Source organism: Chionomys nivalis, chromosome X (assembly GCF_950005125.1).
Source record: "Chionomys nivalis chromosome X, mChiNiv1.1, whole genome shotgun sequence".
NCBI classification, from domain to species: domain Eukaryota; kingdom Metazoa; phylum Chordata; class Mammalia; order Rodentia; family Cricetidae; genus Chionomys; species Chionomys nivalis.
In genome coordinates, this window is record NC_080112.1 from 3,978,955 (window position 1) to 4,200,757 (window position 221,803).

General features: G+C 42.2%; 2 protein-coding genes across 7 annotated transcripts; one reads left to right on the top strand and one right to left on the bottom strand.

Annotated features, from left to right (window-relative positions):
* Positions 1-38,394: 38,394 nt before the first annotated feature.
* Cd99l2 (CD99 molecule like 2) lies at positions 38,395-123,434 on the top strand. Its single transcript, XM_057760224.1, has 11 exons — positions 38,395-38,635; positions 93,120-93,182; positions 94,093-94,161; positions 97,448-97,522; positions 104,292-104,363; positions 104,873-104,959; positions 107,115-107,180; positions 113,917-113,955; positions 114,822-114,941; positions 119,520-119,585; positions 120,799-123,434. The coding sequence occupies exons 1-11, from the start codon at positions 38,569-38,571 to the stop codon at positions 120,861-120,863; spliced, it is 789 nt and encodes a 262-aa protein (XP_057616207.1). The 5' UTR covers positions 38,395-38,568; the 3' UTR covers positions 120,864-123,434.
* Positions 123,435-126,483: 3,049 nt separating this feature from the next.
* Mtmr1 (myotubularin related protein 1) lies at positions 126,484-191,965 on the bottom strand. 6 transcript variants are annotated; one of them, XM_057759090.1, is made up of 18 exons: positions 191,635-191,965; positions 186,662-186,767; positions 176,671-176,694; positions 175,903-175,929; positions 174,396-174,446; positions 169,886-169,961; positions 162,857-162,951; positions 162,408-162,515; positions 159,305-159,406; positions 159,009-159,092; positions 158,299-158,448; positions 157,280-157,468; positions 148,936-149,121; positions 147,727-147,933; positions 138,251-138,343; positions 134,128-134,241; positions 132,257-132,433; positions 126,484-126,814 (listed from the first exon to the last, which is right to left on the bottom strand). In XM_057759090.1, exons 1-18 carry the CDS (start codon positions 191,787-191,789, stop codon positions 126,653-126,655), a joined length of 2,106 nt encoding a protein of 701 aa, XP_057615073.1. In that variant the 5' UTR covers positions 191,790-191,965; the 3' UTR covers positions 126,484-126,652. The 6 variants fall into 6 exon arrangements, with proteins under 6 accessions (XP_057615073.1, XP_057615067.1, XP_057615068.1 ...); XM_057759084.1 differs by lacking the exon at positions 175,903-175,929 and having other exon boundaries at positions 191,635-191,964; XM_057759085.1 differs by lacking the exon at positions 174,396-174,446 and having other exon boundaries at positions 191,635-191,964.
* Between the last annotated feature and the right edge of the window lie 29,838 nt (positions 191,966-221,803).

The following is a 221,803-nucleotide window of genomic DNA, read 5'->3' on the forward strand; positions in this document are numbered from 1 at the left end:
GCAGAAATACTCAAAGACAGCTGCATCATCAAAGCTCACCCCAGCATGAATGACAGCTCACAAAACTAGGAACCTGGATCACATTGCATACCCTGCAGGCTGATTAACAGATTGGAGAGTGTCCTTTCCAACTAACTCAGTTGCTCTGAATCCCTTCTAGATAGCTCAGCTGGTTTCTGCCTTTTCCAGGCAGCTGGTTGGTTCTCAGAGTCTTTGAAGCTTGGTTCTTTTCTATCTGAGGAAAACTCTCAGCTTTTTATTGTTTACACTGGCAGGGAGGGAGGGAACCTAGTGAATCTGGTCAGTTTCAGGGACTTCCTGAAGCTATTTTGAGTTGCTTACTTTCCTGCTTAAGGAGCTTCCTGCAGGATGGAATGTTACACAACAGTGTCACACCTAGAATTTTGGCACCAGTACATCTGGGACACTTCCTGATAAGCTCTAGGTGGTGCTGTGGCTGGTATCCCTGAACGAAGGACCTAGTACAGACAAGATATTTGACAGAGGAGAAAAATGAAGCCCAAGTTGGGGGTGGGTCATACCATTAGATAGTGGCCAAGTGCAGATTGCTTCGTGGCTATTCTTTCCTCTTCATACCTGTCACTCCTATTGTCCTGTGGGATATGTGCTTTGGAATGGTCACAAGCTCTTCTTCACAGTCATCTTTACTGACACTCTGACCATTTTGTGGCTTGTCCTGCTGAGCCAAGCACTAGCTAGAGGACAAGCAATGCAGCGGTGCAACTGCCACATGATTCCTCTAGAGCAGCAAGAGGCTGCTGGGTGCGTGCCGGAAGGGGAAGAATGGGCAGGGTATCAATTCTGTTGGCCTCTCAGCTGATAGCCCCTGCCCTGTGGCCAAGATAGGAGCCTCCCTTTCTTGTTAGCTGACTCTGCTCAGGGTCTTCTGTCTCATCCAGTAAAAGAAAAACACAGACCTGAAAAGATTGCTAAAGAATGAAAACTCCAGGAAATTCCTACTGGGCATCAGGATAATCCAAGCCTTGGCACCAGTAGGGGCTTCCTTTCTTGAAGGAGAAGTCTCAGATGTCAAAAACAAAAATAATTTGTGTATGCGGGACAGGGTCTCACAGTGTAACCCTGGCTGGCCTGGAACTTTATATGTGAACCTTATTGGCCTCGAACTCACATTGATCTGCCTGCCTATGCTGAATTAAAGATGTATGCCACCATGCCAACAGATCTTGAAATTCTGGGACCCCCATCTCAGCTACATAAACATTTGCATATTTCCTTGTGTGCTCTTTATATTTTCTATAGAACTATAGCATGGCTATAGGAAAGGTGGAGAGAAGAACATTCTTTTTCTCTTCATTTGTGATGCAAATTATAAATCAACACATTTCCCTTTATCAGTTTCTGTCCTTTGATTTTCTGTTGAGAAAGCTGTGGACATTTGTCCTCACATTTCCATATTGCTCCTTCACTTGACAAGGGGAAAGAATGTCTCCTGGCCTGTGGCACCGAGTAAAAGGAAGTGATGCCCTGCATCAGCGAGAGGACATGCAGAGCAGAGTGAGAGAAGGAAAGCAGAAAAGGATGCTGCTAGCTGGGGAAGGGGGGAAGGAGGGAGGGGGGAGGGAGGGAGGAGGGAGGGAGGGAGGGAGGAAGGCAGGAGAGAAGAAGCTCCAGAAGGATTTAGCTCATTGTGTTCTGTCCTCATCAGCTCCAGATTCAATGAAGCACAGTAGTGGGGAAGATAGAGGTGGGAGGGATGCTGGCAGGGGCAGGGCAAGGGAAAGGAAAGGAGAGGACAGCCGTAGAGGGGAGGGAACCAAGAACAGCCTCCTCTGGGCTACAAGTGGCTCTCCCAGAGTGTTCCCAATGTGAGGAGCATGGCTGGGGGCCTTTGGTGCTTTATTTAAATGAGGGCAGGAGCGGATGAGAGGAAGAGTAGGTGCCAAAGGCTTTGGAAAGGGTGATAAGCTTGCTGGGAAAGAACTGAACCTCCCTCCTGGCCTGCTCCTCTGAAGTTCTCACGGGCCTGTGCCTCTGTCCTCTAAGGCTTACTTTGGACTCCAGAAGCCCCATCTTCCCAATTGCCAGTGAAACAGCAGCCAGACGGACAAAATTGACAGGGCACTCAGAGAGTTACTGCCTGGGTTGCTCCCACCTTGCCAAGTCAGCCTTCTACTACTACTAGTGACCACGAACATGTGCCTACCAAATCCCGCCACTGGTAGAGCCACAGAATGGAAGCATAGGCCCTGCCAGCCCAGTCCAAGACCCAGGGGCTGCTTTGAGACTTTGCCGTTGCTCTGGATCCTTCTGAGGACCTTGTATCACATAGTGGAAGACAGGCCAAGAAGGGGCAGAAGGACATGGTCCAGAGTGACCATTAAGCCACTGGCTTGCTACCTTCTGGTTTCCTAGGCTTCCCTGGCTGTCTAGCGTCTTCTAGCTGCCACCATCACCCTCTACTGAGCTTACAAGGTCTCATGCATCTGGCTTGGCATTGAGCTGGACAAAGGCTTTTAGGGTGCTTTTCTACAGAAACCTGATAGTCTGCCATAGAGGCAGATGGGAGCTCACTCATCTCAATGTTCCCACTTTGCCAGTTTTCCCTAATCCCTCTTTTCTCTCCTTCCCAGTTCACTTGTTCAGTTTTGCTTGGGGCTGGGTCCAGATAGTATCTCCCTCAAATGACAATCAGGCCATCAGTGCCTTGGGCCTTCAGTAGAGGTTTCAAAACCCCCAGCAATAAGGGAGAGTCCTTTCCCCTTCTGCCAGTGTAGAGAGTGACTCAAATTCTAGCATGCAGGTCTTCTGTATACTTTGTACAGTTCCCTCCCACCACCATTTTCTGTACACTGGTTCTCTTTCCTCTCCAATTTCCCATCTCCCCACCATGCCTCAAGCACTGGGGCCACCCTTGCCTTGGTGGCCACTGCAGAAACAGCTGTCTTTGCTGACAGTACTCAATGAGGCTGCTAGCCAGTCCCTCCTCCTGGGGCACATGCTACCTCCTGGAGTTCAGGTTTCCCTCCTTTTCTGCAGTCTCCTCCTGGTTTCTCTCCATCACATTCGCTATGCTCTGCTACTTACAAGTGTTAGAGAGCAAGGGGAAACGTGAACCTCATATGTGATCTTGGGAAAACTTCCTGGTCCTCGGAAACTTCACCATAAACTTCCCTAGTAACAGTGCAGCTAAGTAAAGCCCCAACGGCAATGCCGAGACTCCGGATCGCACACCCAAACAAAGGGTGCCATTACCTTCATTGCAGCGGCATTTAGAAACAATACTGCAGCACCAAGTAGAAACAACAGATGCCATGCTGCTTACCTGAAATTCCAGAACTAGGGAAACCTGAGACAGGAGGATTGTTATATCTTTGAGGCCAACCTGCTAGTGAGTTCCAGGCTAGCCAAGACTAGCTTGAGACCCTGTCCGTAAAACAATGGAGTTGGTAAGATGGCTCAGTGGGTAGAGACTTCTACTACCACACTTGGCAATCGGAGTTTGATCTCTAGGACTGTTATGATTTATGATTTACGGTAGGTGACTCTGACAGGTCCAGGTGGGAGACTGAGGTGGCTGGGAACCAGACAGATACTGTACCGTCTGTATTACTATGTGTACTATAGAGTCTGCACTACAGCACCATTCGCAAGCTGGGCAAGGGCCTGGAGATTTAAACACACAAAGACACACAGACAGTGACATGGGCACACAGACAGTGACATGGGTCATCCTTGAAACAAGAATGCCCCCTTTATTGTGTACCAGAGCTGCTTATATATGGATCCTTAACTAATAGCCATGCCCCAGCCAAACCCACCAGAAACCACTCCCCTGCCATCAGGAACTCCCGAGGGTCTCATGCTCAGAGTAGCTGCAAACACAGGAAAACAAGTTGTTTTGCTCAGAGCAGCTGCAAGCATAACAAGTTGTTTACAGAAAATTCAGGGTCTGGGTCGATAGCCCCCAACAAGATACCCCCCAACAAGATACCCCATGCAGAGAGAGCTTGGGAATAGAGTTTATTTAGTGGGTATTGGGAATGGTATAAGGGTAAGGGGGTTATAGAGGGGAGAGAGAAATAGAGAAAGAAAGGAAGAAGAAAGAGAGGGAAGGGAGAGACAGAGGCTGCCTCTTCAGAAGAAGGACCAACAGAGAGAGAAAGAGGAGAGAAGACTTGAGGTCTGCTTGCCTCAGTGGGAAGGGGGAGATTGTCTCTTAAAGGAACAGGGTACCCAGGTGACAGGGCAGGCCAGCAGAATTGTAGTTATAGCACATGGATAGCACAAAGAAAAAACTAACTGTGGCATACACATATGTATCCCTACACAGAAAACAAATAAATACATGTAATATAAAATAGACATAATAGCTGGGTGGTGGTGGTGGCACACACCTTTAATCTCAGTGCTCGGAAGGCAGAGGCAGGCAGATCTGAGAGTTCAAGGCCAGCCTGGTTTACAGAGTGAGTTCCAGGACAGCCAGAGCTGTTGTGCAAAGAAACTCTGTCTAAAAACAAACAAATGAACAAACAAACAAATATGAATAGAAGAAAATAGACATAACAGCTTTACATCAGTTGGGTGTGGAAGTACCTGCACAGAATCCCAGAACTAGGGAGATAGAGATGGGTGAATCAGAAGATTAAGGTCAGTCTTGCCCATACAGCACATTTGAGACCAACCTGAGCTCTAAGAGACCCTGTCTCAAAACAAAAGAAAACAAAACCAAAGCCCCAATTCCATAAAAAACTTCTTGTTTATCAGTGGAGTGGAGAAGCAATCTGTGATCTATTCACAGTGGATTATATTCATCCATATTAATGCTATGACTTGGATGAGCATTGCAAACATGATAGTGAGTAGAAACCAGACCCAAGAGGCCACATGTTGCAGGATTCTATTTCGATGAAATATCTAGAAGAGGCGCATTTATAGAGATGGAGAACCTGCAGAGAGTTGCCAGAGCTGGGGAAGGTTACACTGAGGAGCAACTACATCATGAGGGACAGGTTTCTATGGGGCCGATGGGCAAATTCTGCAACTGGGCATAGGTGATGATGGCCCACACTATGGATAGAATAAATATCACTGAATTACACAGTTTAAAATGGCTAAAATATCAATGTTCTTGTTGTGTATATTTTATCACTAAGCAAGAGAAATATCCACATCCCCTTTGGACTTGATTCTTTTCTCACTCTGCACTCAAAGTTCAGCTCTGCCATAACGTCTTAGTGTTGCCTCTCCCGTCTGCCATGCCAGTTCCCTTTCCCCAGATCCCTCTGACCCCCATATGCTCTTTAGGTTCATGGCTGCCTATGTTTTCTTCCATTTTCTTTGGTGCAGGGAATGGCGCTCCCGGCCTAGGCCTAAAGTCTGCCAGGCAAATAGGCTCTCACCCAGCCTCAGCTGCTCACTGTTTCCTTTTTACATCCCATCATCTGGCATAGGTGTGCAGCAGCACAACTACCTAAGGCATCCTTGGCCAAGTGAATGGAATCTCTTGTAAGGTTGTTTCCTGTCTTCTCCTAATTGTTGCATTCTTTCTGGCTTGACAGTGTTTACTCAGGATGCAGGGGGACTTAGAAGTCTCAGGAAGTCCACGAAAGCTATTCTTAGGGAAACATGCCCCGGAGGCTACAAGGAAAGTAAATAATTGGGGAGGAGAGGTTAAGCCGTGGAGCTTCTGGAGAATCTTCAGGGAGCTTCAGGGATACAGATACTGTGAGCTGTCACTGATGCTGGGGTGGTATTTTCAGTCACGTAGCTGCCTGTGAGTCACTCATACTCTTCTAAGTAACCCCTCACCCATGTTATTATAAGTAACTCCACTAATTCAAACTAGATTTGAGTGTGATAATCTTTGGCCTGTCTTCAAAGCCAGGTCTGAGGTAAACAGAGGTCTGTTTGCCTCTCCCACTGCAGGGGTGTGAGATGGAGAGAGAAGGCCAACAGCCAGCCTCACCTCATGGCATCTCATCTACTGTCAGGGCTGCTCCAGATGGCCAGTGGGCATCATGGCAGGAATCTCGGAATCTGTGCTCTGCCTGCCCACAGGAGACCTAGACCTCTTCCTTCCTTCCTTCCTTCCTTCCTTCCTTCCTTCCTTCCTTCCTTCCTTCCTTCCTTCCTTCCTTCCTCCCTCCCTCCCTCCCTCCCTCCCTCCCTCCCTCCCTCCCTCCCTTTTCTCTGTGTAGCTTTGGAGCCTGTCCTGGAACTTTCTCTGTAGATGAGGATGGCCTCGAACTCACAGAGATCTGCCTGCCTCTGCCTTCTGAGGGCTGGGATTAAAGACTTGTGCCATCACCATTGCCCAGCTATGAAGATTTATTCCTAATGATTACATGCGCAGGAAAAGTTGCAGGGCCAAAAGCAGCCAAGGAAGGGCCCTGGCAGAGCGTGCTGTTCCACTGGCACCGGGAAGATGACAGCATCTGAAGCTTGCCTGTGCTTTGCAACGTTCCAACAGCTCAAGTAGGAATAGATACACTTTTGGAAAATTTGCTCACTAGTTTGCCAGGGTAGGAGTAAGCAGTGGTGGAAGTGGGGTGCTGTGCTGCAGGCAGCGCAGCCTGGATAGCCAAGACTGGTGGTGGGGTGCACGTGTGTGTGTGTGCCAGGATTGACACACGTAGGCTTCTTTTCAGGTGGAAGAACAGCAAGCTTTAGTTTGCCCAGCAACCTTTTATACCTCTACTCCTTCTGTGGAGACCCACCGGCCAGAAAGAACACAAACATCCTTGTCAATTACAGACCACAAGGAAGTTCCACTGTCAGTCAGGGGGCGTGAGGGGAGCTGGATCACACAGTGCTGTTCTTGGTGATGGTACTGGCAGGGGCCTGAAGGCAAGCAGGCCTGGGAAGGAAGGACCAAAGGCCAAAGTTCAATCTTGGTGTAGTGGAGTCAGTCACCCTGGAGCTCCCAGAACCTTCTGCCGTAGGATGGGACAATGAAGAAAGACACATTTCTTGAGATGCCAAGAACAAGTTTGTATACCATTTTGTAAACCTACCTGAAGGTTCACTGCCATATTTCTCCTATTACAGTTTGTGTGCCAGCCCCAGAGAAAGAAGCCTTGGTCTAGGAATTGGGGGTCTAGACTCTGCAGAAAGGCCTTTCTTATCTCTGCACCAGAAGGGAGTGGCCTGGCTTCGGGTGGTAAACAGTAAACACTTTACATGGTCAGTGGAGGCGGAAGGCAGGTCAGCAGATGAGACCAGAGCTACCGTGGATGTACAGGGTGGCCTCCGGCTCGCTATGCCATACCCAGGGCAGCACAAGTGCTTTGAAGGGATGAGACTGAAATGCCAAGGCCGCTTGAATGGCAGCCAGAGGAGCCCACTGGGTAGTTCAGATTCTGTAGGCCTGGCACAGATCTGAACTCCACCATTAGACACAGTCCTTTGAACTGGGTGCTACCCTCTTTTCTTTTTCCTTCAGGTATGCAAGACCGTTTCCAACAGTGCTGGCCATCTATAGCATTAGGTATTCTCCCTCACATAGTAATTGCACCAGTGCTTGGAGACGAGCGGGGCAAGGATCACGAATCTGATTTAATCATTGCAGAAATTAAGGTCCAAAAATGCTCTAAAAGCCCACCCACCCCAGTACTCTTTGACATCGGATTCATCTGCCTATCCTTACAGTCTATAACCAATTTTTAATACCGTTTTTCTTTATGGACAAGTAAGCAGCTCTAAAATAAATGTCCATTTGAGATTCTAAACCCCACAGGGAAGCTACTGGGTTTAGAGCTTAGAGTTGAAACTCCAGTTCTTTCAGACAGCCCACAAACTGAGCCTGGCCCCAGGGTGGGTACTTGAGGGATATGGGAGCTTTTAATGGCTCCCTGAGATCTACAGGTCTAAATCCCTGCTTCCTGTTAGGAATATACTTTACATAAGAAAGACAGTTTTGCAGATGGGGTTAAGTTCACAGCTGTGACACTGTCCTGGTATCCAGGTGGGCTGTAAATGCAATCACATGTACCTTCATAAAAGGGAGATTTCCCAACACAGACACAGAAGAGGAGGCTGTGTAAAGGCAGCCTGGAGGGTAAGGAAGGGGTGTGTCCTCCTGCAGAGCCAAAGGAAATGTTCTTTAATATCTTGATTTGGAACTGCTGGTCTCAGAACCGAGAGAGAATACATTTTTGTCATTAAAGACACTAAGCTTGTGGTAATTTGCTACAGCAGCTGCAAGAACAAGGCCCAGACTCTGCCCTGGAGGAGTTGCTAGTACACAAAATTGATCAATTCCACAACAGACATGTAAGTGACTAACTGGATGAACCCGGCTCCTTCTGTCTGAGAGCAAAGCACATTTCCTGCCACTCGGCAATGGGAACTGGAGGCTTGGTCAAAGGTATGCATGTTTTTAGAACACTCTCTGTGTGTTACGGAAGAGATTCCTCCTGTTCTTTCAACCTAGAGACCATCTCTCTTTCTCCCTATGGCTTTAGGAAAATTAGCCTCCACCTGGACCTGGGGATCTGTCAGGTTCCTCAATTTAGGGGGATGACCACATACTGATGGCCTGGATGGCTGGTCATGGAGACTCTGGTAGCTGGAAGAAGTGGATGGAAGGTGTTGGGGGTGTTTCCATAGAGTGGATGTGCATGCATACATGGATTTGTCTGTATGGGTATATGTGGGTTTGTGTGTGAGCAGATGTGTACATGTGAACGACAGTAGATATGAATACTGAGCATGTGAGGGCTTCTGTATGTGTGTATGCACATATGGGGGCAGTTATGAGAGGGAGTGCATGTGTGTCCCCGTGGAGGCATATGAGCTTGTGGGATCATGAGAGTGTGGTGTCAGAGTTGCATGTGAGATGTCCCTGTGCTAAAGAAAGGAATGCATAGGGATGGGCTGTTTAGCATCTGACTCAGGGAGGAGACTGTTCCTAGCCATGGACAAAACTATGAGCCCATAGGCTTAATGTCTCTAGGTTGGAAGAACAAAGCAGCTGAGAATGGGGCTGGAGCTGTTACTTCACCTTGTATCCCGGTGATACCTGCCCAGAGCCTCTCATTGGAGGCCTGCCAGGCAATGTAGGTGAAATTGAATTGCCAGTTATGACTTCTGGCCTCAAGAAGGCACAGTGTGAATTTGTCTTGCCAACCAGGCCAGCCCTGGCTGTTCTCATGGCTCAGCATCGGCTTGAGAGCCTGCCTGTCTTCAGATTGATGAATTCACTGTCCCGAGTCAGCTAAGTGTGTTATGATATGGCTTTCAGAGGCAGCAGCCAACAGTTGCTGGCTGCAGCCAGTAAAGCCCACACTCACCGAAAAGCTGGATTCAGCCAAGGTGCCTTGATGCTGAAGAGGCTGTCCTGTGGGCTCTGTCTTGGCAGGAGCTCTCCTTTCCACCAGATGGCCTAGCTTGAGACAGAGGCAGAGCTCTGGATACTTCTGATCAGCAGTCTTTCAAGGGGCCCTGTCTTGATTAACCATGGCTGTTAACTTGATTGACATGGGATCATCTAGGTGGATACATGAGGATGTTTGCATCCTCCCTCAGAGCGGGCAGCACCTTGCAGAGGCGGCCCAGATCTAGAGAGGTCTGTGGGAAAAGCAGGGCTACTTTTGCTTGCCTGTCTGGTAAGTGCATGCACTCTGCTACTCTGCTACCACCGTCCTTTGCTAACACAGGAGCCCAGTTTCTTCAGTCTTTCAACACGGACTGAAGACTAGTGGCTTTCTAAAACTCCTCCAAGTCTTCAGGACAGATGGGAACTGCTCATGGACTGAGCAGCAAGCAGGTTCTCGGTCTCTCTGGTATGAAGACTGCCACTGTTGTACAACCTGTGTAGTAGTACATCCTGTGTCACATAAGCCAGTCTTATCATACATAATCATTATCTTACATAATCAATTCCTTTTGGAACGTACACTCACTGTCAGTCCTGTTTCTCTGGAGAATTCTGACTAATACAAGCACCATCAGTACTTACTAATTTCATAATATTTTACGGTGCCCATTTGGGAAAATAGGGACATTTCCCATGGGCTGTGTGATGCAGAAGTAAGGTTTGAGATTTGATTGACATGTGACCAGTCAGGAACACTGGACTCCTCAAAGGCTCCTGCCAATCTCAATCATCTGCCTAGAGGAAAGGGTATTTAATGATGCAGAATCCAGTGGCTTCAGTATAGCCTATATGGATGAGCCAACAACCACATGGGACTGGTCAACCTTCCAGGTAGCTCAAATATTCTTTGGAGTTTAAGTACAAGCATTACTCTAGAGATTCAAAAGGATACAGTTGGGCTCCTGCTTAGAGGGTCACAGGCCAGACCTCTGCAAAGGAGCCCACTTAGCTGGAGTAAGGAAACATTGTCCAGGAAGTCTGGGCTCTTGCATCCCTCCCTCCTCTGTTCTCCCCACTTCCCTGGATGTTCTGTTGTTCTGTTTCTGCCATATCCGTCCACTATCCCAACTGCCCAGTCCTCAGGTTTTGGCCTTGGGGGTCACATTCTCTTCTGGCCTTTGAAGAGCTCTCCTTCCTGTGACCTTGATGGCTTTCCCCTATAGACTGTCTTTCCTGTATTCTACATCCCCATCTCCCTAAGATCTCATTTAACTCTAGATCAAAAAAAAAAAAAAAAAAACACAACCTTGGTTTTCCTCTCTTCCCTCTCTCTTGATCCTCAGCCCCAGTCTTTATATGTCTGAGGTGTCACCATTCTGGAAAACACCAGGATTTTCTACCTATAATTCTCTTTGCAGGTATTTTGTGACTTTGGCCATTCCCGAAGCTGTCCATTCCACCTATACTGGGTCCCCACTCTGGCCTCTGGCAACAGCCTGCTAATTAGATTCAGCCTTTACCGTTATCCCTCCTGCATCCCACTTAAACTGTCACTCAGCTGCCAGAGCCTCTAATGAAAATGCAAATGGGGATTGGAGAGATGGCTCAGAGGTTAAGAAATCCTAGGTCCTCCTCTGGCTTCTGTGGGTACCAAGCATGCAAGCAGGACACAGACACACAGGCAGTCAAGAAACCCATGCACATCAGAAATGCAGACATCAGTGTTTTAGTTACTTTTGTATTCCTGTGATACAATACCATGACCAAGGCAACTTATGGATGGAGAGACTTACTTGGCTTACAGTTGTAGAGGGGTGAAAGTCTTCAGTGGCAGGGACTTGTGGCAGCAGGCATAGCTGAGAGCCCACGTTGCAAACCTCAAGCAGGAAGCAGAGAAAATAAACTGGGGATTAAGCCATGATTTTGAAACCTCAAAGCCCACCCCCAGTGATGCACTTTCTTCAGGAAGGCCACACCTCCTAAATCCACCCATGCATTGCCACCAACTGGGAACCAAATATTCAAATGCCTGAAACTTTGGAGGACGTCTCAGTAAAACCACCACTGTCTTTTGGTTTGATGTAGCTGAGTTGGTGGAGTATTTGCCTAACATGCAAGCAGAAAGCCCTGGTTTCCATTCCCAGTAACATATTAACCAGCTATAGTGGCAAATACCAGTAATTCCAGCACTTGGGATGGTAAGAAGTTAAAAGCCATTCTTGACTACATAGGTGGGCATGAGACCTTGTCTCAGTCAAAAAGGAAAATGTGACTTTTTATCTTCAACTCCCATCTTTCAGAGTTCTAATTACTTCAAGGACTGACCTTATACTTATTCTACATCGCTAAGATCTGCCCTCTCTACTGTCGGCAGCATTCCCTAGGTCTCTGTGGAATTCACTTCAAGAAACGTCAATGCAGATGGCTGTTGTGGTGTGCCCTATAGCACTTGTACATAAGAGATGGTGGCAAGAAGATCAGGAGTTTGCCTATTTAGAAGACTTTAGGCCAAACTGATCTACTGGGAACCCTGCCACAAAACAGTAAAGAGGCTCTGACTCCTCAGCCTGTGCTGGGAGAGGAAGCAAGAGTTTCTGTCCATCGGGTATACCGATCTCTACCACTTTCATCTTTAGCTCTAGTCACACACACACATCTGTGTACAGGGCACAGAAGGGACAAACTTTCCCCCAGCCACTCCTTTTCAGGGTAGACAAAGGGAGCTTGTCCAGGTCTCCCAGGTTGCTGTTGGGCTGGTGTCAGGTTAAGGCAAGCTGGCTGGCACAGCCAGCGTTCAGTAGTGCCAGGGGAGGATGCTTCAGCAGGTATAGCTGGCAGGTTCAGCAGGTTCATAGCTGAGTCAGCCTTTGTGGTCAGGAGATTAGAACCATACTTGGGAATTGAATGAAAAAGTACGCACAAGGAGGATTAGATGAGCCAGGCTTCTCACGGTGGGAAAAGGCAAATGGATGCAAGTGTGGAAAGGTGCAATGCAAGAAACTGCATCCACCCAGCAGGAGCTGCTCTGAGTCCCTGGCTTTAGAGACTTGGCTGCTTCTTTGCTGTGCTCACAAATAAGAAACAATGGCACTTTCTGGAACTAAAGCCACTAATTCCATTTGTAAGAGTTCCACACTCATGATCTAATCATCTCGAAGCTATCTCCTTACTGTGGTGAGCCTTCTGTTTCCCAATAACCTGGGCTACTTAGGTTCTTTTCTAACCATCCCTGAGGGTGAGATAGATCTGAGAGTGCCTTCTCTCTCCTTTCAGCTAACCTATGATACAGCACTCTCTGACTGGGACAAAAACACAGTGCTATAGTGTTGGCTTCCATATGTATCGGAAAGTGAGCCTTTCTTCTAGAAATCACACCTTAGATGTTCCTGAGGAGATATTGAACACAAAATTGAAGATGTTTTTACAAAATAACTAGACTATACTCTTCCAAAACACCAGGATCCAACCTAGTGACAGTTGTGCCACCTGTGATACAAACACTCAGGAAACTGAGAAAGAAGGATTGAGAATTCCAGCCTGGGATGCATAGTGAGACCATGTCTCAAAATCAAGCAGCAAGAAAACTATAGGTCATGCGAAACAAAGAGAGACTGAGAAACTATTTCAGGTTGAGTAACGACTGCATGCAGCATATGGTCTAAGATTGGAGTCAGAAAAAGAAAAGGAAATGGGAAAATAAACTGTTGGTAGGTGTATGTCTTAGTCTGTTCTATTGCTATGAAGAGACACCATGACCAAGGCAAGTCTTATAAAGGAAAACATCTAATTGGGGCTGGCTTACAGTTTCTGAGGTTTAGTCCATTATCCTCATGGCAAGAAGCATGGTGGCATTCAGATAGACATGGTGCTAGAGAAGGAGCTGAGAGTTCTATATCTAGATCAGTACACAGCAGGAAAAGAATTTCACATTGGGAGTGGCTGGAGCTTCTGAGACCTCAAAGCCCACTCCCTAGTGACACACCTCCTCCAGCAAAGCCATGCCTACTCCAACAAAGCCATGCCCTCTGATCCTTTCTTTTTTTTTTTTTTTTTTTTTTTTTTGGTTTTTCGAGTCAGGGTTTCTCTGTGGCTTTGGAGCCTGTCCTGGAACTAGCTCTTGTAGACCAGGCTGGTCTCGAACTCACAGAGATCCGCCTGCCTCTGCCTCCCGAGTGCTGGGATTAAAGGTGTGCGCCACCACGCCCGGCCCTCTGATCCTTTCAAATAGTGCTACTCCCTAATGACCAAACATTCAAATCTATGAAGCTATGTGGACCACTCTTATTCAAACTACCACAATGTATTAGCTAGCTTTTTGATTGATGTGATGAATATCATGACCAAAAGCTACTTAATAGAAGCGTTTGTTTTGGCATACAGTTGCAGAGGAGAAGGCCATAATTGCAGGGAATGTGCGGCACCAGGTGGCAGGAGCAGGAAGCTGGTTACATTTCATCTGCCCAGAGGAAGCAGAGAGAGAGAAGAGAGGAGAGCATAAGCACCCAACAAGGTTAGACGATAAACCTTCCAAGCCCACATCCAGTGACAAAATTCCTCCAGTGAGGTTGAACTTCCTGAAGGTTCTTTAATCTCCCAAACAGGACCACCAACTGGGAACCCAGTGTTCAAACACACAAGTCTATGAAGAACATTTATTTAGTCAGCCACCACAGTGGGCTAGGTACTGATCAGTGGTAGAGCACTTCCCTAGCTCTGGCATGAGGGCCTCATGTAGGTTAGCTGTTTTCTCAAGGTTGGGCATGACCATTGCCATCTTTCTCTAGAGTGGCTGTGATCTCAGGAGGACAGGCCTATTAACTTTCCCCTGTGGGAAGAGAAGATGCTCCTTAGACACATGGAATCCTACAGAGAATCCCCCCCCCCATGTCCTCTTTGCCCCGAGGTTAAGTAAGTAGTGTAAGCCATTGTTGCAGTGGGGCTTTTAGCTTTTAGCTGCTCATGGGAAGTTCCTGGTGTTATAGTTGCCTTTGATTCACTGATGTTCTTGTATGTAACCCTAATAAACTCTATTCACAAAGCTGGGTTTGTATTGATTCTTTCCTTTATAATGCCCTTTAAAAAAAAAAAGATTTATTTATTTATTATGCATACAAAACTTCTCCTGCATGTACACCTCCACGTCAGAAGAGGGCACCAGATCTCTTGACAGATGGTTGTGAGTCACCATGTGGTTGCTGGGAATCGAACTGAGGACCTTTGGAAGAGCTGCTGGAGCTCTTAGGCTCTGAACCATCTCTCCAGCCCCCTAAAATGCCCCTCTTATCTAGGGTGAATGGGCATTTCTTTACATCTCCTTAGGAGCGTTCATACCATTGGTATTCTGTCCCCAGCACTGAAAACCAATGTTTTTGAAGAAGAAAGAAAGAAAGGAAGAAAGAAAGAAGAAAGAAAGAAAGAAAGAAAGAAAGAAAGAAAGAAAGAAAGAAAGAAAGAAAGCTTGGACTGAGAATATTACTGTTAGTAAGATACTTGCCTGATCCCAGCATCCATGTGAAAGGACAACCATAGTGTAATATCCCCAGTGCTGGGGAGACAGAAGGAGACCAGTGGATCCATCCCTGGGGCTCACTAGCTGAGCAGCCTAGTCTAATTGGTGACCCCAGGTCCCAGTGTGAGACCCTGTATTAATAAAACAATGTGGATGGCTCCTGAGGAATGATAGCCAAGGTTGCCCTCTGCCCTTCTTCACAGAGATGTGTGAACATGTTCGTGTATCACAGCACACACATGCAATATATAAAATCTTGGTGATTTTTTTTTTTGCTACAAAAGATAGTAAATTCTGTTTAGCTGCTCAGCAATTTGTCCCAGTTCTTCCTTCCCATAGGTTATCTATGGCCTAGTCCCCAAAGCACACACTCATGGCAGGAGAGACTCTGGAGGTGTGATGTGGAAAGGACCTTGGAATGGAACTACAATGCTGCTTTATCTGTGTGGGTTCAGCGCAGTTCCTTTTAAGGCTGACAGGAAGGTGAGAGCCGGACAATACAACAAACCAGAGGTGAGGGTCATAGGTGCAGGCCCGGAGTTGTCATCAGTCTCTAGGAGATGGGAGAGGCAAGGAAACTGAGTCTCCTGTGAGACCCATTTGGGACATATGACCCCTAGGTGAGAGAGTCAGTTTGTGTTGTGCTAAGACCACTACAATTTGGATAATTTTTTGCAAGTCACGGGAAGTCAGTATATACCTTATTTCCCTTACTGTGGAGAATGTGTGGCCTGATTTGTGTCTTTTTCACATCTTGTCCCCTTATACCTTGAAGAGAATAGTCACCTGACTTCTTGTATTCAGGACACATTTGTTGAAATTTGTTCATCCAGAGGGGGGATTACTGAAGGCCGAAGGGTATAACAACTGTGGTCCTCCCGAATCGCTTTGCTATGGGTCAGAGTCCTACACAGGAAAGGAATCCTAGGTGAAGCTCTGTTCAGCCAAAAAGCATTCGCAGCCTGCTCCCCTGGCTCCTACCAATGCCTGCACCACTGAGGCCCAGATGTTGGACCCTAGACCTGCAGGGTCCCAGAGATGATCTGCCGTAGTCTTTTTCTTTCCCTCCTTGGAAGGCAAGGAAACTCACACAATGCCTGGATGGAAAAGCCTCCAGGATAAGAGTCCCTGCTTTAGTCCCAACCTCTCTATTTCCTAAGAGGGAAGAGAAGGTCCCAAAGAGGAAAAGAGCTTCCGAAAATCTACCTAATAGAGCTGGAATGAGAATACAGGTGGCTGAAGTTCCAGCTGTTCCCCAGTAGGAGAAGTAGGAAGAAAGGGGACATCTTACATCGTTGAGAATATCAGAAAGTGGGTCAAGGCATGCTTGAAACAGCCTATGTAGTAATGGGAGTGTTCTGAATGCTGTTGTGATTGTGGTAGTATTTGCCCAACTCCAAAAAACACCCATTGTTATGTATGGCTATAATTTATGCATTACCCTTCAGTAAATCAGAACAAAAGGCATTATAATATCTCTTGGGAAATTTGCATTTACCCAGCAAAAACTACTAGAAAGTTTGCATTAGTGTTTTTGTCTAGGGCTGGGGGGTAGCTCAGCAGTAGGACACTTACTTAGCATGCACAAGGTCCAGGGCTCCATACCTAGCCCTGTACAAATTATTATTTGGTCCAATGAGATACAGGTTTTTCAAAGGCAAGGCCAGTATTAGCCCACCAAGGACTCCCTAGGAGCAGAAACTGTTCTAGAAGCACACAGCTAACTGTATTTGTTTGTCTATTGCTATGTCCCTCTGCTCTAAAGGCGCTCACAGTAGGGAGATACGGTAGCAACGTAAACATCTGGAAAGACAAGAATATCAGGGACTAGCAGAAGAAATGGAACAGACCCCAGGGACTCCATTGTGCAGATCGGAAATACACCCAGCTGAGCACTCAGTGCCAGCCACCATTGGGAGCCCCTGCCCCCAGCTGCTCGGCAGCCCTGTGGCTGGACCTCCCCCTGCCACCTCTCTCTAGCCTTCCTTCAGCTCAATCCATTACCTTCTGTTTACAGCCTCTTCAGACAGTTTTCCTTGGCTTGATGCCAAGCCAATTTGAATTAATTTTTCAAGCATGACCCTGTGAGTCACTATATTAAATGCCATCCAGATAGTTCTCATTGCTGCATACACACGGTGTATTTGGCCAGCCATCTGTAATCACAATGAGGTGCCTAGCTCAATGCAGGGGCACCAAGCGCCAGCAGTACCAGTCTCTCAGATGGTGTTGGAGCAGGCCAGACTGCCTCATGGCCCGTAGACCTTTAGCAATAGGAAGACACAGGTCAGCTACAATAGGGCCCACAATGACTAGCTTCCCTTTTTTGAAAAGCAGCCTTACGGACATCTATTTCATGTACTATATAGATCACTCATTTAAGGTGTAATATTCACTGTTTTTTAAAAAGTATATTCCCAGGTACATGCCATCATCACCACTCAATTGTGGAACATATTCGTCCCCCTAAAAGAAGCCAGGTACACTTCAAGCTGTTGTTCTCCTGCTGGCCCTTCTCCTGGCCCCAGGCAACTGCTGATCTATTAATCTACAGAGTCCCTGAGTGTGAATGTCGCTTGAATGGGACCATATGCTAGACTTTATTGGTCAGCACCTCTAAAGGAAAACTGCCGGGCAGCTGGAGCTTGTTGTCAGGTCCCTCCATATAGAGAGGAGTGTGGCCAGAAAAGGAACTGCTGATCAAGGGGCTTCTGAAAAGAACCAGTCCCATGAGCCCTGAAGCCAGAGGGTCTTATGCCCTGGGAGACCTGCCCTGGACTATTGTCCCCAAAGGATTAGCAAGGGGCTGCTCCCTGTTTCCTTCGCAGGAAGATGCTAGAGAGAGTTTTGCCTGCTTGTGGGACCATGAGAAGTCCACAGCTGCCTTGGATGGTAGGTGGCCTGCTTTCTGAAGAGCTGTTCCTCCAGTACACAGAGTCCAGTTTGGAATGGTGTCCACTGCCTCCTGTCAGCCTCCTTCCTTGTCTTCTTGAAGTGAGCTGGCTTTCCTCCCATCTGTGGGAGACTTATGGACAATGGTAGCAGTCTCCCCACAGAGGCATAACTGGACTCTCTGTGCAACCCAGAAAAAAGCAGAACCTTTCAAGGTTGAAGATTTAGAGGTTATCTGGCCTAAATACAAATGGGCAGCCAACCAGCCCAGAACAACTCCTCCAAGGACTTTTTCAAGCTTTGATTGTCCAGCAACGCCCTGCCCCTCCGCCCCTCCGCCCCTCTGCCCCTCCTAATCCCCTGACTGCTCTGGGAGCTGTAGCTCAGAGGTAAAGTATTTGCATAGCACAGCTCAGGGCCTCATTCTCTGCAGTGAGAGGGAGCTGCAGAGAGCACTGTCCTTACCTAGTGAAGAATCCTCCTTCCTACCACAAACTGCTGGGCCTCCGAGTTTTGCTGCTGCCCAGACCTCAAAGAAAATGTCTCTCTTTGACAGTCCCGAAGAGATTCGAGGACCAATGTTACTCCATCTTGAGTGCTGTTTGGCTAAAAATAACAAACAAATCCTACGTAGGATTATATTATCACTGTCTACATTAGAATGCGCTCATTCTATGTCTCTATCACCCGTCTCTTCATATGTATCTGTCTACCCACCATCTATCTATCTATTTATCTGTCTATCTATCTATCTATCTATCTATCTATCTATCTATCTATCTATCTATCTATCCCCTATCTAACAGGAATTGGTTCCTGCGGTTCTGGATGCTTAGAAGTTTTTGATTGCTGTGTGTCTGACATCATCCAAAGGCTCTGGTTCCTGGAGCACAAATCTCTCCTACCTGTAGTAGAAGGCATGTTTTAACTCGGGCACAGGGAGAAGGAAGATACCTTTCCTTCATCTTTCAGTTCTTAAAATGTTTACGCTTCTCATTTACTTTGCATTGATGTTTGTGATGTTTGTATGAAGAAGGGACTCCAAAGACATTCTTTTTATATGCGCATATCCAATGATTTGTTGAAAAGACATTAGAGCCAGGCGTAGTGGCACATGCCTTTAATTCCAGCACTCAGGAGGCAGAGGCAGGCAGATCTGTGAGTTTGAGGCCAGCCTGTATACAGAGAGAGAGAGTTCTAGGACAAGCAAGGCTACACAAAGAAACTCTGTCTCAAGCAAACAAACAAACAAACAAACAAACAAACACAAAAAGGCATTTGAATTATTGTGGTTCGCTTGTACACAGTCAATATGTACAATATGTACAATAAATATGAAGATTTACTTTTAAATTTGGGGGGGGAGTGTGCTCTAACTTCCTTTGTGTTGCTGTGATAAGCAAGAAAACACTCTTAAAAAATAACTTAGGAAAGAGTTGATTGGGCTTATACCTCCAGGCCTCAGTCCATCATTGAGGAAAGTCAGGACAGGAAGTGGAGCAGGAGCAGGAAACAGAAACCATGGAGGAAGGCTGCTCGCTCACTCTCTGGCTCACTCACAGGCTCAGACTTAGCTAGTTTTCTTACCTAACTCAAGACCACCTGCCTCAGGATAGTATGCTTCTTTCATCAATTAATAATCAAGACAGCGCCTTCAAAGACATGCCTGCAGGCCGATCTGACCTCGTCAATTCTTCAATAGCGACTTTACTCTCAAATGATGTTAGGTTGTATAATTAAAGTCAGCTAGGACATGGAGGGTATGAAAAAGAGTAGCATTCTAGTAGCCCAGGCTGGCCTGAAATTTACTATGTAATTCAGACTGGCATTGAGACAATGCTTCAACCCAGCCTCCCAAATGACAGGATTACTGCATAAGCCACAACACCTGGATACTTAATTATCTTTTTCGTCGTTATTGGTGTGAGGCAGGATGTCATGGATGTGCTGTGTCAGAAGCTTAGACCAACATGTTTGAGACTTTCCACAATGTCAAGGTTTGTTGAATAACAGGAAGTTCACAAGGTGTAGAAGTTTCAACGCCAGAAATTTGCCAGATAGCATTGCTTTCCTTGATAACCCTGGTAAGGCTAACACAAATTCCTTTATTCCGATCTAAATTAGTAGTATTAATTCTCAGCGCACACACCACACAGTAATATATCTCCACATATCTATATATGTAAGTTACAAATGGCTGATAGGGCCAAGGGGCCATGGCAGAGGGCATGACTTGTTAGAAGTGGACTGAAAGAAATGCAAATACAGTCTATATTGATAAGATGAAGCGCAAACCAGCCAGGTTGTACAGAAGAGGCTGGGGTAGGAGGTGCTCTCAAAGGCTTGGAAGTGGAGCTTCACTGGTGAGTCCAATTAAAGATGCAAAAGGACAGGACTGAGTTCAGACAAGGCTATACAGGTAAATGGATGGCGGGTTCAGAAGGGTGAACAGGGGGCTCAGAGGACAGCAATTCAGCAACCTGCATCCACACTGGACCCAGAGCTGCTATAACCCCAGGGAAAGCCAAGAGCTGTCTGGCGGTTCCTTTATGAATACGCTAGGTGATCCAATGGCAGACAGATATGTTGGGAGCTGTCAGTGCTAGGTACCCACTTTTTAAAAACTGGATATAGGTAAGGGAGTTATTATACTGTTTCTTCTGTCATTCTTAAACCAGGTATCCTTGATAAGATTTTAATAAGTGCATGTATCCCTGACAGTCTCAACTCATCTCAATAAACTTATAGAATGGCACTTTCTACTCTTTGGAATAAGCCACTGAGCAGTAAACTGCGTAAGTGGAAGTGGATGCATGGTGTCACTAATGTGGACTCTTTAGACAGTGCAGCTTTGCTAGAGGAACTGTGTCACTGGGGGTGGGCTTTCAGAGTTTATAGCCTTGCTGAAGTTCAGGTTCCCTTTCAGCTTTATGTTTGAAGATGAAGATATGATCTCTTGTTTGTGGTTGAATATATGATTTTTCAGCTTCCAGCTTTGGCTGCCACTTTTGCCATGCTTCTCCTACCATTATACATTCTCCCTCTGGAACTGTAAGCTAAAATAAACTCTTACTTCCTTAAATTGCTTTTGGTCATGGTACTTTATTGTAGCAATGAAAAATAACTAATTCAGAAGTATACATTATATAACCATTATAAGTTAGGATCCATATGAGAGTTTTTTTCTTTCTGTGTTTGACTTGACTTAATATGATATTCTCCAAAATCATCCAGTTTTCTGAATTTTTCAGTTTTCTTTACAGCTGGGTAAAATTCCATTGTGTATACATACTGTAATGGTAGAAATAAAATAGCACAGTTCCCGAGTAGCAGCAGCGGGCAGCGGGTCACAAGGGGCAGCGGGCCATGAGGAGCAGCGGGCCACAAGGGGCAGTGGGTCCCAGGCAGGTCCCACAAGGAGCCTTGGCAGGTGAGAGACAGAGATGAATAGGCACATCATGCAGAGAAAGTGGGTATTTATTTAGTGAGTTATGGAAGGAAAGGGGATGGGGAGAGGGAGAGAGAAGGGGGACGAGGAAAGAGAGGCAGAGAGAGAAAGAGAGAAAAAGGGAAACAGAGAGAGAGAGGGAGTAAGAGGGAGAAGGAAGAGAGCAGAAGCTGCCTCTTTGGAACAGAGATGGAAAAGAATTAAGGAGCTCAGGCTGGAAGCAGAAGGAAGATCCACTTGCCTCATGGCTAGGGTGGGGAGGGAATGGGTGGGGTTTGTCTCTTAAAGGGACAGGACAGACCATTACACATACCACATTTTCACTATCCATTCATCAGCTGATGAACATCTAGGTTGATTCTATTTCCTTGGTATTGTGAACACAGAAGCAACAAACATGGATATGCTAGTGTCCTGTGGGTATATGTTCCTTGGGTATATGCTAAGGGATGGCATTGCTAAGTCGTATGGTATCTATTTTTAGTTTTTTGAGAAACCTCCGCAGGGATTTCCACAGTAGCTTCACCAGCTTATGCTCCCACCAGCATTGCATGAGGGCTCCTCTTCCCCCACATCCTCTCCAGCATTTGTTATCATTTGTTTTCTTGATTATAGCTGTTCTGACTAGGTTGAGGTGGAATCTCAAAGTTTAATTTGCGTACACACACAGGGCATTTGTGCTTCTTCTTTTTAGAACTCTTCATTTCATTAGCTTGATTCTTTGTTCATTGAGCTAAGGTTTCGTTATGTAGCCCCAGATGACCTGAATCTTACTATGTAGACCAGACTTGTCTCAAACTTTTAGTGATCCTCTGTCTCTGTTTCCTGAGTATTGGGATTACGGATGTGAGACACTTCAGTCAGTTCCCTTTGCACTTTTAGGTAAATGCAAAGATAGGACGGCAAGAAACTAACCCTTTAAGGACAAATTCTTTGAAGCAGACTTTTTTCTTTTGAGACTGGGGTTTTCACTATATTGTGGATGCTAGTCTCAGACTCCTAGGTTTAAATTATCACCTGTCTTAGCCTCTAGAGTGGCTGCGAGTACAGGTGTGTGCCAACATAGCTATAAATATTTTGAATTTTTACGTTAAAATTATTACTCCTCTATTACTCATACTTTTTTAATCATAAGAAGATAATCATTGCTACTATCAAAAAGATTTACTCCTAAGTTTTCTTGCAAGGTTTTTATAATTGTCTGGTTATAGCTCTCATATTTAAGTCTTTGATCCATTTTTAGTTAATGGCAAGAATAGCCGCTTTGATTTACATTCTGTTGTGCTAAAAGTCTCATTCCCTAAGGCTGTTGTTTCATTTTGAGTGTCTGAAGATGAAGTTCAATCAGTGTTCATCTTGCTACCAGTTGATCAAGAGCAGGGAGAAAAGCAGGATTCCACCCGCGGAGCCTGAGAAGCCTAAGTCTCCCAAGTCCACAGGTTTGGTTGGGAGGGGCTGCACACAGATTTTTCTTTTAAAGACTCCCACACCAGCCAAAGCCCAAGCCCTTTCAAAGAGATCCTGCAGGGGAGGTGTCTGGCTACAGCCCTCATTGCCAGCAGGTACACAGCTGAATGACAATCAGTGTTTTCTCATTCAAATCTCAGGGTCCTATTTTCTCATGAAGGCCATCTTCAGTGAAACAAGAATTGCAGATCCCAGCACTCTAAAGGATTACTGCAAGTAGAAGGACAGCCTGGTCTGTGGACTGATACTTCTTAGGGCCTACACAGTTAGACCCCATCTCAAAAATAAAGATAAATAACAAAACACATGATTCTGGTATAATGATAAATCTATAGATCAATTAAATTGAATTAGGAATTCAGTAGTAGGATCTGGAGAGATGTCTAAATGGTTAAGGGTACTTTCTGCTCTTGCAGAAGACCTGGTTTGGTTCCCAGCTCCCACATTAGGCAATTTACAAGTTCTTTTAACTCTGGTTCTAGGTGACCAAATGTCCTCTGTCTTCTGCAGGCACCTGCCTGCACAGTGCACATATATTCATGCAGGAACACATAGATACAACAAATGAATAAATAAGCAAACAAATCAATCTCTGAAAAGAATTCAGAAGTAGGCAAGTCTCTCTATGCCTGTAATCTCAGCTTTGGGGGAAGCTGAATCCTTGCTACCTTATGAATTTGCCTGAGATCCTGTTTCAAAACCAGCAAGCAAGCAAGCAAACAAACAAACATCAGCTAGGGGATAGATGGTTAGCATCTGTCTGTAGTAAGGGACTGGCTGGCCACAAGAAAAATTTATATGTCTTTTAGAAAAACAGAACTAGACTTGTCGCTATGTGGATAACTCCCTGAGATGGGGGTGGGGGAGACATGGAAGGAAATTGAAAAGGAACTGAGATGATTTCACCTGCCCAAAAGGTCCCAAAGTAAATTAATTGTGCTTTTCCAAGCTGCAGATCTGCTGTTCAGAAGCTCTTTGCATGCTTGCCCTAAGAACCAAACAAGAGCACATGAAATAGGCTTCAGTCATGGAAGAAGAGATTTAAATTAGCTCCAAACAAGGGTTGGGGGGGTGGGTGAGATGTTAATTAAGAAGATTCCTTAGTGATGACTTTGAAAGTGTCCAAGCATAGGGATTCCTTTACATTGACCTTCATTCTTCTTTTTGCAGGCTAGGGACTAGCCAGCCTTAGGCTGCTGGTTATGAACACACAAGTTGTGCAAAACGCTCTCTCTGGAGCTAAAGGAATCACTCCCTCTAGTTGCCAGTGGTGGAGATGCATACAGGGAAGCAGGAGACTTACCACGTGGCACGTTCAAGTGGGAGGCTACTCTACAGAAGACACTTTAAGTCATGAGGCTGGGTTTTACAAAGCCTCCTTCGCTTTGTAAAACTCACTACAGCCTTTGAAATACTATGGAAAAAGGAACACTATATACTGGGCCAGATAAGAAAGCCACAAGATGCACCCTTCCAAGGGTGGTCAAGGGTCTTTGTAGATGTGATTATACACAGGGTCTCCAGTTGGGAGATAATTTTGAAATTTTCATGTAGGGCTCCTTTCATCACATGAATCTTTGAAAGAAAGTTACAGTCAGAGAAAGACTTTTTTCCCCGTTTTGAGAGAGGGTTTCTCTGTGTAGCAGTCCTGGCTATCCTGAAACTCACTCTGTAGACCAAGCTGGCCTCAAACTCAGAAACCACTTGCCTCTGCCTCCTGAGTGCTGGGATTAAAGGCATGTGCCATAACCATCTGGCTAGAGAAAGATACTTGAAGAAATCACACTTGGTTTTGAAGAAGGAAGATAGCAATTCTCTCTCTCTCTCTTCTTAAAATTGCTCGTGTTTAAGATTTACTTCTTTTTTGTATTGAGTGTTTTGGCTTCTGTATGTATGCGTGTCATGTAGATGCAGCACTGTCAGAGGCCCTTGGAACTGGAGTTGTGCATGTTGAGAGCCACCTAGTGGGTCCTGGGACTCAGACACAAGGTCCTCTGGAAAAGCAGTTAGTGCTCCTAACTGCAGAGTCATCTCCCTCAGACTGTTTAAAAACAAAATTAACTTGGAGCTAGAGAGATGGCTCACCGGTTAAGAGCACTGGTTGTACCTGCAGATGTAGTGAGAGTTGAGGGCCGCTTCCTGTCGCCCAGCTCCCTCGTGGTTAACTTTACACCCGAAATAACAACACACAAATTGTATTCTTTTTTGTTTTTGTTTTTTTTTGTTTGTTTGTTTGTTTTTTTTTTTTCGAGACAGGGTTTCTCTGTGGTTTTGGAGCCTGTCCTGGAGCTAGCTCTTATAGACCAGGCTGGTCTCGAACTCACAGAGATCCGCCTGCCTCTGCCTCCCAAGTGCTGGGATTAAAGGCATGCGCCACCACCGCCCAGCAAATTGTATTCTTTTAAACACTGCTTGGCCCATTATCTCTAGCCTCTTACTGGCTAACTCTTGATTAACCCATTTCTAATAATCTGTGTAGCACCACGAGGTAGTGGCTTACCGGGAAAGTTTCAGCATGTCTGACCGGGCAGCTGGCTCCATGGCGGCTGCTTCACTGCCTTCTTTCTCCCAGCATTCTGTTCTGTCTACTCCGCCTATCTAAGCTGCTGTCCTATCAAAAGCCAAGGCAGTTTCTTTATTAACCAATGAAAGTAACAGATAGACAAATGACCCTCCTCCATCATGCAGACAGCTCAGATTTGATTTCTAGCACTCATGGTAGCCCACAGCTATCAGTAACTCCAGTCTCAGGAGCTCTGACACCTTCTTTGGGCCTCCATGGGCACCAGACATTCAAGTGGTGAGCAGACATAATGCAGGTAAACCACACATACACATAAAATAAATGATAAAAGTTTAATTAACTCTGTTATCATTATTTGTGTGTGTGTAATACATATACCATGCTGTACTTATAGAGGTCAGAGGACAACTTTCAGGTGTCAATTCTCTCCTTCCACTATGAGTTTTGGGACCTGAACTCGGGACATCAGTCTTGATGACAAGGACCTTTATCAGCAGAGCCATATCACAGGTCTTTCCCTCCCCTCCCCTCCCCTCCCCTCCCCTTCCATTCTCTTCCCTCCCTCCCTCCCTCCTTCCTTCTTTCCTTCTTTTCTATATTTTCTTCATTTTGAGGCAGAAAGTCTCATATATCCCAGTGTGGCCTCAAATTTGCTAGGTAACTGAAAATGGCTTTGAATTTTTGGCCCTTCTGCCTGCACCTTTTGAGTGCTGCATTACAGCATGTGTTCTCACACTTGGTTTCTGTGCTTCTGGGGATGGACTATAGGGCTAGTTAAGCAATTTCCCAATGGAGCTTCACCCCAGATTCAGAGAAAAGCTTTCCGAAGATGTACTTCATTTTCTGAACAACTCACTCATTAATTCAGTAATGCCTAGTGTATCCAGAGCCATGCAAACATCGTGATAATGAATTTTCATTGCCTTGGCTTTGCTTGATCTTTTTGTGATGTTATTTTTCAGTGGTAAAGACTGAGATATGTTCCCAATCCTATGACAGTTAGTCTTAGAACATTTTCATACACTGAATTCTAAACCTTACCAATTAGCAGTCATCTCCCCCCATAACCACTAGTCTAGCCTCTCACCTGGTCCTAAGCAACCACTAATCTTCTCTCAGTCTCTGTAGAGTTCTCTGCTTTGGACTTGAGATAAATGGAATCTGACAATCAGCAGTTTTTTACATTTGGAGTAGAAAGTTGAAAATGGATTGTCCATGTTTTTGCATGGAGCACTATGCCATTCCATATCATGGACTAATATACTACATTGTACATGTGCAGCACAGTTTGCTTATCATCCACTCATCAATATGGACATTGGGTTGTTTATACCTTCATACTGTCTGTCAACTGAGAACCAAATCAACATAGTAGAGAACAAACAAAATTGATTTATTTGGAGCTTCCTAGGATTTCCGTGTGTTCTGAAGTTTTCTCAGCTACAGTCTGTTTTTATAGCTTTCAACTTTAAGAGAGTTTGTAATTATGTGTGTTATGGCTTAAATGTGGAGTGCCAAACAAAGGCTCATGTGCTTGAACACTTGGTCTCCTGCTGGTGGTGCTGTTCTTGGAGACTGTGCAAATTCTTGGCTATGGGACCTAGCTGGTGGATATGAACAGGGTAGGGTCTTGAGAGTTATAGGCAGGCCCTGCATCCTGTCTAGTTATTTGCTTCAAGCCTGATACCATAATGTGGTCATGTGCCATAAACTGAGCCACCATGTATCCTTACTGTAGTGGATTCTAACCATTTAAGTCTTGAGCCAGGGTACACCATCTTCCCATAAGTTGCTTGTGTGAGGTATTTTAATATATCAGTGAATAGCAAAATGTCATTTTGTAGTCAGAAATCATGATTAATATTGACAAAAGTTATCATGTTCTAAAATGTTTACAATTTCAGTTTCTGGGTACTCTGGAGGACAAGGTGTTCATTACATGGAAATTCACTGGATGTTAACAATGTTTAAAAGGTGAGTTCAAATTTGTGATAGGTGTGTCTGCAGCCCTGTTCAAATGTTGTCTGATGATTCAATACTCTTACTCTAGAGATGACTATTTCACATCTTAATGTCCAAGAAAGCAGAGGGCAAGAAATAGTAGACTCTGGATGGAAAGAACTGTCAGCTTTACCTCAAAGCAGCAAGATATTGTCAAGACATTTCATTTTGTGATGTTGTGAGAGAGACTGAATCATGTCTCCAAAAAAGACACACTGAGATCCAAGCCTATGGTACCTGGGAATGTGCTCCCATTGAAAAATGGGATCTTTGAAGGTGGAATCAGGTTAAGATAAGGTGATATCAGAGTCGGGGGCATAAATACAATTATTGCTCTCCTTATAAGAATGTGAAAAGCCAAGGACAATGGCACTGGGTTTTGGTTCTACTGCATGTACTGGTTTTGTGGGAGCCTAGTCTGTTTGTATGCTCACCTTCCTAGACCCGGATGGAGCGGGTAGGACCTTGGACTTCCCACAAGGCAGGGAACCCTGACTGCTCTTTGGACTGGAGAGGGAGGGGGAGAAGGGAGGAGGAGGGAAATGGGAGGAAGTGGAAATTTTTAATTAAAAAAATAAAATAAAATATAGAATGATATAGGGGCACAGAACCCTCAAGGAGAAGGGTATATATGTTCAACAGTGGATAATGGAGTGATTCATCGGTGAGTCAAGGGACACCAAGAATTGCTGCCAGTTACGATAGCCTAGTAGAGAACTTTGGGACAGAAACTTCCCTAGAGAATTCATGGGAAGAATGGCTACTGATGAATGTTTGGTGAGTGAATAAGAAAATTTGGCTCATATCTTAAGCCAAGCACAGTTGAAGGAGAGCAATGAAGGGAAGCCCTCACAGCCATGATGACCGCTGAACAAGCCAAGAGGTACTTGGGGAAGAGCCAGTATGGCCCCTGCCAAGGTCAATCAACAAAAAAGCCTGGGAAAGTGTACGTGTTGCCAGGCCGTGAGGCAAGATTTCTAAGGTCCACAGGCCCTTGTTCCTTTTATTCTTCCTTTTCAATCTAGTAATGACCCTCTGGAGGCTACAGAATAGTCCAGATCAGAGGGAAGCCAGAACTAAGGGGGTCCTTTTGTAATCTTTTCATTTTATATAATTCGGCTTTCACTGACATCTCACTAAATTTCATCCAAGGTTCTGAGGATTTTCTAAACAGTACAAATTACCTTATGTGGAAGAAACAAAAGAAAAGAGAAACATGAGAATCAAATCAGTGGATAACGAGTGCTCATTATTTTTGGGAGTAGATCGTGAAGAGATGACAAGTGTGTGTGTGTGTGTGTGTGTGTGTGTGTGTGTGTGAGCACAAGTGCATGCGTGTGTGTGGGTGTCTGTGAGTGAGTGAGAGAGAGAGGCTGAGAGAGATACAGTATGTCTTAGCACAGACAGAGTCTTACTATGTATCTGGGCTAGCCTTGAAATCATGAGCCTTCTATATCAACCTGTCAAGGAGTGGGGTTATAGGCTTGCATCACCACACCCAGCTCAGAGCTGGGATATTTAGACAGTGAAAGAATATACCTTTAACCATGTATGGCATTGAACACATGTAATGCCAGAGAACTCAGGAGGCTCGTGAAGAAACTCAGCTATATAGTGAGACTATCTCAAACAATAAATGAATCCTCCTTTTTACCACACTCTGCTCTGCCATGAAGAACAGATGGAATGTCAGATGTCTGAGCATAGATGAGTAACACAAATTCTGCCTATAAATCCAGGCAAAACAGGCAGAATTCTGTGTCCTAAGCAAATTGGAAAGACAGGTTGGAAGACTGTGGCCCTCTTATGTCTCCTATTAGTCCATGGAACAAGCTATTAATTAAAGAATATTTAGGAAATTGTCTTTCGCAGAACTCATATCAATACACACTCTTTGGCAAGAAGTCATTGGACACCAATTCTCAAGTCCCCATCTCACACTAGGAAAGCTGTAATGGTGTCTTAAGGTTGCTCTACCAAACTTCATACAGTTCTCTAAAACTTAGTGCCTTAAAACATGTATCAGGCGAGCATAAGAATCTAGGCTCAATCTCCAGAACTCACATACAGATGGAACTGTATCAGGAACTGTATCGTGGTGGAACTCATCTGGAATGCCATCAGTAACAAGGGGGTTGCTCAGGGTCACCAAGGTCATTACATTAACAGGTAATGACATATATATCTAGCGATATGGTATCTATCCACCCCCAAATATCCATGTCCTAGTTCGAGGAACCTGTGAATATTGTCTAATATAGGAACATGATCGTCAGATGTGATTATGTTAAGGGTAGTGAGATGGAAGGTTATCCTGGATTAGCTAGGTCAAACCCCTATGTCCTTATGAAAAGGAAGCAAAGAGGGATTAGATAATAGAAAAAAGAAAGAGACAGTGGTGGAATAGTGCTTGAAATAACATAAGGGCCATCTGTAGGGCAAGGCATCCATGAGTTTCCTGTGACTGAAGAAGGCAAGGAAACAGTTTCTCTTCTAGACTATCCAGACACCATAATTTAAACCTCTTTGTGAGCCACCAAGTGGTTCCTGAGAATCAAGCCTGGGTCCTCTGAAAGAGCAGCCAGTGTTCTTAACCACTGAGTAACAGAATAAATGTGTGCATTTTAAGCCTTTGGGTTTTGGGCAATTTTTTGTAAGTCATACAAAACTAATACCAAAGCAGGCTGTGAACTCAAGATTCCCCAGGCTTCAGAACACATGTGCACTTCTATGGAACTTGCAATGGAACATTTCATCTAGAATAATTCTCCCTCAAAATACAACTATTTTGCTCTTTTGTATATTTAAGTATCTGCCAATCACTTTGAAGGCCTGTGTGAGCCATGCCATTAGAATCCACTTTAAGATGGAGACTGGGTTGTGTGCATATCTGTGTTACCAGCCTGCAGAGGGGAGCCAGAGGCATGTGTATTTGGATAGCCACCTCTAGCTGGCAGGTTCTAGGAGCTTGATTGGTTCTCATTCCCAGAAGCCAATGCTAATGAAAAGGTGAAATCACAAATGTAATGCATTAGAAAGCATTTTTTTTTTAAAAATCGAGATAAACCTCACATAAGAAAGATGTAGCCTTTAATTCTAAGACACACTACAGCATAGGTGACTCGATGCTCCGTTACATTTGCTAGGCAGAAAAGAACATACTAAATAAACCAGCTTTTAGTAGGGGCTTAGAGAAGTTCATACAGTGAAGAAGGAATTATTTTGGCCTTAGAGGGTATCATGGAGTCTATGTTCGGTGGAGAGAGTTTCAATGTGAGTTGTATGAACATGTATGATGAATTTAAATTTTTGAAAGATTTAAGTGTGAATGTTTCTTGCTTGCTACCCCTGGAACTTGAGTTATTTATGGTTGTGTACCACCATGTGGATGCTGGAATTTGAGGCTGGCTCTGCAAGAACAACAAATGTTCTTTTTTTTTTCACATTAACTTTAAAAAATTTTTTTAAAACAATCTTTTCTCATTTTACATACTAATCCCAGTTCCCTCTCCCTCCCCTCCTCCCACTCCCTCCACCTTCTACCCATTCCACCCCCATTCACCCCTCAGAGAGGGTAAAGCTTCCCAAGGGGAGTCAACAAAGTCTGACACATCACATTAAGGCAGGAGCAAGGTCCTCCCCACTATATCTAGGCTGAGAAAAGTACCTCTCCAAAGAGAATGGGCTCCAAAGAGCCAGTTCAAGCACTAGGGATAAATCCTGGTTCCACTGCCAGTGGCCCCACAGACAGCCTGAGCCACACAGCTGTCACCCACATTCAGAGGACCTAGTCTTGGACAATGCAGGTTTCCCTGCTGTTAGTTCAGAGTCAGTGAGCTTCCACTAGCTCAAGTCAGCTGTTTCTGTGGGTAGCCACTAAATTAACCTGTCCCCCTTGTCCGTGCAAAAACTCCGCCCCTAAGAAGCCCTATATAGGCCTCTCCACCCCTTCAGTTAAGAGCTGAGGTAGCCACTCTCCTGGACTCCTCCTTCCCAAATAAATCTCTTTCTCAAAAGAGTCTTGGGTGACGACCTTCAGTGTGGAATTTAGCATAGGACACTGCTCTCAGAAGAGTCAGACTTGGCTCCTGTGGAACTTCAGTTGTGTCTCTGAGGGAGTTTTTGGGGAGATTTGACCGAGGAGAGGAAAGTAGCCCTGAATGTGCTTAGCAGCATCCCATGGGCTGGGGTCCTGGGCTTTATGAAATGAGAAAGTGAACTGAGCACCAGCGTTTATCTCTGCCGGCTTTCTAAGCACAAATGCAATGTGAGCAGCCATGCGACAGTACCCCCACCGTGCCTTCCATTGTGAACTGTGAGCCAAATAAAGCCTTCCTTCTTGAAATTGCCCATATACTTTGTCAGAGCAACAAGAAAACTAATTAATACACTGAGTATGGTATTCCATGTCTGCAATCCTGGCACTTGGTAGGTAGAGACCAGAAGACCAGGAGTTTAAGATCAGCCTTGATTACTAGGTAAAAAAGCTCAAAATCAAGACTGACCATGAAGTCTTAAAAAATCTGCCTTCCCTTGTGACCCCTTCCTCACATGTCTACAGTTCTTGAAGATTTCAGCCTCCAAAACTGTAAGCCAAATAAACCTCTTTTCTTTTTTCTCTTTCTTTCCTTTTCCTTTCCTTCCTTTATTTCATTTCTGAGGCAAGGTTTCTCTATGTAGTCCTGGCTGTCCTGGAACCCACTCTGCAGACCAGGCTGGCCTCGAACTCAGAGTTCTCCCTGCCTCTGCCTAGACTAAACCTCTTCTCTTTATATATTTCCCAGCCTCGATACTGCATTATAGCTATAGACATGGACTACTATGTCGTGCGGTGTGAGTGAGCCTCTGAAACATGTTCCATGGAAAAAGGCAGACACCGAGATTACATAGTATGTGACTCCCTTCATATGAAAAGTTTAGAATAAGAAAAGTTGTGAGACAGAAATGAAATTAGTAGTTTCCAGGGGCTGGGGACAGGTGTGGTGATATTTTGTGCATTAAGATCAGCAGGTAGAGCTAGCCACTAGTTAACTTAGAGGCCAGGCAGTGGTGGCACACACCTTTGATCTTCAGGCAAGCTTCATTTGCTAAAGCACAAACAAAATGTCACCACAGACAGGGGAAATGGAGAATGGCTGCAAGTGGCTCATAAGCTGATAAGTTTTGTGGGAAGGTAGGAGCTGAAGCAGATCTCATGGGGCTTGGAAGGTATTTGTTGGCCAGGGACGGGAGTTTAGATTTACTCCTGGTGAGATGAGGAGCTTTTAACAGGAGGCTGCAGGGCTGCTGTTGGAGCAGCTACCTTTGAGGTTCCCTCTAGCTGCCGGGTACAGAATGCTCTAAAGGAGTCTGTTGTGTACAGAGGGATGGATACAGGTGACCAGGAGAAGCTCACGGCTGCCCGGCTGCCTTTAGGATCTGGGACCCCAGCAATTGGGAGACCAGTGATGCCATTTGACAGAAGAGGAGCAGTGATTGTGCTAACATAGGTGGAAGTGTGTTTCAGATGTTGTGATGTCTCTAGGACGCCCTAGTTGAACAAAATGGCATAGCTCCTAATTAGAGCTCTGTTGGCATTTCCCTGTGAGGTTTCTTGGGTGGCTTCGCTGACAGGAAAAGACAGCAGAAAGAGCCCAGATGCTGATTCTGTGATTTGTATCTCTCAAGTGCTTGCAAGGAGATATTTTACCAGCCATGTTAAATAAAGTCCAACAAATATTAATTCTTGTTCTGACTGAGGTCAGGATTCAGAGTGGAAGATGCTGCCTTGGAAATATTACGGACATATTAGTCATTTCTTGCCAAGTGCTTAGGCAAATTCCACACTAACTCAACTGGGTCTTAAAAAGAACAGTGCAGAGGGCCCTCTCACGTTAGGAAAACATGCAGGTGGAAGGTTCAGCCCTGCTTGACTTAGCATGCAGGATTCCTGAAACTGCTGGCTACTCTGCATGTAGATAGACAGAGAGGAGGGCTCCTCCTCATCGCAATGAGCCTTGAGAAGGAGTGAGGAGCAGGTGGCCTTTTGCACCTTGTTTTCCTTCTGGACAACTGCCACATGACTAGTACTGCCCTTGTCTTCACCACTATGTGGATCTTGGGGTGTTAAGAAAGCCCTTTAAGCCCCAAGGGGAGGCCATGTAGCTCTGTGGTTGTGTACATGCCTAGCATGTTGTGAGACTCTAGGCTCAAACCCTCCTCTTCTCTCCCTCCTCCCTCTTTCCCTCTGTCCTCTCTCTTCCTTCCCTTAACCCCCTCTTCCCTCCTTCCTTTTCCCTACCCCCCCTTTTCCTTTGCTAGGATCCAACCAGGGCCTCTCCCACACCAGTGTAACAGGGGTTTCTAAGGCAAATTCTAGCTTCTATACAGTAGGGTTCTGAGGTTCCTTGTAGAAACTGATTTATAAAACACCAGTAATCTGATCTTGCCCCTTTGCAGTAGTATCTCATACATTCTAAACCATTTTCAGGCTTTCTGTGCTTTAGGAGAGTGCCAACGTCACCTGGTTCCTAAGCCTTGCATGAGGTAATTCTGGCAACTCCTGTTCCTTGTGTTCCTTTTCATCTCTGGTCCTTACTTCATTCTCAGCCTTTCTCTGAGAACTATTTCTTCTTGGCTGGGTGTACTGTCACTTTGCCTTTAATCAATTCTACAGAACAATCCTCTCTAGGTGGGGTTGTTCTACTCTCTACAGAGGCCCTTCACTCTAATTGCCTCCATCTCCTGGCTCAATTCCCTGTGTCCTTGAATTTCCTCATTTCCCTTGCCCTGTAACCAGGCTCGGACAACTCCTCCAATCCCATTATGTGGCCACTGAGAATTCCTACCTTTTCCTCCTATGTGATGCTGGTCATTCTTCCATGAACCATAGGAAATGTCATGCTGCAGATTCCTTACCACCCTTCAATGGCGTCCCTTTGTTCTCAGATCAAACCTTGCCATATGAGAAGAGGAGAGATGAAAAGTGTTGTGGAGACTTTGAGGATAATTTGCTTGCAAGTCAAACATAGGCGGAGGGGCAGGCTCCATTTCCATAGTTTCTGTTCACTTATGAGGTACACTCTGCCAGCTGCCTTGTAGCTGGGTCCTCGTGGACTAAAGGCTCAAATATGTGTCAATTTCGCCTGTTAGTTTTTGTTTTCTATTTCTTTTTCAATTTGGAGAGTAGTAGGCTTTCGAATATTTAATTTTGTGCAGCAAGCACTTTTAACAAATCACTACTATGTCCCATGAAATAAAGGACTTTTGTACAGCAACAAAGTTCACAATTTCAGAATAAAGGTCAGTACTCTGGGCTTCTTTTCCCTTCTCTGCACAGAACTGGCCAGAACCTTGAGTGTGAGGTTAGTTGTGGAGGAGGGGACTCAGTGGGGAGCTAGGTCGATGGACAGGAGATCTTCGTTTCCTAACGCTCACTCTTCATGCAGCTCTCTCTCTCTCTCTCTCTCTCTCTCTCTCTCTCTCTCTCTCTCTCTCTCTGTGTGTGTGTGTGTGTGTGTGTGGTGTCTGTCTAGGAAAAGCCATATAGGCATTAGGGTCTAAGGCTAAGGGAGGGTAGCAGAAACTCATGGGAGGTAACTAAAGCCTTGAACACTGGCTGGGTCCCTTTGTTTTCCAGAGATAAAGGGTAGGCCTTCATCTTTGCTTTCTTTCTGTCAGTTCCTAAGTGTTACTGGTGGCAGAGGTGAAACATCAGGGAAGGAAAGGGTTTTGTTGTTGTGTTTCTTGTCTTGCTTTACTTTGCTAGAAGGTTTTCTGTATAGCTCCAGCCGGCTTTGATACTGTGGCAGTTCTCCTGCCTCAGCCTCCTGAGTGCTGGAATTGAAAGGATGAAGCACCACAACCAGCAGGAAAGAACAATTTCAACATGGACAGCAGTGCTCTCCTGATGGATATCTTCAGTAGTGTCAGGGTCTTGTTGGTGGATGCCACCTACTAGGCTGTTTTTGGCCACGGGTTGTAAAGAGACTGCACTTTAGTTTCCCAGCCACCCAGATGTGAATAATCACACAGAAACTATATTAATTACAACACTGTTTGGTTGATGGCTCAGGCATATTTCTAGCTAGCTCTTACAACTTAAATTAACCCATTTCTATTAATCTATGTATCACTATGAGGATGTGGCCTACCGGTAAGGTTTTGGGGTCTTTCTCCTTTCAGCAACTACATGGCATCTCCCTGACTCTGCCTTTTTTCGCCCTGCATTCAGTTCCGTTTTCCCACCTAGCTCTATTCTGCCCTGCCACAGGCCAAAGCAGCTTCTTCATTAACCAATGGTAATAAAACATATTCATAGCATAGAGAGGGGAATCCCATATCAATGGGTGAAGGAGGCTGTAATGGTCTGTCCTGTCCCTTTAAGAGACAAGCCCTGCCCACTCCCTCCCTGTCTGCAGAGGCAAGAGGATCTCCTTCTGCTTCCAGCCTGAGCTCCTTTCTTTCCATTCCTCTCTCCTGAAGAGGTAACTTCTGCTCTCTCTCTCTCTCTCTCTCTCTCTCTCTCTCTCTCTCTCTCTCTCTCTCCCTCCCTCTGTCTCTCTCCCTCTGTCTCCTCCCCTCCCTCTCTCTCTGTGCCTCTTTCTCTTCTTCCCCCTTCTCCCCTTTCCCCCTTTCCTTTCCCTTCCATAACTCACTAAATAAATACCCAGTTTCTGTGCATGGCATGCCTATCCATCTCTGTGTCTCACCTGCCATGGCTCTTCTTGGCATTGGCTGAACCGCCGAGGTCTCTCACCTGCCAAGGGCCGAGGACTGCCCGCAACTCCCCATCTGGGACCCACCATCCTTCATGGTCCACTGGCCCTCGGAACTGTACAGCTTTTATTTTTTACCATTACAGAGGCTTTCTTGAAAAAGTGGCTGGTATATAGAATTGAGGGTGGATATTTTGTGAGAGGGGTTTTGTAGATGTTTATTTGGGTAGCAACAGAACTTCATAGTCTTGACAAGCTGCTGAACCCCAGGGTTCCCAAGACATCATGGTTTTTCTGTTCACATGTTTCTCCCACTGGGAAGCCACTGGGGTCACTAGTAGTGTTCTCAGCTCACTCAGGACAACTGCTATGCTCCAAGGATGGCCTGCTGGCTCTTGTGGATAATGACACATTTTCTTGCTTGTGAAAAAGGTTGGCATTTGAAGAGTGGAGCTTGAAGGCCTAAATGCTTTTTCCAATATCAGGGACATGAGAAGTTCAGGGAAGATCTAGGTGCACAGGTGAGGAGAAAGGAGTAGTGTGTTGGCAAAATACTTGGTCAGGCATTGGTTCCAGAATTCAGATGCATTGGTAATAAGGAGGTTGTGTATAGCGGACAGGGCAAGCAAGGGTCATAGCTTCTAAGTGTTGGACTTCCTGTATGTAAACCAGCTTCATGTTCAGTTGCAAGTCAGTAGGGTTACAATGATTGGACTGAATCTCTCACCCTCAACCAGTTCTAGGTGGGCACTTCTTGCCAACCGAAAGAGTCACCAGTTCTCTCAGACTCACGTTAACTCCACTTATAAGAGACTGAGAGACACTAGGCCCCAGATATATCATCTTACAAAAGGAGAGTTATCTTATAGCCTTAGTCAGGTTGTTTATTTGGTGTCATTTGCTATATTATAACACCATTCTTTTCTCTTGGTTCTTGCTCCTGCATCTAGATGATCTTGTGTTGCAGAGAAGCCTACATTTTTGGTCCCGCCTCATTATCTGCCGTTACCTGCACATGACAGCTCAGTTTCATCCAGTCCTCACCACACTCCATCTCACCACTTCCTTTGTTCCACCAGCTCTGCTCCTGAGTTCTGAAAGCCTGTGCTCTTGGCCACTCTGCAGTAGGCCTGCCAGTATTCTCCTGGCCCCTTTGACTACAGGGTCCCCTGGTTACTTTCTCAAAGTCAAGGTGCTCCCATTCACTCATTTTCCTTCCTTGATTATTGAGGTCACACATAAGGCTGTTACAAGAAATTAAGACCTCTGAGTGGTGGTGGCACATGTAATCCCAACACTCAGGAGGCAGAGGTAGGCGCATGTCTGTGAGTTCGAGGCCAGCCTGGTTTACAGAGTGACTTCCAGGACAGCCAGGACTGTTACACAGAGAAACCCTGTCTCAAAACTCCCTCAGAAGAAATCAGTTATCTCTGCTCTTCAGCTCCAGTTCCTGCCCTGCTTTGCCCATGGGAAGGTATACTCCTAGCACTTTGTGTGTTTGTTTCCCAGTCCCATATTTAGAGCAATGGATAGAATAAAAACAGAGAAAGGGAGAGGGAGAAAGAGAGAGAGCAGAGGGGGGGTGGATATTCATGTGTGTGCATATGTGTTGTTTGTGACCAGGAACACTGGAAATGGCAGTAGGATCCATCATTAGAAGTGACCAAAGACAGAGGCGTGGACAGGCTCCATGCTGCCACAGTGAACAGCCTTGATTTCTTTGTCCTGAGAGCTGGTTGTAGCCGTGCTCGTCTTGGGAGCTTTTGCTACTCTGCTGCAGCAGGCCCCACTGAAGTAGGCTTTTGGTTGTGGCACGAGTGAGGGGATCTGCGTTCCCGCCGCCAGGGAGGTGGACTCTATTTGCCGAGATTCATGGGAAAAGACTGCAGCGCGTTGTTAGTCACGGGGCGTATTTTTTTCTGATCGATTGAGCGGCTGTGAACTTTTGCAGTAGTAACCCTGTCTCTAACCCAAGTCTCAGCAACTATTCCCCAGTGCTTTGGCTCTGGACTGAGCCCACCCTCCTTATTGCCTGCTGTGGTGTCTCTGCTGGTCCCAGCAGCTACCCAAATAGGCCAGTTCTTTAGTTTGAGGCAGGGATTTTGCTGCAGCTTTCAGCAGGCGGCAGCGAATGAGGCCAAGGCGTCGGAGGAACCTCTCAGCTGGGGGACCTGCACTAGAGGAGGAAGGTGCGGTCCAAGGTCGCCGACTGGCAGCACCCCAGCTCTGGGCCACGGTGTGTAGTGACCTCGGGGTGGCCGTTCCTGAGCACCGTCTCCACTGCTGCTTCCCACACCCTGGCCTCTGGTGGCGCACTACAGGGGCTTGCAGGCCTCTTCTGACATTCCCCTAGCGACGATAGGGTGGAAAGGGGTCTGCCGCAGTGAGTAGGCAAGCCACCCAATCCAGATCGCGCGACAGAACGAGTGTCTGCGAGCCCCGCCCTCGCCCTATGCCCCGCCTCCAGACTGCGGCGGAGTTCCCGAGACGGCAGTGTCGCCCAGTCTCCTGCCTTGGGCCCTGAGGAGTCTCCCCCCCCACCCCCCCCCGCCCCAGCACGGGTATTAAGGCGCGCCTCTCCTCTGTCCTTCCTGGCCGCGCGACAGGTGCCAGCTTTGGGCGGGGCCCTGCGGTTGTGACGGGCTCCTCCTCCCCAGCTCCTCCCATCCCCGCCCCCCTCGGGCCCTCCTGCGCTAACCGTGCTCCTTCGGGCCCCTGAACCTGCTCCCAGTCATGGTGGCCTGGCGTACTGCTTTCCTCGTTTGCTTCGTTTTCTCCTTGGCCACCCTGGTCCAGAGAGGTAAGGTGGAAGGGGGTTGGGGCACCCAGGGACCCCGCCCTGTGGCCTGGGGGTCGCTCTGCGCATGAGCGGCCCTGCCCCCGTCTGACCGGTTTGAAGTGGGGGCTTTGGGCGACTTGGCCATTCTTGGCCTAGGGGTGAAGGTCTGAGGCTTCAGGGACTGAACGCACTGTGAATTGTATAGTCGAAAATGAGTGATGGGACCCTTGTTACTGATTTTAAAACACTAGAATGTTAAAATGCTGGCCAAGCAGATGCCACCATTGGTGACAACAGCTGTTCCCAGGAGTGTACCTTGGGAAAATCTTGGAAAAAGCCGTCATTTTGAAAATTGGCTATGAGGCCACCTGCAGCAAAAACACCTGGAGAGCTTCCTAGGTGACTTCCTGGCTAGATCTCGGTGGGCTTAGAGTGGGGACAAAGCGGAAATGGGGCGGGAGGGGGCAACTTGTGGGTCTTATATTAATTAGTTCTCTACATGCTATTGGTGTTGGTCCCTACACTTCTAGAGACTTTGGCCATATTTTGTGGAGATGGACACAGAAATTGTGCTGAATCAAAGAAACAAGTTTATTCCACCTTGTGCAACACAATTTGTACACCAGGCCCAGCCACCTGGGCATCACCTGGGATTTTTCTCAGAAATGCGATATCTTGCACCCTGATCCTGACCTGAATCAGATTCAGTGTTTTATTTAGAGTAATTTGCAGAAACATTCAAGTCTGAGTAGCATATTCTTATGATAAATACAGTCTGTGCTTGGAAATAGTATTGTAAACAAGTACCAGCAGAGTCTTCTTACATTTATTTATGTCCCGTCTCCACATCACGGAAAAAAACAAAGCAAAACAAAACTCCAAAACAGCTTCAAGAAAACCGTGTAATTGTAACTGAGCAAGAATTGTGCTTTTGAGCTTTCTGAAAATGAAGGCAAATTTACCCATGAAAAACACAAGCTTAGGAAGACAAAACTTGGTCCTAGCACTGCCTTCTAGTAAGATATATGTCACGTATAAGGAACACTGGTAAAGAGGAGAACACCTAGCCCAGGAAGTTATACAAAAGATGCAGAAATAGTTAAGGACAACCCTGCTGGAATTGCTACAAGAAGAACCTTTTAGCAAGCTACAAAGGTATGGCCAGTCTGGGTTCTAGGAACTGATGATGCAGAGGGTAAAGAAAGCCAAGTCTTCAGTCTCTGCAACGACAACCTAGTGTGTGTGTGTGTGTGTGTGTGGGGAATAGCCCAGACATCAGATCTATGGGATAGACTGCTGTGGAGAGAAGGAAACAATCTCAAGGATAAAGAGCTGCTGAATTGTTTTCAGTTTCTCTTTGGGGTTAAAATTTTATTATCAAATGATCTTTTGTAGAGAAAAGTATCCATCTGATAGGCCACCTTATCCTTGAGAGCTGTGTTCCAAACACTGTAGGAGATTCCTAAGACTACAAATGAGCTTTTATTTTCCTTTACTGGAATTGGAACATGAAACCCTGTGCATGCTAGATAATTGCATCTTATGGCATGGGGGTTTTGAAAGTAGACTTGTAAATGGCCAAGCTTTGAGTTCAGAGAGACTGAGGAAGCGGGTAGAGCTGATGTCATAAGTGATTAATTGGCAGCTAGGGTTTGCTCCCAGGCTTCTGTGACTCCACAGTAGTCATCTTAAACCACTGGGTATAATTTAGACCTGGAGGCTGCCCCACTGCTAACCTTCAGTGGCTTCCTATAAATGAGTTCTCTAAACCTGTTCAATCAGTCCATATAATGACTAACAATCACAAAGGTGTCTTTGACCCAGGAATGTGTTCTTCATTGATAAGCTACCATTTCCTGGGTGCTTTCTGTGTGCCAAGTATAAAATATATCTTCCTTCTTTTATTCCTTTCTTTTTTTTTTTTTTAAAATGGGGTCTCATATAACCCAATTTGGTAGCCTCAAATTTGCTATGTATCCAATGTTGTCCTTGAACAACATTGTCCTCCTGCCTCTGCTTCCTGAGACCTGGGCCAACACTAGCATTATCTTGTTTCGAATCGCCACAATAATTCTTAAGGTTAGCTATTATCACTGGGCGGTGGTGGCGCACGCCTTTAATCCCAGCACTCGGGAGGCAGAGGCAGGCGGATCTCTGTGAGTTCAAGACCAGCCTGGTCTACAAGAGCTAGTTCCAGGACAGGCTCCAAAACCACAGAGAAACCCTGACTCGAAAAAACCAAAAAAAAAAAAAAAAGTTAGCTAGCTATTATCCTTGCTCCAAGTAAGGGGACTGTGGTCACATATCAGAAGAAATAACCAGGGTTCAACACAGATAAGAGTGCCACCCTGTGATATTTTCTTGATCTAAGAACACTGAGCCAGATGTAGTTTTCTTTTAAAGGTAGGGACCCAATTTTTATGTATTGGGGTCCACAGAGTTCTGCCAGTGTTCCTTTATTCTTGTTCCTTGTCCTCAGTAATGGATTGCACCTCAGCAACCTCCGCAGGCATACAAAAAGTCCCAGAAACACATCTGGGAATAAGGTGTAAGTTCCTCCAGGTTCTAGGAAGTAGACTCAGGTTTTAGCTCTCTGAAGTTGAAAGGATGGTTAAGAACTCATTCACACACCCTCATTCCCAGCACTAGGGAGGCAGATGGAGGCAGGTCTCTGGGTTCAAGGTTAGCGTGGTCTACAGAGTGAGTTCCAGGACAGCCAGGGCTGTTAGACAGAGAAATTCTATCTCAGAAAAACCCAACCCCCGCAAAGTCACTCTCTAAAGACAAAGGGGAGTTAACTTCAATATGTATCTTACTTCTTCTGAAGTATCTTCTGAGGACAGGTTTGTCATCTGAAGGTACCCAGAGTGTGGAAGTTGTTCTTCTGAGCACCAGGGAGAAGGACCTCAGCTGTGTATGTAAGAGTCTTAACAGGGGCTGTTCCTTAGGAAGGCCTTCCAGGAGCCAGACTCTTAGTGCGTCACACACATTCAGTAGCCAACCCAGGAAGGTTGACACTGTGACCTGCTCTGCCTTTTGACATACATAATGATGTGTTGCAGTCTTGAAAAACAATGGAGCTGGGTCATGGTGGCACAGCCTTTAATCCCAGCACTCAGGAGGCAGAGGCAGGCAGATCTTGTGAGTTCTAGGCTAGTCTGGTCTACAGAGCTAGTTCCAGGACAGTAGGGACCATCCAACCAGCTCTGAAAGAAAGAAATATAAATGGCTAAGAAATATTTGAGGAAGTATTCGACATCCTTAGTCTTCAGGGAAATGCAAATTAAAATTGCTTGAGGTTAGAATGGTACTGATGACGGTGTGGGAGGGCCTTAGTCACCATTGATGAGAGTGTGCACCGGTGCATCCATTGTGGACAGCAATATGAGACTCCTCAAAATCTGCAAATAGAACTCACATATGATTCAGCTCTACCACGCCTGTGTATGTAACCAAAAGCCCTTAAGTTAACAGACTACACAGATACCTGCATACCATCTTTGTTGCTATACTGTTCCCAATAGCCATGATATGGAACCAGTCTAGATGCCCATCAACTGACAAATGGCTAATGAAAATGTGGTACGTGTACACAGTGGAGTTTTGAAACAATTTAAAACAATTTTATTACATAATAATAATATTATTATTGGGGGCACATACATGCCACAGGGCACATGTGGTGGTCAGAGGACAGCTTCCTTTAGTTGACCCTCTTTTCCCATCATGTAGGTCAAAGAGATCAAACTCAGGTCATCAGGCTTGATGGCAGGTACTTCTACCCACTGAACCATCTTACCCACCCCACAATGCAGTTTTATTCATCTTTGAACAAGAAAAAAATTATATTTCTTGCTGGAAAGTGGGTAGAACTCGAGGTCATCATGTTAAGCAAAATAACTCACTCAGAAAGACAAATACCCAGATGTTTTCTCTCAGATGCTGAGTCTATATATGTATGCATGCATATATTTACATTTATGTGACATGAAGACAAACCAGGACTGTTGGGGAGAGGTAGGGGAGTAGTAATGTGGCAAGAAAAAGTGAAGGTAATGGGGAAAAAATAACTATCACATTTTTCTCAGATATGACATATATACATATACATATATGACCTAAATGTTGAAGGAAGATGCTCAGCCCCAAAATAATCACACAAAAACTATATTATTTAAATCACTGTTTGACCCATTAGCTCTAGCTTTTTATTGGCTAACTCTTACATCTTAATTTAACCCATTTCTAGTAATCTGTATATTGCCATGTGGCTGTGACTTACTGGGTAAATTTCCCAGCACCTGTCTCTGTCAGGACTACATGGCTTCTCCCTGACTCTGCCTCCTTCCTCCCAGCGTTCAGTTTAGTTTTCCCCATCTACCTAAGTTCTGCCCTATCAACAGGCCAAGGCAGTTTCTTTATTCACCAATGGTATTCACATGATGGGTGTGGTCGATTGGAAGTTGTAATTAACCAGACCAACTTAAAATAATATTCAACTTTAATAAACAGAAGAAAGAAAACTTACAAACCAGGGTTCCAGCCATCCAGGACCGCAGAGGGCAAAGAGGAAGAGGCAAGAGCACCTGGATGTTTTTATTTGTTTTGTGTGGCCCCAGGGGGACACACCCTAAACAGAATGTGATTGGCTGAAGTTCCCCATCATTCACAGCATACAGAGGGGACTCCTACATCACCTAAAGGCAAGAAGGAAGCAGAAGGAAGACTAGGAGATGGTAATGGGCAATAGGGAGGGTGAACATGAGTGAAGTACAACAGTATATGGATGAAAATGCCATAATGAAGCCCATTACTTTGTATGTTAATATAAACAATGAAATAAAAGTAGTGTGCAATATCTCACTTCCTACATGGAAAACATGTAGCTCTAAAGGGTTTAGGAACCTTCTGGCAAGTTTCTTCAATTAACCATGGGGATAATCCTCCTAGTGTGGCAGTTATTAGGATTAAATAAGTGTGAGTGTCTGAAGTGCTCAGCACAGGACCTGTCTTCCAGTGAACCCCTTTCAGGTTAGCACATATTAATTCTACATCTATATGTTCCAGGCCTCATTTAAGATATACACTTTGTAAATCTTGCCAGCATTGTTTACATGAAATTTTCAGAGATTGCATATTTATAAAAACAAAAAATAGATTAGTGGTTGCTAAGGATTAGAGGAAGGGGATGGGAAGTGACTGCTTAAAAGGATAAAGGCTTTGCAGAGTGATGAACATGTTCTGGAAATAAAGAAAGGTGATGCTTGCACAATCTTAAAGTACTTCAAAAACCATTGAATTATACATAGTGAAAGGGTGACTGTATGGTATATTGTAGTGGGAGCTGCGGGCTGTGTTCCTGCCGCCCCAGCTCCTGGTCGCCTGGCTAGCTTATGCCCCGAAATAACAGCACACAAACTGTATTCTTTTAAACACTGCTTGGCCCATTAGCTCTAGCCCTTACTGGCTAATTCTCATATCCCGATCAACCCATCTCTAATAATCTGTGTAGCATCAGTCTTACCAGGAAAGATTCAGCATGTCTGACCTGGCGGCTTGCTTCATTGCATCTGCTCTGGAGAGGAGCGGCATCGCGTCTGCCCCAGGGAGGAGAGCTATCGAGTCTGAGCTCACTTCCTCTTCCTCCCAGCATTCTGTTCTGTTTACTCCACCCACCTATGTTCTAACCTATGAGGGCCAAGCAGTTTCTTTATTTTTTAACCAATGACCTTCCTCCATCAGTATATAAATTATATATTTGTTTAAAACAATTAACAAGGTGGGAGCTTTCATTGGTAGAACATGTGTTTAACATGTGCAAGGCCCTGGGTTCCATCCCCAGTACCTCAAAAAGAAAGAATGAATAAATAAATTTAAAAAGTAAAATGGCTGTGGCAGCCCATGTCTGTAATACCAGCAGCATTTGGGAGGATGAAGTAGGAGGATTGCTGTGAGTTTGAGAGCTGTCTATGCCTTTTAAAAATTACAACAGTCTGGACTACATGACAGGTTCCTGGCTAGCCTTGGATTATAACCAACCAAAGTAAAGCAATGCAAGCCAAAACACCACACCACACCACACCAAAAATAAACACTGAATGATCTCCTAATTATGCCAGGTGTGGTGGCACATGCCTATTAATGCCTATTAATCTCAGTGTTCCAGAAACTGAGGAAGGGGGATCTTGAGTTTGGGGCTAGCCTTCTGCCTCAGCAAACAAACAACCAGAAGTAGGTGATGTGGGAAGTCCTTCTGTCTATGTGTTGCTTTTATTGGTTAACGAATAAAAAAACTGACTTAACCTTATAGGGCAGAGTGGGGGGGGGAACTAACCTAAATGTTGGGAGAAAGAAGGCGGAGTCAGAGAGAAGCAATATAGCTCCACTGGAGACAGACGCCACATGGTGATACACAAATTAATAGATATGGGCTAGTTTAAGATATAAGAGTTAGCCAGAAATACGCTTAAGCTATTGGCCAAACAGTATTGCAAATAATATGGTTTTTGTGTGGTTATTTCAGGAATCTGGGCAGCTGGGAGCACATAAGCAGACTCCTACAACAAGTAGGTGCACACAATTGTGGGTTAGGACTGGTTGTCAACAGTTGGGCATGACCACAGTGGCCCCAGGTACTGCAAAGCTGAATGGCCAGGCTAGGATCCTAGCAAGAACCTGTGGACTGACTCAGGGTATCAGGTTTGATAGATGTGCCCCAGAAAGTATGCAGGATTGATTTCAAGCTACTTAGCCCTGTCTGTCTGAGTCCTGGGACTTGGGCATCATGAGGACAGAGAGAATTTTCTTTCCTTGAATGTTTCTGGGATCAACATTATGCAGTTAGTCTTCTATAGGATCTGGAGACTCTTTCAGTGTTGCAGGATATTTGATCACACTGTTAACCCAGAGATTGCATTATTTACTGGAAAAGACTGTTTCTAGTTGTGGTGTGGCTCAACCCTAGCGCACACCTTTAATCCAAGAGCTTTCTGCTTGAATATTGTAAAGAGGAACAAATAAAGTCAGCTATAGGTCAAGAGGCAGAACAAGCAACCATTGATAGGAAGTGAACATAGGATTATTAAGGAAAAGCCTTAAAGAGTGAAGGGAGTCAGGAATATGGATAGAGAGATGCACAGGAAGTATAAGAGAGGGCCATTCAGTTTGAGGAGGGTGTTTGGAGACAGCATAGAAGGAGGCTTCTGGAACATTGGTGGAGGAGGAAGGTCAGGTGGGTGCTTTTTCTGCCTCTCGGAACTAGCAGCCTTTCACACCAGTATCTAGCTCCTGAGTCTTTATTGGTAAAATCAAGCGATTGAGATTTTGTTAAAAATAACATTTCAGTCTTCAGAGCTCTGATAAGTTTTCAGCTCTTTTCTTGATGTTATAGGCCATGTCTTCATCCCTCTTCACGAGGTAGATAACGGGCAACTGTAACGAATGCACAGAAGCCATTTGAATGGGCATTTGTGGGTACCAGGGAAGGGCCTGGCCTTGCTGTAGTGAGATGACAATGAAAAGGCTTGTTTTGGCTGCCCAGAGGGGCCTAAGATCAGGAGCTTCATTGAGTTCAGGGAATATACTTTCTAGATTCACTGACTTTCCTTTTTCAGTGGTGTCTCCTACCTGATGGTTTTGCTTTTCCAGCTTTGTATCCACTGTTACTTTGGACATTTTGCATGCCATTCCTCTGCTGCTCTTGGGTGCCTGGGAAGCCTGGCTCAGAGACTCCTGAACCTAATCTAGACTTGGCCCTTCCAGAAGCTTGCTGAGAGGTTCAGTGAGTGGTGATTTGATCACCATTGGATGATCTGTAATCCCAGCATGCAGGAAGTGGAGACAGGAAATCAGAAGTTCAAGGCTAGCAAACTTGAGGCCAGCCTGAGTTATATGAAACCCTAACACCACTCTCCAGCACTTCTGGGTATATGCCCTGAGTATGATTTTAATCAACTAGCCTTGGAAGTTCCAAAGTGTTGCTTTCATTGCTCTCTATGTGCTATGACTCACATAGGATAGTTGAGATTCTAGGTAACAGTACAAATTCTGCTTTGCAAATAGAGGAGTGTCCAATGATCTTTAGCCACAATTTCAAAACTGTGGCACAAACTCACTGAGCTGTCATGATGTAGCTAAAATGCTGCTTTCCCCAGTACTGATGCTTTCCCAGTTCTCCTAGTTGTAGTAACTGTAATGTAAATATGAGGCTAGTTTCTTTGGTTCCTTAAGTAGCAAAGATCATTCCATGCATTTGGTGTCATGACCATCTCTTTCTTTCTGCCCCTTTGAATGATGCCATGCTGTGCAGTCAACTGTCATATTTTCTCTCTAGTGAGGGGGCTCAGCTTGTTGGCTCTGAAAGTTTTTCTAGGGTTTTCTCTGTGGGAAGGCTTCCTATAGAGAGCATAATGCCCAGCAGGACAGTTTCCTTGAAATTGGCAGAGCATGGGTCTTCAGGAGTCTAGAGTAGCTCTTGAGCTGGGGCAGCCTGGGACCCTTTTCTATATCAAAACAGTTACTGAGGTTTAACTCTTCCTATATGCAGACCATAGGGCAGGTCCTTACCCATATATGCCTTTGAAATTATACCTGGAAGTTGTGGGGAGGATTGCTTATTGTTAGGAAACTTGTCTAGCATATTTGAGGTTCTTGGTTCCATGAAATGGGGGTGGGCAATAACAGAAAAATAAAAGTTGGTTCATTGGCAGTGGATAGTTTGTTGGGGGGAAAGTGGTTGCTGTTTTGTGCTCTGTAAGGTGTTTGGCACCATCTCTTGTCTTTAACCAGCAGATACAGGTTGCAGCCTGCTCACCTGTCTTTCCACATGAAGATAACTGCTGAGTGCCCAGGGTGCTGGAGGGCAGAATCTCCACTGGTAGAGCACCACTGATCTTGGCACAGATGTATATCTTGTGCCTTCCAAGATGGTTCTGTATGTGTTTGGTGCTAGGGGTGGAAATGAGAGCCTTGTACATGCTACTCAAATGCCCCACTGCCAAGTCACACCCCAGCCCTTGACAACTCTTTTTCTTTTGAGACAGGGTCTCTATATGTAGCTCAGGCTGGCCTTGATCTTACACACTTCTCCTACTTCTTCTCCCAAATGCTGAGACTAGGGTTTGAGGCAGTATACACGACTTTCAGTTATATACTTTGGAGTTCCCCTTTCTGACTTCAGTATACTCATGAGTCACCAAAGGTTTCGGTCTTCATCACTGCCTCAGGATAGACATGTTGGAAGAAATGAGATCATGGGTCATCTTTGGGGGTTGGCATAAGCTCTGCTGATGTCAGAATCCATTCTGGAGTCTTCGGTGAGCTTTGAGCTCCTGCTGGTTAGGTCAGTGGTCACTAAACTCTTTAGGTGGATTATTTTTACTTTTTATTATTTATTTAGTTTTATTTTATTTTATTTTTTGCTTAGATAGCCAAAGAGAACTAATATCTTTCATGTTAAAAGGTGGGAACAGATCCTTCTTAATACATTTTATTTTGGGCAACCAATGAAAAATGATAAACAGGAAATGAGCCAGAGACTTGCTCAGACAGTACTTACTTGGTTACAGCAATAATCGGTGGTCTTTGTATAAACTTGGATAATGTGTGAAAGTGTAGAGAAAGCACAAACTCCATCAACGAGGGACAGCCTTCCTTGCCGAATTGCCCACTGTGGGCAGTACTATCTCTGGGTAGGTGAGCCTGGACTGTATAAGAAAGATAGCTGAGCAAGCCAGGGTAAACCAGCCAGTGTTCCTCTATGGCCTCTGTATCAGTTCCTGTCTCCAGGTTCTTGCCTTGATTCGCTGCCCTGACTTCCCTCAGCGATGGACTATTGGAAGTGTAAGCTGAAATAAACCCTTCCCTACTCAAATTGCTTTTGGTCATTGATGGAGGAGGGTCATCTTTCTATCTGTTGATTTCATTGGTTAATTAATAAAGAAACTGCTTGGCCCTTTAATAGGACAGAAAATTAGGTAGGCAGAGTAGACTGAACAGAATGCTGGGAGGAAGAAGCCGAGTCAGGCAGTCGCCATGATTCTCCCACTCCAGACAGACGCAAGTTAAGAACCTCCCTGGTAAGCCAGCTTGTGTGCTACACAGATTATTAGAAATGGGTTAGATCAATATGTAAAAATTAGCCAATAAGAGGCTAGAACTAATGGCCCAATCAGTGTTCAAAAGAATACAGTTTCCGAGTAATTATTTCGGGGTATAAGCTAGCAATGCGGGAGCCAGGGCGGCCGGAATGCAGCCCCGCCGTTCCTCATACTACAGGTCATGGTGTTTACCAGAGCAACAGGAAGCAAACCAGAATAGTCTAAAAAGCAGTGAGTTCCATTATGGCCTTTTCTATTTGTTTTGCTGACCCTTTCTCCAGCCCTATCCTACACACTGGTCCTTTCTCTCCCACAGCATGCCGATTCTGCTTTCATGTCCCATGGGTTTTCCTACCCTCTTTTGTTTTCCCTGCCTGAAGAGCTCCCAAGATTTGTACCCTCACATGTAAATACATATATGTAAAAATTAAAATCTAGGTTATGTGTGTGGTAGATGACAACATGATGTTTTTGAATCTGGCTTATTTTGTTTAATCTAATGATCTGCAATTGTTCCCATTTTTGTGAAAACATGATTTTATTTTTCCTTGTGGTTGAATAGAATTCTGTTGTGTTTATCAACTCAGTAGGCTGCTCATGTTTCTTGACTGTTGTGAATAGTGCTGCATTAAATATAGATGGACATGATTTATGAGAAAAGATATGAAGCTAGCTAATTTTTAGTTTGAATTCTGTCATGGACTTTTTTTGTAGTGGTGGATAAATGTGTAAAATGGTTAAACTGTAAAATTCAGTGTGGGGAGCCACACCTTTGGAATGGCTATTCTAACTGTATAGGAATTCATTGAAATGGATAGACTTTGGGTCTGGTCAATCTCACTGCCTGATAATTTTTCTTTTCTCTCTTCATTTCTTTTCTCTTCCTTCCTTCTTTTTTGGGGGGTTTTGCGAGACAGGGTTTCTGTGTGTAACAGCCCTAGCTGTCCTGGAACTTGCTCTGTAGACCAGGCTGGCCTCAAACTCACAGAGATCCACCTACCACTGCCTCCAGTATGGGATTAAAGGCGTGTACCACTGCCTGGCTCCATGTATGTTGTTTTTAATTTGAAAGTCCTTTATAACAAAAGTTTTAATAAATAAAAAATATACTTTGATGGCTAATACACTGTTTTCTGTGTCTTATGCCTTATAATCTGATAAATATCAGCTAGAACCCATATAATGAAAAGCACTTGGATTCAAACCCTTCTAGTATCTAGAGTTGTAAAAGACCAAAAAGGCTGATGCTTCCTATTTGCAAAATTAATACCCAAGAGTGGAGTTTCTGGGGTTCACAGTCCTTGTCACTTCATTGTTACGAAGTGGTGCCCAGCTGTCTCCCAAAGCAGCTGTGCTGGTTCTGGCTACTAGCAGCCCATTAAAATAGCCATTGTGAATAGCCTTGCCAGTGCTTGGCCTTGTCAGTGTTATCATGATATAGGTCTACAGGATTTGCATGTTTATATTACTCTGCTTTAATTTACATGTCTCCTGTTACTGTGTGGCTTGTTCAAGTTGATTTCTTCTTTAATGAATTGCCTGGTCAAGCCTTTGGCTCGGTTCCTTGATTGTTATTTTCTCCTGGTTCCCACTCATAATGCTTTATTTTCCTGTGTTCTTGGCTGTGTTTTTCTTCTGGCACACTCATCATCATTATATATATATATATATATATATATATATATATATATATATATATATATGTGTGTGTGTGTGTGTGTGTGTGTGTGTGTGTGTGTATTATGTAATATATATAAAATAATATGTAATATATAAAATAATATATAATCCTTTGGAGTCTAGAATATATATCCTTTCTTCCAGAGATTTCTTTTAGGATTTTGTCAGTTGCCTTGTGTGGTGAGCTCAGGCAAACCTGAAACAAGATTCTGACCACTTTGCTTGGTGTCTGTCAACAGCTCCAAGATCCTTTCGGTCTTCTGGGATTTAATTTAGAAAAAGCAGCTTTGTTTCTGAGTCATTCTTATCCCTTGGCTCTAACATTTTGGGTCTCAATTTAATTTGGGAATAATTTTCTATTACATTTCCTTAACTTACTGTGCAGACGCTTGGATTTGGTGCCTTTACCTGCCTTGGAAAGCTTCCGCATGTGTGGCTCTCACCTGTCTGCATTTCTTATGTCTCATAGGCTCCATCAGCTGTCTTTGATTGCTTGTTTATTTTTTAAAAATATTTTTATTCTTTGAAAGTTTTGTACATGTATATACAATGTGTACTGAGTGTATCCATGTGCCACTCCCTCCCTCCAGTTCCCCCTAGTTCCTGCCCCATCTCGCTCCCAACTTTGTCTTTTTTATTGTTATTAATAGTCTCCTAAATCCAGGTAGTGCTGCACAATAAGAACATGAGTGTGTAGCCGGCCACTGAGGTGTGAACTACCTACCAGTAGCCACACCCACAAAGGAGAGTGCCTCTCAAAAGCCATCAGCTTGCTGACACCTCCTCTAAAAGTTTCAGGCACCGTAGGCTGGCCTCAAGCTCACTGCCTCCAAAGTTCATAGGTGTGCGACACAACATCTAGCCTGTTTTGTCAGTTGAGCTTATGTATGCATGTGTGTGTGTGTGTGTGTGTGTGTGTGTGTGTGCATGCACGCACATGCACCTGAATGTGGAGATCAGAGGACAACTTACAGGAGTCAGGTCTCACTCTCTTCTGTGTGTGTTCTGGGGATTGAACTCAGGCCACAGGCGTGGTAACGGTCTTCTTCACCCACTGAGCCATGTTGCTGGCTCGACACACAGGACTTTTATACCTCCCATCTCTGTACTGGAGAAGCCTCTGTGTAGCAGGATGATTTTCCCTTCCCATCTGACATGTGAAAACACTCCCATTTCCACATACCACAAAATCCATTCATCTACAGTGCACATGGTTTGCTTTTCAGTATATTCACACAGTTGCCTAGCTATCGCTGTTGTCTAATCATCTAATTTTATAACATTATCACCTCCAAACGAAATGTCTCTCTCTACCACCCATGTCCCTTCAGCCCCTAGCAGCCTCTAGATTATTTTCAGTCTCTGGACTTCTCTGATGTGAGCATATCACATATATATATTCTGTGTGCCCTTTCGTGTTTGACTTCTTTCCTTTACTATCCAGTTTTCAAGGTTTTTCCATGTAGAGCGATGGACTGGTACTGAAGCTCTTTCTGGCTGAATGGCTTTCCGCTGCACAGATGAACACTTAAATGTTGTCTGTCTGTTCCTCACTGGACAAATACCTGGATTGTTTCTCCCACGTGACTGTTGTGAATAACATGGCTATAAACATTCAGTACAGGTTCTCGTGTGGCTTAGGTTTGTGTGGACTTTCAGCCGACTTAGGTTTTATTTAGAAATTACCAAATCATGTGCTATCACTATGTTTAGCCTTGTCAGGAAGAGCCAGACTGTGGAGTCCAGCAGTAGTAGACTGGGTTTGCTTCCTCACAGCCTCCCCAACACAAGGTGGTTTTGTTTCTTTTCTGAGTCTGACTGTTCCTGAAGGTGTGAAGTGTTAGCTCATTGTGCCTGTGGTCACAACGTTCTTCCTGCGCTTGTTGGATCCTGTGTTCTGGAGTGAAAAACTGAGCTGGAACTGGGAGTCCCTGGCCCTGCCCTGCCTCCCAGGGGTCCTTTGTCCTTTTCTGTTAGTTAAGTTTAGTGGTCCCAGACATTTGACTGTGAATTGGCCCTCTGTCCACGCACCTTCCCTCCTGCTCTTCCTCTCTAGAGCAGGGACTAATTAGACCTGCTTCCGCCCTGTTTTCATTCACCCTCTCCTTCCTTGATTCTTCTCGTTCACCTGTGATGTTCACGTTTTCTTTCATCCTTTCTCCCCCCCCCCCCCCCCGCCCTCTACTATTACAGCTCTAGCCTTCTTTGAGTCACCCTTTAGTTTCTCAAGCTGGAATGTGACTTCTTTTACTTGTCCTGTACAGGGTACATGCATTCCCCACACCAGAATCCTGAGATTTGGGATGCTCTGAAATTTGGATTTCAGTTTTTGGATAAGGGATGCTTAATTTTCAAAGTTTGTATACATACTCCAAAATCTGAAAATCTGAAGTTTGACTGTGTAGCCCTGACTGGTCACTCTGTAGACCAGGCTGGCCTTGAACTTACAGAGCTCCTCTGCCTCCCGATTAAAGGAGTGTGCCATCATACTTGGCTTAGTTTTACTTTTCTTTTGATGTTATTGCTGCTGGTTCATATTGTTATTTCAGTGATTCACTCAAGATATTATTATTGCTCAGTTTAAATTACCACAACAGATCCTGAGTGTTAATATTTTTTATTTTCATATTTATTTACTTATTTGTTTGTTTATTGTTTTGAAATAGGGTTTATTTGTAGGTTTGGAGCCTGTTCTGGAACTTGCTCTGTAGACCAGGCTGGCTTTGAACTCACAGAGATCCGCTGGCCTCTGCCTCCAGAGTGCTGGGATTAAAGGTGTGTGCCCCATGTCTGACTATTAGTATTTTTTAATGTATTTTTTTATACTTTGAAATTAAAATGCAACTGTATTGTTTTCCAACTCACCCCCTTTCTTGTTCAAATTTATGGTCTTTATTTCTTCACTTGTCAAATCTCTCTCTCCACACACACACACACACACACACACACAACTAAATATTGAAACACAACATTTAGGTGATTGGTTTTTTTTTTTTTTTTGAGACAGGGTTTCTCTGTAGCTTTGGAACCTGACCTGGAACTCGATCTGTAGTCCAGGCTGGTCTGGATCTCACAGAGATTGGTCTGTATCTGCCTCCCGAATGCTGGGATTAAAGGTGTGTGCTACCACTGCCTGGCCATTTAGTGTTTTTGTTTTTGTTTTTAGGAACATATCAGATTCCTAGGAGTTATAAGCAAACCTAAGCTGCCTAATGTGGGTGCTTGATCCTTATGCCTCAACATCTCCAATGCAGGACGAGAGGCATGTCTGGTCTCCACTTGGCTTAAAATTTTTTTTAGATTCATTTTTTAATTATTTTTATGTGTATAAATATATTGCTTGCATAAACGTATGTGCACCACATGTATGCCTCGTGCCCTCAGAAGTCAGGAAGGTGTTGGATCCCCCAGTACTAGTGTTATAGACAACTGTAAGCAGCCATGTAGATGTTGGAAACCAAACCCAGGTCCTCTGCAAGAACAACAAATGCTCTTAACTGCTGAACCAACTCTCCAGCCCTCCACTGTGATTTTATCTTTTTTAAATTTTATTAACATTTTTTCATTTATTTTACATACTGACCATAGTTTTCCCTCCTTCCTCTCCTCCCCCTCTTTCCCCCAGACTTTCATCTACTCCCCTCCCCGTCTCCATTCAGAAAGGGGCAGGCCTCTTATGGGCATTTAATGCCCTTGCAGAGAACCCCAGTTTGGTTCTCAGCCCCCAGGTCAGGTAACTACAGCTCCAGAGGAGCTGATGCTCTCTTTGTAGGCACTACACTAATACATATGCATAACCTGCAGTCCCCAGTAACATAATTAAAAGAATCATAAAAGTTTCCTTTATGTTGTTTTTTGGATTTTGAGTTTTTGGTGTTTATTTATTTATTTATTTATTTTTTGGTTTTTCGAGACAGGGTTTCTCTGTGGTTTTGGTTCCTGTCCTGGAACTAGCTCTTGTAGACAGGCTGGTCTCGAACTCACAGAGATCCGCCTGCCTCTGCCTCCCGAGTGCTGGGATTAAAGGCGTGCACCACAGATTTTTGCATTACTGAGATTTCTCATTCAAACTTGGTCTATGTAGTTCTTTTATCTTTGTGTTTGTTTTCATAAATTTATTTATCTTCATTCCTTACATTGCCAAGCATTTTATAGTATATATTTCTGTTATATATAGGATCTTTCCCCTCTCCTCCATTTTTCTGATGATTTCTTATATATCTGATATTAGCAGCAATACACTTTATCTTCTATTTTTTATTTTGTGTGTGCATGCATAATGTAGACAGTTTCTAGGGATAACCTATAGCTTCAGGCCTCCACACACACACATGCACACAGAGTGAGAGAGAGAACATTTCACTGACTGAGTTCTATCCCAGGCTCATCTATTTTTTCGCTGTGGAGCCTAAACTGGAACTTGCAGCCATCCTTCCACACTTCTGCCCACCTTCCTAAGCACTAGAAGTGCAGGCCCGTGCCACTGTGCTTGGTTTATTGTGTTGTAGTGTGTGGAAGCAGGAGGTGTGGAACCCTATAAACAGCATGATTCTCTGTATATGACTTTCTTGGAATTATGTCACTCAGAAGCCGAAGAACAAATTAGTGATTATCTGGGATTTGGGATGGGTGCAGGATGGAGGCATAGGAGAGGTGGAGACAAGGGCATGTGTTGTTAAAGGTGAGGAGAAGGGATCATTATGGTGATGGAACTGTTCTTTTTCTGGGCTGTGGTGATAATCACAAAACTCTACACATGGGATAAAATTGTATGGAGATAAAAAAACACTTTTAAGTGTAATGGAGATAAAATAGGGGAAGTCTGAATCCAGTGTATGGTTGTATGGACTTCAGTATCTTTTAAATAAGAATATAGAATATTTTGACATAATATGACCTTTGAAGGAAACTGAGCAAAGCGCAAGAAACCTCTTTATGTTACTTCTTACAATTCGGTGAGTCCTGGTTAACTAGGTAAATTTTGAGATCATGTCACTCAGGATTTCTGGAGACATCTACTTGATATATAAAGCAAGAGGCAGTTCAAAAACAGTGTGTCCAGAAAGGAGGCGCCTAAGGGAAAGGGAGGAAAGAGTTGGCTATGAACTCTTGTATTTAAACAGTTCTCAGGAAGATCTATTGGATCGAGAGAGATGCCTGGCAGGAAGCCCCCTGGTGCCACCCCCCCAGTGCCACCCCAAGTGCAGAACTCGGAAGCCTCTGTGAGTGTGATGACGTAGATTTGGAGGGACATGAGAACATGAGCTGAAATCATAGAGGCAGGTGGAGTCACTTTGGGAGGCACACCTACACTGACAAGGTAGTCATACTCATGAAGGTCCCTGAAGTGGTGATAAGTGACACAGGATAAGAAGCAGACAGGAGGAGACACGGGACAGGGAGAACCTCATTCAGTGGCCTCAAATTTACTAAAGGGTCAGGAGGATAAAGCCAGCTTCTGCGATGTTCCTGGCTCAGTGGATGGTGTCATCATTTAGTCCAAAATGCCAAGGCTCATCCTTATCATGCTGTCACCCTGCGTCCCTCACACAGATCCTCCCAACCCTCCCCAATACAGCCTTCCTCCTCTGCCTTCCTCTTTCTTTTTTGGCCGTCCCCTGCCACACTGTCTCCATAGGCTCCTTGGAGGCCGTGTGACTCAGGCCTGACTTAGGACCTTTCCTCTGCCTGCAGACCCTCTTTTCTGTTCCTTTGCGTGCAAGGCAGAGGATGGCCTCCTTGGTTCCATTGTCTCTACCAAACTCTCACTTTCTAATCCTTTTTCTCCTTAGTACCTGTTAGGCCATCAGGGTTTGGTGTCTAATTCATCCCATGCTGATATTCTGGCTCAAAAATCCTGTGAAGGGCATTAACCACAGATTTTCTGTTAAGCAAAAGCTCCTTAGATTATTTGTGTGTGTGTGTGTGTGTGTGTATGTGTGTGTGATGTATATGTTTGTGTGATTCGTGTACGTTTGTACACATGTCATGGCTAGAGGTCAGCATCATGGTCTTCAGTTGCTCTCTACCTTAGTTTTTATAATTTTATTTACCTTTTATGTCTACTTTGTCTGCATATGTGTAACTGTATCACATGAGTGCAGTGCCTGCACAAAACAGAAGAGGGCACCAGTTCTGGCACTGGAGTTACAGGTGGTTGTAAGCCACCTAACACAAGGTTCTGGGAACTGGGTCTTCTGAAAGAGCAGCGAGTGCTCTTAAGCACTGAGCCACCTCTCTAATCCCGGCCAATTTAACAATTGACTAGGGTGGAGTGACTAATGAGTTCCAGGGACCACCGGTCTCCATATATGCTTATCCAGTGCTGGGTTTATAGATGTGTGCCACTGCACCAGCTTTTACATGAGTGCTGCTGATCTGAACTCCGGTCCTCATGCTTGTTCCACCGGAATTTTACTGACTGAGCCGTCTCCCCAACCTGTTTAACTGTTTTAAATAGAATAAGCTTTTCTGCCATTGGAATCATAGCATCGGAGCCAGGTCTCTTGCTTATGTGCTCGCAGTTGGAAGCACGCTTAGTTTCATGTTTGGGCAGTCAGGCTGAGGCTTTGGTTGGGAGCCAGGTATATTTATGGTTCATAAGACATATGACCTGCCCCTCTTCCGTCTCACTCTGAGCACTTGGCTATTTTTCATCCCTCTTCTCAACACTGATTCAGATGCGAACTGCAAAGTTTTCCTTGGTTCCCCGACTAGAATCTTTTTTACATTACCTTTCTTGTGAGTGTAGGATCTTGACATGCAGTTAAAACTATTTTATTTTTATGTGGGTGGATGTTTTGCCTGCATATATGTCTGTGTGCCACATGTGTGCCTGATGCCCTTAGAAGCCAGAAGAGGGAGTCCAGTCCTCTGGAATGGGAGTTACAGATACTCATGAGCTGCTATGTGGATTTTGGTAGCCAAACCCAGGTCCTCTGCAAGAGTAGCTAGTACTCTTCAGCACTGAGCTGTCTCTCCAGTGCTGCAATTTTCCTCTCATTAGTACGGTGGTATGGTTTGATCTGTAATGTCCATCAGGTTTTTGAGTTAGAACATTTGATTTCAAACTGGTGCTGCTGCTGTAGGATATTGTGGCACCCTTAGGCCATGTGAACCAGCTAGCAGAAGTGGGTTACTAGAGGCAGGCAGCGAGGTGATAACCGCTTCTGGTTCTGGTCTGAACTCTCTGCTTCCTGAGCCACCAAGGTGTGAGGCATGGCTTCTGCAAGCTCCTGTTGTCTGTGGACCCAGCCACTCTTATGCTTCCCCAACCATGATACACTGCATTCCTTAAGACTCTGAGTCGGTATAAGGCCTTCCTACCTAAAGTTGCTTGTCAGGCATTTGTCACAGATATGGAAATATAAATTAAAAATGGCTCATAAAAATGGAGAGATGGAACTGGGGTGGAGCTGATTTGGTACAGTATCGGCAAGAAGGCCTCTCTTTCCCCCTAACATTACATAAAAGACAGCCATGGAGATTACACCTAGGGGATGGGAGTAGAAAGATCAGAAATTAAAAGTCACCCTCAGCTCTATAGTGAGCTTGAGACCAGACTAGTATAAATGAGATTCTGCCCAAAGGAATTGATAGCTCTTTTATATACTCAACTTGATTTGTTTGTTTTGGTTTTTTTCCTCCCTCCCTCCGTACTTTTTTTTTTTTTTTGATATAGTGTCTCATGCTATAGTCAAGACTTGTCTGGAATTCCCTATGTAGACCAGGCTGGTCTTAAACTTTGACCATTTGAATGCTGGAATTATAGGCACACACTACCACATCAGGCTAAATTCAACAGGGGGAGGGAGGTGGAGGGAGGAAGAGAGGGAGGGAGGGAGGAAAGGAGAGAGGGAGGGAGGGAGGGAGGGATGGAGGGAGAGAGAGAGAGAGAGAGAGAGAGAGAAGAGAGAGAGAGAGAGAGGAGAGCATGTGCAAGTGAGCATGCACCATAGCATGCATGTCAGAGGACAACATCACATGTCAGCCCTTACCCTCCACCATGTTTGAGGTACTTGATGAAAGCCTCCTGTTTTACCCCTAGCATCACATAAAACTCAGGCATAGGGATTCCACTTGCATCATTTTACTTAGATGCATTCCAGCTGTAGCATGGGTCAGTAAGTACTTCATTCCTTTTCCCAGCTCAGTGCTAGCTCATTGTGTGACGGACCACTTCTCTAGCATTCTGCTCCATACAGAAAAGCTGGAGTCACCTTGTTGAGGATGTTTCTCAGGGCTGAGATGAAAGCTGCACAATAGTCATGTTTATTGACAGCAGTTGTTAAAAGAATAAGAGCAGGTTGCTTGTTTTCCAGTGGTTGGTGATTTTAAGTGTCATTTCCCAATGGGGTGTCATCTGGGAGGTGGGCTAAAGGGTGGGAAGGCGTGAGTGAGTGTGATAGAAGGAAGATGGCTATAAGCTGGGGCTGTGAGTAACCAGTGAACAGCACCTCTTCTAGACACCAGGTCTGTTCAGGCTACTAGCTCTTTGCGAGATCTCTTCTCCTCTCCCCTCCCTTCTATCCCCTCCACTCTGCTCCTCTCTTCTCTTTCCTGTGTCCTTTTCTCCATCTCTCTCGGTTCTCCTCTCTCTTCTCTCCTCCTCCTCTTTTTCCTTGTTTCTTTTTGTCTTCCTTTCAACAGACTAAATTTGTACCAATGATGCTATTGCTTCTACGTCTCATGCTGGAAGCTGGATGTTTGGGTTGGGTTGTCTCAGTTCTGTAGTGTCACACGTGAAGCATGGCAGCATATGATTGGCCAGCATACTTCTTTGTTGCTCTTGGGGAACTTCCCATTATGAGTCTACTGCCCACGTGTTTCTCCTGGATGTTCAGGCTGTTCTCTTTTTATTAGTATTCCAAATGAAATATCTGAGAAATCAAGGAGGGGCATTCTTGACTTCTGGAGCATACATATGTTTAATGTCTTAAGAAAGTTCTTGGGATTTCTAAAGCGCTTCTACCATTTTATACTCTCAGCAGCAGTGCATGGCAAACCCCATTCTTCCTAAGGTGAAGATAAACTTCCAGAAAAACTAAAGGGGCTGAAATTAGAATAACAAACAACTCTCATTCAGAGGAGCTGTAAACCACTAACTGCTGAAGGACATACAAAAGAGTGGGAGTTTTCATGCACTGCTGCTGAGAGCATGACATGGTAGAAGCGCTTTGGAACCCCTCTTATGTCCGCGGTCTTTATGGACACGCGTGTGCTCTTTTTCTTTGGAACCCCTCTTATGTCCGGGGTCTTTATGGACACGTTGAAGGCGAAGGCGTAAGCCACAAACAATCCCACACCAGTTTGGAATTATGATTAATAGAATGGTTATTTATTTAAAGGGGAAAAAACTTACAGATCACCATCCCAGACAACAGCCCTCTGCGCAATCAGGAAGGGAGTCTAGTCGCTGGAAGTGGAGCAGGAAGTAAGAGAGAGAGGAGAGGGAAGTGTCCGCTTTTTTTAAAGGGAGAGAGACCACACCCCAATGGGCTGGTATCTCAGCGGCTATTGGCTGGAGGAGCGGAAGGACCTCCCACAACACCTCCCCCTTTTGTTTAAGTAAGAGAGTTCTAAACCTACTATGAAATTATATACAATAAGTACAAAAATCCTATTCTAACTAGCTTAAGTCTTATATAATAAATAGCTTGGCCAAGTCATGAGTGGAAAGTAACTACATTTATATAGTCTTCAACCCCATTGAAGATCTGAGAAGGAAAATAATGTTACCTGAGTAATTAGGAAGTGCATTCAAACAACTTCCAAAACATGCAACAAATCACAGAGACAACTAGCTACCAGGGCAATCACCCAAGGTCACATTTGCAGCATTGAAGCAACCAACTTTGGCTAAGGCCTAACATAACTGACATACCATTTTCAAAGGCAAGAAACTTGTCAAAACTATCTTACCCTGTCTTGGCAGGATATGACAATCCTGTTTTTTCCATTCACGCATACTCTGTATCTCTGTCAGTGGTTGAGGTATGGGCATTTCTTTGCCCAAAGGCCAGTTCAGCCAAGAAGAAAGGCTCCAGGCAGAGTGTCTTTGGTGCTCAACATTCTCTCGGGAATAGAGCGGTGTTGCCAGGAGCAATTGTGTCTCACTATCACAAAACTCTGAGTTAGATTAAAGGCCATTTTCTACAGCTCTTTGAAGAGGTTGAAGATTATCTATCTATACTGAGTATAATCTCTATGTATCTAAAGAACCTGATTAGTCTAATTATAAATGACAAACTCAGAATACTATTGATCTATATAATTCTCAATACCTATCTAACTTAAAGACTAAGACAATAAACGACTGTGAAACAAATGAGGACAATGACCTCCAAATATAAACAATTGACAAATATACATTGCAGTATGGTAAATATATATCAATATACAAACAATATATAAGTATCTTAATCAGAGGTAGAAATGTACATTGCAATATGGTAGATATACAATATCAATACAATGTATATATCAATACATAAAAAAATGTTTTAAACAGAGGTAGAAGCATGCATGCATACAATAGTCAATATAATTTAACTTTGTATCAATATATAAGAATCGATACCAATATATTTGTCTCAAAACAATAACTCACAAGTACCAACAGGTACCAATCTATTATCCCATCATCCCATTATCCCTCTTTTTTTTCAAATGATCCCTGAGCTTATAAAATTCCTCCCCCAACTCCCCAACCCTCAACCATATACTAATTATAATCAACCCCTAAATGATGTCCCTAAACCCAAGGGCAAACTTTACTGGGAGAGGGGACATCGTCCTCTAGAATTACTTCCAGCTGTCATGGGGGCGACGTTCTTTCTGGGGGATCCTGTGAAAGTAAAATGATGGTTAAATTTCAAGATCAATGTCTTTTAAAATTGCAAATAGTCTTTGAGTATTTTGTGCAGGTCTGGCCAGAATGTTGTATAAGATGTGCACCATTTCAGCTAACCAAGTTGGAACTGTCTTGTGCAGCTGGTACCCAAAACAGGTCTTGTAGTAGCACTATCAGTATCATGACATCATATCAACCAGGTGGAGTTGTTGTTATGGGGCCCCATCTTCTTCCTGGAAACTTCAAATGTCACTGCAGGAAAAACTCATTGTTCATTGTGAAAAACTTAAACATTAATCATATAGACATATATAGACATACATATATTCAATGCAAGGCATGATAGATATATTCAATAAAAGGTATGCTAGATATGAAGAAAAGCAAAGATGTTTTCTAAACTCATATTTCTTTCTGTCCCATATCATGGCTCTTGACATGAGACAGAAACTCCAGAAACTCTGGGTTTTTCTCTTACCAACAGGCTTGGAATTGGAGAGGGACTGAGCCAGAGTCCAACTTCAAAACCATCTCTATATATTAATAAATAAATGCACATTAATACATATTTAAAGATAAGAGTAGAATAATTTTACTTATGGGACCTATTTGATTTTCTTGCCGATTCTTATTGGGTTGTAAATAGTTTCCATCTGTCAGTATTCAAACATCCAGAGTCCCTTGAATTTTTTGAAGATGAGTGTTTTCCTGCAGAGATAAGAAGAGAACCCTGCCCCTATTCTATATGTTTTTCTTACCACCTGTATGAATATCATCATTGTCTCTGTGATTTCTAGAGTTTTGTAAGTTGCTTACTTCTCATTTGCTTAGATGATATTATATCCTTCTGGAGTCTTTGATCGAGTTAAAGAATAGATAGATAGTTATAGTTTTCCTTAGTTATGATAAAAGATAAAATAGATATAAATATTGTAACTGTAATTATTACTTGATAACTGTTTTGGTGTATGTAATTTTACTATGTTAAGTGAAAGCCTTTCCTTTTTAAACAGAAAAAGGGGAAATGATGTGGGAAGGTCATATTTCTATCTGTTGCTTTCATTGGTCAATTAAAGAAAACTGCTTGGCCCTGATAGGGCAGAATTTAGATAGGCAGAGTAGACAGAACAGAATGCTGGGAAGAAGGGAAGTTAGTTAATGGTCATGCCTCTCCTCTCTGGGGCAGATGCGGATGAAGCTCCGAACCAGGAAGGACATATGCTTTCCGGTAAGACACACCACCTAGTGGTGCTACACAGATGATTAGAAATGGGCTAGTCAGGATGTGAGAATTAGCCAGCAAGAGGCTGAAGCTAATGGGCCAAGCAGTGTTTAAAAGAATACATTCGTGTGTTGATATTTCAGGGCTTAAGCTAGCTGGTGGCTGGGAGCCGGTGGCAGGAACGCAGCCCGCAGCTCCCAGGCCGGCCCACAGCTCCTTCTATAGACACATGTGTGCTCTTCTTCTTTGGAACCCCTCTTATGTCTGGGATCTTTATGGACACGCGTGTGCTCTTTTTCTTTGGAACCCCTCTTATGTCTGGGGTCTTTATGGACACACGTGTGCTCTTTTTGTTTGGAACCCCTCTTATATCCAGGGTCTTTATGGACACGCGTGTGCTCTTTTTCTTTTGTTTCCCAGGGGTTTGGAGAGACCAAGGATATAGATATGCACGTTGAGGACATAATGTTTTAAATATACAGTGTGGAGTCCAGCTTGACGTTCTCTGATGTCTTCCTCTTCATCGCTTTCTTGCCAAAGAAGCAAATAGCAAAAATGATGGTTTCTCTTCCCTCTAAGCCTCTGATCCAAGACTATGAACCTTTTAGCCTTAGCCTTACCACATAACCAAGACCAGCTCATTGATGGGGAAATAAATGGGCCTGTTGACATTTTCCAGGACGGGAAATGTTAAACATCTATTTGAGCCACAGGGCGGGAGGCAGGAGGTTCGAATTGTTTGGCTGGGTCCTCCAGTGCTCAGCTGCATGGGTGCAGTAACATCATCACCTTTTGCATTGTTCTTTCTTCCTGGGAGAATGGCACCTGTAGTGTTCGCACTGACCTGGTTCTTGTATCCCCAGGAAATCACTAGCTGCTGCTTTGTCTGCACCCTTGGACCAACACAAACACTACCTCAAAGGGCCGGGGCTTTTGTGGGAGAGTGAGAATGTGGTAGACTGGGATGAGGCGGTGGCTCTGGCTGTCACAGCCCTGGCTGAAGGAAGGGTATAGGAGGAGCCTTTCTGTCTGGTATTCGTAAACAGGGCTTGACATTTGGGACTTTAATGTGTTGCTTAGGCTGTCTTTTCAAGACTAGATATGATATTTCCATAGAGCAGGATACACAGATTGGTGTGGTGCCAAAGTGGCAGAAAGCAGTTTCATAAGGTATATGGATGGTCCTGCTGCTTTTTTAGCTCCTACATAGAAGAGTAGGGATCAAACCTCTGCTCTCTGTAATTCGGTCAGCCATCATTGGCTATCTGGTTAGGGTGGCAGGCATGAGTTGTAAAAACATGAAAATGTTATTGGAAAAGGATGTTCCAGCTCAGGAGGAAGCCTGGGCTGGAGGCTTGCCGGCTTAAGTTTAAACATCTTTTTCAGTAGAACTTATCATAGCCAGAGAAGCTGGGGGTGGCGGTGGGGGTGGGCAGCGTAGAGAAGAAACCTAATTATGCAAATTTTGATCTTAAAGCTTTATTCGTATGTTTCCTGGCAGGCTGTTCTTTAATCTCAAGAGCAAGATTGCTCAGAATTACCATATATTCTCGTTAATTGCATTAAAATTATAGCAAAGGTTGTTTTTGCTATAATCAAGAGTGATTTTGATTAATACTTAGGAAATGAAACGCCTCACCAGCAGTGGGAATGAGAAGAACCTTCTCAGTCAGCAGTCCTTTTTTTTCCTTCCCTTCCCTCCCTCCAAAAGGCCAAAGATACAAATGCATTTGAAAGGATTTTAAGGTCTATTTGCTTTTACAGATAGCCATTTTTTAAAGAAACACTCCAAAGAGGGAGTCCATTTTCCACTCTCTTAAGTGTGAAGGCTATATAATAGTTTTTGAGGAAGGGAGAGAGACAGAGAGAGACAGAGAGAGACAGAGAGAGAGACTGAGACTGGCAGCAGTGCTGGGAGCACACCCCCTCTCCCAACAGGCTGATTGTGGACTGTCAGATATTCCAGGCACTCTGTTAGGGCAGCAGAGCATGCTGGGAAGATCCAAAAGAAACCTGCTGAAGAAGACAAGCCACTCCTATAGGGAGGACATTAAAATTACAGACAGGTATGAGATAAGAACCAAAAGGAAATGAACTAGAGAGTGAGGAAGTCCATAATGCTTAGGTCGAGGCCCAGAGTGGCGGCTGTAGGTGTGACTGGTAGGGAGTGGTTGGTGGTAGGCAGGAGGTGTCATCAATGGTGGCTTAGGCTGGAAACCACCACCTACCACACTACAGGGGCCATCTACCCAACCAGGACACTTCAGAACAAGTTTGTTCTCAAGGCTGCAGAGTCTCACTCATCCTTAAACGTTTTAGATTCATAAAGACATGGATATGGCAGAGTTCTATAATCCCCTCAGTATTCCTGTTATTGACATTGTCACAAGAGCCCTATTGATAGATTGCTATTAAAATCCATACTTTATTCATATTTCTCTTGGTTTCTTCCCAACAATCTGTAGTTCCCCACCCGTGGCCAGAGTTGCATGAATGTTAGGATTTTGAACTGCACTGCCCCCCATGGGCTCATGTTTCGGCTTCAGCCTATAGTATTACTGGGAAGTGGTAGCTACTCTGAGAGGTGAATCCTGGTTGGAAGTGAGGACTAGTTGAGGTGGTGTGTCTTTGTTCAGAAGGCAGACATATCGCTTGCTTTGTCCTCAAAGCATGGTTTGGCATGTGTGCTTGTGCGCTTGTGGTCTGTTCATAAGTGTTCCTTAGTACTATAGTGTGGGGTAGAAGCAGGTCACTGAGGGAGAAAAAGATGCTGGAAATTCCACATTCTCTAAATTTATCCTGTGATGCGTTCCAAATGACTCCCTCCCTCCCTTCATTCTTGCTGAGGCTGGGAACCAGGACTTTGTGCATGCTAGACAGCCACTCTATTAGTGAAGTGCCTCCTAGCGCCATGCCTTCGAAGGACACATTCATGTCTGATCTTTGGCTTCCTCTCTCTTTGCTTCCTGGCTACCATAAGATGAGAAGATTTCCTCTACTAGCTTTCATACCATGTTTCTTTGCCTTACCACAAGCTCAGGGTGATGAAACCAAGTGACCATGGCTCAGTAACATTGTTTTCCTTCTTAAGTTTATGGAAAGATGATTAACACAGGAATATCTTCCTCTGGGGACCCAGGAGTGGGACTGTCTCCATGTCCCACCATCAGTACCTGTGCATTTCTGTGTTATTTCCTTGTTCATCTGCATGATTTCTGCTCCCAGGATAGGTGTAAAGAGAGATATGTCTTCATTATCTCCTAGCTCAAGAGAGATTCAGCACTCTGACCAAATATAGATGCCATTTGTCCCTTCTCTTTTTCCTTGCCAACCTCTATTCTTCCTGCTTTTAGAAAACGTTTCCAATGCACACAGTTTCCAGGAAGTCTTGCCAGATTAACCCTTGCTGTTTCTTATGCATGGTTATGTTTGGACACTACAGGTAACATGTTTTGGACTCCTTTCCTACGGCTACTGTAACAAAGGGTAGCTAAAGTACACAGCAACATTTGCTCACTAACAGACTGTATATATGACGGTATGTGCTAGCTATTTTTCTACTGCTGTAATAAGACAACATGACCAAGGCAAATTTAAAAAAAGTGTTTAATAGGGAGACGATTAGAGTCCATGATGGCATAGTAAAGAACTGGTGGCAGGAACAGTTGAGAACTTACATTTTGATCTATAAGCAGGAGGCAGAGAGACACATTGGGAAACCTCAAAGCTCCCAGTGACCACCTCTTCTAACAAGGATACACCTCCTAGTCCTTTCCAGAGAGTTCTGCCAACCGGGGATCTGTTGGCGAGAGTTTCTGTCCTGCCCAGTTCCTGCAATTGTTAACTCCCAAAAAAATCACACAGAGGTCTACATTAGTTATAAACTGTTTGGCCCATTAGCTCAGGCTTTTTATTAACTCTTATAATTTATATTAGCCCATTATTCTAGTATATGTTAGTCACATGGCTTGGTACCTTTTTCAGCAAGGCAGGTCACATCCTGCTTCTTCTGTGGCGGGGTCACAACTGCAGAAGAATGGGCTTCCTCCTTCCCAAAATTCTCCTGTTCTTACTGACCCACCTCTACTTCCTGTCTGGTTGTCCCACCTATACTTCCTGCCTGGCTACTGGCCAATCAGTGTTTATTTAAAATATAATTGACAGAATACAGACCATTCTCTCACACCAGGGATCAAGTATGCAAGCATGTGAGCTTGTGGGGGCATTCACATTTAAACCACCACACAGTATATACTGCAGAGATAGGTATAGAGTAGGCAGAACCATCTAGATTTGTGTAAGTACACCTTGTGATGTCACAGTGACAAAATTGTCCAACAACATATTCCTCAGAGCCATCCCCTGATTTGATTTTTCTGTATTTTCAGGCCGGAAAGAAAACAAATGTATTTAGAGCACTGCAAAAAGAGCATAAAGGCATGGTAGTAACAGAACTTGTCAGTTCCCTTTAACAGGGCTTTTGTATTTGAATTTATTTATTTGTGTGTGTGTGCATGTACATGTATGCCTTAACATGTGTGGAAGTCAGAGGAGTACTTTCAGGAACTGGCTCTCTCCTTCCATCTTGTGGACCCCAGGGTTTGAACTCATGCTGTAAGGCTTGGCAGCAGGTGCCTTTACCGACTGAGCCACCTAGCCAGGCCAATTAATGCTGGTTTTAGTTTCAGGTGATGTGGGATTTCCCTCTGTATGCTGTGATTACCATTAACGAATAAAGAAATGCTTTGGGCCTATAGCACAGGTATAGGGGAATAGAGGTAGGTGGGGAAAACTAAACAGAATGCCAGAGATGGACACCGGAATTTTAGCTGGTAAGCCACAGCCATGTGGCAATACACAGATTAATGGAGATGGGTTAGTTTAGGATATGAGTTAGCCAGAAATACGCTTAGGCTATTGGCCAAACAGTATTGCAAATAATACGGTTTCTGTGTGATTATTTTGGGGCTGAGCAGCCGGGAAAAACAAAGCAGCCCTCCTTCTACATTCAGGCATTTATTTTTCATCAGTTTGTGTGTGTGTGTGTGTGTGCGCATGCGCGTGCGTGTGTGTGCGTGCACATGTGCATGCGTGCATGTGTGTGTGTGATATGTACCATGGCACATGTATGGAAGTTGGAGGAAAACCATGGAGTTGGTTATCTCCTTCTACCTTTATGTATATTCCAGGGATCAAACTCATATTGTCAGGCTTTCACAGCCTCTGCTTTACCCATTGAGTCATGTCTCCAGCTATTCCTGTTTTATTAAGCAGGAGATACTTGTATCACAAACTGGACAACTTAAAATTTGAAAGGAAACAATTTTTGCACAAATCTGAAAAGTAGAATTCTCCAGAGCGCAAGACATCAGCAGAGCCACGCTCCCTTGCTCTCTTGGCTTCTAGATGGAATCCTTCCCTGCTTCTTTCTAGTTTTGGTAGTGATCATCAGTCATTGACCACACCTTAGTGTGCAGCCATATTTTCATGTGGAGTCCTCCTCTGAATCTGTCCAAATTTCTCTCTTTGTGGAAGAACACATTAGATTAGGACACATTTTTTAAGACAAGATCTTGTATAGCCCAGGCTGGCCTTGAGCCCCTGATCAGCATGTCTTAGTGTACTGAATGCTAGGTTTTGTATGTATGTATCACCGTAATCCAGAGTGATTGCATCTTAACTTGAGCTTAATCCCCAAGAACTCTTTTTCCAAATATGGTCACCTCCTTAGGTTCTGATTGCACATGAGTTTTGGGGGTGCAAATTTCACTCTGATAAATGAAGCATATAAAACTGTCCTGAATCCCCCAGCAACCCACCAAAGAACACAGCTGCCTAGTTATGACTCAGTGCTGCGAGATCCACATGGAAAAGCAGGCCAGGAGCCCATTGTGGTCTCCTTCCTTGACTTGCTGCTCTCCATCCCGAAATCATCTAACTAGTTCTTTGTGAATAGATGTGAGCTCTTGGAAGTTCCTGCTCTGGCTTTTAGGTTAGTATGACCAAAAGATGTTTCCCTCGGGCGGGTGGAATGTCATCATTTGTCACCTTACCTTTCACAAGTCCTCTGCAAGCACAATAATTGGAAGAAGCTGTGCAAATGACAGGGGCATGGTACAATGTTCACAAATGCCAATGTGTAGCAAAGGCCTAATAACACACTAGGTGTGAATTATGGACCGTAATTAAGGCCTTTGCCAGTCATATTGTCCAATTAGAATATACATAATTGTAAGTAGGACTCCATTTTTTAAAAAAATGAATAATTGCTTGTTGAAAGTGTGACATTAAAGAGTTAGCAGAATAGGATCTGTAAAGATTTCTAAATGAACAAAGGTGAGCCCTTGGCTTATTTCAAACAGATGTCACCTGCTTTGGAAACTTCCCTGGGGCAAAGAATGCAATGTTCTTACTATACTATGGGCGTCTGGATTGTTACATACATAGGAGAAAGGGTAAAATCTTCTCCTATTTCTGCTATAAGTGATTACCATTAATTTTAGATGCCTAAATCAACACAAATCCATCCTTTACATCTGGGGTATTGGATGGCTGAAGGAGCCTCACTAGACTGAAGTTCAGGTTAAGCAAGGTTGTGGTCTTTTGAAGGCTCTAGTGATGTATCAGTACATTTTCCAGTTTTTTGAAATATGTCTTCATGGCATGGCTCCTGGTCCCTTCCACTGAGCCACTGATCACATGCAGTTTGGCCATCAGTCTTCTTTCCTTATAGTGACCCTTGCCTTTGTTTTGAGCCCACCCAGGTAATGTAGGATAATTACTCTAGCTCAAAGATCCTAGACCTTAGCTTGATTACATTTTATAGTGATTTCTGCCGCATAAAGTAACACTAGAAATGATTCCACCTACCACAGGGGCATTGGGTATTGTGTCGGTACTGTTGTATCATGATGTCACAGTGCTTTTAAAACATAATTTTTATTTTACATATAAGCATAATTGTTGTTGGGGTTTCTGTCCTGCCTGGTTCCTGTCCTCCCACCAGGTTCCACAGCTGTTTAGCCCCAAAGAAATCACACAGAGGCCTATATTAATGATAACCTGATTGACCCATTAGCTCAGGCTTCTTATTAACTCTAATAATTTATATTAACCCATTATTTTTATCTATGTTAGCCACATGGCTCAGTACCTTTTTTAGAGGGGCAATCACATCTTCCTTCTTTTGTGTTTGGGACAGGACTGGATTTCCTCTTTCCCAGAATTCTCCTGTTCTCATTGACCCACCTCTACTTCCTGTCTGGTTGTCCTGCCTATACTTCCTGCCTGGCTACTGGCCAATCAGCGTTTATTTAAAACATAATTGGCAGAATATAGACAACTGTCTCGCACCACATAATAGTTCCCTAGAGAAAGATATCCTATCTAGACAACTATCATATATGTTTTGATAAATATTAGTTAAGATTTCATGAAAAACAGAAATGAAAATCCTAAAATATAGCTGGGCAGTGTGTTTCACACATTTAATTCCAGTACTCAGGAGGCAGAGACAGGTGGATCTCTGTGAGTTCAAGGGCATCCTGGTCTACAGAGCAAGTTCCAGGACAGCCGGTCTGTCACACAGAGAAACCTGTCTTGAGAAACCACTACCATCTCCAACAAAAACAAAATCCTAAAATATGTGGGTAAAGTGAGGGGTCAACTGTTGTGACACAGACTTTTGTGGCAAGGGTTTAACTTTTTTCTTCCCCTAAGTGATGATTAATGAGTATACAATAAACTACTTATGTTTTAAAATGGACAGTCTGGTAACCCGTGTAACTGTCACTGTGAACATCAACCCCAAAGATTCTTCACAATTTTGTCGTCCCTTTCTCTCCTCTTCTCCCTGAGCATATAGCAACATATTTGTTTTTCTCCATTGCTTGTTTTCTGTTTTCTAGAAATGGAATTACACAGCACACCAGAAGCACTTTTCTTCGATTGTCTGGTCTCTGCTCTTCTGCATAAGTCTTCTGGTATTCCATATTATGGCATTTGTCATTGATTTGTTTGCTTTCCTCCCAGATGGAAAATGGGTATTCAAAATGCTGGGTTAGGTGACTTCCTGTGACAAACATATTGAGTGTAGGGCTTGTGTCTCAGTGGCCATACTACAGGTGTCTGACTTCAGGCCTCTTGGGTCTCCTTTGTGCAGAAAAGTTGGAACTCTTTCTCCCAGTGTCCTCCATAGGGATTTGGGATGATAGCCGGAGCAAAATGGTCTTCTGGCTAAGGGTTAGGGGGCTTCCTGGGCAACATGATGCTTAAGCAAGTTTCTAAAATTATTTTTTTATTTGTGAGATTATAATATAATTACATTTCTCACATGTCTTAACGCCAAAGCCTTCCATATAGGTTGGAAGGATGGCTCAGTGGTTGGAAATATATTTTACTCTTCCAGAAGACCTGAGTTTGATTCCTAGCACCCATGTCAGATGGCCTGGAACTCTAGCTCCACAGGTGCTCCTGCTTCTGGCCCCTCAGGCATTCTCTCTCTCTCTCTCTCTCACACACACACACACACACACACACACACACGACGAAAATAAAATCAAACTTTAAAAATGACTCCCATATACCCCTTCTCATTTTCTTTCAAATCTATGACATCTCTTTTAATGAACTGTTGTTACATGAGTACACACACACACATACATATTTCCTACACCATAGATATAACCTACTCATTTTATGTAATGTTGCTTGTATGCTTATGTTTTTAGGGCTGATCATTTGGTATTGAATAACCAGTTGGCGTGTTTCTTTCCCAGGGAAGACTGTTTCTCCCACTCTCAGTATTCCTTAGGTGCCGATAGTTCTTTTTGTAAGGATGAAACTTTGAGGGTTCCCCCACTTTGGCATGTCTATTGTTATTGTCCTTGTTCAGCTCATGTTCAGGCAGTAATTGGTGAGACATTATGGCTGTATCTTCTGACATTCCTAAGAGACACAGCCTTACGGCAAACTCCCTGATCCTCTGGTTGGGCAATTTTTTTCTTGTCCTTGTGTTCTGTCACTTTTCCTGGGGAGTTGTGAATGAACATCTGTTCACCCCAAGTCTAGCTTGGGAATCAATGAATTTATTAGGGGTTAGTGACTTACAGGGACATGGGTTATTCAAAGGCAGCTGCATCACCAAAAGTCTGTCACAGGGGCTGGGGAGATGGCTCAGTCTGTAAAGTACTTGCTGCACCAGCCCAGGAATCAGTTCAATACTGAGCACCCATGTACAAAGCCAGTGGTAGTGGCACATGCTTGTGATCTCAGCATTGGTGAAGGAAGACAAGCAGATCCCTGGAGCCCACCGGCAGGCTGACTTACCTTAATTGGCATGGGTATCTATGAAAGACACTGTCTTGAAAACTAAGGTGCACTGCCCTGAGGAACAACAATTCAAGGTTGACTTCTGGCCTCCAAGAACGCAGAAAGGTGCACATGCACCCGCATACACCAACATGCACAGATGCATCTGCACATACATCTCCAAAGATTTCTTTTGAACTTCCGCTCGGCATGGGTGGTGACTCACCAAAACTATCAATAGAGCTCTCTGCACAATTTGCAGGCAGATCTGTGGAAGACTGTGACCCTGCAGAGGGACCCCATGCATTTTGTTAAGTCTCATGAGCTTCCTGAGTCTTGTGAGTCTCCTTTCTCAACCCAGGAAGGGGTTAGGAGTTGCTAGTGTTGTAATTTAGAAAATGTGGCACATGTGTGGGAAAGATGCCATGCAGCAGAGCTCAGGTGAAGGGGGTTTGTATTTGGGGAAAATGAATGAGAAGGAGAGGGAGGGGGAGAGGGGAGAATGGCCTGTGGGCATAGTAGCAGAAGAGGAGGGGGCAGATAGACAGACAGATGAAGACAGAGAGAAAGGGAGATGGGAGGTGGCCAGGGCCCTTTTAAAGGAGAATGTAGTGAATGTGCACAGGAGGTGCTCTCAGTGGCTACAGCTGAGGACATGTACCCCAAGGTCAGGCCAGTGCACATGCCTGAATACTAACAACTAGCTTAATGCAGAGTGGTGCATTTGGCCCAAGAAGTGGAAAGAGTACAGTGTGCGGTGAAGAGCACAGGGCAGGGTGTAGAAGTGGCAGGTTGGAGCTAGACTGGAACAAAAACCCTTGCCATTCCTTGGCTGGTGCTGCCTCACTTCAGTCCACGGCCATCTTTCCAAGTCCTCTTGCATTATGTATCTTCCTCCTGCTTTTTTGAGATAGGGTTTCAATATGTAATGCTGGCTGGCCTAGAACTTGACGTGTTGTCCATGCTGTCCTTGAAATCACTGTGTATGGCAAGCCCGCCTTGAACTTGTGCTGAACTCCTGCTGTCGTCTCCCAGTTGTTGCTGGTATTGCAGAGGGGTGCCACTGAGATGGCTGTCTCTCATCTTATAAGGATGCCATTAGATTAGGAGCACACTGCTGAGCTCATTTAAACTCCATTACTCCTCCTAAAATCCTTTCTTATGAGAGAGGGCTCAGTAGTAAGCACTTTTGCTCCTGCAGAGGACCTGGGTTCAGTTCCCAGCATCTACATGATGGTTCACAAATGCCTGTAACTCCAGTTCCAGGGAATCTGATGCCCTCTTCTGATCTTCAGGGGTTCCTGCATGCATATCGTGGGCAATTATACACTAATTAAATAAGTAAGTAAATAAATAAATAGAATATATATTAAAGCTTTTTTGTCCAAATAGAGACCCATTCTGAGGGATGAGACCGCACCATATGAACTAGAGGAGGAGTACAGTTCATCCTATACCATAGGTATAGAGTGTCACTCTTTGCCTTTGCTGAAGAAAGGTTTCCTCTTTCAAATTAGCTGCATCCAGCTCACACACTGGGAATTCCCACTAGTAGTGCATCTTGTTATGAGTAGCAATAATTAGATGAGCCAGAATGTGACAAGGGGGGGTGGAGTGATAAAACAGGCAAAGTAATTTCACATTATTTCCAGAGTGGTATCTCATGGGAAAGCTGCTTAATGGGCTGCCTGTTCTATGAGTTGGTCAGGCATTCAGGTGTGTGGCTCTTGGGCTCTACCTTGGGCTCAGGGCTAGAGAGGGAGTTGGCTACCTTCCCAGAGTCCTGCTATTGTTAGTGAGGATCAAGAAGACAGAATCTCTAGCCTGAGTGGAGATGGGTCAATCACTTTGCCTAAGGGACCACCCCTAGGAGGATTGGCTCACCTTAAACTTTACTAAAGAGATAGGCAGAATGATTGGTTTTTGAAAATGAGACACTATACTTTTCCTTCCCAGGATCCCTGCCCCACAGTTCAGAAGCTATGGACCGCAGCCATGTAAAGGTCATAAGTGTGCCTGCTTTTCGGAATTACTCAGAAAAGCATAAATTTTCTTTCACTTTTTAAAATATCTTTTCTAAGTGTGCTTTCCTTACTCTTTTTCTAAAACCTCCACCCTCCAACCCCCATATGTGGCTGCGTGCTGGCCATATGCCAGCTTAAAGATCATGACTTTCCCCCTTCTCCGTTCTCTTCTTCTGGGGAGCTGCTAAGGTTTTGTAGCTTGCCAGTCCTATGATTTTTTTCTTTTGAATGCTAATAAAATTGTCCTTGTGCTTCTATTTGAGTCTATTCTTAAAATTATTTTATAATAAATTCTTTTATTAATGCAACTAGGACCCCCAAAGGGGACCTTGATTTCCCCTGAATCACTATGGGAGGAAGACTGCTAATTCTGAGTCCTGTCTTCAGGGGTTTGGGAGAGGTACATAAGAGCATCGAAAAGGAAGTGAACCTTGCCTATTAGGCTGTGGCTCATGGACTTTTCATGGATGTTTGCAAGTTTGGCACTAGCAGAATTCCCAGGTTGTGGACAGGGCCCACATTACTTGGTTGCTTTGGGCAGGTTGAGTATGGTACACTGAACTGTTCTAATTACGGGGAATGGCAATGATGCTCGGGGGATGTATGGGAGGGTTTAGAGGGAGGAAAGGGAGGGGGAAATGTAATTATAATCTCAAAGTAATAGTTTCATTCAGGGCTTACAGTAGAAATCAGTGCTAGAACAATTGTCTGACATATGTGAGGTCCTGTGCCCAGTGTCACATGCAGGAAAAAATAAAATAAACTTGAAAATTGAAATTGAAAAATATACAACAGTAAGTAAAAGACCTGAAGCCATTCCATTGTCCTTATTGCATATTATTAAAGAAATATTATTAAAGTGTTTTTAGGTAGAGGGAAGTGTGAGAGCCCTGAGTAGAGGAAGAGCCCTCTGAGGACCACTGACTAAATGAATTCCACAAGTCTTGGGCAAGCTAGAGTCTTGTAATCCCATACTGAGATACAGTCATCGCAAGTGTGGCTAGCAGCCGCAGCTCTGCAACTGGCCTCCCGCAGACAGTTCTACACACAGCAGAGGGGTTCTTTGCAGAGTGTCACTTTTGTCAAATGTGCTTCCTTCACTCGGTATGCAGAGTTGACCCATTAGAGTGAAAGCTGACTTCGCTGACAGACTGACAGAAGGTTCCTCACCCCCCAGTGGAGGCCCGTAATGCTAGAGAAAATGATGTGAGGAGGAGCGCTTCCATCCAAGCAGGAGTGAACGGTTAAATGGTTGAAATGGGAAACTAGCTGGTGCTTATTCATTGCTGCAGTCCCCAGCCAGGATGGCCACATTGAGATTTCTGCAACCTGGAGTCAGTTACCCTGCATGGTTAAAGGATCTTTCAGACAAACTTAATTTATAGGCTTGAAATGAAAAGATTTCCTGAATTTTCCAGGCATGTCAGTGGCATCACTGCAAAGGCATGTGATGATAGGAGCAGAGGGCAGAGTGATGCACGCTGAGCGTAAAGACCATAAGCCAAGGGATGCAGGTAGCCTTCAAAACCTGGAAGAGGCAAGAAAATGGACTGTTCTTCAGAGGAGCCCCTAGGAAGACTGTATGTAATTTGCTGGTGCCCAGATTTTACATCACGTCAGACTTGGGGCTTCCAGGACCATGAGATCACAGTGTGAGTACTGTCTGTGTCTGTATGGATTTCTGCATTCTGTTAATGAATGTGCTAGTTGGAGAATAGAAATTGTGAGCTCTCTGTCTATGCATTTGAGTGCTGTGTGCGTAGAGATAAGCATAATATTTCATGAGCTGGCCTTAATGATGCGGTATCTGTTACTTGAATCTGTCTTGGTTCCTGTCTCAAGGGATACAGTTGAGCTGAAAAGAGGTATAGGAAGGTGACAAGTGAGATTCCACAATTCTACTTTAAAACATAACAAATGGATCTTTTTTTTTTTTTTGAGACAGAGTCTTGTGTACCTCAGGGCAGCCAGAATCTCTCTATAAGGCCAAGAATGACCTAGCCAGCTACTAAAGGCAATTTCCACCTCCGAAAGACTGAGATTATTGTTGTGTACTAGTATCCTAACAACTAACACAGGTATCTGCGGTGTTACGGTTTAAACCCAGGGCTTTGTGCAAACTAGACAAGCTCTCTGCCAACTGAGCTACGTCTGTAGCCTAAGGAAACTTTCTGTGGGCTCTTTCCCCTTCCTCCCCACTGATTAAGCATGGTCCACAATCCAGATCCACCATTTTTAGTGGATTTTTCTTGCATTGTACTCTCAAATCATGTATATACTTAGTTAGCTTCACCATATAATCCAAGAGTTGTGTTGTATGTTGAGAACCAAGTACGGGGTGGTAACAAGGGGGAAAGGCTTGGTAAAGAGCTGCACTTTCATTTCAGAACCGGCTAATTTAGAGATTTAGTTGGCAAAGTAAAGCAGGTCCAGACCTGGTACTACTCCTTGTAGCCCAAGACAGAAATCTCCCATTTTCTGCAGAAGCATGGCATGGTGTTTTCCTCCTTTTAAGGATTTGCATTGCGAAAGCAGCCAGGCTACAGCTGGCCGGATGACACACCAGTCACAGAAGGAGGTTAAAAGTGGAGCATGTATTTATGCCCAAGGACTGGCTCTTTATGTCATTAATCCTGGTTCTTAGACTGCTTTAGTCTCTTTGTAGAGTGCCACAGCAGCACCCAAGGCTGTAAGGTCTTTGCCCCCTCACTGTGTTCACAAATATTGAATTTGAGTGGCTGCAGCAGAACCCCAGTCTATCATTGAACGTGCTGGCAAAGGGATTTGAACAAGTCACTTCCTGGCAGTATGATAGCCATGATACTGTTCACGGACGAAAGCTGAAGTTGAACTGAGAAAGGAACTGAAGAACTGTGGGTTATGGTGGGGTTATGTCTTTGAGTGGTAACAGGTAGTGACCCTTAACACAGTATCTAAAAGATGAACACAGACCATAGGGACAGATTCAAGTAGTTCTGGAGTTGACTCACACGAGCACAAAGTTCTGAAACCTTAACTCTTCCCATTATTGAACTTCAAAAGCATGTGATAGAGGCTTGTAGGATGGGTTAGTGGAAAAGCTTTGTCTCTCTCTCTCTCTCTTTGTGTTTGTGTGTGTGTGTGAAGGAATCTGAGTCATGTAGCTTGATTTGAACTCAGATCCTCCTGCTTCAGCCCCTTGAGTGTTATAGATAGCAGGTGTATGGCACAATGCCTACACAAGCTTGCTGTATCTGACCGTCCTTTCCTTTCCAATCCCTTTCCCTTCATTTACATTTCTTTCTCTGAGATAGAGTGTCACTCTGGAGGTGACACTGGTCTGCTATTTTCTATGGAGCTTAAGTTGGCCTTCAACTTGCGGCAATCGTCTTGCCTCAGCCTCCTGAGTGCTGGGGCTGTGGGCATGTGTGAGTGTGCCACTCTAAAGAGGAAAGCACGTGTGTCTCTCCACAGTGTCAGAATTTCCTGATCAACAATAAATAGACAAAATATGGTAGTTTCATTGCAGAATTTGCCACATTCTCCTACTTACCCTCATAGGCCTGACTCGGGCCATGGGGTTCTTTTATTCCAGTCTTAATTTCAAATCACACATTATATAGTGACAGTCTCTCTGTGTGCCTCTCTCCTTGCACACATACACACACACACACACACAGAAAGAGAGAGGAGAGAGAGAGAGAGAGAGAGAGAGAGAGAGAGAGAGAGAGAGAGAGAGAGAATGAGTTGGGAAACTGACAGAAATGCAAAGTAGTCTCTCTCTGTGTGAGTGAGATGATGAACTAGCTAGAGCTTTTTGGAGAGGCACTGGGTCTATTGACTGCTCTCCAAGGGTGTGGGTTCTGGATCAGAGATTCAGTCACAGTTCACGAAGGTACAGGATCAGTGGGCATCAGATCCACAGCAGATCAGGTTGGCAAACAGGAGGATGATGGACAGGCAGCAAGGCAAGAAGGCTCTATCAGTGGAGGTGAGCAGAAGCCTCTTGGCACAGTCAGGAATTCTCTGCCTCCAGGTGGTCAGTGGGACTGTCATCAGCCATCAGATTACTCGGTGTCCACCTCTTCATGGGTGGAGGTGAGAGAGTTGTACTCTGCTCTTGCTGTGCTTTCTCTCATGAGTTTGCGGGCCTGGTTTTCTCTGATATGATTTTACTAGTTGCAATGAACCCTGATAAATTTATGGGGTGACATCCCATTCTACTCCCAGTAGTAAGTCATTTATTAGTCTGTACTGTGTGGGTGATTCTGGGCAAATGGTGCCCATAACCTGCCCACCCTGGTACACACTTAACCTCTATCCTCATAATGGACAGGGCACAACCTGAAAAACTAGTGTGGAGTAACTTAGAGTGGGCACAGCCTGATGTCAACAAGGCAGGAGCCGCCATACCTGGCCAATTTTACTGTCTTTAATCATTTCATCCCCCCCCTACTTTGTCTCCCCCCCACTTTGTCTTCCTTTCTGACTTTTTTCTTGAGTTAAGAACTCACTCTGTAACCCACGCTATCCTGCAACTTACAGTACTCTGATTGGCCTCAAATTCATGGCCATCCTCAGGCTTTAGCATCCCAAGTGCTGACATTAGAGATACCATTCACCATGTCTTTTAAATGTATTCATGCCAGAATTTTGTGCTCTCTTGGCACTGATATGGTGAGCAAGTTCTCCCAGAAATCATTGTTACTGGTGGCAAAGTAGTAGACACCCAAGTCAATTTCTCACACTGTCCAGGTATTTTGATGTTTAACTTGTCCAGCAAATAGTATTCATCATGACCCCGTGAAAGCCATAATGAAATTCCACCTTTAAGCACAGATGGCTTCACACAGCTCACCATATCAGTGCCAAGTTTCTCCAAGAATTTTCTCTTGTCCTAAGGGAGTGGTGCTTAGCCACTCTTTTCTAATTGAAACAAACATGGCCTCTCAGGAGGCTAAGAAAAGTTAAAAGGCTCAGGAAGGTCATGAAATTTACAAGGCTTAGAAAGGTCTTAAAACTTAGAAGACATAGCAAGCTTAAACTCACAAAGTACGCCAGGCTCAGGAAGATGATTCTTTTGTGCTTTGGGTGATGCAGCTGCCTGTGTTTTTATCTTTTTGAGTGATATGCGTGTTTACGTGCATGAATATGTATGTTTTGTTTAAATGCATACATGAAATGGCTCGTGTGTGGAAATCACAGAACAACCTCAAGTGTTGCCTTCCACCTTGTTTGAGGTAGGATTTTCTTTTGTTCACCTTTATGTATACAAGACTAGCCCTTGAGCTCCCAGGGATTCTTCTGCCTCTGCCTCCCATCTCACTGAGGAGCACTGGGATTACAGACTCATACTACCATGTATGGCTTTGCATGAGTTCTGAAGGTGTGAACTGAGGTCTTTGTGCTTGTGTTAACACTTCATCCACTTACCCATCTCCCCAATTCTTTTTGCCTTTAGATGTTAGTTTTATTTATATGGAAGCATGTGTGTCTGTGTGTGTATGTCATAAGCATATGGGTGTCTGCTGTCAGATCCCTTGGATCTGGAGTTAGAGACAGTCATGAACTGCTTGCCGTTAGTGGTGCGAAGTGAATGCAGGTCTACCGGAAGAGCAGCGAGTGCTCTTAACCACTGTGCCATCTCCCCAGCCTTTCCTAATTCTTATATCTACATTCTTACGCAATTAGTTTCTAGATCACTTTTAACATGTTGTAGAATTGAAAACTTTTTCCTATTAAGCAGCTTCCTATATTTTTGCCCTTAGTCCCTGACAAGTAAGTCCTATTCTGTTTTCTGTCTTTAAAAATGTTACTACTCCAGGGACCTTGAGTAAGTGCTCTCATAAAGTATGTGTGTATTTTTATGACAGGCTTAATTCATTTAGCATACTTTTTAAAGGCTCATCCATTTATAATCATTTGTTGATTGATTGACTGGTTCATAGCTAGAGTTTGAAACATGGATCTCATGGTTACTAATATGCAGCTCTACCACTGTCTTAAACCTTCAACCTTCTTGCTGTCATTTTATTTTTAATTTTTTCTTATATTTTCTAAAACTTACACAGCTAGCATACACAACTTGAAAATAGTCTTAAAATGTAGGTGAAACATTGAGAGGCCTTTAAGATAGGGCCACATCAGGCCAGATGGCTTTGAAGGCCAATTTAGACTTGTGGGATTTATAGTCAGTGTAATGAAAACATCTCCGATCTTCTGAGTGGGGAAGGTGATGCTCCAGAATCTATTTAGAGAGGAAGAAGAGTGTCTGCATTCTCGTGGTCTGGAGAATGTCTGGGAGTCTACTTTCTACTTACAAAGTCCCAGGAAATGCCATGTGTAGTGGGGAAGATGTTGTGTGCCTGAGCTAGGTTCAGAGGAGCAGGTGGTTCTTAGGCATGCTTTAGAAACGACTTTACAGTTCTTGGTGATGGTATGACTTAGAACATGAGAGAGAGAGAGAGAGAGAGACAGAGACAGAGACAGAGAGAGAGAGACAGAGACAGAGAGAGAGAGACAGAGACAGAGAGAGACAGAGAGACAGAGACAGAGAGATCCAAAGTGGTTTGGAGGATTTGGATCTGAATAATGGATAGTGTGGGCAGCTGCCAGTCAATAAAACTGATGTGGACTCCAGGTCTGGCATTTGGCTATGAGACGTGGGGAGTGACTTGAAGGGGAGGGAGCAGAGCCGAGACACCCATTTGATGAGTTTGGTCATGAGGAGGAGGGAGCCATAGCAGCAGGGCTGAGGTGGAGAACTGAAGTCAAAAGAGGGATTTCTAGTTTAAAAGTGGAAGATGTTAAAATAGATGTGATACTTCCCAAATCGATCTGCAGATTCCACTCAATCCTATTAAAATCTCAGCAGCCTTATTTTGTGGAAATGGGCAAGATGCTCTTAAAATTCACATGGAAACTCAAGAAATCCAAAATAGCCATGCAGACTTGCTAAACAAGAGACAAGTTAGTGGGTTCCAAGTTCCCAGTTTCAAAACTTACTGTAACAATAATGAGGATAGAATCCCCTTGGGTAGGAGTAGAATGTGCAGGTTTAGGATTCTGGAAAAAGGGGTGGGCCAGGGACAGGATGGGACTCTGTCATTGCCTTTCTTTCTCAGCAGGGTTTGGCCAGATGGATATGTTGATGGTGTGTGGCAAATGCAGACTGGGATTCTCCATGCAGGCCTGCTTATGAACACAGAAGGGATGCCCGTGGCTAACACTGGACTTCGTGAAGTGATTACTGTGTTTTCTTGCCTCTGAGACTGTGGGTTCCAGTGGGCTCTCTGTCTGTGTGGACTGCATTGAGTTCTGTTCAGGCTGTCTCATGGGGGCCAGAATGTAACCCAGACTTTGTGTGAGCTTAATGAGCTGTCTTATAGTGAGAGTCTCCTGCTACTAGTGTGAGGCACAATGAAGAAAACCCACTTTATTTATGTATTCATTTATTTAATATGTGGGACAATGTTTGTATGTGTAGGGGACAATGCACATGCATGTGAAATGCCCATGTATGTGAAGGCCAGTGGTCAACCTTGACTTTCATCCCTCAGGAACTGTCCACACTGCTCTTTTCAGCCATGGTCTCTAGCTGGCCTGAAGTTCATCCACGTGGTAGACAGGTTGGACACTGAGCCCCAGAAATGTCCCCATCCCCTGGTTCTTGCTACTGACTGAGCCATCTTCCCAGCTGCAGCCTGGACTTAGTGATCTCCGAGGTTTCTCTTTGCTCTGCCAGTCTCTGATTTGGAAGTGTTCATTTAAGAAGCACAGACCAGACACAACTTCCCACTCCCCCCAAGAAATTACACAGAAAGCCACTGCTGTTTATGCCAGCTGCAGGCGAAGGAAATGCCACGTGCATTGTTAGTAGTTTAGAGGCTGTGGTTTAGGAGAGCTTGAAGATGGCCTTGTCTGAAATGCTGGCTTATGTTAGAACAGCAGGCTCTAAATGTTCATTGGGCAGGAAGGAGTTTAGATGAGAACATAGCTTTGTTAGAATGCACTAGGCTTTTGAACAGTTGAGCACGACCCTCCTGTAAGTTAGTTACTCATATATGTCCATGGGCTACCATTTATTCGTCAGTTTAGTTGACTCTACTTAATACCAGATATGATAATAAAGGTAGTTAATATCCGGGATTCCTATGTGTCAGAAATAGTGTGTTTTAACAAATTCTTTATGTACACTGATCAGTTAGTCCTCATATGGCCTACCAGAAGTAGGTTCTCTGTTGTCAGATCCATTTTAAAGATGAGAAAGATGAGGCCTTGAGCCCTTGGATCTTTTATTAGTATTTTTGTGGGTGCATATGTGTGTTCATATATATGTGCATGTATGTGTGAGCATGTGTGTGTGAGTGTGTAGATCAGAGGTTGGTGTTGGTGTCTTGCTCAATAGTTCTCTAGAGTCTCTCACTGAAGGGAGTTTGCTGATTGGCTAGTCTGGATGGCCAGTAAACCCCAGGGATCTTCCTTTCTTCAGCTCCCCATCTCTGGGATTCCAGGTGCTTGCTGCCATGTGTGGCTTTTTCTGGATGCTGAACTCAGGTCCTTATGATCCACAACTCTCCATGGTGGTGAGGAGGAGAGCTAGATCTGCATCTGGACCGTTTGGCTCTGAAGCAGGTCATCAGTACCAGTAAGTTCAGGTGTTGCCCCAGAACAGCCTTGTCTCCATGTCTCAGCAGTGGCTTCACCTTCAGCAAGGCACTTGGAGTTGGCACTCCAGCTTCAAGAGCAGCATACCTCACACCATAGGACTGTGACAACACCTTAAGTGTCCTGACATCTCATGGCAGAGCCTTGTTGCCGGAGGCTGTTCATTCATTCAGACCACACAGAAACTACATTATTTGCAATGGTGTTTAGCCAAAAGCTTAAGCGTATTTCTAGATAGCTCTTATATCTTAAACTAACCCATTTCCATTAATCTGTGCATCACCATGAGGACCGGAAAACTTCTGGTGGGCACTGGCAGGGACACCATCGTTTGATATGCAGGGAACAGGTCACCTATGTGGGATCAAGTGGTTTCATGTGGACACCTAAGCAATGAACTAGAAAACCTCATGAGCTCAGGGGCCATTTCTACTTCTGCTATATAATTATTATTTTTTAATTTATTTATTTTATGTGTAATAGTATTTTGACTTATATAAGTATATCACATTCATGGCTGGTGCCCGTGGAGGCCAGATGAGGACCTAGGAACTGGAATTACAGATTGCGGTGAGCTATCATGTGGGTGCTGAGAACCGAACCTAGGTTGTCTGCAAGAGCAGCTTTTAGCTGCTGAGTCTTCTCTCCAGTCCCCATGCTGCCTAATCACTAACCACTGTGGCCAGTGGGCTCTCATTTCTAAGGCAGGGAGTATGGTCTCTGAGACCCTGGGACAGTATCTGGAGACAGCTACCCCTCCAGTCTTTGTTGAGACGTAAATTACAAAACATAAAACCCACCATTTCAATATCTATACTTCAGCTTTTTCAATAGACTCACTATGCTGTGCAGGCATCCATCTGGTGCCAGAAAATCTCTGCCACCCTAAAGTGGAGCCCCATGCCCATTAGCAGTCTAGTCCCTTCGCCTCCAGCCCCCGGCATCCACTCACTCTCAGCTCACAGGAGGTTCTCTCTGGGGACATTCAGTGCACATTGTGGTTTCCTTGGTGAACATCCACCATAGACATTGTTTTTTGTGTAGAAAGAAGAAAGACTCTCCTTTTAATTACACACTCATCAGTGTAGTGACTTTTACAATTTGTACAAATCCTACCCTGACATTGGAAGTCAAACAGCTTGCTATATAGGACACTTAGATTCTTCCTGGCAATATACAAAAAGACTTTGAGCCCTGGAGCCTGCAATTGAAGGGTGCTTGAAATCAGCTGGCAGCTCCAGTCCTCAGTGGCCACTGTGCTTGGGCTCTCGGATGCTGACTCCTGTCTTCTAGTGAACTACTGCCTTCTTGTCATTATTGTCCTCTCTGACAGAGGCTTCAATTTATTCATGAAACTAGTTGGAGCTCAGGTGGCAATGGTGAAATGCATTTAGTAATCAGAATAAGAGGCAAGCTATTTTCACATTCCTTTGCAACGCTGCTGTGCCTAACTAACCCAGAGGATATTAATTGCTCAGCTTACTCTGAGGTGGAGAAACATACATTTATCAAGACAACGTGTTCAGGTCTGGATTGAGTAACTTGAGTTAAAATGCTGCAGACATTTCAGGTAGATTAGATACTAATATTTTTGGTTTGTTCTGGCCTTCTGAAGCATGGGGTCTGGATAGGAGACTTACTTGTTTGCACTAAGGACAGTGAATTATTTTCACTGTGCGATCTGGAAAGTTAAGCTCAGCTTTTCATGCTTGCATAGCAAACACTTTGTTGACTGAGCCAGCTTCCTGGCTCTCCAAATCTGTTCTTATTTCTTGAGCCTAAGTGATCAAGAAACTAACCATAGGTAAAACGGCTGGCATATGATTTGGTCACTGAGGTCTGATTCTGATAGTGAGCTTTCCTTGCACTTTGGTTGCATAAAGATTGATCAAGTCTGTTTGTTTTGATACATAGCACAGTGCTCTTGGAGTCATGTAGACACAGATTCTAGCCCAGATGAGAGGCAAGTGAGTGTCATCATGGCCTTCTCGGACACAGATAAGTCCAGAGTAGGTTTTATGGAACCTCCATTAAGGCAGACAAATGGAAAAGTTGCTTTACCAGACTGAGATGTCTCTGTGTTCTTTCTCCTTCACATTTACAGAAAATGGTCATGATTTCAAAGTGTTGAAACGGAAGCAGTTCGGATATTTATTCAGCTAGGCTTTCTACTGTCTGTCTTTTAGAAAACCTAGACACTGCATGCATGCACAAAACAAAGAGGTAGAAGAGAAGTCATCCTTAGAGAGCAAGGGGTCGGCTGTCACTGGCCACTAGAGAGAAGCTCATCTCTGATTAAGTCTCAACATTACCTCTGAAATCTTTGGCTTGGAGGCAGTCCAGGAGCCTCTGAAGTTCTTAACCAACCAGCAGGCAGGAGACACAACCTGGAGGTGAATTTGCCTTTGGTCTAAACCTCAAATGGACTATCACCAAATCACTGTGCACCGGTAATTGGGGAGAGGGCAGACTGGAATTGGAGAAAACACTCACCTGAAAACATTGGTTGAATTTTCACCTTATTTTATGTAGTGGGTGGCTGCCATGTTGGACAGGACCTGCCTGTGGAAGATGCTCTTAAGCCCTTACCTGGAAGAGGGTGCTCAGGATGAACAAAGTGAAGTGGGCAGAAACAACTGAAGCAGGAGTGATTAATTAATCAAACCCATATGTGAGGCTCCTCAGCAGTCTCTCTGGGATCACATATTTCCATCACGTCTTTGGCAGGTGCTGGTATCCAGCCAGCGTATGACATCACTGACTAACAAGGTCCTACTTTGCCTTGTTTTACAACCTTCATTAAGACACAGCCTTGGCTTCCCATACCACTGGTAAGTCAGGCTGCAATGCAGGTCAAGTTTGTGTCCCATCCCCAAAGGAAACCATGGGAAAGGACAGACCCTGGCTATCCAGATGTATTTGGATAGAGCCAACACTGTATTCAGTAGATCCTCTCAAGGACAAACACAAATTCATAGAGAACATTTCCAAAATTCTTCTGTATCAAAGAAGACACTGCCAACATGTGTCATCAGCTCATAGCATCGTTTCCCCATTAAAATTCTTAGTGGCCTTCTACTGCGGATGAGGATTGAATGCTGGAGCACTGGCTAGTCAGATTCCAGGGCTTAGGAGTTGTGAACTGGACCTAAGATGAATCAGCTGCTTCCTAAAGTGTTCTGGTGCCAGAGGAAGAGCCTTTGGGATACCTGCCAGCATCCCAAACAGGCTTAAGTGAGAGCATGGCAGAGCAACACCTGTATGACACCCTTTGCAATGGGTGGTCTATTGTGAGGACATCTGTGCCTGTTTGGTTTTTAGTTGGGCTGGATTGTAGATGTTGTCTTGTGGTGCTTCATGTGTATTCCTCAAGGGCCTTACTATTGGACTATACTCTGACCCTAGTTGTAGGTTTTGAAGAAGTCTTAATAGCTTAGGATTGAGCTTGAGGGTGAGTGTTTTGTCCATAGATTGGTTGGGCCTGTTGAGTCCAAAGTCAATAGGGGATTAATTAGTAAATACTGCAATACTGTCATATTGCTCTTAACCCCTTACCTAATGACACATGACCAGATATGTCAGGAAGTAGCAGGGGAATGTCCTGGTCTGCGTGTTAGTAGCTCAATATGCTATTGTGGAGTGTGTCCTTTTGTTGTTCTTATGTGGGGAAGGAGGAGAATAGTATTGAAAGAAGACCCAGTGTTCCTTAGACATAACCTGTATTAGCAGATTCCCTGTATGAACTTAGAGAACATTTTTATGGTTGTGGATTTAGATATGAACACACAAATGGAAGAAGATTTATCTGTCTCTTGATGTATTTCGGAATGTATCTCATGTCAGTATACAGGCATTCCCCATTCTTTCCTAACACAGCAATGCGGTAACTCATTGTGTGGAAGAGCTGCCTTCGCACAGCTGTTCATCTCTGTTGACCACTATTTTGTCTGCATTTGTTTTTGCTGTTGTAAGCAGAGCAACAATGGGTGTCTTTTTGAACACCCTTATTTTGTCCATGTTACAAGTATTTTTCCCTAATACACACTTAGAAGTGGCATTATTAAATTGGAAAATGCACATATAAAAATTACTTAGATGTTGAAATAACTACAGACGTCCAGAAAATTCGCAAGTATGATATGTAGAGTTTGGTTCCCCAACTCAAATCTCTTCAGTGTACATTGGTTGCCCGATGCATCCAGTCTCAGCATACTGGAGTGTGTTTCCAGGAAGCCAGGGCACGTCACTATGCCGGCATCTAGGTAAGGAAACCAGCCCAAGCGTGGTCACATTACTGCTGTCTAATAGACCCCCATTCAAGTTTCTGTAGCTACGCAAATAATGTCTAGTGTAAACGTTAGCATATATCATTCATCCTAAGTTCTATAACAATTTCTGTGTGTTTTACTCTCATACATATGTGTTTCTCCAGATATGTTTTCTGGCCTATTTCCGGATCAGTTTCAGATATTGTACCTATGATCTCTTCATACATCAACATGTATCTGCTATAAACAATGACATCCTCTTGCTGATAACAAGAGGATTTCCATTAAGATCAGGCGGTTGGATGAGAACCAGCATTCCCATCTGGTCCACAGACCTCATTCACTTTCTCTGATTGCTCCAGTAATGCCCTTTGCAGGTTAGGATCCAATAAAGGAGTATTGGATTTAGCGTTATCATTTCTCTAACCTCAGGATGTAAATCTCTGACTACTTGTTTAGCGCCAAGAGCACTTGTTTTGGGGTTTTTATCTGTTTTTATGGATGCTTTTCACTGATTGCATCCCAAAAGTTCACAATTTTCTTAACATGTTCACTGCCCTTTCTTTCCCCTCTGGTGTCTTTTATGAGTTTGATTGAGTTTCATTGTTTATGCTGTTTTTAATTTTTCTTTAACTATTTTGAGGTTATGTATTTTTATTCAATAATTACTCAGTTTTTGCTGTAGGAAAATGATCTTTTAGATAAAATTTATTTTGGAAAATTAGATTTGAAAAAAATTACAAAGCAGCAGAGAATTCCTATATTCCTCTGTCATTACCATTTACATTAGAACCCGTGCTAATCCTCTGTTATTAGCCAATATCCATATGTTATCAGCTTTTCCTAGTTTCTGTCTAGGAGCCCAAAGCTCATACTGTTTGTCTGAAGTCATTGTTCACATAGGCTCCACAGGCAGGGCTGCTTTCTCAGCCTCTCCCTGATCGCCATGTTCTTAACAGTTGAGAAGGGGGCCCAGTTGGATGTTTTGCACAATATCTCTGAATTGGGGTTTGTCTGTTGTTTTCTTATATTTATATCAAGAATATGAGAATATGTGAGTGTGAGAAGACCATTAGAAGTAAATCACTGTTTTATTTCTGATGGTTTAGTTGCTTTTAAAGATGGTCTCACCATAGCAGGTATGGTGGCACACACCGTTTTAGGCCCAGCACTTAGGAAGCAAAGGCAGGAAGTTCTGTATAAGTATCCATAATTATCCACAATTAGTACTAGGCCTAAGTAACTATCAGACTCATCAGGACACAGAGATGGATGTGTGGTCCACGTCGGAGGACAGCTTCTCTTAGGAATGTGAGCATGCAGATGCCTCTGACATGCCCGCTTCAGTTCCAGGCTGTAGTTGTTTAGATTCCTCCCAACCGTATGCCCAGATTCCCTTTTCTCCATACCCTCTCCAATACATGCTGTCAGTCATCTCTCTGCCAACTGTTGTCAATTAGAATAAAGTTTACCTGGGGGAGTAACTTAGTAGTAGAGCCATGTTTGCCATACACAAGTCCTTCCTTTCCTTTTTGTGGGCAGTCTTGCTAGGTAGCATAGGCAACCTCGAGAGCGTGATCTTCATGGTGTACACCACCATGCCTGGCTGTATTGCTCCTTTAACTTGTGTTTCCCCAAAGACTAGAGTGCTGTACATTATCTTTTTATTCATCTGTTGACCGAAAATATGATTTCTTTGGTGGAATGTCCCTTATCCAGTTTTAACTAGTTTACTCTCTTGCATTGTTTTTTGTGGTGCTGGGAATAGAGTTCTAATTCTGGTCTTCTGTGTTTTCCCACCAGCAGTTCCTGAAGACATTACCTTTAACGCCATGTACATTCTCAAAAAGCAACTGTTAGGGTTACACCTGGGCTTATCTAGGTTGTCTATTTTATGCCACTGATGTTCTATTTTTCTTTCTGACAGCTTTGTAGCATACAGATTGTAGCATACCTTACACAGCTTTTAGATCATTTTGGATTTCTGATTTTATATTTGACTTACCCAACTGTAGTTTGAGGTCAGGGGCATGATGCTTTTATGTTGTCAATGTCTGACCCTCTCACTTTTCATACTGGCCTCCCTCACATGCCTTTCTCTTACTTTCAACTGTGTCCCAGGATCTGTGACTTGTGATTGTTTTCTGTTCTTTAGGTGTTTGTTTAAATCGAGACTCACACATGGGGAAATGGCTCAGTCAATAAGAGTTGGTTCCCCGCATCCATGGTGGGCAGCTAGCAGCCAGCTATAACTCATCTATCTCCAGGGGATTTGACACCAACTTCTGACCCCCAAGAGCACGCATGCATACAATTTTTTTTTGAGATAGCATTTCCCTGTGTAACAGTCCTGACTGTCCTGTCCTGGAACTTAGTCTGTAGCCCAGACTGGCCTTGAACTCAGAAATCCATCTGCCTCTGCCTCCCAAGTCCTGGGATTAAAGGTGTGCACCACCACTGCCCATCTTAATTTTTAAGAATTAAGAACAATCCAAACACACTGAACCTGATAGAAGAGAAAGTGAGAAGTACTCTGCAACGCATGGGCACGGGAGAACACTTCCTACGTATAACCCCAGCAGCACAAACACTAAGGACATCATGAATAAATGGGACCTCCTGAGACTGAGAAGCTTCTGTAAAGCAAAGGACACTGTCACTAAGACAGAAAGGCAACCCACTGACTGGGAGAAGATCTTCACCAGCCCCGCAACTGACAAAGGTCTGATCTCCAAAATATATAAGGAACTCAAGAAATTAGACCGTAAAAGGTTAATCAATCCAATTATAAAATGGGGCACTGAGCTGAACAGAAAATTCTCAACAGAAGAAGTTCAAATGGCCAAAAGACACTTAAGATCGTGCTCAACTTCCTTAGCAATCAGGGAAATGCAAATCAAGACAACATTAAGATACCATCTTACACCTGTCAGAATGGCTAAAATCAAAACACCAATGATAGCCTCTGCTGGAGAGGTTGTGGAGAAAAGGGCACACTCATCCATTGCTGGTGGGAATGCAAACTTGTGCAACCACTTTGGAAAGCAGTGTGGCGGTTTCTCAGGAAAGTCGGGTTCAACCTACCTCTGGACCCAGCAATACCACTCTTGGGAATATACCCAAGAGATGCCCTATCATACAACAAAAGTATATGCTCAACTATGTTCATAGCAGCATTGTTTGTAATAGCCAGAACCTGGAAACAACCTAGCTGCCCTTCAATGGAAGAATGGATGAAGAAAGTATGGAATATATACATATTAGAGTACTACTCAGCAGTAAAAAACAATGACTTCTTGAATTTTGCATACAAATGGACGGAAATTGAAAACACTATCCTGAGTGAGTTAAGCCAGACCCAAAAAGAGGAACATGGGATGTACTCACTCATATTTGGTTTCTAGCCATAAATAAAGGACATTGAGACTATAATTCGTGATTCTAGAGAAGCTAAATAAGAAGGTGAACCCAAAGAAAAACATATAAGCATCCTCCTGAATATTAACCTTCATCAGGTGATGAAAGGAGACAGAGACAGACCAACATTGGAGCACTGGACTGAAGTCTCATGATCCAAAGGAGGAGCAGAAGGAGAGAGAGCACGAGCAAGGAACTCAGGACCGCGAGGGGTGCACCCACACACTGAGGCAATGGGGATGTTCTATCGGGAACTCACCAAGGCCAGCTGGCCGGGGTCTGAAAAAGCATCGGATAAAACCAGACTCGCTGAACATAGCGGACAATGAGGACTACTGAGAACTCAAGAACAATGGCAATGGGTTTTGATCCTACTGCACGTACTGGCTTTGTGGGAGCCTAGGTAGTTTGGATGCTCACCTTAATAGACCTGGGTGGATGTGGGTGGTCCTTGGACCTCCCACAGGGCAGGGAAACCTGATTGCTCTTTGGGCTGAGGAGGGAGGAAGACTTGATTGGGGGGGGGGGGAATGGGAGGTGGTGGCGGGGAAGAGGCAGAAATCTTTAATAATTAAATAAATAAATAAAATAAATTAAAAAAAAGAATTAAGAACAAATGAAAAGTAAAATCTAGAATCTCTATTTGAGACAAAGTATGTGACATTCGTCTTTCTGAATTAAGCTTTTTACATTTAATGTTATAGTCTTGAGTTTCATCTATTTTCTTCATGTAACTGAATAGTATTCAGTTGTGTACACATACCACATTTGAAAAATCCATTTATCCACTCATGGATATCCAGGTTGATTCTAAAACTGGCTATATTCACTCGCGCTGTAAAAGCACATCATCTGTGACGTTAGCTGCGGCCTCTTCACTGTGACATGAGCATGAACAGATATTGAATTTTGTCAAATGCATTAGTGCGTCTATTATGATAATCATGGATTTTTTGTTAGTATTCTACATATTGTATGTATTCCATATAATGATTTAGGATGATTTTTTTTGTTGTTGTTGTTTCGAGACTGCATTTCTCTATAGCTTTGGTTCCTGTCCTGGAACTAGCTCTTGTAGGCCAGACTGGCCTCAAACTCACAGAGATCTGCCTGCCTCTGCCTCCCGAGTGCTGGGATTAAAGGCGTGCGCCACCACCGCCCAGTTTAGGATGATTCTTTTATCTCTGGAACGAATCCTATTTGACAGTGGTGAAAGGTGTTTTTAATGTGTCATTCGATCTTATTTGATAGTATTTGGTTGAGGAGGAATTCTGTCTTTGTATTTATGTTGTCCTGTGGGTTTCCTGTGAAACAAGAAAAAATGAGTTTAGAAACAGTTCCCCCTACCCGGGGGCGTGGGCTGTGGAAAGATTTGTTATCTTTTCAGTTGTGGATAGAATTCCCTAATAGTGAAGTCTGGGAGACTTTTTATTACTGACTTACTCTCTTTAGTTATTTTTTGATCTATTCCTATTTATTTCTCCCTCAGTTGGTCTTGGAAGGTTACATGTGTTTGTGAATTCAGCTATTTCTTCTGTGGGCCTGGAGAGATGGTGCAGCAGTTAAGAACACTACATCTCTAGAGGATATGGGTTTGAATCCCAGTACCCCATGACAGATCACATTCATTCGTAAGTCCAGTTCCAGGGTATCTGACACCCTTTGCTGGCCTCACACAGTGCACAGACATACATGCAAGCAAATGTCAGTCATTTCTTCTAGATTACCCACCTTGCTAATGATTAGCTGTTCATAGCAGGCCTTTAAGATCATTTGTGTTTCTGTGATACCAGTTGTGATGTCTTCTCTTTTATTTCTGAGTTTGTTTGGGTCTTCTCTCATTTTTATTTGTTATTGTAGCTGAAAACTTATGTAAAGATAAAACGACAATGAAAACAAACCAAAACAAAAAGGCCCAGGTGAATAAGGAGTTGAAGTCCAGCCTTAGATACAGGAAATTGGAGGCCAGTCTGGACTCCGTGAGACTGTGGAACCTATCGGGTCAGCTGGCCTTACCCGTGTCCCCAAGGCTGGGGCTAGGCACTCATGTCACCGTGTCCTTCCACTCACACAGCAGGCACTTCGTCTACTGAGCTGTCTTCCCAGCCAGCCTGATTTTCTGCATTCTGTTTCCTTTCTTTCCATTCGGAACTTATTTTCTTTACCCCTTTGCTGTGTTTGGCTTTTCCTTTGTCTTACTTTCTAGCGTCTGAGGAGTACGATGCGAGCATGTGAGACTTTCCCTGTTTGGATGGAGACTTCCTATCAGGACTACTTTGGGTTGGAGTGTATCATGCCTCCGTTTCCCTTTGTCTCCAGTTACTGTTTGCTTTCCCTCCTGATTTTTTCTTTGACTTACTGGTTATCAAGAAGAGTGATGTCTAATTTCTACATGTTTGTGAGATCCTCTAGCTTTCTCTCACTGTTTAGATTTAGTGGCCAGCATTTTGACTTCTTGATGAATTAGCCGCTTTGCATTATTTAATGATCTGTTTCTTTGGACCATGTTGGAGTGCTTGACTTCCGTCCTATTTTTTTCTGATGTAAGTGTAGATACTCTAGCTTTCCTTTGTTTTCCGTTTGCATTTCCATCCCTTATTTTTTAAATGGCATAGATCATGTTAAGAGTATATTTCAGACTGCACCTCAATGGTAGAATGCGTGCTCAGTACATTCTAGGTTCTGGATTCAGTTCTGAGAGACACAAATAATAATAGTAAGAACAAAGAAAATATTTCAGGCCAGGTGGTGGTGATAGAAGTCTTTAAAGAGACAGTAAGGGATGGCGCATGCCTTTAATCCCAGCACTCAGGAGGCAGAGACGTGTGGATCTCTGTGAGTTCAAGGCCAGCCTGGTCTACAAGAGCTAGTTCCAGGACAGGCTCCAAAGCTACAAAGAAACCCTGTCTTGAACCCCCCTCCCAAAAAATTCAGTATTACTGTTTTACTTTAAAAACCACCTAAATTTAAAATTATTTTTTTATTTGTAGGATATGGAGACTTGGATGATTTTAATCTGGAGGATGCACTGAAAGAAACTTCCTCAGTAAAGCGTGAGTCAAGCAAACAATCATGAAAGGCAGCTACCAGTAATCACCGAGGACTGCACTCACCATTTTCCCTTTAGGGAAGCAGACACATTCAAGAAAATTAGCTGCATCTTTGCCATCTGTTTTCTGTTACACGTTCAGGGCTTTTGTCATAGAGACATACATATGTCACCATACTTTATTATTTAATGTATATTGCATGCATGAGAGGATGTGTATGCCCATCTTAGCTTTTTCCATGCTCTACAAAAAGAGAACTTTGACCTGTTTCAGTTTTCTCACTTTTTTGTTTGAAACAGGATCTCTCTCTGGCTGTCCTGAAATTTACTGTGCAGACCAAGTCATCTTTGAACTCACAGAGATCCATCTGCCTCTGTCTCCTAAGTGCTGGAATTAAAGGCATGCACCACAACAGCTTGAACCTACATCATCTGAAAAGTTATTTTCTCGTTTATTTTTATTTCATTTTAAGTGTTTATGTGTACACGAGGGAAGGTGTGATAAGAGTTCAGATACTGTCGAGCTGGAGTTACAGGTGTTTGGGAGCTGCCTGACAGGAATTCTGGGAAGCAAACTTGGGTCCTCTGCAGCAGCAACAGTGACTCTTAAGTACTGAGTGGTACTTCCAGATCCAGAAATCATGCCATTTTATCATTCCTCTCAGTGGGATTCCTTGGAGGCCCTCACCCTGTATACAGTGATCTCAGGAAATGATACCAAGGCTAGTCTCCTCCTGATATGATTTCTGCAAGCCATGAAGCAACACACACACACACACACACATGCACGGGTACACACACATGTGCATGCACACACATGTGTATGCACACACACTTATGTATGCACACACACATATATACAATACATATATGACTTAATTTGCTCCTCTTTTTGTTCTCCCTCCTCCCTTCAGAGAGATGGGACCACTTCAGCACCACAACTAGAAGGCCGGGAACGACCAGAGCCCCAGCAAATCCGGCAGGTAACAATGAAGTGAAAATGAATGAACTTTATGCCCTGGCAATGCTGAAGCATGCATGGGCAGCCCATATCTGGCCGTTCTGTTGAACTTGTCCATATTGGGTTTCATGGTCTAAGTTGATGAGGACGACTGGCCAGGTCTTTTCCTCAAGAGGACACCAGATCTCTTTACAGATGGTTGTGAGCCACCATGTGGTTGCTGGGAAGATCTTTGGAAGAGCAGGCAGTGCTCTTAACTGCTGAACCATCTCTCTAGTAGGCAGCAAGACTTGCCTAAAATGGGACATGAGCAAGGCAAGGTTCTGCTGAGAAGGGAAGTGAGGCATCTTGGGCAGTATCAGAATGAGTTGTGTAGAGGATTTACACATATATGAAAGCCATCAAAGGCATCCATCTGAATATTAGACTTACTTCAGCAGAATACTGTCTGGTTGATTATTATGCCGTATGTTAAGACAGTAAATTTACTTCATTGATGCTTTGGGTGACTGAGATGTAGGCTGCCAGAAACCAGGTACAAGAGGAGGAGAGTCACATCTGACTGAAGCCACAGGCTAGCCATTTAGCCCCCTGGTGGGGTCCGTTCTTACTAACTACAGTATAAATATGAGCTATTCTGGTCTGGCAGAGGGGGACAACCTCAAGCCACAGAAGACCTCTTGAATGGAGATGCTCAAACATTTTCTCTAAATTTTCTAAATTTTTGACGATCTCAAGAGAATTTGTTTATGTGGGTCACATCTATAAATATTTCTCATCTGAGAACTTAAAAATGAAAAACTGTTATTAATCTAAAGAGAATAAAATAACATATGCATCAACATATGTGGCAGATTTCTATGAGAAATAACATTGCTTATAAGATGAACACAATTTAGAGTGTGAGTAATGTCTGGCTTGATAGGATACACCTGGAGTCTGCGTGTGTGTGTGTGTGTGTGTGTGTGTGTGTGTGTGTGTGTAGTGCTTTGAGACAGGATCTTACTATATAGCCTAGGATGGCCTGGGACTCACTAGGTAGATCAGAACTCACTAGGTAGACCAGGCTGGCCTCAAACTCACAGATATCTATCTGCTTGCCTGTGATCCCACACCCCATCCCCAGACACAAGCCTGGGTTTTCTTCCTGTATTACACTGGACCTCAGGAGCTTTTAGCAGCTCAGGATAGCAGCAGATAGAAGAATGGGGACCAGAGATGTGCACCACCTCACCAGGCTCCTCCTGGATTCTTATATCCAGTAGAAAAAGGAAACAGAACTTAATGTGACTTTGAGACTAGTTGAGACATCCTCCTCAGACAGGACACCAAAGCCCAAACAGTGGTTTTTTTTGTTGTTGTTTGTTTTGTTTTATCCCAGAATAAATGTGTGAAGTGTAACTCAGCTCCATTGAGCCCCATTGGACTCTCCTGTTCTTGGAACTGGTCTTCTGGCCATTCATTGTTTACTAACACCATGCACTGGTCACTTGGAAACACTGGTGCACTGACTAATGCACGTGCCCATATTTCACTCTGTTGTATTTCAAAGTCCCACTGATTAGCATTGCCACCTGCCTCACTGAAAAAAGCCCTCGGCAAGTTAAACACAGTACCCTAAATAAACTTAGCAGTTTAAAGCATTTAATTTTTTCTAAGTTTACCTGTGATGACTCTCACATTTGTCTTTACTAAGTGTTTTTAAAAGTGTTTGAAATTTTATTTTGATTTGGCTTTGGATTGGAGAAAAATTTACTTATTTCCTTTTTTATAGTCTGACAATGTAGCCAAGGCTAGCCTCCAATTTGTCTCTTTCTTCCTCTGAGGTTAAGGTGTGTACCATTATTCCTAATACTGTTTTTTTTTTATTTGTACGTCATCATAGAGTAAGCCCCATGTTCTGTTCATCCAGGCTCGGTTTGTGTACCTGCCGTTCTAGTCAGATGTGGATAGTTCCATCACTGAAGCACCCTCTGACCCCCCTGGACAATCACAGCTGTCCTTCACTTCCATCCTCCTTTCCCCTCTTCCTTAATTCCTAGCTGCCACTAATCTGTTTTCCATTTATGAAATGTCATTTCAAGAAGGTTATGTAAATGTGATGCAAAAGTAGACAACCTTTGGGAGTTGGCTTTTTTTGTGTAGCTTAATTCAGTTGGGGTGCATCCAACTTGTTGCGTGTATCAATAGTTTATTTTTATTGGGGAAGAGTTTTCATAGTTTGGAGGTACCAAAGTTGGCATAGTGCTTTCTGTGTGGAAGGAGTTCTGAGTTGTGTCTAGTTTGGGAATACTACTATGAGTAAAGTTGCTGTGGAATTTCTTGTGTGGCTGTATTTGTAAATGTAAGCTTTCCTTTCTCCAGGAATAATGCCCAAGAGTGTGATGGCTAGACCAGGTGGTATTCTCATACTTTAAAAACAAAAAAACAAAAAAACAAAAAAACAAGAAGTGGTTGATTCTTCAAGGAAGGTTATATTAGTCTCCATTCCCTCTAGCATTCTGTGAGGGATCCAGTTTTTCTACAATTTAGCCACCTTTGTGTAGAAGGTTATGTATTGCTGTGAATATGTTTTATTGCTACTGGTTAATAAAAAGGCTGCTTTCGACAAATGGCTTAACAGAATATAGCCAGTCTGGAAGAGGTATATATAGAGAGAGTAGGCGAAATCAGAGAGAAGCCATGTAGCTGCCCACAGGAGACAGATGCACCAGGACCTTGCCAGTAACCACAGCCACATGCTGATACATAGATTAATAGAAATGGGTTAATTTAAGATATAAGAGTTAGCCAGAAATACGCTTAAGCTATTAGCCAAGCAGTATTGCAATTAATACAGATTTCTGTGTGATTATTTTGGGAGTCTGGGTAGCTGGGAAACGAACAAGCAGCCTCCTCAACCCCTTTGGGGGTTTTCACTATTTGACATCCTAACCATTGTATTGGAGCTTTACCTGTGATCCACATGCTTATTTGTCCAGCGTATTTCTTTTAAGTGGAATGTTTGTTTATGCATATTCCAGTTTTTAATTCACCTTAACTCATCATCTAAAATGAAAAAATGAAACATGGTTGTTGTTTCAACTTGTTTTTGACCTGGGACTACTAACACTACCTTTAATCCCAGCACTGGTGAGGCAGAGGAAGGTGGATCTCTGTGAGTTGGAGGATAGTCTGGTCTACTGGGTGAGTTCCAGGATGCAGTAAGAGCCTATTTCAAAAATAAATTATGTCTGGCTTGTCCTTTCATCTTGTGCCCAGTTGTTAATCAGATTGCTGTTTCCTTTGTGTTTTGGGGCCCTCTGAAGGAAATAATTTTGACTTGACTGATGCATTAGCTGATGGAGATGATGGGCGCCGAAAACCAGGTACAGGAGGAAGAGGTGAGTCCTTACTGGCTGAACTACAGGCTAGCCCTAGCACTCTCTGCTGGCTCTGTTCACTTTTATTTTATTGGTCTGGTTATATTTGGGGGTATTTATTTTTCATGTGCATAGGTATTTTTGCTTGCATGCATGTCTGTGGACTACATGCATGCAGTGCATGTAGAGGCCAGAAGTCACTGAATCTTCTGGAACAGCAGTTACAGATGGTTTTGAGCCATCATGTGGCTGCTGGGAATCAAATCCAGGCCCCTGGAAGAGAAATCAATACTCTTAACCATGGAATCACCTCTCCAGCCCTGAATCTGTCTTATTGACTTTAACAGCCCTGTGTACCACAGGAGAACCCTCAGACAGAGGCATTTAAGCATTTTGATCTTCATACTTCCCTAGTTATTGAGGATCTCAAGAGATTTTGTGTGTATTTTATCTATTGATGTTTATTATGTAAGAACTTAAAATGGAAAAGACTTCACTAATCAATTGAAACTTAGCATTAAAGACGTGCACATGCTGGCTGTGGTGGTGCACACCTTTAATCCCAACACTTGGGAAGCAGAGGCAGGTGGATCTCTGAGTTTGAGACTAGCCTGGTGTACATAGTGAGTTCCAGGACAGATGAGTTACATAGTGGGACCCTGTCCCCAAAATGCATATTATCATACTTTAGACTTTCTTACTGTTGAGTTTTAAGAAGTCTTTACATATTCTAGACATTAACTCTTAGATATGTCTATTCTATATATTACATTTTTGTTCTTTGTTAAAGAAACTTTAACAAAGTCTTCTCTGGAGTGAACAGTTTGAAGTTTGATTGATTATGCTTCTTCTACAAGGTCTGAGAGCTAGAAACTCTGTATTCCTGGGCCCCATAGGTTTTCCTATCTTTTTTCCTTAAAAGTCTTTTTATTTACTGTGAACATCAAATTGCTCAAAATTGCTCCTTTGTGAATAAGGCTACCTTTCTTTTGAGTTGCTTTAGAAACTCTGAAAAAACCCAATTTTTGTTTGTTTAGTGTGTTTTGACACAGGGTCTTGCTGTGTAGCTCTGTCTGGCCTGGTACCCAGTTTGGCCTCAGAATCACAGGGATCTACTGTGGATCTACTGTTTTAGCATCTCCAGGGCTGGGATTATAAACCTGCTAGACCTTTTGTGTTTTATTTAGTGTTCTTGTGTTTTATTGAGGATCTTGCATACATATTTATAATAGATATAAGTCTGTATTTCCTTTGTCAGGTTTTGGCATAAAAGTAATGATGTAAGTATGATTTACTAATTTCCTAGGTATTTCCTGATCCACTGAAGTTGACCATCAGGATAAAGCATCATAGGTCCTATTTAGCCACATTCTGGTCTCAGTGTCTCCTACAAAGTAGCAATCCAGATGTCACTTGGTGCCAGGGTATCATTTGAAATCTGAGGTTCTGTGAGCTTCCTTTTGCTGCTCTTGTAGGGATGAATGACCACACACCTTGTTGCTTAAACAACAGACATGCATCTTATAACCACTGAGGGGAAATGCAGAAGGAATATGATAGGCTGCAGTAAGCATCGTAGCAGGACTGCATTCCTTTTGGAGGCTGTATGGGAGAATTTGTTTCTTCACTTTTTGTCACCTACATTCTTTGGCTTATGGCTACTTCTTCCATCTTTAAAAACATGAACATGTTAGAGTTTTCTTTTTTCCAGTTTGTCTGTTTTTGTGTATTTGTTTGTAGCCCAGGCTGGTTTTAAAACTCCTTATATAGTTCAGGCTGCCCATGAACTCCTGATGCTCCTGAGTCTGCCTCTCAAGTGTTGGGATTGTAGGTGTGCCCCACCACACTGGCTTTTTAGGATCTTCTTTGCTTACAGTCCTGTCACCTCCACACACAGTTGAGCATCCTTCACATTTGGATGTCTTTTCTTGTTCTTGCTGGTACAGCTGGTACTCTGTTGAATAGAACTGGTAGAGTGGGCAATCTTTGTCTTGTTCCTCATGTTAGAAGAAAAGCTTTCAGTGTTTGACCCTTCACTGTGATGATACCTGTTCCCTTATCCTATGTGGCCTTCATTTGATTCAATGACACTACTTTTGCCATAGTTACTTTTCTAGGTGTTGTGAGAAAATGAGAAAAGCAGCTTAAGGGAGGGTTGGTTTTGTTCAGTTTGAGAGAGTACAGCCTATCATGGTGGAGAAGACACAACATCAGCAGCATGAGTTTGTCACATTGCATCCATAGTCAAGAAGCAGAGAGAGATAGAGAGAGATGACAGCTTGTGCTGAGGTCACTTCATGCTTTTTGTACAGTCCAGAAGGTGCCATCCACTGTGGGTGAATCTTTTCAAGACAATTAGCCTAGTCAAGACAATCCCTTACCACATAGGTAGAGGCCTGCCTCCAGGATTGTTCTATAGCTCCTCAAGTTAACAACTGAGATTAACCACCCCATAACTTCTATAGCTAATATGTTGAGAATTTTCATCAAAAAGCTGTTCAGTTTTATCAAAGTCTCTTTTGTGCCTACTGAGATGATTACATGATTTCTATGCTTCATACTTTAATGTTTATTGATGTAAGTTCTGCTGAACAATCCTTGTATCCCAGGCATAAATCCAGTTTTGATCATGGTGTGTAATCTTCTAAGTGTGCTGTTGAATTCAGTTAATTCAATTCAGTTAATTCTGCTAATGCTTTCCTGATGGTTTTTGTCTCTGTTCATGCAATTTTGCTTGTTTGTGGCATTCTTGTCTGGCTTTGGCATGAGGGTCATGTTGGTCTCATGAAGTAAATTTGGAATTATTCCCTCCTCTTCAAATCTGCAAGAATTTGAGAAGGATTAGCTTTAATTTTTCTTTGAGTTCTTCAAAGAATTCATATTTATAGCCATCTGTTTCCCAGATATTTCTTTGTTGGGAGGTCTTTGATTATTCAAATTTTAAATGATTATTCATCTGTTTATATTTTTAGTTTTCATAATCAAGTCTTAAGTGTTTGTGTGCTTCCAGAACTCTGTTCAATTTGTTGGAATATATTGTCCATTGTATTTATTTAGTAGTAGTTGCAACATCTCCTCTCTTATTTATAATTTTGAATGATAATGGGGATGATCTATCGGGAACTCACCAAGGCCAGCTGGCCGGGGAATGAAAAAGCATGGGACAAAACCGGTCTCGCTGAACATAATGGACAATGAGGACTACTGAGAACTGAAGAACAATGGCAATGGGTTCTTGATCCTATTGCATGTAATGGCTTTGTGGGAGCCCAGGTAGTTTGGATGCTCACCTTAATAGACCTGGATGGAGGTGGGTGGTCCTTGGACCTCCCACAGGGCAGAGAAACCTGCTTACTCTTTGGGCTGAGGAGGAAGGAAGACTTGATTGGGGGAGGGGGAGGGAATGGGAGGTGGTGGCGGGGAAGAGGCAGAAATCTTTAATAATTAAATTAATTAATTAAAAAAAAGAAAAAGATTTTTAAATTTTGTTTACTTTTTTTAAAAAGCCAACTCCAGCTTTCCTTCCCTTCTTCTACCCATTTCTTTGTCTCCTTTTGTTTTGTGGAACAAATCTAAGACATCATTGTAAATAAATGTATGCTTACCTCTGAACTGCACCTCCAGCTCACCGAACTTGAGCTCCATTAAAGCTTTCTATGGCTTTTCTTTTCTATAATCCGTTGTCCTTCTTGCTTTCTCCATATTCTCCTGCTCCTTCTGTGCCTCTTCTTCCTTGTCTTCCCTCTTTTAGACTGGGTCTTACTCTCTTAGTAAGTAATCCTGGCCAGTCTCTAATGCAAGCTTCCTGAGTGCTGGGCGTGTACCATTTTACCGGGACTTTCCAGCTTTTTAACAGTTTTTTTCTCTTAAGGGTCACGGTTCTGTTGTCAAACGTGTGAACTCTTTACCAAGCATTCAATTCTGAAATACTTCCCTCTGAACTTTTTGTGATTTTATATTTAAGCAAATGTAATCCATCCATTAGCATTTAATTTTATATAAAATGAAACCCATTGCTTTTTATTTTGGAAGTCTAATTATTCCAACACCTTTTGCTGAAAAGATTCTTTCCTCTGTTGAGTTGCTTTGCATATGTATAAAAAAAACCAAAGCAGATCTGAGGTCTTTTGAGCTCTTCATTCTACTCTGTTGCCCTGTGTATCTATCTGCCACATCTTGACAACTGTAACTATAAAATGAGCCTTAATACTAAGTAGAGTGATTCATCCCACTTTATCCTTTTCAAGGTTTTGAAAAGCTAACCTAAGGTTTCTGCCTTTCCAGAAAAATTTTACATCAAATTTGACTATTTCTAGAAAAATAAATCAGTAGGACTTTTATAGGCTTGCACTGAATGTGCATGCGTGCGTGCGTGTGTGTGTGTGTGTGTGTGTGAGAGAGAGAGAGAGAGAGAGAGAGAGAGAGAGAGAGAGAGAGAGAGATCAATGTGGGAGCTGACATTTCACTCTGTTGAGTTCTCCATTCCATGAAATCAGTATGTATCTCTGTTTAGATTCTCTTTATTTATAACTTTCTACCTACAGGCTTACTTTATCTGAATATAGTAGTTTCCACGCTGTTTTAAAGGTATATATTTCATTATTTTGTTTTCTTTTACTTTATGAATGATGGATTTTGGATTCCATATGTTCATTGCTATTACATGTTACTGCCAGTGATTCCATTCCCAAGATGCTGCTGAGTTCTCTCACTAGTTCCCCTGTTTACATTCTTTGTGGTTTTCTGTGAAGATGATCCAGTCATCTGCAAATATGGACAGACTGATTCCTTCTTTTACAATCTGCATGTTTTCTCTGCTTTTAGTTGTAGAACTTGTAGCGCTGTGTGACAGTGAGCTTGCTTTGCTCCTGATCTTACAGGAAGACAAGTCAGTCTGAAAAACCCAGGGACTTCTCCTTTATTCCTAAATTGGTGCAGAAGGCCTTTTTTGTAAAATGTTCTAGATCTTTTCATGTCAGTGATATGCCTATATGATGTTTCCTCTCTAGGTGGTGCATTGATTTATTTTCAGCTCTTATATAGCTGAAGTCTCACATTTCCATGGTCTAAACAATTATTGAAACCCCAAGCTGTCTGTCTTGCCTGTCATTTATTGTGACATCTCATTCATATATATATATGAATATATATATGATATATATATATATATATATATCACTGTACTTTGTTTTGATTTCCCACCTCTCTCTTACCTCCTCTTTTTTATTTGTTTGTTTTCTTCTGTGCATCTTGTGAATGTCTTGTGCCTAAGGAGGACAGAAGAAGGTGTGAGATTCCATGGACTGGAGTTACAGACAACTGTGAGCAGACATTTGGGTGCTGGGAATTGAACCTGGATCAAAGTCATTAGTGCTCTTAACCATGGAGCCATCTCTTGAGCTCATGTCCATTATTTCTTTTGACGCTTATGCTTTCCTCTCCACTAAATATCACCAAATATAGTGTCACAAATGTTTACCAAACTGTTTGAAAATAGCTTTTATCTTTAGATCTCTGATCTATTTGCGACTGATTTTTATATATGGTATAACATGACGGGCAGTTTCGCTCCTTTGCTTCTATGGTTATGCTGTTTATTTCTGTGTATTGGCTGTAGCAGTGTCATTACCTTTCCCTTTGAATGTCTTCAGTTAGAGAAATAATCATGGAAAATTCTAAAGTTTAATAGAAGAAACTGTAGTGGCATTTCAATTGTATTTTAATAAATAAAGCTTGCCTGAAGATCAGAGAGTAAAACAGCCCCACTGGTCAACCTTACAGACAAGGCAGTGGTAACACACACCTTTAATCCCAGTAATCACACTAGTTTGTCATAGAAACCGGGCAGTGCATGCCTTTAATCCCAGTGGTGCACACCTTTAATCGCAGCCCTAGAGAGGAATATAAGGTAGGAGGAAACAGCTCTCAGCCACAGTCTCATTCTGAGATTCCTGGGGGCAGGATCACCATTTTTGTACTGAGGTAGAGGTAAGAGCCTGTGGCTGGCTATTTTTCTTTTCTTTCTTTTTTTTCCTTGGTTTTTCAAGACAGGGTTTTACTGTAGCTTTTGGTTGGTTCATGTCCTGGAACTAGCTCTTGTAGACCAGGCTGGCCTCGAACTCACAGAGATCCACCTGCCTCTGCCTCCCAAGTGCTGGGATTAAAGGCGTGCGCCACCATTGCTTGGCCTGTTTTGCTTTTCTAACCTTCAGGTTGAACCCCAATTTCTCTCTCGGAGTTTTAATTAATTGCGCTTCAAGAAACTATTTAAATCTTCGTGAGTGCCATGTAACTGCTGTAAAAGGAAGCCATATTTCTAAAAGAATCTGCTATGTGTATCTGTGTCTGTATCTTAACCTCTTTCAGTTTGTACATCGTAGAAAGTGCCAGTTCACTCATCTCCAGGCATTTTCTGTAGTTCAGTTTCTGATTAATAGTGGAGGAAACCATGGTTGAAACTCTTGGGGTTCATGCTTACGCTCTAGAACTCCCTAACCCATGTGCTCAGGATATCTGGGATCATGTTCTAGCCTGTGCTCGTAAAGGAGTGAGATGTGGAGCTGCATTCTTCTCTCAGTCCCCGTCCTATGAAGAAGAGTGGTCAGAATCTCACGTAAAACCTTTTCTATCTCTTTCGCAGCTTTTCCCAAGTGATTATGAGGTCATACAGGGCTTCAAGCCCTGAGACAAGAATACACTATTTTCATGGTGTGACTTCTTAAAACTATGATGTGAGTATACATTTTGTTATTAAATGTATGACTCTTGCTGTCTTCCCTCCCGTTTTCAGAGAGATGGGACCATGTCACCACTACCACAACTAGAAGGCCAGGAACAACTAGAGCACCATCAAATCCCATGGGTAAGACAAGCTCTCTGAGGAGAGAAGTAAGGAAGGATTTTCTCATCATCTACTTGTTTTAGTCAGGGTTTCTATTGCTGTGATGGGACACCATGACCAAAACCAAGTTGGGGAGGAAAGGGTTTATTTTGCTTACACTTCCACATCACTGTTCATCACTGAAGGAAGTCAGGACAGGAACTCAATCCTGGAGGCAGAAGCTGATGCAGAGGCCATGGAGAGGAGCTGCTTACTGACTTTCTCCCCATGGCTTGTTCAGCTTGCTTTCCTATAGAACCGAGAACCACCAGCCCAGGGATGGTACCACCCACAATGGGCTGGGCCCTCCCTCACCAATCACTAATTAAGAAAATGCCCTACAGGCTTGCCTACACCTTGATCTTATGGAGACAATTTCCTAAAAGGGGTTTCTCCTCTCAGATGACTCTAGCTTGTATCCAGTTGACAGAAAAACTCACCAGGACAATGTGTGATTGTTTTGTTTGCTTGTTTTGTTTTGTGGTCCCCAGAACCAGATGGTTTTAACTTGGCTGATGCCTTGGATGATCAAAATGATCTTGATGACCGCAAAAAACCAAGTGTAGGAGAAGGAGGAGGTAAGACCTAGCTGCTTGAATTTACGGACCAATTCCACAGTTCCCGGGAGGGTCTGCTTTGTTGTCTGTAATAGCATTCATTGCCATCTAGAGAACTGTAGATCAGGCCACTGCAAGTTGCAGAACCCTACATTAGTCATGCTGAAACTTTTTGATTTATGGATTTCCCAAATTATGGGGAATCTCAATAACTTTGTCTATATGGGTCATATCCCTCAGTGTTTATCATCCGTATATTTAAAACTTAAAAGAACAGTATTATCGGTCTAAAATGATTAACACTAAAGCCACACATATTAACATAAATAGCACAGTTTATGAGAAATTACTATGCATGGCATGATGAAAAGCAGTTTAGTGAGAAGAGTGGCATTAGTTTACATTTCTTAGAAATTTCTAGAATGCTTATCTTTCTAGGAGATACCTGGATTCTCATATTCAGATATGTACCTTGAAAGCTGTCTTCTGATCTGCACATGTGTCCTGTGGCACATGCATGCCTGTGCATGCACGTTTAGGTGTGCATGCACACACATATAGACACACAAATAATAAATACAACTAAATTTAAAGGGATTTTAAAACAAATATGTAAAAGAACAACAAATAAAAGTGTTTTAGTAACTCTTCCCCACCCAGTCACCCTTTAGTCAATTTTCTAGCTGCCCTGACCAAATACCTGACAGCAAACAGAGGAGTTCATTCATTCATTCGGCTGGCTTATGGTTTCAGAATTGATTGGGTCCCAACAAGACTCAACTGGTCATGTTGGATCCACACTCAACATGCACAGAGAAAGAGACAGGAAGTGGGCTAGTGAAACTCAAAGGTCACTTCCCAGTGACATATTTCCAAAAGGTGGGGCTCAAGTGTCCCAACACATGAGCCTATATGGTCATTTCCCATTTGAACTGCAGCACCCATTCAATGGACTTGTGCCCATTTGTTGTTTTGAAACATTGCAGGTTAGTTTGGAAAACCTTGTCTTGAGGTTTCTCAAGCTTCAGTGTAATGCCACACTTCATTATGAAAACCCAAAAGCCACATCTACTACTAATACCACCCATGTCACTGGAGAGTCTTCATGTCGTGGGATGCTATTAGACTCGCAGTAGCTGATAAGGGCCTCACTTAGAATCCCATTGACAAGTACCATCAGTGTCTGGCCTGAACTGATAAACTCATTTCATTCAGTTTTAAGAAATGCTTCCCAAATAATCAAGTTGGTACAGCATTCATTGTGCAACAAGAGTGGTCTCTTATGACACAAAGCAGATAAAAACAATTAGAACAATCATACAAGTGACTTTTGTGAATCGCCTCTAGTACTTTAGAATACAGCAGAAAGGCTTTAAGCACGCTTTGTATTTCAGCGATAGGACATTCAGGAAGACGTGCACTTAATAGTTGACTATAAACAACAATTCTGCTTCTTGTGTTAGATAGCTATGATTGTGTCACAAATCATGAGAAAGTTAGACTTTTTTTTTAAAAAAGAAATTAGTTATGATTTCCTTTGTTGGGTTAAGAAGCTTAGTTTCCTATGTAGAGTCTCAGATAGCTGCAGTCCAGGTACTGGGATGGGATCTCATCTGGGCTAAGGTTCTCTTCATAACAAGGTCATGTAGTTTGTTGATGGAGTGTATTTCCCTTCAGCCATAGAGATAGTGGCCCCTTTAAGATCAGTAGGAGAAAGAGAACAGATTTCAGCTTCCCGTTTCTGAGCTCAGGGAAGCCCAAAACAAGCTTGGAAAGAGATCCCTTTGTTAAGTCAGGCTCTTAATTACTTTGACAAAAATCTCATCTTTGGCATATGATGCAACTTAATCACTAGGATTATGTTCATTTTCCTTGTGGTCACACCAATACTCGAGGTGACTGGAGGTTACATTGGCAGTGGCAATCTTAGGGCCTCCTGGAACTTAGCCTATCATATCTATTCTCTTTCTTCTCTCTCATCTTCCTTCTCTTCCTTCTTCTCCCCCATCTCTCTTTAGTTTTGGCACCAGGCATGGTTCTCAGGGCCTTATATGTGCTGTATCACTGAGCCATACTTCCAGTACCACGAAGAACATCCAAGTGTCATTGGCAACATTTATTAATCCGATTTCTTGATTCTGAAATAGTTTTGTCACTGAAATGTCTTTTTTTCTAGGTTTTTCAGACAGGGATCTTGAGGACATACTGGGAGGTGGAGGATACAAACCTGATAAGAATAAAGGTAGGAAGATTTCTTCATCCAACCTTACACACCTAATTCTCATTCAAATACTGACCAAGTAAAGCCTGCCATTCTTACCCAGCCTCTGGAAAATAAGCCTTAGACATTTCCACTTGTTACTTGGGGTGGCTTGTCACTCTTGGGATTGGGGGCCCATTTGTAAGCCATCCTGGAGAAGCTGCCTTTTTCTTTCTGGATTTTTAAGCCAAGGCGCTGCCTGAGGTAGTGTCCCCAGCATGACAGAAGGATATTTATGAGACAACACCAAAAGCCTGTGGTAGGACAGTCAGAGGCGTCATGGCATTAACAAGACAGCCTGCCCTACTTGGAGATCCAGTTTTCTGTGCAGTGGGAAGGTGCAAACGTCACATGAGAATTATTTTAAAGAAGCACCTAGCAAATCAGACCATTTAGTAGTACCTTTGCATTAAAAATCGTTTAGGACTGGTAAAAGTTTTCAAATGGTTCCAGAAGGCTCCTGTATTCTCCTTACCCAGTTTCTCCCAAGGATCTTTACTGCAGGTCCACAGTCATAGATTATTTACAATAGGCAGCTAACATCTGTACAATAAAGTCACCCACTCACCTTCTGGGGATTTTGTCAGATCTCATCTTACATGCACTGGCTTGTGTGTATGTGTGTGTGTGTAAAATTTTATCACACGTGTAGATCTCAGTAGCCATCACCACAGCTGGGGAGACATAATAAATCCTCTTCTTCATGCTGCCCCCGAATAGTCACGTCCTTTCCAAAGTCACATGTTTGCAGTTCCCCCAGGTAGTGATGATTGGAAGCTTTCATCATTGCATAAGTCAAATTGTGTCTTAAGCGTGGGGTGTGAGGTGTGAGCAGACTTGTGGTGTGTTGATGTTGGAACCTGTAGGTGTGGAACGTGACAGCTGCGACCTCTTGACTACTGTCAGCTGTGATAAGATGTTAGGTGTGGTGTTTGAAACCCTTTCCTTATTAGTCCCTGCTGTGATGAGAAATCGTGGCAGTGTCCGAAGGCTGCAAGTTGTGAGTGTATCTGGGTCAAACACTTTAAGGGTCCCTCCCCACGTCCTGGCTGAAGTAGTAACATTTGCTTCTTTCTTGCAAGCACCATGCCTTTCTTAGGGGAACAGTGTTCCCTTTTGCTTAAAGTGTACTGTAGTCACATTTGTCCCCAGCAACGCCTTTCCAGATGGTGTCATCTCTAGGAAAAAGCCCTCAAAACCTCTAAATGAAACTTCCAGGTGTCAGGAGAACATGGAGCATTTAAAGGGCAAACCCAGCAAATGAGCCAATTACTCCTGGGTGACAATTGGTATTTCCAGATGGGGAGATGAGAGCAGCGGTTGCGTGTTAGCTTGCACAGGATTGAAAGTCTGAGTGACATGCCAGGGGCTTTTCTTCATTAAAAGTACTTCTTTTAGCAAGGAAGAAGTGTTAGGAAATTCTTTAATTAGGCTCCTATTGGAGCTTGTCTTGTAAAGAATAATCAATTGTTGGCTTCAGTTATTGCCTCTGTCATCATAGGTGTCAGGGACATGGATGAGATTCACAGACACCGTCCCTTACACCAAAACAAGCTCCCGAAGGGGGGTGAAGGGAAAGCATCACATTTACATAAATTATAAACTCAATTAGTGCACTTCCCAGACTTGAGTCTTCAAGACATAGCCTCAGTTGTCGTTCTAGAGGGGATTTCTGAAGGAATATATTATCTCTTGTGTGGTTTCCTCAAGATAGCATTATGGCAGTCTGTGTCTGGCTCAAAATGTGTTTGTTACGGGGTCCTCTTGCATCTATTAAAGTGAGTTGCTTGTAAACCCTCTACTTCTTTCTTGCCCTTCCTGAACTCAGATTGTTGCCCTTGTTTGCCAACAGCCTCCTTCTTTTTCTAGCATGGATGGAAGAGGTTCCAGAAAGGTCTCTTTGGATTTGTTTCCGCAATCTTTCCAGCTGTAACCTGAGGAAATAGGCTAGAGTGTCTACTGCTCTACAGTGTAGAGATGGGGCAGACACTTCCGGGCCCACCACACACGGGGAGTGTGGCATGAACGGAGGGGGATTCTGAGGAACTCCCCTTAATATGTGAACTGGGTGTTTTACTGACCCTTATCAGATCGGGGCAAGAGAATGCCAGGGAATGGATGACTGGGGGAGTTTCTGCGGCAGTGAGGGTACCTTCCCTGGTGGTTAGCCCAGGCAGTCAGTATGTTTTGACATGGTTTTTCCATTCGATTTTATTTGTTGACTGGAAGTCATTTGCAGCAATGTCTTTCCCTTTTTTTGTTTATTCTTTTTTTTTCCTGGCAGGGTCTTATTTTGTAGCCCCAGCTTGCCTGGACGTCATGAGTTTCCTGCGTTAGCCTTCTAGATGCTAGAGGCACCACCATTCACAGCGTTATTCATTGATTTAAAACATTATACTTCTCTTTTTGAGACAATAAAAGCACATTAAAAAATATCTAAAAGCTCTAGCTGTGTCTTGTTGGAAGTCTGGGACACTCACAATGTCCTTAAACACTTGAATACCTCCCCAGCAGTTGTAGACATAATCACTCTACTGTTCCACGGTTCTGTGTGTCCTTGACAACCGAATGCGTCAGGCACTCAGTGTGAGCCACGAGCTGGGCTGCCGTCAGAGAGGGGCAAGCACGTGCCTTGTGTCCCTGTCTCTCCTGGTAAGTGGCTCTGTAGGATTCAAGGCTGACATCCATCTGTGCATTGTTGTCTTTGTATCTGAGACTTCTCTGTGCACAGCAGAGCTTTTTCGCAGCATCTTACTCCATTCTCTTTTGCTCTAATAGAATGCCCAAGGCAGAGTAATTAAAAAAGGAAAGAAGTTTGTTTACCTCACAGTTCTGGGAGCTAGAAGGCCAAGAGTGGTGGCTATCTGCTTAATCTCATGTCGTACCCTAACATGGCAGGGAAGCAAAAGGGCGATTGGGTTTTTACAAAGAGAGCCTGCCCTTGTGTTTTGTCTCATGGGTCTGCACTCAATCTTTGTGAATTCAATCAGAACAAAGCATTTGTCCTAGTCATATTTTTCATTTCCTTGAATCTGTGTGTTATTAGAAACTCAATATATTTTGTGATCTCCTGCTCCCATTTTTTCTCATTGTTTTGTAACAATTATTTTATATTATAGAGCCCTTTTTCATATATTACCAAACATTTTATTTAGTTACTTGACAGTTGATGGACCACTGTACCAAAGGTCATAATGAACGAAGTATGTTGCTGTGAACATCTGTACACAAGTACAGAGAAGTTTTGACATGGGCACAATTTTCAACTGTCTCAAGGATGCCTGGGCATTATGCTCAGCATCTGCTGGGGCCTCTGTGCTGGGTCCAGACATGATGAGAAGGATCGCCTGGAAGACAGAGCAAACATGCTGCCTTGTGTCTCTCATCCTTTTTTGATAAAGCCCCAGAGGTCAACCTGAGAGCTCCACCCTCATGACCTCGTTTAATCGTAATTATTTCCCAAAGGCTTTCCTTTCAAATACCATTAACATATGACCCTAAAGATCAAGCTTCTGGCAGCAGGAATTCTAGGGAACATATTCAAACCGTGGAAGTGATATTGTTAGTGCATGCCATAACTTTCTTTCATGTTTCCAGGAGCTGCTAAGTGTTTCCACGGAAGCTGGGCAATTTCTTACCCTTACTGGCAATGTATGAGGCTTCGAGTTTCTCCACATCCGTCTTTTCATTTCCTCCCCTCCTAAAGTGTGGGGATGTTATGGCATGCTGAGATTCATTTGCATTTTTCTGCTAATTAAGTTTCCTTCTCTGATACGTATTTGTCAGTACTGGGGGAGTTATTATTTGACTTTTTTGTTTGTATATTTGTTTTTTGTTTTGAGAAGGGCCTCTGCTCCCAGTTCCTCTACTTCAGTCTGCTAAGTGTAGAGATTACAGGCATGTGATTTCCCTTCATAGGTACCCCAGGTTTCTCTCTCCCTTTTCTCCCCATCTCACTCTTTTGTTTGGTCTCTGAGACTGAGGCATCCTATAGCCCAAGCTGCCCTTGAGCACATAATCCTTCTGTATTAGCCTCCTTGTGCAGGACTTTAAGTGTGTGCTACCACAAGCAGTTCATTGCTCTTATTTATAATGCTTTTGAGGCACAAGTGTCTCTGCCTCTCTTTCTCTGACTCTCTCGTCTGCTCTCATTCACTTGCTCAATTTTGCTTATATGTTTACTACTGGAGCTCTTACTTTTCATAGAATCTTTTCTATTTTGCATTTTGGACTTTATGATCATGTTTAAATGATCCCCTTTGTTCCTAAGATGGTATAAATGATGTCCTAAAATGTTTTGTGGTCTTATAATTTTATCCATTTGATTTCTGTTAGAAATTTATTTTCATGGACTATATTGAGTTGTTTAATGCCAGTTGGATTTGTCGCTTGCCCTTATATTATCTTTATACACTACATTTTGTAGAGAGCAGCTAGGGTCAGCCTATGCTCCGAGAAAATGAGTGGACCTCAGAGACCAAAGAGGGATGAAGACCATGACTTTGGCCTGAGCAATTCCAGTGATAGGCCAAGGTGGCTCACTTTGGTTTGGGTTCATATGACAGAAGGATTTAAACTGAGACACACACACACACACACCCTCCCTCCCTCTTTGGTCTCTGAGCTCCACCCATTTTCTCCGAGCAAAGGCTGACCCAAGCTGCTCTACAAAATGCAGTGTGTTAAAGATAGTATTAGGGCAAGTGACAGATTCAACTGGCATTAAGCCACTCAATGTGTGTGTGTGTCAGTCTGTCTGTGTGTGTCTGTGTGCATATTTTGCACATAACATGGAAGCTAGATGTCAATGTTGAATGTCTTTCTTAATCACTTTCTACCCTAGTTTTTGAGAAAGGGTCTCTTCACTGAGCCAGAAGTTCAGCGATTTGGCTAGGCTTGTGCTCCATACTCTGTCTTGAGATGAAAGGAAGAAAAAGTCGAATTACTAAGTCCAAACTCCAGGAAGCTAGTGACATGAACACATTCACAAAGGGCGCCTGTGTGGATGCTTAACTTTTACCCTTGGCAGTGAGCACTTGTAGGACAGCAGAGGGGACTGACAGGCCAGCACCCTTGGCCTCTGATTGCTGGAATCTCAGTGCTCGTGGATCTGTCCTCTAGCCTCTCTGCTTTCTCCTGCACCAGTGATGCTGTCATGTTGGTGCTCAGCTGCATGTGGGGTGATGATGCGTGCCTGCAAATCTGTCACTCTAGAGCACTAGCTTTCAGCCTTTGGCTCATGACCCCCCTGGGGTTGCATATCATATATCTTGCATATTAGATATTTACACTAAAATTCATGACAGTAGAAAAATTACAGTTATGAAGCAGCAACAAAAATAATGTTATGGTTGGGGTCCCCACAACATGAGGAACTGTAATAAAGGGTCGCAGCATTAGGAAGGCTCCAGGGTGAGGCAGGAAGATCTGGAGTTTCGGGTTGGCCTGAGCTATATACCCTGCCTCAAAAACAGAACAGAACAATAATGCTGGTGCTGTTTTCATAGTTTTATTTAACTATTTAATGTTTTATGTGTTTGGGTGTTTTGTCTGCCTTTGTGTCTATGTGCTGTTGCATGCCTGGTGCATAAGGAGGCCAGAAGAGAGTGCTAGATCCCCTGGAACCCGAGTTATCCATGGTTTTAAGCCACCTTGTGGATGCTGAAAATTGACTCAGGTTCTCTCTAAGAGCATCTGGTTCTCTTAAACCCCTCTTTTAGTAAATAGGCAATCAAAGATGTTTATAAAATGCCTTTAACTAGAAGATTCAGCTCCACATAGTAACATAACAAACTTCATTTTCCCTCCCAAGACTTGTTTTTACAGTAGTTTTAAGCTCATAGCAAACCGAGTGAAAGGTACAGAGTTCCCACATCCCACCTGCTCACCTCATAACCTTCCTTTACTCCAGCGGAGTGTTTTAACACTTTGAAACCGAGACCCTTTGACTGGTGAGGGAAATGTCAGTGCTTGTCGCTTCCACCTTCCTAGAAGAGCTTGTCTACTATCCTAGAAGAGTCTCTCCTAAAATAGTCCTCCCCCAGTTTCCACCAATTTCCTGAGAACATCATCTTCTGTCAGTGAGCATGAGGCCCTAGGATGAACTCAAGACAAGTTGACATGGCAACCTGTTGCTTGTCAAGGAGTTGTTCAGCAGGAATGGGGGGGTTCTCTCTCTGGGGAAGTGTGCATATGTTAGCCTAACAGTTTTATCATGTAATGATAATATATCACCATAATTAGAGAAATCATTCTGTCACAAGGAACTCTCTCCTATGTCCTTCCCTCATTCTCCCCAACCTAAATTAGTATCAGTGTTAATCTGTTCTGCATCTCTATAATATTTGAGAACGTTTTGGATATGAAAATATTATATGTGGCCTTATGTCTTTGTATGTGTTTATGCTTCAACTATTTTGGTCTAGATGTGCAGCAGATACTACATGGTGTTGTAATTTGCACTCAGGTCTAATTGCTTTTTGGTCATCATTTATCCGCCTGCAAGCCTTTGCTCTGTCCCTTATAAGATGGAGATGCTACTGTCCCTAGTGGATAATGAAGAACTAAGTTTGAAGTCAGAGCCTAGAGAGTATTGTATGTAACAAGAGCTCACTGTATAGAAACAATCATTTCACTAGGCCTTCTGGAGGCCTGAACCTACTCATCTTGGGGCCTTGGGGGTTATAGCAGATACTAAATGCCTTTGTCCTTTCCCCAGGTGGTGGCGGTTATGGCAGCACTGATGACCCCGGATCTGGTGGGTATCTGTGGCCCAAGGTTTCTGTTGGAACCACAAGGAAAAATAAGACTGGCCCACTCTGGTCTTAGAGTTTCTCTTTCTTGGCCTTCCCCAAATGTTTCCATTAGTCAGCTTTCCATCCCCATGAGAAATAAAAGAAGATAAAGCATATGCTACTCATGGCTTTCGAGGTGCTAGTGCATGGTCTCTTGACCCGGATGCCTTTGGACCTGTGGGCAAGTGAACTATCATGGCTAATACCCATGGTGGAGAAGGCTACTCAGCCCACCTCATGGGTTCTTAGCAATACATAGCTGGCTGTTACAACAAAGCTCTGAAATCCATTCCACTGCAACTCCATCCCTTATTGAGGGTGGAACCTCATGATCCAGTTACTTTTCAAAGCTAGTACTGCTCCTCATTCTGCATAAAGGAAGCCTTCACCTCATGAACCTTTGGAGGTATAGTCCACATCTAAATCACCAGTTACCAATAGAATCAGGAGGCAAATAGCAGAGAAGAGCACCCACTCAGTGGGCGTAACATGAAGAGGCTAGGCCCTGGGATAGGTGGCCCAATGGAAAACCTAATGAGACACAGATAATTGGGTGTGTCTCTGTAAGAGAGGACTACAATCTGCCTCTCATGTTTCTCAAGATGAAAGTCTTTATGGAAGACCAGAAACACTTGGTAAATCCAAGGGGCACCATGTCATTGCTATGCCGTGGGTATCTGTGGCATAGCTCTTCTGCTTGCACTTGAAAATTATGGACATCTGAGTCAGCATAACTGGGGGCTCTCAGAGCAGCAGAATCCTGAATGAACTGTTGGCACTTGGAGTTGGAGTCTTGTCTACTCAGTTCTCTCCCTTCTTCCATGTCCAGGCATGTCGACAGAAACTGCCACCATTGCAGGTGTGGCCAGTGCCCTGGCCATGGCCCTGATTGGAGCTGTATCTAGCTATATCTCCTACCAGCAGAAGAAGTTTTGCTTTAGCATTCAGCGTAAGTATGCATCCAAGCAGGAAAAGGGGGCCAGGCAGGTTTTTATCCTTTCCCCCACCTTCTCAATAGCAGCAGGCATCCTAGCAGGCACATCTTGTACATTCTTAGAGGCAAAATCAGGCCAAGCTGAAGGTTGTCCTGGTCTGGAAGAGCACATGGGGCCAGAAATGAGAGATCCTTATGACCTCAGATCTCTCCTAGGGGATGTGGGGCCTTTAGAGGCCCAGGGTCATAGCCCCTGTACTGACAATCAGAATAGTGTAGTGTCCTAGAGTCTCTTTGACATGTCAGTGGACATCTCCAGGTCTTTTGTGATTCTGGAGGTACCCTTTCTGCTCTTGATTTCTTGATATGTCACCACTCGGATGCCCTCTGCTCCTCTTCAAGTCAGATCATTTAAAAATGTATGAACTCATGAGTTGTTTGAGGAGTAGTAATGAAAGAGCTCTCATCGAGGGATTTTGACTTTCTATGAGTTAGAATTGTAGAGGCCAGATTGCTTTTGTTGTAGGCTGTAGCCACAAATATGGCACCTGTGGCTGAATCACATAGTTACGGAGGCTCTTAGGCTATTTTTACTCCATGGCGTGGAGCCTCTGAGGATGCTGTTGAGGGAGAACAGAAGGACCAGATTTGTTGGTCTTAGTACCACAGCATCACTATGTCAAGTAGAATGTCTCCAGTTTCGGGCTGGCAAGGTTTACTTCAAGGGAGGGTGCGTGACTCAGCCATACTTTCTCCCTTTCCTTGCCTTTCTCGGATTTTTTTTCTTTTTATTTCTGGGAAGCTTAGGGCCATTTCCTTTGGTCTCTAAATGTCCTTGGCATGGGCTTCTGCTTTTGGTGGCCCCTGGACCTGAAATTCTCAGGAAATTAATCTGGCTTCTGGGATTCTTTGTGTGTGGGCATGACGACTGTTTGATCATCTGAGCACAATATTGCCTATTCCTTTACTCTTGTAGAACATTTTTGTCAGGGATGCTACATGCACCTGCACCCACAAGCTTGGTGCTAGGGTGGGTAGGAACACGGAAATATTTGGGGATGAAGACTAGATTTTTCCTACCTAAGCATTCTCAAGATGACCTTGTGAAGAGGTAAAAAGCTAACACTTTGCCGGGCGATGGTGGCGCACGCCTTTAATCCCAGCACTTAGGAGGCAGAGGCAGGCGGATCTCTGTGAGTTCGAGACCAGCCTGGTCTACAGAGCTAGTTCCAGGGGACAGGCTCCAAAACCACAGAGAAACCCTGTCTCGAAAAACCAAAAAAAAAAAAAAAAAAAAAAAAACACTTTGAACCTGAGCTATGGGCAAAGTTAGGAATTAACTGAGAGAAACATGCTATTCTGTGTGACTGATCAAAGTCATTAATATCATTTAGCAAATAGGTTTTTTTAATTAATTTCTAGCCAGTCTCCTGCTCAGTGATGCTCTTAGACAGTGATGGGCAGGCCTGGGACCAGCTGGAGGCCTGGATCTGTCTTCACAACTGCTAAACATCTAATTCTGTTGGAGGCACTGTAGCAGGTCCATTTGTGCCATGGTTTTCTCATCATTTCTCCTCTTATGTGGTTAGGGAAGCCAGTCCAGGATTCAGCTTTAGCAATGAAGAGGTTGCAAGTCCTTCAGACCCAAAGCCTCTTTCCCTGCCCCGATGTGGGAGCCATCAGGGCATACCAGAGTGGTTCACTAGTGAGCAACTCTTCCTTACTCAGCGTTCTTAGCTTCTTGTGGTTTCTAGGACCGAGAACTGTTGTGATTGCAAACAACTGAATGTGATGGCCATGCCCATAACCCCAGCATTAGTAAGACTGAGGGCAGGAGGATTGGGATTCCATAGCAATCTGTGCTACAAAGTGAGTTTCAGTCTAGCCTGGTCTATAGTGTAAGGCATTGTCTCAAAACCAGGTACCCATAGGACCACACTCCTTGCAGAGACCTTGGAGAAGATGCTGCACCACATCTTTTAGCTTTCCAGGCGATCCAGGTGCTCCTTGGCTTGTGACTACATTACTTTAATGCTGTCTCCAACTTAAATCCTGAATGCAGGCATTCTGAGATCCTTACTTGTGTTGGCAAGATCCCTATCCCAGATAAGGTAACATTTACAGGCTTAACAGATGGGGTCACAGGGACTGATGGGAGAGGCCTAGCATAGCTTCATGGGGTGGATGGGCTTCAGTGAGGCCAGAGAGGCACAAAGGGAGGGAGACTGCGAGAGTCTGGTCCAGCCCTCATCTGTCCCACTTGATCTGTTAAGGACATGGCAGTTAGGAGCGCTCCCAAGCTGAACAAGCAGGCTAGGCAGGCTGACTTGCTTACATGGGGCTGGGACCTTAGACTTCATTGTCTCTCCTGCTCCTGCGTCTGTCCTCCCAAGCTGGAAGTCTGCAGTCCCGCGGTGCCTACTCTTGACGAGCCCCACACGTTTCCCTCTTCTGGTTGCCCATCCGTTCCTCTCTGACTGTCTGCCTTGCACCTCGTCTCCTTCAGGGAGAACTGTTGAAATATACTGGACTTCCCCACGTTCCCTGATGATTGATTACAAGTCACAGCCCAGACCCTGAACTGAACTTGACATTCAAAGTCCTGGCCATTTGGCTTCTCCCTGTCCCCAGGAAGTCTTCCTTCGCCATAGCCATTTCCCCTTTCTATGTGCTCTGCCTTCTCCAGGATACAGCCTTACTGTTCCGGCCTGGGGTGTCCTCTCCCAGCCTTTGCCATTTCCCCTCTGCATCCCTCCTTTCTGCTTTCTGTTCCGGCATGGGGTGGCCTCTCCCAAGGAGCCTTCTCTCTGGCCAGTCTGGGACTGCAGCAGCCATGCTGCATTGTGCTGCCACAGCGCCCCCTGCTGACCTTGTTCGAGCCTGGATTAGCCTGCAATATCCATGTCTGACTAGACTCAACTTGCACCTGTCTTGACTGTCCATTCTGGAGCTTTGTGAGGCAATGTCACTGCCACTGTGATAGCGCACGATCAGGAAGGATTCCAAGGGTGCTTGTGTGGGTGGTTAGCTTTGTAAGAAACAGGTGTGTGCTTCTGATCTCCACTGTCTGACCGGATTGCTGATTAGAGTCAAGCGTGGCCTCCAGTGATTGGAAAGCCCCAGGGAGATGGATGTCAGGAGAACCTGCCCCTACCTCTTTGGCCTCCAACCCCTGTTGCTACCAAAGGGGTTCCCATTTTGGGAACACTCAGTTCCCCTGCCCACTCTCAGGGCCAAGTATCGGTGAATCTCACGTAAATACCCAAAGGGTTTGTTGTCCGGAGCTGAGTTCTTACTCCAGAGTTCTAAGCTTCGTGTCTTGCCTTTGGATGCAGCAGAAGGGCAAGGTAACCATGTGCTTTGACTTCTCATGTTTCTTGTGCTTTGGCCCTGGAAGCCTCACTATTCCCTTCTCCCTGCTCTCCACCTAGCCTCTCTCCCTGGCATTCACCAATTTGCCTGTGACCATACCATCTGTAGCTTTTCCTGACATGTTGTAAGCTGCCGCCTCATCTATTCCCAGGCCCAAGATAACTGGAGTCAGGCGTGTCCATGGGGTGGGGGGCACTCATACCCGTAGGTGAACATATCCCAGAAGCCACTGGAGGAAAAAGGCTATCTCCTGCTTGCCAAATGGGAGTATGGGCAGTGGACTGGAAGCCCAGGGCACGTCTTCCAGCTCCTGCCCATTGGCACTGGGGCCATCGCCTGCCTGGCTTTGCATGGTAGTTAACCACCCCTGCTGGAGAATACTACCTACATTTTTCACAGGCCCATCTGACTTTCCCTTTGAACCCAACAGCTATTATGTCCGGTAAAAGCCAGGAAAATGACTTGTGTCCAGTGAGTTGGTCAGTTAGAATCAGAACCCATTTTCCCTGCAGGCCCTCAGTTAAGAGAGAAGACACAGAAGACTCTGGCACTTATACAAACAGGGGTGTAGCACTGCTCCAAGTCCTTGAGTTATGGGTGACCTTTGACCGAGTGAAGAGGATGCTTTGTTGAGTTGCTTCATTGTCCTTGAGGATAATGTGGGGGTGGGGGGAAACTCAGATTACAAACTAGACTGGAACAGCTGCTCGTAGACCCTGGGTCCTCCAAGTATGAGTAAGGACAATAGTCATTCCCATGGCTTCCTTGTGCATGCAGCTGCTGGGAAGGTCACATGCTGGCGTTTCCAGAGAGAGCTCCTGTGCATCTATATCTGCCCCTCCTTACCCTGCATCCATCAATCATTCCCTTAACTCTTGGCTCCCTCTTTACCTCCCTGGACTCTGGGCCTCATATGGTTTTATGAATGGTCTGGAGCCCTGTCATCTGGTACCCTCTTTGCCTTGACATGGTGGCAGTGGTCCTTTATGGAAAGGGGCAGGGGAATTGTTGGGTATTTGATGCATGATGCTGTTTGCGAGGATAGTGACGGTCCTGGGCAATGTGCTCCTTGGTGGCCAGTCTTTGACTCGAAGATGATGTGCTGGGATTCAGGGACGGGGCTGATTCTGGCAGGGTTACTGTCATAACAGACACAGTCAGGAGTTCTCAGTCATGAGGGCTCCTTTGTTTCCTCCTTGACTTTGCTCTTGCTCTTTGCAGAGGGCCTCAATGCAGACTATGTGAAGGGGGAGAACCTGGAAGCCGTTGTGTGTGAGGAACCCCAAGGTGAGGACTTCTCCATCAGTGCCCCCTCTGAAGGCTCCAACACTGAATACACCTGGGTTAGGGAGGCCCATAAGAATCTGCTTCTGGAATGTCTGCTCATTACAAAATCTTCAGGGGCCCAGGTCTGCCTGTATCCTGTGACTGGTCAGCTGGCCTCCCTGTTTCTTAAGAATGGGGACACTGGCACCATGGTGATGACTTCTAGGTACTTTTGCTGCTCAGCCCAAACTGTGGAATCATCTGAATGTGAGCCCAGGACACCTTACCTCTTTGCCAGCATACACATATGGCCTGGGCATGCTTATCCATGGGAAAGGTTTGCATCTAGACCTCTATTCTGTTTTCAACTTTTGTATGTTTGTGACAGAATCTCAGGTAGGCAAGATAGCCTCAAATTCACTTTGTAGCTAGGAGTAGCCTTGAATTTCTGATTCTCCGCTTCTACCTCCTGAGTGCTGGGATTGCAGGTCTCTGTTCACCTGTAATGGTCTCTAGAGATTTCAGTTAGAAAATGACTAATGACAAGGAGACACATAGTTCAAAGCCAGTTCTGTTATCCTCTGTGGGGTTATTGAGCACTTTTGGGGTTCAGTGGCTACCAGTAATTAGAGGCTACATATGGTAAGGCCAAAGGAGAGGGAGAGGACCATTCTTGTGGGCCAAGATTGCTCCTGGGGAAGCTTGGCTTCATGAGGCAGTGAGGTAGCCTGCTCTCCCAAAGCTGAGCCTGTGCTGGCACCGACGAGACGAAAAGAGAGCAGAGCTACAGGATGGCAGCTATGGAGGCTGGTGCTGAGGAAGGATGAGGCTCTACCTGGTCTGTAATGGAGAATGAGGTCCCCAGGCCACTGCTTCTGGAAGTTATCTGGTAGTGCAGCACCACAGGCCATTTCCATATCTGTCACAGCTGTAATTCTTCCACCAACCCTGATGAACACCCAAGAGCTGTGATGAATGCTTTAGAGCCACTAATCCAGAAGCATGCCCATTTTCTAGATGAGGAAATGGAGGCAGGGCTCTTTGTGCAGCCTGACAGGCATCTGCCTTTACTCCCCTTGACCCACCCTGAACTTTGCATCCAGGACTCATGCATGGCTCGGTGAGCAGGCCTCGGAGGTGCTGACCTGCCCATGCAGCACAGAATTAAACTGCTAATGGGACTTGGGTAGAGCAGAGGTCGCAAACTCTCCTAACACATGTCTTCTCTTCCCAGTGACATACTCCAAACAAGAAACACAGTCTGCAGAGCCTCCACCACCTGAGGCACCCCGGATCTGAGGCCCTGTTCAGTGGCAGGTGCACAGGAAGGGTGCCATCGCTTGTGACCCAGCTCCAGATTTCATTTGCTGACCTTTTCCTCAAGTTTCTTCCCATGCCACTGGCTTCTTGTATTGAATTTTCTGTACAAACAAACCTTAGGTGTTTGTGAGTGTCGTTTCTGTGCCCTGTCCTGCAGAGTATGGTGACTCCAAAGAGACTTGGTGCTGAGACCTGAGACCTGCCTTGAGCAGATCACCAGCATTACAAGTTGCTGGGTCAAAGAGACAGCCTGCTCCAGCTTTAGCATGGGAAGAAGGAGGGAGACCAAGGTGAGGGTGTCCCAGAGGATGGTGGAGACAGCGCTGAAGGAGAACATTTCTGCGTAAGCAATCCCTAGGTCCTATGAGACTCTTCATCTAGAATGTTGGAGGCCTTGCTGGGACACTGGCCACTAAGAGCTGTGAGCAGGTTGCTCAGCTAGCGTCTGGTACAAGTGGGGCCTCTGCAAGAAGCAGATCGGCCAGCACCAAGTGCACCACACACACACACACACCCCTAGGCGTTTAAAAACATTTTGTTGTTCTCTCCACAACTTCGGATTTCTATTGCTCTGCTTCCAGAGAGCTTGTCCAGGTGGGGCACGAGCTCTTTAGTTATTTTAGTGCAAGCATGCATCTCACGGTCGCCTCACCCTGAGTTTAGGAATCCGGAGAACTTGGGAGCTGTGACTTGCAGGCTTGATTCCCATCTGATTCCATAAGGGTCTCTGGCTGGCCTGGTAACTTCTGCATTGGAAACGTGTTTTCTACCAGGTTGGGGTAGGTGCTCACCCCTGCCTTGTACATGATCTTATTTGGGTAGCAAGAGCTACAGAACCTGAGAATGAACATGGAAACCAGAAGCATGGTTGCTGCTTTATTAGGAGCAAATGGGGATGGGGGGGGGGTAAGGGAAGCTGGTTTAGCCGAGTGGAATATCACTGCTGCCTTTGTAGTTGTGTAGCTTGTCCTCACTGCTATAGTGAAGACATGTTCACTGTGATAAATACAGGAAACCAAGAACTAGGGCTTCACCTGGCCCAGAGATGCCTGCTACCACCTAGTTTGGGCCAGAGCTGGCTACTTCCTGGATTGTTCCTTTGACTTTTGACCCTTGGCTTCTGTGAGCTCTGCAGTGAACCCTGCAATTGAAAGCTAAGCTAATGTAATGTGAACTAATAGTTTGTCCTGTCAAAAAGCACTTCAGAAAACAGCGTGTGTCACTGGGAAAGCAAGATCCTACTTACAAAACTCACAGTTCCTCTGGACGACATGATGGCCCCATATATTCCAGACTGTGAATTGGCTCCTTCACATCTGCTGAGCTGGGATAAGGCAACACCCACCTTAAGAAACCACTGAAACCTTGTGCTGTCTAATGCATGCCTTGAGTGTGTTTGTTCTTTAAAGACTATTCATGGTGGAGGGCTGGTGGTGTCATGTCTCCAAGCAGCCTGAACACTCGTTCTATGTGTGTACCTGTGGGCTATGAGATGCCCCTTTTGACTGGCCTTTGGTCCCAGGCAGACTAGGTCTGTGGATCTGATAGGGAGGCTGGAACACTGGGGAAATGGCACCAAGATGGAAGAAAAACATGGCCTCAGGAAGCCCCCTTTGTTCTTCAGCAAGTTAATTAGCAAGGGAAACATTGCTTGCAAGATGTGTCGGTTTCCAGAACCTTCTAACTTGCTGGTCAGATTGCTGTCAACTTCCTCAGAATTGTGCCTCACTGACACCAAGGACATCAAGAGACAGCGGTGCCACATTCTGGCCAGTGCTGAGCTAGAGGTGGCTTAAGGAAGACTTTAGTATCTGGCCTGTTGACGTGTGGCTAAGGTAATCTCAGGGGGGTTGTCTACTTCACCTTTATGCTGAGGCCTGTCTGAAGGCAAAAGCCCTTGAACCCCACAGCCATGATGTAAAATAAATGCCCTCTTGTGAAATTGTTTTCTCAATAGCACTGGTTCCAGTGAAAAAGAGCTCTACTTTGCTCTCCCTTAGCTACCTCGGTGCCTTCTGCATAAAGCCCTTCTGCATAAAACCCATCACTCAGCCCGCAGGCGCTAGCTAAGTGGCTGGACAGGCCTGGGCGGGCCATCGGCCTCCTGTTCATACAGTCTCATCCCAGGGGCCGGGCTCCTCCTTCCCACTGGCATTTTATACTTGCTGGGGCATTGTGGCCTGCAGAAGTCATGGGACTGGTCTTCTATGTCCCCGCTGAAGGCTGAGCTGGCCAACTTGGGCTAGTCCCAGGTAATAGATGGGAGAAAGTGAATGTAGTGGAAGAGCCAATTGCCAAGATCAGATCTCTAGAGGTGTGACTCGACAGGAAGAACGTCAAAAAAGCTCAACATTCTCAAGTGGCTGGATGCAGGGGACTGCCCACCCTGCTGTGGGACAGGCCTGCTGTCTCAGCCATTTGGGCTGTAGTTAGTACCAGTTCTCTGAGGAAAATGTGTTGGAGACTGCCAGAATCCCTGTACATTGTTTTATGTGCTTGTGTCCAAGTGTGAATTGTAAATGGTCTAGTGTTTGCATTAAACAAAATGGAATTCAACAGCTTCTTCTGTTCTGATGATATCCATCTTTACCTACTGTCATTTGTGATATGACACTGACTTCATTCCCATTTCCCCAGCCAAAGGTGTGTGTTGGGCAGGTTGGCATTTTGCTATTAGTCCCCTCCAAAAGTGTCCAGTCTCACGGCTGGTAGGCTCACACGGCATAGGAACTGTCTGATGTACTAGAATGAGGAGAGGCCAAAGCAGAGCGCCTTTGCCATAGCATCACGGCTGGTAGGCTCACACAGCATAGGAACTGTCTGATGTACTAGAATGAGGGGAGGCCGAAGCAGAGCACCTTTGCCATAGCATCAGTTCCTTCAAGAGGATGAGCATTGGCCCTACCATCCAGGTAGCTCTGGAGCATCCTGCTCAGACCTGAAAGTGAGCCAGGAATGAGTGTGCTTTCTTCCATGGGGCACTATTACAGGTGGCAGTCTGGGAGGCAGTCCAACCCTCTTGTGCCTAATATTGGGCTCTCTTGCTAACTCAGCCATGATTCACATGAAGAGGGTGAGTAATACCCTTAAAGAATGGTGGCACACAGGAGGTGGTGTAATTTCACACTAGGTTTTAGAACCTTGAAAAAAGTACACAGTCCCATAGAGCCGACAAGGACTGAAGAGAACAGTGTATTTGCATAAGGAGAACCCACTGCTTCTGCTTACTCCAGGTCTTTGTATCTTCTGTTGAAATGTTTTTCTTCAAGGTTATGAACAAGGGGACTTTCAGATTTGAAAATCAGATCACCTACCTGTTCCAGCCCAAACACTCAAGACTCACACTAAATTACTGACAACTTAGTAAGTCAATCAAGTAGCATTGGGCACTTTACATATATTAACTGTGGCAAGAGCATAGTAAGCATTCAACATGCTACTTTATTAGCACTCATTTTCCTCAGGTGGAAAGCTACTGGAATGGTCAAAAGAGACAACAAAAAGACCAGGGAGCAAACATATTAATTTTAATTACAGGTTGGGATACAGTGCATCAGATGAGGCAAATACAATATTATACTAGTTGTTTAAAAATCTGAACCTTAAAGGTTTTACATTCTAGTACTTAAATAAAACAAACATGAAATAATTGTTTCTATAAGAAAACTACACTTCAAGTTGTTTTAGAAACAGTTCTGTGCTAGAAACAAACAAAGGGAAATACTCTGTTGTGCTTCTTTAAAATCCAATGGAGATTCATTGGGGTGCTGCAGGCACACAGCTGGGGGGAGGACGTGGCCTGACGAGGGGACAGATCCCAATCTGTGCCAGGGTGGCTGACCACCAAGCAGTGGTCCCTATCGCTTCTCTGGTTCTGTCAAAGCATCATCCAGCCCACCCTATGTTTAGTAGTCCTGTTGTTGCTGGGGAATTACATAGTATTTCTAGGGAAAATGTTCCCAGTTTTAAAAATTATATGAAGGAAAAATATTGTAGTTTGTGTTATTTTCTTTTTGGTATTGACTTTGAGAGAGGGTTCCACAAAATAGCCCAGCTGGTCCAGAACTCAATATACAGTTAAAGGTGGCCCTGAACTCATGGCATGGCAGTTTATCCATTTACAAATAAGGTGTTGTATTATGAGGAGAATAAATCAAAACTAATATGACAAACTATAGTTTAGAAACAAATCCCCTAGATGATAAAAATGGAGACTTGATCTTAGCTTATCAAACTTTGAATAAATGTCTCTAGTTATCTTATGGTTGGATAGTTTTCTGTAAGAATCAGAATGTTCCAAGTTGAAAATCATCTACTTTCTATGTATTCAGCTGTAGAAAACCCTTTACGAATATGTTTTGAAAACTGAGGTCAACATGTAGAACTGCATGGCATCCAGTGAGTTGACGCTGAGCAGAGGAAGATGTGATGCATCTCTGCTCAGGGGCCGACTCTGTCAGCTTCGAACGCATCTCCAACTCTGAAGGACCTAGTGACATGCAAAACTAGGCATGTCAGCGGGGGTGGGGATGCTGGCACTGCACACAGAGGAGCTGATGGGAAATTCATTCCTAGAAGGACTGCTGGAGTAGCAGAGCCCATTTGTTAACTGCGGAGTGAGGCCTGGATAGCCAAGGGTGGCTCCGAGAAAGGAAAAGCAAGGAAGGAAGAGCATGCTATGCTTTCCAAACCAAAGCTGCAACACATTGGTTGCTTTAAAGAATGGACAGGCAGCTATTAGGTAAACTGAGAAGGGACTGTGATAAATGAAGACATGGTGTCCCGGTATATAGCAGGGAAAGCAGACTTGCTCTGACACGGCTGCTGGACATCTTAACAGGTCGTAGGATGCAGGGTTCAATGGCCAGAACAATTCCCAAGACTTGATCCTTTAGAGAGCTGTCAACACACACAGAGAATTGCTGCTTGAGCCCTCAGTTTACCTGCAACAAGGCCAGAGGACTGAGCATTCATAGTTCTCTGTTACCTCTATCAGTGAATGAATGGGTTGTGCCGCCTCAAAAGGCAAGTCCCAGAGTTAGAACAATACTACATTGCCACTGAGATGACATATCTGAAATCTTAATTCAAATGTACCACACAAAAGTCAGCATAAACTCTGTTGGGCAAGAATTTCTCATACAGCACAGTTCAGCAAATGACTCCTGAGACAACTATTCTAAACATAAAAAAGGACATAGGAAAATAAAGGCATGTTTCTCTTTAAAAAATACCTTGTATGTACACAGCAGTACATATTGTACCAATTGTACAGGAGGACTTCTTGCATGAAGATAACTGCAGAACAAGTGGCAGTGGTCCATTTGCCACACTAGCATTTCATTTAGAACCAGTTTTCAAATTGTGCTGAATGGCTGAGAGAAGCCACATGGCTTGTAATGCGTTCTATACGTGAACAGGTTGTTCCTAACAAAGGACTTAACTTGGAAAGAAGTAGTAGGAGATTCTCTTAAGCTGAAATACCACACTGTATTCAATCTAGTTTTTCCCAAGCTACCTGTATAAGACAAGGTAGCTCACAGAGTGGGTGTCACATCTTATGCCCCTGTGAGACTGCCCTCAAGAAAGTCACAGGCTGTTCACATAAAAGAACTTATTAATAGGAGCTGTCACCTAGCCACACAAATGGTCTCTGGACCTAATCCTAAGATGACAAGCTAGAACCATAAAATCATTGGCCAGGTCCCTGAGCTGCTGGAAGACAGTAGAGCAGAAGGATGGTTGGCCCAGGACACTGGCCTTGTTCATCAGACTGAGGTGTGGACAGGAGTGACCGAGTGGGTAGGCGAGGAGCCTCTCTCAGAAGCTGAGATGGCTCGTGTGGCCACCTCCCGCTGCAGATCTTCCACACGCTTCTGCAGCTCAGCCTTGACAGCCAGCAGCTCCTTGAGATTCTGGTGAATTGGCATCTGGCAGTGAACAGAGATAAGGCTGTTAGCACAATGCTGCTGGACCATGGTTTGTTCCAAATACAGCATTTCAGTATCTAGGCTCATAGCCTAATGGTTCTTTACCACCCAGACACTTATGTGCCCAGACTCCTGACCACTGACCAATGTTTCACCAAGTGTAAGTGACTGTCTTCTAAGGTCAGGGTTTTTATTTCTGTGATATTACACCAGAACCCAAAACAACTTGAGGAGGAAAGGGTTTGTTTCAGCTTACAGCTCTCAGGCCACACTCATCAAGGGAAGCCAGGGCAGGAGCTCAAAGCAGGAACCTGGGGGTAGGAGCTGAAGAAGAGGCCATGGAGGAGTGCTGCTTGCTGGCTTGTTTCTCATGGCTTGCCCATCCTGCTTTCTTATAGAACCCAGGGTCATCAGACTAGGGGTGGCATTGCCCTCCTACATCAATCACCAATCAAGAAAATACACCACAGGCCAGTTTTATGGAGTCATTTTCTCAGTTGAGTGTCCTTCTTCCCAGATAACATTAGCCTGTGTCACACTGACATAAAACTAACCAGCACAGTGATTCCGTCTCCACAAGTTAGGAGCTTTTGATGGTTACCCAGGCTGTCCTGCAGCCCCTGGGGCCAAGCTAGGCATGAAAAGGCACTGGGGTAGGCAGGCCATCCTCAATCTCCATTCTCTTTGCTCTCAGGAAGGAGCAAACAGGTTCAGGTGTAGCCACAAGTCAACAAGGCAGCCTTTGGAAGAGTCGGAAGTGCAAGCAGCTTCTTCGCAGCTGCCGGACTAAGCAGTGTTCGTCAGCCCCCAGCTCCATTAGCCCTGTACTTGTGTATTTTATAAACACTTCCAGGAAGTCAGCACTCTCTTCAGCACAGACCTCCATGTTTCATCACCTGGAACAGGAGCTGGCGGAAAGCCCCTAAAGGGCATTACCAGCACGCAGGTGCGCCAGGAGACCAGCCCTTTGTTTCCCAACTAGTGCATTTTCATTGTTTCACCCTGATTATCTTTTAGACCCACCTGATGATGGTGGGGGAGCAGAACAAAGCGATGAGAAGGTCCTCGTGTTTATGCTCATCACACCCAGCTTTCTAAGCTAACAGACACCCTCAGTACCTACTAGGAGCCCAGATTGGAGGCCCAGCTTTTCCCGTATAGACAAAAATGACCATATAGATTTCTCAGACTGGGGGTGATGTTGAGCAGCAAAGGTCACAAGCTGCGGACAAAGGAGGTATGGGGATGGTCTGGAGAGCCCTGTTTCCTTTCCAGTTCATTGTACACACAGCAGCTACTGGATTTGGTCCTAAGCCTCAGGGAGACAATATGGCTCACCACATACCACTCCTCAGTGTCTACTTCCTCAGGACTAAGAGTAAGACCCTGAGCTTGGCCTCTAAGGCCAGCCTACTTCTCTGGCCCACCTCTTACCAGGTCCTGCTTCTATACCCTCAAATACTTGAAACTATCATTCTGAGTGTTACTGGCAATCATCCTTCTTAGTGGGATGGGAGAGACCCAGCAAGACTGACAGGAGGAGAACGAGCAAAGACAGCCAGGTGTCTCAAACAACAGGAATGTTAAAAAAAAAAAAAATCAAAACTCCATTTTGGCAGGCTCCAGAAAGAGAAAGTCAGAAACACCATTATCATATAGCAAAGGCTGGCTCTAGAGGCCATGGTGCTCTGGGGGAATGCTCCATTCCTCTCAAGATGTCTGTCTTATTTACCACAGGCATGGGATCATTTAGCCCAGTCACAGGTGGTAATAATACTTTGCAATCAAGTCTTCATCAGTAACTCACATGGGATCTTGGGAGCAAAACATGCAGGGTCTGGGACCCATGGTTGCTCAGTGAACTGCTATCGCCTTATATTTTCATGTAGCTTTTGGTATGTTTTCTCACATTTCAATTGCATTTTTAGGTATGCAGAGGCATGCCTGAAGGAATAGAAAACCCTGAGGCTTAGCTACAATGTGGTTATATTAGAGAAAATGCCCAGGAAAAGGCCAGTCATGTCTATCTCTTGGGCATGTATAAGATTCAAGCCAAGAGGGCCCTAAGAGGATACCCACTGCCATACACCATACCCATTCTTTGCTGGATGCTGATACGGAGGTCCTCAGTGGCCAATTTTACTACTTCTTTGTCTCAGAAACCTGATGTCTTGTGTCCTTACTTTCTTCTGCACACTTTTCTCTACTTCAGCTGGCTCCATTTTCTATCCACACCATCTACCTGTATATTTCCCAGCCCCAGTCTTCAGTGCATCACCCTTTCCTCTATCTGAATGCTGGCAGTGGAGAAGCAATATTTTCCGAACACAACCTGGCCTTGCCACACAAATGTCACCTACCCCTCTAGAATTGCCGTCACCAAAGTTCTGCATGACCTCCCAAAACACTGTATGCTCAGCATGCTTAGGAGGTATTGGTGTGCATTTGCTACATTCAGGGGAAACTATGACTCGTAGATAGCCTTCTCAGTCCTCCCTTTTGCACAGCACTGTTGAGGGAAAACAGAGTGCTGCCTTCCCACGCCTGTCACTTGGCCAGTATGACAGCATGGTGCTATGAACTACTTGGTGCAGATCATGCTTACATGCCCCTATGAAGGCTCAGGACCTTGTTCTAGATCTGGCAGCAAATCACTGATAAAGATGGAGTTTGACCCTGGACAGGGGCATGTGCATGCCAACATGTACCAGGCAGCAAGGTGCTGGATGAGTTCTGGTTTCTTTCTGTCATTTTTTCACTCTTTGTGTGGGACTTTCATGAGTATTAAGTGAAGTTATATGCTCAGTGAAACACAGAGGTGCAAGATAGCAGCAATGCTATGGCTCTTCATTGCCCTCGACATGCTGAACCCTGATTTGCTTACCTTTATAGGAAACTGTCTGCAGTTTGCATTTAGAGACAGACTCTCTTGCAGGCTATAAGTTTTACGAATGACTTGGTCCCTGGCAGCCCTCCACTGCAGGAGTGTGCAATGAAGACATGTTGCTAAGCACTAGCAGAAGGAATCTACATAGCTATGAGGATGCTTTCTACATAGCTTCACCACCCTTCAAGTTTGCAACCTGATGAGTACAGAGTATGGGTATGGGCAGATGGCAACTCCTGCAGTCCCTGAGAAGCCACTCATTTCCCAGAGTGCACTGACTTGGTATTCCCCTAATGTTAAAGACATTCCACCCACTCTATATGCCTAGTCATGAGTCATCAAGACAACTCTTTAGTAGCCTTTTCTAAGTAATATAAAGTGGCCAGTTTGCAACATGGTATAATAGCCCAACTTTTCTGTTACTCAGTCAGGTGCCTAAGCATGACAAAAATATACAACAGGAGGAAGCTGCTGCAAGTGGAATACACGCTTGGTTTCCTAAGCCACATGAGAAATCTGGGCAAGGGAAACATGGTAAGTAAAGGAGAACTATGAGGGATATGGAAGGGGGAAAGAGTGAATAGGTAAATGGGCAATGACAGCTTATTATAATCAAATAATATTATGTGTTATATATGGAAATGTCATAATGAAACCCCTGCATGTGCCATTGTACAACACACACTAATCAAATAGTAATATATTTTTGATAAATCTGATTCTACTTACTGAAAAAGAAGTGCTCATCGGACCCTGAAATAGCCCAGTACAAAAATACTGATAAGGTCAGAAAGGCAAGTATTTCTGGATTGCAGTGAAGCACAGACATGCCCCTTGCACTTCCATCTCTGTGGGGCTCTGATGAGCCACTAGCACTGAAAGAGAAGGGGCAGTAGAGGTATAGGCCATGGGGAGCATAGGGCCTGGACCTAGGACCTGGCCTTGCAAGGAGGGCAAGTGCTGGGCTCAGTCTGATCACATAGTTTCAGAGAATATTCCCGAGGTCCAAGGGTGGCAGGGCTAACTCAGAATGTAGAGGAAGAAAGCTCTAGCCATGTAGAACATTTGGAATTTAATAGAAAAGCATCAGAAAAAGCCCTCAGCCTGGGCTGCAATGTCACACAAAAGAAGATCAGGGGAGGAGATATGTATATGTCAGCTGAAGGGCACAGCTGAGTGCAAAAGTGAGCGCACTGTCTAGGTGAGGGAGGGTAAGCAAAGTGATGGTAGCACCTGGAGTTCCATTCTCGGCAAAGAAAACAGAAAGGAGTAGTTTCAACTTTCCCCTAGCTAGCGGGGCTTAAGGAAGAAATAGAGAGTGTACAGACTTCAGGTGAGGGATCGATGAGGAGCAGGATGAGTTTCTGGTCCTTGGATGATGAAATTAGTGATGTTAAAGCAAAAACTAACAACATATTCCTGTTAGCTGTCCTTTAAACCACCAGAGTATTAAACTCAAGAAACAACAAAAATCGCAGCAGAAGGCTGCCTCTGTATGACATCTTTCTAGACCTAGACCCCGCCAGGTCTGGCTACCTATGTGGTACAGCAGCATTTCACTCGTATTTTAGTAAATAAAGCTTACCTGAGGATCAGAGAGTAAAACAGCCCCACTGGTCAGCTTTATAGTCCAGCCAAGTGGTGATACACACCTTTAATCCCAGTAGACACACTAGTTTGCCATAGAAACCGGGCAGTAGTGGTGCACACCCTTAATCCCAGCCCTAGAGAGCAATATAAGATGGGAGGGGGCAGCTCTCAGTCACAGTCTCATTCTGAGATTCCTGGAGGCAGGATCACCATTTCGAACTGAGATAGAGGTAGGAGCCAGTGGCTGGCTGCTTTGCTTTTCAGATCTTCAGGTTGAACCCCAATTTCAGTCTCTGGGCTTTTATTAACCACGCTTCAATGTGGAGAAGATTAAGGGTGGAGAGCAAGGCTGGGTCGAAGCTCTGGTATATCTGATCAGGGGAGCACTCCAGGAGCATCAAAAGCTCAGCCACTGAACAGAACAAGTGGGAGGGAGGCTTGCTTGATTGGCCTCTGTTGTGCACTGTACCTTTTTTTAAATGTCAAAATCTGTTTCTTTACTGTGAAATTATGTAGCAGGCTAGGGAAACTTTATTGTAGCTGCTCGACAACTCATCACAATCCTCTTCTTATTACATTAGAAGTGAACCTCGGTGCATTTTCCCAAGCCTCCATTGCCTCCATATGTATACTTGCAGAGAGAGGTGCCACCCACAATACCTCCCAGAAATTTATAAGATTCAGAAGCAAACACAGCAAGAGATGATACGTTCATCTTTTCATACTTTTCATACTTTTGTCAGAAGACATACATGTAAGAGTTGGAACTCTAACTCAGCAAGTGGTATCAGGGTTGATATGTGGGTGGAACCTTCTGAAATGGGAACACAAAAGATGGAGCCTTGACTTCTAAGAACAATAGCCCTTCAATATGTCAGTATCTACTATACACACATTTTTATAATACCAACTTCATTTGAAAAGAAAGACTTATTCTTTTAAAAAGAAAAAGAATACAAAATTACCTGTGGTCTCATCCGTGGATTCCATCGTACATAATAATTTACCCACAATTCCAAGTGACTCATACTAGCAACAGGATATAACACATGGTTTTCATAATTCACAAAGAAGGGATTTGAAAATTCATCTAGCTGGCTATTAATATAAGACCATAAAGATATAGTCTTTGTATATATATCCTGAAAAAGAAAAAAAGTACTACATTGAAATAAGTTCTCCGCAGTCTCAAGGATTAGTATTTCAGAAAGGGAAGAATTTGGATAATGAAGTGAATTCAAACACAGAAAAATCTATGCACATTTACTAAGGCCCACCCCTCTGGCTATGCATAGCCTCATGTGTGCTGTTCCAGGAAAACACAGTGTTCAAGTTAGGCAATCTCTGGCAATTGTATCTGTAATGAGGTAGAATAAGAACTTTCTAGCATCTACAGGATAAGCAGGCTCATTAATAACAAATACATACTCAAGTCTGGATTGATGTTTGTTTCTGTGACTCTTCATAATCATAAATGTGGGTTAAATTTGCATTTAGGATCCCCTGCAATGGCATGGTTATCTGCACAAAAACACCACTGTGGTAGGCTAGAAAAGTTTATATTTCCATCACATTATATCTCCCTCTCAATTTTACAGTATACACTTTAGAAATAGTGTAACAATTAGATTTGTTCATCTGAATAAAACACCCTAATACCCAAATATGTGGTTATAGTGGCACAGATAACCATTAAACAATGGGACTTGGACATGAACACTTATAGCAACATTATTTAAAAGAGCCACAAAAAGAAAAAAAATGAAATATCTATTAACTGATAAATGGACACACAAAATGTGCTCTGTTCACATAAAGAAATATTGCTTAACATAAAAAGGAATATGCTGTCATATGGATGAACCTTGAAATTGTTCCACTAGGTTAAGTAGGTCACTCACAAATATGTGCCTACTGTATGAGTCCATTTATAGGAAATGTCCAGAGAAACCGCCACACTGATTTCCAAAGTGGTTGCACAAGTTTGCATTCCCACCAGCAATGGATGAGTGTGCCCCTTTCTCCACACCCTCTCCAGCAAAGGCTATCCTTGGTGTTTTTGATTCTAGCCAGTCTGACAGGTGTAAGATGGTATCTCAAAGTTGTTTTGATTTGCATTTCCCTGGTCGCTAAGGAGGTTGAGCATGACCTTAAGTGTCTTTTGGCCATTTGAACTTCTTCTGTTGAGAATTCTCTGTTCAGCTCAGTGTCCCATTTTTTTTAATTGGGTTAATTAGCATTTTAAAGTCTAGTTTCTTGAGTTCTTTATATATTTTGGAAATCAGACCTTTAAGAGACAGGCAAGTTTCTAGATGTTGGGGATATGAAGATAACTGCTAATAGATATGGAATTTTCCAAGAGGGTTGCTAAAATATTTATGACATTAAATATCAGCTTGTACTGAACTGTATACTTCTGATGAGTAAATTTTGTATTATGTAATCTACGTTGAGCTTTTTTTTTAACATGAAGAATAAATCTTGTACTCTATTTTACAAGAATTGGTAAAGACACAGTTCGTAGATTTCATCCTGCTGTTATGGGTTTCCTTTGTTTTGCTTTATGCATCTTTATTGACATTTGTTTTACATGCCATTATATTTACTATTTAATGCCCCCTTTTTAAAAATTAAGTTAGCAGAAGGGCTAGAGAGACAGCTTGGCTGTTAAAGACACTCGCCACTCTTAGAGAGGACCTGGGTTTGGTTCCATGCACCCACATGGTGGTTCATGCTGCCAAGAACTCCAGCTCTCTTTTGTCTCCCTAGTGCACTATACATATATAGACCTTACTAGGAAAGATGCCTGAACAATAGGGGAAGCAAATACACTTACCTCTTTGATGCGCTGTTGTTCACAGTTGCACAAAAAGGTTCCAAAAAGACAGCTATAGAGGTGATCCAAAATTGTAATCAAGAATAATTCATTAAATTCAAATGCTGAAGGAAACTTAAATAAAGAGAAAAAATAAAGTTTAGTCTTAAAGTCTAATTTCTAAAACAAGTCATATTACTTATTTGTGAGAGAAAGAAATGAACTACAATATGCAATATTGTCAGATTAAAAATCAACAGTACATGCAAAATTTAACCAATTGAGAATTTCAAGGTCAAGCCGATATATCTGGTTAAGGAACAACTATAACCAACACAATTTGTTATGTTTTTCAATACTCAAAAAACCAGGTAGCTTCCAGTTTCTTATAGGGTAGAACAAAGCTCAGAGTTACCCTTCTGTCAGAAAGAACTAGAAAGCTCGATTAAACACAACATGAAACAAATGTCTTTAGATACTGGCAGTAGGCAACATGGAACTGTGGCCCTTGAGAAAAGACAAGTCAGTGAGGAAAGCACTATTATTGGATCTGCTTCCCATCTGGAGGCACACTGCAGGTCACAGAGTGGGGAGGAGCTCTCCAGGTTCAATGCTTATCAAAAGTTATTCAAGAGGAATTGAATATGTAACTAGGTCTATATGTATTAGAGACTACTCATACTTAAGAACGCTCCCACAAATACAACCCCAAGAACTCATACTTCTAAATCATCACCAATGTGTAAACAAACTGAATCTAGTAGTATATAAAAAGGGCAGTATTACATGATAACATCTGGTTTATCCTAGGAATGCAAGGTTGGTTTAACAGAAAAAAATCACTATTACAAAAAACATCAAATACTACAATTAATCATATTACCAGATTAAAGAAGAAAAACCACATGGTTTCACCTCAATTGTTTTAAGCAATGCATAATGTGGTTATTAAGAATTTCAGTGGGATTGTTAGCACTGCCAACAGGTGCCAGCCATTTAACAGCCATGAGACATCTGGAAATAATAACGATCTCAGCAGCAGGCTTGTACTGAGTGCCTACCATGTGCCAGAGTTCTAATTTAAAGCACTGAAATATACTCTGTTGAATGAAACAAAGGAAGCTGGAACAAAAGCAAATAAACAGAAGTCATATTAACATCAAGTCAGTTTATACTAAAGACCTATTCTTGGGCAGAGTGCAGGTATTTCAGTTATGAAACACTTGTCTAAAATGTGCAAGACTCCAGACTCAATCCCTAGCACTTCAAAAACAATTTCTATTATGCACTCAGAGTGATGCATACTAGTATGTCTAATCTTGGCATCTCTTGAGTGACAACCAGGATCACTGACATACAGGTTTCCTAACTGTTGTTAGGCTAGTAGTATGTAGCCTGAGACAACTGGAACACTGATTTATACCTATTCTAGAAGTCTATATTCTGGATTTGGAAGCTTGGGTGGTGTGTTCTAGTGGCAGTATCTACAAGCTTTAGTATGACCAACTAGGTGCCAGGTGAGGGAAGACAATGTAGACAAGGGTAAAATCAAGCCTGACAGCACTCATGAAAATCAGAAACCCATATACACCTACTGGGTGACTGGGTCAAGATGGCAATTGCTCAAAGAGCAGTGTTGCAGTAAATAATTCAGGATATAGTACAGTAGGGACAGTGGTAGTGCCAGGGAATTGCAAACAGAAGATTAAATTTCTACAAGCTGTAGTTTGTTTTCTTGTCATCATCCAGAGACTATATTAAAAATTTACCTACAATGTAGTCTCAAAAAAATCCATCATAATGTACACTGAAATTCTATACTTTTTGAGGAACAAAAGAATCAAGGGTTATCCCAAAGGGCAAATGTTCCTTTAAACTACAGATGCTATAGAAAGTTTCTGAGATGCTATAAAATCCCTCAAGCATTTCTCTAGTTCCTTTTGTAATAGTCTACATACAAAACAGCTCCTTGTATTTTGAGAATTTTTTTCTGACTTTATACTGATTGAACTCAATTTGCAGTAGAAAAAATGAAAAATAAGCAAATCATATTACATGGCTACATATTTTACTAGCTTGTTTATGTAAAAATTATTTATTGACTTATAGCTAAAGACTTATCTCTTCTCCTCAGGTACTAATGTTACTTTAAGAAAAATTATACACACATTTAATGAACAGAATCAGAGAGTTTTGGGAGGCCCCTATTGCATCCAAACCCCCTATATACTTTCTTAAAAACCAATAAAGTAGCACAAAAGAACAGCTTAGAGGTAAAAATAAGCACTAATCAGTATGAATCGATCAGTTTGGAAGGACAGACACAAATGTGCATACCAATGTGCATGTTCAGAAGTATTTGGGGAAAATGAGCTAGTTCAGATCAATATTATGACATTTTTTTGCATTTAACTTTTAAGGTATTTTTTTCTAAAACGTGTTTCATGCTTTCTTTTCTTGAATGTAAGAACCATCAAGTTTTGTCACTAGTACCACAAACAGAAGGACTTCCAGCCAGACTCTAGTCCTTCTCAGCCTCTTTTCTGTTACCTTTCACTTGGGCATGATCCCCTCAGACCTACTATTGACATGAAACTCAGTTAACACAAGAACCCTGTCAGCTTGTGGATGCTAAGTCTAAAGGTAAGAGAGCCTGCTCCAAGTGATGGCCTGTAAAATCTATTCCAAATCCTCTCCCCTTGTTTCTCATTTTGAGAGGTAGGCCTGTATCTTAGACTCTTGCCACAGTCTGTGAACTCATAGCATCAAAAAGGCAGCTCTGCAAACTTCAGCATACAGACACTGATGCACACTCTGGCATTTTAATAAGAACCCCAGGGGATTCATGTGCTGGTTCAAGTTCCAGTTGGTCTGGTATAGCACTGTGCCCTCAAACATCAGAAGAGCCTGAGGGGCTTGGGAGCCCAGAGTGTTGGTTCTAGCTTTTGAGCATCAGCAGGTATGTAGTGAGTCTAGAGCTGGTATGGCTACCAAGATCCCAGGGGATGCTGCTGGGAAACAGTCCACATTGGGATGGGGAGGGCAGCAGAGGCGATGTACTTGTTCCTAACATTTTCTCATCCCAACACACTTCTACCAGTAATAGCAGGCCACAGTGAGCAAACAAGGATGGTAATTCATAGCTTTCCATGGTGAGAAGATAAATGTCCTCTGAAAGGGCTTTCAGGAGCATGAAACATGCACCTCAAGGCATTGGGACCTGAAGATGGCTAGGAGTTTCTCACAGATGCACAGGAAGGACAGCATCCAGGCCCTGGTTCTATCTCCAACTTACATCCACTCAAGCCAGACTGAGTAGTACACACTGGGGAAAACTGCTCTGCTTTTTCTCTCCTTCTTTCTGGGTCCAAGTTCATGTCTCTGGCACAGCCTCCTATCCCAAGGCTAATACTCCAAACTCAGACTTGGATGTTAGAGATCAGGGAATATCTGAGTGGGTCTTACTTAAAGTGAAGCTGTAGGACCTGACTAATTTAGGGAAGGAGGATCCCCATGTGTTTCCTTACTTACCAGAACCCTGCTCAATGGAGTTAAGAAACTAAAATAACAACTTAGGACAAAAAGCTCCCGAGCTTCCTGTTATTGGCGCTTAGACACTTATTACTCTCAGTGACTGTGGTATGTGGAGGGCTATGGCCTGGAGCAGAGTGTGAGGATTCTCAGATGCCCTGGACTGACTCTTTAACTAGCAGTTCTAAGGTGGGATGAAATCTTGGAGTAAGTGTCATGCAGTTAGTGGATAGGAGGATTGGCCAAAACTGCTAGCGGAAGAAAATTCTACTTTTCTACTCACATTTTTAAGTGAATAAGAGCCAAACTGCATTGAATAATAGAAGGGGTCTTTTTTTTTTTTGAGACAGGGTTTCTTTGTAGCTTTGGAGCCTGTATTGGAACTTGCTCTGTAGACCAGCCTGGCCTGGAACTCAGGAAGATATGCCTATATCTGCTTCCCGAGTGCTGGGATTAAAGGCATGTGCCACCATCATCTGGCTAAATGGGGCCATTTTTAACATGCACACACCCTCATTTTGAAATTTAATGAAATGGAAATTTAATTTTCAACTATGAAGTATATTTGAACCAAAGACTATAACAGGTTGGAAATGTACTCGAAATCTCTTACCTGTCTTGTCATCTGCCAAACACAATCAATAAACTGAAGAAATATAGGTGATCGGTCAGCATCTGCATGGTTGTCATCACCATGGCCCACTCTCTGGAAAGAAGCAAAAGATTGCGATTGTGTTATAGTCCTCTCAAAAGTCAATTAATTTGTCTAGTCATGTCTCATTATGCCTATGAGAACTCCTGCTCATTATGGACACTCAAAATTGTAAGAAGGAGGAACTAGACATTGGAGCATAATGATACATAGTATGAAAATGCCACAACAAAAAGCGCTACTTTGTATGATTTAAAAAAATAAATGACTACATAATTAAAAATAAGAGTTCATTAAACTAAATGGATTTTCATTTCTTTTAGGAAACACTATTTCAGTTTACTCCATGTTTATATGGTGATGGTTTTATAATTTCACTTTAATATAGCTGATCCTAAGAAAGATGGAGAATTGGCTAGCAAACCTTTTAGTTCAAATGATGGGATCAAGGGCCACTACTATAGCAATGTAGGAGGCCTAATGAGGAGTGCACAAAGTAGGACATAGTTCAGAAATGTCACGAACAGGAAGGAGATGGCTCAATGTAGAAAGTGCTTGCTGTCCAAGCTGGGGAGCTGAGCTTAGGCCATGTAAAAGCTGGGTATGGTGGCACAGAGAGAAGACCCTGGAGTCTTGATGGCCAATCTAGGCTAAATGGTGAGGTCCAGGTTCAGTGAGAAAACTGTCTCAAAGGTAGAAAGTGAGAGACAAAGAAATCTAGATGTTAACCTCTGGCCTCTACATATTCATACACATGAACACTTCATACACATATACACAAATAATAAGAAATATCAGTAAAGTTTGAGAGTGAGTATATAAGTGCTATCCATTTTTATATGATTTGAAGAGCCCAAGATCTCATTCTTGAAATGGTATTGGGGCAGAGTCCTTCCTCAAGCAAGTTCAGGATCACACTTCACACCTTTGATATTTTCTATCAATGCATTCATACTTAAAGCTAAGATTCCTGATCACATAAAGAGATTTGCCAGAAGCACTGAAAGTTCAATGAATAATAAGATATTCACAGAGTGAGCATTCTAAAAGAAGCTTCAAATAAGCAAAAGGATAAGAAAGGAATGATTATGAATCAGGTTATTCAATCCCCACATAGAGAACTTGAAAAATAAGGAAACCACCACCTGGAAAGACATAAAAACAAGGAAATGACCAAGTAATGTCAGCATCTAACAACCAGGGTGGTAGGTTCAAAGAGGAGTTGGAGGGAGATAGGGAGGAATGGACAAAATGAAAACACATGGTGTACATGTATAAACACTTGAAAGAATAAATTACAAAATTATTTTCATAAAATCTCAGAGATGCCATACATGGTGGCATACTCCTTTAATCAGAGCACCCAGGAGGAAGAGGCAGGTAGATCTCTGAGTTTGAAGCCAGCCTGGTCTACATACTTGAAGCGTTTATGTTATTATTCTTTATCAATAAAAACTTGGGATTCAGATATCGGGATAAGAACCTGAATGAGTAAAGAAGCAGTGGCAAAGTGACCAGTGAAGGGCCAGGCCCTCTCTAAGACCCGTCCTACCACTTCCTGTCTCTCTATCTGTCCTCAGTCCTCTAAAGCTTCTATTGTTAACTTTGGTTAGCTAGTAGCTAGCTCCACCCTCTGATTCAAAGCAAATTTTATTGGAAGTCTTGGGAGCATCAGAATGCAGTCAAAATTTTACACAACACATAGTGAGTTTCAGGCCAGACAGGGCTGCCATCGTAAGACACTGTCTCAAAGGACCCCACACACCAAAAATCCTCTTAAAATATATTACCTTATTTTCATTTGGTAGGGTAGGTGTTTTGTTTCATTGTGGTGGTGATTGTTTTGGGAGGCTGTTTCTATTTTACTTTAAAGGTTTAACTTTTTTATGTGCATTATGTGTGTGAGGCCAGAGTACGATTCTAGCTACTTGGTGTAAATGGAAAACACAGTATTTATCATTTTGTGTTGTAGGGATAAGCCCCACCCATTGGGGGCGTGTTTGCCTCGGGCTAATGTTTACTGATAAATCTGCTGGGAGTGATCCCAGCAGCCTTTTTCTCTGCTTTCCTGTTCTTCGTGGGAACCTGTGGTCCTGTAAGTCTATTTCCTCATTAAAGCTGTATATATTTTTATAATCTGTCTGTATTCATTTATGTCGTTACATAGATGATTATTTATTAACAACCTATATTTCTTAATTATACATTACATTTTTAAATGAACTACATAATCATAATACCTTAATAAAGATCAGAAATACATATATTTATAACAAAATTGACCTTAAAATCATACCAATGTAAATTATTTATATCTATATCATAAAATGATGGAGGAGTTAACTCATTGGTTAAATAAAGAAACTGCCTTAGCCCTTTAATAGGACAGAAAATTAGGTAGGCGGAGTAGACAGAACAGGATGCTGGGAGAAAGAAGCCGAGTCAGTGAGTCGCCATGATTCTCCCACTCCAGACAGATGCAGGTTAAGATCTTTCCTGGTAAGCCAGCTCGTGGTGCTACATAAAATATTAGAAATGGGTTAGATCAATATGTAAGAGCTAGCCAATAAGAGGCTGGAACTAATGGGCCAGGCAGTGTTTAAAAGAATACAGTTTCTATGTAATTATTTCGGGTAAAGCTAGCCGGGTGGCAGGACGCAGCCCCGCCGCCGCTCCTAATACTACATTGTGTCTGGCTTATTCCAGTCAACATAATGTCTTGAAGGTTTATCTATGTTGTAGCATATGTCAGAATTTCCCTCCTGTTTTAAGGGAAAATACCTTTACCCTTTGAGCCAACTCTCCAGTCCTCTCATTCTTTTCCTTTTAACATCTACCAACCTCCTCTGGTATAAGGGATCCTGCTTGGTCTTCAGAATTCTAAGCAATTTAATAGTATGTGGATGAGGCACAATCCTTGGTAAGGTACCTAGGATACAAAGACAACTGCGGCACAGTGCCTGGGTTTGAGGAGTAATTAATTTGTGGTGTGGTCAAGTGGGTAAAGACCTGTAAATAATAAGGGTAATACACTATTGCAAGGGCTTTTGCATGTGCATTGGGTATAGTAAGGACAGAAAGGAAGGTGTGAACAACCTTAGGAAGGGGCTGAAGAGTATAAGGCAGTAAAGTCACATAAGATGCAGTCATTATGGAGGTCTCATTTAGATAAACTATGAATGCCAGGGAGACACCTGCCCCCTAATATATCAATGAATGTACTGTAATCAGTGAGAAGTGGTGAGGCTAGCCAGGCAGCCGGGAGCTGGGCGGCAGAAACACTGCCCGCAGCTCCTTCTACAAATGGCGCCCAGATGTGGATAACTGAATCCACAGAAAGCCTGAGAAAGCTTGGGAAAGAATAGAGTAAAGCATGTTTTCTTGGTAGCAGCAATTTCTCGGGTCTGCTCTGCTTGCCAGAGGCAAGTAAGCGCTCTCATCTAAGAGAGGCTTCCTGACTCTAGCTGCAAAACCCTGCAGCTCTTTTAAGAGGTCCTGCCACAAAACACTTAAAACGGTGTTGATGAAAAGCTGAACGCATGCTTTTCAGTTTTCAGCTGTAGCAGGAAAAAAGCTACGCCATTCTAAAGTGCCGGCTTTCTGGGCTGTCCTGCCAGGGCAAACTCTGACTCTTTCAGACAGGCAGGCCAAATGAGTGTGGTCTGTGAGCAGAATGCTGCAGCTTGCTTGCTGGCAGGGACCTTGAAATGCCATAGAGTTGTGGCAATAAAAATGGCTACAGCCATTATTTCCGCCATGAGGCTGGAAAGCTAAGGAATGGGCTGGATCTAGCCGGCAAAGCCACGGCTTTAATCTTACCCATATTGCTCAGTAATTTAAAGGCTCATGTGGTCAGAAAAAGAGAGACATATACAGTAAAGAGAGATTCAAAGACAAAAAATCTCTAAATGGTTTACAGTTTGCTAAAAATATATGTAAGCTAAAGGTTAAAGTTCTTAAAGTTAAGAAAGAAAGAAAGAAAGAAAGAAAGAAAGAAAGAAAGAAAGAAAGAAAGAAAGAGAGTAGTTGGGTGTGATAGTACACACCTTTAATCTCAACACTTGGGAGGCAGAGGTAGATTGACCTCTGTGACTTCTGGGTGTGGCAGGACACACCTTTAATCCCAATGCCTGGGAGGCAGAGACAGACAGATCTCTGTGAGTTCAAGGTGTGGCAGCATACACCTTTAATCCCAGCACTTGGGAAGCAGAGGCAAGTGGATCTCTGTGAGTTCAAGGACAGCCTGGTCTACAGAGTTATTCTAGGACAAAGATATACAGAGAACGTGTCTCAAAAAATAAAAGTAAAAATAAATAAAATAGAGGTTAAAATAAAGCCGCACAAAGATGGAAAATACAATGAGAATCCTGATACTGTATGCTATTATGCTCTCTTTGAATAGTTTGAATGTTGAGGAAGGAGCAATAGATGCTAAAAGATATTTGTTTATAAATGATGCTGAACTAATCCAACATAGATATTTTGAAAATACCTTGACTTCAGAATTTGGAAAAGAGATTCTTCTATGTTTTCATAGAGGATGAGACCCTGTGGATTGCTTCTATCCCAATATAGTATGATAGACCACACCCTCCTGAAAGGTTGCTGTGAACACTCTCAAAAAATTACTTTGCTCAACTGCCGACTGAGAGGAACCTAGCACATAGGTTACACCATAAAAGATCTGATTAACAGCGCCCCCATTCAGTAGGAAGCAGCTTGGAGAGAAAAAACCGTGCCCATGTTCCCAAATATTGTTTATAAATGTTCTTTTACATTTAAAGGGGGGTATGATATAGATATGGATAATTTATATTGGTATAAGTTTTGCTTTGTTGATATAAATTTAAGGACAATTTTGTTATATGTATATGCATATTTCTGATCTTGATTAAGGTACTGTGATTGTGTAGTTCATTTAAAAATGTATATAGGTTGTTAATAGATAATCATCTATAACAGTCAAGTTTGTAGTCATGTTAGACTTTCTAGGTGTGCATAGATATATTTCAGATAGGCATTCTTCATATCTTTCAAAGACTACAGAATATGGCATTTAATGTTTTAATAACTTAGGGATTTTCATGACAATGAGACATGTCTGCTCCTGGCAACACCAATCTACTTCAAGGGGAAGATGGGCATCAAAGAGGCTCCTTATGGAGTTTGATAGCCATTTGGGCAAGAAACTGCTCTTGCCTGGACTGTTGCATAAACTGGACACAGAGAACCCGTAGAGAGAGGACTGCTGAACTTGCCTAAATGTGAGATGATTCTTTGGGGTTCCTGACTCATGAAAGAGTCTGCAAGACATTCTGCAGGACATAGCAGATAGTGACTGAACTGTCTTTGAAATTTCCTGCTTCATGGAAAAAGTCTGCTGGATACTATGGGCCTGTAGGCCGAAGATGGATGCCCCAACCGTAGAGAGGAACTTTGGGTGACTGTCCAGGCAGCGAGATGTCTCTGTCATTTCTAGAGTTTGGAAGTTGCTTATTTCTTATTTGCTTAGGTAATATTATATCCTTTGGGAGTCTTTGATGGAGTTGAAGAATAGATAGATAGTTATTGTTTTCCTTAGTTATGATAAAAGATAAAGTAGATATAAATATTGTAATTGTAATTCTTGTTTGATAACTGTTTTGTTATATGTGATTTTACTATGTTAAAGTTAAAGCCTTTCTTTTTTGTTTAAACAGAAAAAGGGGAAATGATGGAGGAGTTAATTTCATTGGTTAATAAAGAAACTGCCTTGGCCCATTTGATAGGCCAGCCCTTAGGTGGGTGGAGTAGACAGAACAGAATGTTGGGAAGAAGGGAAGTGAGCCAGACACCATGCCTCTCCTCTCTGGTCAGATGCGATGAAGCTCCAGCCCAAGATGGATGCAGGTCAGATATGCTGAATCTTTCCTGGTAAGCCACCACTTTGTGGTGCTACACAGATTATTAGAAATGAGTTAAGCAAGATGTAATAATTAGCCAAGAAGAGGCTAGTTATAATGGGCCAGGCAGTGCTTATATGAATACAGTTTGTGTGTTGTTATTTCAGGGCATAAGCTAGCCAGGCGGCCCAGAGCTGGACGGCAGGAAAACTGCCCGCAGCTCCTTCTACAAGAGGGGTGCTTGGAGAACTCCAAGTGGGTGGTCAGGGCTCACACTCAGGGAATGAGTGAAGAGGAGAAATTTGGGGTGTGAGATTAGGGAGTTGAGCTAGCGACACATTGAGTGTCACACTGAGTTCATATTGGGCAGTGACAACATTAATGCTCCATTTGATTACAGGAGGATGACAGGAAGCAAGGGGACAGGCTTCACAAAAGCTACTTAGGATACTCCCTGAAAGAAATAAATAGACCAAAATTAAGGGAGAAGTGGTGGCAATGTGAAGGGGAATGCCAGATCTGAAGCTAGGTTCAAAATATTCAGCACTGGCTGAGATCATTAAGAGATTAAGCATATATAGAAGAGAAGTAGTCCCAGGGCTGAGCCCTAAGACACCACAATGAGGTTGGAGAGATGGAGGGTCCAAACCAGAAAAAAATGCAAATGATTGTAGAGTCACAGCCTAGTGAAGAAAAGCACTTCTTAAAGAAGGAAATAACAACGCAAATGCTCAGGCCAAGTAATGGAAAGGTTTGGCAAAGTGGCTGTGGTAAGACCAGTTGCGATGGATGAGTGTGAGAAGGAAGCCCAGTTAAGGTGGGGTCAAGACAGACAAGAAGGAGAAAGGTAGTGGTAAGTAGATATGCATAAAATAGTTCTGATGAGTGTTCTAATAAAGGAAGGCAGATAATTGCAATAATAGCTGGAGGAGATCATAAAGTCAAAAGGGTTATATTTTAGGGTTATAACAGCATATTTATACAGCAATGGGAACAGAGGCAGGACAGAAAGAAGTTAGCTAGAAAGTTACACGATAATGTGCAAGAAATATATGACAGAAGCAGGCAAGAGCAGGTACTAGTTTGAGGAACTCAGAAGCTCATTCATGGAAACAAGGGAAGTAGAGAACAGAGACTCAGCCAATGTTGGCTGCAGACTGAAGCCCTCTTCCCTTACCACCTCAGCTGTGTGACCATAGGTAGACAACTCACACCCTAGAATAGAAACCTAGTTCACCATTTGTCAACTGCAGGACTGCCTACCAAGACTGAGATAATCATACTAAAATCTTATGGTCACACTTCTTTCATTCTAGCTGTGGTGTGCTAAATTTTCAGCATTAACAAGGATGGATGAGAACACAGCACTCTGTGTTCATCCTGACACCCAAGCTTCTGTTAGTTCTGGTACTACCATTGCTGATATGTCGACAGAGAGCTCTTAGCACTTCCTTTCTGGTTAAAGCACCTTGAGAGCCTTCTTTCCCTCAGGACAAATATTTCTGAAACATGAAAGAAAGTAGCTTCTGAGACTTCAGAGAAAATCAGCTGCAAACATCTGGAAACCCTATACTCTCTTCCCCATGGAGCTCAGATTTTGCTGAAGGGGAACAAGCATTTAAGTTACTGTTTTAACAAGGATAACCCCAACTAAGACTCCTAGCAATAGTGGAGAAGGTGCCTGAACTGGCCTTCCCCTATGATCATATTAGTGACTACCTTAATTGTCATCATAGATCCTACACCAGTAACTGATGGAAGCTGATGCAGTAATCCACATCCAAGCACTAGGTGGAGCTCCTGGAGTTCAGTTGAAGAGAGGGAGTAAGAATGGGGAATGTTAAGATTATGATTGGAAAAACCACAGAGACAGCTGACCTGAACTAGTAGGAGCTCACGGACTGACAGCCAGGAAATCTGCATAGGACTGAATTAGACCCTTTGAATGTGGGTAACAGTTGTGTGGCTTGGGCAGTTTGTGGAGACACTGGCAGTGGGATCAGGATTTATCCCTGGCGCATGAGCTGGCTCTTTGGAGCCCATTCCCTATGATGGGATACCTTGTTCAGCCTTGATACAGGGTGGAGGGGGTCTTGCCTCTACTTGGTATACTAGACTTTGTTGACTTCCCAAAAGAGGCCTTACTTCCTCTGAGGAGCACATGTGGGGGGTGAGATGAGGGAGGTGGGAGTGGGAGAAGGGGAGGGAGGGGGAACTGGGGTTAGTATGTAAAATTTAAAAGCTTTCAAATAAAAAATGTTAATAAAATGGAAATTGTGTCAATGAAGCCTGAATATCTTACCCACATTTATGTATAAATATAAAGATACTACTTATAAACTGAAAAAAGATAGTGTTTTTAAAATAGTCACAAGATCTCTGAATATGGGCCAGGTTCAGCAGCAAGCACTTAATAAATCCAAATTCCTCCCCCTTTAACACCTAACTGCAGAAGGAAGGAAACCAAGGCAGAAGCAATGTCTAAATAAATATCTGACAACAGCTTTCCAGGCCATGAAGCTCAGAGGCTGTGGAGCTACCCCCTCCTTCTAGAAGGGCTTCTACCTAGCCCTCCTCCTTAAAGTGTATTCACAGCAGGTAAACTTGGATCCCCACACCTATGGAACTCCAAGTCCTTGCACTGCCCACCCTGAAATTCACACTGAGCCTCACTCTGACTTTGGGAGTATTCCAATTCAATGGATGATCCCCAACAGCTCAAGAGTTTTTGCACAGTAGAATTCACTGCCAGTTTCAGTCACACACAAATGGCTGCCCCAAATGCCCACCAAAGGCCCAACAATTCACTTAGGAATATATTCTGCAAATTGAAAGCAAGAGTTTCCCGACTGAATTACACGCCCAAAGCCCCAGTACTTTATAATGTTACTGTATTTAAAGGCAGGACCTTTAAAGAGGTCACTAAAGTTAAGTTCTGACCCAATATGACTGCTGTCCTTAAAGATACCAAGGAAATGATCACAGAGAAAAGGCATGTGGGAAGAGGCAAGAAGAGCATGGCATGGCCATCTACAAACCAAGAAGAGAGACTTCAGGAGAAACCAACCCTACTGGAACTTGATTTTGAACTTCCAGCCTCTATAATAGTGAGAAAATACACATTTGTAGTTTATGTTACCAGTCTGTGGTACTTTGTTATGGAAAAGCCTGTATAATCTCATGAGACTTTGTAGAGGCAGATTAGGAATCTAGGGGCTGCAGAGAATGGGAATGGTGCACTGACTAATGTATATAGGGCTTCCATTTGGGGTGACAAACAGGTTTGGGGACTAGCATTGTGAATATAGTATAGGACACTGTATTGAGCACTTTAAAGTGGTTAATTCTGTGCTATGTGGATTTGACTTCATTTTAATTATACAAAATAATCCCTATCAGGAGCATACAATGTGGAGGTCCTTGGTATTTTATTATGGAAATTTAGGTCTGGTGCAAAGGAAAGGGGCTGTTCATGTATATAAATATATGTTACCAAATGCCAAGTACATGTATGTGAGATAGGAAAACAGTTATACATAGACCAGATCAACATACCAGTGCAAACCTGTGTCCAAAGCTTATCCACTCCTTTTCTATGAGAGCCTCAAATCCTTTAATGGTCCGGTAATAACTGTCCAACATCAGCATTGCCAGAGATGTGAGCTGGGATGTTCGGTCCCAGCCATCGCTGCAGTGAATCACCACGGAAGTTTTCCCAGATTCTATTTTATCAGCAATTCGTACTGCCCCAGCAAGCAGCACCTTCAGAAAAGAAGGCACAACAGACAAGGCTTCATTAAGTGTTAACCTCTGTATAAGATAATTCTGTAAAAAGAGTTTAAATATTCTCACCCATAAACCATTAAGAATGTCATCTAGGGCTGAGGCTCTACTTCAGTGAGTCTCTAGGTTTCAGCCCTCAGACCCCAAACAAAGCAAAACGCATAACAAATCAACAACAAAGAGCTATAACATTAATCAAGAATAACTCACTAGGAAGTGTTAACATCTTTTTTTTAACTATGAAAACTGATCAAAGGAAATGGGATCCTTTATTGAAGGGCCACAAGGTTCTGTTAAAAACCTGACTTACTAAGTAGGTATAGCACACACCTGTAATCCCAGTATTTGGGAGGCAAGTTCAGACTAGTCTGGGTTATGTAGTGAGTTTAAAGCCAGCCCAGGCTACACAGACTCTGTCATTCAAAAACAAAGAAACTTGGGGCTGGAAAGATGGCACAGCAGTTAAGAGTGCATACTGTTTTTGCAATATTTGTTATTTGGAACTTAAGTTAGGCAGCACATAAACACCTGTAAGTCCATCTTCAGGGTATCCAATACAGTCTTCTGGCTTCAATAGGAACAGATGTTCACATGTGCATATACCAATCCCCACATATGCATATCATTAAAATAAGACCAAATCTTAAAAAATAATTAAGGAAGGTGGTGGAATCAGGAGGATCAGAAGATCAAGAGAACTTCAGTTGAACAGCAAATCTGGAGGCTAGCTTGGGCTACTTGAGACTCTGCCTCAAAGTTAATTATTTATTAATTGTTAATTAAAACATTGTGAATTTTTGTCAGAAAAACCCTCCACAAAGACCACAGTCCAACTGTTCCCAAGAGGAATGTTCAAAAGCTCTCATACATAGCCAAGATGCATTAATCTGTGGTGTTGAAAAACCACTTAGAAATAGAAACATTTATGACAGATATTAGATGTCTAAATCAGAAGGTAGATAAAAGATTGAACTTCTTTACCCTTATATATTCCAGCCAATGTGTCCCATCCACATTGGATAGCCACCGTGACTCATCAATGGAAGGGTACACGATCTCCTTTAATTTACGAAGTGACTCCCTCATCACATGAATATTATGGATCTCCAAAAACACGAGTTCTGCATTGGGGTAAGCACTTTCACTTTCATATCCTCCACCCTTTGCCTATAAAGAAGCAAAAGATATGCATCACTTCTTCTGAAATTAACTTTTCTATTATTTCTACTGTAACGAGTCATAGACTACTAAAGAAGCAATAAGCTCCTATACCCTTGTATGGTTGCCCTAGAACTGCCAGAACACAACAGAGTACCATAAACTGACATCACAAACCAACAGAAATGTGTCTTTCACTGCAGTGCACCACCACCACCACATCTAAGTTCTCAAGGCCAGGAAGCTGAAATACAGGTGCCATAGGGTCAGACTCCCTTAGAACCCTCTAGAAGAATGTGTTACTTACTTTTCTCATTGCTGTGACAAAGTATCTGGCAAAAGTACTTAAGGAAGGAAAGTGGCTCATAGTCTGAGAGGACACAGTCCATTATAGCAGAGAAAGAATAGTGTCAGATGTGAGAGGTAGTTGGCCACACTGATGAATGCTGCTGCTTATACTACTTTCTCCTTTTTATTCAGTCCAGGACCCCACATTCATCACAAGTCTTCCCTCCTCAGTTGAAACTCCCTGGAAACACTCTCAAAGTCATACCCAGCAGTGTGTCTTTATGACTATAAATCCCATCTGTTGATCAAGACCAAGAACTGCAGAGAAGATTTACTATTCCTTGGCTCTCCTGGTTCCTAGTGGCCCTAGGCATTCTAGGTTTATATACTCATTGCCTTAATCTCTACTTCCTTGTTTGCAGTTGATCTTCTCCCCTTTGTCTTTGCCTCTGCAAGTCTTATAAGAAATACCTGTTGGGCTAGCAAGATGACTTGGTAGAGAAGGCACTTGTCACCAAGACTGACAACCTGAGTTTTATTGATACCATGGACCTATGTGGTAAAAAGAGAGAACCAAATCCTGAAAAGTTGTCCGCTGGCCTGTACATATGAGCACATGCACACAATTAAATGTAATACAAAAGCATGTTTGTCATGCTGAATTAAGGTTCATCCTAATCTGACTTTGGTTTAACTTGATTACATTTATAATGAATCTTTGAAAATATTTGTAAGTACGAGGAGTCAGGACTTCAACACATCATTTATTGAGGACATAATTTAAGCCTTAATAATCCTGCTGTACCCATTATGGTTTTTAGATCAGTACCAACTGACTCTTATTCAAGGTTCCTTATGCTAGTGTCATTTATCTACCAAGAAAATGTCATACTACCACAAAATTTCTGCATAATAATACAGTTTGGAGTTTTGAAACCACAAGTTTATCTTAGCAATTTAGAAAGAGAAAATAATATAACAAAAAAGAAGATAAGGATTAACTCTTAGTGAGCTTATAAAAACCTGGTCTGTAGCTAGCTTACACTTTATAGATGTCAGTAATTAAAGCACATTTAGATGAGAGTGCAGAGAAACTGGTGGGAATGTAAAAAGCTATAGCTGCTGCAGAAGTCAACTTGATGGTTCCTCAAAAAGTTACAGATAGAATTTCCATATCACCTGGCTACTATGAACATTTGTGTGTAAATTTTATTTAAAAACCTGTTCTCAATTCTTTGGCTTATATACCCATGAATATAAGAGTGGTGTCACAATAACAAACAATTTAAATGTCCATAAACAGATAGTTAAGCAAATAGAATGTTGTCTCTCTATACAATAGAATATTATTCATTCATAAAGAGGAATGCTGTAAGATGGTATAAAATGGATTAATTTTTTTAAATTATAACCAATTGGCCTATTAGTTCAGGCTTCTTATTAAGTCTTATAACTTACATCAGCCCATAATTCTTGTCTGTTTTAGCCATGTGGCTTGCTACCTTTTTCGGCGAGGCAGTCACATCTTGCTTGCTCTGTGTCTGGCTTCCTCTCTCTCTCGGTGACAATAGCATATTGAAACTTCCCTCTTCCTAGAATTCTTGTTGCCCTGCCTCTACTTCTTGCCTAACTACTGGCCAATTAGCGTTTATTTAAAATACAAATGACAGGGTACAGACCAGTGTCCTACAGCACTTCCCCCCCTTTTTAAACAAGAATTCTGAATCAAATCTACTTTGCTTAGCTTTTCTACTGACCATTATCCATAACAACTTGTAACCAACATTCTAAACAAAGGCAAATATCCATAATCCAAATTTTTTAATTTTTTTAATTTTAATTTTTTAAAATGAGCGAAAGAAGACAGACAGAAAGGAGTACTTAAATGTATGATTTAATTTTTGAGGGGGAGGTTTTTGAGACAGAGTTTCTCTGTAGCTTTGGTTCCTGTCCTGGAACTAGCTCTTGTAGACCAGGCTGACCTCGAACTCACAGAGATCTGTCTGCCTCTGCCTCCCGAGTTCTGGGATTAAAGGTGTGTGCCACCACTGCCAGAAGTATCATTCTATTTTTATGAAGTGTCCAATTCAGGGGAATCTATACAGAAAAAGCATATTCATTGATGCCAGAGGTTGGAAAAGGGGAATGGGTACAGAGTTTCCATTTGGGGTGATGGATTCAGATAGTACTGTTACTTTTACAGTACTGTGACTATACTGGAAGTCACTGAAGTATATTATGTGTAACACAATGACAAGCTATTAATATAGTCTGCAACCAATTATCCAGTATACAAATGTCTTGCCCTAGATTAGTACTGGGGCAATAATGAATAAGCTGAGACTCTGGTCTTTTAGGCTCTTCAAGTCTGGTGTGGTAGGCATGGGAGATCAGGATCAAGGGCAGCACAGGGCTGAGGGTCCTCTGCTCTAAGATAGTTCAGGAGGTGGCAGGTACCTGGACAGCCAAAAGCAAAAAAGGCACAAATCAGAGAGTACAGAAAAGAACATCTAAGACAAATGGGACACAGATCTGGGTAAAGACGTGGCTTTTTGAAATGAAGGTAGGTTTTTCATAGAGAGTACCAGGACAGTGGTAAGAATGATGAATGATGAAGTCTGAGAGCATGTAGGGACTGGATGACATGAGTGAAGAGGACCAGACAGTAGAGGAATGGGTTATGCTAGGAAGGGCCTAGGAGGGTGAGACACTCTGCAGGTAGATTAAGCACAGAGATGCAATCATTTGGCTGAAGGAAATAGGGCATAGATGAACATCTGATTTGAGATATTTAAGAGGAAGCACACAGTGATGACCTGGAATAGTGGGAGTAGATATGAGGAGTGAGACCTATGATTCTCTGCCGGGCTGCCTGAGAGATGGTGGCATCATTTACTGAGAGTCTATTGGCAAAAGAACATATTCTATGGGGAGGATTATTTGCTTCTGAGTACAGTGAGGACCAAATGACTCTGAGAAAACTCAGCTGGGATACAAAAGGTCTGGAACTGAGAAGAAATGTGAACTGTGAATATCAATGTAGAACATTTGTCATATGGATGGTGACAAGGGAAGACAGAAGCATGCTGCACGGTGTTCCAGGACAATGTGTAATGTAAGGACAGAAGAGTAGGTCAGAAGCACGAGAAAGATCAGAATTTAAGGAAAACAATAAAGAGCAGGGAGAAGGGGAGAAAAGAAGAACAGAAGGGAGAGAATACAAAGAAGAGAGAAGAAAGGAGACATTACAAAGGAGAGGGAAGAAGAGAGTGGAAAGGGTGGAAGAGGAGAGGGAAAGGGGCAGGGAGAATAGGAAGGAGTAAAGTCCTTGGGCAGGCAGGAGAGGCCAGGGAAGGAACATTAAGGCCCATGGAGAAAGCCCCCTCTTCTACTGAAACAGGAGGCAGGAAGGGGAGACAATTCCTGTCTGATAGAGCTTGTCCTCTATGAATAAGCAGTCAGATGTTGAAGGCTGGGCAAGAGTATGCACGTGAATAGCCATAAATGGGTTGAGATGGCTTTTGTGGAGAATGGAGAGCTGGTCAGAGAAATGTAGAGGATCACCCAGCAGCACTGAGGGCCCAACTAAAACTTGAGCACACATGAATCCAGAGTGGTTCTGATCTATGTATTATGAGCCCTTTTTTCCCCCGAAAACATTGAGAAGCTCAGGATGTGAGCTTGAGAAAGGCACACAAGAGAACTGAAATGGACTGCAAGGTAGTGATGCTTTTATTGGGCACCTACTTTTTGAAAAGTCGTGAGCTAGGCAGAAAAATCAGCCTGTGGGGGCCAGTAGCCAGTGGAAAGGAAGCTCTGTGAGGTGATAAGCTGGAATCTCAAGGCTATATAGAACGTCAACACAGAGGCTGCATGCATACACTAAGAATTGGAATGAGCTTGGGAAATATAGTTAAAGTCAACTTATTGTCTACAAGCTGATTATAACAAGGTACAGAAGACAGTCTCATTAATTAAATTAAGGTTATAGACATAATCTTATAACCTTATAAAAGAACACTGTATATAAATTCTATAACAGAACACTGGGATAAGTCACCTGGCGGTCTCAATACAGAAAGGAAAGGCAGTGAGAAAGGAAGTCCACTGATACCTTGGAAGGAGCAGGGTGTGAGGTTTAGAGAGTTCTGAAAAACAAAAATTTGTTGGACAGGCCTGTATCTATCTGTAACGATGTAAACGAATGCAGACAGATTGTAAAAATATATACAGCTTTAATGGGGAAATAGACTTACAGAACCACCGTTCTAAAGCAGAAGCAAGTGCTGCGCGCTAGCCAGATTTATAGGTAAACATTAGCCCGAGGCGAACACACCCCCTAAGGGGCGGGGCTTATCCCTACATCTATCAGGGCCAGGCAGGGTTCTTGAGAGAAGCCAGTGATGTGGAAAAACATTACCTATCTGCAATTTGAGCAGTGGAGGTAGGGCCACTGCTGTTCCTGTTGAGAAATAGAAGGCTATATATACCTTGGGAAGCCACTAATGTTCTTAGTTTCAGGATCTGAGAAAGAGTCAGCCTAAAGTACAGGGAATTGGCTAGCTATGTGAATATGGCTAGATTCTGTGCTGACCTTGGGGTGTGCTTCAGGAACTGGAAGAATTACCACCCAGGAGATGTGGTGAGAGAGAAAGGAAAGGACACAAGTGCATGGAATGTGCAGAACTTCATTCTTAGATCAGTCTACATAACATGGTGACTATTGACAATGACAACATATTGTATATGTCCACACTGCTTAGAGCAGATTTGAAGTTTCTTCACCTTAAAAGAAAGTTTGTGAGGTTATGCATGTTTGTTACCTTAATTTAGTGACTACAATACTTCAAAACATGTGAACCACAAACACATACAACCTTTACCAGGTAAAAGTATTATAAATATTTGTTATTTCGAAAGTAATAAAATAATTAAAAAGAAGATAATTCTTCTGTCTTTGTGTGTCAGTCTTCTCTATATAGTGTTCCTATATTCTGAAATTCCTTGGAATTGTACAGTGGTAACAAGCAGGATTCAGAGAGGTAGACAATAAATTCTGCAGTCCTGGAAGAGAAAGGCAACTGTCTGATGAAGGATGCCTTTGTACAATGGGCTGAAAAGTGACTCCCATTGAAGACACAATAAACTTCTTCCAACTGTGAATGCAACCTTATTTGAAAAACAAAACAGGTCCTTGAAAATGTGATTAAAGACCATAAGCTGCCAGGATAATCCTGGATTCCATCAAGTGGGCCCTGAAGGTCACTACAATATCCTTAGAAGAAAGAGGAGGAAGAAACAAAGAAGCACACAGAGTAGGAGAAGGCCAAGTGAAGATAAGGTAGATTGCAGGGTGTAGTTACAGCTCAGGAGTGCTTATTTGGCCATGAGACACTGAAGGAGGAAAGAAGTAGAGTCTCTCTTCGAACCTTTAGAAGGGCAATAACTTTATGAGATTTTGGACTTGTAACAAGGCAGCCTCAGCCCCATTCTTCTCCTATCTTATTAACCAACACCATAACTTAGTCTTCAAGTCAGAATCCTGGGTGGCATCCATGACCACAGGAGTGGTCAACTCAGTAGTAGTTTCATGTATGGAGTATTAGGGGCATACCCACCACCATGCAGAGGTATTCACAGGTACCATTTTCTATTTCTAACCCTCCCACAAGTGTTGGCACAAGAACTGGTATCTGTGGAGCAAACCCCAGGAGTATCCAAGTACAAGCCAAAGGTCTCATTCTGCCAAACTCTCTAAAGTTCATTGCATTCACTCTTAAGGTTTTATGACTCCAGAGACAGCCAAGTAGAGAAGTCAAACATGGGGATTTGGTCTAATCTCAGGAGGGTTCAGGGCTGGAGACACTGCCATGTACAACTCAACACAGAGACATTGTTTAAAGTCCTGACTCAAGTAGATGACCTTGGGAGATTGTTACAGAACAAAATAGGAAATCACAAACCAAGTTCAAGTAACTTTACCATTTGAAGTTGGGAAAAGGAAGAGAAACCAATAAAGGAGAGCAAGAAGGCCAAGTTGTATATTGAGAAGAACATGGGGGTTGGGATGAGACATTTATGAGACCATGAAAGCCAAGAGAATGGAGTGATCCATCTAAGGTCATTAATGATGACAGCAACTCGAATGCTGCCTCAGTGACAACTGCTGTAAGATAATGCTCTTGTTCCCTATAAAGATTTGTCACTAGTATTGGTTTAATAAAACAATGATTGGCCAGTAGCCAGGAAGGAAGTATAGGCGGGGCAACCAGAGTAGGAGAATTCTGGGAAGAGGAAAGACAAAGATGCAGTCACCAGCCAGATGCAGAAGAAATAAGATGAGAATGCCTCACTGAGGAAAGGTTCCAAGCCACGTGGCTAAACACAGATAAGAATTATGGGTTAATTTGAGTTAAAAGAGCTAGTTAATAATAAGCCTGAGCTATTAGGCCAAATAATTTGTAATTAAATAGGCCTCTGTGTGTTTCTTTGGGACTAAATGGCTGTGAAACCAGGTGGAACAGAAACTTCCATCTACAGACAATGACTCTAGAGGTAGAAGGTTGACCTTTTGGCAGCTGTAGTTAATTAATGATGGAATACATATTAGTGAAAGATAAGGAAAAAGCAAACAAGAGAAAGCTGGAAACACAAGCACATAGGTTGGATGATAATGGTGCTGCTAGCCATCATAAAACCATGTCCCATCGCATTGTTGAACAGGTATTCAAATTGTTTATGATGTTCTGCACAACTTTCTGACTATATAAAGCCAGCTCGAGTGCCATCTACTTTGTAAAGTCCTAGTTATGTTTATGGAAGGTGTAGCCATTTCACTTTCCCTTCCCAAGCAAACAAAGCTTACTTGTCCTATTTATAGCACCTCAAACTGTCTGCCTTTGTTATTTACCCCAGCACATTGCCCCTACTGGGTGCTCATTAGATGTGTTACACAAGTGTCACATTACAAGTATGGATGAGCCAGGCGGTGGTGGCGCACACCTTTAATCCCAGAACTCGGGAGGCAGAGGCAGGCAAATCTCTGTGAATTCGAGACCAGCCTGGTCTACAAGAGCTAGTTCCAGGACAGGCTCTAAAGCTACAGAGAAACCCTGTCTCGAAAAACAAAACAAAACAAAACAAAACAAATATGAATGAGATGGTAATGGACTGTCAGTTTTCTAATATTTTGAAATTTTACTTGAGGAGAAGGTAAAATCTTCTGACTACTGAAGGCATGTCTTCTGGTAGACTATTGGAAAACTATCCATGGGGAAGAGAAATTACTCAAATCAAAACATTTCTCTATGTGGATAATAGGTACCAGGAGCTTGATCTTCAAATTTTCATGCACATAAATGACTCAAACCCCTTTAGCTCATGTAGAACAAAAAGGAACCACATGCTTGCACATCTCACACATGTGAGTACCGCTTTATGTCACTTACGGAAATTTTATATATTTGTAGTTTCATGTAGCTGAGTATATTCTAAACAAATATGCATAAATGTATAAAATAATATGTAAAATATGAAGAGATAGGAATTGGTTAAATAATCAATAAATTTATTAGAGGAGCTTCCAAGGGGCATGTGGTTGTTTTACTAAAATACATACTGATTTATGCAGTTCTCTTTCAAGGCTTTAATTGAGTTATCAGATAAAACTGTGGAGAAGTAATGAAAACAATAAGATTTCAGCCAATGTAGGATGCTGGATACAGTCCACAGAGTATTAAAGAAGGAGTGACAGTCACAGTCTACATTAAAAGACTCAAAGTTCACATAATAAGAAATTAAATGGCCTATTCCAAAACCATGAAGACTTACAGAAAATACATAAAAAAACAAATTTTCTACAAGGCTACTGAATATGTACCTTGTTGGTATCAGCAACGCTGTTTTGTCGGGCATCAAAGATGATGAGTTTATGTGACTGTGCGTTAGCATCCATTATTGTCTGTAGATATTTTTCATCTTCTTTGCAGCGTTTATCATTAGGACCCACCAGTGGCTGGCTGCAACGTGTAATCGTTGCCTGACTTTCTGGGTGAATCCATGATAACACCTAATGTTTTTAAAGCAACAAATAAAACATATCTGCTGATAGATATCATTCGGAAATTAAAAAAAATAATTGGTAAGAAAAGTATAATCTCTCCCAAAGAGTTTTCTCATAGCTCTGAGTAGGTAAGCTAGTCATAACATTGTAGTGGCCAAAATACTTAAAATGTGTTGGTCACACTAAAAGACCAACTATATTAACTAGATACTCTATATTAACTAGATACTTTCTGCCTTTGAAATTCTATCATTTTAAGTAAAATAAAAGTTAAGTCAAACTATTACTAAAATCTAGTCCCATTTCTATTTGACTGGCTAGTTTCATATTTTTTTCTAATATAAAAAACCCTCTGAATCTCTATAATAACATAAATAGCAGCGTGAGGTCTCATATTAAAAACAAATCTATAACTCTGCCACCAGATCTCTCATTTTCCTGCAGTGGTCAAGTGACACAAGATTACTCTGATGTAAACTCTAGGCATGATTGTTTTAGTACCATGCAGCTACATCAATGCACACAGCAGGAAGAAAGAATGGATTTTCACCAGAGTGAATGGTGTAACCAAGAGGTAAACTGTAGTGCAGCAGCATGGTCATTCTTGTTACTCCTCTATTATTCTTGGCTATATCTGGAGTGCAAAATTTAAGGTACCTTTGCATTTAGAAATAGGACATATACAAGAGTGAGACAGCAAATGAGTGTTTATGTAATGAGTTATTTCTTAAGAATCAAAGATACAGTCGGGTTTACAAGCTAAGTTTTTACTTTCCATTTTGTTATTAGATACAATGCAGTGTCTGTATATCTAAATAGCAATGCCTATTACTTACAGGGACTCTGCCTTTTGCTCGAAAGGCTGCCACTTTTGAAAGGTCATCATCTTTAACACTAGTTGGCACAACAATGATGGCAGGGTAGGTATCGCAGAATTCATAATTACTGTTTATTTTGGATATTTTCCAACTCTCATTTGGCAAGCCCTGTAGGGTATTAGAGAAGGAAGAAGGGGAAATACTCACCTCTACTTTGCAAACAAACAAAGTATGAATCGCATCTCTTTCCTATTTTAAATGAAAATTCATTTGTAACTTTTTCAATGTTATTTAACTAATAATGCCTCCAATAAAATTTAATAGCAGTTTGGATCCTTATTCATCAGTTCTTTATGAGATATGTAATAAAAACATCTAGAAGCAGATAGTTTGGTAATAGAGCACTTGCCTACTATGTGCACAATCCTGGAAGGGAGCGTGGTAAAGGAAAAAGGAAAGATGGCAAGTAAGAAGACAGATAGCAAGGTAGAAAAGACATGCAGGAAAACAGCAGCAAGGCAGGCAGTCAAGATGAAAGGAAGGAGGAAGAAGAGTGAGGAAGGAAGAAGGAAGGAAGGATGGGTTCTTAAAATTCTGAGTTTCAAACCCTTGTCCACACATTCTACTAATCCCTCTGGAAAATGATGTCTAAACACCAATGAAGTCAAAGATATGTCATAGGAGGAGAGGGCACTCAGGGAATTGAGAACCAACATGGCATACTCTACCTGTCTCTTATATTCAGATACTGGATCATAAACTTTCCAGCCATTAACTGGAAACTTTTCTTTATAGTTGAATGCAAATAGCACCTGTATATAAAACCCATAAAATACATGTGAGCATTTGTGTTAGAACTCCTATTTTACTCTGCAAATTTTAAAGTAACAAATTGGAAGCTTTTCTTAATTATTACACAGAAGAGAACGAATCCAAATATTTGAATTTAGTTGTAACACAGAAAAGAGATAAAGGCAACTTCTAAAGGAATGCATGCAGGAAAGGTTTCCTTTGTTGTACTTGCCTGCCCATTAGAAAGAGGAAAAGCATGCTTGTTGAGGTTTTCAAATATCCCAAGTTTTCGTTGTTCCTCCTGCTTATATGCAAGTCTCAGGTTTCTCATATCCTAGTAAACAATGAGCACCTGTTAGCAAGATACCCTGTCATATATACATAAAAATGTTTATTTACCCTCATTTTGTACTATATAGTTCTCCAACTCACAGAAGACAAGTTAACAAAAATACTTCCAATGAGATTTGAAAAATTAAGGAACCTGGAATAAAGAGGATGTTAATGTGTATGTATATATGTATTATGTGGGGGAGTCAGCAGAATAATTAAGAATAATGCTGAAGTGTAGCTCTTCACAGTTAATGGCTTCTGGAAAGGGTGGGGTGGGGAAGACTAAGTTTTCTTCAAGGGATTGGCCACTGGGAGTTTGACCATGCTCCACTGAGTAGTTGTGCAACACAAACCGAACTTGGTGTGGGTTTTTGGTGGGAGAGGAAACAAGAATGGGAGGGTGGAACTGGGAGGAATGGTATTATTGGGGTGCATTGTACAACATTCCCAAATAATCAATAAAAATATTATGTCATGTATTATGTTAAAAGAATTAAAAGAAGAATAATGTTTACACACAAAACAAGTACCACCACACTCTGTGTACTTTCTGGCCAAAAATATGCCATGGAATGTATTGTTCAAGTTAAGCTGATGAAAGAGCCAACTACATAATTTACTACTTCATCCATGAAAAAGAAATGTTGCAGATTCTTGTCCCTATGTACTCACTGAAAGTAGTCACTACTATGTGGAGACTATAGCTCTCAGCAATGTCCTTGTAGCAATATAATGTTGTTTCTTAAGATCACTTAAGAATGCTTTCCTTTATCCCAGTGTTCTCCCTGATGGCCAAATGCCCCACCACAAGTTATCAGGAACCAGTACATCAAGCCTAAGCTCTTAATGTGTGATTTCTTCCAATGTGAGTGTTTTAAGCATAGCCTCTCAACCAAAATCTATGTTCAAACAGTATCATTCTTCTTTAACATAAAAAGAAATTTGAAAATAAATGACAAAGAAATAGTATCATGGGAAGTAAAGTTATTGTGATACTTATATAACAACAAATGAATGGCAATAACCCAAAAGTCTATCAGTAGAGGCTGTATCTGAATAATGTACAGGGCAGCTAAAGACCTCCTAAAAAGAAGCTGCAGCTCTATATACACTAGTACGAAGAAATTCCAAGATTACATAGCCACAGGGAAAGAAAGGTACAGAGCCATGTATATACTATCATTGTCCTTTTCTTTTCTTTTCTTTTCTTTTCTTTTCTTTTCTTTTCTTTTCTTTTCTTTTCTTTTCTTTCCTTTTCTTTTTAGACAAGGTCTCACTAGGCAACCTTGGCTGGCCTGGAGCTTGCTATGTATACCATGCCAGCCATGAATTCACAGAGATCTGCCTGCCTCTGCCTCCTGAGTGCAGATATTAAAGGTATATGCTACCATGTGGCTCATTGTTTCTTTTAAGGAAATGTTTCCATGCACAAGGTATCTGTGCAGTGTTATATTAGGCATTAGTAAGTATGTCTGCAGAGTGTGGTAGACTGGGAGAGAAAGACTTGATGCTTTACTATATACAGCTTTAGTACTTTTGAATTATGAATCAACTTTAAAAAATAAAACTCGGGCTAGAGATATGACTATGTTCTTCCAGATGTATCCATGTTCAATTCCCAGCACCCACATGACAGCTCACAACCTTCTGTGACTTCATTTGCAGGGGATCTGATCTGACACCCTCTTCTGGCCTCCATAGGTACCAGGCATATATTCATGCAGTCAAAACACCTACACATATAAAACATAATAAAATAAGCCATGTGTGGTGGTACATGCCTTTAATCCAAAGCGTTCAGGAAGCTTAGGTAGGCAGAACTCTATGAGTTTGAGGCCAGCCTCTGTCTACATAGTGAGCACCAGGCCTTCCAAGGCTACATAGTGAAAACAGACTGTGAAAACAAACAAATGAACAAATAAACAAAAAAACTAAAAATAAAAATAAAACCCCACACCTTGTGATGTTCTCAGGCACAAGTTGGGAGCCTGGACTTTGTAATTCCAGGCTATGAAGCATTTAAACCAGCTGTCAGTCAATGCCCATGCCAGCCATAAAAAATACTTTAGTGAAACAGCCACAGGACATGGGCCAAAGTAGCATCTCTTCCTGACATGACTGTTTTTCAAGTCACACTGGCTGTGCATACACCCTGGTAACTCACTTGCTGTTTAGAAATGCTCAGGAAAAGCATTTTAATCCCTGCAAGAGTGTATGCAACAAGTGTGGCATGTAGATTAGTGGTAGAGTATGTGCTTAGAATGTGAGAAGCCCTGGGCTCCCCTATCCAGGAAAGGAGTGAGAAGAGGAAGGATTGAGATTTATTGACTTTGGTGTGTGTAAACAAATAGGCATACAACAAATCTGAACATCAATATGGACATCAATTCCAAGTTTAGAAGTGGTCTTGACAATTCTGCAGGCAGGATACATCTCCTGGTACATTACGGTAGCTTTTAATAGACTGTGTTATAGTAGTAAAGTCATCAGGCATAAACCCTACTCATTTGAGGTCTTTTTTTTTCGTGGCCATCATTAAAGTTTTCCCACACATTCCTATCTAACATTTTGAAGAAAGTGAAAAGAAAAAAAAAAGAGGATAGTTCAAGGCATAAAGTAACAACATAGCCAAGAATCTTTAATCACTAGAGTTCTAGAACAGACTGATGGTCTTTGACCATCGACTATGTTGAAAAGTACTTCTAAAACAGGAAACTGTGAAAGGGGGTATTGGATTCTGCTTTCTGTTTGGTTTCTCTGAGATGTGACAAATGATGCCAGCACTTGTGTTGCAGGTTAATTACAAACATTTCAACTTTCAAAAAGGATTGTTTTGATATGTTATACAGTGGTTTGCATTCTTTGATATAAGACTTGAAGGAATCATTGTTCTGAAAACAGTACAAATTGTTCCTATGTTCCAGAGACCATAAGGGGCATGAGTCAAAAAAAGTTCAGAGTGGACCGCCCCATGCCAGTGTTTACTTGTGTCTGCAGCCTACCTTACACACGATCTCTATACCACAAGAATTATCCCCATGGCTCTGGGCACCAATCTTCTCAACTCTGCTGATCACTCCAAGGGGAACATCAAGGATGAAATGTGGGTCCTAGGTTTAAAAATTAAACATCTATCAAAGTCAGAAAACAGAGTTTTCATGTTTTAAGTTGCTCCATAGTTATAACATATGATTGTTTACTTTGAAATGCAGTTATCATTGCCCCAGATAAGAAGCTGACATCTGAGAGATAGTATTCCTCACAAGGTCTATACCCAGACCACAGTGACACGTCTTCAAATCTAAGCACAAATTTAACAATTTTGATTGACACCCAAAATTTCTTCAAACTCATTGTCGTGTAGTGTCCCTGTGATGGGAAGTCAGGGGATTGTTTACTTTCTTTTACTGTTCACAAGATTTGAAAACCAAAGCATGCTTAAAAATCTTACCCTTTCTACGTTTTTGAAGTACATTTTAAAATCCGTCACTGTCAGGGTCCCACTCACTGCTCCCATAAATGGGCAGATATACATGACATCTTTCACTAAAAGAAGAAAACCAAAGTAGCAATGATTCTTATTGTCTTGTATTTCAGTAACTTCCAGCATGAGCTTCCAAATTTGTATGCATGATCCAGTCTTGTAGGAATTTAAAACTTTAAGGAATTATATCAGTTATTACATAATGGCATAAACAGTCTTCTGATACAGTTAAACTGTATTACTACTTAATAAGACTTTAATTTAAAAAATTTTAGTATGTTTATTTTGTTCTTTTTTCAGGTAGTTAATATCTTTCCTGCTTAAAAGTTGATAATGCTCAAAATATTAATTATCCTCTGAAGTCACTGGGCTCTCATTCTATAAACTGCTGCAACCTAAAACTAGTAAAAGCTTAACAGTAAAGGCTAAACTGCTTTGCAGCTAAAGAAAACTTGCACACTATGAATGAAGTAGAGAAAGACTTCTTTCATAAGCTGAGAGTATAGCTCAGTGCCTGAGGCCGTAGTATGGTCACCTGCTAGGAGGGCTTGCTTAAAATTCCTTATCAGCCAGGCATGGTAGTACACACCTTTAATCTTAACCAGTAGTTGTAGACGCAGGAGGATCTCTGTGAGTTTAAGCCATCCTGATCTACATAGTGAGTTCCAGGACAGACTCTATCTCAAAAACAAAATTTCTGTATCAAAGTTAACTTTCTGTTTCTTATCAATCAAATATGCACAGTATGTTTAATTCCTGTGACAGTTAAAAGGCTAACCTCTATCATAAAGATTGTGCATCTTTATGGTTTTCCCACAGTGCCAATCCACTGCAATGTTGGAGTGACCAGAACATACATAGCTACAGACATAATTCACAGCAGTAGGATGACTCAGCCAATTGTCAAAGAACTCTCCTTTTTTTTTTTTGGTAATTTAATAAGTTCTGAATGTCTTCTATTGCTGGGAGCTGGGTTTAATATAATTAGACAAAGTCCCTGTTCACAGATACCTGGGGATATGTGAGATTTGACACAGAAAATCACCATTATACTATAGCATTAAAAATGCTAACATAATGACATGGACACACACTGATGGACTTCAATTAAGAAGCATCTTCACTCATCAGAGAAGCAAATGGGGCAGAAAAGAAAAGGGAGGGAGAAGAGCGGTGAGTTGTTAGAAGTTTGTTACTATGGATGCATCAGAGGGAGCAGTAAGGGTGGAAACTCATGAAGCTAGCCAGATAGGTTAGCAGGGAAATGTACTAGTAAATGTATCTGTTGAATGTCAAAGCATCCTTAGTATGTTATCCTTAAAAGAGAAAAAAAAAACAAAAGTAAAACCCTGTGGGTTTATAGCATATGTACAAGTACAATGGATGCTAACAGTAGCAAAGACTGGAAGGACACATGAGAGTATACACTTGTACAGTCCTTACCCCACACATAAAAGTAGAAAATTTTGCAAGATGTGATAGTGATAACACACACAGTCAATACCAGCATTTGGGAAGCAGATACAGGTGGATTTCTGTTTGTTCAAGGCCAGACTTGGTCAAAATAGAAAGTTGTAAGCCAACCACGACTACATAGTGAGACTGTCTCCAAAACAGAAGTGTAAAATGACTTGAAAATGTAAAATGTAAATCATATAAGCAACTAATAAAATAACAGAAAGAACTGCAGCAACTATACAGACAGAGGAGATAAAATGCATACTGAGAAAGTACTCAATTAATTAACAAGGACAGAGCTCAGTGGCAGGGTGCTTGCCTGACAAGCATTTAGGCTCTCAGTTCAGTCCTCAGCACTGTAACAAAGAAAAAAAAGGAAAAGAAAGAGTATTCAATTAAACCACAACATGACCAAAAAGGCAAAGAAGACACCAAGAACTAAATGAGACAAAAGAAAACAAATAATATTATAAATTTAAAATTAATTATATTTATAATATATTAATGACCCCAACATCACAAATTTAAGGCACAGAATGTCAGATCATGGACAAAAACAAGATTTTTAGCTGTACATGGCTCAAAAGAAACCTACTTTACATAAAAATGAAAGAATAAAGAAAATATGTTACATACATACAATGGAACAGTATTTAACATAAAGAAGATGGAAATCATATTTACAGGAAAATGAATGCAAATCCAAAGTGCAATAATAAACCAGATTCAGAAACACAAATACTGCATACTTCCTATCATACGCAGATCCTAAATTTTAATGTGTGTGTGTACTCAAGTGTGTGCATGTGCATATCTATGGATACAGACCATGAAACTAGATGGGAATATGAAAGGGTGGAAAGAGGTATTGGTGGTTGAGAGAGGTTAAAGAGGGCAAGAATGGATGCGACATAAAAGTGGAATGGGGCCTTTTGTGAGTAGGAAGGAAATCAACAGGAGTGGGTAGGACTGGGGAATGTAGAACAGCATGGGGAAAAGGATCAATAACAATAAGGCATGGGGCATTGGTAGGATAATTGCCTAACCTGGATAAATCCCTGGATTTTATCTCTATTACTGTATAAAACAGGTGTTGTGGAGTTCTGTAATCCAGAACTCAGGAGGTTGAGGTAGAGGGATCAGGAGTTCAAGGCCAGCTTTATTTACGTAGTGAGTTTGAGGCTGATCTGAGCTATATAAGACTCTGTCTCAGAAAAATAAATGCATATGAAAACACCATAATTAAACCCATTATTTTGTATGCTAATTTACAAAGCTAAAAAAAGATATGAATATTTTGAAATTGAAAATAGGTGTATCAATGTGAATTAAGAAAAAGCTGAAATATCTACAATAATATAAAACAATGAATTTTTTGGAGCAAAGAGTTATTACCAGGAATAAAGAAGGTAATTTTCTACTAACCACAGGGTCAATTCATAAGAAGGATATAATAATTATAAACATTTATGTACCTAGAACTTTAAAACAGAGAAAAGTGATTGATCTGCAATGAGACACAGATATCGACAATAAAGGAGGGAACTGCAGGCTGAGTAGACACAGAGGATCAAATGATACCACCAAATTCAACCTAATTAGCATCTATAGTACACTCCAATAAATAACAGCATAATACATGTTCTTTTCAACAGTGTATAGAACACTCAAAAGATCATATTGGGGCCATAATACAATTCTTAAGATATATTCAAAACATAATACTTATGTTTCCTAAACACAAATAGACTGATCTTAGAAATTAACACCAGAAGAGGGTTTGATAAATTCATAAATATACAGAAATGAAACAACACTATTCATTTTGCTATTGTTGGTGGTGTTTTTTGTTGGTTTTTCAGATAAGGTATCATCTAGCACATGCTGACCTTGGATGAACCTGGACTCCTAATCCTTCTGCTTCCACTCCCAAATGCTGGGATAAACAAAATACTCAAGTAATCCAAGGGTCAAAAAAAATCAAAAGCATTAAATGTCATGAAAATGAAAACACAAAATCATAATTCATAAGGTGGTAGACAGTAGCAATTAGAGTAATATCCAAACAACCAAGCTAGAAGAGAGCAAAGCTCTCAAATCAATGACAGCAGTTGTCCACTTAAGCAAACAGGGGAAGAAGAGAGAATGGAACATGAAGGAAGCAGATGATAGGAAGCAATAAATGAAATAGAAAACAAACAATAACAAAATGAAAACCTAATTCTTTGAGAATTACCAACATAATTAGTAAACCTTATATTCAGATTTCTCAGGGAGAAAGGAGAGCATGTATATTACAAGTTTAAGGGCCATATCACCATCAACTGTATAGATACTAAGAAAGTGTGATCAGTAACATTTTCACAATGATTTCACAACTACCATTAAATGGGAGAATTTTGAAAGGATGTAAACTACCAACACTTTCTCAGAAAAAAAATGCTTAGATAAATTATCCAACAGCTACTGAAGACATTTAATTAGGTAATTATAATCTTTCCATGAAGAAAAGTCAGAATCCACATGGTTTCATGAGTAAACTACAAAATTGTAAGCAAGAAATAATTTTTTTTTTTTTTTTTTTTTTTTTTTGGTTTTTAGAGACAGGGTTTCTCTGTAGTTTTGGAGCCTGTCCTGGAACTAGCTCTTGTAGACCAGGCTGGTCTCGAACTCACAGAGATTCGCCTGCCTCTGCCTCCCGAGTGCTGGGATTAAAGGCGTGCGCCACCACCGCCCGGCTAAGAAATAAATTTTTTAAAAAAAAAAAGAAATAAATTTTTTTAAAAAACAAAACCTGAAAGAGAATAATTCCCAATTCACTCTATGTAGTTAGCATTACTGATGCCAAAAGCTGACAAAGCCATTACAGGAAAACTTAAGGTCACTGTCTGCCATAAATATGGGTGCAATATCCCTTAGTGCAATTCTAATCTATCAAACCTTGATGTGGGAGGGTTATCTGTCTATGTATTACTTTAATTGGTTAATAAAGAAACTGCCTTGGCTTTTTATGAGGGCAGACTTTAGATAGATGGAGTACACCAAATAGAATGCTGGGAGAAAGAAAGCAGAGTCAGGCAGTTGACATGGCTCTCCTCTCTAAGACAGATGTAGGTTAGACTCATCCCAGTAAGCCACAGCCTCGTGGTGCTACACAAATTTAATGGAAATGTGTAGAATGGAGCAGCGGGCTACCTTCCTGCCGCCTGGCTCCCACACGGCTACCTTAGCCCCGGAAATAACAACACACAAATTGTATTCTTTTAAACACTGCTTGGCCCGTTATCTGTAGCCTCTTACTGGTTAATTCTCACATCTTGATTAACCCATTTCTAATAATCTGTGTAGCACCACGAGGTAGTGGCTTACCAGGAAGGATCTTAACCTGCGTTCATCTTGGAGAGGAGAGCTATATCATCTGCCCAACTATGCTTTCTTTCTCCTAGCATTCTGTTCTGTTTACTCCGCCTACTTAATTTTCTGTCCTATCAAAGGGCCAAGGCAGTTTCTTTATTAACCATTGAAAGTGACACATAGATGACCCTCCTCCATCAGAAATGGGTTAATCAAGATGTGAGAGTTAGCCAATATGAGGCTAGAAATAATGGGCCAGGCAGTGTTTAAATGAATACAGTTTCCATGTAATTATTTCCGGGGCTAGGCTAGCCATGCGGGAGCCAGGAGGGATAAAAAGCAGGTCTGCTCGCCTCATCACTACAAAACCTAACAATGCAGAGGAAGATAATACATGAAAGAAAGTAGAGTTTATCCTGGGACTGTGTTGACCAAGCATTCAGAATGAATTGATGTAATCTGCCATATTACAGGTTAAAGAAAAGTAACAGTATTAATTGATACCAAAAAGGTGCATTTCACAAAATTAAGTTACTAACTACAACTGTTACTAAAGTAAGAGTAGAAAAAATTTCTCTGATATGATAAAGGACAATAACCACCTACAGTCAACATCATATTTAATGAAAATGTGAACATTTTCCCAACATAAGGATTAAGAACATCTACTCTCATGCCTTCTCTTTAATTTCATACTGAAGGCTTTACACAAGAGAAAGAAAGCAAAAGCATTCAGACAAGAGAGGAAGAACCAGAACACTCCTACACTGCTAGATATATACTAATACCAATTTCTTAAGTTAAATGGCCCGCTCTATCCCTTAGACATTTATCCAAGAGAAAGAGAATATGTGTATAAAGGCTTTTTAAAGAATGTTCATAACAATTTTATTTATAATACAAAAACAGCAGAAACAACCCAAATAGCCACCAACAAGTGAATGCATCCTTAAATGAAGCAGTATTCAGCAATAAAAAGGAATGATTGTTAACTGATGTCATAATGTAGTTGAATATCAAAACAAGTATTTGAAAGAAGTTAAGGGAAAAAAAACCTACAATTTCACTTCTGGAAAGTACTCAAAAATATAAACCACAGTTTGAGGGTGTAGAGGAATGAACAGGAGAAGAGATGGAAAGGGATGACATGAGAAAACTACTGGGCTGGATATGTTCATTACCATAAGAGTGACAATGGCTTCCCAAGCGTATGCTATGTCAAAACTCACCCTGCTCTAAACTACTACTCAGTAGGGAGTATTTTACTTTACAATGACCTACTTTAATACTTTGCCTCCAGGAACATATTTTATTTAATAGTGGAGGTTAATTTACTTACCCTTTGCAAGCCACTAGAGGAATTTAAAGCACACTTACAAAGCTTAAGGATGTGCAGCTGTTCCTAACATGTACCTGTAAGATATTTCCAATAACTGGGAGAGGCACAGGGCTATGTGAGAACCCCCACCTCCCAAAGCTGCATTTCCAGAGTAAAAAAGAGACACAAAGAGGAGAGAATGAGGTTCTGGTAAGACAGCCCAACCATTCAAATGGTCCTAATATGAGATGACTATATTGAGACTGAACACTCATGCTGGGAGAGAGCCATGAAGCACTAGCAAAGTTGACTATCCAACCCAGCAAACTGGGATGAAAAACTTATACACAGATGCCCCTCCTACATACCATCTCTTGAGATGCATGGCATTTTATCATGGGAGGTATGGTAACCCTCATGCCATTACTTAATATGCCAGAATGGCAGTACATGCTATTTTCTTCCAGTAAAATTATATTTTTGATAATCACAGAAGTCAACAAAAATTATTTGCAAAGTTCTCCAAATGTTACTAAGATGCTATTGCAGTCATCTACTGATCAATTAGTTTATGGTGAAATAGTCCATCAAAGCAGCAAGGCAGCATTACACTGAGTAACTAATCAGCTCTCATTTCATGATGAACAGGCAGGCTTCTGTTCTTTTGGTAAACACTCAGCTGCCACTTAACCTGGATCCTCTATATTATTCCATCTCTTAAGGTCAGGATGATGCTAATAAGAAAGAATGGACCTCGTTCCTTAATTAATCAGTCTAGCTGATCTCCAATATAAACATCACCTATGCTTCCAAAGTACCACTTCATTTTATAAATTCCTATAACAAATGGTATACATTAAACTTACCAATGGCCTTAATTGATTCTCCTGGAAAAAGTGGAGCTTCTTCCATCTGTGCCAGTTTATTTCCATCCCGTAAAGCCTGGCAAGAAACCAAACAGGAATAAATCTAACTTTCCATCTGTAGATCGAGGAGAATGCTGGTATTCTGGGATCTCTTGATAAGGCTACAGAAGCATGCAAAAATGTAAGCCCCCTCCCCCTTAAACATTTTAAAAGCTCAGCACTACAGGACATCATGCTGCATATTCTAGCAAATTGTTACAACATATTTACAATTAACAGTTAGAAAGCATTAATACAGAAATGGCTTGACGGGACAGATAGATACTGTAATCAGTACACAGATAGGTATTGTAAGGTGCCATCGAATTTGAAAATAAGATCAGAAAAAAATGTTATCTTCTAAGCATGAAAGTAACACAAATAAAAACACTAGAGGTGAGGTACTCAGCCAAAGTAGAAATGACAGAGCCTATGAAATAGTTTGGGAAACCCTGAGGCAGAATTAAAATGACCAGAGAATGGTCTCAGAATAGTGTACAACAAGAAAAACCCTAGGCTTTGGCACTGAGGCCCAGCTACATACAAACATGTACATGTATGTGTGTGCATGTGTATATAAGTGTGTGTGTACATGTGAGTGTGTGTGTATGCATGTGTGAGTGTACATCAGGGAGCATAAAGAATGGGAATGCCATTGTTTGTTCACTCTAGGCTATGAGATGACATTGGCAGATGAGAGTACAAGTTGAACATCTGTAATGTGAATATTCCAAATAGGAAACGCTCCAAAATATGAAACCTTTTGAGAGCCAATATAATGCATAAGTGGAAAATTCTACACCTGACCTTATGTGAAAGGTGGCAATCAAAACACATATACTAAAAAGTATTGTATAAGTTTTCCTTCAGTCTATGTGTGTAAGGTGTAGATGACACAAAATTTGTGTTTATTCTTGGGTCTCATTCAATACTCCAAAATATGAAAAATTCCAAAATATGAAACACTTGTCCCAAACATTTGAAATAAAGAACACTCAACCTGTATTGCAATGTATACTGTGGGGCAGGGTGTGTTCACCACACATTTCCCAAAGCCAATTCATTTTGTTTTTTTTTTTTTTTAATTTTCAAGACAGGGTTTCTCCATAGCTTTTGGTTCCTGTCCCGGAACTAGCTCTTCTAGACCAGGCTGGCCTCAAAGTCACAGAGATCTGCCTGCCTCTGCCTCCCGAGTGCTGGGATTAAAGGCGTGCGCCACCACTGCTCGGCTAAGCCAATTCATTTTATAACTAATTTCACACTCCCCAAGGAAACTGTTAATGAGTTACTAGGTTCATTGGCTACAGTTATGCTAAAAGAAGGATGGCTGGGCAGTTCATGCCTATATTTATACTATGAGGCTGACATTGTGATTTGGGAGCCAGTTCTTGTAAGCTTCATTGTATGGTGCCAGATAACTCATAGGGGAGCAGAAAATGGAGTTCCTGAACTCCAAAGCTAGGACAGGATCCTAAACTCGGGGCCTATTCTAAGGTACTGCCACTCTGTGAGCTGCTACCAAGGAAAACAGTCATTTTCTCCTTGGCATGTCTGAAACGATGTGAAATGAACAAGAATAAGGTGATCCAAACCACAGCAACTACAAAGCTATATTTCATAGAACATTATTTCCCAGGAGATGTAAATAGTTATTTAAAAAAAAAACAAAAAAAAAAACAGGGAAATGCTATGTTAGAAAAAGTGAGCTAGGTTTTAGTGTGTTAATGCACACCAGATCAGCAAGAGGGCGCTAGAGTACAACACATGCCTCATACCTCCTCAATCAAGGGAGTACTTTTTCAGGAATACCTGTTAACACTTGGGAGGGCATTAACATGCATCAGAAAACAGGGAGGGCAATGCTGATCAAGGATATGGTATGTACGTCTCTTCCACCCAGAGGACAGAAGATCATATGCTCCATCCCTTCCTTATCAAAAAGTGTAGTGTTAAAATCATATATACATTAGGGTTCATCGTTACAACCAAACAATGTATTCAATTTGAATTTGTAGTATAGATTAAGATATTTTTCATCAGAAAATTTCTGTAAAATTTTGATTTTATAGTGACAGAGATCAAACTTAGGATAGATACTGTATATGCTAAGCTGGTATTCTATCACTAAGTCACACCCCCATCTGAACATTACTTTTAAGACTTTCATATAAACTTGACTCTCTTTTTCCACTTAATGTCCAACTTAATCATTTTATTATACTTGTTTTGGTCCCTGGTAGCAAATCCAAGGCCTTAATCGTGCTTTACCACTGAGCTCTGCCCTCAGCCCCATTTATACATTCCTTTTTATTTACATCTGACTTGGGAATATGCCTTTTATACAACAAAGCATAAACCAATACACATACTTTTAAACATTTGGCTTTATAAATACTTAAATATCAACAATCTTAATAGAAGCCTTAATCTGAGGCCTGCTTTAATTTACTATCTGAACTACTGACTAATTTTATGGCATAATTACTAAGTAAGAAAGCTACTTTAGGGGCTGGAGAGATGGCTCAGAGGTTAAGAGCATTGCCTGCTCTTCCAAAGGTCCTGAGTTCAATTCCCAGCAACCACATGGTGGCTCACAACCATCTGTAATGGGGTCTGGTGCCTTCTTCTGGCCTGCAGGCATACATGCAGACACAATATTGTATACATAATAAATAAATATTTAATAAAAAAAAGAAAGCTACTTTAATCAATGTTGGAGTTGTAAACTACTACAAGCATTACATTGTTAGAGCTTACTTTAATGGGCAAATATTATATTATAAAATGGAGATTCTATAACTTATATTTAAAAATAACTAAGGATAAATTATTTTGGAATCTATTCATGAAAGCAAGCTTCTCTAATCAGTAGAATCTGGAGGAGATTTGGGAAGAGAAGACACCTGTTCAGCTTTAGAGCAAGCCACATCAAAATTTAAGACTTCAAGCCTGAGCTAGTCAATAAAACCCTGCCAGAATGCACAAGGCTCTCAAGATAAACAGTACAGAACAACTGGTTCTCTTCTTGTCCCATACTAATAGTCAAATATGACTGGAAACATCTGTGCATTTTTATGAGACATGAATATGTTGGTGAACACAGTGAGATAAAACTTTCACTAAGTATGGGACATGTTTTTAAACGATGAAAAAGCATCTATTAGAATAACACAAAAAAGGTCCCATTGCTTCATATTCTTCCATAAGAGAAAGGAATACATTCAGCTTTACACAGGAAGTCAAGAGACAATAGAAGACTCATTTTTGGTGAATATAGTAGATTCCCTTTATGAAGCTGTGTTAGGAGATAGGACTCACATTTGTGCTATATTAAGCTTTTACTGCAACTATCAGGTTGCACAGGACATGATTTGACCCTTGATTTATCCAACCTATGTACAGCACAACTGAAAGATGAAATAATTTGATCTCATAATCAAATAATTTGATTTGCTATTGGTGCCTCTATTTTCAATGTTGCTCAGCTATGAGCTCATCTCAAATTTGGTGGTGTAGCTGAGATCTACAACCTCCTGACTTTATTGCTGAGGGTTCTAACCCACCCAGATGACTCTGGTCACTGTTTTTCATAATGTGACTCTAAACTTCTGGATGAACAGTTTATGTATCAGCTGCATGCCTAAAGCAGTGATTTTATAGTTGAGTCATAAAAGATGCTTCTGGAGTCAATGGAGTAGGGTTCTGGGCAGGTGATGGTGGACAAAAGGAAGGCTGATCACTTGGGGCTTGCCAGGCATCCACAGCCCTGCTCTTCTACAGATTCTCCTATTCAGTTTCTATATCAGTAGCAGGAAAAGCACTACTGCTTCATGAATCTGGAGACATCTGGAAGTATGAAGGAAACAGCAGGATTCTGTATTCTGATTAATAAAATCAAAATAAATATGCTCATTCCAAAATACAAAATACCTGGTGCTGCGTTAGGCACAAATCATGTAACTTTAAACTTTACATGTATGGGTGTTTTGCCTACATGTATACATATGTGAATCACATGACCTAGAACTGGCGCTATAGACACTAGTAAGCTGCCACGTGGGTGCTGGGAATTGGAAAAGCAGCCAGCACTTTTAATCTCAAGCCCAACTATGCAACTTTGAATAACAAAAGGTCTACACCCTTATAAAGAACCTGTAGCATTTGTGTTTACTCCTCTAGGTCCTTGCTAAAAGCTCTTCATACTCTTACAGTGGCAGAGGTCAAGGTCATGTAACCCTATCTTGGGGAGCCAAGAAGTGTGAATAAAGCAACTTCTAGTTGACAAAATGTTGGATAAACCAATTTTTGCAAATAATGTCATAATGGAATCTACCAAATATAGACAGGAGAGCACTATTATAGTGGTAAAAGCAACTGGAAAGCTTTGCTTATTGCCTAGATATCTAGTATGAAATGGCTTCTAGATGCACGGTCTGTAGCTACAAACAGATGAACATGGAGAACTTGCCACCTGATCAGCTTCAGCTTCAGAAGGGTAGCCATTGTGTTCTTCCTCTATCTCCTGCACAGCACCAGGTGCATGGACAAGAAGAAGCAGAGAAGAGAAAGAGAAACACGTGCAAACAGACAGGTGAAAGGACAGAATTTCTTTTTTAAGAGACAGTAACCATGTAAAAGTTGACACACCTTTTATGGCTTTGCAAATCACCACACTTGCCCCCTTCGAGTTAAGGAAATAACGTGTGGACCATCTATAGCATCCTCAGCCTAAAGTGTAGTGTCTATTTCTGTGTTGTGTTGGGGTAGAAAAATGAAAAGCAAACAAACATCATGGATTTCAAACAATGATTGTCTTTATAAAACTAAGCAACACCATAGCAAATAGCAAAGAACATAACAGGCACATCATGTCCTCATAGAAAATAAAGCACACCACAGAAACCACATAAAAGGCAAAGTCAAGCCAAAATACAAAGGCAGTTCATACATAAGTATTTTAGACAGAGTAAGCATTTGTATATTCTAAAGAAGTATTATATTACCCAGGGGTAAATTTCATTGCACCATGCACATAACACATGCTCAAGATTTTGCATATAAATACATACATATATACATATGTGTATTATTTTATTACTTATTAAATACTGTGACATCTAATCAAGATCACATTAATATTTCTAACTACAGTATCAAAAGCATGCTTCAAGAAAACAAATGCCACATGTTTTTCTTTTTAATCTGTCCCTTTAAAGGTATGCTATTAATTTCTTCGCAAAATCAATTTTCTTCTTGAAAGTTTAAAAACTGTACTATTAACAGGTGGTAGAAAGAATGTGAATGCTTAATACGACAGGATTATAATCCCTTTTAAAAGTGGTATCAAATCTTTAATAGTGAAAATATTAAAATTTAACAGTTTTACTTTATAAAACTAGTTCAAATGGCTATATTTTTAAGGCAACAAAAGAAGTAACAAATTTTGAAATAATTTACTATTTCACATATTTACATTTTAGTCAGTAAATTTCAGTAATTACATAACACGTTTTTATACTCAGAATAAATTTATGGCTACCCATCATGGCAGTGTAGATTTTAAATGCAGCCTGTTTTGTTGAAATTTCTAAGTTTTTACATACAAAGACAATGGAATCATTCTGCAATTCTAAATGTTAAAACAGAAAAATTAATGGATATTCAAAACAAATTCATACAGTATTTCAAAGTCCATGCAAGTACAAAGTCAAACACTAATATTTAACTGTATGATTCAATAAAAGAAAATGAATCTCACAAGCCAAAGAAAACAAGGTAAGATGGTAAACCAACTAGTATAGCAAGAGTTTTACTTAACTTCGTTATTTCTGTACAACTTCACTGGCTTCAATAAGATTACAAACTTCAAACTGAAGTAATTAAATCATACTATGAAAATCCAGATTGTTCCCATTTAATAAAAAATAGGTTCATTTTTTTTCATGTCTGACACTAGGAGTTAGATGCATGCAAATTACCAATCTTTGTCTTGCTTTATGAATATTCTGAAATAGAGGGAAGGAAATTGATGAGGAAAATATAAGCTACAATTTACTATATTTGTATTTTTAAAAATATCGATTTTTTAAGTCTTGCTTCAAGATTAGCACTTAAACTTTTTTTGGACTGAACATGCAAACACAGCATGATTTAAGGTCTTAGATTGGATGGACAACAAATGATCACTTTTTTGGTTGCTAAATTCTTTAGCATGAATCACACAATAAGCATGTGTGTGTGTATGTGTGTCTGTGTGCATGCGTGTGCAAAACAATAACAATCAAAGAAAAGAGGCTATCAACTCCAAAAGAGTGGAGGTGGGGATACATGGGAGGGGTTCAAGAGATGGTAGTTGAGAAGGGATGAAGAAAGGGAAGTAACATAATTCTGTTTCAATTAAAAGCATATTTGTAAAAAGAGGCCCACATAGGCCTAGACATATAGCATTAGTCATGATCATCCATTGGGTCAGAATTCATGTGGTATGAGGAAAGCCAGTACAGCACACTGGTAACAATTTTTGCATCCTGCCTTCACACACATAGGCTCTTACTGCACGTTTAAAAACTGTAGCAAACAAAGCATTTCCAGTGAACATTTAAAGCTATGACATAGCAGAGCAAACTGATCAGAGTGACTCATAAGAACCAGTGGGAAGGTAAAGAACACTAAACAGACCAAGTGTTCCATAAAGCACAGACATGTATAAGTAGGAGGCCCATCTGCCAAAAACCAAATATCCTTACCCTGGTATCAGGCCTCCTGAAAACCTGTTAGTTAAAATACAGAACAACATCATCATGGAAATGTTCTTATTGTGAAAGATGCCATTAGATTCAACAGCCTAGTCCCTAAGAAAGATGTTAATCCTCGTTAACATATTTATCCCCAAAATCTCATTCAATATTAAGTCAATCCTAACACATTTGTCCTGTGAGTTTCAGGAAAGTATCTAATTTGAAGAAACTTATCTCCTCACTTCCAACTGTTTTAAACACAAATCCTTTCCTGCAAGTGTTTTCACAGGCTATTGTCACAGGGTACATTTCAAAAGTAAATGTTGTTTCTGTTTAGAAAACTGAAGGCATTTTCCATGTAAAAGCAATGATATAAAAAGGGAGATAGGCTTTTAGACCAGTACACAAAACAAGAAAACCCCAAACTGGATCCAGAACACAGTTTAGCTATATATGAACTCAGTATCTTAACAGTGAGATAATCACACATCTTAATCTGACTTGGATTTAAATTTCCAATTCCAATTAGGACTCCAGGATTAAACTCTCTGATTTGGTTACCCCACTGGAAGCAGGGAGTGCCTTCTCTGATAGACATGGCAACAAAGAAGTTCTAGGAAGAAAGAGGTAGTGGCTGTGGCTGAAGAAGAGGTAAAACCATGCTTTATTTAACTGAGAGATACTGACTTCAGTATCCTGTGCCTATGGCCTGTGAATCCTAACTAAACATGCAGCCTCTGTGTGGAAAAGCTCTAGTCAGAAGAAACAGCACACATAGACAGAACCTTAGAAAAACAAGTAGTTGTCATATTCTGGGGGAGGAGTTCAATGTTTCTGTACCTTGTTGCAAAATCTACAGTTGCTAGCATTCAACCACTAGATGTTGAATGAGAAACACATCATCAGAAAGAACAATTGCCAGGCTATTTATTAGCTTTATGGATTTACTAAATGGGAGAAGAGCATCTGAATACAAACACAGGCTACAAAAGTTATTCCTGTGTCAGCATTAACAACTTTAAAAAAAGAATCCAAATGGAATGACCCTGTATGGTTGGTCAATGTTGCTCCCAGAGACTCGAGTTATTAAATGAAAATAGCAGCATAAGGCATAAGATACTGCCCTACAAGCCATTGGTCAGTGAGGTCCCAAGTCACCAAAGTACCACAGGTTATTGCTGCTGTCTTTGGATACCCATCATAACTATGTGGGAATAATCCCTCGTTGCTGAAACGCCACACACTCTGGCTGCAAAACATAAAAAGTCATCTTCAAACTCTCCAGAAACTTCCTCCCTAATGTCAGAAGGTGCTGTGCAGGCTGATGTGGGGAGAAAAGATATCAAAGTTCTTACCCAGTGCCGAACCCAGTATACTAAAGGCATCAAGTTACTAGCAAAGATGTGCTCACTGGTTCAATAGCGGTGTGACTGTCGGAATGACAGAATGCTTTCTGATTAGATTTGAGGCCTGCTCCACAGCAAGGAATTTCATTCCTGGTTCTGGAATCCTAGGCAAAATCCCATGGCTGGTGAGTTTATAGACCCTAATGTAGAACTTGTTCTTCTTTTCCTAAGTGGTCATGCTATCAAATTGCCTTCTAAGTACTTATATTTCTACCCCTAGACCTATTCTGTTCTCAACCATAGAGAAGCTTCCATTTGCAGTGAACAACAGCCAATGGAAAGATGTGGAACTGATCAAAGTGCTGAGAAGATAGTGAATGCTTGGCCCTAAATGGGACATCTATTTCCACCATCCCCCTTTCTGCCACCAAGGCACAGGGAGGAGGAGGAGGAGGTGGAAAGAATGTAAGAGGTAGAGAGGGTGGGAAAGAGTGCTGTTAAATGCGGTGTTGTGGACATGATATGGCTGTTACAGTTACCTGCACATGACCTATCAAGGTAAAGCCAACTAAAATCCTGACATAGATGTTACAGATGATCTCCAGGTCCCACACCATACTGACAGAGACATTAACAGTAGGGAGCTGCTGTGGGAAGGAGAATCATTCCTCCTTATTGAGGATAAGACCACTGTAGGTATGTATCCTATACTCCAGTGGATGACTCCACAACCTTGTACCTATGAGCAGCTTTACCTACACACAGTGACTTAGCAAAAAACAGAAAACATGTGATTGAGAGTACATGGGGGAGAATTGGAGAGGGAAAATAGAAACAGATGTGATTATATGTCATTTTATACATTGAAATTCTTTTTTTCTCTTAAGTTATCTATTTTAATATTGAATTTTCAGAACCAATTAACTAACAACAAGCTTATTAACACACTGTATATTCCTTATGCTGACTTGGATTCATATTGTTCAATATTTTTTAACATTAACTATATTGTGGAAGTATTGGAGGAAAAATTTAAAATACATTTAATCCACATTACTGCATGTACAATCTATATGTGATTTATTGCTGTTCTTCTCTACTTATTTAGCTAAACAACATTATATGTAGGTACATTTTTTTTCTAAATAATTAGCATATTCCACTTAATAGTTGTGTGACTTTTGAAACAAATCCATAGAATCTTTTCTTGATGAATTATATTTCCACCATGATAGCTTTAATTTTGATCTATGATTTCATAACAAATACTCAAATATTCTTTTTTTATTTTTTTTATTTTTATTGTTTTATGAGGAGCAGAAGGAGGGAGAACATGAGCAAGGAAGTCAGGACCACGAGGGGTGCACCCACCCACTGTGACAGTGGGGCTGATCTATTGGGAGCCCACCAAGGCCAGCTGGACTGGGACTGAATAAGCATGGGATGAAACCAGACTCTCTGAACATGGCGGACAATGAAGGCTGATGAGAAGCCAAGGACAATGGCACTAGGTTTCGATCCTAATACATGAACTGGCTTTGTGGGAGCCTAGCCTGTTTGGATGCTCACCTTCCTGGACCTAGATAGAAGTGGGAGGACCTTGGACTTCCCGCGGGGCAGGGAATTTGGACTGCTCTTCAGTATGGAGAGGGAGGGGGAATGGAGTGGGGGGAGGGGGAGAGGAGTGGGGAGAGGAGGAGGGGAGTGGGGGGAAGGGGGCAATGTGTGGGAGGAGGGGGAGGGAAATGGGAAACGGGGAGGAGGCGGAAATTTTAATTAAAAAGAATAAAAAAAAAGAAATACATTGAAATTCTTTAAAAAAAGAAAAAATTAACAAGAAAATCTTTGCAGTTAAAAAGGTGTTCTAAATTAACTGACAATATTCTTCAAAATGAATTAAAGCCCTGAAGTTCCTAAGCAGAGACTTTTTGGGTTAATAAGCTTAAATCTGGATTTTGGAGGGATGGATTCAAATATCAAAATTTATTTAATTGCATACTTTAAATATGTAAAGTTTAACACTTCTTAACTGTTCTTCAACAAAGTTCACAGAACATAAGCAAAAAGAATAAGTGGCTTCTGGTAATAAAAGCCTCAAAACTGAAAGGATCCCTAGCCAGAGCTTCATTCTGGACCACCCCACTTGACTAGGCCTATTTTTAATTCTAACCATTGCCTCCATCACTGTTACTGACTTTGCCTTACTTCCTGATATAGCACTTTAAAATAGTGTTTATTGGCCTCTCCTTTCAGATGAGAAAATAAACTTCTCACACTACTAGCTCCCTCCTCCCAGGCCCTTCCAGTTTAAAGTTCATTTTTAATTCTTTTGGTGTTCTCCTTCAGCAGGAGTTGTGTTGTAGAGACACTCGAGCATTTTATGTTCAAGCCACTTCTCTCAACACCTGAGACATACGAACTGGTTTTAGTTTTAGGGTAGCTGAGATAAAAACTATTCTTGACTCCATTTTTTTTTCAATGAAAAAAAAAAGGCACAGTTAAGAAAACTGGCCAAAAATTTTGAAAAGTCAATGAAATGATTCCTTATTTTATTCTGCTATACTTTGTAGACCGGAGCCTAGCTCTGTACTTGTAGAACAAAGTCTAGCTTAATTGTCATCTGAGACACTTGATCCAACAAGTGATGGGAGAAGATGCAGAGACCCACAGCCAAATATTAAGCAGAGCTTGGGGAACCCTAGCGGAGAAGGATTGTAGAAGGCAAAGGGGTCAAGGATACCTTGAGAACACGGCCTGCCCACAGAATCAACTATGCAGGGCTCACAAGGGGCTGACAGAGACTGAACTGACAATCAGGGAGCCTGCATGGGACTGAGATAGGCCCTCTGCATATATGTGACAGTTGAGTAGCTTGGTGTTTGTGGGACTCTTAACAGTGGGAGCTGGGCCTGTCTATGAATCTTTCACTAGCTCTGGGGACGCTTTCTCCTGTGTTGCCTCATCCAGCCTTAATATGAGGGTTTGTGTCTAGTCTTATTGTAACTTGTTATGCTGTATTTGGTTGATATCCATGGGGAGGCTGCCTTTTTCTAAAGGGAAACAGAAAAGGAGTGGATCTTGGGGAAAAGGAAGGTTGAGAGAGTGACTGGGAGGAGAGGAGGCTGGGGAAATTGTGGTCGGGATGCAATATATGAGAGAAGGATAAATAAAAAAAGAAAAAGGAAAACTGACTAAACTTAAGGTGGCAGAGCTGCTAGTTAAACCCTGGTATTCCTGCTCCACATCTGCTTCCCTAACAGACAACTCTGCTCCTTTAAGGGATCTCAGTATGGGGTCTGACTGATTACACAGAAAGCCCACTTTGATCTCTGCAGTACACATAGGATCTCTGAACTTGATTTAGGTTTGTTGAAGAAGCCAACAGCACCCTGTCAGACACCTTTCGTCTTCCTCTATCTCCACCCATCTACTCCAGCATGCTGTAGTATTTGCACATTTCTTCTGCTGCTTGGTTAAGGACAGACAGCAAGAAATGAACACTGGAAGGAAGACTTTACAATATTTTTTATGGAAATAATGCCTACTGCAGAACAAAGTAGAGGCCGAGTCTAACAGACAGATGGCAGAACTTCTTGTCAGTGTCTTTGCTACTGGAAGAAAATAGCTGGCAGTTTGGAAATAGTGTGATAACCTGTTTTTAAGCTTATACAGTTCTTAAGCTGTTATAAGGAAATCCTCAGTATTTAAGACAGGAGAGTGTTCAGAGGTTTGCAGGGGCTTGCCTCAAAGTCTTGGGGGTATGTTTCTCTCTGCTTCCCTTTGCTCCTCTCCTGAAATGAGCCCTTTCAGATACACACAGAAATTTCTTTCCTGCTAGAATTGGATTCTGATGTAAGCCAGAGGAGATAGCCATGACTTAAGTCAGGAGGAGCCTAGGTGGTCTCCCAATGTATGTTTTAAGAGTTTCATTTTTACAAAATGGCATTGTATTATTTTAGTCAGCAAATTCTCTTAAGATCATCCCAGTTGAGGAGTTTATCACTATTTCTTCTTTATTGTTGACCAATATTCCAATCATCCTGACAGGTATGTGGTGGTCCCTCTGCAGGGCTTTAATTTGCAGTCCACCCCTTACCCCTATTTCAATGATGATGATGACCTTTTCATGAGTTTCTCTGTCATCTGCATGCACCTCTTTGGTGAAAGGCTTTGTGTGTTTTCTTCATTTTCACTGTTACGTTTTGAGTATCCTCTATATATTCTAGATATTAGTGTTTATGAGGTATGAGGTTTCCAAATATACTTTCTCCTGCTCTGTAGCTTGTCAGTTTGGGGGGTTACTGAGACTTCCAGCCAGATTTTGATTCATCACTTTTCCATACTTAAGGTTGTTCTTGTGTTATTTATAGATAATTTCCACATATTTTAGTTATATTCAGTGTGAAAAAGAAAAATACATTTGCTCTGCCTTTGCAGAAACAGAAGAGCAAGTCTCAACATTTTAAAAAAGTAATTTGTTTTCATAGGCTGATCATCTTTTCTCATCTATAATTATATTGTCCAACAAGATAGTAATAGGGCTTTGTAAAAAGGCTTTTATGGGAGGATATTATACCTTCTATTCTCCACATCTCTCTCCTGTACCTGACTTCCATGTAGGCATCTGAATCTGCAGTCTATGATTAATAAGTAAGTCATATAGCCAGGTTTTCAGTCATGACTTTTGACAGTGGATCCTGAAAGGGCATGATCAAGCTTTCCTTTTCAAAGACTAGCACCCAGTTCTGGAAACATGAACCAAGACCTAATTCAAGCATAATAAAGTACTCCCCATACATTGTTTTCCCCTTCCCTCCAAAGCCCTTCTGGAAATTTCTGTTGAGGATCCAGAGACTAATTACAGCACTTTCCTGGTTCAACAATAGCTGGATTTCTTCTCTAAGCAGTCTAAACTAAGGAAGCGGAGAAAAATTGTATACTGCCATCCCAATTTTCTCCTTTTTGTCATTTAGGATATTTAAACATGAAATCTAGGAATTACTATGTGCACAAGGGTAAGGGGAGCAAAAAGAGAGCAGAGGAACAGAGGAAGTGCTGAGGATAATTTTAGAGCTAGAAAAAGCAAGATGGTCACATAGTACACTAATTGGTAGAAGGCAGAGCAGAATCAAGTCCTTCTGAACAAAACATAATTGAAAAACATTCTAGAAATAAAGGCATTTAGACACTTAAAATCTGACTATGATCCTTTCAGCCTTACAGTGAAGGAAACCCCGAAGACTATACAAGGTTGCACACTGAGAGATTATACAAGGTCACAGAGCTAGCCAGAACTGTTTGTACTACTCCATAAAACTCCCTCTTTCTGGTCTAGTTGCACTTTCCAAATGATGGAAGTTATGATTGGTTGTGTCATTTCTACAGAGTCCCTGGAAATATTTCAGTATAATTTCTAACAGTACTATTGCATCTGCTCTATGAAAATTACATTCAGATCATAGTATTTTTTGCACATTCAAGGGAAAAAATTTTAAACAATGGCCTTATTAATTCATTAAGAATTTCTTATAAAGTATTTTGATCATATTTGTAAACCCACCCCAAGATTTTTTTCTGTATGTTGGCCTGGTTAAATGAAAGCAATCGAGTTAGCAAGGGTAGGATAAGCAAAAGAAAACATTTAATTACATTTCTTTTAATAATGTTAATTATTAGTTTAATCTTTGGGATGGTTTGGTTTTAAAGTAAGCATAAACTAGTAGGAAGGAGGAGGATTGAAAAGAGGGAAGAAGAGAAAGGAGAAGTGCAGAGAGGAAAGGGGATAAGATGAGAGGACAGAGCATGCCAGGGAGAAGGGGAGAGGAAAAGATGGGAAAGGAGAGATGCAGAGGGACTAAACACAGAAAGGAGGGGAGAGAAGAATGGGAGGAAAAGCTGGGGAGATGAGAATAGAAAAAGATTGAAGAGGGGAAGGGAAAGGAAAACAAAGGGTGTAGAAGCAGGAGGAAGAAGAGAAAACAGGAGAGGAGGGGATGAGAGAAGAAAAGGGAGGCAAAAAGAGACCCGTGGTAGAGACCCTTGGTAGAGAAGGGTGATCAAGGGAGAGAAGAAGGGAGGGAGGGAGAATGGGAAACAGAAAGAAGGGAGAGGAGGAGAGAGGAGGGGAAGACCGAGGGAGAGGAAAAGAGAAAGGGGAGGGAGAGCAGAGGAAGAACGGGAATAGCATGGGAAAGAGAGGCCAGGGGATGGAGGGGAGTGAAGACAGGACAACAGGAAAGGGAAAGGACAGAAAGAGGGGAGGAAAGGACTGAAAGGAGAGATAAGGGAAGGGGAGAACAGAGAGGAGGGATGTAGAGAGAGAAGAGGGGGAAGGAGGAGGGAAGGAAAGAAATAGAGAAGGGGTAAGAAGGGAGGGTAGTAGGGAGATGAGAGTAATCAGCACCAAATCTGTACGTGTTTTAAAGAAGATACAGATAACTACAAATCTAAGAATGGTTGCAACTTCAATCCTCCTGAAACTGTATCTGAACCCTTAGACCCAACTCCAAGCCATGGCTCCTATGCCAGAGGGTCTCCAAAGCCCAGAATAGTTACTCTGAGTTTTATCAGTAGCATGTACAACAGTTTGTGTAGTTTAGGAATATTTTATGCTTTTACTTAAAATATATTTCTTTGAAGAAGGTAATACTCACAAATTATAAATTTAATGTCAACTTTGTAGATTTAGCTATAAAACATGCTGTCTTACAATAATTCAAAGGCTTTGACTATGATCTGATGTAGGGACTTACACTTCAATTTCCAAAATAAATGAAAACTTTATTATTTTTTTGAGACAGGGTTTTTCTGTAGTTTTGGAGGCTGTCCTGGAACTAGCTCTGGTAGACTACACTGGTTTTGAACTCACAGAGACCCGCCTGCCTCTGCCTCCCGAGTGTTGGGATAAAAACCTAACTTTTTATGAAATGCATCTATTAAGCCATTCTAGCATGAGCTGATTCTGCTACACAAAATTTGTAAAAAGATGAAAATTGATAAAACTTTAACTATCTCATGTTAAAGATCCAACCAACATATACATTAGAAATATAGTCAACATTCAATCATGTTTGTTATTTATTTTAGTATTTTGAGACAATAGCCCAGGTTAGCTATTAACCACCAGTAAACTAGGTAGTTAGCTCAGATTGGCCTTGAACTAGAGTTGATCCTCCTATCTCAGCTTCCCAAATGCTCATATTATTGGAGTGTGCCACCATACCTGGCTGCATTCACTCTTGTGTAGAATCCACATGACACCATTAAACTATAATGACAATTTTCCAGTTAACATTTAATAGGAAACAGAGAAAATCACCCTAGAGTATAAGCACTATCCTCTGCTGACAGGAGTCCTTCAATGGGCAGTTACAGGTAAAGTGGGGACAACAGGCTACCAGCATCTCCCAACTGTACATAAAGTGGCTTCCTAATTAGGTTCTGAAGACAAAGAGCCTCAGATGCTCCCTTGTCACCATGCATGAAAATCAGTAACTGGGGACACTATTAAGAGATATACTGCCAGTCTTCAAGTGGCAGATTATCTAATTTCTACTGCTGGCTTGGTGATGTGCACATGACAGCTCAAGAGTAAATCTCAACCACCGGTGCTGGAGTCTGTTTCTGAACTTATGCTATGATCTAGCAAGGAGAGGATGCTAAAAGTCCTCAACAAGGAGCAGTTATGAAGAAGTGGAATGTTGGCTGAAGCTCGTGAACTATTTGTGAGATTTCCCATCTTCTGAGTGCTGCTCACAGATAAACTAAATATATTCCATGTATGTTCTTGAAAATTTATTCACCCATTCCTATTAGCAAAAAAACCCAAATCAAACCAAAACAAAACTCAAGCAAACATAAAGAAAATATCAATATTTTCACTTAGTATTTCCGTTAACAGCTTATTGAAATCAAAATATTAATTGAACAAAGATGGAACAGCTGAGATTTTTGCTTGTTAATTAATAACTATTTACTGAGTATCTATTAAGCTCCAGGACAGTGCTAGGAACCAATCTGTGGCAACAACAAACTTCTCACTTTTAACCTTAGACTATGCAGGAAATTCAGATTTCAAAATAAACAAAGGTTTCTAATTCTGAAAAATGAGGCTGCCCCATTTAAAGTTCTGTAATTATAGTTTCTATGTTAATGATGAATACTCAAATGTAATATCTAAATACAAAATCATGTTTGTGAAGTAAAGGGATTGTCCATCAAGGTGTGATTTTTATGCAAAATAACAAAGTAAGCAAATAATTTCTGTTTGTTTGCCTGCTGTGAGATGGGAGTCTCACTCTTGAATTTGCCCTGGCCTTGAATTCTGTCTGTAGACAACAGCCTAGCCTCAAGCTCCCCTGCAACTGTTGGCATGTCACAAGCACACACTATTATGCCACTGCACATAATAAAACAGAACTTGATTCAAAATCTTAGGACAATATTTTCATGTCAATTATAAAACTATACCACAAACAGGAAACATAGGCAATATTTTCCCTTAATATTTCAGACTAAACACTAAAAAACCTTTGTCCTCACCACCCCAAAGGGTAATTTAATACCAAGAAGTCAAAGGTTCATTGGAACTAAAACTACAAAGCTTCTTGGGTACTTATATAGCAATAATGAATTAAACACTCAATGTTGCTTACCTTGTAATCTCTGGACACATTTTCTGATGTCACTGAACCTGAAATCTGACTAGAAATTGTAGCAGCTATAAGCTGTTTACACCATTCAACATGTGATCCTGTAGGACTAAAAGAAATAGTGTGATTAAAAGTCTTTAAACACAGGCTCCTGAAGAGAATCAATGTGTCCTGGGTACGAATAAATACATACAGGTATTATTTTTTAAAGTGTATCATGTACAGCCCAGGCTGGCTTCAACTCACTATACAGCCAAGGATAGCCTTAAACTCCCCATCCTCCAGCCTCCTCCATCTCCTGAGCACTGCGATCACAGACATGCTCCCACAGCGTCTTAAACTATTTGGTTGATTTTCTATTTAATATGAGAATCAATATAGACAAAACAGAAAATACATCAGGTTCTAAGTTAGTTTTAGATGAACCAATCAACCTTTTCAAAAAGTTTTAATATTGTAGGTGTTGGGGCTGGAGAAATTTCTTGGTGGTTAAGAGCACTGGCATCTCTTTAGAGGATCCAGGTCGGTATTCCTATTGTTCACATAACAGCTCACAAGGTCCTGTAACTCCAGTCCCAAAGCATTCAATGCCCTCTCCTGGCCTATGTGGCCACCAGGCATGCACATAGTGCACAGACACACATGCAGACAAAACATCTATACATATCCAATAAATAATTTTTTTTTTTTTTTGGTTTTTTGAGACAGGGTTTCTCTGTGGTTTTGGAGCCTGTCCTGGAACTAGCTCTTGTAAACCAGGCTGGTCTCGAACTCACAGAGATCCGCCTGCCTCTGCCTCCCAAGTGCTGGGATTAAAGGCGTGTGCCACCACCACCCGGCCAATAAATAATTTTAAATGAGTACAGGTATGTAGTTAAGTATGTTACTCTCTAACATATCACAGAATTCTATCAAAATTATATGATATAGTATATATAGAAAATTAACATAGTGCATATAGAAAATTAATTCCAAAGTAAAATATTTACCTTAAAACATATGATTTTCAAACAAAATTCAACCAAATTCATGTTTTTAGTTTAAAATCTAGAAAACAATGTACTTTTAGTGGGGGTAAAGCTGAGGGTAAGTTAATATAGAACAGACTAGAAAAGATATTTTGTATTAAGCAGCGATGCTATATTACATTTCCGTAAATGCTTTAACTTACAAAAGCTTCTTCCAGTTGTTATGTCAGAGCTTCATAACCAGTTGTGACAAAAAGGCAGAACAGACACTAGTTAATTTGACTAGATAAGGAAATGAATGTGGCCATCACTCCAGGGGCCAGAACAACCGAAAGTGACTGATATACTGAGCTAAAGGAGGTACCACAGATGCTGTAAAACAGAACAGGGCAAAGAAAATAAAACCCTCTGCTGGTCAAAAATGCAGACTTACTTAGCCTCCCAGTGACCCATTTTACAGAAAAGAAAACTGAGCTTCTAGGTTTATCCATGGTCACATGACTGGTGTGTGGTTGGCCTGTGCTCACCTGACCTAATGACTAATAGGCAACTAGGCAGTGAAAGATGTAAAACTTGCTCTCAGGAGCTAGGCTCCTTTCCAGATCTGTCAAAACAGGAAAAAGAAACCAATGAAGAGGGCAAAAGACACTTAGGACCTTTACCAGGAAGTTAAGTTTCATCTGGAAACCAAACCAAACCAAACCATCAGCAATTACATCCACAGTTGTGTGTGTGAAAGACAGAACATCTACTTAATTGTAGTCTCTGATTAAGGTGCACACCCAGTCTTTGTGGTTGAAAATATATGTAAAATATGTGCTGAATAGGTAGAAATTCCTATGATATACAAGAATTTTATGATCCTAGTAGAAGTCAGAACTCTATCATAATCTGGGGAACAGGAGGAAACTAAGAGAGATATTATATTCTCATATTCTCTCTCTCTCTCTCTCTCTCTCTCTCTCTCTCTCTGTGTGTGTGTGTGTGTGTGTGTGTGTGTGTGTGTGTGTGTGTGTGTGTGTTGAAACAGGGTCTCTCTATGTAGTTATGTAGTACTGGCTGTCCTGGAGCTTGCTCTGTGGACCAGGCTGACTTCAAATTCAGAAATCCCCCTGTGCTGGGATTAAATGCTAGTGTCCCCTTTATTGCCTGCTCCTTTCCTTTTTTGAGACAATCTTTTTCTACAGTACAGGCTGGTCTGGAACTCTCTGTATTTACCAGGTTGGCCTTGTACATGCAGCGATCTTGCCTCTTGAGTGTTGTATTTAGTGGTATTCACCACCACACCAAGCTTCCCTTTTTTCCCCTTTTACCATCAGCACCCATCCCTGACTGCAAATACATAAAATCAACTAGGGGAAATCAGCTGCTGACTAGATCCTGCCTCACCTTCTTCTAACAAGGACACTTCTCTTTACTTTGCAGAACTGAATCCACTGTTTCCTGGGGCTTACCCACTTCTTCCTGTCCCCACTTATAGATGAGTTGCCCAGGCAGTCCCAGGATTCCTTTTGGATCCTTGCTGTATGGATCTATCACAGGGCTTCTAGACGCCTATTCCCACCACTCTGAAGAACACACAGAGATAAGACAGGTGAGATATTTTTAGAAGACACAAAAACAAGAGATAGGGAATTCTAACAAAACTGTTTTAAAGATAGCCCTTGACTCCAATTGTGCCCACTCCCATCTCCCTCTCTGGAGTGGTTTTGTGAACCAAAATATCTCCTTTGGGGCTTAAAGTTGATTGGGCTGTTTTGAGAAAGGGGTGGGTTTATTGGTGTTGATGTGTTTTTGCCATCAGCAACAGGAAGTGGCCTGGGTCAGAGCAGTTACACAGAGGGTATAGTGGGCCAGCCAACAGGAGGTCTGGGTTCAAGTCCTGTTTCTGTCACTAGCTAGATCTGTGACCTTTAGGAAGCCACATCCTCTCACAGGACCACAGCTGCTTTTCAAAGAGAAGTGAAATACTCTGAAGACTACGCAAGCCTCAAGGTTCAAGGAGCACATGTAAGACAGGCACACAGAGACCAACTTCCCTTTAGGGGAGTCACTCCTTAATGAAGAGTATGCACAGCTGCTTGCTGAAATATCAGAACCGAGCCCTCTTTCCTCCCTGCTTGTTACCTTGTGCAGCTGCCCTCCATGCTCAACTGCTCTTTCCCAGCTGGATATGGCATGCATGCCTTAAACTGCTTTCTTTGAAATCTGCTTCACAAGTGACACTTGTGGGCACAATGCCCACACCCCTCACAGATGCCTATACTCCTCAAGGCGTAAGACTCACCTACTTCTCTGTTAAGTGCTAAGTACCTTGAAAATCCTCCCTGCCTTATTGCCATGCTAGTTTCTTTTCCCTGAACTGCCTCAGTCTTCTGTGTCCTCTTCCTGAATTATGAACCGAAGCCCCAGAGAGATGTCTAAGACTTCTTGGTTTAGGTTTACAGCCCATAATAGAGTTAGTGGGTTCCTTAAGAATCTCTATTTTCAACTGGGAAGAGTATGATGCAGGTTAAGAGAACCACACACATCCTGAGAAGGGATGATAGCACAACTCCTTAGGAAGGTAGCCTGCCTGTTCTCACAGGCAACAGGCCATCTCTGATCAGTTCCTTAGAAGGCGCACATTGTGCTCTCATGGCCAAAGGGCTCTCCCCACTCCATTATTTCCTCAATTCAAATACCTGTCCTCCTTCCTTCCTGTCCACATCACTAACATCTTACATCCCCAAACTACACCAAGTACCACATGCCCACATAGCCCAAGCACAATGAGGCTGTAGTATACACCTTTCAGAAAAACACAAATTCCTGGGCCTGGCCTAAACCTCCTGAATCAAAATCCTTGGGACTGGGACACAGTCACTTGTCGTTTCTAATAAATACTGAATAAGGCATACTGGAGTGACATATTTCAGCTACTCCAATAATTCAGACCTACGCTGCCACCTAAATATACTTCTGTGTTTACCAATAGCCTAGCACTTATCACATACAACTTCAGGTATCAGCCCTGGAGCCAAAGTAAAGTCACAGTGTGCTATTTTCTGAATGGACAAGAACTCATGTGCTGCTGAAAACTTTCAGATGTGTGAAGTGCTCATGGCTCCAAGGGAAGTCTCAACTGTGGCTAGATTTTAGTGAAACCTATTGTTCAGGATTCATGTAGTAAAATATACTGTAATCACACCGAGCTAGAGAAGGGAGAGAGTGCTGCTGGGTGCTCCCGTTCTTGTCTTTGAAAACTCCCAAAAGTTCAGCACACTGGGATGACTCAGACAGCGTCACCTCACTGAAGCATATCACAACTGTCTGTTGCCCAAGTGTAGATGTCACCGGGGAAACTGGATAATCCAGCCATCTATTGTCATTACTCGACTGGGTGGTGGCCCTTTCCAGGTGGACATGGCAAATATGCCTTGAACGGACTTATTCTAAATCGACCTCAGAAGCAGGAGACTCATGTGTCCAAGAAAAAAAGAACTATGTCCTTCCAAGTGTAAAGAACTGAAAGTACACAACTGTATTCGTGTCTCCTGAGCAGTATGGAAGCGATCCATCTCAGTTTCTCAAATCTGTGTGTCTTTACCACCATCTGCTGCAGATCGGCTGCCCATGGGTCTCACCTCCTAGTTGCCACCCCAAGCAGCGGCATCGGAACTGATCTTAAAACTACATGATTTAGGCATGACGGTGATGTTAAGAACAAGAAGCCAAGCGACATTTCTCCTGAGAGGATCCTTGGCCAGGGCCACGAACAGGAAAGGGGTTCTCAAGGAGCTAGTTTGGCACGGGTTTGACAGCTCCAAAGCCTCGGGGAGCTGTCAGCTTGCAGCGCGGAAGTGAGCAGGTGCTCAATCCCTGGCAAGTCCTAGGGCAGCAGCCGGAGACGGGGACCCAGGGAAGGCTAGAAGTGCCTGTGGGGGAGCCGCCCACCCCGCCTCGGCCCTGGGCCGCCAGGCCTCGAGCTGGGCACGGAGAGGCGGTGGCATCCAGGGCCCTACTTACCTGTCTAGGGTCTCCATGCTGGGCTGCCGGGAGCCGGCCGAAGCGCCCCCCACAACCCGAGAGGATCTCCAGCCCGCTGCCGGCCCTGGACCCGGGCCCCCAGCGCTCTCGCAGCTCGCCGCCGCCGCGGCTGCCGCCGCCACCGGCCTGTCCATGACGCGTCAAGCTGGGCGCCTCCGGTGAGCCGCAGTCTGGAGTGCAGAGTGTAGCGGCCGCCAGCCCGGCTCCGCGATGCGCCCCCTGCCGCCCTGCTCCGCCGCTGGGCCACTCGCGTCAGGAGGCCGCCGCCATTAGCTGTCACCTGGCGGCCCCGCGTTACCCACAAGGCCACGCGCGCAGGAGCGGGGGGGGGGAGGGGCGGGGGGCGGGGTCGATGCAGGGTGGGCGGCGCGTGGCATCCAGGGCCACACTGTCCCGCAACAGCTGCCGCCGGCCTGCCCAGGAACCTGATGTCCAGTAGCCCAGACCCACTCTAACCCCGCTTGAGCAATGAGGACACTACAACCTCTGATGTTTGAAAACTGCGTGACGTGCTTTGCTTTACAGACAAACCTGGTACACTGTGGACATGTGGGTTGTTTTTTTTTTTTAATGATTGAAGAAGTTCTACATTTGAAAAACAGACATTTATTTTCTCTCTCAATTTTGGATCCCAGGGAACTGTCTGGGTGGGGACATCCCGGGGTTCTTAAGTGCCACTGGTCTTGACATCTTGAAGCATAAACAGTTCCTTAGGATTTTAGCAATCCCCACTCCGTTCTTCTCTCTACCCTACTCTCCCCCACTCCAGCTCCACAAATCCACCTCCCAGCCATCTGTAGGGCAACCACATGCTCCAAAGACGCCCTCAGAACTTCCGCCCTGGGTTTATGTTAAGTTTAACATTTAACTTCTGTTATGCAAATCATCGCTATGAAAATCAAGCCAATATCTGATAAATCGAGGACATTCAGTTCCTAAGATAGACTTATCCCGTTCATTTGGCTTTGGATCCAACATCCGGAATTTATTCTCTATTGTTTCTGCTTGGTTTTGTTGCACATGGGTATAGGATTAAGAGCCATTTGCCTGTGATTGTATTAGACATGGACAGGAGACCTCTGACCCAGATCCGACGTATATGGACATATAAAGGGAGTACTTGCCTCCACGATTAAAGACAGACCTGGACACAGATTAACCCATGTCCATCTTGCATCCAAGAGGTGGTAATCTAGGGTAAAGAAAAATCTTCAGACATAGTGGGAAATCATCTCCTGCAAATGTCTCGGTTCCAATTTTTGTTTTATTTTGTTTGTAGCCCCCATTGGCCTGGAACTCACTGTGTAGACCAGTCTGGCTTCAAACATGCTGCAATCTTCCTCCATCTGCCAAGTGCTTTAACTACAAGCAGGCACCACTACAACTCAGCCAAAATACTTAATTCCTTATTAAAGAGTGAATGGTCACATTATCTCCAAATTCCTGTGTTGGAGTCCTAATTTCTTGGTATATGATGATGGGGACTTTGCGTGCTAATTTGGTCCAGAAGTCAAGACCCTGATCAGAATAGATTAGTGTCATTGGCATATTCTTTGAGCCACCAACCAGCTCTCAAATAAAGACATAGAGATTTATTAATTATGAATGTTTGTCCCACTACCTCTTTGAACTTATTTTAACCTGTTTCTATTCATCTACATTTTACCTCAGGGCTTTTTACCTTTTTTTTCTTTCTGTATGGCCTACTTTTCTGCTTCCTCTGAGTCTGATTGGTTGGTCCCTGGTGTCTCCCTGGTGTCTCTTTTTCTTTGTTCTTCTTCCCTCCCCCAGCCTAAATTCCTCCTTCTACTTATTCTCCCTGCCTGAAAGTCCAAACTATACCTCCTCCCTTGCTATTGGTCATTCAGCTTTATATTAGACCAATCAGGTGCCTTTGACAGGCAAGATAAAATAGCAACACATCTTTATATAGTTAAGGAAGTGCAACACATCTTTTCATAGTTAAACAGATTAGTATCATCACGAAGACCACCACATGCTTAATATTGTACACCTATATGCATACATCAAGCAAACCAGAAACCTTGTTAGGGGTGTCCTAGTTAGAGTTAACTGTTAACTGGACACAGTCCAGAGTAGCCTAAGAAGGGAGTCTGATTTGAGGGATTTCCCCAGTCAGATTGGCCTGTGGCCATGTTTGTAGGGGATTGCCATGAATTGATGTAGGAGAGTCCAGCCCACTGTAGGTGGCACCGTTCCCTGAGTAGGTGGGGCTGAGCTGTATAAAATGCTACCTAATCGTGAGCCTTTGAGCAAACTACCAAGCAGCATTACTTCATGAATTCTGTTGTACTTCGTTGACTTAGAGTGAGTTCCCTTCGTGGAATTCTGCATGAAATAGCAAGTAGACCTGCTTTTAGGTTCTGACCTTGATTTCCCTCCATGCTCCATGATGGACCATACCTAGGAGTCTGAGTCAAATCAAGCTCTTTCCTCCGTCTTAGTTAGGGTTTCTATTGTTGAGATGAAACGCCATGGCCAAAAGGCAAGTTGGGGAGAAAAGGGTTAATTTGGCTTACACTTGCACACCGGTTTATGGTTTCAGGTGATTCAGTCCATAGTCCCTTGCCTCTGTTGTTTCTCCATCTAAGGTAATGTAGGACACTTTTATTGGGAGTATATGATGGAGCAAGACTGCTCATTTCATGGTGGTCAGGAAGGAAGGATGGGTGGTGAAGAGCAGAGGAAGTGGGAGGAGGACAGGAAGGGGAGAGAGATGAGCACCAACAAAATTACCCTTCAAAAGTACACCCGCTATGGTCTACTTCCTCCAACTACCCACCGCCCCCTTAAAACCCCCAAATGGGCTATTTAGTTATGATTCTGTGAGATTCTGTGTGATGAGGTTAGTATATTCATGGTACAATAGGTTCCTTTGGGTTTCATGTCTCAACACTATTTCATTGGGGACTAAGCTTTAAACACACATTTTTGTACAATATTTCAATCTAAATTGTCAATGATTCTCCATACAAAGAGAATAAGAAATAATTTATTCTGGAGCCAAATATAATGACCATGGTCCAGGAACACAAATTTAGATTACCCCAAATACCACATTCCAATGTAGAAGCAGTTTCATCAATTTTTCTAGTAGCAGAGCAAAGAAAGTCATAAGGACATTAAAGTACATTGGTAGAAACATTGGGTAGGCAGGTAAAAGCTCTCAGATAGTTTTCTCAGCTTTTTGCTTGGCTGGAAAATGAGCGCTCTGTTTATACATTCCAAAGAAAAACTAGTGCTCAGTCTGTGCATCTCAAATGATTTGCTTATGGTCACAAAGGTCAAGTACAGAGGAGGGCAACAGATGGCTATTTAGAGACCAAAAGATGGCCAGAGATAATTTGGCTCTGGGCTTACAGCATCTCAAACTCTCTACAATCATTGACATCCTAATCAGTTAGTTAATCAGTGTTGCAGAAAGTTTGCTTAAAGATGCATTATATTTCTGGGAACGTTTGTTCACAAAAGCATAGCATTCAGTTATTTCCCCAACTCATCTTCCTTTTAAGTTAAACGACTATATACTATATGACATTATTGTGGCCTCTTTTCTCTGACCTAAAATGGATTCTGTGCTGTTGACTGCTAAGTGCTCATACATCCTCAAGGAGGAACACGGCCTCTTGACCCTCTCCATTCTAGCAAATGGGAACTGCTTATATATACTGAGCCTCTACCTGCTAGTAACTGATAACTGCTTATATATCCACAAGGAAGGGAATGCCTCATGAACTGCCCTCCTATCAATCTTAGGGCATTAAGTCACAGCCCTCTGCTGCCAAATTAAAATTCTCACACATACAGTTGCTTTTAATGTAATCTAGATAAACAAACATATTTTATCCACTGGTCAGCGGTGGCACACACCTTGAATCCCAGCACTTGGGAGAAAGAGAGGCAGATTTCTGAGTTCGAGGCTAGCCTGATCTAGAGAGAAATTCCAGGACAGCTAGGGCTATACAGAGAAACCCTGTTGTAGTGATGAGGCGAGCAGGCCTGCTTTTCGTCCCATCCGGCTCCCGCAAGGCTACCTTAGCCCCAGAAATTGTATTCATTTAAACACTGCCTGGCCCATTATCTCTAGCCTCTTATTGGCTAACTCTCACATCATGATTAACCCATTTCTAATAATCTGTGTACCACCATGAAGTGGTGGCTTACGGGGAAGATTCTAACCACTGTCCATCTTGGGTAGGAGAAGCATGGCAGCTGCCTCATTGCCTTCTTCCCAGCATTCTGTTCTGTCTACTCCACCCACCTAATTTTCTGCCCTATTAAAAGGCCAAGGCAGTCTCTTTATATGACCAATGAAAGTAACACATAGACAGAAGACCCACCTACATCATTTCCCCTTTTTCTGTTTAAACAAAAAGAAAGGCTTTAACTTTAACATAGTAAAATTACATATAACAAAACAGTTATCAGGCAAAATTACAGTTATAATATTTATATCTATTTTATCTTTATCATAACAATGGAAAACTATAACTATAACTAACCATTTTTAACTCCATCAAAGACTCCAGAAGGATATAATATTACCTAAGCAAACAAGAAATAAGCAACTTTTAAACTCTAGAAATAACAGAGATGGCTCACTTCCTGGACAGTCACCCAAAGTTTTTTTGTACCGTTGGGGCATCCATCTTTAGCCTACAGGCCCATAGTATCCAGCAGACATTTCCATGAAGCAGGAAATTTCAAAGACAGTTCAGTCACTATATGCTGTGTCCTGCAGAATGTCTCGCAGACTCTTTCATGAATAAGGAACCCCAAAAGACCATCTCACCTTTAGGCAAGTTCAGCAGTCCTCTCTCTGTGGGTTCTCTGTGTCCAATTTATGCAACAGTCCAGGCAAGAGCAGTTTCTTGCCCAAATGGCTATCAAACTCCATAAGGAGCCTCTTCAATGCCCATCTTCCTCTTGAAGTAGATTGGTGCTGCCAGGAGCAGATGTGTCTCATTGTCATGAAAAACCCTAAGTTATTAAAACATTTTAAATGCCATATTTTGTAGTCTTTGAAAGATATGAAGAATGCCTATCTAACTGAAAAATATCTCGATATATCTAGAAAATCTAACTAACATGACTACAAGCTTTACTATTATCAATGATTATCTATTAGTAACCTATATTTCCTAATTATACATTACATTTTTAAGTGAACTACACAATTACAATACCTTAATATCAGAAATACATATACATATAACAAAATTGACCTTAAATGTATATCAACGAAGCAAAATTTATATCAATGCCTTTCTTTTTTGTTTAAACAGAAAAAGGGGAAATGATGTAGGAGGGTCTTCTATCTATCTGTTGCTTTCATTGGTTAATTAATAAAGAAAACTGCTTGGCCTGATAGGTCAGAACATAGGTAGGTGGAGTAGACCGAACAGAAGGCTGGGAGAAAGAAAGCAGAGTCAGGACTGCCATGAAGCTCTGGTCCAAGATGGACATGGGTTAAAATCTTCCTGATAAGCCATGACCCCGTGGTGATACACAGATTACTAGATATGGGTTAAAGCAAGATATGAGAGTTAGCCAATAAGAGGCTAGAACTAATGGGCCAGGCAGTGATTAAATGAATACAGTTTGTGTGTTGTTATTTCCGGGGCTAAACTAGCCATGTAGGAGCCAGACGGGGATGAAAAGCAGGCCTGCTCGCCTCATCACTACACCCTGTCCATATGCATATAGATCTTTTTCTTTTTTATTGTCTTTTAAAAAATATTTAATCATTTTACATACCAATCCCAGTTCCCTCTCCCTCCACTCTTCCCACTTCCCCACCTCCCTCCACCCCACCCCCATTTATTCCTCAGAGAGGGTAAGGCTTCCCATGAGGAGTCAACAAAGTCTGGTGTATCACTTTGAGGCAGGACCAAGATCCTCCCTCCCCCCTATATCTAGGATGAGCAAGGTATCCCTCCAAAGAGGATGGACTCCAAAAAGCCAGTTGGTGAGCTCCCATTAGCTCAGTTAAACTGTTTCAGTGGGTGTCCCTATCATGGTCATGACCTCTTTGCTCATATTTTCACTCTTCAACTGGAGTTTGTGTGGCCAGCCTACTGCTATGCTGTGGGCTCTGTCTCTGTTTCCATCAGTTTCTGGATGAAGGTTCTATGGTGACATTTAAGATGCTCATCAATCTGACTACAGGACAAGGCTAGTTCAGGTACCCTCTTCTCTATTCCTTAGGGTCTTAGCTGGGGTCATCCGGTGGATTCCTGGGAATTTCCCTTGTGCCAGGTTTCTTGGTAGCCCTGTAATGGCTCCCTCAATCAAAATATCTCTTTCCTTACTCTCATCTCTGTCCTTCCCCCATCTCAACTATTCCATTCCCTCAAGGTATCCTCCCCCTCCCCTTCCCCTCTGTCCTCCCTTCTCTCCCATCCCTATGCTCCCAATTTTGTCAGGCAAGCTTGTCTATTTCCCCTTTCCAGGTGAATCTATGTCTGCTTTTCTTAGGGTTCACCTTGTTACTTAGCTTCTCTAGAGTCTTGGACTGTAGGCTCTTTATCCTTTATAATTAGTATCCACTTATGAGTGTGTACATACCATGTTCATCTTTCTGGGTCAGGGTTACCTCACTGAGGGTGCTTTTCTCTAGTTCCATCCATTTGGATGCAAATTTCAAGATGCCATTTTTTTTTTATCATTGAGTAGTACTCTAATGTGTAAATGTGCCACATTTTCTTTATTCATTCTTTGGTTGAGGGGCATCTAGGTTGTTTCCAGGTTCTGGCTATTACAAATAATGCTACTACGAACATAGTTTAACTTGTACTATGATTGATCATCCTTTGGGTACATGTCAAAAAATAGTATTGCTGGGTCCTGAGGTAGGTTGATTCCCAATTCTGTAAGAAACCGCCATACTGATTTCCAGAGTAGTCGTCCTTGTTTGCATTCCCACCAGCAATGGAGGAGTGTTCCCCTTATTCCACATCCTCTCCAAAATAAGCTATCATTGGTGTTTTTGATCTTAGCCATTCTGACTGGTATAAGATGGTATCTCAGAGTCATTTTGATTTGCATTTCCCTGATGACTAAGGATGTTGAACATTTCCTTAACCATCTTTTGGCCATTTGGGATTCTTCTGTTGAGAATTCTCTGTTTAGTTAGTTTTGTACCCTGTTTTTAACTGGATTATTTGGAATTTTGATTTTTAATTTCATGAGTTCTTTATATATTTTGGAGATCAGTCCTTTGTCTGATGTGGGGTTGGTGAATATCTTTTCCCATTCAGTAGGCTAACTTTTTGTCTTATTGACTGTGTTCTTTGCTTTACAGAAGCTTCTCATTTTCAGGAGGTTCCATTTATTTTATAGTTGATCTCAGTGTCTGTGCTACTGGGGTTATACTTCCTAGTTTCTCTTCTATCAGGTTCAGCGTGGTTGGACTTATATTGAGGTCTTTAATCCATTAGGACTTGAGTTTTGTGCATAGGGATAGATATGGATGCATTTTCATTCTTCTACATGTTGGCAACCAGTTATGCCAGCACCATTTGTTGAAGATGCTTTCTTTTTCCATTGTATAATTTTAGCTTCTTTGTTAATAAATAAGGTGTTTATAGGTGTGTGGATTAATACCTATTTTTTTGATTTGATTCCATTGGTCAACCTGTCTGTTTTTATGCTAATACCGAGATGTTTTCATTACTGTAGCTCTATAATAGAGCCTGATGTCAGGGATGGTGATGCCTCCGGAAGTTCCTTAATTGTACAGGATTGTTTTGGCTATCCTAGGCTTTTTGTTTTTCCATATGAAGTTGAGTATTGTTCTTTCAAGGTCTGTGGATAATTGTGTTGAGATTTTGATGGGGATTGCATTGAATCTATAGATTGCTTTTGGTAGGATTGCCATTTTTATTATGTTGATCCTACTTCTCCAAGAGCATGGGAGCTCTTTCTATATTCTGGTATGTTCTTCAGTTTCTTTCTTTAAAGACTTAAAATCCTTGTCAAACAGGTCTTTCACTTCTTTGGTTCCTGTTACCCCAAGATATTTTATGGTATTTGTGGCTATTGTGAAGGGTGATGTTTCTCTGATTTCTTTCTCAACTTCTTTATCATTTTTGTATAGGAGGGCTACTGATTTTATTTGAGTTGAGTTTGTATCCTACCACATTACTGAAGATATTTATCAGCTGTAGGAGTTCCCTGGTAGAGTTTTTGGGGTCACTTATGTATACTACCATAGCATCTGCAAATAGCAAAAGTTTGACTTCTTCTTTTCCAATTTGGATCCCCTTGATCTCCTATTGTTCTCTTATTGCTATAGCCAGAACTTCAAAAACTATGTTGAATAGATATGTAGAGAGTAGACAGCCTTGTCTTGTTCCTGATTTTAGTAGAATCGCTTTGAGTTTCTCTCCACTTAATTATATGTTGGCTGTCAGCTTGTTGTATATTGCTTTGTTTTTCAATTTCTTTTTTATTACTTTATACATAATACCAATCAAAATTTCCACATCCTCCCCTCCTCCCACTTCCCTCCAGCTCCAACACAACCCTCCCCCCACCCACCTCTAGTCCTAAGAGAGGGCCAGATACCCTGCCCTGTGTGAAGTCTCAGGCCCTCCCCTCTACATCTAGGCTTAGAAAGGAATGCATCCAAAGAGAATAGATCCCCAAAAAGCCAGTACATGCAGTAGAGATAAATCCCAGTGCCAGTATCATTGGCTCCTAAGTCTGCCCCAATTGTCAACCACATTCAGAGTCAAGAACTATGTTGCAAAGATATGGAGAGAGTGGACAGCCTCATCTTATTCCTGATTTTAGTGGAATCGCTTTGAGTTTCTCTTCATTTAATTTGATGTTAGCTGTCGGCTTGCTGTATATTGCTTTTATTATATTTAGATATGATCCTTGTATCCCTAATCTCTCCAAGACCTTTATCATAAAAGGGTGTTGAATTTTGTCAAATGCTTTTTTTGGCATCTAATGAAATGATCATATGGTTTTTTTCTTTCAGTTTATTTATATGATGGATTACATTAATAGATTTCCGTATGTTGAACCAGCCCAGCATCACTGGGATGAAGCCTACTTGATCATAATGGATTATTTTTTTTTGATATGTTCTTGGATTCGGTTTGCCAGTATTTTATTGAGAATTTTTGCATTGATGTTCATGAGTGAGATTGGTCTGTTATTCTCTTTCTTTGTTGAGTCTTAGTGTGGTTTTGGTATCAGGATAACTGTAGCTTTATAAAAAGAGTTTGGCAGTGATTCTTCTGTTTCTATTATGTGGAACATATTAAGGGTATAGGTATTAGCTCTTCCTGGAAGTTCTGGTAGAATTCTGCACTAAAACCATCTAGCCCTGGACTTTTTTTGATTGGGAGGTTTTGATGACAGCTTCTATTTCCTCACGAGTTATAGGTCTATTTAAATTGCACACATGGTCATGAATTAATTTTGGTATATGGTATTTATCTAAAAAATTATCCATTTCTTTTACCCTTTCCAATTTTGTGGCATATAGGCTTTTGTAGTAAGACCTAATGATTCCGTGAATTTCCTCAGTGTCTGTTGTTATGTCCACCTTATTATTTCTGATCTTGTTAATTTGAGTGTTCTCTGCCTTTTGATTAGTTTGGATAGTGGTTTGTCAATCTTGTTGATTTTCTCAAAGAACCAGCTCTTTGTTTCATTTATTCTTTGAATTGTTTTCTGTGTTTCTATTTTGCTGATTTCAGCCCTCAGTTTGATTATTTCTAGTCTTCTACTCCTCCTGAGTGAGTCTGTTTTTTTTTTTTTTTTGAGCTTTCAGGTGTGCTGTTAAGTTTCTAATGTGAGCTTTTGCCGTGTTTTTTATGTGGGCACTTAGTGCTATGAACTTTTCTCTTAGCACTGCTTTCATAGTGTCCCATAGGTTTGGATATGTTATGTCTTCATTTTCATTGAATTCAAGGAAGACTTTGATTTTTTTTTTATTTCTTTCTTGTCCCGGGGTGGTTCAGTAGTTAACTGTTCAGTTTCCATGAGTTTGTAGGCTTTCTGTGGGTAGTATTGTTATTAAATTCTAACTTTACTCCATGGTGGTCTGATAAAACACAGGTGGTTACTCCAAATTTTTTTGTATCTGTGGATGTTTGCTGTATTACCTAGTATGTGATCAATTTTTGAGAAGGTTCCTTGAGGTACTGAGAAGAAGGTATATTCTTTCCTGTTGGGGTGGAATGTTCTATAGATGTCTATTAAGTCCATTTGATTCATTACATCTAATAGTTCTCTTATTTCTCTGTTAAGTTTCTGTCTGGTTGATCTATTGGCGAGAGAGGAGTGTTGAAATCTACTATTAGTGTGTGGGGCTTGATGTATATTGTTTTTATTATGTTTAGGTATGTTCCTTGTATCTGTGATCTCTCTAAGACCTTTATCATAAAGGGATTTTAGATTTTGTCACATAGTTTTTTAGCATCTGTTTTTTCTTTCAGTTTATTTATACGGTGGATTAAATTGATAGATTTTCATATGCTGAACCATCCCCACATCTCTGAGATAAAGATGACTTTATCATGGTGGATGAGTTTTTTTTAATGTGTTCTTGGATTCGATTTGCCAATATTTTATTGAGTATTATTGCATCTATGTTCATGAGTGAAACTGTTTTGTAATTCTCTTTCTTGATTGAGTCTTTGTGTGGTTTCGGTATCAGGGTAACTACAGCCTCATAAAAAGAATTTGACAATGTTTCTTCTGTTTCTATTATGTGGAATAATTTAATGAGTATAGGTATTAGCTCTTTTTAGAAGTTCTGGTAGAATTCTGCACTAAAACTACCTGGCCCTAAGCTTTTATTGTTGTTGTTGGGAGGCTTTTGATGACTGCTGATATTTCCTTGCAGGTTATAGGCCCATTTAAATTGTTCACCTGGTATGATTTAATTTTGATATGTGGTACCTATCCAGAAAATTGTTCATTTGTTTTACATTTTCCAATTTTGTAGAGTATAGGTTTTTGCAGTATGACCTAATGATTCTTTGGATTTTCTGCTTGTCTTTTGTTATGTCCCCCATTTCATTTCATTTTATTAATTTGGATGTTCTCTCTCTGCCTTTTGATTAGTTTGGATAAACTTTGTCTATCTTGTTGATTTTCTTAAAGAACCAGCTCTTTGTTTCATTGATTCTTTGTATTGTTTGTTTCTATTTTATTGATTTCAGCCATCAGTTTGATTATTTCCTGTCATCTAATCTTCCTGGTTGAGTCTGTTTCTTTTTATTCTAGATCTTTCAGGTGTGGTGTTAAGTCACTAGCATGACCTTTCTCCACTTTTTCTATGTAGACACTTAGTGCTATAAATTTTCCTCTTAGCACTACTTTCATAGTGTACCATAGGTACATTGTGCCTTCATTTTCTTTGAATTTTAGGAAGCCATTAAGTTCTTCCTTATTTTTTCCTTGACCTGGGGTGATTCAATAGAGCACTGTTCAATCTCCATGAGTTTGTAGGCTTTCTTCAATTAATGTTGTTGTTGAATTCTAACTTTAGACAATGGTGATCTGATAAGATACAGGGGGGTTATTCCAATTTTTTGTATCTGTTGAGGTTGCTTTGTTACCAAGTATGTTGTCAATTTTACAGAAGGTTCCAGGAGATGCTGAGAAGAAGGTATATTCTTTTGTGTTTGGGTGGAATGTTCTATAGATGTCTGTTAAGTCCATTTGATTCATGATATCTGTTAATTCTCTTATTTCTCTGTTAAACTTCTGTCTGGTTGACCTATCCATTGGGGAGAGTGCGGTGTTAAAGTCTTCTACTATTAGTGTGTGTGGTTTGATGTACAATTTAAGTTTTGGTAATGTTTCTTTTACATATGAGGGTACTTTTGTACTTGCGGCATAGATGTTCAGGATTGAGAATACACCTTGATGGATTGTTCCTGTTATGAGTATAAAGTATCCTTCTCCATCTCTTCTGATTGATTTTAGTTTGAAGTCTATTTTGTTAGAAATTAGGATAGCTACACCCGCTTGTTTCTTAGGTCCATTTGATTAGAAAACCTTTTCTCAACCCTTTAATCTGAGGTAATGTCTGTATTTGAGGTGGAGGTGTGTTTCTTGTATACAGCAGAAGGATAGATCCTGCTTCTGTAACCATTGTCTTAGCCTGTGTCTTTTTATAGGTGAATTGAGTCCATTGATATTAGGAGATATTAATGATTAGTGATTGTAATTTTTGGTAGTAGTGGTTGTGTGTTTCCTTTCTTTGGGGTTTGCTGGTGTGAGGTTATATGTTGCCTGTGCTTTTGTGGGTGCAGTTAGCATTGTTGGGTTGTAATTTTTCTAATACTTTCTGTAGGACTGGATTTGTGGATAGGTATTGTTTAAATCTGGTTTTGTCATGGAATATCTTGTTTTGTCCATTGATGTTGATTGAAAGCTTTGCTAGGTATAGTGGTTTGTGTTTGCATCAGTGTTCTCTTAGTATCTGCAGTATATCTGCCCAGAACCTTCTGGCTTTCATGGTTTCCATTGAGAATTTGGGTGTAATTATAATAGGCCTGCCTTTAAATGTTACTTGACCTTTTTCCTTTGCAGCTCTTAATATTCTTTCTTTATTCTGTATGTTTTGCATTTTTATTATTATATGGTAAAGGGACATTTTTTGGCCCATTCTATTGGTGTTCTGTAAGCTTTTTGTACCTTCATAGGAATATCCTTGTTTAGGTTGGGAAAGTTTTCTTCTATGATTTTGTTGAATATATTTTCTGTGCCTTTGATCTGGAGTTCTTCTTGTATCCCTATTATTCTTAGGTTTGGACTTTTCATAGTGTCCCATATTTCCTGAATGTTTTTTTGTTAAGAATTTGTTGGATTTAATTTTTCTTTGTTTAATGAATCTATTTCCTCCCATGGCTGTTCATTGTTGACTTGAGACAGTCTATAATCATTAGAAAAGGTGTCTCAATGGAAGACTGATGTAGACCAAGTTGGCTTGTTGATACAATGGCAGTTGATATCTTGGTTACTATAATTGAATTGAGAGGTGTCATTCCCTGGGCAAGAGAATCTAGATTGTGAAAAAAGAGTGAAGAAATCTAGCAGATCATGAGTATGGATACATTAATTCATTGCACTCTGCTCCTGACTATAGTTGCAATGTGAACAATTGCTTCAAGTTTCTGCCCCCTTGGTGTAGGTGGGTCTTCTGTCTATGTGTTACTTTCATTGGTTAAATAAAGAGACTGCCTTGGCCTTTTGATAGGGCAGAAAATTAGGTGGGTGGAGTAGACAGAACAGAATGCTGGGAAGAAGGCAATGTGGCAGACGCCATGGCTCTCATCTCCGAGATGGATGCTGGTTAGACTCATGCCAGTAAGCCACAGTCAAGTGGCAATACACATTAATGGAGATGGGTTAAATTAAGATGTGAGAGTTAGCCAATAAGAGGCTAGAACTAATGACCAGGCAGAGTTTAAATGAATATAGTTTCTGTGTGTAATTTGGGGGCTAAGCTAGCCGGGTGGATGGGAGCTGGGTGGGACGCAGCCTGCCGCTCCTCCTTACAACACCCCCTTGATTTCTCTGCAATGACAGAATGTAAACTGAAACTATGAGCCAAAGAATCCCTTTCTCCCTGAAGTTGTTTTTATCCAAGTGTTTTGTCACAGCGACAGGAAACAAAACTAAGACAATTTCTCTGCATTTCATGTTTTTAATTCCATCTTTTAAATTTTAACATTCTTTGCTTTCAATTTCCAGTTGTTTATTTCTGGTCTATGAAAGTAGAGCTAATTATACATATTAATCTTCTCTTACTCTTAGTTCAATTATTAGCTTGAAAGACATTCTTTTTTAGAGTAACAGAATTGTCTGCATGGACTAAAGATAGTTTGGCTATTCCCTTTTAAGCCTAAAGGCTTTTTTTGTCCTTATTTCATTTGACAATAAGTATACTGTTGGTTACACACTCCACCCCACCAGTATGAACCCAGCAGTCTTTCTGTTGCATGGAATTCTGCCTTGACTTTTACAGTGTTCATATAATACTCAAGCCTAGCTGATGGGCTTACTGAGATTAGCAAGCCCTTTAACTTGTAAGCTGGACTAGGTTTTGCAGGCCACTAATCCAATTAATTCAATTTAGTAGAGGGTGACAGCTTAAAGGCTATGACTCCAGACTGGAGGCAAAGCCAAGGGAACATTAGTGAGTGCTGGGCCAAGGGTTGGGACGGGAAAGTTCCCTAGTGCTAGATAACAGGTGACATTATTAAGATACCTGAGAGCAAATGCTAAAGGTGAGGTCAAACTATTCACATATCCACAGAGATATATTTAATTATGGCCATTTCACCATTTCTCTCTACCCTCTCTCTCTTACACCACACACACACACACACACACACCCAGTTGCACTAGGTAAGAACCACTCGACAGTGGTCAACTATGCAGTGAATTTTTACACCAACGAATACTCAAACATGATGAAAATAAAATAAGGCTCACAAGAAAATGTTTGTATCTGTGTTCTCTGATGCTGGGGAGGGAAGTGTGTAAGAGGACACGAGTGTGTGAGAAATGAGGGAAGTGGGTTCTGTGGGGTGGGGTGATCAGAATTATTGGTCCAAGAGAATCTGACCAGGGGGCCAGGAAAGGCACAGAGCTGAAGACAAATGTCTCTTGGAACATTTTGTTCCACAGAGGAAGGAAAGGATGCTATTTGTGTGTGTTAATGCGGGATCATGGATCTACCAGGGGTGGGATGTACGTAGAGCAGCAGCAGCAGCAGCCACCACCTTCCCCAAAGCAACACACCAAGCAATTGCTTCTAAGACCCTCACATCATAGAAGTATTTGTTGTATCCAACACTCCACTCAAGCCTCTCAGAAAAAAACATAATCTCACAATTACAATCACCAACAACACTCTGTAGCACTAAAACAATGATATTTGGACATTCCAAATCCAACATTGATTGGCCACTTTCTTGGTAAGACAAATTGTAACGGAGAAGTTGGCTGCCAAGGATGTGTCAGTGGGAGTGGCTCATTCCCTCCTTGGTGCAGGCAATGTAATGTATTTATAGGATGTAACGGTGTAAACGAATGCAGACAGATTGTAAAAATATATACAGCTTTAATGGGGAAATAGACTTACAGAACCACCGTTCCCGTGGAGACCAGGAAAGCAGAAGCCAGCACTGCGAGCACGCTCACCAGATTTATAGGTAAACATTAGCCCAAGGCGAACACGCCCCCAAGGGGAGGGACTTATCCCTACAATAGGAATCAAAATAGATCATTTATAATATTTTGTATATCTCTCCAATGATAATCTAGAAATTTTTGCGAACAAGTATTAGTCACAAAATTGTCTTTAACACAAAGTAGAGAACATTTTCATCACCACAGGGATCCTTCCCACTCCCTCCTCTCCTCAGCTCCCATGCCCTTGATCTGTTTTTCATCTTTGATAATTCTGTCATTTCAAAACTAGTGTTCCTTTAACAGGGACCACCAAGTGTTGTAAAGTCTTTGTTATTGGCACATTTCTATTCACACACACACAACAACAACCCCACCCCACACAGGGTTTCATCTGCCTTGCTGTGCATATAAAATTATAAATGAAGAGCTGATTTTGCTTTATTGCTGAGCAGTATTACTGGGTATGGGTGCACATGGGTTTTTATTTCTTCTGTATCCATTAGTCAATTGAAGGGCATTTGGCACATACAGAACTTTTTGTGAACACCAGTTGCTAGTTCTCTGGGATTAAGAACCAAGGGTATAACTGTTAAGTTATTGAGGGCTGTGGGTTTAGATTCATTTAAATTTTAGATATATTTTATTATTATGTATATGTGAATGTTTTGCCTGCATGTGTGTGTATGCACCACATGCATGCACACAGAGGTCATAAAAGGGAATTCAATCACTGGAGTTACAGGCAGTTGTGAGTGAGCTGCTATATGGGTTCTGTGAATTGAACCCAGTTCCTATGCAAGAGCAACAAGTGCTCTTAACCATTAAGAGAGTCCTAGATTCACTTGATAGACATAATTACTGGTGTCCTTTTAGGTTCATAGAAAATTGAACACTCACTTCAGTTTCTCCATGTAGTTCCATGAGTTAGTAGCTCATGGAATATAAAAGCACCCACTTATGTAAAAGAAATATTGCTAAAACTCAAGGCAGACATCAAATCACACACACTAGTAGTAGGAGACTTCAACACACCTCTCTCACCAATGGACAGGTCAATCAGACAGAAAACTAATAGAGAATTAAGAGAATTGTTGGAGGTAATGAATCAAATGGACTTAACAGACATCTATAGAACACTCCACCCAAATAGGAAAGAATACACTTTCTTCTCTGCAGCTCATGGAACCTTCTCGAAAATTGACCACATACTTGGAAACAAAGGAAACCTCCACAGATACAAAAAAATATCAGTGTCCACCTGTGTCTTATCAGATCACCACGGATTAAAGTTAGAAGCCACCAACAATGCTACCCCCAGAAAGCTGACAAACTCATGGAAACTGAACAGTCAACTACTGAACCACATCTGGGTCAAGGAAGAAATTAAGAAAGAAATTAAAGTCTTCCTTGAATTTAATGAAAACAAAGAGACAACATACTCAAACCTATGGGACACGATGAAAGCAGTGCTAAGAGGAAAGTTCATAGCACTAAGTGCCCACTTAAAGAAAACGGAGAAAGCATACATTGGGGACTTAAAGGCACACCTGAAAGCTCTAGAAAAAAAAGAAGCAGACGCGCCCAGGAGGAGTAGAAGACTGGAAATAATCAAACTGAGGGCAGAAATCAACAAAATAGAAACACAGAAAACAGTCCAAAGAATCAATGAAACAAAAAGTTGGTTCTTGGAGAAAATCAACAAGATTGACAAACCCCTATCCAAAATAATTAAACGACAGAGAGAGAACACGCAAATAAATAAGATCAGAAATGAAAAGGGGGACATAACCACAGACACAGAGGAAATTCAGAGAATCATTAGAACTTACTACAAAAGCCTGTATGCCACAAAACTGGAAAATGCAAAAGAAATGGACACTTTTTTAGATAAGTACCATATACCAAAGCTAAACCAAGACCAGGTGAACGATCTAAATAGACCTGTTAGTCGCGAAGAATTAGAAACAGTTATCAAAAATCTCCCTTCCAAAAAAAGCCCAGGGCCAGATGGTTTCAATGCAGAATTCTACCAGAACTTCCAAGAAGAGCTAATACCTATACTTCTTAATGTATTTCACAATATAGAAACAGAAGAGTCATTGCCAAATTCCTTTTATGAAGCTACAGTTACCCTGATACCAAAACCACACAAAGACCCAACCAAGAAAGAGAATTACAGGCCTATCTCACTCATGAACATCGACGCAAAAATTCTCAATAAAATACTGGCAAACCGAATCCAAGAACACATTAGAAAAGTTATCCATTATGATCAAGTAGGCTTCATTCCAGAGATGCAGGGCTGGTTCAACATACGCAAATCTATCAATGTAATCAACCATATAAATAAACTGAAAGAAAAAAACCATATGATCATTTCATTAGATGCTGAAAAAGCATTTGACAAAATTCAACACTCCTTTATGATAAAGGTCTTGGAGAGATTAGGGATCCAAGGGTCATACCTAAATATAATAAAAGCTATTTACAGCAAGCCGACAGCTAATATTAAATTAAATGGAGAAAAACTCAAAGCCATCCCACTAAAATCAGGAACACGACAAGGATGTCCACTCTCTCTATACCTCTTCAATATAGTGCTTGAAGTTCTAGCAATAGCAATAAGACAACATAAGGGGATCAAGGGGATCCATATTGGAAAGGAAGAAGTTAAGCTTTCATTATTTGCAGATGATATGATAGTATACATAAGCGACCCCAAAAACTCTACCAAAGAACTCCTACAGCTGATAAACACCTTTGGTAATGTGGCAGGATACAAAATCAACTCCAAAAAATCAGTTGCCTTCCTATACACTAAGGATAAGGAAGCAGAGAGGGAAATCAGAGAAGCATCACCTTTCACGATAGCCACAAATAGCATAAAATACCTTGGGGTAACTCTGACCAAGGAAGTGAAAGATCTATTTGGCAAGAACTTTAAGTCTTTGAAGAAAGAAATTGAAGAGGACACCAGAAAATGGAAGGACCTCCCTTGCTCTTGGATTGGGAGGATCAACATAGTAAAATTGGCAATTCTACCAAAAGCAATCTATAGATTCAACGCAATCCCCATCAAAATCCCATCAAAATTCTTCACAGATCTGGAGAAGACAATAATCAACTTTATATGGAAAAACAAAAAACCCAGGAGAGCCAAAACAATCTTATACAATAAAGGATCGTCTGGAGGCATTACCATCCCTGACTTCAAACTCTATTACAGAGCTACAGTACTGAAAACGGCTTGGTACTGGCATAAAAACAGAGAAGTCGACCAATGGAATAGAATAGAAGACCCTGACTTTAGCCCACAAACCTATGAACACCTGATTTTCGATAAAGGAGCTAAAAGTATACAATGGAAAAAAGAGAGAATCTTCAAAAAATTGTGCTGGCAAAACTGGAAGTCAATCTGTAGAAGAATGAAAATAGATCCATATCTATCACCATGCACAAAACTCAAGTCCAAATGGATTAAAGACCTCAATATCAGTCCAAACACACTGAACCTGATAGAAGAGAAAGTGGGAAGTACTCTACAACACATGGGCACAGGAGAACACTTCCTACGTATAACCCCAGCAGCACAAACACTAAGGACATCATTGAATAAATGGGACCTCCTGAGACTGAGAAGCTTCTGTAAAGCAAAGGACACTGTCACTAAGACAGAAAGGCAACCCACTGACTGGGAGAAGATCTTCACCAACCCCGCAACTGACAAAGGTCTGATATCCAAAATATACAAAGAACTCAAGAAATTAGACCGTAAAAGGTTAATCAATCCAATTATAAAATGGGGCACTGAGCTGAACAGAGACTTTTCAACAGAAGAAGTTCAAATGGCCAAAAGACACTTAAGATCGTGCTCAACTTCCTTAGCAATCAGGGAAATGCAAATCAAGACAACATTAAGATACCATCTTACACCGGTCAGAATGGCTAAAATCAAAAACACCAATGATAGCTTCTGCTGGAGAGGTTGTGGAGAAAGGGGCACACTCATCCATTGCTGGTGGGAATGCAAACTTGTGCAACCACTTTGGAAAGCAGTGTGGCGGTTTCTCAGGAAAGTCGGGTTCAACCTACCTCTCGACCCAGCAATACCACTATTGGGAATATACCCAAGAGATGCCCAAACATACAACAAAAGTATATGCTCAACTATGTTCATAGCAGCATTGTTCGTAATAGCCAGAACCTGGAAACAACCTAGATGTCCTTCAATGGAAGAATGGATGAAGAAAGTATGGAATATATACATATTAGAGTACTACTCAGCAGTAAAAAACAATGACTTCTTGAATTTTGCATACAAATGGACGGAAATTGAAAACACTATCCTGAGTGAGGTAAGCCAGACCCAAAAAGAGGAACATGGGATGTACTCACTCATATTTGGTTTCTAGCCATAAATAAAGGACATTGAGACTATAATTCGTGATTCTAGAGAAGCTAAATAAGAAGATGAACCCAAAGAAAAACATATAAGCATCCCCCTGAATATTAACCTTCATCAGGCCATGAAAGAAGACAGAGACAGAGACCAACATTGGAGCACTGGACTGAAGTCTCACGATCCAAAGGAGGAGCAGAAGGAGAGTGAGCACGAGCAAGGAACTCAGGACTGCGAGGGGTGCACCCACACACTGAGGCAATGGGGATGTTCTATCGGGAACTCACCAAGGCCAGCTGGCCGGGGACTGAAAAAGCATGGGACAAAACCGGTCTCGCTGAACATAATGGACAATGAGGACTACTGAGAACTGAAGAACAATGGCAATGGGTTCTTGATCCTATTGCATGTAATGGCTTTGTGGGAGCCCAGGTAGTTTGGATGCTCACCTTAATAGACCTGGATGGAGGTGGGTGGTCCTTGGACCTCCCACAGGGCAGAGAAACCTGCTTGCTCTTTGGGCTGAGGAGGAAGGAAGACTTGATTGGGGGAGGGGGAGGGAATGGGAGGTGGTGGCGGGGAAGAGGCAGAAATCTTTAATAATTAAATAAATTAATTAATAAAAAAATATTTTATTGTTTGGAAGTATTGCAGTTTGCAATTCTACTCATTCACTGAGGACCTCTTAGTTGTTTGTATGTTCTGACCCGGGGAATAAAGAATCAGAACACAGGAATTAAAAGACAGAGTAGCCAGTGTTATGAAGGTTGAAGCAGAAGGATCTTGAGATTAAGGCCAACCTGGGCTAAATAGTGAGACTCTTTCTTAAAAGAAGCCAAGGAGAAGGAGAAGTAGAGGAAGAGGAAGAGGAGGAGTCAGCATTGTTAATACCTGCAGAACTTTACACACAAGAGTCTAGCTAGCACTGGAGAAAGCTGTGCTTTGTGGTTGACTAAGCAATGAGGCACATCAGAATCTCATAAAACACATTTCAAGCCAAGTTTAAGTGATACCAGTATTCAGGAACTCAGGAGGTAGAGGAAGGAGGATGGGAGTTCCAGTTTACCATTACCAGTTCCAGGCCAGCCTGGTCTACATACAAATAGAGGCCCTGTCTCAGAAAAACACTACAAAACACGCAACATAAATTTTCTCCAGTGTACCTTTGGCGCCCTCTACTGACAAGGATTCACATTGTGACAATGGTCAGACAGAAACACAGAGCCTTACTTATCTCAGTGTGAAGCGAGTGCCTGAAGAAGGGTGAATTTGGAGAAGAGATGCAATATACTAATAAGTGGTAGAGACACTTGCCTGCATAGAGGTTTTAGAAGCCATGCTAAGGTAATTGTGTTTTGATTTTCCAACCCATCTGATGACCAACTTCTTTTTCTTAGACACTGACTCTATAAATGTAGGGGCAAATAAAGAGTGCATCTGTCAAATGTCTCCACAAATATAAGGATTGCAAAAGAAGCTGATTGTGATTGTTATGATTCTTTTGGGGGGGTGATGTGTGATTCCCTCTCTATGCTGTGATTACCATTAATGAGTAAAGAAAGCTGGCTTGAGATTATAGCAGGGCAGAACACAGTTAGGTGGGGAAAAATAAACTGAATGCTGGGAGAAAGAAGGGTGGAGTCAGGTAGAAGCCATGTAGCCCCACTGGAGACAGACGCTGGGAACTTTACCTGGTAAGCCACAGCCATGTGGTGATACATAGATTATTAGAAATGGTTAAATTAAGATCTAAGTGTTAGCCAATAAGAAGCTAGACAATGGGCCAAACAGTGTTTTAAATAATATAGTTTTGTGTGATTATTTTGGGGAACTGAGCAGCTGGGAACTAACTAGTGGCCACCCTCCAATGGGGTAGGAGGGAGTGGGCCGTCAACTTTACATAAGTCAGGGTCATCTGAAAAGAATATCTCAACTGAAGATTCTTCTCATGCAGATTGGCCTATAGGCAAGTCTGTAGGGCTTTTTTTTTAAATTAATGGTTGTTGGGAGTGGACTCAAGTCTCTTGGCATGGCACTTCCCCTAGGTAGGTGGTCATGGATGGTACAAGAATGCTTCCTGAGCAAGCCATGTGAGCAGCACCCCTCCATGGCTCTGCTTCAGTTCCTGCCTTGGCTTTCCCCACTGACAGAAATGAAGAGTAAGCCAAAAGTTTCCTTCTCAAGTTGCTTTTGGTCATGATCTTTAATAAGACAAAAGCAAGCAAACTAAGATACTGATTCCTAACCAGAGACCATTCAATGACCTTGACATAAGGGTGCATTTTGACTAAGATTATCTTAACTTGTCATTTCTATACAGTCAGTGCTACACTAAGTGCACAAAATTTCTTTAAGAAATAATCAACTGGTTTTGAAAAAGAGTTTTAGGTTTCAGAAAACCTGAGTAGAAAATGCATCATTGCTGTGGGAACTCCTTCAGTCAATAGCAGTTAAGATACTGGCTCACTTTGGGCATGGTCTCATGTACTATAAATGCAGACAAAAAGCATGTGTGGATCTCTTGGCTGCTGGATTCAGTTCCAGTTCCCAGTGCTCAGAGGACTGCAGATCACTACTCTTAGAGTTTATCCCCAGATAAACAAACCTTTATTATATTGTAGAAGGAGCTGTAGGGACGTCTGCTTTTTGACCCGCCTGTCTCCCGCATGGCTAGCTTATGCCCTGAAATAACAACACACAAATTGTATTCTTTTAAACACTGCTTGGCCCATTAGCTCTAGCCTCTTACTGGCTAATTCTCACATCTTGATTAACACATTTCTAATAATCTGTATAGCACCACGAGGTGGTGGCTTACCGGGAAGGATCTTAACCTGTGTCCATCTTGGAGAGGATAACTATAGCGTTTGCCCCACTTCCCTTCTTCTCAGCATTCTGTTCTGTCTACTCCGCTTATCTATGTTCTGACCTATCAGGACAAGCAGTTTTCTTTATTAATTAACCAGTGAAACAACAGATAGAAGACCCACCTACATCATTATATTCCATTCTGGGCTATTGTGGAACTCTTTTGTATACCAACAAAATTCACGCCCAACGTGGGGCAACTACATCCACATAAAGCCTGAGAGAGCTTGAGAAGTGATTCTAGACATAAAAGAGTTTAGCATGACTTTTTAGTAGCTGCATTTTTTTTCCAGATAGACTCTGTTTGCTGGTGGCAAGCAGAGGCATGACTCCTTTAAGAGAAGTCTTCCTAACTAAGCGTTAGCAGTGAAAATTGCACAGTTTCTTTAAGACACACCATCCTGGTTTGTTCTGGCAGAATGAACTCTGGCTCTTTGAGGGAAGTCCAGCACTTAAATGGGGTCTCTGAGCAGCATGTTACAATTGCTTAATGGTGACACAGACCCACTGTGTCCCTGAAGCTGAAATAGTATACATGGCTTGCAGAGGTGGTGAACATATTTCTGCTATATTGTACTGGATGGAAGAAACAGACAGGGCCCATAGAGTTGGTCCTAGCCAAGCCCACTTAGCATTTAAAAAAGTGCTCCTGGTCAGAAAGTGATTTCAGATATGCAATAAAGACAGATTCAGATGAAAAAGACCTCTGAATGGGTCACAGTGTTGGATAAATGTACATAGGGTTGGGAGAAAGAAGAAAAAGAGTATAGACAGTTACAAAAAGGAATAGCTTTAAAAATAAAAATCCTTTAAGAGACAGTAAAAGTAATATAAAAGTATAGTCATGGATTAAAGGAGTAAAGAAAATTAAACCAAGTAAAGATGGAATATACACAGAGAGTCTAGATTATGTGTTTTCTTTGCATATTTCAGATGCATAGGTATTCTTCAAATCTTTCAAAGACCTACAGAACTTGACATTTAAAAGGTTTTAAGAACTTAGACTTCTCTTAACAGTGCAATATGTCTGCTTCTGGAAGCACCAATTACTTCAAGAGGATTGTGGGCATCAAAAAGGCTTCTTATGGAGTTTGTTAGCCATTTGGGCAAGAAACTGCTCTTGCCTGAACTGCTTGATGGCATGCTGTATGAACTGGACATGCAGGACCCACAGAAAAGTGCTGAACATTCCAAAAGACAGGATGGTCCTTCAGGGCTCCTGTTTCACAGAAGAAAATGCCAGACATTCTGCAGGATACAGAAGAAAGTAACTGACAAACTGCCAAGATAGGTGAATCAGCCTTTCAAATTTCCTGCTTTGTGGAAAAGTCTGTCAGATACTATGGGCTTGTAGGCTGAAGATGGATGCCACAACATTACAAAAGAACTTTGGGTGACCGACCAGGCAGCAAGATGTCTCTGTCAATTTTAAAGTTTTGGAAGTTACTTACAATACACTTCCTGTTTACTTAGGTCATATTATATCCTTCTAAGGTCTTTGATGGGGTTGAAGACTAGATAGTCATAGTTACTTTCCTCTCATGACTTAGCCAAGCCATTTTTAATATAAGACTTAGACTCCTAAGAATGGGATAACTATTGAAACATTTAGCATATATTTATTGCTTGATGTTCATGTTGATTGTAATTCTAACTTTTATGTATGTTTTGCCTCTTCTTTTCCATGGACAATACTTGATATTTGTTCTATTGTACATAGTTTTGTATTAGGCTTAGAACTCTCTTATTTAGACAAAAGGGGGAGGTTCTGTGGGAACTCCTTCAGCCAATAGCCTTTAAGATACTGGACCACTTTGGGTCTGGTCTTATGTACTATAAATGCAGATGAAAACCGTGTGTTGGTCTCTTCGTGGTGGGATTTGGTTCCAGTTCCCAGCACTTACAGAGAACTGCAGATTGCTATTATTTCTGTAAGTTTATCCCCAGATAAATAAACCTTTCTTATACTCCACTCCAGGATATTGTGGAACTCTTTTGTATTCCAACATAGCATATTGTGGTTGCCTGCACAAGACTGGCACACAATCAAGACAGTCAAAATTCCAGCATGGAAGGAGAAGGGGCAAGGAATCCCAGCTGAAAAGTTATTGACAGTTAATGGCTCTTGAGTGTGTGGGGAGGAGGAGTCAGCTTTCTTCACATGTGTGGCCCCTGGTAGGTTGACCATGATTCATTGGATGGTTCAAGACTTCAGTGCATATATGGAGCACTAATTTGGATTTTATGTGTTTTCATGGCTGCATAGCTCATTTCTTTTAAGCACTGAATAATATTCCATTATCTGGATGTACCAGAATTTTGTTTTGTTTTAACATTTCTTTACCTCTATATTTTTAACCAAATTGTGGTAACTGCCTGATAGACATTTTGACAGCTGCTCCAAATGAAGGGTTGTGCCTGGGCATGGGTTTTGAAATTCATCTAGGTAACATCCAAAGTGTATGATGGCTGATCCATATGGCAAAGCTATGTTCGGCTGTGTAAGAGACATCACCCATCTGTTTCTCCAAGTGATTGTACCATGTTGTATTCTTACCAGCAATGAAAATGAGTTGGTGATGCTTCACACTTTCACTAGGATTTGCCATTGCTCACTCCAATAGGAGTATAGTGGTGTCTCATTGTGGTTTACAGTTCCCTGATAGCATGTGGAGTGTATGCCGTATGCTACTTGCAATAGGAGAAAAAATGATACATACATAGGTTACATATAGGGGACAGAAAAATCCCAACCACATGTGTGTGCTAGTGAGGTGTCTGTTCAAATCTTTTACCTGTTTTTCCCGCTTTAAAAAATCAGGTTGTCTTATTGCTGACACATACCTATAACCTTGCTTTATGGGAGGTAGAAGTGGGAGGATTGTTACAACTTCAAGGTCACTCTGGTTCAGACAGAAAGTTACTGGTTATCCAACAAGGACTCCATAGCAAAACTCATGTATGTGTTGGGGGAAATCTCAGTTTTTGTAGTCTCTTATCAGACATATAAAACACAAGATTTTCTCCCAGACTGAGATTTCTTTATTATTCTCTTAACTGTTTCATATTTTTTTAAAAGTAGGGTCCTTCTTGCCAAGTTTTTTCCCCACAGAGGGTTTTTGGTATTGTGTCTGTCATTGCTAAGCCTGAGGTTGTCTAGATATTATTTATTTGTTGACTTTGTTTTTGAGACAGGGTTTCTAGATTTTCTTTAAGGACAACATGTAACAGTTTTAGCTCTCAGCTGTGAAGGAATAAAAAGTCCACTTCTGTGGCCCTTGATCAACACTGTTGATCAACTCTTACTTGCCCTGGCTGATTTCAGGTGCCACTTGACACTGCAGTGCAGACATGTGAAGAGACAGTCATGATGGACACCATGGACAACTACACCATGTTGGCTGGCTACTAGAACATGCTAACTTCAGTAGTTTGAACTAAATATTACAAGCCTCTGGAAACCACAGCGTGTTGGCTGGCTACTAGCACATGCTAACTTCAGTAGTTTGAACTAAATATTACAAGCCTCTTGCTGCTGTTATTTCCACTGGTGTTCAAGGAGGCTTTCTGCTTTTGGTTTTACTCTGAGTTTTCATTTTCTTCAGAAAGTCACTTCTGAGGCCTGAGGTACAAGTGGGATTCCCTAGAGAGCATGTCATGTCACCATGAGTCCAGTTCTGGAGGACTTTGGAACTACTGAGTGGATGTGAATTCAAACTACATGACAGAGAGGTTGCTGGTGGGCAGTACTTCTGGGGAAAGTTTGACCTTCTCTCTCCTCAGTTCTGAGCCAGTGTGAATCTCCCTGAGGCCCTTTGCCATTGCAGTTGGATGGGAGGTGTATGGAACATGGAGCCAAGCAGGCAGAAGCCTTTTGCATTTTCTCTCCCATCTGCACTCATGGTTATGTAACAAGTCACCAGCAGCAATGTAAGCATCTATCCTGGAGGGCAGAAATCAGATAAAGTTAGGATTCTATGTGATTGTCTCCTACTTCTTCTGACATCTAAAGGCTACTGAACTCCCTGGATCATGCTGTCTCCATCCTCACAGACAGTCAAGCCAGGCCAGTGCTTCTCACATGGCAAGACTGGCATTGTCTGTCTCCCTCCTGTACTTTTGAAGACAAGAACAGCTAGATCAGGCACACTGGAAAAAGTTAGAATGTCATCTCAAGATCTGTTGCTAGCTTTGGTCAGCCAGCTTTTTATAGCTGTGACAATATACAGAGATTGAGAGACTTTGGAACACTTAGCCCTAAATTGGATGTCTTCATCAAATCTCCTTGTTTAGAGCTCAGGGAATCCTGAAGAAGAGGAGACAGAGAGAATGTAAGGGCCAGAGGTGATGGAGGACACCAACAAAACAAGGCCTCCTCATCACAACAGGACCAACACATGTGAACTCACAAAGACTGAGAGTTCTAGAGCTGAAAGGAGAAGTAGAAACAGGTTCCCATCACTGCTAATCCCTTGCAAATGTATGTTTAGTTTTTTTCAACAGTCTCAGCCGGGGAAACAAACTACTCCTAAGGGTACAATGCATGCCTACCAGTATATGGCCAAGCAGTTGATGGAGGGTCCTTGTCTCAAAATGTCATGGCAGAGCTTTTTTCCTTAAATCTTTATTTGATTTCTATCTCTCTCTTTTATCTTATAGGTCCTTTGTGTACATATGAAGGCTTCTGGTTTTCTGTTTCTATGGGATTCCTGAGGGTGTGGATGAGTAGATTTCCGTGTCTATACCTTTTTGTGCCTTTTGAACTCTTTCCTTTGGTTTGCTTGTTTTATCCTATTTTGACGTGTTGGTTTTGTTTTATCTCACTATGTTTTATTTTATTATTATACCTTAGAAACATGTTTATTTTTAATGAAAGAGAAAAATAGAGTGGATCTGGATAGGAGGGGAGGTGGGGAAACTGCAACCAGGATATATTAAAAAATCTATTTTCAATAAAAGAAAAAATTATCTTAAAAATTCCATTCCTGTGTGTCGACTGGCCTCTGTGGTGATGGCACAGGCCCTGCTATTCTGGTTACAGTTCCTTTTGGCCTGTGTTCACTCCAGAGCCTTGTCCTATTACACAGTAGCATTCTTTCCTATAGGTGACTTTGTTCTCCGCTGGCTTCTTTTCCTCCCTAAAGCCCATCTTCCAGCCTAACCTCAGGAAGCAGCCAGCCTTTCTCCTGTCTTTACAGATAACTGTCCGGAAAGAGAAGCCTAAACGTATCTGCACTTCACTGATCATCCTCGCAACCACCCATGCATTCTAATGCATGTATACTGTATGCCAACTATATGCCAGAATCCTTGCTGGGCATTGCAGCCAAGAGGCAGAGGAAAAGTATCTGGCCTCCCAAGGAGGAACAAAGACACGCAGCACACAATTTCAACTGAGGATGGGGGAATCGAGGTATTAGTGGAGCACCAAGCAGAGGACTTGAGATGAGAATGAGGGTGTTGTCAGATTTAGGAGATTCAGCCTGTGTCTCAACAAGTCAGCTGCAGTCACCCACTCCCAATGGAAGAGTCAAAGTAAGAGTGAAACACAGAAAAGGGAGAGGTTTAATGTGGCTGCACTGGGAAGAGGGATAAAGAAATCTAGCAACCCATGTCCCCAAAGTCTACTTTGGAGGTCCTGCTATGAGGGTAGGGTTTAAACAGAAAACGAGAGATGCAGACTAAGCAGCCAGCCAATTCCAGGGGGAAGTTTTATGGAAGGAAGGTGACACTTGCTGGGTGATAATAGGAAGATGTGTTAGTTCTTTTCAATTTCTTTGTCCTCAGTACCACAGCTCCTTGTCAGAGTTTGGAACATGATTACCTCAGTTCTGATGCAAAAGCAATAAGTTTTTCATGTGAATGTCCCTCAGCCTTGTTCCCCTTACTTGCTTGACCTAGCCCCTTGGCCTTTTAACCTTTCATGGTGTTTGCCTTATGTCCCAATGAGACTGTTTTCAAGTGTGTCTGTGAGGGACACCCTAGAATCCACTCTGAACTATTTTCCATTCCTAGTTTAATCACTTGTTCTTGAAACGGCCTCTTCCTTTAACTGCCACCATGCGATGATTCCTTTCTGTGCTTCTTCCCCAATCTGCCTCTTCAAATCTTGGGGTTCATCACATTTCTTCAGTTGCATGGGCAATGTCATCTACCCCTTTGGGTTTTGTCCCCATGCCTGTTTTTCTTACTTCTTCTGTGAGCCCCAGGTTTAAGTTGCATCCAGACACTTCATCAAACACAGCATGTCTCAAACCCATCCATCTTACACTCTGACTTGATTCACTGTTGACATACCCTATGTCAGAAAAGGAAGCAGGAAACAGAAACCACAGTCTAGACTGAGCACCACCACTCTGGAAACCAAGAAAAGCTCTGAGACCCGGAGCTGCACTGTTTTCCTTTTGTTGTTTTGTTTTCTTTTTCATCTTATCTTTCCAGCCACAGAAGATAACTTTTTTTTTGACTCTTTTTAAGTAAATACCTCTGCTTGTTTCTTCATCAGGTTCAGTCCCCATCAGGTTAAACACAGTAGCCTTAAACTGGCCTTTTCATGATAGGCCCTGTGCCCTCAAATCTACTTTTCACACATGGACTGCACCTACCTTTTTGTCTTCTTCTTCCAGGCCTGGGTATATTGCACTGTGGGCATTCCAATTTTCTTTACACTGCATCACATTTTATGCATTAGAAGCTGCTACTCTGTTCCTTTGTTCTCTGATGAGTTGCTTTTGTTCTATCATCCATATATCCTAAATAAGCATTACTTTTGAACTTACATGATTGAAATGATATTACAGTCTTTGTGTCTGGTTTCTTTTAGTTAACATGCTTATGGAATTCATCAATGTGATGTGTGGCCATAGTCATACGATGATTTTATCCTGCTGTCCAGTATTCTGTTGCTAAGAGTGTGCCACAACTTATCTGGCCCACTGTAGCTGGATACTTATTTCTAGCTTGTTTATGGCTATAAGCAATGCTTCTCTGAACATGGTGTGTATTTTTCTCATTTTTCAACAGTAGAAATACCACGTCAAAGGGCGCCATTTTGACTTACCAGGTAATACCAAGTGTTCTCCAAAGTATTACACAGAGCTCACACTGGCCAATACTTCTGGATTTGGCAGACTTTTAAATTATTTGTAACATTGCCAGACCTGAGGAGAAAGGCCTATAATCCAACTATTTGTGAGGCAGAGACATGAGGACTGCAAGGTCCCAAATTTACCTAGGCAACTGAGTAAAATCTCATTTCAAAGTTGGGGCTGTGGCTAAGTGGTAAAGTAGTTATTGAGCCCTAGGGTCAATTCCTGGAGCAAGACAAGGGTTGTGACACAAGAGTGTGACATAATACCTCTCATTGTGGCTTCTATGTATATTTCGGATGAAAGGTGTGGTTTAGTTCCTTTTTTTTTAAAAAAAAGGAAAAAACCAGAATCTTTAAGAAATTTCTTCTATACTATACATTTAAGGAACACAGTAGGTTTTTGACAGATTCAAAGAGACGGTTATCATATTTAAGAAAATCTCATAGTTATCCTGCTTTTGACAAGATTCCTAAAACTATTCTAAGAGAAAATCTCAAATACATTAGCAACTACAAGTCCCCATGTTATCCATTAGACTTCTGGATTTCTCCACCCTACACATACATTTATTTATTTATTTATTTATTTATTTATT

Excerpts from the sequence above, each read along its gene's own strand:
- Mtmr1 (XM_057759090.1), bottom strand. The coding sequence starts at position 191,789 with ATGGACAGGCCGGTGGCGGCGGCAGCCGCGGCGGCGGCGAGCTGCGAG. Across the intron at positions 159,093-159,304 it reads TTCCTCTTTCTAATGGGCAG|GTGCTATTTGCATTCAACTA; the intron begins GCAAGTACAACA and ends TTTTATATACAG. Across the intron at positions 147,934-148,935 it reads ATTGGCTGGAATATATAAGG|GTGCTGCTTGCTGGGGCAGT; the intron begins GTAAAGAAGTTC and ends TCTTTTCTGAAG.
- Cd99l2 (XM_057760224.1), top strand. The coding sequence starts at position 38,569 with ATGGTGGCCTGGCGTACTGCTTTCCTCGTTTGCTTCGTTTTCTCCTTG. Across the intron at positions 93,183-94,092 it reads AGAAACTTCCTCAGTAAAGC|AGAGATGGGACCACTTCAGC; the intron begins GTGAGTCAAGCA and ends TCCTCCCTTCAG. Across the intron at positions 97,523-104,291 it reads ACCAGGTACAGGAGGAAGAG|AGAGATGGGACCATGTCACC; the intron begins GTGAGTCCTTAC and ends TCCCGTTTTCAG.